General features: G+C 44.4%; 3 protein-coding genes and 1 pseudogene across 5 annotated transcripts; 2 read left to right on the forward strand and 2 right to left on the reverse strand.

Annotated features, from left to right (window-relative positions):
* Positions 1-5,814: 5,814 nt before the first annotated feature.
* On the reverse strand, positions 5,815-7,519 carry LOC146027495 (uncharacterized). The gene is made up of 2 exons (XM_083158265.1): positions 7,026-7,519; positions 5,815-5,971 (listed from the first exon to the last, which is right to left on the reverse strand). Exons 1-2 carry the CDS (start codon positions 7,231-7,233, stop codon positions 5,862-5,864), a joined length of 318 nt encoding a protein of 105 aa, XP_083014391.1. The 5' UTR covers positions 7,234-7,519; the 3' UTR covers positions 5,815-5,861.
* A 10,024-nt stretch (positions 7,520-17,543) lies between these two features.
* On the forward strand, positions 17,544-132,407 carry FKBP8 (FKBP prolyl isomerase 8). Of its 3 annotated transcripts, none has more exons than XM_083179447.1 (9): positions 17,544-17,647; positions 40,278-40,605; positions 70,338-70,507; positions 79,690-79,778; positions 83,589-83,806; positions 84,580-84,752; positions 96,495-96,572; positions 96,909-97,040; positions 130,761-132,407. In XM_083179447.1, exons 1-9 carry the CDS (start codon positions 17,585-17,587, stop codon positions 130,845-130,847), a joined length of 1,338 nt encoding a protein of 445 aa, XP_083035573.1. In that variant the 5' UTR covers positions 17,544-17,584; the 3' UTR covers positions 130,848-132,407. The 3 variants fall into 3 exon arrangements, with proteins under 3 accessions (XP_083035573.1, XP_083035574.1, XP_083035575.1); XM_083179448.1 differs by lacking the exon at positions 17,544-17,647 and adding an exon at positions 17,889-18,045; XM_083179449.1 differs by lacking the exon at positions 17,544-17,647 and adding an exon at positions 18,262-18,283.
* Positions 132,408-148,704: 16,297 nt separating this feature from the next.
* On the reverse strand, positions 148,705-148,815 carry LOC146045418 (U2 spliceosomal RNA; annotated as a pseudogene).
* Positions 148,816-159,817: 11,002 nt separating this feature from the next.
* Positions 159,818-250,454, forward strand: ELL (elongation factor for RNA polymerase II). Its single transcript, XM_083179450.1, has 12 exons — positions 159,818-160,081; positions 195,037-195,084; positions 199,248-199,369; positions 210,410-210,573; positions 214,076-214,329; positions 217,663-217,787; positions 218,111-218,205; positions 235,645-236,112; positions 240,048-240,114; positions 240,191-240,362; positions 248,076-248,120; positions 249,940-250,454. The coding sequence occupies exons 1-12, from the start codon at positions 159,884-159,886 to the stop codon at positions 250,054-250,056; spliced, it is 1,875 nt and encodes a 624-aa protein (XP_083035576.1). The 5' UTR covers positions 159,818-159,883; the 3' UTR covers positions 250,057-250,454.
* The last annotated feature ends 37,904 nt before the right edge of the window (positions 250,455-288,358 follow it).

The following is a 288,358-nucleotide window of genomic DNA, read 5'->3' on the forward strand; positions in this document are numbered from 1 at the left end:
GGGGGGGCCCAAACATTTGCCGCGAGGGGGGGACGACGACAAATTAGGTAGTAATGCCACTGCCTTACCCCTACTTAATACACTTTTACAAAGACTACATGTCGTGAGACAGTTGTTGTTTGGATTTGCATAGAAATAATTCCAGACCAAAGAGCTGGATTTTTTGGTCTTTTGCCCAGGCAGGGTGGAAGGAGCCTCCTCCTTCCGTACAGTGTTAGGAAGGTCAGGCCTAGACATCGCAACTGCGGACCCACTTGGACTCTCCTTGGGGATTTGTGATACCAGTTTTATTTTTTTGATTTTTCAAGAGCGAGAAGCTGAACCACCAGTCATGAGCATAGACCAATACCTTAGCCCTTCCTTTCCACTTCTTGTGGTAAATGGCATATTTCCAATTTTAAGTTTCTTAATAACTGACTGCTTTTTTATATTAGCGTTAAATATTTTTTTTTTTTTCAGGCCCTCTATGACATTGGAAATCCGCCTTAGCAGATGATGTTGATGGACTTGTATCGTCAATGTCATGACTAGTGGCAACACAGGGCAGCATCATTGGACTTACTGTATATACAGGACCTCTAAAAGCACAGGACAGAGCCCTAGAATAGCAGCTCTGTACACCCCTGTACAGAACAGGACAGCAGCACCCCTAACCTCACAGGACAGCAGCACCCCTAACAGCACAGGTCACCAGCACCCCTAACAGCACAGGATACCACCGCTGGACTTATACAGCAGATCTGCTGGACTTTTACAGCAGCAATGCTGGACATACATGGCAGCACAGCACAGGACACCACTGCTGGACTTATACAGCAGCACAGGCAGCACCACTGCACTTATACGGCAGCAAAGAACAGGACACCACCACTAGACTTATACCGCAGCCCCACTGGACTTATACCGCAGCACTGCTGGATTTACATGGCAGCACAGCACAGGACATCACCACTGGAATTTTATGATCGCACCCCTGGACTTACAGTAGACAGCAGCACAGGACACCACCACTGGACTTATACAGCAGCACAGAGCAGCACCGCATCACTTATATGGCAGCACAGCACAGGACACCACCGCTGGACTTATACAGCAGCACAGGACACCACTGCTGGACTTATATTGCAGCACAGGGCAGCACAGGACAGCACCTCTGGACTTATACAGCAGCACAGCACAGGACACCCCCCTGGACTTATACGGTAGCACAGGACACCACCGCTGGACTTATACAGCAGCACAGGGCAGCCCCACTGCACTTACATGGCAGCACAGGACACCACCACCGGTCTTATACAGAAGCAGCAGGACTTATAAGGTACCACCGCTGGACTTATATGGCAGCACAAGACACCACCAATGGACTTATACAGCAGCACAGGATGGGACAACACAGAACACCACCATTGGACTTATACAGCTGAATCGCTGGACTTATAAGGCAGCACAGGACTTCACCACTGGACTTATACAGCAGCACAGCAAAGGATAACACAACTAGACTTATACAGCAGCATAGGGCAGAACAGCACAGAACACCATTGCTGGACTTATACAGCAGCACCACTGGACGTATATACGGCAGCACAGCACAGGACATTACCACTGGACTTATGCAGCAGCAGCTGGACTTATAAGGTACCACCGCTGAACTTATATGGCAGCACAGGACACCACCACTGGACTTATACAGGTGCACAGGGCATCACTGCTGCACTTATATGGCAGCACAGGACACCACCAATGGACTTATACAACAGCACAGGGTGGGACAACAAAGAACACCACCACTGAACTTATACAGCTGCACCGCTAAACTTATACGGTGGCACAGGGCAGCACCGCTTTACTTATACAGCAGCACAGGATAACACAACTGGACTTATACAGCAGCACAGGGCTGAACAGCACAGAACACCATTGCTGCACTTATACAGCAGCACAGCACAGGACATTACCACTGGATTTATACAGCAACACAGCACAGCACACCACTGCTGGACTTATACAGCAGTACAAGGCAGCACAGGACCTTACCACTGGATTTATACACCAGAACCACTGTACCTATATACAGCAGGGTACTTGTATATTATAACGGCGCCCATCGCATCGCATACCACTAATTAAGGTATGCGATGGCATGCGAAGAGACCGATTTGAGGCTTTTCCCAGGCAGAGTGTACTATTTTAATATCGCGTTGCATCGCATGCCATTATAATGGCATGCGATGCGATGCAACGCGATTTCAATGTTAAATGCCCAGCCAGACCCGATTTTTAATTGTATCCCCACCCTGATGGGTGATAAGTATGTTAAATGCCCCCCATTGTTAACGCCACCCCACTATCAACGCCAACCCGAAGCAAGGCGAGCGCAGCGAGCCCGCGAGGGACGGCGGTATGCGTCCTCCGACCTTTTCATACCCCCACTATCCACGTCGGCGTGGAGTTGATTTTATATAGTGCATAACTTCACAAGTGTTACGCGTCCCCTCGCGGGGCTCGCCACACTATATAAAATCAGCTCCACGCCGACGTGGATAGTGGGGGTGTGAAAAGGTCGGAGGACGCGTACCGCCGACCCTCGCGGGCTCGCTGCGCTCGCCGCGCTTCGGGTTGGTGTTGATAGTGGGGTGGCGTTAACAATGGGGGGCATTTAACATAGTCATTACCCATCAGGGTGGGTGTACAATCTAAAATCAGGTCTGGGGGGCATTTAACATAGGAATTAGGCATCTGGGTGCATGTGCGACTTAAAATCGACTTTTTGGTTGTACAATGACCTGCGATGGAAATCGCGGGCGCCGTGATAATACACAATTACCTACAGCAGTTTGCAGACACACTAACACAGCTCATTCCACTACCCTCTCCAATGCTGGAGTGAAGATGGTGCCGTTCGGCAGGTATATATAGGATCCAAAACCCGCAAGAATTTGACAGTGGGCTGATGTTTTGCATCTATCTGGGATCCAGGTCTGGCGGGAAAACCGGAGCACATAGCCTGCACCCCCTGCAATTTTTTTTTAAAGGGGTCGTGGTCATGCCCCCTTCCATTGACCACACCCCTCCTGTTGACCATGCCTCATTTTAATGGGGCTCGGCGGCGCTTTCAGCAATCCTGGTTGTATTCAGTCATAAGCTTTGGAAGGACATATCACAATGCATGAAAACAGAAATAGCATGGGCTCTTATGACAGTGCCCTTAAGGGGTCGTCCGATTAAACCCATCTTTGATCTTTGAACTTGGACTGTCCCTTAAGAAAATAACGTAGTGTGCAAAGTTTGAAGACCATTAGTTAAATGGTTCGAGAGTTATCATGGAACATCCATACACAAACACACAAATGTCATTCAATTATATACTTATGTAGATACAAGACTGGATATGATTTTACTAGCACAATCAATCTTGGATTGTGAGCATTCACCCTAGAATTTATTCAGTTCACTATCCATTTACAGTACACATTGAAACTCCTAACCCTCAATCTGCTCTTACACTTGGTGCCTTAATAAAAGGCTTCTCCTGAATCCCCCTATTAGAAAACAATTGGGGCCAAATGTAATAGGGTGTGAGTATCAGAAAGTGAGAGATTCTGGGGGAAATTTACTAAGATGGTCGTATATGGCTGATTCTCCTATGAACAGTATAAACGTATCGTCCGTATACAACCCGCAAATACGAAAGAAGAATGCAACAAATTTACAAAGCTGTCCTATTCTCCTTTTTCAATGTTGTAGCAGTATCCATTCATATTTGGCATCCATACTTACTTCGCCAGCTGCCGCAGGTGTTCCCGGTTGTTGGGAGAGAGGGCTGCTGATGTCATTAGCGGCCTCCTTTTCCCCACGGCCTTTGCAGCGCCGAGTGAGTCCTGCTTTATTCAGATTACTATGGGGCAATACTAAGGGGTATTACTGCTCACTTTATCCAGTGAAGAAATACCAGCACTGCCGCATGCTCACTGCATACAGTGTAGAGCACATGCTGCACTACAGCACACTTACCGTATACCCCTTTCACACAGAAAATGAAATTTGCGGGTGAATTGGTTCCACCCGGGAATTTCATGAAATACACAGGTCCTTTTTCTGTGTGAAAGGGTCAATCCGGATCTTAAACTCCGGGTCTCCGACCCTGCAAATGACCAATGTCGGAGACCTGGAGTTTAAGATCCGGATCGATCCTTTCACACAGGCAAAAACCCAATGTAATAGAGCAAATTACCAAATCTAAATTTGCATCCTGTGTGAAGGGGTCTGACAGCGTGCAGCCAAATAACCCGACTCTTCAAATGCTGTGCAATTTCCGGGTTATTCTTCAGCTTCTGTCCGAGGTTGTGGCTTTCCAGCGAGCCAAGCCCGCATTGCTAGCCCCCTGGGAAACGGGGATACCGCCAAGCAAAGCTGGAATGGTTTCCCCATAGGATAACATAGAACCCACTAATTCCGACCCCCACCTGGTTCCGATGGCTGACAGTCCCCCATCCTCCCCAGCATAACAGAAGCTTGTGGTTGATCTCATTTGAACTCATATCGATGGGCCTTCAGTCTGGTACCATATGGGTCAATTGGTTCCAGAGCTATTGTGGGTAAACTGATTTTTTTGTTTCTGAAATGTAATTTCATGGCTGTTCAAGTTTCTTTGAGGGCAGATTTCTCTGGAACCAAATGGCCCAGTTTCACAGGCCCAAAACCATTCGAAGCCCACTAAAAAGATCTTCAATATGATATTGGTCTCATGTAAATGGTTCAGTTGGTTCCGAAGATATATCCGGATAAACTATATAGCCGGTTAAGGGTGTGTGTGTGTGTGTGTGGGGGGGGGGTGTTCTCTCCCCCTCACACCAGAAAATGCAGGGACTAGGCTGGTGTAAAAGGGGCCTTCCCGGGAATGTCCCTGCATGATTGTGGGACCATATTCCCAGGTAAACCCCTGCATTTTCTGATGTGAAAGGGGTATTATTGCAAACAGCCGGGACCTGCAGTGCTCTGAATACAGCCGGGTAGCCCCGTGCTCCCTGCCGGGCTGTTAATGGCTGTCACTTCTGCCTGGTGGTTGTACCCCAGTTTCCGCGAGCATGTATTCCCCCTTGGCAATGAGCATGTAATCCCACATGGCAATGAGCATGGAACCCTTGGCAATGAGCATGTAGGTATGGAGCACTTTTTTAATAAGCATTATGGTGTTTGGCATAATACGTAATGGACATTATAATGTGTGGATTAACATGTAATGGGCATTATGGTGAAAATTTTGAATGCACTCCTTTGGCGCACAATGGCCCTTATTCTGATCGGTGCGGACTTTCCCGAATTCTTACGGTGCGGTCCGCACGCCACGCTGTGCGGCGGCGTGCGGGCTTCGTCCGTAGAAACGCCCACGTGTCCTCCACATTCGGACGGACTCACTCTTTATGAACAGGGCGTGTGTACGGACGACATACAAACCGTGCGTGTGCGGTGGAAACGTACAGATTCAGAACGTACGGGAAGCTGTCCGTACGCCCCGATGCGGAGTATTTACGCTCAATCCCACACTTTTTTACTGAGTACACACAGCGATCACATGACCCACTTAGGCAATTAGCCAACCTCCTGAAAAAGGGATTGTTATCAATTTCAATCAATTAAATGCTCATCTATACTGACCCACATTCCTACTACATTCATGACACACATTAACCCTTACAGCATGTGACCCTAACATACATCTAGATACACTATGTACATTTTGCTTATTTTAAAGATTTTAAACAAGTTACACATATACTTTAGCATGTTAGAAAAAAATACTGACAACTTTGAACTTTAAATAACGATTTATTACAAAATAACTGTCCACAACCAAAAAATTAAATTTCCCCATCAATGATGCGGTCCATTTCCTCCATCATTTGCCTCATCAGGCCTCTCAGTCTAAGGAGGGCCCCACGGCGACCCTCCTCTGCTTGGGCAGGCTCATCTGTGGAGGAAATTCAAATTAAAAAATGACTAATGATATTCATGCATACATTTAACATAGTCAAACCTACTTTTTAAACATGCATTGTGACAGGTGTGTGTGTATATATATATATATATATATATATATATATTTTTATATATATATATATATATATATACACACATATATAACTATATATATGAGACATACACCTATACATACATGCATACATACTACATGGAAAGCCTGATTTTGGCCCTCTACCCTTTACTCTGTCGAACACCTCACAGTCATACTGCTCCTTCTCAATCCAAACCCACCCATGACTAAGCTCTGAGAAGCATGTCACGCGCTGCACCAATCACAATTCGGCAAACAAAGTTCAGTGTCTCTTATATGATGGAGCCTGGCAGGGGAGTTACACAACTCTCAGGAATGCTCAGTACATTTGTGCAATCAAGCATGGCTTGCCTGCTGATGGTCTGCTCCAGAAATCATTGTCAGAATGCCAGTTAGGGTAAGCTGCAGCACTAACCCACTCACATGCTCAAAAGCATTACTAAGACCAAATACACACACAATTATGGTGCAAAACATACATGCAGACCGCAGGGGGTGGTTAGCTAGAGGAGGGCCCAGGGGCACTGACCACTTGTTACTCCAGTCTAAGCCACGCCTGTCCATACTCCATTTATGCCATACTGAATCTAGTTTACAAAGATCATTCACCAGTAAACTCTACTCACCTATATGAGGCTACAGATTGTATGCAAGCAGCAGGGACATGAAACACTTACATTAGCAAGTCATCCCTTTCTTCCAGGATACAGATTAACTACACAGGTTCAGTGGCACTTAAAATCGAGATGAAAGACATCCTCACAACCTGTGTCATTAATATGTGTCCTGGCTGCAAGGGATGGTTTGGCCACCCTATCTAACCCCAAAGTGTGTCTGTTGCTATCCCGTTTGTTTTGTCATTTTATAGTATAGTAAAAATCAATTGAATCACCAGTGCTACATAGCAAATAGTACATGCCAAACGGATAAATTAATCCTTATGTATACATACCAATTCCGGCCGCCTGGACGACCTCACCGGCCTCCACCTCCTCCTCAGGGGCCTCCAATGCTCCATCCTCGGCCTCGATGACGTCCTCCTCGGGTGGCAGTGCCTCCACAGCCCACCCCTCCTCATCCTCAATTTCTTGGGCCCCCTCCTCCGGCCTCCCTTCCTGCGGCTGGTCCTCCAGGGCCACCGCTGCCTCCTCCTCCTCCATTTCCTGGGCCCCCTCCTCCGGGCTCCCTTCCTGCGGCAGGTCCTCGAGGGCCACCTCTGCCTCCTCCTGGGCCTGTCTTGCGCGAGCACGTGCTGTGTATGTGAAAAATAAAAAAGTGGCAATTAGTGGTAATTACTATTAAGCCTTATCAAGCTATAAATGCAAAGGTTAGAAGTACAGATAATTGTACAGGCAAACAGCTCCTTAGTGGCCTTTACAAAACACAGCCTGTAACATGGCAGGTATGCTGTGACATTTGGGCCATTGTAAGCATCACAAGCATTAATCCTCCCCAATAACATATTTTATGACCATTACAGGGTGTCAAACAGGAAGTAGCACTCATATATTGTATGCCATGTTTAACTCATGATCAGGCTGGTGACCTTAGTGGATTAAATAATGCAATAATTTCCAAATCCCCATTTACTGTTGAAATACTCACATCTAGCAATGCTGGCCCTTATTTCTTGCAGCCTCTCTGGCTCCCTGCGCCTGAGGTCGGACCACCGCCGCTCCAGCTGAGCGATGGTCCGCCGCACCTGGGTGCGTGCGTATATACGGCGGCGGGCCACCGCATAGGCATTGCGTTTCTGCCTGTTGGTTATAAAGGGGCCTGCCCGCCCCAGCCTGGTCTCCATAACGGAGACCAGAGTTCTCAGCTCCGCGGGTCAGAATGGGGCTGCTCTCCCATAGGCCGCCATCTTAGCAATGGCACAAATCAAACAATCATGTGCTGTCATTGGTTGATCAGAGTGATATTTGGTATTAACTTTATTGTTCATTTTTACACTAACAGCGTGAACAGCGCCAGAACAGACGGCTAACCCATTGCATCGCACACCCATCCTAAACAGACAGTGTAAAATAAGATGGAAACACATTATATATAATCTATACCATCCACCAAACATGGGTAGAAGCACCAGGTGAAATAGTCTGCATCACTAGACACTTACACCTAACTCCACAAGGTTCTAAACAGCTATTTTATAATGAAAGCTATGCAGCAGAAACATAGCAAATAGTGGCAGACCTTTTACAAAAATTAGGCCATGCTGCCATGTGTACACTTACCTTCTACTGGCCCCTACTACAGAGGTGGAATGAAAAGTAGCTAGCATCCAGCCTGAATTTGGAGTGCTTTCACATGTGATTTGGATGCTAGCACTGATTACTTGTGGCTAAGTGGTGGACTGGATTGACATATGGAATGGGTAGTGTCAGTTGTACTACATACCAAACAAGTGCACAGTACAGATGTACATTCAAATATACAGTTCATGTGTGACCTCAGTTTTATTTTGTAATTGGTGTTGGAATCTGCATTTAGCTACTAAATCTGACTTACTCAGTTTGCCTGGTTTTTGAGAAATATTTTTCCACACCAAGGGGCGTCCCGTATGCGCCGCACGGTTGACGCTGGCGTACGGAACGCGGCCGTACGGAACGCAGGTTGCAGCTGAACGCCAATTACAGAAATAGTATTTAAAGTTGTCCTAGAAAGGCAAACAGTTGTTGCAATCATGGCTGGCTCAGAGTCAGAGGAAGAACAGGTGGTGCAGAATCTCTTGTCCCGCATGGAAGCCAACACCACCTATGTCCCCCTCAATCCAGAGCAGCCAGATGGGCCATCAACATCAGGCCAATCAGCAGCTGGCCCATCCTCAGCATCAGCAGAATCATTGGGAACACAGCAGGTGGCTTCCCAACAGAGTAGCCAGCCCAGCACTTCAAGTACACCAACCGGTGGCCGTGCCCGTGGCCGTGCCAGTGGCCGTGCCCGTGGCCGCAGTCGGGCAACAGAGGAACCAACCACAAGAAACATGGCATATGAACCGCAGGAGCTTGACATCCTGGTGACCCAGGCACGTGATTTAATAGAGTGCCCAGCGGTAAAGTTGACACACACAAGGAGATGGAAGATCTGGGAGGAGATAACGGCGGAGATTAATGCAGTGGCTCCACAAGTTCGTGAGGCGGAGCACGTTAAGAAGAGGCAAGTACATGTGTGTTACATTTGAGCAGTACAAGTCCAGTAATGTTTACATTCAATATTAGATGGAGTTGGTCAATGGGTGGTCACGTTGCTTGGAGGCACAGACATGTTGGCCATGACATTGAATTGATAGTTATTGGAGGGTGACTGGTGTTGTATCTTCTAAGGGTTGGTTTTAAAAATGAATATAATGTAAGTTTGGTGTCAGTAGGCACATGTTGTATTATGTTTCAGATTGCAATGGGTGCTACAGCAAACATGAGGAGTTACATGTATTAATATGTACACTTTGATTGCAGGTGGCACGACTTCAAAGGCAACCTCAAGAAGAAATTGACCGAGCGGTGGCAACACAGCCACACCTCTGGGGCTGGCCCCATGCCTGGCAAGCTGAAGCTCACCCCCCTGGAAGAGATGGCCCAGTGCTGCATTGCAGTGGAGGAGGTCCGGGGGGTGAGCACCATAGACAGCGAGTCCCCAGCGGAAGTGATGGCTTCTACGCTTGAAGGTAATTATTTGCCAGGCCATAAGTAGATGTTTTGAATTTGGCATGGAATGTGTGGTAATTGGTAATTTCTCGTTCAACAGCATCCCCACCGCTTGGTCCAGATTCTCTTGAGGAGGTTGTGGAGTCTGTGCCACCTGGCCCCAGCAGCCGGAAATGTCCGTGGCTGAATTGTCCACGTGGGGCCGTGTGCTAGACAGTATTGTGCAGCAGGGAGACTCGGCATTCGAGCGGGTGCGTAGGGCCGAGGAGGTGCTGCAGGGTTTGACCACCAGCCAGCAGAGTATTGCTGCGAGCCTGCAGGCTATGAGTGCCAGCCAGCAAGCTATGAGTGACAGCCAGCAAGCTATTGCTGCTAGCCTGCAGGTGCTGGCTGATCAAGCCCTGCGGCAAAATGAACTCCTCCTCCGCCATAATGAACTTATGGTGGAGCTAGTTACCACCAATAGGGTCCTAATGTCACCCGCTTCTGGTGCTTTACCAACATCATCACTCCCTGCTGCCAGAGGGGGAAGAAGATCCACCCCCTCCCCAGCATGTGCTCCACGTGACCCACCATCTGACTGTGGCCGTGGGCGAGGCCGATGAGCTGCTGCACGTGGCAAGGAGCCTGCCAGGGGCAAACATGCCCGCAAATGAACTTGTGTCCCCATTAATCTCCACCGTTATGTCTTCCCAAATCTTCCATTGAGCTGTGTGTGTCAGCATCCTGTGTCAAAATCCGTGCCGAGGGTCACCACATTTGCCCGCGGTTCAAATGTCATGTTTGGTTCCCCTGTTGCCCTGTTTCGGCTAGCATTACTGTGTGCTGTACTTGAAGTGTTGGTGCTGTACTTTTGTTATGAAGCCACCTGATGTGTTCCTAATGATTCTGCTGTGGCTATTTATTATATATTATTTACTTTTAGTCCTGTTATGGTACCATTTGTTTTGTGATGTTTTTGTCATTTTTGGCAAAGTTTCTTTAAAAAATGTTATTTTGGCCCCACACATGTCTGTATTAATTGATACACGCAGAAGTGACATGTGTATTAGTATTATTAATATTAAGTTGTGTTGATTATTTGCTGTGTAAAAGTGTGTGACAAGTGCAGCATGTAATGTTCCCTTTAAGCTGCAATGCTTCCAATTGTAGCAGTGAGAAGCGTGTCATTAACAAGTAATGAGTAAAGTAGGTGATTGTATTGGGTTCAGCTGACATTGGTTGTGTTGCGTCCGTCCTGATTAGGCGTTCCGATTGCCTAGCGCATGACCGAGTGGTGTCCGCAAAGCAATACTAGCCTTTTGGACACTGCACATTGCTACCCTTTTTGTTCGCGTGCATTCGGCGTGCTGTCCGAATGCACGCCTACCCAAATATGTGTACTCCCCCGTGTCCGCCCATGTTTCCGCCCAGTTTAGCCCACTTTGAAACTACGCCCCTGTGTCATTCCGCATGACGCCCATAACACACCCATATTGGCCGAATGATTGCGGTGCACATTTCTGTACGGTATTAGTGAGAACAAGTACGGAGACCATACGTGGCACATGTGCATTGCGTTCCCCACGCATGCGCAGACGGCTAAAAAACGCGATCCGAAAGAATTCGGGAAAGTCCGCACCGATCAGAATAAGGGCCAATGTCCCTTTTTATGAAGCATATTGTGACTTTTGGCTCTATCCGTGTAGCATTATGTTCATTTTGGCTCAATCCGTGTGGCATTATTGGAATTTTGGCTCAATCCGTGTGGCATTATTGGAATTTTGGCACAATCCATGTGCATTATGTGAATTTTGGCTCAATCCATGTGGCATTATGTACATTTTCACTCAATCCATTTTGGCATCATGTGTAAGGGGCAAGTATAATGTGGTCTAGTATTTTGTTGAATAATGTGTAGAAGTTGTATATGGTGTGGTAAATTGGAAAGCGATATGTTCTGAGCGCTATGGGTTAGTGTGTGTGTGTGCTGTGTGCAAATGGCTGCCCTCTAGAAGGGGGTTGCCGCCCCCAAACAAGAGTTTGCAAAAAGAAGAAGATACCAGTGGGCGCCTCTTGCACACAAGTAAACAATTTATTAAGTAACTGTATCATACAAGCATTAAATTCATTAATTAATGGACACAAAATATACACAAAAAAATATGATAAAATTAAAATTAAAATAAAAATAAATATGAAAATAAAAATTAAAATAAAAATAAAAATACAAATAAAGATAAGAGTATCAGCATAAAATTATTAAAAAACATGTGCAATAATAGCAGCTGATAAGGTGCGGTATATAGGGCCTTATTTTGGTTCATTCTTTCTGACAAAATCCTTCTTAGATGGGCAAAACCATGTGCACTGCAGGTGGGGCAGATGTTACTTGTGCAGATATAATTAGATTTGGGTGGGGTTTTACTTCAAAGTGAGATCTATATTGCAGTGTAAAAATAAAGCAGTCAGTATTTTCCCTGCACAGAAACAAAATTACTCACCCAAATCTAATTCTCTCTGCACATGTTACATCTGCCCCCCCTGCAGTGCACATGGTTTTGTCCATCTAAGAAGGATTTTGTCAGAAAGAATGAACCAAAATAAGGCCCATTGTTACCAAGTCCTGGTAGGTTTGTTTTCTTTTCATATGCGCATATGAAGCCAGGTGTTAATGTCCCAATTTAGGGGTAAAATACCAGCGCTTCGTGGGGATGATAAAAGACTGTAGAATAACCCAACAGGGTATTTGTAATCCACAACGGGAAATTTCCAAACAGCTTTGTATTAGCAGAAGGACAAAATTTGATGCGCCAATGCGGTCGACACTTTTGTGTCGATGGAGACGACAGCCACAGGTCTTATATGTCGGCAGGTGATCTTACAGCGGATCCCAGTGAGGAAAATAGAAACGCCAAATGCCCTGCGTATTGTGTCAGATGGTAACACAGCAGCTGTACCGGCCAGACAGCCAAGCACAAGCCGCTAGACACTGACGCGGGCGGAGGCTGTTTGAAATTGAAAGTCTCTTACGTTCCGTTAGAGACGCGACAGCTGTGTGCCACAGGGAGTTCGGTGGCTGTGTAACCGTCTTCAGTAACACACCACTGCTGCGCCTATAGAAATTTACCAGGGACCGAGGTGGGGTGAATGGCGTAATGCTCAATACTTGAGAATTTCCTCCAGGTCCACAGGTTCAAATGGCGGCAGCAGGGCTCCTGTCCAAGACGCGTTTCGCCGCGCTACGGCAGCTTTTTCAATTGCCACGAAGCGCTGGTATTTTACCCCTAAATTGGGACATTAACACCTGGCTTCATATGCGCATATGAAAAGAAAACAAACCTACCAGGACTTGGTAACTATATACCGCACCTTATCAGCTGCTATTATTGCACATGTTTTTTAATAATTTTATGCTGATACTCTTATCTTTATTTGTATTTTTATTTTTATGTATATAGTGTGGTACACTACACTCAAGGCCATGCCCCCTTTTGAGTGACCACGCCCCTTTTCCCACAGGGCACCTTCGGCGAGCACACAACTACATCCTTCACTTTTGTCGCCATGGTGGGCCTGTGTACTTGAAACGCCAGGGCCTATTTTTAATCCCATTCCTACCCTCTCTCTGCTCTCCTCGCTCTCTTAGCATGTACACTGGCACCACTAACACCTCCCCTCCCCCTCCATTCCCTCTCCTTTCATTGTGCCCTCCTTGTCATTTTCTCCTGGATCCATCTCTGACGCCATCTGTGCTGCCTACATTATATTATGCCATACCACACCCCACTGTCCATACCTCACCATGTACCACACCTTGCACTAATCAGTGCCCCCCAACAGGAAGCAGTCCTGTATCCCACATCTCACCCTTTACACAGTATGTGCCCTTCTCACCCAACATAAACACACTCACTAGTTTGTGCCCACGTTGTCCATCATGTACCACACACCCAGTGGTGTAATTAGAAAATCTGGCTCCTGCTAATGAAAAATTACCCTCACAAAATGGCTGCCCCTAACAGCAGACCGTTTTTAAGAATGCTCCTAACAGCAGACCGGGCTGCGGCCTCCTCTAGCATCCTCAAAAATGGTCTACTGTAAAGGGGCGGACATGTTGTGAGTACGATTTTTCATTAGCAGCAGGAGCCAGAAAGAGCGCCGGGACTGCAGACAGGTACCATCCACAGATGTGCAGCAAGTGGAGGGTAAGGCAGGTAAGCGCAGCAATAGCCCCCGCAGACCCCCAGAGCCCACACTTACTCGGCACCTCCCTGCCACTGTGGGGTCTGCGGGGCTATTGTTACACCACAGCACACACCTATTTCCCACGGTGTCAACGTCATGCATCATACAGCCATCACTGTATCCTCCTCACCCATCATACACCCCCTCACCACTGTGTGTCCTCCTCACCCATAATACACCCCCTCACCACTGTGTGTCCTCCTCAAAAATTATACACCCCCTCACCACTGTGTGTCCTCCTCACCCATTATACATCCCTTCACTACCCAACTATGTGCCCTCCTTATCCATCATACACCCACTTACAATGCACCATCCTTGCCAATATGTGCATTCCATGCCCATCATACACAAACTCACCGCTTTTTTCCCCCCTTACCACCCAACCCAGACTATGTGCCCTCATCATCCATCATACACCCACTCACCAGTGTGCCTGGTTGTATGATGGGCAAGTGTATAAGGGTGAGTGTATGCCCTTCTCACCCATCATACACCCCATCATCTCACCATATGCCCTCCTCGCCCATCATACACCCACTAACCACTGTATGTTCCTCACCCATTATCCGCCACCTCACCGATGTGTGCCCTCCTTGGCTATATCATCATACCCCCAACATGACCCTCTCCAGGAGGGACACAATGCTCTGTTTCTGGACTTCCCTCTTAATGTATGGTTGCTATCACCTGTGTGGAAACACCTTTCTTACCCATTTACCTGCTTGGAACAGGTGACAGCAATCATACATTAAGAGGGATGTCCAGAAACAGTGCAAAGTGTCCCTCCTAGAGTGGGTCATGTTGGGAGGTATGTATCCTACAGCCCCTGACCTAACACTGTGTGCCCTATAAAGGATGAGGTGGAGAGGTGTGTAAGGATAAGTGTATGCTCTCTTCGCGCATCATACACCCACCTACCCACCCCATGCCGCACTCCAACTGGCAGGGAAGCCGGGCAGCCACATCCTGTGAAGTAGGGCTGGCCATCGACTATCGATGTTCCCAAAACATTGATGGTCGGGACCTAGTGCTCGATGTTTTGGGCATCGATATTCAAGGGTTTTATGCCATCGATGGATGGCAACAGATGGTGATTATTTTTTCCCCTGCCACTGTCTGCTGCTGCCCTACTACCACTTGTCATCTTACTCTCTGTCACTGCAGTTTGCACCGCGGCGTCTTGCCTTCTATTGCCAGGGCCTGCGATGATCGGCACTCACAGGGTGGTCTTGGTCAAATCAGTGGCAACGCATTTCGATTGCCCGCCCGGCCGGGTGTGCATATGACGTGCCTGCTGTGCTGCGGCTGAGCTGTGTGGACATGTGCAGCCGAGCGGGTTGCGTCGTGGAGTGAACTGCAGTGGTCTAGAGTCGCGCTGCTGCTGGCTGCCATTAGGTAATGAGTCTGTCACTCATGATTCGCCCGGGGTGGTGGCACCTCGGCCGGGGGTGCGCAGATGCATGCGCAGAAGAAAACTACAGAGTGACAGCCAAGTAAAGTTGGTCTCTACTACGCATGCGCGCACCTCCTGGTGGCGCGACCCGCCACGTTCTTCTTTGCATGCACAGATAGGACTTCCGGTGGGGCCGGGGATGGTCGCATGCAGGAGAGCTCCGGTGTCCATCCACAGAGCTCCCATCCCCGGCCCATGGAGAAGGTGCGGGTGACGGCGGGGGGACGGGGGAGACGGAGAGAGCACTGATCGCTGAGTCGATGTGCTCCCCCGGCGCTGGTCACGGCGTTCCCCGGCGGGAGAGCATGGAGGGGGGAGACGGATGGCGCCCACAGTCACGGCGCCCAGATGACTACACTATGCCGCCGGCATAAGGCCCTGCTGCCGGTCCCTCGTACCAGCGGGACCCCCAGCTGCCGCAGCAGAGACGGAAGCCTAAAATGCGACACATGTTACATCCAGCCACCGCAGCAGAGAAGGAGTCCCGGCCCCAGTGGAGGATCCGGGCCTACAGAAGAGGACCCTGGCCTGCAGTGGATGATCCCGGGACTGCGGCAGAGACTCCAGGCAGACCCTGGCTGCGACCCCTAGGATGCACTGGGAAGCCCGTCCAGCCTCATGGATCTCTGGATGAACTGGCTGCCTGGGAGAAGGTATGGCTCCAGAGAGAGCGCCTAGCCTAGGCCACAGGCCTCACTGTCTATCCCAGGCCCCAGGCTCCTGGCCTCACTGACTCTCTCCCCCCCCTCCAGCCCCAGCCCCCCCAGCCTCATGGACTCTCTCTCTCTCCCCCTCCCCCGGCAGCTGCCTGCACTGACTCTCCCTTCAGGAGGATGGCCTGGTGAGGTCTTCAAGATGGCGCCGCAAATGGCTGCCTAGGATCTGTGCTCAGCAAATATGTATCCCGTGTCTCATGTGTGATAACTGTACTGTCCCTGCTACAACTGTACTGTCTCTGCTTCTATTATTACCTGCCGGCTGCTGCAGTGACCAGTGGCGCCGCTGATGGCTGCCTAGGCACTGTGCAGCTCGGCAGGTATGTGTTCCCTGTGTGATAACTGTACTGTCTCTGCTTCTGCTATTACCTACCCGGCTGCTGCAGTGACCAGTGGCGCCGCTGATGGCTGCCTAGGCACTGTGCAGCTCGGCAGGTATGTGTTCCCTGTGTGATAACTGTACTGTCTCTGCTTCTGCTATTACCTACCTGGCTGCTGCGGTGACCAGTGGCGCCGCTGATGGCTGCCTAGGCACTGTGCAGCTCGGCAGGTATGTGTTCCTTGAGTGATAACTGTACTGTCTCTGCTTCTGCTATTACCTACCCGGCTGCTGCAGTGACCAGTGGCGCCGCTGATGGCTGCCTAGGCGCTGTGCAGCTCGGCAGGTATGTGATCCCTTGTGATAACTGTGCTGTCTCTGCTTCTATTGTTACCTACCCGGCTGCTGCGGTGACCAGTGGCGCCGCTGATGGCTGCCTAGGCGCTGTGCAGCTCGGCGGGCATGTGTTCCCTGTGCGACAACTGTGCTGTCCCTGCTTGTATTGTTACCTACCTGGCTGCTGCAACGACCTGTGGCGCCGCTGATGGCTGCCTAGTCGCTGTTCAGCTCGGCGGGCATGTGAATCCCCGCAAGTAATGTCAATATGCTCTCAATGTAACGTGTATAATTGTCTCAATGGAATGTATGTAATGTCTCCCCACCCCATTTCATCCCTGCTTGATGCTGCACTGTAATCCACAAAAAATTCCTAGTGTGCGCAAGCACACATGGCCAATAAAGTTGATTCTATTCTATTCTATTCTATTCTATAAGCGATGCCGGGAACCATCGATGGCGGCGATTGAATGTTTTATAGCCATCGATGGTTCCTACCTTAAAAGCCATCGATGGCAACCATCGATGTAGGATGGATCCATGGCCATCCCTACTGTGAAGGCGCAGCTCAGCAGGGGAAGTCAGAAGTGAGAATCAACCAATCAGAGATTGAGAGCTAACTCAGGCAGCCAATCAGCGTCATAGCAGTAATATGATACAGCTAATAAGTGCTTGCATGCTGAGACGCCGTAGCCAATCGCAGGAGAGTTCAAGACTACAGTAGCCAATCACAAGACACAGATAAGCGAGGAGACAATAAGCATCAGTAGCCAATCGCTGGAGAAGGCAGAGCCGCTGTCACGGCAAACTATGGGAAGACTGGCTGACCAATCGCATCGGCCAGAATTGCGTGCTCGAGCCAGCCAATCAGTAGTAAGCGTCATTTAGAAAATGGGGATGTGACCGGCATGTATATGTATGCAACTATGCGTGCAGCGCTATGGGGCGAATAATGATTTATTTATTGGTTAAGTGGGCAGTGAAAACGTATCAGCAATCGCTGCGCTGGTCACATCACTCACCAGGCTTAATAAATCTGCCCTGCTGCCCTGTGGCGTGTAGAACGAACACCTAGCGGCGGCCCACGGGAGGCGGGATATATCATTTGAAGCCAATCATGAGTCGCGGCGATGCAGCCAATCTCAAAGCTAGTTACATCGCGCTCCCGGAAGGGCTGCTGCAGACACGGGAGGGATCTGCTGTTGCTACTACTGGGAGCGAGTGACGGCGGCCGGATCCCGGTGCCGGGAGAGTGGTGACAGCAGCGCACGGTAATCTCTATGGCCGGTATTAAGGGGGCAGATGAGGAGCACTCTGCTGATGATACTGCGTCAGCCGCCCTCTCTGGCGACCGCTGCTGTCAGTGTGGCAGGGACAGAGCCTCCAGTCCTGCGTGTTGCTGCCGGCATAGCTAGTCCCAGTCATGGCTGTGCGGTGCCTGTGTGATTCGCCACCCCGCTGCTTATTGCTACAAGTGGTGATTGGAAAGGAAAGACCTTGGAATGCGGGGTAGGCCGCACATGTCCTGATACAGGGTGACAGCGGGATATCTGCATTATAAAGGACAGGAGACATTCTGATTAAAGGGGGCACAGAGGAGACCTGAGGAAACCAGGTGTATTAAATGCCTGTGTGTTGATGGAATACTGTTAGAGATAATCTATCATTGCAGAAGTGCCAATACCTTACTCCGTGCACAGGGGGTTGGTTATAGGTGGCCATACACTAAGGGCAGTTTCTCTCACACACACACCGATTTTAACCTGAAGGCAAAAAGCTGGACACACTTTGTCCTGCTTTTTGCCTGACAATTGTTCCTTTCAAATGCACCAGCTCTGTAAAGTTGTATGTGGAAACTAAAGTGACGTCAGTTTGGTGGCGGTGGAGAGCTAAAACCGCACACCTAACGACCGGTGTGTATGAAAGGCCCCCATCACCCTTAGCACACACTGACCTGTCGGGGCGGCCACGGCACGCAACTGTCCTCTGCAGTGGTAAAGGTGCCCATACACGTTACAATTATTGTATACAATATTGTATACAATATCGCATCTCATATCGGTTTTGCGATGAGATCAGATGAGATGTGCAGCACATACTTTTTGTACTAGATCTCATCTCATCTGATCTCATCGCAAAACCGATATGCGATGAGATGCGATATTGTATACAATATTGTATACAATAATTGTAACGTGTATGGGCACCTTTAGATCCGGCGGCTGAGCCGTGACCATCCCGTATGAAAGGACACATTGCTGTCCATTATTCTGAGTGGGGACGGCATGGCTTTTGGCTGCCCGGCAGGCAGAAATTGCTCTAAAGTCCCCCATACACTAATCTGATTCCAACGGATTGCCAAATTGGATGTGTTTAACATTCCTTTGGGTCCGATGCGTGGTCCAGTGCACACCGGTCTGGACTTCCAGCTCAAAACCCCTCCCTGCATCGGGGAGTGGAGTCTCATGGGGAATACATCGCATGTGAAAGGACTGCATGCTATCCTGCTGCCCAAGTATGTCCCGGGCAGCTCAGGGAGGATCCTATGGCCATACACTACACTACTATAAGGCCACTTCTTTGAGTGGAGAAGTCATGCGCAATGCCCCTTGAACTGACCCAAGAACGTCCCAGGTGCATAACCACATAGGATACACCTTATGCAGTCCTTTTGCATAAAATTTATTGTATGTGATCCCAGCCAAGCCTGCTTAGCTTGGTGTTACAATAATTCTGTAAAGCAGCACGTGAAATCTTCAGGCTCCGAAGCGATGCTCATGGGGCCGTGCATCGCATCATACCTGATGGCGCAAACATGATTTTGGTGCTTTATATTATCTGATTTCTCACCAGTATCGAATGAAAAGTGACCAATTTGCTGTTGAATGGCCCTAGTGTATGGGCACCTTATGACACAGTTAAGGCCCCCTTACACTGGTCCGATTTGCCTCAAGGGCAAGTCAGAATGGATTTACCTTGAGCTCCCCTGGCAACTCCCTGGAAGGGCTCACATTGGACTTGGCACTTGATGTGCCATTTTTTGCATGTGATTTATCGCATGTAAAAGGACTCACAGGAAGTTCAGGGGAAGACAGATGTGATACATTGTGGATATTAAAACGTAAGATTTATGTGATCGGGTCAGAGTGGATGTCATACATGCAATATATCCGGGTTTCTCGGACCGATACCTTGGAATCAAGTGAAATCGGGCCAAAATCGTACTAGTGTATGGGGGTCTTTACACCAGTACAGATGGTAAATTATCTTGCAGTGGTGTATGGGAGGACATGGATCCAAAAATGGCACATACCCTCATGAAAATAAACAAACTGCAGAAATCCCAACACTAGCAGCTGCATTCAGTTCCGAATATCTCCCAGCATACAGCCTTCACAATTCCGAGTGTTTATCCTCCAGGGTAGGAAGCAGAAATATTTTGTGGAGTAACAATAGTTAGTAGGTGTCCAAAAACAATTGAATTGCTCTGTTGGGTTAGCTCCTGAAATAAAATGTAATTCCCCTTATGTAGTACAGGTTGAATATCCCTTATCCAAAATGCTCGTGACCAGAAGAATTTTGGACAATGGATTGTTCCGTATTTCTAAATATTTTTATATTTCAATGATGTATCATTAGGTATCTTGCATGGATTCAGTATTGAATCCCGGCGTTCAGAATCCCGACGCCGGAATCCCGACAGCCGAAATGCCGACAAGGGGGGGACGTGGATCGCCCCCCCTTGCGGGCTCGCTGCGCTCGCCACGCTAATTTATTCTCCCTCTAGGGGTGTCGTGGACACCCACGGAGGGAGAATGTGTCGGCATTTCGGCAGTCGGGATTCCAGCGTCGGGATTCTGAACGCCGGGATCCCGACCGCCGGGATTTTAACTGCATCCCTCTTGCATGTTGTACAAATAAATAAAGCAAGGTTTCAAGACCTGAAACAAAGGCCCTTTTTTCTGGTTCACTCGCAAAGACAAATTTCTTCTCAAATGGACAAAACCATGTGCTCTGCAGGGGGTGGGGGGGGGGGCAGATGTAACATGTGCAGAGAGAATTAGATTTGGTTGGGGTTTTACTTCAAAATGATATCTGTATTGCAGTGTAAAAATAAAGCAGTCATTATTTACCCTGCACAGGAGCAAAATAACTCACCCACATCTAACTCCCTCCACACATTTTACATCTGCCCCCACTGCTGTGTCCATTTGTCCATTTATCTCAGGCACTAAGTTTGAATGGCAATCAATAATTTTCTTGCACATGTTTAGTGCCAGTTATATGTAATGTCTTCAGTAGTGCTGTTACAGATGTCCTCAGAAGGTTTTAGCAAGAATTATTTTTTTTTCACTTTCTGCAATGTATGGTTTTAGGAATTATTTGGATAAGGGATACTCAACCTGTACTTTACAAAGTGGCAAATACAGAAGGCTGACTGAGTTTAGCCAAAACTGTTATGTAAAAAATAAAAAGTAGTAGTGCTGTCAAATCTTATAAAGGACAGCATTTGGGCCTGTGCATCTGCCGACATGAGCGTGTGCTCAATTTAAATGGATCATCCATATTGGTTGCTGTGCCAACTTGGCTGCCATCAAGCTGGGTCAGCTTCTGATGGGGACAAATATCCCTCTTTCTAGCATGCTGTGCAAAGTGTCCTCATTTTCCCACACATAGGGCCTTATTCTAGTTCACTCTTAGAGACAAATTCCTTCTGAAATAGGTGTCAGTCTGTGTTCCTAGGATACACTAATGACCCCCTCCCCTAAACTCATGCAGTACATTAGTATTGCTTGTGATGTCCATAAGGGCTGCATGGGCAGGAGCGCGCATCGGATTGTACAGTGTATGGACGGCAGTAATGCTCAGAGAACATGTTTTCTTGCTGTTACTGTTTGTATTATTTTTTATGTGCAATTCTAATTACATGCTACTGGGGCCTAGCTTTTTCTAAATGTAGAGTTCTGTGTTTTGTTGCAATAGTCTTAAATATAGAGATGTGCAAGCTCTGCTTATAGCCCTGTACACACGCTCAGATTTGCTTCAGATTTGATGTTAGATTCGATTTTCTATTAGATCTGGCATTAGATCATCCCATTCGATTTGGCATTAGATCTGTACTTTTGCATTTGATTCGATTTCACAATGTAGGCACAATGTACTCATTTGATTTACTGGATCGAATTCGAGATTTCCTTGGCTGCACAGTAGATTTTTCTATTTGATTTTGAGAAAACGGGAGCGTGCATCGAATCGAATGCAGATCGAAAGTGTCGTAAAAACCATTCGATGTGGATGCGATTTTGCTTCTATAAGCAAAATCTAATCGAAAACAGGGAAAAATCTAAGCATGTGTACACAGCTTTACTCTGATTTCAAAGCAGGATCTTATTGGCTATCAACTATCAACAACTGTCATGTGATTTGGGATAGCCAATAAGATCCTGTTTTGAAATCAGAGTAAATCAAAGCCTGCACATCTCTACTTAAATATCCACCTCTGGACCACAATTTTTAAATGATGGTTCCTTGAGTCACACTATTATAAACTTGATGTGATCTATACTAGTCTTGAATAATTGATTAAGTAGAAGTTACTTAGCTTCAAGTAATTGGTTATGACCTCAACATGTGTGCCAAAGTACCATGGGGTGCCTCAGGTTTGAGGTTCAACACTAGATCAATTATTTATGGTCAAAGTATTAGGCAAAACCAGTTATTGTGACTGTTAATCAGAGGCACAACAATGCATTATTACATAACTAAACCTAAGGGCTATTTCACATGCTCCGGCTCCTGCCGTTCGGCGAAACCCCGCACGGCCAAATGACGTGCCGCACACAGTAGTTAATAATGGACATGATTGTGTCCATTCACACGGGATGGACCGATTGCAGCCGGATCCCACCACTGGAAGGTACGGATGCAGGGCTGTGGCCATCCCCACCATCGAAAACTTCTGAGTGCAGCACGGCTTCTTGGCCGTGTGGGGTTTTGCCGCCCAGCAGGAGCCGGAGCGTGTTAAATAGCCCTTAGGATGACAGGTATTTACTTAATTTAATATTTTTTTCCAAAAATTTTTGAATAAAAAAACTTTTTTATCCAATGGGTGCTGTGAAAAAAAACACAAATTTCTGTTTAAAAAAAGGAGCAGAATCCGTACAACCGAGTGTTTGGAGAAAGTATGCCAAGCCGCATCAAGAACCATGGGAGTTGCAGCATCCGTGATTTTGAGTGGTCAGATGGATGAGAATGAACATGTCAATTTATTTATTTTGGCATGGAGTTTGTATGTTCTCCAAAACATGGCCCCTGAATCCATCATACAACAGAGATTGTAGTGGTTTATGTCTTAAATGAAGTCAGAGTACTAAATCTAATGTAAGTTATGTTAGCTGTTTGAGCTCATCTCAGGTGAAGCTCTGTTATAGTGTTCATTCTAGCACCCACCATCTTTTAAAACCCATGCAGTTCCTGTTCCCTGCCTGGGGTGTCGCTGTCTGCTGTGGTGTTTCTAGCACAGGTCTGGTTTGCATATCAGTGATGATATACAGACCACACTCTGCTAGAAGCACTACAGCAGGGTAGAGGAACTGCATGGGTTTTAAAAGATGGTGGGTGCTAGAATGAACACCATTGTAATAAAGCGCCCCCCCCCCCCCCCCATATTGTGTATAGATCATAAACGGAATGTGTTTAGAGGTTGACTGATGGGAATCCAGCGTTTGGGGGTGGAAACATGCAGTTTTTTGGGGAGTGTCAGAAAAATGTGTGGGGCGGGTTTTCTTCTGCCTGGGCGGTGGCTATCTGCTTGTATTCATCTGCAACTTTGCAGATCAGGTCTGAATGAGGCACATCATTTTGGAAGCACTGGTTTAAGCAGATTGTAGTTTGCACCTCCAGACTAGGTGAAAAGTAGAGAAAAATCCTAATGTTTTCTGCTCATGGTGCAGTACAATGAATAATGTTGGAGGTTACACGAAACTATTGGTCAGTGGTCGCCAAACTTTCAGTCCTGGCACCCTTGAGGATCAGAATTGTTTTCATGACACAAAAGGCCAAAACAGTCTTAAGTAAAGTGTGTTTTTTATATTTCATCCTAAAGTCCCCCATACACTACTGCGATTTGGGCTGATTTCACTCATTCCCGAGAATTGGCCCAAATCGGATGTGTTTGTTGTACCATTAGGTCCGATGCGCGGCCCCGTGCACGTTGGACCCGAGTTGGATCTCGGGCCCTCCTCCTGGTGGCAGGGCTTGTCCCGAGAGGATCAGATCAGATGGCTCAGGGGATCAGATGGCCCATACACTGTTGCGACGGATCGTAGTACTGTATGGCGACCTTTTCGGTTCAAGTATGTGGTGAGGGATAAGATTTATACCCCTTTCACGTTTGCAAAAATATCTCGGGTTTTTGCACATTAACGCGCATCAACCTGGGATTTAGCTCAGTGTGAAAGAATCTTGTCACTGCATCCCATGTTCAGCATTCCAGGATTTCTACCCAGGTCCTGACCTGGGTAGATTCCGGAATCGACATGGGATGCGGTGAGTGTTAACGGGTATTCCTGGTCAGCGTGACCCATATCCTGTTCACTGCAGTGAAAATGCGCCGCTGGGTGGTGCTGACATCTCCCAGTGCCGCCCCGGCCAAGCCTCTAGATTACGCCACCTGCCCGACTTCATTCCGGGTGGCCAGTGTGGAAGCACTTGCAAGCTTGGTCGCACCAGGAACTTAGAACCCAGCTTGCAAGTGTGAAAGGGGTATAACTTTTGTTTGTCTTCAGAAAATACATATACATTTTTTTTCTCTGTCATCCATATGGGATATTGGGGATTTCATCATAATGTATGGGAGAAGAGAGGTATCCGCAGGAGACAGGCACATAGAAGCTCTTTAACTGGGTGTACTGGCTCCTCCCCTCTACTTCCTCCCACATGACCAGTTTAAGAAAATGTGCCACACTGTGAAGCTCCAGAGTTTTTCTTCAGTTTCATTTCTTTGTTATTTTGGGTCTGCTGTTTGGGCTTAAACAGCATTCCTGCATCGTGGGAAACCAGGGGAAGGGTTCAATTGTCAGCCTCTTTAGGTACCGAATTGACCCTGCTGCAGGACCACTGTCCTGAGAGGGTGTTAGTCACCACGGTCGCTTAGATGTCAACGTAGCTCACCCCCAGCATGTCACACACCCCTGGTTCAGCCCGAAGACATCAGTGGTGAGTATGACCCGGCGTTCCCTCAGTGGGCATCCTGGTATGTGATGGGCAAGATGGCGGCGGCGATTGCGGCGTCCCTGCATGGGGACCGCGCAGCCCTGCCACAGACTGGAATTAGGTGCTCCCTCTGTACCCCAAAGCAGTTCACCGCATTTAGGGATATTTATGGCCATTTTCCAGTATAAATATGTGTACCCCCAGCGCAATGCAATGGGTGGGGCTTACTCAGAGCGGAACCTGACCTCTGAGAGCGCCAAGCTAACAGCTTCCTGCTTCTCCCTGGGCTCTGTAATCGCCATTATTCACCTCCTGGGACACTCCTCAGCGGTGTGGAAAGAAAGGGAGTTCTGCAGCAGTGACAGTACAGATTTTTGTCGCTTTTAACCTTGGTGAAGGGTTAATAACTGCAAGTATATATAATCCTCTGTTGTTTATGTATTTTACCAGCTCTCCAATCTGAGAGCTAGGTTGTTGGTGTGCAGGCCCAACCTCAGTGCCTCTGAGTCTTACCCACAGGTTTGTTAAGCTGCCACACATAAGTGTAATACATATAATGCATTACCTGTCACATAGTGTGATTATTGTACATTAGATACAATCACTGTGAGTGTGGGTTCAGGTTGTTGTTCCCCCATCATGGTCAGGAACATAACCTGCATGTTATGCAGTGTGAAGTTTTCACCTGCTTCTACTTCACAAGTGACTTGTGAAGCTTGCATTTCCCCAGTGCTCAGTGGTGTCTCACCCCAGCTTTGTGGGAATGTGTAGTCTGTCTCTCAAGAAATAGACTGGGCTAGCTCCATAAAGAGCATGCTCCAGGATGTGAGTGAATAATTTAACCCCCACTCCAACGGACTCCTGTAAACAGGGCGCAGAGGCTGTCCCCCTTGATACAGATGAGGAGCCCTTGCACTAACAGGCGCTGAACCACTCATTATAGCCATTTGGGAAGTATTAGACCTCCCTGTAACTGAGTCTGTAGTGGGGGATCCATTCTTTGGAGCCCAGAAAAAGCAGCCTATAGTTTATCCAGAACAGGCTGATTTGGAGGACGCATTCAAGGCGGCATGGAAGTCCCCAGAAAAACGTTTTAGGCTCACAAAAGTTTTGTCTGCCTTCCCTTTTGAGCCGGCTGGCTGAAAAGGTGGTTGACATGTCCCTGTCAAGCTTGTCCAAAAAGGTGGTACTACCGGTACCAGAGTCCTCGTCTCTGAAGGACAGCTCTGATAAAAAGGTAGAAGCTACCCTTAAGGCTGTTTATACTGCTAGCGGCGCATATCAGCGCCTGGTACTGGGGAGTTGCTGGATGGATAAGGCCGTCCATACTGGGGCTTCCCAGATAATGGAAGGTTTGGAAGTGGATATGATGGTGGCACAGGTTTCAGAAATACTGGCCCACATCCAAGACATGACCAAAATGCTGTGCCATGCACAAAAAGAATTAGGTGCAATAAATGCACGCAATTCTGCCATGGCAGTCTCCAGACGCAGAACCCTCTGGCTACGCCAGTGCGGCAGACACTGATTCGAAACACAGCATGGAAAATCTCCCTTATACGGGGGACAGATTGTTTGGGAGCGAGTTGGATGATCTGGTTTTCAAGGCTACTGCGGGGAAATCAACATTCCTCCCGTCTACTCCCACGGCGCAACGCCGGTCCTACAATACAGAAACTATTGCGGTCTAGGGTAGTTATCCCTGTCCCTCCTCAGGAGCGGGGCAAGGGTTACTACTCCAACCTATTTGTGGTACCGAAACCGGACGGTTCGGTATGGGCGATTCTACACTTAAAGTCTCTCAATCTATTCCTAAAGGGAACTACTTTCCGTGTGGAGTCCCTTCGGGCAATCATAGCGGGATTAGAGAAGGGAGAGTTCCTAGCATCCCTTGATGTGAAGGACGCGTACCTGCACGTCCCAATATGGGTTCCACATCAGGCATTCCTGCGGTTTGCCATTCTGGAAGACCATTATCAATTCAGGTCCTTCCCTTTGGTCTGAAAGAAGGGAACCACAGGCACAGCCAAAGCTGCTGTACTGGGAATGTGTAATTCTCCCAAATATATAAAATAATCCCAAAAAGGGAGGAGTACAGCGCTAGGGTTTAAACTGAAGAATGTACACTACCACTTATTAAAAATATTTATATGACATTTATTGTTTCAATAAAATAAACACCTAATGAATGAGAATTCTCACAATTCTAAAATGAACAATACTATGGTGATAAAAGCAATTCATGGACGTTGGAGATTTGTTATATCCCCCACGCTAATGAGTCAGCTCCACAAGATAAGCAATCTATTATAATTCGCTGCACCAATATATGATAGTTACCAATTGGAGACAAAGTATTTGGGGTCTCCTTATGAGATGGCTGTATTGGTTTTAGATCAAGTCCCAGATAAATGCCCAGTGAGTACAGGTATTTAGAGCATGGTGATTGTAGGCAGTCCTTTTGGTATGAGTAAACCCAGCACAAACCCTCCCAAGTCCTCGCTGATCCCATCGCAGCGGCTGCTGTTTCTGGGCATTGTGCTGGATACCAGGAAGCAGAAAGTCTTTCTTCCAGGGGACGAGGTTCAAGCGCTCCAGGTTCTGGTGAGGGATCTATTGGCTACTGTGAAGGTGTCTGTCCATCAATGCATTCGGGTTCTAGGAAAGATGGTTGCCTCTTTCGAGGCGATCTCATATGGGAGGTTCAACTCCCATGTGTTCCAGTTAGACCTCCTGAGCAAATGGTCAGGGTCTCATCTGCATATGCACAGGAAGATGTTCCTGTCCACAAGATCCAGAGAATATCTGAAATGGTGGCTCCATCCTCCAAACCTACTTGCAGGCAGGAGATTTGGGATCCAGAATTGGATACTACTAACGACAGATGCCAGTCTCCAAGGTTGGGGTGCAGTGATGCTGGGAGTGACCTTCCAAGGCAGATGGTCCCTTTGGGAATCAAAACTCCACATAAACAACCTGGAGTTGAGAGCGGTGTTTTATGCTCTCCTACAAGCTGCGCCTTTGCTGAAAAATGAAGCTGTAAAAGTCCAGTCGGACAATGCGACGACAGTGGCTTTTATAAATCGCGAAGGAGGCACGAGGAGCAAGTCCTGCATGAGAGAGGTCGCCTAGATCCTCAGTTAGGCAGAGGATCATCTGACTGCGCTATTGGCCATTTTCATCCCTGGGGTGGACAATTGGGAGGCGAACTTCCTGAGTCGTCATGACCTTCACCCGGGGGAATGGAGCCTAAAAGAAAAAGTATTTGCGCACATTGTGGATCGGTGGGGAAACCCACAGATAGATCTGATGGTGTCCAGACTCAACAAGAAGTTGGCCCGATATTGCTCCAGGACCAGAGATCCTCAAGCGGAGGCAGTGGTGCTACGACCTGGTGTATGTCTTCCCGCCAATTCCATTACTGGAGAAGGTCCTAAAAAACATAAGATCCGATGGAGTTGAAGCAATCCTGATAGCTCCTGACTGGCCTTGCAGGGCGTGGTACGCGGACCTTCAAGCCATGCTAGCGGACGACCTGTGGTGCCTCCCTCAAGAAAGATATTTGCTCACTCAAGGTCCCTGCGTCTGCCAGGCCTTAGAAGCAACTATGTTTAACGGCCAGGAGGTTGAGCAGCAGATTTTAGCTCACAAGGGATTGCATGCGTCGGTCATCTCTACGATGACTCAGGCCAGGAAGCCGGTGACTTCTACACATTATCACCTCATTTGGAGGAGATATGTGTGCTGGTGTGAGCAGTTGAAGTTTCCACCAGCAGAATTTAAGTTGGACCGCTTCCTTTATTTCTGCAGTCTGGTTTGGAGTTGGGCTGATGTTTAATTTCCATAAAGGTACAGATTTTGGCCCTCTCCATTTTCTTCCAGAAGAAATTGGCTTCTTTGCCGGAGGTCCAGACTTTCCTGCAAGGGGTGCTGCATATTCAACCCCTCTTTGTGCCGCCTACACCTCCATGGGAATTGAAGGTGGATTTAGCCTTCTTACAGTCTTCTTGGTTTGAACCCTTGAACTCAGTGGAGTTAAAAGTTTGACACCATTGTCAAGGAGGACATTCTGTTTGGGAATGCGGTGCTGCAGCAATCTCCGCACGTTCCCTCCCTTTTGAATCTTGGATATAATATTCCAAATGAGAAAATAGGATTTTAATACTACCAGTAAATCCTTTTCTCGGAGTCCATATGGGATATTGGGCGCCCTCCTCAGTGCGGGATCTTGCTGCCTTGTTGATCCTGAATAACGGATCCTGGTCCTGTTCTCTTGAATTACAGTTATACTGTTTTCTTGACTTCAGTTATATTGCCAATCATGTTCTTTGCCATTTGTTGTGTTATGGGTGTGCTGGTTGCATGTCACCACTTTAATACATTATATATGTTAACACATAGTTATATCCCTTCCCATACGTTATGATGAAATCCAGAATATCCCATATTGACTCTGAGAAAAGGATTTACCGGTAGGTATTAAAATCCTATTTTTATTTACAGTTTCTTATATGGCGCAGCAGATTCCGTTGCGCTTTACAATTGTAGACAGTGGTAAAAAAAACTGGTAACAGGCAGATATAGAGGTAGGAGGGCTCTGTAGAAGGTAGTGAACAAATACTGATTTTAAACATTAGGGCTTTTATTTTATAGACCTCTTTTTATGAACCATGGAATACATTAATTAAGAATTGAATTCCCTTTTTCCTACTTACTGCTTATAAATCTCAAACCTGGCTGTGGTAATTTAATATCCACAAGAATATTAAAGTGGCTTTAAAACAGATGGGTGCATTTATTAATAACCCTGCTATATTACGGACTCCAGCATAAATTCCCCAGTCTTGCATGCCTCAGGTAGAGCTTGAAATTTAAATAAGTTATTGCCAAAATTTAGAAAAAAATATGCAATATGTCGGCCTTTTTTTTACAAAATGTAAATCAAGATAATTGTAAGGAGGAAAATTTAAGACAATATGAAATATCGGTACTTGTTTCCGATCTGGGCGCCCAGGTTTTCAACGTACGGCACCGTAATGAAATCGCATCGCATCGGATTCGGTACGCGATGATGTACGATGGCATACGATGCTATCCGATCCCATTTTAAATCGGATCCCATCGCATGCGGTGACGCGATCAACCCCGATTTTTACATTGGAATCAATGTTAAATGGTCCCTGAGACCCGATTTTACATTGATTTCAATGTAATAACCCCGCAAACCCACGATTTGTATAGGAAACCCCCCCTGATGGTTTAAAATGTGCCTCTATTGTTAACGCCACCCCAGTATTGACGTCAACCCGAAGCGTGGCGAGCGCAGCGGTACGCGTCCTCCGACTTTTTCATACCCCCACTATCCACGTCGGCGTGGAGTTGAGAATAGAATAGTGTGGCGAGCGCAGTGAGCCACCGAGCCCGAAGCGTGGCGAGGGGATGCGGATACCTGTGAAGCCCGCGAGGGGACACGGATACCTGTGAAGTATCCGCGTCCCCTCGCGGGGCTCGCCACGCTTCGGGCTCGGTGGCTCGCTGCGCTCGCCACACTATTCTATTCTCAACTCCACGCCGACGTGGATAGTGGGGGTATGAAAAAGTCGGAGGACGCGTACCGCCGCCCCTCGCGGGGCTCGCTGCGCTCGCCACGCTTCGGGTTGACGTCAATACTGGGGTGGCGTTAACAATGGAGGCGCATTTTAAACCATCAGGGGGGGGTTTCCTATATATCCTATGGGCCAACCATAAAAGCGGGAAAGAAATCGGATCGCATCGCATCGTTCAATATCGTGTATGTGCATTTGTGGTATCCGATGCAATGCGATCCGATTTTTATACGGAGAATAGCATGGTGCGCAATTAACGTAGCGGGCGCCCAGATAGGAAACAAGTACCGAAATATCTAACTATTTTTCTGTCCCACAAACAAACATTGGTAGTAGTATGAGAATCCATTAAATGTGTAAAATGTGTCATGTAGATGAAAAGGGTTAAGCCCCATACACACAGGGCGATTCTAGCAAGAATCGACAGGGACATGGTTGCTGAGGCGACTGCAATGGTCGCTGCCTGCGACCATCGCCTTCCCCCGGCAGAGTGTGCCCTTTTTCATTATTAACCATCTCTCGCAGATGAAAACGGGACACTGGGCGATATGCTCATTGAGCAATATATATCGCTCCGTGTGTACGGGGCTTTATTCTACTGTTGTTTTAATTATGGAGTTTTTCAGAACGCTTCTTACCTCCCTTTCATTGAATAGTCCTTGCCAGAATGATCTGATAAACAATTTTTCATAATTGTATATATTTTTTTTTAACAACTTTGTTCCTACAATAATAGTAGACCATATTGAAACAAAAATACATATTACTAACGAGGGAAATTAATTGAATGGGATTGCCTTTGTTCCTGGATTCGCACACATCAACCATAGAGCATAAACATGGTGAGCTATGCACTGTTTTCTATTCGATTTTGATTATAGAAGCAAAATCGAATGGGAAAATCAAAAGGTTTTACATTTGATGCAGATTCGATCTTATTGCGTGCTCCCGTGTACTGTAAATCAAATAGAAAAAGAGTCTTGGCAGCCAAGACTATATAGTGCAAATCTCATGTGTTCTCTGCAGCATTTGATTCGATGTCCATCTCCTGCCTGAAGCCAGCATTGATCTAATAGCAAATCGAATGCATATTGAATGAAAAAAATGGAAGGAAAAATTGAATAGAAAATAGTGTAAAAAACTTCAGAGCAGGTCAAATGGTCTATATTCTATATAATAGAAATCAAATAAAAAACTGAATCGAACCATGTGTATGCACCTTTTATGGTGTGAACACACACATCAATTTACTTTTGCTTTGATTTTGATTGACCCTATTCCACCCCCTTTCCATCTGACCTTTGCGTTCACATTCGATCTGCACTTTTGCATTCAATATCGATATCCATTTAGATTTGCATTCAAGGCAGTGTGCACATTTCGATATACTGGATCAAATTCAATATTTCCTTGCCTGCACAGTCTATTTTTGTTTTTGAAAACGAGACCGCGCATTGATTTGAATGTGGATCGAAAGTGTAATAAAAACCATTTTATTTCAATTTGATTTTGCTTCTCAGTGTTCATTCTAGCACCCGCTATCTCTGAAAACCCATGCAGATCCTGTTCCCTGCCTGGGGTGTCGCTGTCTGCTGTGGTGTTTCTAGCACAGGTCTGATTTGCATATGAGTGCTGATATACAGACCACACTGTGCTAGAAGCACTACAGCAGACAGCGACACCCCATGCAGGGAAGAGGAACTGCATGGGTTTTCAAAGATAGGGGGTGCTAGAATGAACACTACTTCTGTAAACAAAATCAAATCGAAAACCTGTCCAAATCGAAGCGTATGTACACCTCTTAAAGGTACACCCCATATTCTCCCCAAGCAAGCATGGGGAGAATACACAAACTTCACACAGTTAGGGCCATGGTGGGAATCGAACCCATGACCTCAATGCTGTGAGACAGTTATGCTAACCAATACACTGGCCAGCGTGCTGTTCCTTACAGCTAAAAGTATGACCGCATAGTAAATGGGTGTTTGCACTCAGTCATAGATGTTTAGGAGAAATTGTGGGATTGCCCATTTTGCGTAAACAATAGTTGTCAGACCCAAGATCTCTTAAAGCAGCTATGGGGTTGTGGTAATGACTGTTACTTCCACAAGTGTATGAATTGGAGTAATGCAATCCCATAGGCAGGGCCGGATTTGTGCCTAGGCCCGTGAGGCACGGGCCTCAGGGTGGCACAGCGGGCTGCCATTCCTTTATATAGTAGCATGGCAGAGTGGGTAGGAAGCGGCAAGTGACAAGTGGTGCCGCCGCTGACATGATTCATCATATGTCAGCAGCAGCGTCGCTCGTTACCCGCCGCTACCCTCCCGCTCTGCCATGCACACAGTACATTGTTCGCACCCGGGCCGACTGACAGCCGCCAGCGCCAAGGGAGGCTATAAAACAGTACCTGTGTCAGCTGGGCGGGCGGCGTGTCAGTAGAGCAGCCTGGGCGCTTCCCGGGATCATAGCAGCTTCTTACTGCTTCTGTCCCGGCCAGGGCCGTGCGTAGTGTTCCAGCAGCTGCTGCAGTGTGGCCTGAGCGGCTGCGGCTCCGGCTCCCAGTGCGGGCACCGGGATGTATGTGTGGGCAGTGGCATCAGAACAGGGGAGGTAAGGGGGTAGCTTGGTCGGCGCCCGGAGTTGCAAAAGTGGCACTTGCAGACAGGGACAGCGCAAGCAGCGCGGCTGTCCTGTGGCTGTCTGTTCATCGGCAGCGTGTCCTCCAGTTCCTGGCTCCAGAATGACTCTACTGACAGCCTGTCTCTGTGCCAGAACCAAAGTAAGGGCCTTGCTAAGGCTTACTTTCTTAAAACAAGGATGTTGTACATGTAATGTGTATGTGTATATATATATATATATATATATATATATATATATATATATATATATATATATATATATATATATATATATATATATATATATATATATAGATGTGTGTGTGTGTGTGTGTGTATATATATATATATATATATATATATATATATATATATATATATATATATATATATATATATATATATATATATAGATGTGTGTGTGTGTGTGTGTGTGTGTGTGTGTATATATATATATATATATATATATATATATATAGATAGATATAATCTCTTATATATTTAGCCACATGTGTCAATCATGTGTGTGTGTGTATATAACGCTGGGCGGAGTTACACCCCGCCCAGCGTTATACACACTAGCTAAATATATAAGAAGAACAGTGTGTGTAAGTATGTGTATAACGCCAAGCCCCTCGCACAGAGCCGCCCACTTCGCCCCCGTCACACTGCTGCGCTGCCACACAGCAGGATTGGCAGCAGGCGCAAGCGTCTGGAGGGAGCCGCCGGGGGATAGGATAACCGTCCGTCCCGTCCACTACAGTATGTATGCTGCCCGACCTCCCTCCCTCCCTTCCGTCTGTCCACTATGTAGCTGCCCGCCCTCCCTCCCTTCTGTCCACCATGTAGCTGCCCGCCCTCCCTCCCTTCTGTCCACTATGTAGCTGCCCGCCCTCCCGTCTGTCCGTGCACTATGTAGCCGCCCTCCCTCCTGTCCATCCACTATGTGGCCGGCCTCCCTCCCTTTCGTCCGTCCACTATGTAGCCGTCTTCCCTCCCTTCTGTCCGTCCACTATGTAGCCGCCCTCCCTCCCTTCCACTATGTAGCCGCCCTCCCTCCCAATGTCTAAACCTGACCCTCCCTCCCTCACCGTCAACCCTAACCCTCCCTACCTCATCGTCAACCCTCCCTCATTGTCAACCCTGACCCTCCCTCAGCGTCTACCCTGCCCATTAAGCATTTACATGTTAAGGGGGCGGAGCCCCTTATGACGGTGTGAAGAGCGCCCATAGGGCACGAAGAATCACCTAGTTTGTGTATATATTATATATATATATTTATATACATATGTGTATATATATATATATATATATATATTTTATTGAAAAAGGTTTTATCTTTACTAATACAGAATACTGGCAAGTTAGGACTCATACCTTAATAATGATTACATTAAAATAGGGGGGGGGGGCGGCCAAAAATGTTGTGCCTAGGGGCGGCCTGACCCCTAAATTCGCCCCTGCCCATAGGTGCATACAACTTGCCAACTGGAGAATATCTGTAGTTATTTCTGTGCAAGCAATGCAAGTACAGCTGTGGCGAAATGTATAATGCCTTAAAGGCCCATACACACTAGATGATTTTCAGCTGAAAATCGCTCATTTTAGGCGTTTTGGCCGACTTTCAGCTGAAAATCGCCTAGTTTGTATGGCCCAGAGATTGCTGACTAGCGATGATGTGCGCTCCTGCATCATCGCTAGCGAGGTCCCTCGTCGGCTGGTTTTAAGTTGCGTAAATGTTTTATTGAATTTTCTGCATTCCAAAACAAGTAAACATTTAAAACATAAAAAGAAATAACAGTGATAAACCAGCATGTCTAGCGATGATGGATGGTTTTTTTATCCATCATGGCTGTGTGTGGATGCAGCGGGCTGAAAGTGGTTAGGTTTTCGCATACTGCCCCACCGCCTCTCCCTGCTCTGTATCAACAGAAGGGAGAAGATGCAGAAGTACAGTCAGGCCACCCATCTGCTCGCCCGCAAGTCCAGCCGCCCCTCCCCTTGCCCGCTGCACCTGTCTGTCAGTCCACCCCTTCCGACTCTGCAAGTCCTTCCTGCCACCCGCTCCCAGGTCCGTCTGGACACACACCCCCACGCAGCAGCTCCAGGTCCCCCAGCCACCGCAGCTGCAGCTCCACTGCTGCTAAGAAAATAATAATAGCAGCACTCTTTAAAAGACTACTGCCACCAATGTTAGGCTGCCATATATATATATATATATTTAAACTTTTCGCGGGGGTGCTGGTGGTATATAAGGTGAGTCTTTACATTATGTTTCTATACCCTGATGACTAAATAAATAAATTTCGAAACATTGGTAACTACAGCTGAGTGATCCATACTTTATATCCGTGAGTGCCGCTGAAGTGGAGATATATATATATATATATATATATATATATATATATATATATATATATATATATATATATATATATATATATATATATATATATATATATTTGGGGGTATAGGCGACACTCACTAATAATGATCCATTAGTGCTGGGGTGTCCACTCAAATTAACCTCAGATGAGGCAACAGAATATACGTGGGTACAGGAATGAGGCCACTCTCCAGACTTGTAGACATTTTCAATAATTCATTTTATTCAAGCACGCTGCCACAATAGGTCAACGTTTTGGCTCTAGAATTGAGCCATTATCAAGACATGTGAACAGCCATCAGTGCATACATCGTATGAAAAATACACCTATAATAAAATATAAAACAAAAATATGTATCAAACACACTAGATTTCTAGAGATATATACTCATTTCATTACAATAGACACAATAATCATACAGACTGAAGTATAGTTCTCCCATCTGGATATGGCATCTAATAGCCACCAGTGGATCAAATAAATCCAAAGTAACGACATAAGTTACTTAAACATTACATATAACCTCTCTCCATAAATACAGCAGTTTAGTGCAAAGGGTGAGAGTCCAGCATACAAAAGAGCCCAGCTTACCTTGTGATGACAACAGACATGGTGCACGCCATTAGCCACGTGCAGAGTGCGGCGTGTCTGTTAGCAAACACAGCGCTGTCTATATTCCTGACAGTGGAGCGCATGGCGCCTCCTCCTGGAACGCATAGACGCTACCAGGCTTCCGCCCACGTGATTAACCTCCGATCACGTGCACATAGCGGAGCCTTCCTATTGGCTCTACATGCTACGCCTGTATATGCAAAAAATCTATCTTTTGGGGACAATTTACCAAGAGAAATCTCTATAATACTTTAAATACACTGTATTAAGTCAGTTTAGTTTATTCTAATAAAAGTACATGTCCTTCCTTACAAAAATCGCTGGCTCTTTTGGTACTAGATCGCACCCCTGCACCCAACATTAACTCCATAATATATCATAGGTGTTTAAAGATACATACCCATACAAAAACATTTACACATACAAACATATATAAACATTAAAAATATATTGAGGACAAATATTCAACAATATTTAACAATTACAGTGTGTGCCCCATCGCCAGGTAACCTAGACCATATATCAAATTCATAGAAAGACTGAAAGTGAATTGCATTCATTTAGACCCTTAGGTGCTATCGTATCCAATTTAGCTATCCATCTAGCTTCCCTCTGGAGGAGTGCCCTCCCTCGATCACCCCCTCTTTCAGATGGGGGTTCCCAATCAATAATCATATAACGTAAGGTAGTAATCTGATGATTTTCTTTCATGAAATGTACAGCTACTGGTTTGTCAGAAGACCCGGTACTGTAGGCCAGTCTAATAGAGGAGCGGTGTTAAGTCATCCTCTCGCGGAAAGTTCTAATGGTTTTTCCGACGTATAAATAGCCACAAGGGCACTTTAGGAAATAGATCACATGGTCCATCATACATGTCAACCGACGATTTAATAAGATTTTTTTACCACTCTGTGGATGATTGAAGGATCGTCCAGTGATAAGTGCCCGACAGGTTATGCACCCCAGGCACCTAAAACATCCAACTTGTTGTGACAACCATGTAGGTTTAGATTTGGTTGAAGTGATGGACATGTTGGGCCGTAGAAGGTAGTCCTTAAGATTGCGGCCACGTCTTATGCTCAATAGGGGCGATGTTTTTTCCATTTTAGAAAAGGCAGGGTCGGATGCAAATATGTGCCAGTTCTTTCGGACACCTTGTTGGACCTTTCTCAAGGCAGTGTCACATTGAGTACTCAGTACCATACTGGGAACCCTTATTTTCTGTACCCCCTCAGCCGTTTGAAGACGAAATTTCCTTCTTGCTTTGTTTAAGCAATTGTCAATGTCCTGCCTCTTGTACCCACGTTCCTTGAACCTGTCGCGACATTCCAGGATTTGTTCCTCTGCTTTTTTTGAGTCAGAGTTATTTCGTAATATACGTAAGAATTGAGACAAAGGTAGTTTCGATTTGAGAGAATCAGGGTGGTGGCTTGTCGCCCACAACATCGTGTTTCGATCAGTGGGCTTACGATATAAAGTATAGCCTAATTTGCCATTGTCTTTAAATAGAGTCACATCTAAGAAATTTATAGACGAGTCACTTATCTCTGCTGTGAATTTAATAGGATGTTCTAAACCATTCAGGTGTCCAACCATCTCATGGAAGGACTGCTCAGTACCATTCCACAGCAGGATCACATCGTCTATAAATCTCTTATAATACAAGATCTCAGTTTCAAATTTATGCAGAATGTGTTCATTTTCATACTTCTGCATGAAAATATTTGAATATGCTGGAGCCAAATTCGACCCCATAGCGGTTCCCGACAGCTGTACATAATAATCACTCTGATATAAGAAATGGTTATTACGGAGTACCATCTCTAACAGCTCAATCATAAAACCAATCGGGGGACCGCTATAGGGTCCAGTTAGCATCTTCTCTTCAACGGCTTGTATCCCCATATCATGGGGTATAACCGTGTACAACGAGCAGACATCGAGTGAGGCTAATTTACATGTTACAGGTATATTAGTTAATTGAGTGATGTCAGCAAGAAGGTGGCCAGTGTCACGGAGATAACTTTTGTCACAAGTGACAAACGGCTGCAAGAAATAGTCCAGGAATTGCGCTAAAGGTTGTAAAATAGAACCACGGGCAGAAATTATTGGCCGCCCAGGCGGGTTGACCAACGATTTGTGCACCTTTGGTAGCAAATAAATCAAAGGTATGAGTGATCCATACTTTATATCCGTGAGTGCCGCTGAAGTGGATATATATATATATATATATATATATATATATATATATATATATATATATTTATTTTGCTAGGGGATGCGGCACTCTCACGGACTTGGTTCAAATAAGCTCACACAGGCAAACAGGTGGCTGACGTTTCGGATTTAATTCCGTTTTCAAGGCAAGAACATGTATACACAAACAAGAACATACCTTTATGTCTTCATACTGGACCTCCTCCTGGAGTTATCAGTTGTAGGTTGATGCCCTTGTTTGAACCTTCAATAATTGGTTCTATAATCGCCTTTAGTTATATTCAGAGTAAATCAAAGTAAAGTCCAATAATTAATAAACATTTCATTAGAGGTGCTTTTTCCAGACCATAAAAACTTTAATGTTGTATTTCAGATATTTTTCAGAATAGCAAACAAACGTTCCCAATGCGGTTCGTCCCTGCAAGGGACTTCATCAGGAGTTTGCAGATGTTATTGACAAAATTTCCGCGATTCTTTCGCATAGGATATATCCCAACAAGACGTTGAAACAATAAATCCTCTATGGATGCTGAGGCGCACTTTAATTATGAAACTCCACTGTTAGTTGTATTAGTATTAGGGTCTTTTCCTTCTTGTCACAGATTTTTATCCGTGTATATTCGAACGGACAGCACTAAAAGGTCAATTGAGGGTATGCTTTGTATACCGTCTTTGGCTGTTCACAATTGGGTCCTCTCTGCCCGGTGTATTCCTTTTAGGGCCGACCAATCTGCACCTAAGAACAGACACTGCTAGTGTAGAGTTGAAGTCTCAATCCAAAAAATAATTTTCACTGTCCCTTTGAAGATGTGAGCTGGTGTGATGTTCAGTGAAAGTGAACCTCACACCAGCTCACATCTTCAAAGGGACAGTTCTCAGTGAAGCTGTTGGCAAGTTATGGTATAGTGGGTTGACGATGTCTAGGTCGATCACTAATGGTCAAAAGTGACTAGGTTGACAACTGAAATGGTAGACATACCATAGGTCGACAGTGCCAGAATTTCAACACAAGCTTAAGGTCGACACTCAAAAGGTCAACACACGTTTGTCATGGTTTTTGGTGTCTGTCGACAAGGACAATGTATAAGCTTCCCCTTGTATGGCTCGCTGAGCTTATCATGCTTTGGGCACAGTGCCTTCTCTGCACTCGGCACGCTATAAAATTCTCACTCTATGCCCACTTGGGTAATACAGTGTGAACCAAGTTGGTCTACACCAAAAAAAAAACCCAGTGAAAAACGCATGTCAACCTTAAGCTTGTGTTGACCTGCCAATGCCAACCTATGGTTTGTCGACCATTTCCAGTTGTCAACCCAGGGACCGCATACCAAATCGACATAGTCAAAATTGAATGTAAAGATAGTCCAAATCGGCCATGATCCAGAATCACACCGTGATTGCACACATTCGATCGGATCCAGAGATTGATATTGAAGGATAATTCAGAATGTGACCCATCGGCAGCACTTTGCGTGAGCATTTTAGCACCTGCGATGCATTGCGTCGGATTCTCTTGAATTCCTCGAAAATCATTTTTACATGCAATAAATCTAATGCAATTTATTGTATTAAACAATGTCACATCAAGTGCCAAATCAGATGTGTGGACTCATGGGGAGCTGCCAGGGGAGTTCAAGGGAAATCTGGTCCGAATTGTGGCTGACAAGTGCATTGGCGGCCTATGTTGACATAGACACCCCAAAAACATGAAAAATTCATGTCGACCTTTGACCCTGTCGACCTAGACATTGTTTTTTAGATACCATAATCACATATAGACCAAACTCTATAGATGGGATTTCATCTGTCACTTTGAAGTGTTTTTCTTACTCTGTGTGTTTCCTTGCAGGGCACTTTCTTGTCTTTAACGTCTATCCGAAGGATGGCCTCTGCGGATGAAACTTTCTCTGAAGTAGATGACACAAATGAAAATGGATCTGACCGTGCTCAGCTTACGGAGAATGAGACCAAACCAGGAGACAGGACTTTATTGCTGGACAGCACAGAAGAGTTTGAAATTATAGACAGCACTGGGGAGGAGGATGACTTGAGCGACCTTCCCCTCTTGGAAACTGTTGAGGCTGGGGACATAGACAAAATACAGAATGAACCCAATGATGAGACCTCACAGGAAGCAACCAAAAAAGTTTTTGAAGAGGAGTGGATAGATGTTCTAGGTAAGTAAATGGTGGAATTTTTATGTTCCGAATGATTTATCAGTCCTTTTTTTTAGAGACAGAAGTATTTGCCCAGTGTTACTGTTGACTTTTGAGAATGTTCAGTCGTGGGAAGTGGCATCAGTCAATCTGCACTGTCAAGGCTGTTATTTCTTTAGCAGCCCCTGTATGTTATGGTTAGATGTTCTAGGTCATTTTACATCACCTGTACAGAAACTCACTGTAGTAATGGTATCCGGTCCCTAGGTCGACAGTCACTAAGTCGACACCAGTAAATGGTCGACTTTTTTTTTTAAACCGACTTGGTACATACGAGCTTAGTAGTACGGTGTAAAAAGAAAGTGAAAAACTTTTGTCTACCTTTTCTGGGTCTACCATGTCAATGTCGACCATAAGTGGTCAACCTAGACCTTGTTGACCCATTATACCATAACCGTAGTAATATTCTAGGTTTATACTTGTGGTATCTACATTCCCACTCAAGCTTAAAGGCCCATACACACTGGGCGATTTTGAGCTGAAAGCCCCCCAGCGATGACAGCAATCATTGCTGTCCATACACACTGGGCAAAATCGCCCAGTGTGTATGGACCTTAAGGCCCATACACAGTAGTAGATTTTAATTTCCAAAGACTTTGTCAAAATCTTTGCTAGATATATCTTTCGCCAAAGTAGTGCATACACACACAGCCATTTTCCCAAAGGGCAAAAGATTTTTAGGAGGGGGAAAGACTTTGCTGAAAATCTTTCATATAAAAGGCTATTTACATAATTATCTGGGTTTGAATTCCAAGGGTGGGAGCAGAGGCCATTTTTTTCCGTACATTGCGGTTCTTGGGGCATGATTCAAAACTACTTGCTAGGTTGTGTATAATGTGAGCCCAGTGAACAGGTAAACACCCCCCCCCCCCCCCCCCCCCCACGTCCGGCCAGGCAAAATCCTGCCAATGTGCACGGCTACAATTTAATTTACAGCCGTGCACGTAGGGAGAAATCCATTAACTGCAGAAACGAATGGGATTCCATCTGTTGGGACGTTCCGACAGTCTAAATCTTGGATTCCCCCCCAATAGGCTGTGAACTATTATTGGTGAAGTAATTGTATGAATCATTGCCTTAATTGTTTCATTTAAATATGACCTTTTATTTTTCAAAATTAGGCAGCCAGTTGTATGCTCTAATTATTTGATAGTTTAATTTAGATAACTTTGCTTTAATTATTTCTGCACCACCCACATAACTGTCACACATCTATATAGAAATGTCATTGTTCGCTTTCTTGTCGCATTTTGTGGGTTTTACAATTTTCTTCTGTTTCCCCCGTGTGTTGTATTTTTTCCCCCTTTTTTATACTTCCTTTTTGTTTGATATTTTCCTGTTATTGTACGCCACTTTCTTGGGGACCCCCTGCGACACCTGGTCCCGCTGGCAGTGACCACACACTTCCCCTGCAATATGCGGTTCCGCTGGTGGTGACCAAACACCCTCTCCCGTGCGCAATACCCATTTCCGCTGGCGGTGATTACACACAACCCCTCCCATGACTGCACACACCCCCTGCGACACTCGGGTCTGCTGGCGGGGACCACACACGTTCCACTGGCAGTGAGAACACAATGTCTCCTGAAACACCCGCTACTGCGGGAGGTGATTACACGCCTCCCCACCCCTCTTGCCTGGTCTCATTGGCGGCATACTTTTGTGGGCCTATCACGGTTTTTGTGGAAGTCCCGTGGTGGAGGGGAGGGGGGCAGTTGACAGTCCCTCCTGCCCAGGAGCGAGTGAAAAAATGCACATAGGAGCACCTGGGGGCATGGCCAGCAACTCTCAAATAGCTATCCATGACCCCCACAGTGGTGAAAATGGGGCGTGGCCTCGCGGGAAGAGCTCCAGCACAGACTAGCCTCCCCCCCCCCATCCCTCTAGGTCACACCTTTCGCGCGCACAGAGTCACGAGTTGATGTAATTACAACAAGTTGGGAGGTATTTGGCAGCAACCGCGTCCTCCCTCCTGCTGGTGCTGACCGTCACAACGGTGCAACCGCGTCCTCCCTCCTCAGGCGATGACCATACAGCCCCACTCTCCCGCGCCACACCCGGCTCTGCTGGTGGAGACCGCACCCCCCCCCATGCCCGTTCACACTGGTGGTGACCACATGCCGCCGCCCCCCACCACACCTGGTCCCTCTGTTGATGACCATATGGCCCCACTTTCCTGCGCCACACCCGGTTCCGCTGGCGGTGACAACATGCCCACTACTCACCACCACCACCAGCACACTCAGTCCCGCTGGCGATGACAGCACCCTACTCTGCCGTCACCAGGTCGTTTTAACACCCTTCCCCCTCATATACAGTCACAGTCCTTCAGGTGCTTCCCCAAGACACAGTCCTGTCACTGGCCGCTGATCCCCTCCCCCTGCTCTTTAAAGTCACTTGAATCAGGGAATCCGTAGGGGACAGAGCACATGACCGTTAACCAAAGCTGGATAAACAAGGTGGTCCTAAGGTTTAAAAATTAAATATAAATGTACATACTTTATATATCTGTGAAATGTATAACAGGGTTGCCTACTTTAAAATGTAAAGTCTCCTCTCCGGGAGAAGCCTGGAAAGGAGACGTCAGCAAAACATTGGGGGGGTGGGGCCTGATGTAGATTTCATCAAGCCCCACCCCAGTACTGTAATATCCCGCAATTTGTGGATCTTTGAGGAGGGGCAGGGATAAATGACGCGATTTGCATCTTTAGCCCTGCCCCCTTCTGAAGATTTACTGCTGCAGTCGGGGAGATTCAGGGTAGGGATGGCCATCGTTGCCTTTGCTATCGATGGCAAAAGTGCAACTGACCATCAATAGTGTATAAATATTCAATGGATGACCATCGACATTTTATATATCGATGGTCATCCATTTTCTTTGATTGATTGGCCTGTAGGCAAATCAAAATGCGGGGGCGGGGCTATGCTCCGTGTCTTGACACCTTGGGGGAAAAGCAAAAATGAAACTACGTTTAAGCTTGACATCGATGGTGGGAAACTATCTGGTTCTCCCCCATCGAAAAACTATTCGACATCGGCCATAAACCATTGATGATTTCTCATCATCAATGGTCAATGCCCATCCCTAATTCAGGGAGTGCCGCTGGTATCTGGGAGGGTTGCCCACCTTTCTGGGGGCCGGGAGGGGGACCCGATTTTCGGAAACCTCTTAGCCTTTTCGGGATGGTAGGTGACCCTGATATATAAAGTGTATATGTGCATGTGGAGGTTAGGATCCCGGTGTTTACTATACCAACACTGGCATCACAACTACCATCAGAAGGGGGAGACGTTCATTGGGTCTACAAGCATTAGGTTGACATGGGGTTTTTCACTTCTTTTTTTTTTTTTTTTTTTTTTGAGCCGACAGGCGGTATTTCATGCCCTACCATCCACTAGGGCAGGGGCGGGGAACCTCAAGCCCAGGGGCCGTATGCGGCCCCCGGAGCCAGTTTGAGTGGCCCTCCCACCCGCCTTGCGGCTTTACCGTGAGTCAAGTACAGGGGAATTCTCGTGACAGGTCGGTAGTTCTCGCGAGATTCTCTTAATTAACAGCAGCCGGAGACTGTCAGTCCTATTGAGCGCCAGCCACTGGAGCGTAGGACGGCTGCAGCAGGACAATTTGTAAGAGACATTTTTACATATGGCCCCCAAAGGATTTTTTTCCCATACAAATGGCCCTTGGCACAAAAAAGCTTGGCATGGCGAGCGGACGCAGTGCTACATTTCAGTGTCCAGGTGGACTGTGTCGACATTCGGGACAAAAAATGGAAAAATACCATGTCGACCTTTTGACTGTTGGCCTAATGCATGTCGACCTAGTTGCTGTCTACCCAATGATCCATACTCTCTGAAAGACCAGCGCCAGAATCTCAACAGCAATTCTGATGCAGAAGGTAAGTATGCAGGGGGATAAATATATTATACACACATACATACATGGATCATTTCAGTGAAAGAATATCAGTGGTGGGCAGGAATCCACACCTGGACGAATGCCATTAGATGACGTGATTAGACCGCACCACGTACAGATGCCACTGCATACCCCACACAACACAAAGCCCGTCTTTTATATTATAATAAAATTATAATATTGGATTCTGTACTATTGAATTTGCTTAATTTTTTTTATTACATTAGTTTCCATCGTAATGGGTTTTGAGTTGCATCATGTCACAGTGGGGTCTGTACATGGTGCATTCTTATGACGTCATCTCCGCAGCATCCGTCTGGGCAGTGGCGTAACTATTAATCAAGCTCCCCTCTCCGCCGCAAATTTTGGCAGCGCCCCCCTTTACACCTCTGCATAATGCCGCCGCCGGTACCTGCCGCTGTGCCGCATCAGTCTGCGGTCCCAGGTCTCCCGGCTCCTGCATCATACACCAGTCTTCTGATAGTACATCGGTGGATGTACAAAACTGACACTTAGAAAATGGCTGCCACCGTACAGCAGACCGTTTTTTAGGATGCTAGAGGAGGCCTGCTCCTCCTCTAGCATCCTCAAAAATGGTCTGCAGTATGGGGGCAGCCACTTTTTATTGCCAGTTTTGTACATCCACTGTTGTACTATCAGAAGACTGGTGTATGATGCTCTGTGTTCTCTGTCATTATCATGGAGAAAGTCTTGTATTGAATTTTGTGCTGGTTTAATTCATAGTTAGACAGCCATGAATGTTAGTCCATAAAGTCTATGGCTGTCTATTATCTTTGGGAAAAGGCCCATACACACTGGGCAACTTTGAGCTGAAAGACGCTCAAAACAGCCTGTTTGAGCGTCTTTTTTGCTACCAATGAAGTGCAGTCATTTGTAATAAAATACAGAGCTCTGGAGACCCTGAAGGGCTGCAGTGTTTTTCCGTTCTGGTGCGTCACTGGAAGTCCCCAACATGTCGACAGGGCACAAACTGTAAGATGTGTGCCGTTCCAGGAATAATTCTGATGGAGTGATTACCGGATTGGTGTGTACCCGTACATGTTTGCTCAATGTGTACTTTCTTTAGATGTCCTTAACGGGCTGAGGAGGTTTGGGATGTTACAGCATTGAGCATGAGCATCTGAAGCCATTTTTGGCTACTGCTCCTTCATACACACAATCCAGGTATCAACCAATAGATGAAAAGTGTCCTCTTTGTTTAGTGCTACTATGTGCCTGACTCAGGCAGCAGTGTTTCTCTCTCCTCAGGAGCTTTCCAGCCATGAGAATCTCACAGCCATGAGAATCTCACAGTTAAGGCCCCCATACACTGGGTCCTTAGGACAAGTCGGACCAGTTTTCCTGGCAGCTCCCTGGTTTGGCACTTGATGTGCCAAATTATACATGCAATAAATCGCATAGAGCTATTCACTCAGTTCCCATCCGCCAGACCCACTGACCAGAGCCGCAGGGAGTCAGAACCTCGCTGCCTGCCCCACGCCGCTTTCCAGCCGACGCTGCCACCACCGACACAGCTGGCCAGACCCTGCTGCACGCGTCGGAGGTCCCAGGACAGGTGGACGGACGGCTTGGGTCCGATGTGCACAGGATTGAGCATCGGACCTGAGGGGACATCAAACTATTTCACATCCCAATTGGTTGCAATCGGCCCAAATTGGCTCAGTGTATGGGCAATTTTAAACTGCGTCTACACCTTGCATTTTAGCATGATGCAGAAGAACAGGATTCTGTTTAGCAGAATGCAGCTTCTTGTGCCCACATGCATTCTGTTTAGCAGGATGCAGCAGGCTTGTGTATACAGGGTTTGTATTAAAAATGAGACCTATTTTTTACTGTATGTCGCAGCGTTCATGCTCCACACGGTTCAATGCAGGGGAAAGTCCGCTTCAACACGCACCAAGCCTCCGTTGCCTACTAGCTTCCTTGCGGTTCGTATTGTGGTTTTAGTGGACCCCTGTCCCTAGGCTCGGTTGAAGCTTAAAATGCAACGTTCTACTGAACAGCGCTACGCCAATAAATCCTGTGTGGGACTCGGAAAATCTGCTATATTGATCATAATCCAGAAAGTGCATTGCCACTAACTGGAAGCTGCATCATGACAATGCACCAAGTCACACCTGCTTCATAGTCAAGGACTACCTGGTGCAATGCACAGACACAGCCATAGATTTAGATGTGCAGGCTCCTTAGATTTAGATGTGCAGGCTCCTTCCTGCCAAACAGGTCTCTTTTTAAACATGACCTGTCAAAATGAAATGTGTAGATGCAGCCTTGCAGGTGTATATTGCCTTTTTTCCTGCGACTGAAAGCCTAAAATAAAACCAATCAGACCTTTTCAGCCAGCTGCCCTCAGAACCAGATATTCAATTTCTTATTGTACTGTAGTTTGGAATAACCAGTTCAAATAAAGTAGTTGAAGCAATACAAGGTAACCTTTTGAAGTAATTTTACACTACATAAATAGGCAATTTGACAGTCCTTTTTTTAATTTTTTATAATGAGGTAAGGTGCCCATACACTGCTGCGATGTATCACAGCAGTGTATGTGCCCTCTGACCACCCCTAGAGCTGCCCGGGGCCTTTAAGAAATGTTTCAGAAATACTGGATACAGGTTTCCTTGCAGTGGGAGGTCTGCTGTTTGCTATAGCTAGTGGCAGAATTAACTATGAAAAGCTTTTGCCAACAGATGACATACTCTTTAAAGCTTTCTGTGTGTTTTACATGAGAAGATACCGAATACAAGTGAGAAAAAAAAGAAATGGTACCTTTAACACACACAATATACTGAGCAATAACAAGGCCAATTAAATATGGTGGATATGTTGAAGGAAACTAAAAAGTTTAACATTGCAATTTGCAGTCAATTTTAATAAGTTTATAGGGTCACCTACGATAGAGGGGAAGATTATATAATAGATCCAGATCTGTTCACTTGATACAGGTTGAGTAATCCTTATCCGAAATGCTCAGAACCATGAGCATTTTGTATAAGGTATTATTCAAGGTTTTTTAACGCTTACCTGGTCCCTGGTGGGTTGCACCCTTGGGACCAGACATCCCGCTGAAGACTAATCAGATGGCCGCTGTGGACACCAGGTGATGAGATGAGTATGGTAAAGGTGGTGGTGGGGCAAAATGACACAAAAAATCCCCCAAAATATTCTGAAAACCTACGTTTTTTAGGATCTTTTAGTTTTAGGATAGCCGGATAAGGGATACTCAACCTGTAACTCAAAACATAAATAATGGAGTTTATAGATAGAATGAAGGGCCTGGTTCAGAGATGTTAATTAACTCCATGTTAATGCTCATGTCAGGTGGTTTGAGATCTGCTATTGCGAGTTACACACTGCCTATGTGTGGATCTCACTTACTGTATAATGCACTGTTTTAACAGGCTGTGGGGGATTGGGGTTGCGACAGGGAGGGTTTACAAAATGGCAGGGTGTCAGCACTGTTTTTTAGGTGTGCAGAGGTGTGCTAGGGTTTACTGGCCTCAGCAGCATGACTTCTCCGATTATTCTGATAAACTTCAGTGTTGCTCAGTATCTGAACACATGCGTGACCAGCGTGCATAGACAATCCCGATAGGGAAAATCGTTGTTCTGAAAATCGCTCAGTGCATACACACTGAGCAATTTTCACCCTTCCGCGCAGTTTGCCCATGGGTTGTTGACTTTCCATAGCAGGACACTATGGAAATAGAATATAATTCCTTTTATTCGTCTCACAATGGAGAAAGCCATCTACCCAGTCACTCATCTCAACGAAATTGAGCGGTTTTCAGCTCAAAATCGCCCAGTGGGTATGGGCCTTATCCATCATCTGTCTCTTGGGTGCAGCAGCAGGTCACACAAGCATCTTTTTTACTCCAAATCTCTTCCTGCAACTTTTGCATAGTTTTGAACTGTGCTGCAATTAGATTCCACCTCTGATCAGTCCTTAAGACTTTTGTTTGCATTGGGAATAAAATTCAGTTGTATTTTTGCTTCTTTATAAGCATCACTCTAAAAATGTACTCCTTTTACATCTGTCCATGGTCTAGTAGAGCTTTACTCCCTACCTTGCAAACATGCATAATCTTTGTCAGAAGCCAGTTAACCGACCAGTAACTTTTGGTCTACAAGAGCTGGCTTTCTAATTTTGCAGATGGCCCAAGTAAGGGGATTTAATTCAGCAGGAGTTTGAGAGCAAATTCACACATAAATACAACCCATCGCACATACTTTTCATGAAGTGTACTCCCATACCACTCACAATTCAATTGTAATAGACAACTTCTGGGAATTGCTGCAATAGCATGCACTTACAATTTTGTTTGGAAAATGTGCAAAACCATGTGGACTGCAGGTGGGGCAGATGTAACCTGTGCAAAGAGAGTTACATTTGGGTGGGGTGTGCTGAAACTGAAATCTAAATTGCAGTGTAAAAATAATGCAGCCAGTATTTACCCTGCACAGAAACAAAATAACTCACAAATCTAACTCTCTCTATACATGTTACATCTGCCCCACCTGCAGTGCACATGGTTTTGCCCATTTTCCAAACAAATTTGTACTGCGATCAGATCTGAATAAGGTCCCTAAGTACACACAGCTCGATGTATCAGCTGTTCAAATGAATGGCTGATATATTACTGTTGATGCGCCCATGATATATGTCTATGAACAACATAGTTTACAAACCTATTGCCTTGGCCCTGCAGCACAGTTGAAGGCCAATTCAGTGTAGCTCTAGATCTGGGGTAGCCAACTCCAGTCCTGGTGAGCTACCAACAGTTAGGCCAGTATTTAATGCTCCCGATTCACCGGTTTATCGGCGTATCGGGCTGTTTTCACTCCTTGTGGTGAATTTTTTTTTTCACTGAAAATATGATTCACCTTATTCAATGTTCACTGTTCGCCGAAAGCGTGAAGGAGCATGAAATACCGCATGACAGCACATGTCGGGTCAAAAAACTGTAAAAACCCCTGTCGACCGAAAGTCATGTCGAGTTTAAATGTCAGTATTTTGACCATGTCGGGATTTTGACCGTCGGTCAATGGTTGTCTGTATTTTGACCGTCGGGATTTTGGCTGCATCCCCTCTAGATATATTGGCACACTGTGCAGGCAGTTTTCAAACAGCCCATACACTTGCTGTGGTGGCGACCTCACAGCTTGACATGCAAATTCAAATGCCTTCCCAGCTGCATAATCAGGACCAACATATTGAGCAGCTGATTGGTGAAATTACCTTGAAACCCTTAAGAGTACCAAATGATAACCGAACAGTAGTACAAGGCTGTTAGTGGCTGTATGCAAAGTATTGGATGTTCTTAAAGGGTGTCAAATAGTGGAGTATGGTTTTCTTTAACCAAGTCTGTAAAGTATTTTGGGGTACAAAATATTTTTAATGTCCTTTTTTAAGTGTTTTAAAGGCAAGTTGGCAAAATGTTTAAATTACACTTTTAACCCCTTCCCGACGAGGCCTTTTTTGTTAATTATTTTTTTTTTTTCCTCCTTGCGTTCAAATAAGCGTAACTTTTTTAATTTTCCGGCTATATAGACACATGAGGGCTTTTTTTTTGCGGGACAAGTTGTACTTTTTAATGGTACCATTTACTATACCGTATAATATTCTGGGGGATCAGGAAATAATTCAATGTGGGGTAAAAAAAAAAAAAAACGCCATTCCACAATTTTGCGCTGGTTACGTTTTTTTTGGAGTTCATAGTTCGTTTAAAATGATGGATTATCTTTATTCTATGGGTCGTTACTATTCTGGTGATACCAAACTTATATAGTTTTCGTTACGTTTTAGCACTAAAAAAAAAAATAGAAAATTTTACGGTTTTTCTAATTTGCGTCGCGTCGCCATGTTCTGCGGCTTATAACTTTTTTATTTTTCCACCTACGGACCTGGGTGAGGGCTCATTTTTTGCGGGCTGAAGTGTACTTTTTAATTAATACCATTATGGGATATGTGCGACTTTCTGATCTCTTTTAGTTACATTTTTTTGGGTAGGCGATGCGACCAAAAAACGTAGTTTTGGCGTTGGGAATTATTTTCCGTTTACGCCTTTAACCGTGCGGGATAACTAATGTTATATTTTAATAGATCGGACTTTTAGGAACGCGGCGATACCAAATATGTGTATTTTTTTTATTTTTTATTTATTTTTATTTGTGAAATGGGGAAAGGGGGGTGATTTGAACTTTTAATATTTATTTATTTATTTTTTAACTTTTTTTTTTTTTTTTTTTTTACTTTTACTACAAGGCCCCCTAGTGTACTTGACCACTAGGGGGCGCGATCGCCTGTACTAGGTTCAGCCATAGATCTCTATGGCTGAACATAGTGATTTTCAGCACTTCCTATTACATCCTGCCTCAGGCAGGATGTAATAGGTATGCTGACATGGCCAGCACAGGGGTCTACATTAGACCCCTGGCTACCATGGCAACCGATCGGCACCCTCCGATCTCGCCGCGGGGGGCCCCGATCGGCGCCGGAGGGGGGCGCCCCCCCCCCTCCGATCAGCTATTTAAGCACTGCGGGCGCTTTGCCCGCGGTGCTTAAAGGGTTAAACGGCCACGATCGGCGAACTCACCGCTCGTGGCCGTGAGAGCAGGTACCTGGCTGTAATATACAGCCATTACCTGCTCTCTTTCAAGCCAGCTCACTCCGTGAGCTGGCTTGATTCCCCCGCAACCGACACATGACGTATATATACGTCATGTGTCGGGAAGGGGTTAACTCACACCTACAAGATCAAAAGCTATTTCCCATAAAGGTAACACCCCCACATTCCAGTCCTGTATCATTTACCCTAATTTTTTTTTTAATTCACATAAAACCTGGCATGTCAGTATTTTCCTTATTGTTTTATAATGATGCCTGACTAATCATTGTCCGAGGTGCATTATAAAATCAACATTTTATTGTAAAACACATCGGTTGGTATGAGTCTAGAATATTGTTAGAGGATGAGCCTATTCAGTTGTAGTCACTTCAGTGTTTTAGTCTTGTTTGAACTTTGCATAGAACCAGGATTCTGAGGATGGGTATAGTTCTGTTGGCCATTGAAGTAACTAAAGAAAACTGGTCAATGTGTCTAATGGGCCCTACACACGTAGATTGTGTAGATCAGAATGCTCACTGATCACTAAGCACACAACACTTTACAGCGCTGTGTGCTGAGCGTTGTGTGTCAGGGTCAGTGTTCTCCGGGGAGAACACTGGCCCCGACCGACTAATAACCAGCATGCAGGTTATTAATAGGCGGTAGATTCCTCCACTTATCTATATCGCAGTTGCCCCTACATACACACACACAGCGATGTAGGGGCATTTTTGTGAGCAATGTAGTTAACTTAAATCGATCAGAAAATGCCCGCATATAGCTACGTGTGTAGGCCCCATTTGTTTTTGATCTATGCATTGAAATTTTATTTTCTGTTTTAAAGCTGCAATCCCATGAGGACCTATTTATACATCTCATTCTAGTTAGTTTAATATTTTGTTGTTTTCTGTTAAAGCTGCTCTTAGTGATTTTATACAGATGTGTCCTCACTACACCTTTCAGTTGAAGATGACTGCAATTCTATTAGCACCAGTGTCTTTTTTTCTTATTCATCTCTTTCTATCTGAATCCTATGCACAAACAGACTTTGCTGATTAAAATTAGATCTGTGTGTAACTACCGCTGCAACTACATACAAAATGATGCATTAGAGGGTGTTTTATAGGACTACAGCAGCTGTCACACACAGATCATAGCCATGTTTTATATTATTTTATCGCCAGAGTCTGCATTTTAATCAGCCGCCTCATTTTGCGAATAAGATGCATTTTAGTTGTAAAAGCTGCATACAATGAGGCATTGTGTTCGAGTCATGCTATGGAATAGCGCAACTACAAGGGCTGTTTTAAAGGAGGCTAGATGTATGTTGACACATCTGTAATACTGTATGCTAAATGTTATGCAACTGTACTGTGGCAAGTATGGTCATAATTATTTATTTATTAACAGTTTCTTATATAGTGCATACATATTCCGCAGCGCTGTACAGAGAATAGTTGAACATTCACATCAGTCCCTGCCCCAGTAGAGCTTACAATCTATATTCCCTACCACATGCACACACACACATTATAGGGTTAATTTTGTTGGGAGCCAATTAACCTACCAGTATATTTTTGGATTGTGGGAGGAAACCGGAGTACCCGAAGGAAACCCACGCAAGTACGGGGAGAATATACAAACTCCGCACAGTTAGGGCCATGGTGGGAATGGAACCCATGACCTCAGCGCTGTGAGGCGGTAATGATAACCATTACACCATCCCATATAGTGCGCAGTGAAAGATCATCTTTAGTACAGTATGATCCAGCTTTAGTCATTGATGGTATTTCTCTCAATGCTCAAGTCATAAGAGATCAGGGATTATTCATACAGTAGTTTGATAAGGATTTCAAAGTCTTTCTGCTCACAGCATGCCATTTATACTCCTTTCACATTACAGCTAAAACACGGTATATTGCCGATTTTATATGACTTTAAAACGTTTCTAGCTGTAATGTGAAAGGTCCAGAGAGAATTTACCGTTTTTAAAATACCTGTAATCCAAAACGGGTTAAAAGCAGTGTCCTACCCGTTTCAGAGCTAATCCATTTGTAGTGTAAATGGCTCTGGAATGGTATTTACAAGTCATGAGCAGGTCACAGAGGGTGATAGGCTATCTCCCTTGTGATCTCACTAGGCACAGGCAGGAAGTATAGAGCAGAGAGGAGCCTTTTTTTTAACCCAGTGCATACTGTGCAGGTGTTGGGATCATTTGGTCAACAGTCCTTAGGTCGACACTGTTGGGTCAACATGCTGGAAGGTCGACAGGTGTCTAGGTCAACATGGCAGAAGGTCTCGGTCGACATGAGTCTAGGTCGACATGGGGCAAGGTCAACATGGATTTATGTCGACACATGTGTTAGGTCGACATGTTTTTTTTTTTCACTGTTTTTTGAGCCGACATGTGCCGACAGGTGGTATTTCATGCCCTACCATCCACTAGGGCATGGTGGAGGAATAAAATAGTGCCCGAAGCATTGCGAGCGATGCGAGTGGCTGCGGTTCACTTCCAACTGTGTCCATGTCGACTGTCGACATTCGGGTCAAAAAAACAGCGAAAAAACCCAATGTAGACCTGACGCATGTGTCGACCTAAACCCATGTTGACCTTGTCCAATGTCGACCTACACACCTGTTGACCTTCACCCATGTCGACCTAGAGCCCTGTCGACCTTGCCCCCTGTCTACCCAACGGTGTCTACCTAAGTATGGTTGATCCACACCCTTTAAAATGACATCCACTGTTTTTTATGGGTGAAATGGGTTGAATGTGAATGGTACAAAAATGGTATTGAAATGGTAATATACCAGTTACAACATGTAATGTGAAAGGGGTTTAGACCCGTTTTAAGAAACGTTAACAAAAACGGGTTGAAAGCAGGTTTGTAATGTAAAAGCAGCATTACCTACACCAAATCATATGTACTGAGAAGAGAGACTTTGAAACCCTTATCACACTGCCTTTTTTTTTTCTCGGAGATCAGGTTCTATCTCCTCGTGACAAAGCACGATAGCTAAAACACATTTTCTAGACAACCCCACAGAGTTGTCCTTTAACAGGAATCCTTAACCCCTTCCTGACACAGCATGTTTTTGCCTTCCTGAGAGAGCCCTTTTTTTTCAAATCTGACATGTATCACTTAAGTGGGGATAACTTTTTTTTGCTTTTACTTATCCCAGTGATTTTGAGATTGTTTTCTCGTGACACATTGTACTTCAAATTAGTGGTAAATTTGGGTCGATACAGTCTGTGTTTTTTTGTGAAAAATACCAAAATGTCGTAAAAAAATGGAAAATTTAGCAATTTGCAAAATGTTAAATTTTCTGCTTGTGAGACAAATAATCATACCACTCAAAATAGTTAATAACTAACATAGACCATATGTCTACTTTATGTTTCCATCATTATTTCAACTTCCTTTTAATTTTTTTGGACACTAGGAGGCTTACAATATGAATAGCAAATTTTCAAGAAAATTTCAAACACTGATTTTTTTAGGGACCAGTTCAGTTCTGATGTGACTTTGAGGGACTTGTATGTGAGACACCCCCATAAATGATGCCATTTCAAAAACTGCACCCCTCACAGTATTCAAAACAGCATTTTGGAAGTTTGTTAACCCTTTAGGTGTTTCACAGGAATTAAAACAAAGTGTAGTGAAATTTCAAAATTTCATTTTTTTTGCAGATTTGCAATTTTAATACATTTTTCTAAGGAACACAGTAGATTTTACTAGAGAAATGTGACTAAAAATTGATTCCGCCAATTCTTTTGTTTTCATAAATCTCCTATATGTGGCCCTAGTGTGCACGTTGACCAAACCACAGGCTTCATAATAGAAGGAGCACCTACTTGATTTTGGAGCCTCCTTTTTATGAGATTATTTTTTAGGCACCATGTAGGTTTCTAGGCACCATAAGATGCTAAAAGTTAGGAACCCCCCCACAAGTGACCCCATTTTGCAAACTACACCCCTCAGGGAATTCATCTAGGGGTATAGTGTACATTTCAAACCCCCAGGGGTTTCACCAATTTTGATACAACTGGGCTGTGCAAATTAAAAATTAAATTTTTTACACAAAAATGCAGTTCTGGCTCAAAATCTTTCATTTTCATAAGGTATGAAGGAGACAAAGCACCCCAAAATCTGTGCCCCAATTTCTCCCGAGTATGGCAATGCCTCACATGCTACCAAAAAATACCAGTTGGGTGCATGGCAGGACTCAGAAGGGAAGGAGTGATATTTGGATTTTGCAGCACAGATTCTGGTGGAATTTTGGTGGGTGCTATGTCGCATTAGCAAGACCCCCAAAGCACCAATACAGTGGAACCCCCCCCACAAGTGACCCCATTTTGCAAACTACACCCCTCAGGGAATTCATCTAGGGGTATAGTGTACATTTCAAACCCCCAGGGGTTTCACCAATTGTGGTACAACTGGGCAGTGAAAATGAAAAATTAAATTTTTTACACAAAAATGCAGTTCTGGCTCAAAATTTTTCATTTTCACAAGGAATGAAGGAGACAAAGCACCCCAAAATCTGTGCCCCAATTTCTCCCGAGTACGGCAATGCCTCATGTGTGACCAAAAAATGGCAGGACTCAGAAGGGAAGGAGTGATATTTGGATTTTGCAGCACAGATTCTGGTGGAATTTTGGTGGGTGCTATGTCGCATTAGCAAGACCCCCAAAGCACCAATACAGTGGAACCCCCCCCACAAGTGACCCCATTTTGCAAACTACACCCCTCAGGGAATTCATCTAGGGGTATAGTGTACATTTCAAACCCCCAGGGGTTTCACCAATTTTGATACAACTGGGCATGGAAAATGAAAAATTACATTTTTTTTTACATAAAAATGCAGTTCTGGCTCAAAATTTTTCATTTTCAGAAGGTATGAAGGAGAAAAAGCACCCCAAAATCTGTGCCCCAATTTCTCCCGAGTACGGCAATGCCTCACATGTGACCAAAAAATACCAGTTGGGTGCATGGCAGGACTCAGAAGGGAAGGAGTGATTTTTGGATTTTGCGGCTCAGATTCTGGTGGAATGAATGGTGGGTGCTATGTGGCATTAGCAAGACCCCCGATGCACGGTGAAATGATGAACCTAATAATCCATAGATGTGTGGTATATTTTAAAACACTCCTTTATACATAGGCCGGGTTTGTCGGGGCAAGTGTCACACTGGAAAATAGTTTGCTTTCTTATTCCCTTTTTATAGCAAACTTTGCACCTTTTTTGTGTCCTGCCCTTTTTTCCAGTGGAGGGGATTTCATCAGGAAAATGCTGCCCTGGTACAATACGGGGGCCAGTACTAGAAGTACTGGGGCCCTCTGCCTGCTGGTTCCCAAATATTAGGCCCTTTATGACTTCCTCTTGAAAGTGCATAAATGTCCCCCTCTGGCTGGTAGAACGGAATAGCATGTAAGCGTTATACAGTGCCATCTGGATGATATACACGGCCAGCTTCTTGTACCAGATTTTTGTTTTCCGCAGGGCACTGTACGGCTTCAGTACCTGATCTGAAAGATCCACTCCGCCCATGTACCTATTGTAATCCAGGATACAATTAGGTTTTGAGGTGTGGGTACTGGTACCTCGTACAGGGACGGAGGTGGTACTGTCTCCGTGAATTGTTGTCAGTATAAGGACATCCCTCTTGTCCTTATATTTGACCAACAACATATTTTCGGTGCATATTCCCCTGCTTTCACCCCTTCTCATTACTTGGGCAATGTGCGTTTTTGGGAGGCCTCTTTGGTTCTTGCGCACAGTACCGCAAGCTGCTGTACCTCTTGAACCAAGGGCCTTAAACAGGGGGATGCTGGTGTAAAAGTTATCCACATAGAGGTGATAACCTTTATCCAGGAAGGGGTGCACTAAATCCCAGACAATTTTTCCACTAACACCTACGAGGGAGGGGGGGCATTCTGGCGGTTCAATTCTTGAATCCTTCCCTTCATATACCCTAAACCTGTGGGTGTACCCTGAGGTGCTTTCACACAGCTTATACATTTTTATGCCATACCTTGCCCTCTTACTGGGAAGGTACTGGTGGAATTTAACCCTTCCTTTAAAATGTATAAGGGACTCGTCTATGCAAATGAATTTATCTGGGATGTACATCTCTTCAAATTTGGCACTGAAGTGATCAATGACCGGCCTGACTTTGAATAGCCGGTCAAAGGTGGGATCATCTCTGGGTGGGCACTGTGCATTATCGTTGTAATGCAAAAATTTAAGGATTAACTCAAAACGAGTCCGGGTCATGGCCATACGGTAAAGTGGGGTGCTGTACAGAACATCTGTACTCCAATATTGCCTAATTTCTGGCTTTTTTACTATGCCCATATGAAACACCAGACCCCAAAACGTCATCATCTCTACTGCATCTACAGGGGTCCACCTAGCAAATGATGACGTGGGGTTTTGAGCAATAAACTGCTGGGCATATAAATTAGTTTGGTCCACCATTAAATTTATAAAATCATCAGAGAAAAATAATTTGAAAAAGTCAATTTCTCTGAGACCTGTGGAATCAAATTGGATTCCTGGGATGGCCAAAAACTCAGGAACCTGGGGCTCAAAATTGTCTGGTGGTGGGGTCCATACGAGATCAATTATTGGGGGGGGGTCTCAGCTGCTCTGCGGGGGCGTCTTTGAGGGGGGGTCCCTCATCACTAGAGGAGGAAGAGGAGCTTAAGATGAATCCTTCAAATTCCCCGCTTGCCTCACTGGCTGTGTCAGAGTCAGAGGCAAGCATGGCATATGCCTCCTCCGCTGAATACATTCTTCTGGATGACTGGGATGACATTTGGGATGCCATTTTTATTTTTGTGTTTCTGGTAGTGAAATGTTTCAACACGTGTATAGTGTAGGGGGGGTACAAACTTTATTTCAATGTAGTATGTAGTGTGTAGTGTGTATGTAGTGCAGGAAAAAAAAAAAAAAAAAAGGTCCTGCGCCAAAAATTAAGCACAGATGTTGGTCAGTAACGTCCGTCACTGAACAGCGCTCAAAGGCAACAGGAATTTGATCAAAAAAATTTGATCAAAAAAAATTAAAAAAAAGACCCCACAGCACCCTCAAAAAAAAAAAAAAAAAAGGTGATCAGTGATGCGACACTGATTACCAGTGAGGGGCAGCAGGTGCACAACCTTTGGTGCAACTGACAGTGCAACTGGCAGGTATATATAAAAAAAAAACCTCTGCACCCCCAAAAAGTTGCTGATCACCTCAGATATAGTGATCAGCACAAAAGGGGGGGGCAGCAGACACAAAATATAGCACTCTCTATCACTCTCTGTCACTATCTCTCTCTATCTCTCTCTATCTCTCTCTATCTCTCACTCTATGACACTGCAGCAGCAGCACTGACAGTTATATATATAAAAAATAACCCCTGCACCCCCAAAAAGTTGCTGGGGGTGCACAAAAGGGGGGCAGCCGACACAAAATATAGCACTCTCTATCACTATCTCTCTCTATCTCTCTCTATCTATCACTCTGACACTGCAGCAGCAGCACTGACAGTTATATTTATAAAAAAATAACCCCTGCACCCCCAAAAAGTTGCTGGGGGTGCACAAAAGGGGGGCAGCAGACACCAAATATAGCACTTTCTATCACTATCTCTCTCTATCTCTCTATCTCTCACTATCTATCACTCTATGACACTGCAGCAGCAGCACTGACAGGTATATATATATATAAAAAAAAACCTGCGCCCCCAAAAAGTTGCTGATCAGTTTATTTATACTGATCAGCACAAAAGGGGGGGGCAGCAGTCAGTTGCACACGCAGTACAGCTGTATATATATAAAAAATATATAGCACAATCTGTCACTATCTCTCTATAACTCTATCACACTGCAGCAGCACAAAATATAGCACTCTGTCACTAGCCCTCTCTCTCTCTCTCTCTCTCTCTCTCTCTCTCTATCTCTCTCTCTCTATCTCTCTCTATCTATAACTCGAACACACTGCAGCAGCACAGCAGCACAACACAGCACAGCACAACACAGGAAGTCACAAGAAGTAACAAGATCCAGGAACGCTACAAGCAGTGATCAGGTAAGTGTTTGTTTGCAAGGATCAGGTCAGTATATCGCGGCAGATAGGCACGGTGACCGCACTGCACGCAATTCCAGACCGGAATGGCGTCTGCAGTGCAGTCACCGTTAGTTTAAATCACCCTCCATGGCTGTGATTGGTTCGTCGGTCCGACGAACCAATCACGGCCTTTGGGGGGCGGGTTGGGTGAGGTGGGGTGACACCAGTGTCACCCTTACACCCCGTGGTGATTGGTGCTGTACTTTACAGCACCAATCACCACCGATCCCTGTGTCACCGGCGAACGTTATTCGCCGGTGACACAGAAAACGCTGTAATTGGCTGTTCACACTGAACAGCCAATCACAGCGATCGCCGACGGGGGGGCGGCATCGCAGCCCCCCCTGGGCATGCAGGGACATGTCTGCTGTCAGGGACAGCAGACATGTTTAAACTGTCACCGCGTCTATAGACGCGGTGACAGTTTAAAGCCATGACGTACATTTACGCCATGTGTCAGGAAGTACATCCCGGCCATGACGTAAATGTACGTCAAATGTCGGGAAGGGGTTAAAAAATAGGACATATAGTAGGTACAAAACTTGGAGGGCCTCTTCATCATGCTATGGCGATTTGTATGCAGTGCATACAATCACCAGAGCAATTCAATATTGCTCTGGTATGAAGACAGCTGATCCAAAGATTCCTAGCACTGCTCCTTCAATAGAGGGGAAGAATAAAATGGCCTAGTGTGACTCGGCAGTGCTAGTGCGCTTATGTGAACTGGGGTTCATACGTACAAAAGAACCCTTCATCCAGTGAATATTGCCAAATGGGCGGAGGCATCCAGATGGATCCCTCTTCGCAGCCCCTGTACTCATGCTCATGGTATGTCTCAGGTTCTAATCTCCATAAATGTAGGCAGGGGTGGATCCAGGAGAAAATGACAGGGGGACACCATAATAGAAGAGGGTTTGGGAGGGGGAGGGTGTTAGTGCTGCCAGTGTACATGCCTAGGGAGAGGCGAGAGAGAGGAGAGCAGAGAGAGGGTGGGAATGGGATTAAAAACCGGCCCTGGCATTTTAAAGTACACAGGCCCACCTTGGTGACAAAAAGGATATAGTTGTGTGCACGATGAAGGCACGCTCTGGAAAAGGGGGTGTGGCCACTCAAAAGGGGACGTGTCCCTGAGTGTAGTGTTCCATACCATATACAACTTGTAAACAAAATTCACATAATGCCACATGGATTGTGCCAAAATTCATATAATGTTACACGGATTGTGCCAAGATTCACATAATGCCACAGAGATTAAATCAAAATGGTACTTGTTTAGTTTCACTGCGGCAGCATGGCCGCCGTGAACTTCCGGGTGCGGCGCTCACCAAACTATCTAAAATAAAGGAAATTAACTCTATGCCAACGTAGATAGTTCATACTACTACTATCCACGTTGGCATAGAGTTGATTTTAGATAGCGTGGCGAGTGAAGCGAGCCCCGCAAGGGGACTCAGACATATGGCCGCTGCCGCCGTGAAACTAAACAAGTACCATCAAAATTCACAATATGCTTCATGAACTGGGACATTGCACGCCAAAGGCATGCATTAAAAATGTACACCATAATGGCCATTACATGTTAAAGCACACAGCATAATGTCCATTATGCATTATGCCAAACACCATAATGCCTATTAAAAATGATGCTACATAAGTGCTGCTTACCTACATGCTCATTGCCAAGGGTTCCATGCTCATTGCCATGTGGGATTACATGATCCTTGCCAAGGGGGGAATACATGCTTGTGGTAACTGGGGGACAGCCACCGCCAGGCAGAAGTGACAGCCATTGACAGTCAGGCAAAGAGTGGGGGGCTGCCCGGCTGTATTCAGAGCACTGCAGGTCCTGGCTATTTGAAATAATACCCCTTTCACACCAGAAAATGCAGGGATTTACCAGGGAATATTGTCCCAGGATCATGCAGGGACATTCCCGGGTTGGCCCATTTTACACCAGCCCAGTCCCTGCATTTTCTGGTGTAAGGGGGAGAGAAAACCAGCCCCTCCCCTCCCTTTTAACCATATATCTCTTTTAACCAGCTATACCTGTATCTTTGGAACCAACTGACCCATTTACATTTTGTAGTTGGCTTCAAATGATTTTTCCCGTGAAACTGGGGTGGTTGGTTCCAGAGTAATCTGCCCTCAAAGAACATGAACAGCCATGAAATTACATTTCAGAAATAAAAAACTCTGTTTACCCACAATATCTCCGGACCCATATGGACCTGCCTGGTATCAAAAGGCCCAGCGATTTTGGGTTTGAATGAGATCAACCACGAGTTTCTGTGATGCCGCGGGGTGAAATGGCAGCCGTCTGAACTGGGTGGGGGTCAGAATTATCGGGTCCCATGTTATCCTATGGGGAAAACTTTCTAGCTTTGTCTGGCGATATCTCCGGTTACCGGGGGCTAGTGACACGGGGCTGGGCTCGTTGGAAAGCCCCGGTCCTCAGCTATGTCTAAAATAGACCACCCATGAATGTAGGTCCCCTTACTAGTGTTTGGGGACAGCTTGCCACATTGAGGCATGAATGGCCCAGAAACTTCATTTCACATTTTCACTACATTGAAGATGGATCTTGTGGTTAAACCCCCTCAGTATAATTTCACCTTTGCTATACATTGTGTAGGTAGATTAAGGCCTCTCCCCTCCAGACCGTTATTTAGAGGTGCAGAGCTTGACTTCCCTGTAGATGTGGAGAGGGGAATGGGTGAGGGCCATTCTCTATCCTTTTTTGTTGCACTGATCAGAATGCTGTATCTCCATTATTTACCAGAATTAGCCCTGGCAAAAGTCTCACTCCTACTATGTGTTTGTGTGTATGCTGGGGCAGAAAAAAATAGAAGGTGCTTGGTATAGGAAAAGATTTGAGGACTATAAATGAGTCATGCACAAGGATGCTGGGGAGGAAATTTAATTGCATAGAGGTGCATGAATTAAAGTTGGCATGAAGTGATTACAAAGAAGGTAAGATGGGCTGTGTTACCTAATGCCTTTAAATTCAGGTTCAATGTCTGTTTGAAACTGAATTTACTGAATGTGCGACCTGGCTTGCAAACCCTTTCACACTGACGTCTCGACCTGGCATAAAGCCGGATGGATGACGACATTGGGAGGCGGGGCTGGGAGATGAGAGCACCTCCCAGCGGCGGCCTCTGTATTGCAGTAAACGGGACTCATCGACTTACCTGGCTGAGTGAAAGTAAGGTGATCACAGTATGTTATAGGCTATAGCCTGTATTTGTATGTTGCTGTAGGCTCTACGCTCTTACCTAGCATTGGCAGTGGGGCCTAAACCCATCAGACTGACTAAGGGTCAAGTAGGATATTTGATGTTATTTGAATTGAATCAGTGAGAAAGGAAAGGACAATTTTTGGAATGAAATACATACAGTTACCGGCAGTGGGGATGCTGGCAGTCAGAATACAGATGCCGGGATCAAGACTGAGGGAATACCGACAGGGGTCCGGTAAGTATACATTCATTACCCCTGCTCCCCTAACCCTCTCTCCCTGCACAGGCGTTACCTCACCCTCCCCGCTATTGCCTAACTGTAACCTACCAAACCCTAAGTCTCCCAGAAGGGCCTAAACCTAACCCCTCCAACCTAACGTTAACCTGCCCCACATATTAGTTTCTTTTGTGATGTACATTCTAAAAAAAAAGCATATGTTCGTTCATATGCATGCCTGTGAGTCCTCCTAAACCGGTTCCTTTTCTTCACTCTATTATTCTTCAAGAACTTTCCTAATGAAGCACAGCAAAATATTGCACAAATGCCCTAATTGCAGGTGAGCTGATCCAGAGACACCAGGGGGAGTAGGAGTCAATGATTATTTCCATTCAGAAAACCATTAATAGTCAGCCTGCCATGCGTTTCAGCACTGCATCCTGATGCTGGGAATATATTAACTGTCACCCCTGTGAAATATAGGAGGCCCAGAGGAAGCCATTACAGGCAGCGAGTGTGACGGGAGGAGGTGATTTACGAGATGCCGGAATAATCCGGCGAGCCAGTGAGGACAGATTGCGTTTGCAGGAGTAAGACAGCAGGATATGGGGAAATGATGCATGTTTATGGACAGGTGAAATGAACAGCTAGGTTGGCTTTAAATCTCCTTATTAAGCGCAGGTGGAATAACAAGGCTGCGGTTTGGGGATCATTGAGCTGGGACCTCATTAGCAGCACAAGCAGCATTTGCCAGGATGCATGGAATTATGTACGATACTGTGTCCTAGTGCTGAAAGTTCCAGCTTCAATTGACAACCTCATTTATTACATTTAGATATGGCATCTCATTATAAGTGCTAAGTGTATTTTGTGTTTATCATTTATCTTGAGTTCTGTACGTTTTAACGAAGTTGTTGTTCTCCCAGGAGAGGGTTCTACTGGTGATGGCTCAGCTTGTCTGAGAGATTGTGACATCTAGGACTGTTGCGTGTTACAGCAGCATAATCCTCTCCTTGTCTACAGAAAACTGGCCATAAATTTGTGGTTCTAGGTTTTGGCTATACAGTATGTAGGATAGAAATGTAAAATAAGATCGACACATGGCAATACAAGATATCAGTGCAGACTAGTGTGCAGTAGTATAATAGGCACAGTTTGTGATCTCAGCAGAACATAGAAGCAGAACAGGTATGAAATGGGTCATTATCCCAGGTTTTATTTTGTGCAGCTCCCTTTAGATACTGCTTGCGAAAAGTTATGGGACTATTATCTTATGAAAAGTTGTTAACCATATGTGTTCTCACCGACTGGTGTCCATTGGGTACTTGTTTCCTAGCACAGCACCCACGATATTAAGTTGTATGGCATCTCATCGCATCGCATGCGGGCGTATAGCATGCGATACAATTAAAAATCGTATATGGGCTTATACAATTTAAAATCGCATTAGCACCCTAATGCAGGGCTCGACAAATACCGGGGGCCAGGTTGCCACGGCGACCAGATATTTTGCAGGGAGGGAGGAAGCAGAATCTGGTCGTCGGCAGCCCGACCACCCGTCTCCCCCGTCCTGTCAGGCCAGCGCAGCACGGTCCCCGACCCCCCGGCCAGCCCGTGTCAGGCACAGGCTGGTATAAGAAGATGCGCTGCCCTTGTCAAAATGTTTAAGAGCGGCGGCCGCGGGTCCCATCAGGGAGAGACTGCTTACCGCCAGCAGCTCCGTCCCTGCCTCTGCCCGGCCGGAGTTATGTCCCCTTACACCCTGCTGCGGGAGCTCCGTGACCGCCCCCCTCCCCCACCGTGGCCCGGCGCTGGAGCTCCGTCTCTGTCCCCCTTCCGCATTGTTGCAGGAGCTCCGTCCGTGAGAGCCCCCCCCTCCACCAGGCAGTGTGAGCTCCGTGAGAGCCCCCCTCCGCCAGGCCATGTGAGCTCCGTGAGAGCCCCCCCCTCTGCCCCGTCCATGTGAGCTCCAGCCTCCATGACATCCCTCCCCTCTGCCCAGCCACCGGTGCTCCATCCCCCCTTTGCCCGACCACCACAGAGCACATTATGGATGTGTCACTACTGGGGGGGGGGGGGGTAGGCATTAGGGAGTGGTACTGTGGAGGAGCATTACCTGGGGCATGTGTGTGGCCAGGGCCGGAGGTAGAGGGGCTGGGTGTTTTATTAGGAGGAGGGAGAGTTTGCCTGTAACTGAATTTTCACCAGCTGTACCTGCCTGGCATTTTGACCCCTGGCATCAAGCATGCAACCCCTGGCAATGAGCATGTAGGTAAGCTGCACTTATGTGACATAATATGTACTAAGCATGTGGTATTATATGTAATGGGCATTACAGTGTGGCTTAATGTGTAATGGGCATGCCGTTGTTTTGTAGAATGTGTCATGGGCATTACAGTGTGTGGCATAATGTGTAATGGGCATTATGGCACGTGTAGTGGGCATTATGGCACGTGTAGTGGGCATTATGGCATGTGGAATAACGTAATGGGTGTGTGACATGTGTAATAGGCATTGCGTTGTAAAATTTTCGCCGCCTTCGGCGCGCACTGCCCCTATTTTTAGTTTGTCTGGCTCCTACACTTTCATCCTGGCTCCTAGATTTTTTTAAGAATTTGTCAAGCCCTGCCCTAATGGGTGCTTAAAATGTTAAATACACCCCCAGTATTGACGTTAACCCGAAGCGTGGCGAGCGCAGTGAGCCCGCGAGGGGCGGCGGTACGCGTCCTCTGACCTTTTCATACCCCCACTATCCACGTCGACGTGGAGTTGATTTTATATAGTGTGGCGAGCATAGCGAGCCACCGAGCCCGAAGTGTGGCGAGCGCACGCGCATTACTTACACATGTATTCCGCGTCCCCTCGTGGGGCTCGGTGGCTCGCTGCGCTCGCCACACTATATAGGATCAACTCCACGCCGACGAGGATAGTGGGGGTATGAAAAGGTCTTAGGACGCGTAACGCCGCCGCTCGCCACGCTTCGGGTTGGCGTTGATAGTACAGGTGGCGTGGGGGTGCTTTTAACATTGTAAGCACCTATTACGGTGCTTATACAATTATTTATCTTATAGGGGGCACAATTAACATTGAAAACACCCATTAGGGTTCTTATACAATTTAAAATCATACACCATTGTATATGCCATACAATGGCATACAATTCGATGGTATACAATTTAAAATTGTAGAACATCGGCTAACATCGCATTGCATGCCATCGTATGCCTTCTGGTATGCGATGCGATGGTCGCCGTGCTAGGAAACAAGTACCGTCCATTGTAGTAGGTTTATAGCCATGTACTAGCTGATATTGCTCTATGAGCAATATCAGCATTGTTTCCCTCTGAACTCCAGTGCAAACTTTATTCAGTGTATACACGAACGATATTGTTAACTAATATTGCTCAGTGACAACACCAGGACCCAAAGAGGACCTGCGGATGGGGGTCATTAACAATGTACACACTGGAGGCTTCAAAAAAATAAGATATTGCTTTTAATTTCATGTCTAGTGTCTATGTGGCTTAAGACCGCAAAATAGAGTTAATATTTTATATTGTGTTTTTTTTTTTTTTTTTTTTTTTGTGTGTGTGTTCTAGTCCTTCAGTTATTTATGAATATGTGCCCGAGTCAGAGATGGGCACACTGTCAGTGTTGTACACAGTAGAGCAACATTTTCCCACTGTGCGGGTGAATAAAACACACCGATTGTGCAAAAGTGATTGACAAGTGATTCCCATTTGTAAAAGGTAACTGGATGGGGTGGTGACTCAAATGTAGCAGTGTCACAACTGTAAGGGGGTGTCACGGCTTGCGACTGTTTTCTAACAGCCTTGCATCTTAATGCTAACAGCCGATTATATGGTTGCGCAGGTGGTCGATGTTTGACCGATGTTTGAGTTTTTGAATGCAATTGAGCGTCTCTATACAAGTCCTGTTGGCTTTGCAGATTTTTGCACACAAATTCCATGTTTAAATTGGGCGTTCTTTACCTCTGCATTGTAACAAATGATTTGTTAAATAGGTCACACGCTTGCTTCCTTTCCTGCAACGTGAACCCACCCGCAGATTCTGTGAAAAATGATAGTTGTACATGTGGACTGTGAAGGGGCTATCGTCAGTGTGGGTATTTCCTGCATTCCCCTGAGCATGACATGAGGAGACTGTTCCTGTCCTGTACTGGTCTCTTAGCCAATAATTAGGCCACCTATTCTTTCTGCACAGAAGTCTGTCTGTGCTAAGGTCTATAAAAATACTGTGCAGAGCAAGGCTAGAAACATGATCTCAATAGGGGAATTTACTACAGCTGAAATGTGTAGTGTAACATAATGGGCAAATGAATCTGCATTAGTGTGGACATGTTAATCGAATGCAGTACATGGGCTGTTGTGTCCTCTGCTGGACCTTTTGCAGAATACAGTTTTACAGTATAGTGGTCTTTTATGTATTCCATTCTATAATATTGTAGTTAGCCTATATAGTAGCCTATGGGCAGCGTCTCCTATTGTCCTGCGTAACTCAACTTAACCTGTGCAAACTACTGGTCGTGCTGTGTTTGGGTATCCAAAAGCTGGACTTGTGGCAGATTTATCCTCCCCACCTTTGCAAGGTTCAAGATGGAATAATGGGCAACTGCGGAACTCGTGCCCAGCTGCACAAACTATTGAATAACACAGCGGTTCTGAGACTGTGGGTCCTGATCCCCAAGTGGGTCCCGATCTTCTCAGTATGGGGTCACAACTATTCAAAAATCTGTTGAATTGTTTATTTTAGACTCCTCCCATCATTTTATGCCTCCACAATACTGCCATGCAGGTGATCTCTGATGACTACACCTGTTATGTGATCTTCTGCAGTAACTTTCTTAGGTCCCGTAATTATTTTTATTGTCTGATGGGGTCCCAGAGCAAAATAGTTTGAGGACCACTGGAATAACACAATGATCGTTGCGGCCAAGATAAAACAATTTAATTCACTCACCCATCCCTATCCATCCAGGCCCTAAAATTAGTTTCTCTGGGAATAACTGAATAATATGAAAAGATAGTGGGCATAAGCAGCCTAAGTTAGATGTGGTTGGAGTGGTGTGGTCTGCTATGGGCAGCAGCAGGAAACATCTGATCTAAGTAGACTCATGAATGCATTACTGATCTGTGCTGCATCCTAGGACACAGCATTGGATCACCTGTGACACCATTGGACGGCTGTGTGACCCATGGACCTGCAAAGTAGACAGTAATTCTGTCCTTCAACATAGCTCTTGGCCTCAGCACTCCCCTAAAATGGCAGCAATTGCCTCCGTTCAGTGAGACAACGGCCTAGCAACCCCCAGGCGGCTGCAAATTGCCAGTCTACTGATTGCAGCCATAGGGCATCCAACAACGACCTTTACTGCACAGAGATTTGTTTATTCCACATAATTAATAGAATGGCAGAGGACACTGAAAGTATGAATTGGTTATGAACAACTTACCCCTGTAGCGGATGCACAGAAGGTGAATACCTATTAGCAGATTGTTGTTGTTTACTAGGGCACAGCTGATTTGAGGGGCCTGTAGCTAGCCAGTCTCTAATGCTGTCAGAGACTACGCAATGCCGGTCCCCCTGCCACCGTGCACAACAAGCATTTAACCCCCTATGACAGCAAGCATGTATTCCCCTCTCGCAAAAAACAATCCCATATAGCAAGCATGTAACCCCTGGCAATGAGCTTATAGGTAAGTGGCACTTACCTAACAATGCGATTAATCACAACAATTTCATGCGATTTAATCGCAATTAAAAATTGTAATTGTTGCCCACCACTTATCTGTATAGATAAATAGAGAAATAAATAATATAACATATAAAAAAAATATAAACTACTTTCCTGCTGCAGGCCAGCCCCTACACCTGGCTTCCGGGGAAGAGTATAGTAACCGGACCTATTTAATGAAGCGAGGACCAAATGCAAATTTACGCAACACAGCCCATAAGTAGTTCCATTCTACCATATTAAAGGCCTTCCCCGCATCCAAGAATATACCCATGGCCACCACAGCAGGGCAGGAGCTGCTGCAGCAGCCAGAGCAAGTCTCCAACTATCCACCAACCCTTGCCAACCACAGCAGGGCAGGAGCTGCTGCAGCAGGTACAGAAGATCCCGAAAACCCTCAATGAAAAGCAAGCAATCAAGAGAAAATATAATTGACTGGGGATCGATCTCACATGGATTTCATAACGATATCTACAGCATTCGATTCACAGACCACTCTGCCGATGAGTCGCTTATTAATTTTAGTTTGTTTTGTAAAGTGAAAATGTTTTTCATTTAATGGACCCTTATAGGCCTTTGAGGGCCCACTTAAGGGAGTCTGTTTATTGAGTTGTATTCAGAAAGCCATAAGCTTTCCAATGACATATCACAATGTATAAAAACAACAGAAATAGCATGGACCCTTTTGACAGCACCCATAAGGGCTCGTCGGATTAAACCCATCTTCAAACTTAGATCGTCCCGTAATCTGTTTAGATAGTGTTCAAAGATTGAAGACGATTAGTTAATATGTTCGAGAGTTATCGTGGAAAATCCATACACACATACAAAAAACATTGTTCAATTATACTTATGTAGATTGTAATATGTAGCTCATAAGCATATCGAAAATGGCAAGAAATACTGACTATTCTAAACCCGCATTCATATATCATAGTCCAGAAAGACTTATAACTATTGTAGAAAAAGGTAGAAATTCTTCTACCTTCATTTCACAAGCTCAAATGACCAAACATCCACAGGAGTTATAGTTATCACTGCCATGTGTGTATTCACCAAAGTATGAAAGATGGTTGATCAAATGGTCAAGTTACAAGTACACAACAAAATTGGAGCTTGAATGTAATAACAGATGCTTACAGTTCCTTGGTAATTATCTATTAGAAGGGTATCTAGGTATATGTAGTATACCAGGTTAACACCCTTACATACTGTATACTAAATGTTATTCAACCTTCTCAGACTTTAGACTCCAAATATTAGCAAAACAAAGTCACACTGGTTTTTATGTTGAGCTTTTTCTACTGCATTTCATATAGGGTCACTCAATCAGCTGATTCTCATCCAGGTCCCATCCGTTCAGGATGGTAATGTACTTCCACATTGCACAGTTCTGGGTAGAGGAGCCTGTAGCGGCAAGCGGTGCCATACAAGATCCCCTCAGCTGTTGCCCTGCTTCTGTGGTCTCTCATCTGCTTTGTAGAAGAGATGCACCATTCCTCCTTGCTCCCCAAATCCACTTGAATGTCTGGTGGATCCCCGATGCCGCACAGGAGAGCACCATGGTAGCAGACTAGTAACAGACACTTGGCCAAGCGCACTTCAGAAGTGCAGGGCTCCAGCAATTTCCGCCCTGCTCACGCTCAGAACCAGCCAGCCACCAAGGGGTAGAAGGGTCTACATGCATGGGACATTCTTGCTTGGGACATTCTTAATGCTTTATTAGTCGTCTGAATGTTTTTCTATTATTCTAAGTTGAGTCCTCCAATTATAGCCAGAATGAAGAGACTATATAACTTTTTTTTATAAATTGTTTATATAGGCACTGGAGTCCTGAAAAAGAAAGTACTGAACCAAGGCAAGGGTCCTGAGAGCAGACCAAGAAAAGGGCAAGATGTCACTGTGTGTGTGAAGGTTATGCTGGAGGATCGCAGTGTTGTGGAAGAGAATGAGTGCCTCACTTTTACTCTGGGAGATGGTGATGTATTGCAGGTGAGACAGCCTGTAGATAGAAATCTACTGTAAGAGCACAATATATGTAGCCATATAGGAAAAGGTTTGTAAAAAATGTTCATTATATATGACTCTTTATATAGTGAGAAAGCTCATTCATTATTAAAGATGTGCTGTAACATATACAATATCCGACTGTTTGCACTATAAGATAAATCACATGTAGGTGGTACAGGAGAGATTGTGCCCTCCTATCCTGGATATTCCATACCACAGCTTTCTACAGGAATGCCTACTCACAATATATTTCCGGCACACTAGATACCTTGACGGTCCACCTAAATGTCTACATTTCCAATAACTGCTAAAACCTGTGTTTGGTGGACGCCTGCCTCATTTTGCCCAGTGCTAGCTAATATCCACACTTTGGATTGGGGGATTGCGGTCTTCTCTCATGAAAAATGTATGTTTTGGTGGATAAAAACTGAAGTCAATCGCCACAGAATGCTGTCCGACCATCCTATCTGCAAGCTGTTGGGAATTCCGGATTCTCCCAAACTGGAGGACCAGGATCTCACAGACCTTCTAAAAACAAAACATAAAATTATCTGATACTACAGCAATGATTGTATAAGCATCATTCCATTCGATCACTACTGCCTATCCAAAGAGCCGTAGCAGCAGAGATTTTCATTGTCAAAATGTATGGCTTTTCTTTGGTCCATGGTTTTGAGTTAGGAAAACTTAGCGTTTTCTTCTTCTTTATCCATACACACAAATAACAGGTTGGAAGATAATGAATTGCTGCATACTGTGGAGGTGTCTCGACAGTGCGTGGCTTAAATATACATTTTATTCTAAAACCTAAATTCTCACTGGGTGTACAGCCACACTCCAGTGTGCAGCCATATACCTCCCACTCTCTGGTGACCTCTGCGGTTGGGAGGTATGCTAACCTCAGGTGACCTTTTTACATATATTTCCCATATTGTGGAATTTGTCTGCTACGGTACACTAAATCTAACTTATCATTCAAAATCACTTCTGCTTGCACCCAAATATTACAATAGTGAGGGGAAAGGTGGCAGGGGGAGATCATTGCACAGAGTTTGGTTTTCTGTTTGCAGTAATATTTCTCTTTCAATGGTCCTGGTGACACAGCTCAACACTGGGATGTAGGAGGGTCCGAAGGAGCCAGGCACCTATCCTAAAGTTTTAGAGGGTAGGCTCCTCCCCTACTGCATCCCTGGACTCTTCAGTTCGTGTTAGGTGCCCACTGGAGTGGGTGCTATTCTAAAGGGCTGCAGGAGCAGCCGAAGAATTAGAGTAGTTAGGGGATTTTTATTGTTTTATTAACTTTTACCCTAGCTAGGTAGGCACAGTGTGAGGATTCTCATAGTGAATCCTCACACTGCTAGCGCAGCAGGAGCTGACAGAAGCGCGTCCTGTCAGCTCACTGTGCACAGGGGAGACACTGTCTGGTCTCCCTGTGCAGCGCTTATAGCCTTTTCTAAAAGGCTGCCTGGGCTCCGGAGTACCCTGAAACCGGCTCCACATTTAGGTGGGGATCATGGGGGACAGGCGCTCCGTGATGGCGGCGGCCATTTTATGCGGAGCTTACACGCTGAGCTCCTAGATGAGAGGACAGCAGCGTTGTGACAGGCATGTTCCAAGTGATCCCCAGTTGAGGGGGAGACACTGGAACTAGGAAATCCTAACTGAGGAGCGGCTTGCTGGGGGTGGTTGGCGCCAAAAGGTCACGGACCCCGCAGCAGCAGGGACCTGTGGTCTCTTCCTTCACTCTGACTTTGGCGCCTTTCAGAACGCTTGCAGCGGAGCTGAGCTGGCTTACTGATCCTGGCAGAGTGACTTGGATTTCCTGGGCATCGCTTCCCCGCAGTTGAAACCAACAGACAGATAAGTGACTGAGTGCATTGCCTCTGTATAAACGCTTGTACATTGTTTGCACTGTGTATACTGATAGATATACATTTATCACTTGCATCATGTCTGAGCATCAGGCTGTGGTTTTGGGGGAGGGAGCCCTTAGTGCACTGAGCGCGTGCAATGTTTGCACACAAAAGTTTGTCCCTGAGCAGATGGCCAAGGGGGGCTTATGTATTACTTGCGCTGATGTGAGACCCATGGGCAGTGAACCCCATAGGGCAGAGCAGATGGAACCTGCGTGGGCCAGGGCCCTAGGCAGGTCAGTTAACGCTTTGGTGCAGCTTTTGGACAGGCAGAGTGATGGGCTGGTAGAATCGGGATGCGGTTAATTTCCCGGCGGTCGGAATCCCGACACTGGAATCCCGACCGCCGAAATCCCGAAACTTTCTCCCTCCGTGGGTGTCCACGACACCCATAGAGGGAGAATATAATAGCGTGCCGAGCGTAGCGAGGCACCGGGCCCGCTGCGTGGCGAGCGCAGCGAGCCCGCAAGGGCTATGCCATCATCTCAGCAGTCGTCTGGCTCCTTGCCTCTTACCCAGGCAGATCCTGCGCTGATTCAGGTGATGCAGGATACTGCTAAGGGGATCAACAGGTTCAGTGAAATGCTGGACAAAATGGATGATGTGGCAGGGACCCCTAGAAGGTCTTATGCTTTGACTACTGTGGTAGATGAGGAGGAAGGAGAGTATACTGACATCCCCTGGGATCAGGGTGATGATTTGGAAGAGAACTCTGCTGCTGGTATAGAGGATCTCATTGTAGCTGTGAAGCAGGCTTTAAAGCTGTCTGTGGAGGATAAGACTCCTGTTAAAGGTGTTTTTAAGCGACAGCGGAAGGAGGCTGTTACTTTTCCTTCAGATGAGGGGTTACAGGAGTTGTTAGAAGGGGCTTGGAAAACTCCTGATAAGAGGCTTCAGATGCCTAAGCGATTCCTTAATCTGTACCCCATGCCAGAGTCTCATGCGGAGCTCTGGGAAAAGGTCCCAGTGGTGGACGCTTCAGTGGCACGGTTGTCCAAGGCTACTGTATTACCAGTACAAGGCGGTGCAGCTTTTAAAGATTCTGTGGATAAAAAGCTGGAGGGAAACCTCAAGGCTATCTTTGAAGGGGTGGGGTTTACCTTACGGCCCCTTATTGCTTCAGCCTGGATCTCTAAGGCCATGATAGAGTGGGCTGGTGAATTATGCACCATGCTGCAGGCTGACCCTGGTGCGTTACTCCTTGCAGAAAAGATTAAGGCAGCTGCAGAATATGCAGTGGAAGCAGAGGAGGAAGCTATTAAAATGGCAACCAGAGTGTCCACAGTCTCCATTAATGCCAGGAGAGTGCTTTGGCTTAAAGCCTGGGAAGCAGACAATGAGTCCAAGAAGGCTCTGGAAACATTAGCCTTCAAAGGAAAGGTACTCTTTGGTACCGAATTAGAGGAGATTATAAAACAGGCCACGGGCGGCAAAAGTACATTCCTGCCGGCCTCCTCAGCAAAGCAGACGTCCAGATTTTCTGCTTTCAAGCCGTCCTTTCGGCCCTCCCCTAGAGGTGGTGCGTCCTTTCGAGGACAGTCTTTCAGGGGAAGGTTTCAGTCCTCTAGAGGCAAGACACAAAAGTCAAAATTTGGCTCTTTTCACAAGAAGCCTGCCACAAAAGGAGAGGATAAACCCTCTGCATGACTGTCAGGGGCTTCGCCCGACAGTGACAAAAGTGGGGGGGCGTCTCACACTCTTCAGGGACGCTTGGGCTTCTCTAGGCCAGGATGCCTGGGTGTTAGATATTATAACACAGGGTTACAAAATCCCTTTCAGAGGGCCGCCTCCGAAGAGGTTCATTCCCACATCCTTACCAAAGGAGGCACGGCTTCGTACAGCTCTTGTGAGAGCAGCTCACTCCCTTTTGGAAAAAGGGGTGGTTACACCAGTCCCCAGGGCAGAGTGGAAGAAAGGCTTTTACTCCACGCTGTTCCTGGTGCCCAAACCAGACGGGTCTTTCAGACCAATACTAAATTTGAAGTCTCTAAATGTTCATTTATGGGTAGACCATTTCAAAATGGAGTCCCTACGGTCAGTACACCTGAGTCTGGACCAGGGAGAATTTTTGGCGTCCATGGATGTCCAGGACGCATATTTGCACGTCCCTATACACCCGGAGCATCAGACCTTGTTGAGGTTTGCCATAGGAGACCTGCATTTACAATTCCGGGCGTTACCCTTTGGGCTAGCAACCGCGCCAAGGGTATTCACAAAGATAATGTCAGTGATGGCGGCGGTGCTGAGGCTCAGGGGAATCACAGTAATACCCTATTTGGACGATCTCCTGTTCAAAGCAGAGTCTGCAGCCATGCTGCAGAGTCACTTGGCAGAGGCCATCAGTTTTTTGCAGGCTCACGGCTGGATTTTAAATTTGCAAAAATCTCAGTTGGTACCGTCACAAAGGCTCCAATTCTTGGGAGTCATACTGGACACCCATCTTCATTGGGTATTCCTCCCGGAGGTAAAGGCCAGGGATCTGGTCACCCTAGTCCAGGAGATTCTCAGGGCTCAGAGCATTTCAGTATGGAGGTGCCTCAAGCTCCTGGGGAAAATGGTGGCGTCATTCGAGACGCTTCAATTTGCCAGGTTCCACTCTCGGAGGTTCCAATGGAACATTTTGTCAGCCTGGTCAGGAAACACTTTGACCATGAAATCCGAGATGATAGTGCTGTCTTCGGACACTCGGGAATCCTTGAAATGGTGGACAGAAGTAGATTCCCTTCAGTGGGGTCGGTCATTACAGACCTGGGACTGGTTGGTAGTAACTACCGACGCCAATCTCAGGGGCTGGGGGGCAGTAGCCCTGGATCTCAGGCTTCAGGGCCTGTGGACGGCAGAGGAATCAGCGTTACCAATCAACATCTTGGAGCTGAGAGCTGTCTGGAAAGTGATTTCCTTGGCGGGAGACAGGTTACAGAACCTCCCTTTGAGGATTCAGACCGACAATGCCACAGCTGTGGCGTATCTGAATCACCAGGAAGGTACACGCAGCAAATTGGCCATGTGGGAGGTGTCCAGAATCTTCCTATGGGCGGAACAGAATGTTCCAGCTGTATCGGCTATATTCATTCCAGGAATAGAGAATATAGAAGCCGACTTCCTGAGCAGGGAGGAGCTCAAGGAAGGGGAATGGGGCTTACACCCTCAGGTGTTTCACCAGATCACTTCGATGTGGGGAACTCCGGATGTGGACCTGATGGCATCCAGGGTCAACCGTCAAGTGCCCAGGTTCTATGCCAGAACAAGGGATCCACTAGCGGAGGCAGTGGATGCCATGACTATTCTCTGGCAGGGAGATCTCCTTTATACATTCCCACCAGTACCAATGTTACCGAGACTTCTGAAGAAAATACAGGGGCAGAAGGTTCCAGTGATCTTAGTGGCCCCAGATTGGCCAAGGAGGTCCTGGTACTCGAGGCTTCAGAGGTTGTCTGTGGACTCATGGCGTCTACCTCTGAGACCAGACCTTCTAAGACAAGGCCCATTCAATCACCTGGATTCAGATCGATTGATTTTGACGGCCTGGCTATTGAAACCACCATTTTGAAAAGGAAAGGGTTTTCTGAGGCAGTAGTACAGACGATGATAAAAGCCAGAAAAGCTGTATCTTCGGCAAATTATTATAGAGTCTGGAAGACTTACATTCGATGGTGTGAGAGAAGAAAGGCTCATACATCTCATTTTAAGCTATCAAGATTGATGGAATTCTTACAAGATGGTTTTTCATCGGGTCTAAGCCTTCAGTCACTGAAGGTGCAGATTTCGGCCTTGTCCATCTATTTCCAGAAAAAGATAGCCATTTTGCCGGAAATTCAAACCTTTTTACAAGGAGTATCCAGGTTGAAACCTCCATACAAGCAACCAGTAGCACCTTGGGATCTATCACTGGTTTTGGAATGCCTTCAAAAGGCACCATTTGAACCTTTAAGGTCGGCTGACTTTAAGTTTCTCACGTGGAAGCTAGTGTTTTTGTTAGCAGTAGCATCTGCTAAAAGAGTTTCAGAGTTGGGAGCCTTGTCATGTAAATCTCCCTTCTTAATTTTTCATGATGACAGGGCTGTTTTAAGAACAGTGCCTCAGTTTTTACCGAAGGTGGTATCTACCTTCCATTTAAATCAGGAGATAGTTCTACCTGTGTTTCAACCCCCAGAGGGTTCTAAGAAAAGGGACAAGTTGAGAACTTTGGATGTTGTGTGTGCGTTACGCATATATGTGGACAGAGTGAAGAGTGTCAGGAAGACTGACACATTGTTGGTATTGTATGACGTACACAAAATTGGTTGGCCTGCATCTAAGCAGACTATTGCTAGGTGGTTGCGGTCTGTGATAGCCTTTGCATACACTAAAGTGGGTAGACCGGTACCGGCCAAAATAAATGCGCATACCACCAGGTCAGTTGCCACCTCTTGGGCGGTTCGACATGGGGCCACAGCTGAGCAGGTTTGCAGAGCTGCCACTTGGTCATCTGTTCACACATTTGCCAAATTCTATAGATTCCATGAGTTCGCGTCGGAGGACGCATCATTCGGGCGAGCAGTGCTGAGAGCTGCAGACCTGAGCGTACCCTCCCAAAGGACCGGCTCTGGAACGTCCCAGTGTTGAGCTGTGTCACCAGGACCATTGAAAGAGAAAAAGGGATTTTTGTAAGAACTTACCGTTCGAATCCCTTTCTCTGATATGGTCCTGGTGACACAGCGATCCCTCCCTTACGCTCAGTAAGTATGCCAGAAGTTTCATGCTGTTCATGTTAAAATGGTTAAAAGTTAACAGTTTCTGTTATAAAATGTGCATATAATATGTGCAGGCGTTTGTACTGAGTTAATGTATTCCAGTGGCTTTGAAAGATTGAACTGAAGAGTCCAGGGATGCAGTAGGGGAGGAGCCTACCCTCTAAAACTTTAGGATAGGTGCCTGGCTCCTTCGGACCCTCCTACATCCCAGTGTTGAGCTGTGTCACCAGGACCATATCAGAGAAAGGGATTCGAACGGTAAGTTCTTACAAAAATCCCTTTATCAGTTGAAACTAAGTTAGTAAAGCTTCTAAGTAGGAGATAATTCCCAACCAGAGATGCACCTGTAGTAATGGGTATATCCGTAAGGAAACCGAAAAAGAGGCCTGAACATACAAAGATCATAAAATGTAACGTTTAATCAAACATGGTTATAATTTGAGGCTTAATAATTCTATACAATGATTAATTGTGATTACAATGCAAAAAAAGTAATTGCAAGCACAGGTGGAATTGTGAAAAAGATAAAACTTGCAAATGTGTGGTAGTGAGAGAGTTGGGCGAAACATAAGTGAAAATAAGAAATGCAAAACAAAAGTTAAAATTAGAACCACAAACTAATTTTTGGTATGTATAATTGGTACTTGTTTCCTAGAACGGCCACACCGATGTTGATTGGGTCGGTCGCATCGATCGCATCGCATGTGACGCGACCGACGCGATGGTCCCGATTTTGACATTGATTGAAATGTGAATAGGGTCCCTGGGACCCTATTTTACATTGGATTCAATGTAAAATTCTACCCAGACCCCAATTTTAACCGCCTCAACGGCACCCCACGATTGACGCCAACCCGAAGCGTGGCGAGCGGCAGCGGTACGCGTCCTCCGACCTTTTCATACCCCTACTATCCACGTCGGCGTGGAGTTGAGAATATAAAGTGTGGCGAGCGCACGCGTATAACTTCACAGGTATACGCGTCCCCTTGCGGGGCTCGCTGCGCTTGCCACGCTTCGGGCTCGGTGGCTCGCTACGCTCGCCACACTTTATATTCTCAACTCCACGCCGATGTGGATAGTAGGGGTATGAAAAGGTCGGAGGACGCGTACCGCCGCCCCTCGCGGGCTCGCCACGCTTCGGGTTGGCGTCAATCGTGGGGTGACCGCTTCGGGTTGGCGTCAATCGTGGTGTGACGTTCACAATGGGGGGGGGGGGGGGCATATACAATGAGAAATGGCCCATATTGGCCCATTTCCCATTTTTTTTACGATTACGATATTTTAACATTGAACCATATGGCAAAATCGGGTGCATCGCGTCGGTCGGCGTGCCATGTTAATGCACCCGACCGACGCGATGGACCCGATTTTTCCTTTGCCGGCAAAATTAACCTGATTTCAAAGGAAATCGGGTCCATCGGGGGTTATCGTGTACCTTATAGTACCGTATAATTAATGATAATAAATATTACAATTACTGGGGTTCAGCAATTGCAATACAGGTTGCCCGCCGATAATCCTGCACCTTGGGTTCCTGCACTGTTTTATATATCCTGCTTGGCTAGAAAGCTAGGCATCCGTAATAAATCAATGATACAGAATTTGGATTATCTGCACTGTTTTCTCTATCCATGTTCTGTCTGCTCTTTTATGACTCCTGTCCTCCTAATTAGTTTCTTATCATTCTCGACTTGCCTTTTAAAGTACCTATTAAACAGTGTACAGGTATGTGACACAACTCCGCTCCAATCCTCAATAAGATTGGACAAGCCTTAAGGTGCCCATACACGTACCAATTACCCGGTACTTTTTGTGCTAAAATAGCATTGCATCCCATGCACAACATATGCACAACGATGCTATTTTAGCACAAAAAGTACCGGGTAATTGGTACGTGTATGGGCACCTTTAGACCTGCATAGCTATATACCTCTCCTCACATGGTACCCGAACGGTGTTGATTTTCCTGCATTCCATTCATTTCTGTATAACAGAAAATTAAGATTGTTCCTGGCCACAAGTTGACTTTGCAAAACAATCACCCTAATAGAGTGGTTCCCAAACTGCTTCTAGGCACCCTATGTGCACCAGGACACTTGCAGGGGTGCCTTGGATTGGTGCAATGTAACTTGCACTAGTTTTGCCTATCAAAACATATGTGGCAAATCCTGTCCCTCCCTACATAACTGACCCTAAGGATGATCTATAAACACAACTCACTAAAAAAAGAAATAAAAAAGAAACCTTTTTCAGTAATCATTCGGCTTAGGGGAGCCGTGCAAATGTTTTGATGCTTTATGGCGACGTGATTCAAAAAAGTTTGTGAACCCCTGCCTTAAGAGTAAAGAAAAGGAGAGATGTAAAATCACTAAAGATGTAAAAACACTAAACTTTACTATGCATTCGGTTTTTCATCATTTATTTTATATTGTAATGTTTAAAACCTAGCAGCAGCTTCATAACGTGCGTCAGTCATTGTGTTACTGTGAGTTGACCTATTATTCTGGTTCCTACCTAGGCCTTGGACCTGTGCGTGCAGCTAATGGAAACTGAAGAAACTGTAATTATTGTGGCAGATGCTAAATATTGCTATGGGAAAGAAGGCAGGTGAGTTTCAAATAATCTTTTATCCTTCAATTAAAAAAACCTAACCATTCTGTTGCCGGTAATAAAATGTTTTCACTGATTACATTAGTTAATAAAAAAATGACTTCTACAAATACATATCTGGTTTATCGATTTTTTTAAATGCAGATTACAATTTTTATTGTCCATTATTTATATGGCACCACCAGGGTTTTGCAGTGCCTAGTAAGATACATAAACAAATGTATCCTGCTACTTTGGGAAGTGATCGGCAGTATAACTATCAGTCAAATCACTCTTGCAGCAGGTGGCATCTACATGTAATTGCAGTATTATTGCAGCTTCCAAGAAATCAGCAGATATAGCAAATCCAACCACATCTCAATTAGCCCGTATGTGCTTCATGTACAGACTCAGACGCACAACAGATCTTGGTGCAGAAAGAAAAAAAGGACGTAGCCACTTCATCGTCAATGAGTCCAGACTTTTGTTACTCACATACAATTTTGTTAGACACTTAGGGGGACATTTACCAAAATGGATTCGTAGAAAAAAGGTGTATTCGTAGGGAGAAATACACCTTTTTTTTACGAATTTGTATTTTCGGGATTTACAATCCCAAAAATACAACAATTCGTAGTCCTAAAGATGGAACATTCGTATTTGAATTTACAAATACGAATGTCTACACCATCGATAGGAATCACCATTCAAAAGAATGGTGGTTTCTGATTTACTAAGCAGCCGTACTGATAATACGGCTGCTTAGTGGTGTAAAACACCCACGCAAATACGACAGGAAAATAGAACACCATTTTCCTGTTCTATTTGCGTTTTAGCCTGCACGGATCAGTCAGATCCGTGCAGGCTTCAGTGTAAAAAAATAGAAAAATTAAATAAATAAAAAAAAAAACGGCGTGGGGTCCCCCCCCACAGCCGAAACCAGCACCAGGCTGACAGAGCCTGGAGCCGGTAATTAAAAATCAGGGAACCCGACAAATAGGGGTTCCCTGATTTTTAACAACCAGCCCCAGGCTCCTGCTCTGGGGCTGGTTCCCAAAATACGGGGGACAAAATGACTAGGGGTCCCCCGTATTTTAAGAACCAGCCCCAGGCAAAACCAGCCAGCAGGGTAATGCCACAGCCGGGGGGGAGACTTTTTATGCAAGTCCCCCCGGCCAAAGCATTAACCCTACCGACCAGTCAGCCTGGCCAGGGGCCCTGGGGGAGTGGGGACTCCCCCAATAAAGGGGTCCCCCCCCTCCAGGACTTACCTGACCAGGCTGAAGCCTGGTGCTGTCCTCGATGCCCCTGGGCGGTGGGCATCGAGCTGATAGCGGTGTAAAAAATAGAACAAACGATTGTTTTTTACTGTGGCACTACAAGTGCCAGCAAGCCTCCCCAGCAAGCTGGGACTTGGAGAACCACAAGTCCCAGCCTGCTGGGCATTAAAGGGCCCGCTGGGTCTTGTAGTGCCACAGTAAAAAAATAGTTAAATAAAACACACTGACACCCATTTTAAATAAAAGTTGAATACACACATTACACACATACTGATACTTACCTATCTTGATCCCGTTGGTAGGTCGCTGGCTCCGGTGTCGGCGGCTCCGGGGACGGCGTCCTGTCCGAGGATAATCCATGTTGGACCTGTGGAAGGAAATCCTACTCACCCAGGTCCTGCATGGATGGTTTTCTTTCTTCATCTGTCGACATCCAGGTCTTCTGACAGCTGCTGGCGACTTCCAGCAGCTGTCGGCATCTTCCGCGACGCTCCCCGGCTTTCAGAGCCGGAGAGAACCTTCCTCTTCGGCGTCTGGGCTCAGAATGAATTCTGGCCAATCAGGAGCCGCCTAGCGGCCAATCAGGAAAGACCTTTCCTGATTGGCCGCTAGGCGGCTAGGCGGCTCCTGATTGGCCAGAATTCATTCTGAGCCCAGACGCCGAAGAGGAAGGTTCTCTCCGGCTCTGAAAGCCGGGGAGCGTCGCGGAAGATGCCGACAGCTGCTGGAAGTCGCCAGCAGCTGTCAGAAGACCTGGATGTCGACAGATGAAGAAAGAAGACCATCCATGCAGGACCTGGGTGAGTAGGATTTCCTTCCACAGGTCCAACATGGATTATCCTCGGACCGGACGCCGTCCCCGGAGCCGCCGACACCGGAGCCAGCGACCTACCAACGGGATCAAGATAGGTAAGTATCAGTATGTGTGTAATGTGTGTATTAAACTTTTATTTAAAATGGGTGTCAGTGTGTTTTATTTAACTATTTTTTTTACTGTGGCACTACAAGACCCAGCGGGCCCTTTAATGCCCAGCAGGCTGGGACTTGTGGTTCTCCAAGTCCCAGCTTGCTGGGGAGGCTTGCTGGCACTTGTAGTGCCACAGTAAAAAACAATCGTTTGTTCTATTTTTTACACCGCTATCAGCTCGATGCCCACCGCCCAGGGGCATCGAGGACAGCACCAGGCTTCTGCCTGGTCAGGTAAGTCCTGGAGGGGGGGGGGGGACCCCTTTATTGGGGGGGTCCCCACTCCCCCAGGGCCCCTGGCCAGGCTGACTGGTCGGTAGGGTTAATGCTTTGGCCGGGGGGACTTGCATAAAATGTCTCCCCCCGGCTGTGGCATTACCCTGCTGGCTGGTTTTGCCTGGGGCTGGTTCTTAAAATACGGGGGACCCCTAGTCATTTTGTCCCCCGTATTTTGGGAACCAGCCCCAGAGCAGGAGCCTGGGGCTGGTTGTTAAAAATCAGGGAACCCCTATTTGTCGGGTTCCCTGATTTTTAATTACCGGCTCCAGGCTCTGTCAGCCTGGTGCTGGTTTCGGCTGTGGGGGGGACCCCACGCCGTTTTTTTTAATTTTTTTATTTATTTATTAAATTTTTTTTTACACCTTGCAGCCTGCACGGATCTGACTGATCCGTGCAGACTGCCTACAAATAATTTGTCCGTATATACGGCTGCTAATACGAATTCCTACGACATCGGAGGGTTACAAAGCAGTCGTATATGACTGCTTTGTAAATCCCCCTCCGGAACACGACTTTGCATACGACTGAAACAGTCGTATGCAGTCGTAGGGAAAATACTAATACGAAAAACTAGGTTTTTCATATTAGTAAATTTCCCCCTTAGTCAATCAAGCCGAAAAAAATGTACCTTAACATTTAGGGGGGTATTCAATGTTAGTCGTGCTCCAGCAGCTGTCTCCCGACGGGGGAGATGGCTGCGGGGCCCTATTCAATGCTGTCTTCCCCAACAGCATTGAACAGGGGTTCTCGGCAAAATGAGCCCGACATCACAAGCTGTCGGGCTCGTTCTGCCGAGAAAAGCCGTAAATAGACGCGCTCCCGGCCGGAGCTCGTCTATCTCCGTCCTCAGCTCGCGGCCATGCCCCTTTCTCTTCCCGCTCGGTGGCCGGGACATTGAACGCCGAGCTCAAGTCGAGCAAAGCGAGAACGGGACAGGGGCACGGCTGTTGAGCTTGCCTGACAGCCGTACCCCTGACATTAAATACCCCCCTTAATTGCATCTGTTTTCAGACTGTTTTTAGTCATGTTTCACCGATGCAGTTTTTCGTTTAACTTTTTCAGTTCCAGCAGTACTGTAAGATCCTCTAAATATGCACTAAAAATGCCAGCATTGCTCACAGCGACTGTTCTTTTAGTATAAATAAATACAAATTGAGCCAAGTCAGTTAATTGAAGTTTACTTAAATTGGGTGCAATATTCAACTAAACTTCAATTAATTGACTTTGTTGTACAGGTTGGGTATCCCTTATTCCGGATATCCCAAAAACAACACTTTTTTTCTTCTTTTTTTTTTTTTTTAAGGAGTCCTGATATCCCACCCAATGCCAACCTTGCTTTTGAGGTGACCCTGCTTGAGACAAGAGATGGTCCAGACCTGGAGCTTCTCACTGGACAGGAAAAGCTGGACTTGGCTAATAAGAAGCGGGAACGTGGAAATTTCTATTACCAGCAAGCAAATTATGTATTTGCTATAAACTCCTACGACATAGCACTAAAGATTGTAAATTCCAGCTCCAAAGGTGTGGATTTTTTTTTTATTGTGATTTGAATCAGTACTTTTTTTTGCTAAAGGGGCATACACGCATTGAGATTTGCCCATACCTATATAGCGATGTGTGCGAAGTTAAAAAAAATAAGTTATTTTAAATAATAGAGCGCCAACGCGGTTTCTGTACACACAAAGTGATTTGAGCACACTTGTTAAGTAATCTAACTAGTTTTATGGCTGCATGAACACAAGAGCTGATCAGGCAATAGCGAATTGCAGGACCTTACATCGCTGTTGCAGTGCGGTGTACACCAGGAGGGATTTGTGCTTAATTTCTAAGCAATCTAGATCGCTTAGCACAGATTGCTTAGGAAATAGGGTAACATCACAACGTGTGTATGCCCCTTTGGTGTAAAGGGGTCTGAATTTAAAGTGCCTCTGAAGGAAACCATACTTTTGTAATATGGCCATTCAACAAATCTTCTTAGAATGCTGACATATTTCTGATCAATTAAAAATAGTAAATTACTTTTTCCTCTTTTCAGCTGTATTTTTATTGTAATATTCTCATTACTTATGTTTATGCTCCCCAATATTCTATACTTGTCTTGGCACAGTACAGATCCCCTTTCAGGTGGATACTCATGGCAGCTACCAGACAGAGATGGTACAGCTGGAGTAATACTAGTTACATACCTAAACGATTCACCCTTGTCTGTTTACAAACTAAAGCAACATATAATTGTCCTATGTATGACAACATCATTGTTTTGCCTTGCAATCTCTTCTTTCACTTATTTTTAGTTGACTTCACCTCTGAGGAGGAGACTGAGCTACTGGATGTCAAGGTGAAGTGTCTAAATAACCTGGCTGCTTCTCAGCTCAAACTTGACCACTTTGAGGCTGCCCTGAAGTCTTGTAACATGGTACTGGAGCAACAATCAGAAAATATCAAGGCCTTGTTTAGGAAAGGGAAGGTAATAACTTTGCTGAAGTGATGGGTTTCCTCTGTCACTTTCATGTTCTAGCTTTGTTACCTCATTCAGTATAATAAAAGACCAACGTTGCTCCTCACCTCCTATAGGCGGAATTAAGTGTAGTATGACCATTAGATTGTGCTCAACAGAGAAATTCACATCTTAAACCATTGGGGCATGCACATATGTTGCATCTGACATTACTGTTATTTTATGTTCCATCAGTTTGACAGGCAGGTAACTAGTTACAGTATATTAGCCTTATCAGCTCTACTGAGCGCATTCATGCCATGGATACTGTGATACAGGAATGCCAGTGGTAGCTATAACTGGTAGCTTATGTCTTCCTGGTACTTGTTTCCTAGCAGGGCGCCCAGATTTCCTACGTACGCTCAGTAGTTAATTTAGTTAATTTATTCACTGCACATTGAGTGAAATCGCATGGCCCTTTTTTGTGGCGTGAGATGTGAGATGAGATGTGAGATATGCGATCTCAGTAGTTGGTAAAACACCACCACTCTCCACGTCACCCCGAAGCGTGGCGAGCGCAGTGGAATGCGTCCTCCGACCCCCACTATCCATGCCGGCGTGGAGTTGATTTTCTATAGTGTGGCGAGCGCAGGGAGCCACTGAGCCCGAAGCGTGGCAAGCGGATGCGGAATAAATGTAAAGTAATCCACGTACGCTCACTATGCTTCGGGCTCAGTGGCTCGCTGTGCTCGCCACACTATATAAAATCAACTCCACGCCGACGTGGATAGTGGGGGTATGAAAAGGTCGGAGGACGCGTTCCGCCGCCGCTCGCCACACTTCGGGGTGGCGTGGAGCTGTTTTACCATATGAACTACTGAGATCTCATCTCACATCTCATCTCATCTCACACGATGTGCGATGCGATTTCACTCCGGGTGCAGTGAATAAATTAACTAAATTAACTACTGAGATTGCATCGCATACATTGCAAGGCACAAAAAGCCGTGCGATGCGATTTCACTACGCAACTAGCTTAGTGGGTACCCTGCTAGGAAACAAGTACCGTCTTCCTACCCATGTCTTCCTACTTTTCTTTTTCTCACATATACTCAGTTTTTATTTATTTATTAGCAGTCTCTTATATAGCGCACACAGATTCCGCAGTGCTTTAGAGAGAATATTTGAACATTCACATCAGTCCCTGCCCCAGTGGAGCTTACAATCTATATTCCCTACCACATGTATATGCACACACAAACATTCTAGGGTTAATTTTTTGGGAGCCAATTAACCTACCAGTATATTTTTGGATTGTGGGAGGAAACCGGAGTACCCGGAGGAAACCCACGCAAGTAAGGGGAGAAAATGTAAACTCCGCACAGTTAGAGCCATGGTGGGAATAGAACCCATGACCTCAATGCTGTGAGGCAGTAATGCTAACATTACACCATCCGTACTGACAAACTGTTCTAATAAAAGTAAAGAAATGAAATGGTGACACAGTTCGTTTTTAGCGATAACAATAATGATTAGTTTTTTAGTATGTGCAATATATACTAGTGTTCACTTTAGGTTGTTTTAGCAGGGCACCATGCCCTGGCCGTTTTTTGTTGTTGTTTTTTTAAGGGCAAAACCATCCTGCTCATTTAGCAGCACACTGCTAAATCATCCGCCGCTGTCCGGAGCACTAGGGGGAAGCCCAGCACCTACGTAGGTGCCAGGCCCTACCCCAACAGAGATGCCGGCGCGCCGTCTACATTGGTGACGTCAGTGGGCCTGGGTCGGCACATTCAAAGTGCCCCATTTCCCCGGGTGCCCTTCGCTGACATGTTCTGGAGGGATCACTATATACTGTAATTGTTTTAGATAAATGATGCTGTATGTTTTGTAATAAATAAAAACAGAGATTGGGTCATCCAGATGGCAATATAACCGAAAACGTTTGAATATATGGAAACGAGGCTTGAGTATCAAAAGATCACACTGCGCATGTATCTGTGGACCAAATTAAAGTGAGGCTTGGAATAGGTATGTTGTGCATGCGTAAAGTGGACAAAGCGCAGTATCTGAGCCATGGTGTTTACTCTGAGGAAGCTGCTGAATATATAGAATGTGGGGAACACGTTTGAGTGATCACCGGCGTGACCGCACCTTAATACACTGTACCGCATATCCTTGAGTCCACCTCCATATAAAGATGCAATCTAAAGGAAAGCAACTACTTGTCCTTTGCTCTGGGCACTGAGGACCCAATAACAATCCTAAATAGCTGTCTAGCTGAGCTCCAGGAATGGATGAGCGCCAGTTGGTTGAGACTGAATCCTGATAAAACAGAGGTCCTTATGATAGGACCTCAACATCACAGACTGCAGCATAGCCACCCAACTAGACTGACAATTGGGGGTACAGAATTACCAAAACTCTGATCATGTGCGTAATCTAGGCGTGGTGCTGGATGGTGGCTTGAAACATCAGATATCAGCCACAATCAAATGCTAATTCTTTCATCTGAGAAACATAGCCAGAATCAAACACTTGATCTGCCAAAAGTCATACATGCATTTGTAGCCTCTCGTTTGGATTATTGCAATGCCCTCTACCTTGGACTATCAGCAAAAGAACTGCACCGATTACAGCTGGTACAAAAGCACAGCTGCCAGGCTTGGTTAATAAACCAGCCCCATTCTAGCCACATAACTCCCATTCTCCACTCCCTTCACTGGTTGCCCAGAAAATGGCAAATCATTTTCAAGATAAACTTACTGAGTTTCAAAGCCCTACATGACCAAGGCCCAAGGTACCTAAAGCAGCTTCTGATTCTATACTGTCCCACCTGATTACTGCGATCTGTAGATGAGGGACTTTTAGCAGTACCCGCAATTCTGGGGGTCGAGCTTTTAGCCATGACTTTATGGAACTCCCTTCCCTGCATTGTTTGAGAGGCCCCCACTCTAGAATGCTTCAAAGACAGACTCAAGACTTTCCTGTTAACTCAAGCATTTCCTTTATTCCCTTAAGTAATGTTTATGAAAAGCTTTTCGGTGCTTCATTGTTTCTGTACTGAATTGCATTCATTATGTTAAGCGCCTTGAGTCATATTGGAGAAAGAGCGCTATATAAATATTATTCTTATTTTTATTATTACGACCGAAAGGCTGCACAGTGATTGAGATGGTGTGCTTTGAGGGTCACTAATACCACTTTTACATTGCAAATGCCGGGTCACAACCTGAATTTGGACACAGGTCCGTTCTGGGAGCGACCTGTCATTTGGTGAAGCTGCTTTCAGCAACCTGGAAAAAAAACGGTGTAGTGTCATGGGGAGGAGGTAGCACTTGGAGCTGATGCTGCCTTCACCAGTACGGACAGTGTAATAATTGGCATTACTGCCTGAGTAATCATGGATTTGATTCCCACCATGTCTCTAACTGTGCGGAGTTTGTTTATTCTCCCCGTACTTGCGTGGGTTTCCTCTGGGTACTCCGGTTTCCTCCCACAATCCAAAAGTATACTGGTAGGCCAATTGGCTCCCAACAAATAAACTGTCGAATGCCTGGGTGTGTGTGTGTGTGTGTACATGTGGTAGGGAATATAGCTTGTAAGCTCCACTGGGGCAGGGACTGATGTGATGTTCAACTATTCTCTGTAAAGAGCTGTGGAATATATGTGCAATATAAGAAACTATTAAGAAATAATAGTGTAAACGGATCCCGGGTTACACTGCCCAGCAACCCGTATCCGACCCAGGTAACATCACCCTTCTTTTAACCCGGGTCGCAAATTGGGTTGCTCCACCTGGGTTTTTCCTTTTAGCGCTTTCACACCGCTTAGTGACCTATGTTATTTGAGCCGTGTGAAAGGGCTATAATTGTTTTGGCTTCAGCTGTGAGATTGTGTTTGGCAAGGTGCCAGGATCCTTGTGAAAACAGCGAATTAGAATAGAATTAGAACTCTGTGTATCAAACACTTGCAACTAATTCCTTACAATTGCTAGTGGTTACTAACCATCTATGGGGTATATGGTCACATCTTTTGGTTCAACTTACCAGATGCTGTTGGTGCTAATTAGATGTTGTTTAATATTCTAGGTATTTGTTACACCGGCCGGTGTTGATTGTGTAATTTTATTATTGTGCTATTTTATTAAACTTATTAACAAATCCAATAGCACTTTTTTTATTTTGGTATTTTTAAGTGTTGGGTTCAATTAAAAGAGCAAGGGAAAGAGAAGGAGAGGAACTAGAGAGGGGAAATGGCAAGAGCAAGGAAAAGTCTGTGTGTGCAATAAAAACCTGTGGTGGCGGTATATGTAACCTCTCATCCGAAGAACTGTCCACTGACGAGAAAAAGTTTTTAGAAAGAGGGCTAAACTTCGCACCAGTCCCGAAGCCCACATTTTTTTTACTTGTTTGTGGATTTTAATTATTTTACACGAACACTTAGCAGGAGAAAGTATTTTGCTTTGAAAACTTTAAAACAGAAAAACTTTAAGGGTCTCCAATTTTGTCCTAAATTTTGTCTCCCAATTTTGTCCTAAATTTTGTCTCCAATTATGTCCCGGGTCTGAAACTGATAGGACTCTGCTTTTTTAAAACCGTTTTTTTTTTTTTTGGAAACGGTAAAATCACTCTGCACCTTTCAGACCGCACAGATTAAACGTACAGATAGAACGGTTAAAAATCGGCAAAATAACTTTCTCTTTCAATGGTCCTGGTGACACAGCTTCACATTGGGATGTAGGAGGGTCCGCAGGAGCCAGGCACCTATCCTAAAGCTTTTGGAGGGTAGGCTCCTCCCCTACTGCATCCCAGATTCCTCAGTTCGTGTTAGGTGCCCACTGGAGTGGGTGCTATTCTAAAGGGCTGCTGGAGCAGCCGAAGGAGTAGAGTTAGTTAGGGTTTTTATTATTTTATTAACTTCTACACTAGCTAGGTAGGCACAGTGTGAGGATTCTCATTAGTGAATCCTCACACTGCTAGCGCAGCAGGAGCTGACAGAAACGAGTCCTGTCAGCTCACTGTGCACGAGGGAGACGCTGTCTAGCCTCCCTGTGCAGCGCTTACAGCTTCTTTTAAGAAGCTGCCTGGGCTCCGGAGCGCTCTGAAACCGGCTTCACGCTAGGTGGGGATCATGGGGGACAGGCGCTCCGTGATGGCGGCGGCCATTTTCTGCGGAGCTTACACACTGAGCTCCTGATATGAGAGGACAGCAGTGTTGTTACAGGCATGTTCCGAGTGGTCCCCAGCTGAGGGGGAGATACTGGAACGAGGAGATCCTACAATGGGAGCGGCTGTCTGGGGGTAGTTGGCGCCAAAAGTCACAGACCCCGCAGCAGCAGGGACTTGGTCCCTTCCCTCACTCTGTTTTGGCGCCATTCAGAACGCTTGCAGCGGAGCTGAGCTGGCTTACAGATCCTGACAGAGTGATTGGATTTCCTGGGCTTCGCTTTCCCCATTCTGAAGACTACAGAAAGCTAAGTGACTGAGTACACTGTATATAATGTATGTACATTTAATGCTGTGACTGTGTTATTGAGAACATCATGTCTGAGCAACAGTCTGTGGTTTTGGGGGAGGGAGCCTTTAATGCATTGAGCGCTTGCAGTGGTTGTACACTGAAATTTGTCCCTAAAGGGGGCTTATGTATTTGTTGCGCTGCTGTGAAACCCATGGGGAGTGATCCCCAGAGGGTAGTGCATCGGACCTTGCGAGGGCTAAGTCCCTGAGACAGGTCGGAAAATGCTTTGGTGCATTACTGGACAGGCAAGAGCGATGGCTGGTAATTTCCCTAGACCATGGCCATTCTCTCAGCAGTCCGTCCAGCTCTTTGCCTCGGACCCAGACAGATCCTGACTTCTACAAGTCATGCAGGATACTGCTATGGGAATCAGCAGGTTTAAAATACTTGTTTGACAAGCTTTATGGTTATTCTGGGGGGACCCCTAAAAGGTCTTATTCAGTGCCATTATTAGCTGCTGATGAGGAGGGAGAGTACACAGACATACCCTGGGTTCAGGGTGATGTTTCTGAAGAGTCCTCACCCTCTGGGGTGGAGGATTTGATTACTGCTGTAAACAGGCATTGAATTTGTCTGTGAAGAAAAAACTCATGCTAAGGTTGTTTTTAAGAGACAGCGTGAGGGAAATGATATCTCTCTGCAGACAAGGGTTTACAAGATTTATTGGAAAACCCCTGACAAAAGGCTTTAGATGCCTAATAGATGGTTAAGCCTGTATCCTATGCCTGAGGATCATGCAGACCTCTGGGAAAATGTTCCAGTGGTAGAGGCTTCTGTGGTATACTTGTCAAAAGCCACTGTGCTACCAGTGCAAGCCTTCAAGCAAGCAAGTCTTCTGATTGGCTTCAGTCTGGGTCTCTAAGGCCAGGATTGGTGGGTCAGTGACCTGTGCTCTAGTTGACATACTGTTTTTTGTGTGTTGTTCCTATGCAGAGAAGTCTAATGCTGCTGCAGAAATGTGATTCAGGCTGAGCAGGAAGCTCTCAAAATGGCTGCCAGAGTTTTCTCAGTGTCTGGAGTGCCAGGAGAGTGCTCTGGCTTATAGCTTGGAAGGCAGATAACAAGTCTAAAAAGGCTTAGAGGCATTAGCTTTTAAAGGAAAGCTGTTATTGGTTTACAACTGAAAGAGATCAATAAGCAGGCCACAGGTGGAAAAAAAAGCACTTTCCTGCCTACCCCTGCAGCCAAGCAGACATCAAGGTTTTCTGTTTTCAGGCCATCCTTTTGGCCCTCCCCTAGAGGAGGTGCGTCCTTTTGAGAACAGTCTTTTAAGGGATAGTCTCAGTCCTCCAGGGGCAAGGCCCCATAGTCAAAAATTGGGTTCTTTTTATAAGAAACCAAAGGAGAGGAAAAATCCTCCGCATACTGCCAGGGGTTTTGCCCGGTGGTGTTTAAGGAGGGGGGACGTCTATCACTGTTCAAAGACGCAGGGGCACTGTTAGACCGGAACGCTTGGGTTAGAAATATAACCCAGGGTTAAAAGATTCCCTTCAAAGTTCTTCCACCGAGAAGGTTCATTCCTACACCACTACCAAAGGAGGCTCGACTCCGTACAGCTCTCTTGGGAGCGGCTCATTCTCTTTTAGAGAAGGGTGTGGTAGTCCCGGTCCCCAGAGCGGAGGGAAAAAAGGCTTTTATTTCACTCTGTTTTTGGTGCCCAAACCAGACGGGTCTTTCAGCTGATCCTAAACTTAAAGGCATTAATAGCCATTTGTGGGTAGACCATTTCAAAATAGAGTCTCTACGGTCTGTGCTGCTAAGCCGGGACCAGGGAGAATTTTTAGCGTCCATGAAGGTCCAGGACGCATACTTGCAGGTTCCTATTCACTCGGAACATCAGGCACTATTGGGGTGTGCAATAGGAGACCTTCTCCTGTAATAACAGGCGTTGCCTTTCGGTCTGGCCACAGCGTCAAGGGTATTCACCAAATAATGTCAGAAATGGCGGATGTGCTTCGACTTAGGGAAATCATGGTCATTCCATTTTTGGACGACCTGCGGTTTAAAGCGGAGTCAGCAGACAAGTGAAGAGTCACTTGGCAGAAACCATCAGGTTTTGCAGATTCACGGTTGGCTTTTAAATTTACAAAAATCTCAATCGGTGCCGTCACAGAGACTCCAATTCTTGGGGATTGGTCTGGATACCCAGTTGCATTGGGTGTTTCTACCAGAGGCATAGGCCAGGGATCTGGCTGCCTTGGTACAGGAGATCCTAGGGTCTCAGAGCACAGCAGTATGGAGGTGCCTCAAACTGCTGGGGAAGATGATGGCGTCTTTCGAGACGTTACAGTTCGCCAGGTTCCACTCTAGAGTGTCCCAGTGGACAGGGAACACTCAGACCATGAGGTCAGAACAAATGGTGTTGTTTTCAGAAACTCGATCCTTCCTAAAATGGTGGATGGAGGTGGATTCCCCTCGGGGGGGTCGGTCCCTGCAGTCCTGGAGCTGGTTGGTAGTCACTACCGACGCCAGTCTCAGAGGCTGAGGGGCAGTAGTCGTGGACCTGCGTCTGCAGGGCTTGTGGACTTTAGAGCAGAAAGACTGATACTTTACAGTCTGCCTTACTGATCAACATTGTGGAACTGAGGGCTGTGTGGAAGAGGTTTTCTCTGGCGGGAGAAAAGATTACAAGAGCTCCCTTTTAGGCATTCAGACCGACAACGTCACAGCTGTGGCGTATCTGAATCACCAGGGAGGCACACACAGCAATCTGGCCATGTGGGAGGTGTCCCGAATCTTCTTGTGGGCGGAACAGAATGTTCTAGCATTATCAGCAATCTTCATACCAGGAGTGGAGAATATAGAGGCCGACTTCCTGAGCAGGGAGAAACTGATGAAAGGAAAATGGAGGCTGAATCCACAAGTATTCCACTAGATTACAATAAGGGGGAAACCCCGGATAGGGACCTGAAGGCATACAGGTTCATCCATCAGGTACCCAGGTTGTATGACAGGACGTGGGATCCACTGGCAGAAGCAGTGGATGCCATGACTATCCCCTGGGAAGGGAATCTTCTTTATGATTTTCCGCCAGTTCCAATGCTGGCAAGAGAGTTGAAAATAATACAGGTCCAGACAATTCCAGTAATTTTAGTGGCCCCAGATGGGCCAGGGAGATCCTGGTACTCGAGGCTTCAGACATTCTCTGTGGACTCGTGGCGTCTACCTCTGAGGTCAGACCTTCTAAAACAAGGACCGTTCAACCAGCTGGATTCAGCTCGATTAATTTTGTCGGTCTGGCTGTTGAAAACGCCATTTTGAGGAATATAGGATTCTCAGAGGCGGTGGTTAACGCAATGAGGAAAGCCAGAAAGTCAGTGTCTTCTGTAAATTATTTTGGGGTCTGGAAGACCTATATTTGGTTGTGTGTAAGACAGAGGTCACGCACATCGAGATTTAAAATGGCTAAATTGTTGGAGTTTTTTACAGGAGGGCCTTTCCTCTGGGTTAGGCCTTCAGTCACTCAGAGTACATATCTCGACCATGTCAATTTTTCTTTCCAAAAGAAGGATTGCGTTAGAACCAGAAGTACAGACCTTCCTGCAGGGGGTTTATCTATTGAAACCTCCCTACAACCAACCAGTAGCGCCAGGGGAATTATCTCTGGCTCTGGAGTACCTTAAAGAGGCGCCTTTTGAGCCGTTAAGGTCGGTTGACCTTAGTTTCCTTTCAGGGAAGCTGGTATTTTTGTTGGCGGTGGCGTCAGAAAAGATAAAAAAAAAAAAAATATATCGGAGTTGATTGCTTTGTTCTACAAGTCTTCCTCCCTTATATGTCATGATGATAGGGCTGCCTTTCGGACAGTACCCCTAGATTTTTACCAAAAGTAGTCTCTGCTTTTCTTCTAAATCAGGAGATTGTTCTGCCTGTGTTTCAACCCCCAGAGGGTTGTTAGGAAAAGGGACAAATTGAGGAATTTGGATGTTGTGCGCGTCTTGCGCGTTTATGTGGACAGAGTTAAGAGTGTCAGAAAGACTGATACTTTACTGGTTTTGTATGACATACACAAACTTAGTTGGCCTGCTTCTAAGCAGACCATTGCTAGGTGGTTGCGCTCTGTTATTGCGTTTGCATATGCTAAAGTTGGTAGGCCTGTACCGGCCAGGATTAATGCGCATACCACCAGGTCGGTTGCCACCTCTTGGGCGGTTCGACATGGGGCAACAGCTGAACAGGTTTGCAGCGCTGCCACTTGGTCATCTGTTCATAATTTTGCCAAATTCGATAGGTTCCATGAGTTCGCGTCGGTGGACGCATCATTCGGGCGAGCAGTGATGAATACTGCAGACCTGAGCGTACCCACCCAAAAGGACCGGCTCTGGAACGTCCCAATGTGAAGCTGTGTCACCAGGACCATTGAAAGAGAAAAAGGGATTTTTGTAAGAACTTACCGTTCGAATCCCTTTCTCTGATATGGTCCTGGTGACACAGCGATCCCTCCCTTACGCTCAGTAAGTATGCCAGTGTTCATGATGTTTCATGTTATAATTGGTTGAAAAGTTAAATTTAAAATTGTGCATATAATATGTGCAGTTGTTTGTACTGAGTTAATGTATTCCAGTGGCTTTGAAAGATTGAACTGAGGAATCTGGGATGCAGTAGGGGAGGAGCCTACCCTCCAAAAGCTTTAGGATAGGTGCCTGGCTCCTGCGGACCCTCCTACATCCCAATGTGAAGCTGTGTCACCAGGACCATATCAGAGAAAGGGATTCGAACGGTAAGTTCTTACAAAAATCCCTTTTTTTTTTTTTTAGTGCGGTCTGAAAGGGGCATAAGACTCAAATAAGAGATCATCCTAATTCAGGAAAACACAGGGCACTTAAAATAAAATGCGCAGATAAATGTGTAACAATAAAAGCTGCGGACATAGGGTGGGGTTGTGATCATGGACCCCTCAAATTACATCCAAGATGTTCATATACGGCTGAGCAATAAAGATTTTTATGTGTCTCGATGGCAACCCCACTGCCCACTATCAAAGGGAGATGAAACAAATGCTGGACATCATTGGCAGATGCACAATGTCCATGGACACCTATCACTTTTTATTTAATGCACATCCTGTAATTCACACATTTTACTTTTTACCTAAGGTTCACAAATCGCTTCACAATCTATCTGGTCATCCTATTGTTTCGGGATTGGGGGGGGGTCACTAATAATTTATCAGCATATGTTGATTGTATTTCCTAAGCCACGTACAGAGTCTGAGATAACATATCAAGGACACAAAACATTTCTTGAATAGAATTAATGATAGTCAATGGAAGGAGAGCTTTACATTACTACCCTGTGATGGGAAAAGACTTGTACTCCAATATACCACACGAGTTTGGGTTGGAGATGGTTAAAAGGTATCCTGATAATGACAACATTATGTTGGACTCTATGTGAGCTCAAGTCAATTTATCTTACAGCACAATTATTTTTGCAACTCATCTGCCATGTTCTAACAAAATTTGAACTATGAGGGTATCAAAGCTTGGATAGCTATGAAGTAGCAACCAATCATGTTTCAGACAGCCAGTTTTTTTTTTCTCTGATTGTTATATCCGAACAATTAGCCTGCTGATGTTTAATTATGTTTCAGTTTATTAACAATGGCACTTTAGTTACACTGCAAATCAGATGAAAGTTCAATTTTTTACAGGCATTCTTCACAATTTTCACTAGGTGTCGCTAGAGAAAATAAAAAGGAGTCCTACGTCTAGCATTTAAACTAATGCTCAGGTTTTTTTTTTTTTTTTTCTAGAACTTATAATTAGTTAAATTTCCATGATTGCTTTCTCCTACTGAACATGTTGAGAGTTTTACATAGCAATATGTACTGGTTAAAGAAAAGCACCCTTTAATCTATGTCCAAGCATATCTTAGGAACACAAACCAGGATTTTACTATAACGAAAACAAAATCTATATTTAGTAATAACATTATGGCCGTTATCCCATTACCCCCGAAAGTCGTCAATCAGGGATTTGATTCGCCTTCCTAGGGCCAAATCCGCAATGTGGAATAAAAATTCCAATGGGTGCAAAAATACATTGGTGTGCAACTTTTCGAGGGTCCAATTAATTTCACAAATGGGGTTTTCCTGCATAACAATGGGATACGCAATGTTTTAATAGTGTAAAAATACCAATATTTCAAATTTATAATAAGGAAATGAATTTCAATATTCAAATTTAAGACACTATATATTTTTTAGAACTAAGGATATTACATGTATTTAGTGTTCCACTTGTCTTTCTGCAGGTGCTGGCCCAGCAAGGAGAGTACAGTGAAGCTATAGCCATCCTAAGGAAGGCATTGAAACTGGAGCCTTCCAATAAGGTATCTACTTTGCATAAATAATCCAGCCCCTTCAAAGACCAACACAGTTCAAATTGTACACTACTTTTGTCTTTGTGATGTGGCTGGGACTTTTTTTTTTAATGTAATAATCTCTTTGGAGACAAAGGAGTGTGCAATAGATTCATAAAAAAGTAGTGCAACTTCTCTTTGGTTAGTTTTCCTGTACACACAGAATTTAGATTTCTGCCATATTTTTGCACTCACTATCCTCATATTTAAGTGTTACTTGTTCTGCACATGACATACTGCTGGAATAAATAGGATCCTGCTTATACTCCAGAGATTATTTCTGTAATAATTTATCATATTTTACAGACAATCCACGCGGAGCTCTCGAAGTTAGTGAAAAAGCATGCTGACCAGAAAAATATAGAAACTGCAATGTACAAGAAGATGCTGGGAAACGTGAGCAGCTCCACCAACAAGTCTACTTCAAAGGCTTCATGGGTAATAGGCTCAATAATGTTTGGCTTCAGAAAGGTGTTGCCACTTCTGGAACTTAGGGCTTTGTGTTCTCATTGCTTACCTAATGACCCAGCGCTGGGAGGGGGCTGAGAGCAGCAGTGAGATGTGCGGTCTGTCAGGAGCAATTTCATTTCAGAAAATATGAGTTAAAGGGGGGTTTGAGAGGCAGGCATGGTGCAGCCTCAAGCTGTTTGCTTTTTACACAGGACATGCTATAATTAACTGAGCTGTTCTCACCTACACAATAGGATGACTACAACTGCAGGTGAAGGCCATTACAGCACATGTTAAACCTTTCATGCTCTCTGACTTTAGTCTCAGGGATATTTATTGGGGTTTGAAATGTGGTGCTCATCAGTTATTTGGTTTCTACTGGTCCTTCCTGATCTACTCTGTCCTGTGTGTGGGTTTTGCTACATGTGGTTTACTGTGTACAGAACAATGACGGCCAGGTCCACCACTAAAGCTTCTCAAGCTCTTTTCTTGCTCCTCTTGTGGTGCAAATTTTATGCAGTCAACCCCAGATAGCAAAGCCACTATGTGTGAGGCATGCACCAATTTCATGGCCTCTGGGTTAGGGGACTCCTGGCCTGCTCTGCCTTGGGCTAACCTTTTGGTGGGTACTATAACTAAACTGTCTACAGAACTAGCGGAAAGCTGCTGCTCTGAACAGGCTTGGACAGCTGATCTTAGAAAATCCGTGGACAGCTTAGTGGCCTCCATAAATTCAGTCCCCAAGATTCTGACTGTTAGACAGAAGAGGCCATTACGTACGATTATTCATTTCGACAATTCGGATGATGATATATTTCCTCAGGAGGATATGGAAGATGGGAAATGGGAGGAGGATATACACCTAGTTCCAGAACCAGAGGATCCACAGCTGGAACCTCAGAAATTTGATTTGTTTGGAAAAGATCTAAAACAGTCATTGGTTTTCCCATTTCAAAATCAGGATCATTTGGCAAAACCCTGACAAATGATTCCAGATCCCGAAGCGTTTTGCTTCAATTGACTCTTTTCAACCTTCTATTTTGGCAAAGTGGGAAACCCTGCTGCCAGTCAATGCATCAGTTTCCCAATTCTCCAAAAAGACAGCTCTACCAGTTATGGGAGCTTCGTCACTGAAAGATCCTTCGGATATAAAACTTGAAATGACACTTAAGGCCATTAACACTGCGACAGGAGCTCAGATGCGTCCCTCCATTGTTCCGGCTTGGGTCAGTAAGGCCATTACAAGATGGGCAGAAAAGATTATCGAAGGTTTTGATAATGGTATTCCGAAACAAGATCTTCCTCCACTAGCATGTATGCTGTTTTCTGCACAAATTTCTGCTAATGCCATTGTGGCCCATTGAGCTTTATGGCTCGGATCCTGGCAGGCAGATGTGGAATCTAACAGAGCTGTTGAAGGCCTACCCTTTACAGGTGATATTGTTTGGGCCGGAGCTTGGATTGCACAAGCAACTGGTGGCAATTTGCCCTTTCTGTGATCCGCACCCCCTCCGGCACGACGCCAGTACACCGTCCCAACTTTCCACTCCTTTTGCCGATAACACTTTTTTTCATGGAAGAGGACTGGCAGCTCCATTTAGAAGAGGCTAAGGACATTCTCAATCACAACCCCCTGCCCGTCATCAAGAGCCAATGCCACCACAGAAGCCAATGGCATGACGGCCTCCCAGCTTTCATAGGAAGGCCTCAGGTGGGCGACCGGCTTTTAGATTTTCAGACACAAGATCCAGTTCACTGACCACCCCCCTTGTCTGGTTTTTTTTACGATGAGGCTTCCCATGTCTCTGGACAAGAGAGTTTCCTTACTCAGGGCAATACAGACTTTACTAGAGGCTCCGGTAATTGCACTGGTTCTTGTCCTAGAAAGAGGGCATCCAATATTTTTGTGGTGATGAAACCAGACAGTTTGAGGCCCATCCTAAATCCCTCAATCTGTTCATACCGTACCATCACTTCAAAATGGTATCTATACATCCGGTCACAGCTTCTCTGGAACCCAGGGAATTTATGGTGTCCTTGGACATAAATGAAGCCTATCTTCATGTGCTGATGTGGATACCCCATCAAGCTTACCTTTGGTTTGCTGTGGGTCACAGAAAAAAACGAAAAGACAGTTCTCCAGCGCTCAGGTGGTTCCCATCAGATGAATCACCAATTAAAGTGATTGGGTGAATATTTAAAAGTTATATCACCATAAGGTCCTTTTCATAGACACTGTATGATTAAATCCAAAATGAAACACTCCTCCTCCACAAATGGTACCATAGAATGAGAAAGAAAAAAACAGATAGTGCAGACTGATAAACACTTTATCTATTTTAATCAAGATGTACACTTACAATTGTGGGGGGGTATAAAAACATATAGATATCCACAACCAGGGGCAATGCAGGATACAAGGCAGTCTCAGCGGTAGGGCAATCCAGTCTAGATCTGGTCAGAGTCCTTCCTGCTGAATGTCCGTTCCTTAACAGTGGTCCCAGGTCCAGATAAGGCAGAATGTCAGGGGTTAGGTAGCGCTAAATGCGTTTCGGATCATATAGATCCTTCGTCAGTAGCGTCTACTGACGAAGGATCTATATGATCCGAAACGCGTTTAGCGCTACCTAACCCCTGACATTCTGCCTTATCTGGACCTGGGACCACTGTTAAGGAACGGACATTCAGCAGGAAGGACTCTGACCAGATCTAGACTGGATTGCCCTACCGCTGAGACTGCCTTGTATCCTGCATTGCCCCTGGTTGTGGATATCTATATGTTTTTATACCCCCCCACAATTGTAAGTGTACATCTTGATTAAAATAGATAAAGTGTTTATCAGTCTGCACTATCTGTTTTTTTCTTTCTCATTCTATGGTACCATTTGTGGAGGAGGAGTGTTTCATTTTGGATTTAATCATACAGTGTCTATGAAAAGGACCTTATGGTGATATAACTTTTAAATATTCACCCAATCACTTTAATTGATGATTCATCTGATGGGAACCACCTGAGCGCTGGAGAACTGTCTTTTCGTTTTTTTCTGTACTATTGTTGTTAGGTGTTTTTGAATGGCACCTTAAGGACTGTATATCCAGCTGCTGAACGGTGTTTATATAAGCGCACAAATTCACAAAAGTCACTCCTTTTGTCATATCTTGCTGTGGGTCACGAATACTTCCAATTCCAGACCCTTCCATTTGGGTTGTCTACTACACCCTGTCTGTTCATGAAGGTTCTGTCCATGATGATTGCTATCCTCAGGTTGAAGGGCGTTACGATCATCCTTTATCTGGACGACTTGCTCAACAAGTAATCCTTTGCCCACCTTCTACAGAAACATGCACATTTGACATATCAAACTCTTATCAGTCATGGATGGATTGTGAATTTTCCAAAATCCTCACTTATTCCAAACCAAAGATTACAGTTTCTTGGTCTTCTGTTGGACACAAAAAGACAAAGGATCTTTTTGCCAGACAACAAGATTTAGGCCAATCAACACCTGGTCCCTCAAGTTTAGAGGCCCAAAAGGGTGATGATTCATCGATTTTATTCTCCTCCTAGGAAAGATGGTGGCAGCATTTTAACTCTGGCTCTTCCACTCCAGGACATTTCAGTTAAATGACCGGTGCATGTAAAGGAGTGATCACTGATCTGTCTCCTCACACTCTACCACTCCTGTATTGGATCCACAACACAAATCTTCAGGTTTGCAGTGTGGGACTGGATCCTCCTGACCATGATGGCAGCTTAAGAGATTGGAGGGCAATGGTCCTTGATTTTCGTCTGCAGGGTCAGTCGTCTCCCTGGGAAAATCGCATGTTGAGAAATGTGTTGGAACTGAAGGCAATTTTCAATGCCCTGACAGGCCTAGGACAAATTACAGGGACTTCCTTTGAAGATTCAATCAGACAAAGCGACGGCGGTTGTCTACATAAAGGCCTTACCTATTCTGTTCCAGCACAGATTGGCTGGTATTCAGGAGGTACAAACATTTCTTCAAGGGGTTGTTTGGGTTCAGCCTCCTTTTGCGCATCCTAAAGCACCGTGGGATCTTAATTTAGTACTGAATTACCTTCAATCTTGCACGTTTGAACCACTAGCGGAGTTTGGTCTCAAGTACCTGTCATGGAAGATGGTGATTCTTTTGCTTTTCTCTAGCCTCTGCGAGACAGGCCTCGGAATTAGGTGCGCTGTTTTGTAAGCCACCTTATCTCATCTTCTGTGATGACAGAGCAGAGCTTAGAACACCTGCTTCCTTTCTGCCTAAGGTAGTCTCTGCCTTCCATATGAATCAACCCATTGTGGTTCCTTCTTTCAGGGATAATTCTATCCAGTCAGTCTTGTTGGACGTAGTTCGGGCTTTGTACATTTTTGTCAGCAGAATAGCTTCACTCCGTAAAACAGATTGTCTGTTTGTCCTGTATAATGCTCTGCGTCATAGTTGGCCTGCCTCTAAGCAGACTCTAGCCAGGTGGCTCAGTTGAGCAGGAAGGGGGGAGTGTGCTTTAAAAGAATTTAGTGTGCCTAGCTCCCAGAATTCCCTGCTCTAAACCAAGAGTTTCCCCTGTGTATTCAGAGAAATGGATTTACCAATAGGTACCAAAATCCTTTTTTTGAATCATGGGGGTATATTTACTAAAGTGAAGGGTTTAAGCAGTGGAAATCCATATCAACCAAATTCTGGCTATTATCTTCTAGAACAGAGGTGGGCAATATAAACGGCCCTACAGCTGTTGATGAACTACACATCCCAGCATATGCCTTGCCTTCGTTTTGCTATTTGGCCATGCTGAAATTGATCAAGGCATGCTGGGATGTGTATTTAATCAACAGCAGGAGGGTACTGCCCACACCTGTTCTAGAAGGAGCTAGTTTAATAAGAAAGATCAGATTGGTTGCTAAGGGCAACATCTCCAATTCTTAAAACTGGCATAACCCTTAGTTCCTATTGATAGGACAACTTGGGAGATGGTAGCCTTATTGCTTACTAAAATATAACCCTTACAATACCTATCCTGTTTTGACCGTTCACCTGGAGAAAATTGGAATAAAGCAGTTATTGGCCCACTGGTACGTTCACACCAATTAAGTTATGGATCAAGACAAACATCTGGGGAATGACCAAAATACGTAGAGCATATCGCCCCTCCCCACAATTCCTCCAGCAAACTTTAGCTCTAAATGGCCAGATCTCGTGCTGTGTATCTGGGGTGAATTATACTCTGTGAATCAATTTTAAAAAAAATAATCTCTGAATGGTTAATGAAATCGGAAACTCTAAAGCATGTACTGTACATAATACTCACTCACTCTTCACCCAAGAAAGACTTAAAAAGATCCGGTTCCTGCTTAATGTGGCACACCAGTTTCCCTTTTTTTACTTTCCATCAGTTGGAAATGGTACCTTCATATGATATACCACCTCTATGGTTAGTAGAATGGATAGGAAAGTTTTTATCTTTTTTGTTTATTGCTTAATCTAATTTTAAGAACAAAGAGACTTATGCTTTACTTATGTTTTGTTGTGATCTGGTTTTCTACTGCTTCGCTTAAAAAAGAAAGCATAAAAAAAAAAGAATGGATGATTTTTGCAGGAAAAGCTGGTCTGCAATTGAAGTGGGTAAACCGCTCTGAAGCTATTACCTCAAAAGCAGGATATTTGTGAAAGTCATGTGATAACTCTCTGCATATATTGCTTTTAGTTGGGGGAATGGGATTAAATGCTCCTAATAGAAGACATCACTGAAAGAGGAGAGGCCACCTCTACACCATGAGTTAAAAATAGGATTAAATTAGCTACAATTGGTAATGATGGAGCTGGGGAGGGTAGTAACCTATTGTCTGAGAGGGATACAATCATATGCCAGGCTTACAGGGTAACCGTAGTCCTGCTCCATAAAAATAAAGTGTGTTCCAGGCACCCCTCATTTTATAATGTTGGGGTATTGCTCCCCTGTTTCTGGTTCCCATCACATATTATGCTTTTGAGCTACCCCACCCAACTGTCACCTAAATGCCCCTTAGGGGGCAGAAGAAAAAGTGAACTGAGTGAGAGACAGAGTGTGTCTGGAAGATAGCAAGAAAGAGAGGTGTGGTCAGGGAGAGAGAGGGCTTAATGAAAGAAGAGGGAATGGGAGGAATAGGTGTGAGACAGGGTAAGGAGCAAGAGAGAGGGGAACGAAGTCAGGGAGAAAAAAGGGTGTCATGCAGAGAAAGGAGTGAGAGGGTGTCTGGTTGAAAGAGGAATGGGTGAGAGGAGAGAGATAAAGAGGTGAGTGGATTTAGAGAGTGGACAGGGGGAGAAAAAAAGAGAGACAGCAGTGGTAAGGGTGAGAGACGGTGGGAAGAATAGCACAGGAGATAGAAAGCGAGCAAAGATTAATTGGATGGAGAGAGCAAAAAAGAGGATGTAGATGGGGTGACGCATTGAGAGAGAGGATGAGAGGTGATGAGAGAGAGGTGAGGTGTTGGGGGCGAGAGGTGTTGGGTTGAGTTGACAGGCTGAGGAGAGGTTGGCATGTTTTCTACTTACCAGCATCAGTGGGTCCCCCTGTTCCCAAGCTGCCAGGCAGCTCTTGCATGCTGGCCGCCCCTGGCCATGCTAATTTGACAGCTGCTGCCTTGTCCAGCAGCTAAGGCATACAGAAGTGAAGGAGCCAAAAGCTGCTCCTCCATCCTCGGGACGCATCTTCGGATTGGCCACAAGGCTTGTGAGAAATCAAAGGAGCCACAGGGTTGGGTGCAGCCGAGCGCATCTCAGAGGACCCACTCAATTTGTGAAATTGATTTTGTGAAAACGTGCTATAGCGTGTATTTGTGATAGAATAGAATCAACTCGATTGGCCATGTATGCTTGCGCATACTAGGATTTTTTTGTGGATTACAGTGCAGCATCAAGCAGGGGGTGTAGGGGGGGGAAGGCATTACATACATTACATTAAGATATTACATTCATTCCATTTCTAGTTACGACTATGGTGGAGAGGTTGCAAATAGGGTAACATTGTTTGACTTTTGATTATAGGGATTGTATTCGCTTTGATTAGTTTGTTCATATGATGGACGGCTAACGTGAAGAAGCTTCTTGCAGATCTGGACATCTTAGTGGGGACGGACCTGAACCGTCTTCCGGATGGTAGTATGTCGAACAGGTTGTGTTCGGGATGTAGCTTGTCTTTCATGATCTTCTCAGCGCGTTTCCTTACCCTGGCTGAGAACAGATCCCTTACCGGGGGAGGTCGGTCCCTATGATCCTTTCTGCAGTCTTCACTACCCTCTGCAGTTTTTGTTTGTCGTTCTCGGTTGATCACTGGGTAGTTTGAAACAGCCTTGGATAGATTGAACTTGAGGGGTTTAGCAGCGTTTGGAAACCACAGGAGATCAGAAAGGCATGATTATCTTGTATAGCAATTACTCTGTGCATCTAAGTAAATCTGAAAATGAACAAGTCACTAGGGTCTCTGTTACCTAGTTAGAGGTAACTATGGCCACCCTCTGATGTAAATTAGAGCGAAAAGATCTTTTGCTCATTCAGTAACGATTAAATTCCCTTAATCCACTGTACTGATATCTAATAAGCAAGCTACTGTAAGTGCAAACGCCTATTTCTTCCTACTCTAAAACAAGTTAATTACCCATATCACAGCTTCATAAAAGTGGTCTTGGTCAAATACAATTTCCCAGTTTTGCTTAATGTAATATCTTTGGTCATGCCCCACTTTGAGTTACAGTGAAACCAATCATTGTGCAGTAAATTCATTCAACGTTGTTATGGGGAGACCTGGTATCGGCATAAGTCATGCACGTTGATGCTGCTTTTCCCCATGTACAACTGTCCTGGTCTGTGGTCTACAAGATATTCTGATATGCAATACTGACCTTTGTAACACCTGCAGCTATCAATTCCGACAGGAAAGGATAGCGCTGTCACTGGTTGTTCTGGGTGCTGGCTCCGGGCTGCACAGGCGATCTTGCACATGCACGTTTCAACCCCTTGCACCGGCAAACAAATTGTTGGTATGGCTTCTATAATACTACTTCCCTTCAGACTGTGTGCTCTAGTGATGTTAAACAGAAAAAACATTGTTTTGTTTAATAGTGGCTTAAATATTTCAGCTTTCACCGACGACGACTACACATTGTTGTAGTGCAGTTACCAACCACTGACATGCTCCTGGAGTTATTCCTATGTTCATAAGTTGCTCCTGGACTAATTTTCCCCATGGCGGAAAACTGCGAGAGATGTCTGGCTTCATTATGGTATACACCCATCAGCTGTACCATTAAAACCTCCTACCTTAATATTGTGTAAGTGCCCCTCGTGTCGCCAAAACCGCTTTGACTCATTGAGGCATGGACTCCACAAGACCCTTGAAAGTGTTCTGTGGTATCTGCAGTGGCGGAACTCCCAGAGGCAATGGAGTCATCTGCCACCGGGCGCCAGCCTTAAAGGGGGGCATTTGCTCCATTGCCCCTGATGTTCCAAATCTGATCATTTTAGAGGTGCTGCCCGGCAGTACCTTTTTGTATGCAGCGGTGCTCCTTCTCCCTGCCACTTGATTAGCTGCTGCTGTACTCACTGAGTGACAGCCGCCTGATCAAGTGGAGAGCCAGACAACACAGTGATAAGGAGCGGAGTTGGGCAGAAGACTCGGCAGCCAGTGCAGGTGCCACTCAGGGACAGGGGGGGGGAGGCGGCAAAGAAAACTATAGATCCATCCCTAAGTGCAGCATACAAGCTTCCGGCAGCCCGGAGTGGCCAGGTCCAGCCCCGCACGGCAAGTGTCAGCGGCCGGGTGTCAGCCCCGGTTCCCGTCACTAGCGCCCATTGAGGGCCGCTGGGGAGAAGCATTCACACCGGGCCGCCTTCCCCTGACAGGCATCCAAAGTGCGCAAATATCCCTGCAGCTGGCTCCCCTTCACTCTCCTGTTCCCCAGCAGCTCATCTGCCATCACCTGCGCAAAATAGCAAGGCTGCAGCCCTGCCGAGTCCGCTACAGCAGCCCAAATATAAGCCTGCAAGCAGTGTGCAGGAATGATCGAAGACCTGGAGGCCAAACCCAGAGACATGCACCACCATCAGGAGAATCCCGGGGAGCAGAGGCTCAACAAGTCCAAGTACATGGAAGGTACAGTACATTTGCCTGACCCCACTGTCACCCATCTCTCTTTGCCTAACTACCTTCTCAAACTCTGCCTGACCCCACTGTCGCCCATCTTTCTTTGCCTGACCCCCCTCTCTCACTCTCTCTGCCTAACCCCCCTCTCACCCCATCGCTCCCGCTGCCTGACTCGACCCCACTCTTACCCGCTTGTGTGTAACCCCCCCTCTTCCTTGACCTCCCTTCTCACCCCCTCTCTCTTTGTACCTGACCCCTCGCTCTTTAACCCTTAAATCCTCACCCCCCTTCTCTCTATCCCTGACACCATCTCTATTCCTGACACTGTCTCGCTCTCCCCTTTAATTTCCTCACTTTCCCTGATGCACCACTCTCCACCTGACACACCAACTTTTATCTTGCCTTCGGCGACATGGACAAACTTACGCCACTGGGTATCTGGCACCAAGATGTTAGCAGCAGACCCTTAATGTCCTATAATTTTCAGGGGGGTAGGGGGCATTACTCACTATTTATGCTTCTAGATCTTTCTGCTGCGTTTGACACGATTGATCACACTCTTCTCTTACAAACACTGCACTCCCTAGGTCTTAATGATACAGCCCTTTCCTGGTTCTCATCTTACCTATCGGATCGCTCTTTCGCTTCTCTGACTCTGCCTCCTCTTCACTACCTCTGTCAGTTGGAATTCTGTAAGGCTCAGTTTTAGGTCCTCTGCTTTGCTCAATCTATACCTCATCTCTTGGCAAACTCATCAGCTCTTTTGGATTTCAGTATCACTTGTATGATACTCAAATCTATCTATCAACCCCAGAGTTGTCACCAGTGGTTTTGGGCCGAGTCTCTGAATGTCTTTTTGCCATCTCATCCTGGATGTCTTCTCGCCACCTCAAACTATATTTAATTATTTCCAAAACGGAATTACATATATTCCCACCGAACAGTTACCATCCTGATATCTCCATAACTGTTCACAACTCTACAATCTACCCTACCCCAAAAGCTTGTTGCCTAGGGGTCATCCTCGACTCTGAACTGTCCTTTGTTACCCACATTCAATCAGTCTCCAAATCATGTTACATGCATCTAAAAAACATATCCAAAATGCGACCCTATCTCACACAAGACACTACTAAATCTCTTATCCATACACTCATTATATCCCGCATTGATTATTGCAATAGTCTTCTAACTGTTATTCCCAAGAACAGACTCTCGCCACTGCAATCCATTCTAAATGCTGCTGCTAGGTTGATCTTGCTAGCAAGACGCTGATCCGCTCTGCCAATCCCTCCATTGGTTGCCTGTATTTTACCGTATTCAATATAAAATACTTCTACTCACATATAAAGCTATTAACCATACTGCACCAGCATATATCTCTTTACTTATCACAAAATATCTCCCATCTCCACCACTCTGCTCTGTTCAAGATTTGTGTCTCTCTTCTGCACGGATCACTAGCTCCCATTCACTATTACTGGACTTTCATTGGGCTGCCCCCACCCTATGGAATGCTCTAATAGCCTCCAAACTTTCAAGCGTTCCCTGAAAACTCACCTCTTCAGGAAACCTATCATATTTAAGTTCCACACGCATAACCCTCTGAGGCACTAATGTATTATTAAGCTTCCATTCTGGACCTGCAACTTGGTGGGACTGCTATGCTATCACTGGTGCCTGTCCTTTGTGTTTCCCTCCTATGTCCCTATAGACTGTATGCATGCAGCAGGGCCCTCCTACCTCTAAGTCTGTCTGTTGTTACCCAGTTTGTTTTATCACTGTCTACAATTGTAAAGTGCAACAGAATCTGCTGCGCTAAATAAGAAACTTTAAATAAATAAAAATAAATAAATCCATTGTAATGAGTACTTTTCCCTCAGATGAGGGCATGATAGCATTACTTGGGGAAACATTGATTAATGTTATTCTATTCATAAATCGGTGGGCCCTGGGGTGAGTCCTGAACCGGCTCCCTGCTTATGGGGGGGATTCTTGGGGGACAGACCCCCCGTTATGGCGCCACCGTTTTCCCGGGGTTATAGGTAGAAATCCTTAGGGAGTTACCTAGTTACATAGTTACATAGTAGGTAAGGCTGAAAAAAGACTTGCGTCCATCTAGTTCAACCTGGTATAGATATCCATTGCTGATTTGGTAGATTCTGGTATTTTACAGACAAATTATATTTCTTATTTGTACCCATGGATTTTTTTCTCCAGTAAATGTTTGTCCAACTTTGCCTTGAACGCATTTAATGAGCCAGCCGTTACCACCTCTCTGGGAAGAGAGTTCCAGAGTTTGACTGTTCTGACCGTAAAGAAATTCTGGTACTTGTTTCCTATCTGGGCGCCCATCGCGGGCATCGCGTGTACATCGCATGCCATTATAATGACATGCGATGCGACCGACGCGATTACCGCGATTTTACATAGGGAACAATGTTAAATGTCCCAATTGACCCGATTTCACATAGGGAACAATGTTAAATGTCCCAATTGACCCGATTTCACATAGGGAACAATGTTAAATGCCCCCCCCCCCCCCCCCCTTCAATTGTTAACGCCACTCCACGATCAACGTCAACCCGAAGCGTGGCGAGCGCAGCGAGCCCGCGAGGGGCGGCGGTACGCGTCCTCCGACCTTTTCATACCCCTACTATCCACTAGGGCGTGGAGTGAGAATAGAATAGTGTGGCGAGCGCAGCGAGCCACCGAGCCTGAAGCGTGGCGAGCGGACGCGGATACCTTCACAGGTATCCACATCCCCTTGCGGGCTTCACAGGTGTCCGCGTCCCCTCGCGGGGCTCGCCACGCTTCGGGCTCGGTGGCTCGCTGCGCTCGCCACACTATTCTATTCTCACTCCACGCCCTAGTGGATAGTAGGGGTATGAAAAGGTCGGAGGACGCGTACCGCCGCCCCTCGCGGGCTCGCTGCGCTCGCCACGCTTCGGGTTGACGTTGATCGTGGAGTGGCGTTAACAATTGGGGGGGGGGGGGGCATTCAACATTGTTCCCTATGTGAAATCGGGTCAATTGGGACATTTAACATTGTTTCCTATGTGAAATCGGGTCAATTGGGACATTTAACATTGTTCCCTATGTAAAATCGCGGTAGTCGCGTCGCATGCGTTTTTTTGTCAGCACGCGACGCGACCGACGCGATTTTTTTGCTTGCGATGCCCACGATCAAAATCGTGGGCGCCCAGATAGGAAACAAGTACCGAAATTCTTTCTACTAGCTGAATGAAATCTTTTTTCTTCTAATCTATACTCATGCCCTCGTGTCCTAGATTCCTTTCTAGTAGAAAAGAGGGTGTGTGACAGTTCCTTATATTGGCCCTTGATATACTTGTACATGTTGAGCATGTCCCCCCTTAAACGTCTCTTTTCTAATGTAAATAGTCCCAAATTGCTTAATTTCTCCCCGTAGCTTAAATTCTCCATTCCCCTAATAAGCTTTGTTGCTCGCCTTTGGACTTTTTCTAATTCTATGATGTCCTTTTTATAGTGTGGGGCCCAGAACTGCACTCCGTACTCGAGGTGAGGTCTCACCAATGCTTTATACAGTGGCATAATTACCCTTGAGTCCCTAGTTTCCATTCCCCTCTTAATACATGCCAGAATTTTGTTGGCCTTTTTTGTAGCTACATTCCAATGGGCACTACATCCCAGTTTGCTGTCTATTTGGACTCCTAGATCCTTTTCAAGTATGGAATTACCCAGTTCCTCTTCGCTAAGGTTGTAACTTGCACACTGGTTGTGTCTCCCAAGGTGCATAACCTTACATTTATCTACATTGAACCTCATCTTCCATTTTTTTGCCCACTCATCTAGAATTGCAAGATCATTTTGAAGCATGGTGACATCTTCTGATGATTTAATGACTTTGCTAAGTTTTGTATCGTCTGCAAAGATAGATACATTGCTGATTAACCCAATCCCAATATCGTTAATAAAAATGTTAAACAAAATGGGTCCCAAAACTGAACCCTGGGGCACTCCACTTAGTACCGGTATCATATCTGATACGGCACCATTCACAACTACTCTTTGTTCTCTACTACATAGCCAATTCCCTACCCATCTGCAGATATTTTCACCCAATCCTAGGTTCTCCATTTTATTAATCAATCTCTTGTGTGGGACAGTATCAAATGCTTTAGCGAAATCTAGGAAAATCACATCTACAGCATTTCCTTTATCTAGGTTTTTGCTAACCTCTTCATAGAACCCTAGTAGATTAGTTTGGCATGAACGATTTTTCACGAACCCATGTTGGTTAGTACTGAGTAGACGGTGATGATCTAAATATTCCTGGATACCATCCCTTAAAAATCCTTCAAATAGTTTACCCACAATTGATGTTAAACTAACGGGTCTGTAATTAGCGGGATCTTCCTTTTTTCCTTTTTTGAATATTGGCACTACCTCTGCTATTCTCCAATCTTTTTGGTACTATACCTGACGATATTGACTTGCTAAAGATATAATGTAGGGGGGTAGCTAGTTCATCCCTTAATTCCATTAATACCCTCGGATGAATCCCATCTGGCCCTGGTGATTTATTTGTTTTGAGTTTGCTTAGCCTCAGTATTATTTCCTTCGGCGTGAAATCCACAATGAGATCTGGCTTATTTGTCCCGTTTGTGGTAAATGTTCGTTCCACAGTCTGCTCTCCCTTAGTAAATACTGATGAGAAGAACTCATTTAACAGTTTTGCTTTTCCCTTGTTCTCAGTAACACTTTTTCCACTAGTATCAGTTAGTGGGCCTATGTTTTCCTTAACCCCTTCCCGACATTTGACGTATATATACGTCATGGCCGGGAAGTACTTCCCGACACATGACGTATATATACGTCATGACTTCTAACTGTCACTGCGTCTAGAGACGCAGTGACAGAGGGACGATGTCTGCTGTCCCTGACAGCAGACATGTCCCTGCATGCCCAGGGGGGGCTGCGATGCAGCCCCCCCGTCGGCGATCGCTGTGATTGGCTGTTCAGTGTGAACAGCCAATTACAGCGTTTTCTGTGTCACCGGCGAATAACGTTCGCCGGTGACACGGGATCGGAGGTGATTGGTGCTGTAAAGTACAGCACCAATCACCGCGGGGTGTAAGGGTGACACTGGTGTCACCCCACCTCACCCCGCCCGCCCCCAAAGGCCGTGATTGGTCCGTCGGACCGACGGACCAATCACAGCCATGGAGGGGGGTTTAAACTAACGGGGACTACACTGCAGACGCCATTCCGGTCTGGAATAGCGTGCAGTGCGGTCACCGTGCCCAGCTGTCGCCATTTACTGACCAGAACCTTGCTCAATACTTACCTGATCACTGCTTGGGATCTTGCTTCATCTTGTGACATCCTGTGCTGTGTTGTGCTGTGTTGTGCTGCTGCAGTGTCATCGAGTTAGAGAGAGAGAGATAGAGAGAGAGAGATAGAGAGGCCTAGTGACAGAGAGTGCTATATTTTGTGCTGCTGCAGTGTAATAGAGTTATAGATAGAGAGATAGAGAGAGAGAGATAGAGAGAGATAGTGACAGATCGTGCTATATATTTTTTATATAACTGACTGCTGCCCCCCCTTTTGTGCTGATCAGTATAAATTAACTGATCAGCAACTTTTTGGGGGCGCAGGGTATTTTTTTATATATATATATATATATATATATATACCTGTCAGTGCTGCTGCTGCAGTGTCAAAGAGTGATAGATAGTGAGAGATAGAGAGATAGAGAGAGATAGTGACAGAGAGTGATAGAGACTGCTATATTGTGTGTCTGCTGCCCCCCTTTTGTGCACCCCCAGCAACTTTTTGGGGGTGCAGGGGTTATTTTTCATATATATAACTGTCAGTGCTGCTGCTGCAGTGTCATAGAGTGATAAATAGTGAGAGATAGAGAGAGATAGTGACAGAGAGTGATAGAGAGTGCTAAATTTTGTGTCTGCTGCCCCCGCCTTTTGTGCTGATCACTATATCTGAGGTGATCAGCAACTTTTTAGGGGTGCAGAGGTTTTTTTTTTTATATATACCTGCCAGTTGCACTGTCAGTTGCACCAAAGGTTGTGCACCTGCTGCCCCTCACTGGTAATCAGTGTCGCATCACTGATCACCTTTTTTTTTTTTGTGTGTGCTGTGGGGTCTTTTTTTAATTTTTTTTTTACACACACTGTGATTTTGGGGGTGTCCTGTGGCCGCTGTGCGCTGATCAGTGACGTACATCACTGATCATCTTTTTCGGCACAGGGTTGATCTATTTTTTTTTTTTTGATCAAATTCCTGTTGCCTTTGAGCGCTGTTCAGTGACGGACGTTACTGACCAACATCTGTGCTCAATTTTTGGCGCAGGACCTTTTTTTTTTTTTTTAACCCCTTCAATTTTTTTTTTTTAACCCCTTCAATTTTTATTTTTTTTTAACCCCTTCATTTTTTTTTTTTTTGTATAAAGTATTTTTTTTTTCTGCACTACATACACACTACACACTACATACCCCCCTGGTTGAAATAAAGTTTGTACCCCCCCCTACACTATACACGTGTTGAAACATTTCACTACCAGTAACACAAAAATAAAAATGGCATCCCAAATGTCATCCCAAATGTCATCCCAGTCATCCAGAAGAATGTATTCAGTGGAGGAGGCATATGCCATGCTTGCTTCTGACTCTGACACAGCCAGTGATGCAAGCGGGGAATTTGAAGGATTCGCCTTAAGCTCCTCTTCCTCCTCTGGTGATGAGGGACCCCCTCAAAGACGCCCCCGTAGAGCAGCTGAGACCCCCCCCCCCAATAATTGATCTCGTATGGACCCCACCACCAGACAATTTTGAGCCCCAGGTTCCTGAGTTTTTGGCCATGCCAGGAATCCAATTTGATTCCACAGGTCTCAGAGAAATTGACTTTTTCAAAGTCTTTTTCTCTGATTTTATAAATTTAATGGTGGACCAAACTAATTTATATGCCCAGCAGTTTATTGCCCAAAACCCCACGTCATCATTTGCTAGGTGGACCCCTGTAGATGCAGTAGAGATGATGACGTTTTGGGGTCTGGTGTTTCATATGGGCATAGTAAAAAAGCCAGAAATTAGGCAATATTGGAGTACAGATGTTCTGTACAGCACCCCATTTTACCGTATGGCCATGCCCCGGGCTCGATTTGAGACGATCCTTAAATTTTTGCATTACAACGATAATGCACAGTGCCCACCCAGAGATGATCCCACCTTTGACCGGCTATTCAAAGTCAGGCCGGTCATTGATCATTTCAGTGCCAAATTTGAAGAGATGTACATCCCAGATAAATTCATTTGCATAGACGAGTCCCTTATACATTTTAAAGGAAGGGTTAAATTCCGCCAGTACCTTCCCAGTAAGAGGGCAAGGTATGGCATAAAAATGTATAAGCTGTGTGAAAGCACCTCAGGGTACACTCACAGGTTTAGGGTATATGAAGGGAAGGATTCAAGAATTGAACCGCCAGAATGCCCCCCCTCCCTCGTAGGTGTTAGTGGAAAAATTGTCTGGGATTTAGTGCACCCCTTCCTGGATAAAGGTTATCCCCTCTATGTGGATAACTTTTACACTAGCATCCCCCTGTTTAAGGCCCTTGGTTCAAGAGGTACAGCAGCTTGCGGTACTGTGCGCAAGAACCAAAGAGGCCTCCCAAAAACGCACATTGCCCAAGTAATGAGAAGGGGTGAAAGCAGGGGAATATGCACCGAAAATATGTTGTTGGTCAAATATAAGGACAAGAGGGATGTCCTTATACTGACAACAATTCACGGAGACAGTACCACCTCCGTCCCTGTACGAGGTACCAGTACCCACACCTCAAAACCTAATTGTATCCTGGATTACAATAGGTACATGGGCGGAGTGGATCTTTCAGATCAGGTACTGAAGCCGTACAGTGCCCTGCGGAAAACAAAAATCTGGTACAAGAAGCTGGCCGTGTATATCATCCAGATGGCACTGTATAACGCTTACGTGCTATTCCGTTCTACCGGCCAGAGGGGGACATTTATGCACTTTCAAGAGGAAGTCATAAAGGGCCTAGTATTTGGGAACCAGCAGGCAGAGGGCCCCAGTACTTCTAGTACTGGCCCCCGTATTGTACCAGGGCAGCATTTCCCGAACGAAATCCCCTCCACTGCAAGAAAGGGCAGGACACAAAAAAGGTGCAAAGTTTGCTATAAAAAGGGAATAAGAAAGGAAACTATTTTCCACTGTGAAACTTGCCCCGACAAACCCGGCCTATGTATAAAGGAGTGTTTTAAAATATACCACACATCTATGGATTATTAGGTTCATCATTTCACCGTGCTTCGGGGGTCTTGCTAATGCCACATAGCACCCACCAACATTCCACCAGAATCTGAGCTGCAAAATCCAAAAATCACTCCTTCCCTTCTGAGTCCTGCCATGCACCCAACTGGTATTTTTTGGTCACATATGAGGCATTGCCATACTCGGGAGAAATTGGGGCACATATTTTGGGGTGCTTTTTCTCCTTCATACCTTATGAAAATGAAAAATTTTGAGCCAGAACTGCATTTTTGTGTAAAAAAATGTAATTTTTCATTTTCACTGCCCAGTTGTATCAAAATTGGTGAAACCCCTGGGGGTTTGAAATGTACACTATACCCCTAGATGAATTCCCTGAGGGGTGTACTTTGCAAAATGGGGTGACTTGTGGGGGGGTTCCACTGTATTGGTGCAACATAGCACCCACCATTCATTCCACCAAAATCTGTGCTGCAAAATCCAAAAATCACTCCTTCCCTTCTGAGTCCTGCCATGCACCCAACTGGTATTTTTTGGTCACATGTGAGGCATTGCCGTACTCGGGAGAAATTGGGGCACAGATTTTGGGGTGCTTTTTCTCCTTCATACCTTCTGAAAATGAAAAATTTTGAGCCAGAACTGCATTTTTGTGTAAAAAAATGTAATTTTTCATTTTCACTGCCCACTTGTATCAAAATTGGTGAAACCCCTGGGGGTTTGAAATGTACACTATACCCCTAGATGAATTCCCTGAGGGGTGTAGTTTGCAAAATGGGGTCACTTGTGGGGGGGTTCCTAACTTTTAGCATCTTATGGTGCCTAGAAACCTACATGGTGCCTAAAAAATAATCTCATAAAAAGGAGGCTCCAAAATCAAGTAGGTGCTCCTTCTATTATGAAGCCTGTGGTTTGGTCAACGTGCACACTAGGGCCACATATAGGATATTTATGAAAACAAAAGAATTGGGGGAATCAATTTTTAGTCACATTTCTCTAGTAAAATGTACTGTGTTCCTTAGAAAAATGTATTAAAATTGCAAATCTGCAAAAAAAATGAAATTTTGAAATTTCACCTACACTTTGTTTTAATTCCTGTGAAACACCTAAAGGGTTAACAAACTTCCAAAATGCTGTTTTGAATACTGTGAGGGGTGCAGTTTTTGAAATGGTATCATTTATGGGGGTGTCTCACATACAAGTCCCTCAAAGTCACATCAGAACTGAACTGGTCCCTAAAAAAGTCAGTGTTTGAAATTTTCTTGAAAATTTGAGAATTTGCTATTCATATTGTAAGCCTCCTAGTGTCCAAAAAAATTAAAAGGAAGTTGAAATAATGATGTCAACATAAAGTAGACATATGGTCTATGTTAGTTATTAACTATTTTGAGTGGTATGATTATTTGTCTCACAAGCAGAAAATTTAACATTTTGCAAATTGCTAAATTTTCCATTTTTTTACGACATTTTGGTATTTTTCACAAAAAAACACAGACTGTATCGACCCAAATTTACCACTAATTTGAAGTACAATGTGTCACGAAAAAACAATCTCAAAATCACTGGGATAAGTAAAAGCAAAAAAAAGTTATCCCCACTTAAGTGAGACATGTCAGATTTGAAAAAAAGGGCTCTGTCAGGAACGCAAAAACTGGCTCTGTCATGAAGGGGTTAATTAAACGTTTACTATTTATGTATTTAAAAAACTTCTTTGGGTTGGTTTTGCTTTCAGTGGCTATGCACTCTTCATATAATATTAGGTACTTCTTTACTTTCACGGCGCCAGCATGGCGCCGCGCGTCAGAGTCCCCTTGCGGGGCTCGCTTCGCTCGCCCACGCTGCGGGCTCGGTGGCTCGCTACGCTCGCCACGCTAATTAAAATCAACTCCATGCCAACATGGATAGTGGAGGTATGAACTATCCATGTTGGCATGGCGTTAACTTCGTTTATTTTACTTAGTTTGTGGCGAGCGTAACCCGGAAGTAGCGCGGCGCCATGCTGGCGCCGTGAAAGTAAAGAAGTTCCTAATATTTTAGCTGCTTTGATTACCCCTTTACAAGTTTTGTTTGATTCTTTGTATTTTGCGAACGCCTCCTCATTCAAGTTATTTTTATAGAATTTAAAGTCTCTGGTTTTATTGTTGATAGCTGACCTTACTTCTTTGTCCAACCATGGTGGCTTTTTTTTTTTGTTGAATTTACCTTTAGTTACTTTAGGAATGTATTCAATAGTTAGTGAATCAAGCACCTTTTTTAGAGTATCCCACATTTCCTCTGCATTTTTTCCCTCCATAACCGTTTCCCACCCAATTCCTGTTAGGGCTTCCCTGAATAATTCAAAGTTCGCTTTTCTGAAGTTTAGTATTTTTGCAGATCCTTTTTGATGTAATTTACTGAAGTTGATTTCCAGTGAAACCATATTGTGATCACTGTTCCCTAATTGTTCAATTACTTTTGTGTTTGAAACTAAGTCTGTGTTATTTGTTAATACTAAGTCCAAGAGTGCCTCATCACGAGTTGGAGTTTCTACCGTTTGTGTAATAAACTGGTCTTTAAGTAATCTTAAGAACCCATTGCTTCTTGCTGATTTACCTGTTTCGTTTTCCCAATCAATGTCGGGTAAATTAAAATCCCCCATAATTAATACCTGACCCTGATTTGATGCTTGTTTGATTTGGTTTAAAAGAAGAGACTCTTCTTCCCTTTCGTTTATATTTGGTGGTCTATAGCATACCCCTATTATAAATTTGTTTTTTGTTTTTTTATTATTGTCGGTTATCTCTGCCCACACTGTCTCCGAGTTGTCTTCTTCCAGGTCTGTGCTCATATTTTTCTCACATGATGTTAAGTTATTATTTACATATAGGCACACACCCACGCCCCTTCTATTTTCCCTGTCTTTCCTGTAGAGTGTATATCCCTCCTTTATTAATGCCCAGTCATATGCGACTCATTACACCATGTTTCTGTAATACCAATGATGTCGTAATCGTCTCTACTGATCACCGTTTCTAGCTCCCCGATTTTACTCACTAAGCTTCTTGCATTAGCCAGAAAGCCTATTACAGGAGTCCAGTGCAGCTGGACGCTTCCAAGTGGTCCCAGACTGAGGGGAGACACTGGAAGTAAGGAGAAGCACTTGGTGGGACTGGCTGAAGGAGGATGTCGCCAAAAGGCTTCCCTCCCCGCTGAAGCAGAGACTTGGTCTCTTCATGCACTCTGTTCTGGCACCTTTTCTCTCCACACTGTGCGGAGCTGAAGGAGGATTTCACACTGCAGAGCTGAATGGAAAGTTTCTCCTGGGCAGCGTGACCCCTGGTGACCGCTGAGTCCATTGCAGCAGACCGATAAGTACTGGGATATATATTATTGTGTACAAACGCCTGACATTGTGCACTCTGTGTGTGTTATCATGACAGAAAGGTGTAGTGCTGCTGCTCTTGGGGAGGGAGAATCTGCCATGTTAATTAACTGCAGGTTTTGCAGAGTTAAATTAATTATTGAACAGATGGATCAGGGGGATTTGTGCCCAGTGGGGTTCAAGGCCAGAGGTCTGAGCAGCCTGAACCTGTGTGGGCGGCTGCCTTGGGGAGATCTATTAATGCCTTAGTACAGGCTTTGAAATAGGCAGAGAGATGAGCTTGTTAAGTCTCCTATGCCTTTATCCTCCTCTCAACCTTCTGTGGGCTCTTACCCTATCTCAGGGGGACCCTGCTTTATTGCAGGTTATGCAGGACACAGCTCAGAGTGTCCATAAAATGAATACCTTTATTGGAGCAGTTGTCTAAGGCTCCTGAAGTTACTTCACCTAGACACCCTTTATCCATGCCTTCACTTGCTAATTTAGAGTCTGAAGATGAAGGGGGATGTACTGAAGATACATTTTGGGACCAGAGGGAAGAATTTGAGTCTTCTGTCTCTGGTATTGAGGATTTGATATTAGCAGTTAAACAGACATTGAATCTCTCAGGTGAGGATAAAGTGCCAGTTCAGGGTGTATTTAAGAAACCGTGCAGGGATGTAGTTACTTTTCCCTCAGATGAGGGCATGATAGCATTACTTGGGGAAGCATGGAAGACTCCTGATAAAAGGCTTCTCATGCCCAAGAGATTTGAGAGAGTATCCCATTCTGGAGGAACATGTGAAATTGTGGGAAAAGATCTTTTTGGTGGATGCACCTGTTGCTAGGTTGTCCAAAACCACTGCTTTGCCTGTACAGGGGGGTGCTGCTTTCAAAGACGCCGTGGATAAAAAGATTGAAGGCGGTCTTAAAGCTGTTTTTGAAGGGGTGGGCTTTACCTTACTCCCGAATATTGCATCTGCTTGGGTATCTAAAGCCATGATGAAGTGGGCTGATGCCTTGTGTAATCAGCTTCAACCTGACACAGAAGCCTTTGCTTTGGCTGAAAAGCTAAAGTGTGCAGCAGAGTAGGTTTGTGAGGCTGGTGAAGAAGGCACCAAGATGGCGTCAAAAGTGTCAGCTACCTCCGTGACAGCTAGGAGAGCTCTCTGGCTTAAGGCTTGGGAAGCTGACAGTTAGTCCAAGAAGTCTCTAGAAGCATTGGCTTTTAAGGGAGAACTTCTTTTGGGAGCAGAACTGGATTCCTTTATCAAGCAAGCCATGGGGGGAAAGAGCACTTTTCTTCCCACCACATCTAAGCACTCAGGGCCTTATTCTAGTTCACTCTTAGAGGCAAATTCCTTCTTAGCTGGACAAATCATGTGCACTGAAGGGGGGCAGATGTAACATGTGCAGAGATATTTAGCTTTGGTGAGTTATTTTGTTTCTGTGCAAGATAAATAATGACTGCTTTATTTTTACACTGCAAAATAGATCACACTTTGAAGAAAAACCCCACCCAAATCTAATTCTCTCTGCACATGTTATATCTGCCCCACCTGCAGTGCACATGGTTTTGTCCAGCTAAGAAGGAATTTGCCTCTAAGAGTGAACTAGAATAAGGCCCTCAGTGTCTGGGTTTGGGGCAGTTAGGCCGTCCTTTTGTTCATCCTTTCAAGGGGGTGCGTCCAGTAGGGGACAAACAGGTAGGGGAAAGTTACCTTCTGGCAAAGGAAGGGCGCCCAGGTCCCGTTTTGGGGCCTTTGCAAAGAAACACCTTTCCAAAAATGAGGATAAGTCTCCCTGTTCTGGGATCAGAGTGGGGGGTCACCTCCTGCAGTTTCAGGATGTGTGAAATCTCTCCACCCTGGACCCTTGGTTCTCTCCATCATTTCTCAGGGTACAGGATCAATCTCAGGGGAGCTCCCTCAAAGAGATTTCTCCCAACACCCCTGCTGCGAGAAACTCGCTTGCTAAAAGCCCTCTTGGGGGCGGCAAAGTCACTTTTTGAGAAGGGAGTTGTGATCCCAGTGCCTCAGGAAGAAAGAAAGAAGGGATTTTATTCCATCTGTGGGTGGACCACTTCAGGATGGAATCTCTGCGGTCAGTGCTTTTAAAGGATAGAACCTGAAGAATTTCTAGCATCAGTGGACATCCAGGATACTTACCTACATGTGGCTATATGCAGAGAACATCAATCTTTACTGCGTTTCGCAATAGGGGAAACTCATCTGCAGTTTCAGGCTCTACCTTTCAGACAGGACACAGCACCGAGAGTTTTCACAAAAGTGATGGCTGTCATGGCAGCGCTTCTTTATTATCCCATACTTGGACGACCTCTTGCTCAAAGCGGAATCGGCAGAGAAGTTGTAGGAACTTCTGATGATTGCAACGCAGTTTCTCAGAGACCATGGGTGGATGTTAAATCTTCCAAAAGCTCACTTACCCTCAGAAACTTCAGTTTTTGGGTGTGATCTTGGATACACCTCTACATCATATGTTCTCCCAGAGTCCAAAGCAGTGGACATTCGCCGGTTGGTGCTGCCGATTCTCCAGTCGCTGAATCCATCGGTATGGCAGAGTTTGAAGCTGTTGGGCAAAATGGTGGCAACTTTCGAGACCCTGCAGTATACAAGGTTTCACTCAAGACCTTTTCAATGGAACAACCTGGCAACCTGAAATCCATGAAACAGGAAACACTGTTACTGTTACTGTCTCAGGAGACAAGGGACTCGATCTGGTGGATGGATATAGAGTCTGTTCAATTGCGGTGCTCCCTTCGCTCATGGGATTGGTTGGTCATCACGACCAACGCCAGTGTCAGGGGCTGGGCGGCAGTGGCCTTACACCTCAGATTGCAAGGTCTGTGGTCCAGTGTGGAGTCAAAACTGCCGATCAACATTCTGGAACTCGGGCAGTGTGGAAGACACTCCTACAGGCGGAAGACCTCCTGAAGGGGTTGTCCATCTGCATACAATTGGACAATGCCAGGGCTGTGGCTTATCTCAACCATCAAGGGGGTACTTGCAGCAGGATGGCCATGCAGGAAGTCTCGCGGATTTTTCAGTGGGCAGCAGTGAACATTCTAGCTCTCTCAGCTGTGTTCATTCTGGGGATCCGGAATGTGGAGGCGGAACTGCTGGAAAGAGAATGGGCATTGCATCAGGACGTTTTTCAGGAAATAGTAGCACTTTGGGGGCTCCCAGAAATGGACTTGATGGCATCCAGACAAAATTGTCAGGTTCCCAGGTTCTGCTCGCGGAGCATGGATCCCTTGGCGTGGGCAGTGGATGCCATCACAGTTCCATGGTGTTTCAGCCTCGCATATGTATTCTCTTCGTTTCCCATGATTGCTCGCGTCCCAAGAGCGTGAGGACACAGGGTGCAGATCATCTTGATTGCTCCGGATTGGCCCAGGAGGTCTTGATATTCAGACATACTGAGGTTGTTGCTGGAATCCTGGCATCTTCCTCTTCGTCCAGACCTACTCAGACAAGGACCTTTTCTACACCAGGACCTAGCTAGTCTCAATTTGACGGCCTGGCTTTTTAAACCTACTTATTGAGGAAGAAAGTTTTCTCAGATGCTTTTATCCAAACCATGCTCAGGGCTCGGAAGCCTGTGTCAGCAGCAAATTATCATAGGGTTTGGAAAATCTATATGCGGTGGTGTGAATGTCAGAAGGCACACACCTCTTGGTTCAATGACACTAGACTTTTGGAGTTTCTACAATATGGTTTTTCAGCGGGGCTTAGCCTGCAGTCTTTAAAGGTACAGCTGTCCGCTTTTCCATATTCTTTCAGAAAAGAGTGGCTCTGTTGCCAGAAGTACAGACCTTCTTGCAGGGAGTTATGAGACTTAAACTTCCTTATAGGCAGCCGGTGGCATCTTGGGATCGATCTCTGGTGTTGTTCAGTTCTACAGAAACCTCCATTTGAGCCTTTAAGGTCAGCTGATCTTAAATATCTATCTTGGAAACTTACATTTCTGTTAGCCATAGCCTCGGCTAGGTGGGTTTCAGAATTGGGGGCCTTGTCTTGCAAGTCCCCGTTTCTGTTTTTTTATGATGACAGGGCTGTTCTTAGAACAGTGCCGACGTTTCTACCTAAGGTAGTATCAAATTTCCATTTAAACCAGGAGATTGTGCTCCCAGTGTTTTGTCCTCCAGAGGATGCGAGAAATATGGACAAGCTGAAGAAATTGAACGTGGTTCGTGCTCTGCACATTTATGTATACAGAGTAAAGGATTTTCTCCTTCATCCTTGGGGACACTGAAGTCTACGCTGGGGAATAGAGTGGTGTAACGGAGGAGTCGGCACTTTAAGAACTTGAACTGTGGTATGGCTCCTCCCCCTCTATTCCCCCCTCAGACCTCAGTCTTAGTTTAGTGCCCGGAGGAGTCGGATCCCTGGGCAAGGGGCTCCGTTTGGGGCTCTTTGTTTTGGTTATAATTTTTTGTTTTTTATTATATGATACAGGCAGCCAGCGCGTGCCGGCTGCCTGCGACGTGGGATAGCTCTCCGGGGGGTCAGAGCAGCACCGCCTGCGGCGCACGCTGCTGACCTCGGTCACTGACGCATCAGCGTCAGGGTCCCGCCACAGCCGCTTGCAGCTTGTGTTACGGGGCCGCGGCCTCGTCGCCCGCCGGAGAGAGCAGGGCGAAGGAGCGCATAGCGCTGGGTGACGGCTGGACCAGGATTAATTCGCTGGTCCAGCAGGGAGCAGACAGCCAATCAGCGCCGCTGTATACAGCGCGCGCTCTGATGAGGACGGAAGGGGCGTGCCAGTGAGTGGTCGCTTCCAGCTGCGGTCCTCAGCGTCAGACGCCGGTGCCTGCCACGCTGCTGCCCTTGTCTGCTGTGCCTCTACAGTTCTCTGAAACAGGACAGCGGGACGTGTTCTCTCCCTCTTCAGCCTGGATATTATTGAATGCTGCGCTGGGTGAGTGGAGGGGAATTTCTCTTGTGAGATTTCCCCGCTGGAGAGATTTTCAGGTGGGCCTAATTCGGGGAAGGTGCGCTCCTCTCCCCCTATTAGTGTGGTGCTTTTGCTCTTGGTGTGGGGTCCTTGTTGGGGGCTCTCTTGTCTAGCTTATTTCACCTCCTTCCACCTGTGTGTGTGCAAGAAGGGTGTGTGTGCAGTATGGCAACCAAGTCTCAGTCAAAAGCTTCTCCAAAGTTGTTTGTATGCACTAAGTGTGAGCAACAGTTTACGCAGCATGTAAAGGGTGTATCCTTGTGTAAGGATTGCTATAAAGGGGATGCTGGGCAGAGTCAGGTCCCTATTCTGAACACTGAGGGTGTTACCAGTGTGTTAGCCACTCTGGCATCAGAGATGGCTGCGTCTCGCAGGGACAGGGAGTCATTGCAGGTGCAACTGGCCTCCATGTCTGCTGCGGAGCCCACCTGGGCCAGAGAGCTGATTACATCAGTGAAGGAGTTGGTCCAAATCACTGCGGTGCCTTCAGGGTCCGCAAGGGCTCCCCCTCCCCCGAGGAAAAGAGGTGTTCCTTTATTATTACAGGGAGATACTTCAGAGGATGAACCGGGGGACCCTCTGGAAGGGGATATGTTTCAGGAGGATCCTATCGATCCTGTGGAGGACGTTCCTCAGGAGGAGGCCCAGGGTATAGAGGCCCTCATTCAGGCTATTAAATCTACCCTCAATGTTAGCGAGCAGGAGCCGCCGACGCAGGTTTCTATTTTTGGGAGGTCTGCTAAGGCAGTAGTCACCTTCCCAGAGTCTATGGAATTGGAGAAACCTCTTCTGGATATTTGGAGGTCTCCAGAAAAAAAAGTTTCAGTTATCGAAGCGGTTTAAGGCTTCTTACCCATTTGCTCCGGAGGCAAGGGCAAAATGGGAGACTCCGCCGTTGGCAGACGCGTCAGTGTCAAAGCTTTCCAAGAAAGCGGCACTTCCCATTCCAGGGGCAGTGGCCCTCAAGGAGGCGCCAGATAGGCGTCTGGAAGCGGGGCTTAAGCAGATTTTTTCAACCGCAGGTGTGTCACTTCGGCCCATTCTTGTGATCTCCTGGGTCAGTAGGGCCATGGAGAAATGGGCGGAGGATTTGTCAAAGGGTCTGAATGATCAGGGTTCTTCTGAGGACTTCATTCAGTTAGCAGAACAGATGCGGGAATCTGCAATGTATATTGGAGAGGCTGCAAGGGATTCTGCGGCTCTGGTGGCAAGGATTTCTGCTCAGTCCATTACGGCCAGGAGGTCATTGTGGCTTAAGTCCTGGCAAGCGGAGGCGGACATTAAAAAGGCGGTAGAGGCTCTTCCGTTTACGGGAGAGGTCTTATTTGGGCCGGAGCTAGACAAGTTGATTTCTCTGGCCACAGGAGGCAAATCAACTTTCTTGCCTTCCGCGGCTCCTCCTTCCAAAAAGCCTTATCAAGGGCCGGCCTTTCGCTCCTTTCGGGGGGCACCTAAGTTCAGAGGTAAGTCCAGGGGATCCTTTACCGCTTCTCGTGGCAGAGGCAGAGGGTTTGGTGGCGCAACCACTTCCTCAGGTCCAGCTGCTCGGCGCGCAGACGTCAAGCAAACCGAAAAGCCCGCGGCATGACTCCCGGCCCTCCTACCTGGGGGATCCCAGAGTAGGGGCTCGCCTGTTGGATTTCCGGCAGGCCTGGGAGGGGTCTTGCAAGGACAAGTGGGTTCTGTCCATCATTGCGCAGGGGTACAGACTGGAATTTTCCGGTACTCCTCCTCACCAGTTTTTTACAATAGGGTTGCCTCACGTGGAATTGAACCGCCAGTTGCTGCTTCAAGCAGTACAGAAGCTGTTGACCGCAGGAGTTATAATGCCGGTTCCTTCCGAACAACGCACAGAGGGGTTTTACTCTCCCCTGTTTCTGGTTCCGAAACCGGACGGTTCGGTTCGACCAATATTGAATTTAAAAGCTTTAAACGTATACATCACGTACCACAGATTCAAAATGGAGTCCCTTCGTTCTGTGGTTGCAGGGCTGGAGCCGGGGGAATTTTTAGCATCTTTGGATGTCAAAGATGCTTATTTGCATATTCCCATTTACGTCCCGCATCAGAAGTTCCTTCGCTTCGCGATAAAGGATCTCCATTTTCAGTTTCGGGCTCTGCCTTTTGGCCTTTCATCGGCGCCACGTCTGTTTACCAAGGTAATGGCAGTGATGGTAGAGTTGCTTCATTCTCTGGGAGTAAAGATCGTTCCGTATTTGGACGATTTACTGATCAAGGCCGAATCCAGGAGTCAGTTGACGCAGGCGATTCAGGTAACCTGCCAGACGTTATTGACCCATGGCTGGATTCTCAACTACCAGAAATCTCAACTGAATCCTGCGCGAAGGATTGTATTCCTGGGTTTGATTTTGGACACAGAGGTTCAAAAAGTTTTTCTGCCTCGGGAAAAGATGTTGTCCCTGCAGGAGTTGGTTCGGCAGGTGCTTCGTCCTCGGAGAGTGTCGGTGCACTTATGTATTCGATTACTGGGCAAGATGGTGGCCTCGTTCGAGGCTCTTCAGTTCGGCCGTTTCCATTCAAGGACTTTTCAGTTAGATCTGCTCAGGAAGTGGTCGGGCTGCCACTTGCACATGTACAAGATGGTGGTTTTATCGCCTTGCAGCCGTCTCTCTCTCCAGTGGTGGCTACTGGCGGCCAATTTACTGGAGGGCCGACGTTTCGGAATCTGGGATTGGACGATAGTCACGACCGATGCCAGTCTCCGGGGCTGGGGAGCTGTTGTGTTGGGACAGCACTTCCAGGGTCGGTGGTCGTCTCAGGAGGCGAAGTTATCTATAAACATCTTGGAGCTTCGCGCGATTCGTCTGGCCTTGTCCAATGCGGACGGGATCCTCCGAGGGAAGGCGATTCGCATTCAGTCGGACAATGCCACGGCTGTGGCTTATGTGAACCGGCAGGGCGGAACGCGCAGTCGCGGAGCCATGCAGGAGGTGCGTCCAATTCTGCAATGGGCAGAGCGGCATGCTCTGGCCTTGTCAGCGGTCTTCATTCCCGGGGTGGACAACTGGGAGGCGGACTATCTGAGTCGCCAGGATGTTCACCCTGGGGAGTGGGCCTTGCATCCGGAGGCATTTGCTCAGATCGTCCACCGATGGGGGATGCCTCAAGTGGACATGATGGCCTCCAGGAACAATCGGAAGGTGCCCCTGTATTGTTCCAGATCTCGGGATCCAGAGGCGGTAGCGACGGACGCGCTGACCGCGAGTTGGAACTATTCCCTAATATATCTGTTTCCGCCGTTGCCCTTGATTCAGTTGGTACTCAGAAGAATCAAACGGGAGAGGTCCACGGTCATCTTGGTGGCACCGAATTGGCCTCGTCGTCCTTGGTATGCCGAGCTTCAGGGGCTCCTGATAGATCATCCATGGCAGCTACCTCTAAGGGACGATCTTCTACCGCAGGGGCCGTTCGCCTACCAAGGCTTACGGCAACTTCGTTTGACGGCATGGCTGTTGAGGCCGCACTGCTGAGCAGAAGAGGAATTCCTAAGTCAGTGATTCCTACTATGATAAGAGCCAGGAAGGAGGTTACTTCACAGCATTATTATAGCATTTGGAAGGCCTATGTAGCGTGGTGCGAGTGCCGTAACTTGCCCACGGCTGTTTTTTCTTTGTCTCGGTTGTTGCAGTTTTTGCAAGCCGGGTTTAAGGCGGGGTTGCGCCTAGGGTCCCTTAAGGTACAGGTGTCTGCATTGTCAGTTTTCTTTCATCGGCGTCTTGCCGTCATTCCTGAGGTGCAGACGTTTCTGAGCGGGGTTCTCCGCCTTCAGCCCCCAGTGAGGGCTCCGGAGGAACCTTGGGATCTTTCCTTAGTTTTGGATCATCCTAAATCAAGTGTTTTTGAACCCTTGGACTCGATTGATTTGCGTTTGTTAACATGGAAAACGGTGTTACTGCTCGCGTTAGCATCGGCACGCCGGGTGTCCGACCTTAGCGCTCTTTCATGCCGGTCTCCTTACCTGGTGTTTCATCCGGACAGGGCTGAGCTTCGGACCAGGTTGGATTATCTGCCTAAGGTGGTTTCCTCTTATCACCTAAATCAGCCAATCGTGGTGCCAGCTCTTACGGGAGATTCCGCCTCGCTGAACGTGGTCCGAGCCTTGCAGGTGTATGTGAATAGGACCAAGGATCTCAGAAGGTCGGATTCACTGTTTGTCCTTTATTCTTCGGCGAAGCGGGGTTGGCCAGCGTCTAAACAGACTCTGGCTAGGTGGATTTGTCTGACCATTAAGCAGGCTTACCTTCATGCTTCACAGTCACCGCCTGTCAGGATTTCGGCCCATTCCACCCGTTCGGTGGGGCCTTCCTGGGCCGCTGCCAGGGGAGTTTCCCTGACACAGTTATGTAGGGCAGCCACTTGGTCGGGCCCTAATACTTTTGTTAAGTTTTATAGGTTTGACACCTTTGCGGCCTCTGCCTCCAGTTTCGGCCGTGCGGTGCTTCAGGATGCCCAGTGCCTTCCCACCCGTGGGGATGGCTTTGGGACGTCCCCAGCGTAGACTTCAGTGTCCCCAAGGATGAAGGAGAAAATAGGAATTTGGTACTCACCGTTAATTCCCTTTCTCCGAATCCGTAGGGGACACTGAACACCCTCCCGGCACTGTTCAGGCCTAAAGGGGGGGGATTTATTTTTAGCGCATGCAGTTTGTTTGGTTATGCATGCGTCTGGATGTTGTTGATAGCCTACTGAGTAGTATGGTTGTTCGTTTTTTTGTTAATGTCTCTCTCTCTCTATTGGGGATTCCCTGGTCTCTTTTCTCCTCTCGGGCACAGTCAACTAAGACTGAGGTCTGAGGGGGGAATAGAGGGGGAGGAGCCATACCACAGTTCAAGTTCTTAAAGTGCCGACTCCTCCGTTACACCACTCTATTCCCCAGCGTAGACTTCAGTGTCCCCTACGGATTCGGAGAAAGGGAATTAACGGTGAGTACCAAATTCCTATTTTCGCAAAACTGATTTGCTTTTGGTACTATATAACGTGCATAAGAGAGGGTGGCCTGCTTGTAAGCAGAACATTGCTAGATGGTTAAGGTTGGTGATTGCTTTTGCATACACTAAGGTAGGCAAACCGATTCCCTCAAGGATTAATACCCATACCACAAAGTAATTTGCTTCCTCTTGGGCTGTGTGTCATGGGGCTACAGCGGAGCAGTTATGCAAGGCTGCCACCTGGTGCTCTATTCATACCTTTACCAATTTTTACAGGTTCCACGAGTTCGCGTTGGAGGATGCTTCATTTGGGCGAGCAGTAATGAGAACTGCAAGCCTGAGTGTACCCTCCCAAAAGACCGGCTCTTGAACGTTCCATGGTTAGCTGTGTCACCAGGATGGACAACAGAGAAAAGGGGATTTTTGTAAGACCTTACCATTCGAATCCCTTTCTATGAGTCCATCCTAGTGACATAGTGATCCCTCCCTTACCCTCAGTAAGTTTATACCGTTCATGTTTTGTCATGTTAGTTGGTTATATTTGATTGTGCATATTAATATGTTCAGGAGTTGTGCTGAGTAATTGTATCCTAGTGTGCTCTGGAAGTTGAACTGAGGAATTCTGGGATGCAGAATGGAGGAGCCTGTCTCTCAAAGAAGTTAGCATAGGTGCCTTTCTCCTGCGGACCCTCCTACATCCCATGGCTGGCTGTGTCACCAGGATGGACTCAGAGAAAGGGATTTGAACGGTAAGTTCTTACAAAAATCCCCCTTTTTTTCCCTTTGCTTCCAATTTGGAATCAGCCCCATTGTGATTGTGCAGATGAAGTTTTCTTTTAATGAGCTGCTGGGTTCAAGTACTGTACCTAGTAAATAAGGAGTTTGGCATCCAGTCACCTTGTCCCAGCAGGAGTTTTGATGGTTTAAGTTATCATTGGTGAGTAATAGCCCCTCGGTTGCTTTCCCCGTGTACTACTGATTTGACTACTACTTTTCTGTCAGCAGCAGAGAAGAGAAGTCAGTTAAGAAGCCATTTATGTTTCAATGAAACCTAAAGTGGGCATGTACCCTGCTAAAAGAGGGTTCTTACTGTGCCCAGTGAGTAACAAAAATAATCCGATCTGCAGGAAGTCCCAGCATTCTTTTTTCAGTTACTGCTGATATCAGAATACAGGAGACAGCACGGATGGTGTAATGATTAGCGTTACTGCCTCACAGCGCTGAGGTCATGGCTTCGATCCCCACCATGGCTCTAACTGTACAGAGTTTGTATATTCTCCCTGTGCTTGCTTGGGTTTACTCCAGGTACTCCGGTTTCCTCCCATAATCCAAAAATATACAGATAGGTTAATTGCCTTCCAACAAAATTAACCCTAGAATGTCTGTGTGCGTATACATGTGGTAGGGAATATCGATTGTAAGCTCCACTGGGGCAGGGACTGATGTGAATGTTCAAATATTCTCTGTAAAGCGCTGCGTAATATGTATGCGCTATATAAGAAACTGTTAATAAATAAATAAATAATGAGGAGACGTGTCACAGGTTGTGTTTTTATTATGCATTGTGGTGTGTAACCACACCATTGCTCACCATATATGCTGCTGGTAACAGTAAAAAAAAAAACGTTTTAAGTAAAACAAAGATGTCTATTGCGCAGTGTACAATCTAAAAGGTATTGTTTATGTTGTTAACATACAGTATGGGCTGTGATACCAAGAGAGAGAGAGCGATATCATGCAATAGATATCAGTACGATAATCCAATTTGCTAAATACCCGCGGATTCCAACTTCGTAAACTAATAAGCCCGCTGGAAGCAAATGCTTTGAAAGCTAGTAAGTTGTTAGGGCATCACGGACGGTGTAATGGTTAGCATTACTGCCTCACCGCACTTAGTTCACGGGTTTGATTCCCACCATCGCTAATTGTATGGAGTTTGTATATTCTCCCCATGCTTGCGTGGGTTTACTCTGGGTACTCCGGTTTCCTCCCACAAATTTACTGGTAGGTCAATTCGCTTCCAACAAATTAACCCTAGAATGTCTGTTTGTGCTTGTACATGTGGTAGGTAATATAATATTCTAAGCTACACTGGGGCAGGGGCAGTGAATGTTCAACTATACTCTAAAGCTCTGCGGAATATGTGTGCGCTATATAAGAAACTGTTTAATAATAAATAAGTAAGCAGCTAATTGTACACTATTGCCTCTGTGAGAGAGCGAAAGAGATGTAGTTTGACTTGCTGCCATATACTCCCCAATAGTGGTATAAAGTCCACAAGTTCCAAAGGTTTTCAATGAAGCAAAGGAGGATGATCTTCCAAATAAAGTTTTTATTGGTTCCTTCAAAGTAGTGAAGCTGTCTCCTTCAAATTAGTGAAGCCGTCCAATATTGTTTTGTCTATAGAGACTTCATCAGGGGAATAGTTAACAATCTACAAACATAAACATTCGTTTCAATGTACAGAAATAGAACAGATACTTCATTTACAAAGAATCAATTCATATAAGACATTGACTTTTAAAGAAAATATTTGAACATTTTTTAAGAAAATGGTGGAGAAGAAAATAAGAAAATGGTGGTGGGATCGATTAAATAAGAAAAAAAGAGAAAGAAAGGATCAATATGCCTTTCGATTAATCCAGGATTTTCTGATTATCTTATCCTTCTACTAACCCTATAATTTCAATACAATATTTAGTCAATTGATAAATCAACTCTAAGTGATTAATGGTTTTTTTTATGTACATACTTAATCTCAATAAGGATATAACTCTGATAGCTGAATGTGCTATTAAATGTATTAATCTAAAAATCTAAAAGTAATTATCTAAAAGAAACCTACAAAAAAACGGAAAAAGTAATTTGCCAATATACTTTTGTTTAAAAATTGTAATATTTACTTGAAAGTGCATTATGTGTGTTTTGTTTGTGGCTTAAGCTTAAAACTAAAACCACACTGGTCTGTATATATTTTTCCGTCATCTACCATTATTTTAATTCTGGAATGTTTTTTTGTTTTTCTTCTTGCAGTCTATCTCCTGGAAGTGGCTTTTTGGGGCAACAGCAATAGCAATAGGAGGAGTAGCTCTTTCAGTCGTCATAGCCGCCCGCAATTGAGCCGCCATGACTTGAGGATGGAAGCCATTTTGTGTACTAAGAAGATCTGGAAACAATACCATTTCTCATATCCTCTACCTAAAATAAATGCTGTATAAGGTTCGGTGTACAGTCAAAAAGATATTCTTTGTAATATATAACTTAAATTTTAATTTAATTTTTTTTTTTTTTGGTCAAATTTTCGCACTTTTTTTCTCCTTCAAATACTGGTTAAAGGTGCAAGTTGACTTTTGGAATTCTTTTATATGTACCACAATCATAAAGTGGCTGGGGGTATATGATTATCAGGTATCTGAACATATAATGGGATTATTGGTGTATTGTATATTTAGTGAAAAGTGTATTTTTGGCTAAACACTGCACAAACCTGTATGTGTCTACATTATATGTCATGACCAACAAGAAGTGGTACATTACACAACATTATGGCAACTGTAATATGTTTCATTGAGAAGGTACAAATTAAGATGTTCAGTTTGTAAAGAAGTTTAGGGGTTCCAGGTTAATAGTTGTTCTACACATATTGTAATTATTATCTTCAAAAGCATTCTTCACATACTCCTGGAAGAGCATATTACTTCATGTAGTCTTTAAATCAATGAACTAGGAAGCCCAAGCAGTAAACTAAGGGTTCTGAGTCTTAATCCTTGTAGGAGGATCGTAGCTCAAGAAATACCTTCGGCTTTCAAACTTTGCAACATTCATTATTTTTTTGCAATATTCCATTGGTTTCTGGGATCTCATGTAACATTCGTTTCAATGGGACCATTTTCATATTGAGTTCCCAGAAAAGTCTGTGGGACCAGTTTTCACTATGGAAGGAAGAAGCCGCTACAAGTTGTATTTTTTTTTTTCTCACCTTCCATGTCCTTTTGTCTAAAACAGTAAATTGCCGGGCATATTGTATAGTTATTTTGTAAAATACTTTAAATGAACAATTAGTTGAAGTGTAAATTAAGCCTGCTAAGCAACATTTTGATTACTACAAGGAGCTTGTGCCATTCAATGTCCTTTATCTTATACAGATGGAGCTGCGGTTATCTTTGCTGCCTTCACACCACAGTGACTCGTCTCAGATGCACGTGCCATTGCCGTGATTGGGGCACACTAGTATCTCACATGCACGGGGTGCTGCAGCACGAACGCAGCAAAGATAACCACGGTTCCATATGTAAGATGGCTAACCTTATTTAAAAAGTTTTCTTTAATATCAGTAATCCAGCACAGGCTGCAGTCATAATGCTGACTTTCCAAGAGTATTTTTGAGACCATATGTTAGAGGAGAAAGCACATCACCAGCAAGGCTGTATCCAGAAGTAAGAATTGCTTTGTAAGAGTGCTGACCCACAAATTCTAAATGTGTAGGTCAGTTTCCATAGTATATGCATCACCAGATTTTGATCTATTTGGTGTGTTAATGGACACTGGAACTGCAGATTATTGATAAATGTTGTAATAATGACAGTCTTAGACATCACAGTATTTATGTTGATTTAAAAAAAGATATATAACTTGTTTTCATTTTATTACTTAATAAATATGATTTATTTGTTTAATTTACTCATGTTTCGTCTGAGTTTTTTAATTGTGAACGTATTTATAGGACAAGAGTAACTACAAGTTTTTGCAACTTATCCATACCTGCTTTGACATGTAAAATGAAGAACCGTAAGTCTAAGCGTAGAATTTGAAATTTGCGCTGCTCCACCCACCACATGCCTTTCGGATATTACAAGAACTTTGTAAATTGACTGGTTGTGTTTATATGAATACTGGCTAAATGTAGTATCAGGATGTACTTTTATTTCACCCAAAACATTAAAAATTAAATACAGTGAGTAGTCTAACTTGAAAACTTGTTTGGTAGAAAGCCATTTATTTATAGTGTCTTATATAGCTCAGCAGATTCCATTGCGCTTTACAATTATAGACCGTGGTAGAACAAACTGGGTAAAAGACAGACTTGGAGGTAAGAAGGCCCAGTTGCAAGCTTACAATCTATAGGCGCATAGGTGGGAAACACAAGGACAGGCACCAGTAATAGCATAGCAGTCCCACCAAGTTGCAAGTCCAGAAGGGAAGCTATAAGATACAGAAGTGCCTCAGAGGGTTATGCGTGTGGAACTTAAATATGATAGGCTTGCTTGAAGAGGTGAGTTTTCAGAGAACGCTTCAAAGTTTGGAGGCTAGAAGAATCTTTTTGTGCATGAAAGGGCATTCCATAGGATGTGAGAAGCCCAATGAAAGTCTTGTAATAGTGAATGGGAGCTATTGATCGATGCAGATCTTGCGCAGAGCGGAGTGGCCGAGATGGGAGATATTTTGAGATAAGTAAAGAGATATATACTGGGGTAGTATGGTTAATAGCTTTATATGTGAGTAGAAGTATTTTATATTGAATATGGTAAAATACAGGCAACCAATGGAGGGGCTTGCTAGGAAGATCAGCCTAGCAGCAGAATTTAAAATTGATTGCATTGCAGTGGCAAGAGTCTCTTCTTGGGAATACCAGTTAGGAGACTATTGCAATAGTCAGTGGGGGCTATAATGACTGTATGGATAAGAGAGATGTTTATTTAGATGTCTGTAACATGATATGTAGACAGATTGAATGTGGGGAACAAAGGACAGTTCAGAGTCGAGGATGACCACTAGGCAATGAGCTTGTGGGGCAGGGTAGATGGTTGAGTTGTCAACAGTTTTGGACATATCAGGATGGTAACTGTTCTTGGCTGGTGGGAATATAATTAATTCCATTTTGGAAATATTGAGTTTGAGGTGGCGAGAAGACATCCAAGATCCAAGAAAACCACTCCTGACAACTTTGGGGTTGATAGATAGATTTGAATAATTGCATACAAGTGATACTGAAATCCGAAAGAGATGATTAGTTCGCTAAGAGATGAGGTATAGATTAAGAAAAGCTGTTACGGTTTCGGGGGTGAACCCGCAGCCGGGACTGCTGTTTAAGACAGCCATGGTGGGACCCTACGCTGACTCTGTTGACCCCCAAAGTTAGGTGACCGGTTCCTGCAGATACTAGGCTTCGCCTGTAGCCGCCATGTTTGAAAGGGTGAGTTAAGCCCGCCCTAGCTCAAGTGCAGCCAGGAGTTATGAGAGGACAAAGAACCGGGGACCCCCTAAGGGTACAGTCAAAAGATAATCTAACTACTGGGCCTGCCTGGGGAAACAACCTGCCTAACGGCACCCAGTCGCCAACATCAGACACAACTGAACCGGGGTGCCTCCAACCTAAAACACGTCAAAGTAAATAATAAGTACAGAAACATACGGTACCCCAAAACACACGTATGGAGCGGCCCACTACCGTGGGCCTCTCCACACCTGGAAGAGCTGGATCAAAGGAACTTCAGACAAACTAAGCAACAAAGGAATATGGCAGCTTGCCAGAACTCCACTGGAGCACTTATGTGACCTGGAACAGGGACATCCAGCAGCAGGATGGTAAAGAGCAGGCTGGGACAGACTGGAGCAGACAGACAGGATTCTGTAACTGAATGAAAGCAGGCTGGAACTGCCAAAGGCCAGGAAGGCTGCACTGGGCTAAGTGCAGGGAGAAACAGACAAATTGCCAGCAAACTGCTGGTGAACTCCAAACAGAGCAGTACCCAGACAGGTGACCAACTGCCGAAATAGCAGCTACCAGCACAGGAAACCGGAAGCTGGTTACTAGAAGCTATCACTGGCAGGAGCAACAAAAGGGAGAGATGGTTATCTGCACAGGATCCTCAATTAGATTGAGGAGATTAGAACCCCCTGGAATTTGTTGGATATGGCGTCAACCTACAATTCAACTTTACGGGAGGTGTGCCACAACTGGACAAAAATTAGATAACTTTATATATAAGAAGAAAGAGAAAAGTATGTCCTTGACGGGTGCACCTAAGTAGTCCTAAATAAAATGTAACCTTTTATTGGTCCTATTAAAACTTAGCGAAATATGACAACGACAAACACACATAAAACATTTAAATTTGAATACAGGGGAAGGGTAAGGTGTGTTTATTAAAAACAGTGGCCTACTCATTACGCACTGGTGTGATGTATGTAATAACATACAGGTTATCTGAAGTCGACATTGGTGTACCAAATAAAATTATATTGTATCTCAGTGTCTTTATTTATTAAATAGGGTATAATGCCCGCGATAACACATGGGGTTGTGGTATGTGTGGATACTCTATTCCCCTAAGGGTTGAGTTATCCCAATGGGGTTATTTGCAATTCTCACTTGCAATCTATAGGCACCCGGGTACACTCTTGTTTAATAGGCAGGGTTTATAACTGCGAACTGGAACCTCAGGACTGGAATTCTGTGCCGGAGTAACGTCATAAGAGACTGACACTTTCGAAACCTCCTAAAAAGCTGGCAAGACAGAAACCCCCACTGGGTTTATGGCCCTTGAGACCCTTGCTGAGACTGAGGTCTTTGAAACTCCAGCTGAGGCTGCGGCCTTTGGAACCTCAGCTAAGCATGTGGCCACCCCTTTTGGGGACACAGCCTCCAAGATACCTCTTGGAGTAGGATAGACCAAGCCCCCCTGTGGGGTGAAACAGACCTCTGGGCCCCCACTCGGGGCTGCGGCCTTTGACTCACTTGGCGGGCCCTGAGCATTCCAATCGCCCGACGGGCCCCCAGCATCGGACTCGCCCGACGGGCCCCTGCATCTGACTCACACAGGTCGGGCTGCCTGCATCTGAGTCGCACGGCGGCCCCCCAGCAATGGACTTGCTCGGCGGACCCCGAACAACACAATCGCCCGATGGGCCTCGAACATCGCAATTCACAGGCGGGCCCACGGCATCGGACTCGCCCATGGGGACCGGGACACTGGGTAACAATCCTGGACCCGCAACTCCGGGAACCTCAACATCGGTGACTGTTATTAAAAATCCCAGCTGAAACTATCGCCTGGGATTTCCCCTTGGAGATTATGCCCCTCGAGGCCCCTTCGGAAGTAATGGCTTCTAAGACCCCCTCTGGGGTTAAACCATTCGAGACCCCTTCAGGGCTTAAGCCATTTGAGGCCCCCTCTGGTGTGACGGCTTCTAAGACCCCCTCTGGGGTTAAACCATTTGAGGCCCCTTCTGAGGTAACAGCTACTGAGGCTAGCAACTCCAATTTAGAAAGAACATTGATCTCCCTAGCTGGGAGATTAGCATCCAATGTCTTCCTGACAGAAATCTTAGTGGGTGAGTAAAACATCCTCTTCTGGTTCCATAAACAATGGGGCGCCCTAATCTTAGGACCCCAGTTATAGGTCGGAGTGCTATGTATGGGTGGTTTAAGGTCAAGCTCTACAGCCACCGTGGAGACAGGTACAGATCTTACAACCTGGCTCATCCTGGATGGAGTCAAAACTTTTCACTACCACCAGACTTGCGCAATTCACACACCTGGAGATAGTGGCCTGAACCCCCACAATAAAGACACAGATTTAAGCTTTTACTCCGTCGCCGCTCCTCCTGTGAGAGCCTTGGCCGTAGAAATATTCTTTGCCTCTTCTGAACCTCCTGGACTGAAGATTTGCTGGCTGACGCTTCTTTAGCCAGGGTCTCATTCTCATTAGGAGCGGATAGGGCCCCAACAAACTCAGAGAGGTCCAGGAAAATTTTGGTTGAAGTTTTGTAATTGCAGTAGTGGCTGCTGCAAAACCTCAACCTGCTCAGGCTTCAAGGCCGAAAAAGCTGTATTTAAGGCAACCAAGCAGGCTTGCAAGGCCTGCATTATTAAGCACAGCAACAAAACAGACAGACCAGATCACCTGGGCAAGCTGGACCTGACTGGAATGGAATGTAAGAAAAAAAAATCTTAATATGGATAAAGATATAGGTCCAGTAATCAATTACAACACCTAAAACACAATGAAACAAAATTTATATATGCATGTATACACTATGACTACTGAGAATACATGTATACATCTGTTTGGCCAGTGATAATGTTACGTTAAGGTTTCGGGTGTGAACCCGCAGCCGGGACTGCTGTTTAGGACAGCCACGACGGGACCGTACGCTGACTCTGTTGACCCCTAAAGTTAGGTGATGGTTCCTGCAGATACTAGGCTTCACCTGTAGCTGCCACGTTTGAAAGGGTGAGTTAAGCCCACCCTAGCTCCGGTGCAGCCAGGAGTTATGAGAGGACAAAGAACCAGAGACCCCCTAAGGGTACAGTCAAAAGGTAATCTAACTACTGGGCCTGTCTGGGGAAACAACCTGCCTAACGGCACCAGGCCAATGACGGGGAGTGCGACCTAGTCGCCAACACCGAACACAACTGAACCGGGGTGCCTCCAACCTAAAACACGTCAAAGTAAATAAGTACACAAACACACGGTACCCCAAAACAAACGTATGCCCACTACCATGGGCCTCTCCACACCAGGAAGAGCTGGATCAAAAGGTACTTCAGCAACTAAGGAATTCATCAACTAAGGTACTAAGCAACAAAGTAATATGGCAGCTTGCCAGAACTTTATTATATAAAAAAAGAACAAAGCCAGGCTCCACTGGAGCACTTGCATGACTTGGAACAGGCACAGTAAAGAGGAAAATGAAGAGTGGTCGATTGCGCTAGCACTAAATCACATTCAAATTATAAATTGATCAGCAATGGTCAGGTGTGTATACAAGCAACACTTTAATTATAAAATATAAAGATCATTTAAAAAAATAATTATTAAGAATTAAGAAACACTGACTTGAGATCGATAGTGACTATCGATCTCATGTCTGTGTTTCTTAATTATTTTATAATAATCTTTATATTTTATAATTAAAGTGTTGCTTATATACACACCTGACCATTTCTGATCAATTTATAATTTGAATGTGATTTAGTGCTAGCACAATCGACCACTCTCCTTTTTCCTGTATATTGTATTGGGGATGACTCTCCCTTTTTTTAGATTGCTGCACCTAGCCAAGCACACCCATACCAAGCGCCTTTTAATTGATATAGATTTCTATATCCTTCTTTTTCTTTTCAGGATACTTAAGAGCAGGCTGGGACAGACTAGAGCAGACAGACCGGGTTCTGTAACTGGGAAAGGCTGGAACTGCCAAAGGCCAGGAAGGCTGCAATGGGCGAAGTGCAGGGAGAAACAGACATATTACCAGCAAACTGCTGGTGAACTCCAAACAGAGCAGTACCCAGACAGGTGACCAGCTGTGGATCGGAAATAGCAGCTACCTGCACAGGAAACCGGAAGCTGGTTACTAGAAGCTATCACTGGCAGGGCAGAGCTAGAGAGAATGAAGGGCTCAAGTGATTAATCAGCTGAGAGAGATCCTGACAGCTCCCAAGCTGTAATAACGAGCTTCTTACCTCGCAGACTTGTAAATATATTGAGCTCACAGAATACTGAGCTGTAATGGCACAGACCTACCACTGGAGGCCACCAGAGAGTCAAATGCCAAACACAAACTGAACAGATCACAAAACAGAACTGAACCATTATTAATGGTTCCTAACAAAAGCAGAGGATCTAAAACTTAGCCTTGCGGATCTCCGAGTGACAGAGCTGGTGAAGAGTAGGTGGAGTCAGAAGCGAAACACTGAAAGAGCAATCAGATAGGTAAGATGAGAACCAGGAAAGGGCTATATCATTCAGACCTAGGGAGTGCAGTGTTCGTATGAGAAGAGTGTGATCAAGTGTCAAACTCATCAGGAAGATCTAGAAGAATGAGTAGTGAGTAATGGCCTTTAGACTTAGTAGTGACCAGATCATTCACCACTTTGGTCAGTGCTGTCTCAGTTGAGCCAGACTGAAGTGGGTCTAATAGGGTGTGAGAGTTAAGAAAGTGTGTGAGGCGAGAGTAGACAAGTCTCTCGAGTAGTTTGGAGCGGCATGGGAGCTGAAAGATAGGACGGTAGTTAGAAAGAGAGTTCGGGTCAGAATTGTGTTTTTTGCAGAATAGGAGTAATCACTGCATGTTTGAACAGAGAAGGAAAAGTACCAGTAGCAAGAGAGAGATTGCAGATTTTAGTTAATGTTAGGATAAGCACAGGATATATTGTTTTAATGACTTGTGCAGGTATAGGATCAAGAGGAGAGGTAGCAGAGTATTAGAAGAGTGTGAATACTACCTTTTTATTTGTGGGCTCAAATTAAGAGAAAGTACCAGAGGGTTCAGGTAGGGAAGAGAGTGGGTTAGAGGTAGTGGAAGAGCATACCATTTAATCTCTGATGTTATCAACCTTGTCCTTAAAGTAGGAGGCAAGTTCTTGTGCACTGGTGGTAGCCGGAGGTGGGGGAGGGTACAGAGGAGACTTAATTGTGTTAAAAAGTCGCTTAGGGTTGGTGCCATCAGAAGAGATGACAGATTGGAAGTATGTTTGTTTGGCAGTGTCCAAAGCATTGCAGTAGGAGTAATATATTGTGAGGAAATCACTCAGATTACAAGATTCACAACATTGGCATTCTACTTTACGTGACTGATTTCGTAGTTGTCTTGTTCATTTGGAGTACCACGGCTGGCATCTAGGCCTGCGTGGGGTGCAATGGGAAGCTGTAGCCACTTCATCAAGGGTTGTTTGATGAGTCTGGTACAGGTGAGAAACAGCAGAGTCAGGAGGGTTAGAGTAATGCCATCAATGAATTACTGTAACACTAATGTAGTTTTACACAGATTGTTATGTCTAAGCAGAGCAGAATTTATACATTATGGAGCCCTAAGCAATGTACCGATTTTGCACCCACAAACCCCCCCACCCCATGAAACATTCCATAGAGCACTATATTTTTATCCCCCTTTTGCCATTAAGTGTGTGCTGCTGCACCACTGGATACCATGCTCCTGCACCCACCCCACGTGCAAGCAGGTCTCCAGGCTCCTAACCCCCCACCCGCAAACAGATTGTTGCTGGGATCCCTTACCCCGTGAACAGGTCATCCGGCTTCTACACCCAACTGCCACGTGAACGGGTTGCCAGCATTCCGCTATCTCAAACACATCCATGGGTGGCTAAGACTTGAAGGATGGAACTCAACTAAGCCCCCCCATTCAGGTTAAGACCATTTTGTCCAGTAACAATGATAATGCCTCTTCAGGGTCTTACTATGGGGCCCTATAGTTTCTAAATGCAATCCTGCCTCATACTAAATCTAAACTAAAAATGAAGGTAGTAAATCGTATTGTAGGACAAGGATTTCCCTTGTGATAATTTGATAACACAGTGAGTATTCAAGCATCCCATGTCTGTGTTATGATTCAGGACTGCCTTCTTGCTAAAACTGTTTTATTGAAGCTATATTTGACAGCTGCATATCAATTACACTCAAACAGGGAATCCGTTCCGTGAAAACAAATAGACATTGGGATTTATTTGCTAAGCAGACACTTCTATCATTTAAAACAGTAATGATTTTAATAGCAAAACTTTTTTTTAACTTAGCGTAATTGTACAGCAGATATAAGAATATGATTTCTCTGGTGTGTGACATATAGTGACTACAGCAAATTGATCAGCATTTGATGTGATCATAGTAAGATGAATTAATAAATAGGTCTGACGCCAAAATCCCCCACTCAAACGATTAAGAAGGGACACCAATATATAAAAGAAGTGGGGGCACTACCTTACAGTTTATCTTTGCCTGACACAATACCCAGTTCCACTTTGCGGATACACTGGTAAATTTACAGATGGAGCCCCTCTCATTCATCTCCAGTGCTAGCCAGAATGTCCACTGACGGAGAAGGACTCAAGCTGGATGGGACGCGTGAGCGTCTCACACGCACGCGGTCTCAGTCGATCAGTGGTGGGGACCGGGAACCCTGCCCGTCTCCGCTTGAGGGAGATGGGCAGGGTTAGGGAGGCGGCGGTGACCGGCGGGGAGCACTGTTGGAACAGGGCGTGCGGGCGTCTCATGCACGCGCGACCTCTTCCGGCAGCTGTCGATTCTCTCACCAGCCTCCGGCTGAATGACGGGTGCTCCATCTGTATTTAATCTGATTTTAACGAAGACTCCTAGTTCTATATTCCTAGATATAGAAAATGTGATTTTAGAGATTGAGGGGGAAATTTACTAAAGGAAATTTGTAAAAAAAATAGGTGTATTTGTATCCAGAAATACACTTATTTTTGAAATTTACTATCCCGAAAATACGGCAATTCGTAGTCGTATTGATGTGCTATCAATACGAATACGAATTGCCGTATTTTCGGGATAGTAAATGTCAAAAATAAGTGTATTTCTGGATACAAATACACCTATTTTTTACAAATTTCCTTTAGTAAATTTCCCCCTGACTATCAATAAGTTATGTATTCAAATACTAAGTGTAATTATTTTTTATAAGCGTGCCCCAGAAAATACTAATTGAGTCATGCACATTTGCCTTGTGCAAAGAAAACATAATATATAGTGTGTGTGTGTATATATATATATATATGTGTGTGTGTGTGTATATATATATATATATAATGTGTGTGTGTGTGTGTGTGTGTGTGTGTGTGTGTGTGTATATATGTGTATATATATGTATATATATATATATATATATATATATATATATATATATATAGTATAGGGCGCCTAGTACGCATTGTGTGTACTGGGCTATTCTCCGTAGTGAAATCGGATTGCACAGCATGTATAGTGCTATGCGATGCGATTTCCATATTAAGTGCACAGGAGTGCTTATACAATTAAATATTGCATGAGATCGGAGGGCCCCAAAGACAAGGTGCGATGCGATATTTCATAGTAGAAGCACCCATGCGATGAGATGTGATGTGTGCTTTACTATGAGATGATGGGTGCTTACAATAAAAGCACCTATGCCATTGTTTAACATCACCTCCAGTATCAACGCCACCCAGAAGCGTGGGGAGCGCAGCGGAATGCGTCCTCCAACCTTTTCATATTCCCACTATCCACGTCGGTGTGGAGTTGATTTTATATAGTGTGGCGAGTGCAGCGAGCCACCCAGCCTGAAGCGTGGCGAGTGGACGCGGATTACTTTACATGTATTCCACATCCGCTCGCCACACTATATAAAATCAACTCCACGCCGACGTGGATAGTGGGGGTATGAAAAGGTCGGAGGACGCTTCGGGGTGGCATGGATAGTGGTGGTGTTTTAGGAACACATTCACACCTACAAAATCATACAGCTGACACAGTAATGACGACATGTGTTAACTAAGAACTGTATTTAGAAGCATAAATAATTAAGAACATTGATTACAATAATTAATGAGAATATATGAACTTTAAAAACAACAACATTAATGCTTAAAAATCAACAAATACAGTAAAACCACACTTAATCATCCTTAGGGAGGAGCTTAAGTGCTTGGACTATGCGGTGGAATGAGTCATCAGCTCCCAATGTCTTTCTCCACATGAATTCCTGTAGATAAGATTGAAGCTCATGTCATGCTGTGCCTCTTTGGCGCTTATTGTGCCATTTACATGCGCCCCACAATCTCTCCACATTCTGGGTATGAACCCCTGTGGCCGGGTCAATGAAATTGTAGCGATGATTCACTGTGAAATGCTGGTATCCTGCCAGTTCAAGCTGTTGAGTGTTGTATGCCCTCCAGCAGTCCATATAGATAGTGGTGCCCGGCTCTATATTCTCAATAATACAGTCCATCAATGTGGTGGCATCACGCCTGGGCACCATTTTCAGGAAACAATGTCCGGTTCCCCTACATATTCCACCAAAAATCCACTGCTGTGGTAAAATCCAGCAGGCGTTATTTTTGCGCTTAACAAATAATGTCTCATCTACCTCCACAATGTGGCCAGGTCCACGATCCGCCGCTGTGGCTGCGCCATAATGTCCAGGGCGCAAGCCTCCCGCATCCAATGGTTGTACAGGACCGCAGTTTTCTTTGAGAGGTTAAGCTGCTGCCCACAATAGTCAATGGAGGAGAGCTCCTGTGCCCAGGAGTAAATGAAACGCACCCCTGGGCTATGGGCTGATGGTGTTAAAAGAGTAATAAGTAGAAAAAGTATTGGGTTCTGTTGTGGAACAACAAGTCCCAGCATTGTTCTTGTACTTCCACAACAGAACCAACACCTAAATAAAACACAAATACACCATAATAAAGTATAAATTTAATACACACCACGCACATACAGTACATACATATATATATATATATATATACATACTTACCTATAGGGTCCACCGTAGGCCTGTCTCTTTTCCATGTAGAATCCATTGGGTATATGTGAAAAGAAATCATACTCATCATTCAATTCGGCATAGATCGCGTCCTCTTCGGTCTATGTAGGCAATCCACAGGTTCAAAAACAAATAGACCGATCATCCAAATCCCGGACACATTTTGAAGTGCATCCCCTCGCTGCGCTTGCAATACTTCGGGCGTGATGCCTCCCTACGCTCGGCACACTATTTTATTCTTCCACCACTCCCTAGTGGATGGTAGGGCATGAAATATCACCTTCTGGCATATGTTGGCTCAAAATATCACAGTACATTATTTACCAAACAGCGCTACCTTGGTATATTCCCATAAAATAGTACACCACTAAGTGATAAATTAGTGATACATCACTTTTGTAAAAGCAGGTTGATTTTCAAATGTCAGGAATATTTGATCTGAAATGAAATAAAAATACCCTTTGTCCCGCAATGTTGGGACTCACAGTAAGGGCACACAAAAAAAACATCATGGTGTAGTACTTTAGACAAATTGATATTTTAATGTGTGTAATAAAGTCACAAGAGTTGACGGTTTAAAAGCATGACAATATAGAATCCCAGGCAAAAGCTGCTACCAGACTTCCAGTGCTCCTTTCCCAGAAGGTCTAGGATCCAACTCCGGAAATTGGTCCTCCACAGGTTACTGGAGATGGATAATAGCAGCCAGCCAGCACAGGAATCCAAAAAGCACCACACACTTAATGCAATACAATAAACAAAGGTCTTTTATACCCCTTCACCGGACATTAGTGTCCGGAAATTAAATCACATAATAGCATCCGTCGGCTATTACCGCACATGTAGCTGGGGCCGGATGTACTATGTGATGTATTTCCGGCACAAACTTTCAATAAGGAGCACACCGCAAAGTTTCTATGAAGCGCCCCCAGTACCGGAAGAGGACCGCAATCATCATGGCTCCCGGCATTGTCCGTTGTCTCACTTCTGCCGGAAGTCTTCTCCCGGCCCAGTCCTTTACTTCTTTCTTTCCCCAGACAATTTATAAGATTCCACAAGTTCTATTTCAGATAGATTAAACTGATGTTTATACACAGTCCGAGCGCAGCGAGCCACCGAGCCCGAAGCGTGGCGAGCGGATGCGGATACCTGTGAAGGTATCCGCGTCTGCTCGCCACGCTTCAGGCTTGGTGGATCGCTGCGCTCGCCACACTATATAAAATCAACTCCACGCCGACGTGGATAGTAGGGGTATGAAAAGGTCGGAGGACGCGTACCAAATCAAAATCGGTGGTGCCGTGCTAGGAAAGTACCTCTACTTCTCATTTATTTAGCACCCGCTAGAACAGTGGTAGCCAATTCCAGTCCTCGAGAGCTACCAACAGTTCACATTTTCCAGCTCACCTTGCATGTACACAGCTGCACTCATTACTGACTAACACATTTTAAAAGATCCACAGGTGGAGCTAATTACTTCACTTGCGATTCTGTGAGGAGACCTGGAAAATGTTAACTGTTGGTAGCTCTCGAGGACTGGAGTTGGCTACCCCAGCTCTAGAAGATAGTAGACAGGATCTGATTGGTTGCCATAGCAACATCACATGTGAAGTAGAATACACATCTTAGTAAATGATTCCTCTGGCTACATGCATTTTATTGTGGCCATTTATATGGAACCACATGTAAAACACAATAGATGAACAATCCCTGAAACATTTAGACTTTGCTTTAGGAAGTAATACTACCTCTTACTAACTGCTTTGGGGGATCATCTACATTTTGATATACAGTAAGTAATTTTAGAAGATTCCTCTCAGATGTAGCAGTACACACCCACGCTTATTTGTGCCACATTCACAATCTCTTTTAAACATTCTCTCCACATATGGAACTAGACACGCCTTTGGGAGTAGCATGACATGCCCCCTCAACGGGGAGCTGTGCAAAATTCTACTACCAACTATATAATCTCCCTGAAACTAGTTTTCAAAAATAGTCAAGTATGGCCCAAGATACTTGAAGCAGCTTTTGATTCCTAAAGCCCCATACACACGGGGGAGATATATTGCTAGCAATATATTGCTCAATTTCTCCTTTTCATCAGCGACCAGAGATGGTCACTGATGCAGGGGAACCTCTGCCGGCGGTGCCGCATAGGTAATCAGCTGGTCGCAGGAGCAAGCTCCTGCAACCAGCGATTAGAACGGGGCTGAGAATGATTTATCGTTGGGGCACACTCCCATCACTGGCAATATGGTCGACAGGGACCATATTTTCAACGATTTCAGCCCCTATCGCCCCCGTGTGTACACAGCTTTACTGTTCCTCTCGATTACTGCAATTTGTAGATGATGGACTATTAACTGTATCTAGAATTTGGTTGAACTTGTATGGGGGTCGAGTTTCAGCTTTGTGGTTTCGACTCTATGGAACGCACTTCCCCACACAATGCGAGAGGTCCCCACTGTAGAATCCATCAAAAATAGACTCCAAACTTTCCTGTTCACTCAAGCATTTCACTAATATTATTAACAGTTATTTTTTATAGCGCACACATATTCCACAGCGCTTTACAGAAAATAGCTGAACATTCATATCAGTCACTGCCCCAGTAGAGCTTACAATTTATATTCTCTACCACATGTTTGAAGAAACTCAGGGAGCCCCCGAGGTGTGCTCCCACCACCAGTGCTGTGCCTAAACACGTGCATAGGGGGCCGTGCGATCGATGGACCCTCTCCCAAAGGAGAAGGGCACCGTTTTTCCCCTAACCCCTCTCAGCCATAAGGCCGAAGAGGGGGAAAAAAAGGATTGGTGGGTCCTCTTTGCCGAAGCTTAGAGAGACCCGCTTTCCTCAACCCCCGGAAGGGTCAGGACGGTGGGTCCTCCGCACCCGGAGGTTTGGAGAGACCCGCATTAGGCTTCCCTCTGTCTTGCGGCTTGGGGTCGTCCTCGAGGGGACCGAAGCTCTCCCCAAAAGGATGAGAGCTTCGGTACATTGGGGAATGGTAGGCCCATAAGGGTCAACCACACAACCCCAAAAAAGTGACACACTACAGAAAGCATGAAAAGTGCACAAACGTGGAGAGAGAAGAGAAATAATAAATAGGACCCCAGCCAGAGGGCCGGGGTGGGGGTGTGAAAAATTGTCCTACCCCATCCAAAAGGATGTGCAGCCTAACCTAGAGGGGAAGTGTGCAGTACAAGTGCAAGGTGATTTTTGCAGGTTCGGCACCCCCGAGTTTCCCCGGGGGCACAGAGCAGCCTTAGGCTCCAGGCAGCCGACCGATCAGCGTCCGACCAAGTGTTTCTCTGCTCCCATCGTATGGCACTTTCCAGCCCCTGGCATGGGAATGGGTACTCCACTGGGCTTTTCGAATGACTCCCTTAGGGGTTGAGGCCGCCTCGGAAGAGCAATCTACTCCGTCTCAGTGTTTCTCCGATCCCAAGGTTAAGGTACTAAGCTGGGCTTTTCGCTGTCTCCCCATCAGAGGCTACGAACCTCTGGAACAGGAGCCATCTACTCAATTCCAGCCTTTCTCCGCTCCTTGGGAATGGATACTAGACTGAGCCTTTCGCTGTCTCATCCTTCAGGGACTACGAACCCTGTCAAGAGAGCCAAACTACTAGGCCCAGTGTTTCTCCCCCCTCCTACCAGTGGGTTTAGGCAACAACACCTCCGACCACTGGCAGAGGCAGGGCCGGTGCTAGGGTGTCTGGTGCCCTCCTGCAAACCATACATTTTGCGCCCTTTCACATTGCCATTGCAACAAGCTGCAGCCCGATTGTGGGAGTGTATGCAACATGCGATCCCATGGAGGATCTCGGGTGCATGTTCATGTATGCATACACCATCTCAGTGATGTGTCCGCAAAATGTTGCAGGCACTAAAGGTGCCCATACACGTTGCGAGAATGCATACGGTATGGGCTAGATCGCATCGCATTGCACGGCATGCATGCAATGTGTGTGAGATGGGATCCGAAAGCAGTACAAAAAGTATGTGCAGCACTCGTGACTGAGGGGGAAAGGAGGGGAGAGGAGGAGATGGAAGAAGAGGAGAGGAGATAGAGGGGGCGGAGTGTTGAGGACTGGCAGCGGCACTGCCCACTGAGAAGTGGGAAGGAAGGGGAGACCGCGCTGCTGCCTGTTCGTCATTTGATTGACAGCTGACAGGCACAGGGAGCAATGGGTAGGGGGCGGATCCGGACATGACATGTCATCCAGGTATTCACAGACAGCGCTACATGCCTCAGCACAAGTGTCCGTGAGGAAGAGGGGGCAGGTCGCATGAGGAGGACAGTGTGTGCGCGGTGCAGGGAGCTGCTCAGCCTCTCCATACTGCTGCCAGCTGTCAGACAGGCTCTGCAGGCGGCATGCAGGAGGCAGTGGCAGTGAGGGCTGAGGCAGCTTTAGCAGAGCAGGGAGGGAGACAGCACCTTTTCAGCATGGCGCCTCCCTGCTTTGCAGGAGCTGCTGAGTGGGTAGCGCCGACCCTGGGCAGAGGTGAAGGTACTCAGACAGACTTTTCACCATTCCCAGGCATGAGAGGTCCCAAACCCTCCGGCCATCAGAGCAGCTACTCAGTCCAGCCTTTCTCTATTCTCTGCCAGAGGCCAGTCCATACCCACTGATAAGAACAGATGAGTTTGAAAAAACTCAGGAGCCCGAGGTGTGCTCCCTACTACCAGTGCTGTGCCTAAACACGTGCATAGGGGGTTGTGCGATCGAATGGGCTTTCTCCCGAAGGAGAAGGGCCCCGTGTGACGGTTTGAAGGGTTGGAGAGACCCGCATTAGACTTCTCTCCGCCTTGCGGCTCGGGGTCGTCCTCGAGGTGACCGAAGCTCTCCCCAGAAGGATGAGAGCTTCGGCACATTGAGGAAATGGAAGGCCCGTAAGGGTCGACCACACTACCCAAAAAAACGTGACAAAACTACAAAAAACAAAGAACGTGAAAAGTGACGAACGTGAGAGGGGAAGAGAAATAAATAATAAAGAGACCCCAGCCAGAAGGCCGGGGTGGGGGTGTGAAAAATTGTCCTACCCCATCCAAAAGGATGAGGTAAGAACGTGAAGCGCGACCTGAAGGGAAGTGCGCAGTGCTAGTGCTTACTAGTGCATAGTGATTTTGGGATCAACCGTGCATGTTCGGCACCCCCGAGTTTCCCCGGTGGCACAGTGCAGCCTCGGACTCCAAGCAGCCGACCGATCAGCGTCCGACCAAGTGTTTCTCCGCCTCACCAGCAGGCCCTTTCCGGTCCCCCGGCATGGGAATGGATATTCCACCAGGCTTTTCGATGAGTCTCCCCCCGCAGTGGCCAAATAGACCAACTGAAGGAGAAGAAAACACCTACTCAGTCCAGACGTTTCACCTCTCTCAGGGATTGAGTACTGGGCTGGGCTTTTCGCTTCCTCCCTGGCCGGGGGGGACATGTTTCCCCCGAACCAGAGAGCAATCTACTCGGCCCCAGCTTTTCCCGTCTTCCTGGGAGTGGATACTAGACCGGGCTTTTCGAGTGACTCTCCCTCAGAGGCTATAGACCCCCGAACAAGAGCCCCATCTACTAGGCCCGATGCTTCTCCCCTCCCTACCAGTAGGAGAGTCGGTCGCCCCCCTACGGCAGGGCGTAGATGCTCAGCCAGACTTTACCCCCGCCCAGAACATGAGGTTCACTACTCCTCAGCTCAGTAGTAAGGTGGTTCAGTCCAGCTTTTCTCTATTCTCTGCCAGGGGGGCGGTCCAGACCCAACTGATAAGAACATATACTACACTTGATCTTAGCCAAAAGGCAGAGAAGCGATTCTCTACAACATGTACATACATTCATCCCAGGGTTAATTTTGTGGTGGCCAAATAACCTAACAGTATATTTTTGGAGTGTTGGAGGAAACCCATGCAAGCACAGGGAGAATATACAAACTCCACCCAGTTATTAAGCCATACTTGCCTACCTGACCCTCTCCATGCGGGAGAAAATGCTCTGCAACTGGACTTCCCTGGTAATGTGTGATTGCCATCACCTGTGGTGAAACACCTTTATCTAGCTCCCCACAGGTGATGGCAATCATACATTACCAGGGAAGTCCAGAAACAGAGCATTCTCTCCCGCATGGAGAGGGTCAGGTAGGCAAGTATGTATTAAGGAGCCCATAGACGCTCCGTTTTCGCCGGCTCCGTTTTGTACTATGCGATGCGCGCTCCAGCGCATTACATAGTACGGTACAAAAAGTATGTGCTGCACACTTTTTGTACTAGGTACACATCGGATCGGATCGCAGTGCATGCACAAGGCATGCGATCCGATACGAGGGGTACTTTAAAAGTACAAAACGGACCATGTATGGGGGGCTTTAACCCCTTCCTGACAGAGCCAGTTTTTGCGTTCCTGACAGAGCCCTTTTTTTCAAATCTGACATGTCTCACTTAAGTGGGGATAACTTTTTTTTGCTTTTACTTATCCCAGTGATTTTGAGATTGTTTTCTCGTGACACATTGTACTTCAAATTAGTGGTAAATTTGGGTCGATACAGTCGGTGTTTTTTTGTGAAAAATACCAAAATGTCGTAAAAAAATGGAAAATTTAGCAATTTGCAAAATGTTAAATTTTCTGCTTGTGAGACAAATAATAATACCACTCAAAATAGTTAATAACTAACATAGACCATATGTCTACTTTATGTTTCCATCATTATTTCAACTTCCTTTTAATTTTTTTGGACACTAGGAGGCTTACAATATGAATAGCAAATTCTCAAATTTTCAAGAAAATTTCAAACACTGATTTTTTTAGGGACCAGTTCAGTTCTGATGTGACTTTGAGGGACTTGTATGTGAGACACCCCCATAAATGATACCATTTCAAAAACTGCACCCCTCACAGTATTCAAAACAGCATTTTGGAAGTTTGTTAACCCTTTAGGTGTTTCACAGGAATTAAAACAAAGTGTAGGTGAAATTTCAAAATTTCATTTTTTTTGCAGATTTGCAATTTTAATACATTTTTCTAAGGAACACAGTACATTTTACTAGAGAAATGTGACTAAAAATTGATTCCCCCAATTCTTTTGTTTTCATAAATATCCTATATGTGGCCCTAGTGTGCACGTTGACCAAACCACAGGCTTCATAATAGAAGGAGCACCTACTTGATTTTGGAGCCTCCTTTTTATGAGATTATTTTTTAGGCACCATGTAGGTTTCTAGGCACCATAAGATGCTAAAATTTAGGAACCCCCCCACAAGTGACCCCATTTTGCAAACTACACCCCTCAGGGAATTCATCTAGGGGTATAGTGTACATTTCAAACCCCCAGGGGTTTCACCAATTGTGGTACAACTGGGCAGTGAAAATGAAAAATTAAATTTTTTACACAAAAATGCAGTTCTGGCTCAAAATTTTTCATTTTCAGAAGGTATGAAGGAGAAAAAGCACCCCAAAATCTGTGCCCCAATTTCTCCCGAGTACGGCAATGCCTCACATGTGACCAAAAAATACCATTTGGGTGCATGGCAGGACTCAGAAGGGAAGGAGTGATTTTTGGATTTTGCAGCTCAGATTCTGGTGGAATTTTGGTGGGTGCTATGTCGCATTAGCAAGACCCCCCAAGCACCAATACAGTGGAACCCCCCCACAAGTGACCCCATTTTGCAAACTACACCCCTCAGGGAATTCATCTAGGGGTATAGTGTACATTTCAAACCCCCAGGGGTTTCACCAATTTTGATACAAGTGGGCAGTGAAAATGAAAAATTACATTTTTTTACACAAAAATGCAGTTCTGGCTCAAAATTTTTCATTTTCAGAAGGTATGAAGGAGAAAAAGCACCCCAAAATCTGTGCCCCAATTTCTCCCGAGTACGGCAATGCCTCACATGTGACCAAAAAATACCAGTTGGGTGCATGGCAGGACTCAGAAGGGAAGGAGTGATTTTTGGATTTTGCAGCACAGATTTTGGTGGAATGAATGGTGGGTGCTATGTTGCACCAATACAGTGGAACCCCCCCACAAGTCACCCCATTTTGCAAAGTACACCCCTCAGGGAATTCATCTAGGGGTATAGTGTACATTTCAAACCCCCAGGGGTTTCACCAATTTTGATACAAGTGGGCAGTGAAAATGAAAAATGACATTTTTTTACACAAAAATGCAGTTCTGGCTCAAAATTTTTCATTTTCAGAAGGTATGAAGGAGACAAAGCACCCCAAAATCTGTGCCCCAATTTCTCCCGAGTACGGCAATGCCTCACATGTGACCAAAAAATACCATTTGGGTGCATGGCAGGACTCAGAAGGGAAGGAGTGATTTTTGGATTTTGCAGCTCAGATTCTGGTGGAATTTTGGTGGGTGCTATGTCACATTAGCAAGACCCCCCAAGCACCAATATAGTGGAACCCCCCCACAAGTGACCCCATTTTGCAAACTACACCCCTCAGGGAATTCATCTAGGGGTATAGTGTACATTTCAAACCCCCAGGGGTTTCACCAATTTTGATAGAAGTGGGCAGTGAAAATGAAAAATTACATTTTTTTACACAAAAATGCAGTTCTGGCTCAAAATTTTTCATTTTCAGAAGGTATGAAGGAGAAAAAGCACCCCAAAATCTGTGCCCCAATTTCTCCCGAGTACGGCAATGCCTCACATGTGACCAAAAAATACCAGTTGGGTGCATGGCAGGACTCAGAAGGGAAGGAGTGATTTTTGGATTTTGCAGCACAGATTTTGGTGGAATGAATGGTGGGTGCTATGTTGCACCAATACAGTGGAACCCCCCCACAAGTCACCCCATTTTGCAAAGTACACCCCTCAGGGAATTCATCTAGGGGTATAGTGTACATTTCAAACCCCCAGGGGTTTCACCAATTTTGATACAAGTGGGCAGTGAAAATGAAAAATTACATTTTGTTACACAAAAATGCAGTTCTGGCTCAAAATTTTTCATTTTCAGAAGGTATGAAGGAGACAAAGCACCCCAAAATCTGTGCCCCAATTTCTCCCGAGTACGGCAATGCCTCACATGTGACCAAAAAATACCATTTGGGTGCATGGCAGGACTCAGAAGGGAAGGAGTGATTTTTGGATTTTGCAGCTCAGATTCTGGTGGAATTTTGGTGGGTGCTATGTCGCATTAGCAAGACCCCCCAAGCACCAAGACAGTGGAACCCCCCCACAAGTGACCCCATTTTGCAAACTACACCCCTCAGGGAATTCATCTAGGGGTATAGTGTACATTTCAAACCCCCAGGGGTTTCACCAATTTTGATACAAGTGGGCAGTGAACATGAAAAATTACATTTTTTTACACAAAAATGCAGTTCTGGCTCAAAATTTTTCATTTTCAGAAGGTATGAAGGAGAAAAAGCACCCCAAAATCTGTGCCCCAATTTCTCCCGAGTACGGCAATGCCTCACATGTGACCAAAAAATACCAGTTGGGTGCATGGCAGGACTCAGAAGGGAAGGAGTGATTTTTGGATTTTGCAGCTCAGATTCTGGTGGAATTTTGGTGGGTGCTATGTCGCATTAGCAAGACCCCCCCAAGCACCAAGACAGTGGAACCCCCCCACAAGTGACCCCATTTTGCAAACTACACCCCTCAGGGAATTCATCTAGGGGTATAGTGTACATTTCAAACCCCCAGGGGTTTCACCAATTTTGATACAAGTGGGCAGTGAACATGAAAAATTACATTTTTTTACACAAAAATGCAGTTCTGGCTCAAAATTTTTCATTTTCAGAAGGTATGAAGGAGAAAAAGCACCCCAAAATCTGTGCCCCAATTTCTCCCGAGTACGGCAATGCCTCATGTGTGACCAAAAAGTGGCAGGACTCAGAAGGGAAGGAGTGATATTTGGATTTTGCAGCACAAATTCTGGTGGAATGATGGTGGGTGCTATGTCGCATTAGCAAGACCCCCAAAGCACCAATACAGTGGAACCCCCCCACAAGTGACCCCATTTTGCAAACTACACCCCTCAGGGAATTCATCTAGGGGTATAGTGTACATTTCAAACCCCCAGGGGTTTCACCAATTTTGATACAAGTGGGCAGTGAAAATGAAAAATTACATTTTTTTACACAAAAATGCAGTTCTGGCTCAAAATTTTTCATTTTCAGAAGGTATGAAGGAGAAAAAGCACCCCAAAATCTGTGCCCCAATTTCTCCCGAGTACGGCAATGCCTCACATGTGACCAAAAAATACCAGTTGGGTGCATGGCAGGACTCAGAAGGGAAGGAGTGATTTTTGGATTTTGCAGCACAGATTTTGGTGGAATGAATGGTGGGTGCTATGTTGCACCAATACAGTGGAACCCCCCCACAAGTCACCCCATTTTGCAAAGTACACCCCTCAGGGAATTCATCTAGGGGTATAGTGTACATTTCAAACCCCCAGGGGTTTCACCAATTTTGATACAAGTGGGCAGTGAAAATGAAAAATTACATTTTTTTACACAAAAATGCAGTTCTGGCTCAAAATTTTTCATTTTCAGAAGGTATGAAGGAGACAAAGCACCCCAAAATCTGTGCCCCAATTTCTCCCGAGTACGGCAATGCCTCACATGTGACCAAAAAATACCATTTGGGTGCATGGCAGGACTCAGAAGGGAAGGAGTGATTTTTGGATTTTGCAGCTCAGATTCTGGTGGAATTTTGGTGGGTGCTATGTCGCATTAGCAAGACCCCCCAAGCACCAAGACAGTGGAACCCCCCCACAAGTGACCCCATTTTGCAAACTACACCCCTCAGGGAATTCATCTAGGGGTATAGTGTACATTTCAAACCCCCAGGGGTTTCACCAATTTTGATACAAGTGGGCAGTGAACATGAAAAATTACATTTTTTTACACAAAAATGCAGTTCTGGCTCAAAATTTTTCATTTTCAGAAGGTATGAAGGAGAAAAAGCACCCCAAAATCTGTGCCCCAATTTCTCCCGAGTACGGCAATGCCTCACATGTGACCAAAAAATACCAGTTGGGTGCATGGCAGGACTCAGAAGGGAAGGAGTGATTTTTGGATTTTGCAGCTCAGATTCTGGTGGAATTTTGGTGGGTGCTATGTCGCATTAGCAAGACCCCCCCAAGCACCAAGACAGTGGAACCCCCCCACAAGTGACCCCATTTTGCAAACTACACCCCTCAGGGAATTCATCTAGGGGTATAGTGTACATTTCAAACCCCCAGGGGTTTCACCAATTTTGATACAAGTGGGCAGTGAACATGAAAAATTACATTTTTTTACACAAAAATGCAGTTCTGGCTCAAAATTTTTCATTTTCAGAAGGTATGAAGGAGAAAAAGCACCCCAAAATCTGTGCCCCAATTTCTCCCGAGTACGGCAATGCCTCATGTGTGACCAAAAAGTGGCAGGACTCAGAAGGGAAGGAGTGATTTTTGGATTTTGCAGCTCAGATTCTGGTGGAATTTTGGTGGGTGCTATGTCGCATTAGCAAGACCCCCCCAAGCACCAAGACAGTGGAACCCCCCCACAAGTGACCCCATTTTGCAAACTACACCCCTCAGGGAATTCATCTAGGGGTATAGTGTACATTTCAAACCCCCAGGGGTTTCCCCAATTTTGATACAAGTGGGCAGTGAACATGAAAAATTACATTTTTTTACACAAAAATGCAGTTCTGGCTCAAAATTTTTCATTTTCAGAAGGTATGAAGGAGAAAAAGCACCCCAAAATCTGTGCCCCAATTTCTCCCGAGTACGGCAATGCCTCATGCGTGACCAAAAAGTGGCAGGACTCAGAAGGGAAGGAGTGATATTTGGATTTTGCAGCACAAATTCTGGTGGAATGATGGTGGGTGCTATGTCGCATTAGCAAGACCCCCAAAGCACCAATACAGTGGAACCCCCCCACAAGTGACCCCATTTTGCAAACTACACCCCTCAGGGAATTCATCTAGGGGTATAGTGTACATTTCAAACCCCCAGGGGTTTCACCAATTTTGATACAAGTGGGCAGTGAAAATGAAAAATTACATTTTTTTACACAAAAATGCAGTTCTGGCTCAAAATTTTTCATTTTCACAAGGAATGAAGGAGACAAAGCACCCCAAAATCTGTGCCCCAATTTCTCCCGAGTACGGCAATGCCTCATGTGTGACCAAAAAGTGGCAGGACTCAGAAGGGAAGGAGTGATATTTGGATTTTGCAGCACAAATTCTGGTGGAATGATGGTGGGTGCTATGTCGCATTAGCAAGACCCCCATAGCACCAATACAGTGGAACCCCCCCACAAGTGACCCCATTTTGCAAACTACACCCCTCAGGGAATTCATCTAGGGGTATAGTGTACATTTCAAACCCCCAGGGGTTTCACCAATTTTGATACAAGTGGGCAGTGAAAATGAAAAATTACATTTTTTTACACAAAAATGCAGTTCTGGCTCAAAATTTTTCATTTTCACAAGGAATGAAGGAGAAAAAGCACCCCAAAATCTGTGCCCCAATTTCTCCCGAGTACGGCAATGCCTCACATGTGACCAAAAAATACCAGTTGGGTGCATGGCAGGACTCAGAAGGGAAGGAGTGATTTTTGGATTTTGCGGCTCAGATTCTGGTGGAATGAATGGTGGGTGCTATGTGGCATTAGCAAGACCCCCGAAGCACGGTGAAATTATGAACCTAATAATCCATAGATGTGTGGTATATTTTAAAACACTCCTTTATACATAGGCCGGGTTTGTCGGGGCAAGTGTCACACTGGAAAATAGTTTGCTTTCTTATTCCCTTTTTATAGCAAACTTTGCACCTTTTTTGTGTCCTGCCCTTTTTTCCAGTGGAGGGGATTTCATCAGGAAAATGCTGCCCTGGTACAATACGGGGGCCAGTAGTAGAAGTACTGGGGCCCTCTGCCTGCTGGTTCCCAAATATTAGGCCCTTTATGACTTCCTCTTGAAAGTGCATAAATGTCCCCCTCTGGCCGGTAGAACGGAATAGCACGTAAGCGTTATACAGTGCCATCTGGATGATATACACGGCCACCTTCTTGTACCAGATTTTTGTTTTCCGCAGGGCACTGTACGGCTTCAGTACCTGATCTGAAAGATCCACTCCGCCCATGTACCTATTGTAATCCAGGATACAATTAGGTTTGGAGGTGTGGGTACTGGTACCTCGTACAGGGACGGAGGTGGTACTGTCTCCGTGAATTGTTGTCAGTATAAGGACATCCCTCTTGTCCTTATATTTGACCAACAACATATTTTCGGTGCATATTCCCCTGCTTTCACCCCTTCTCATTACTTGGGCAATGTGCGTTTTTGGGAGGCCTCTTTGGTTCTTGCGCACAGTACCGCAAGCTGCTGTACCTCTTGAACCAAGGGCCTTAAACAGGGGGATGCTGGTGTAAAAGTTATCCACATAGAGGTGATAACCTTTATCCAGGAAGGGGTGCACTAAATCCCAGACAATTTTCCCACTAACACCTACGAGGGAGGGGGGACATTCTTGCGGTTCAATTCTTGAATCCTTCCCTTCATATACCCTAAACCTGTGGGTGTACCCTGAGGTGCTTTCACACAGCTTATACATTTTTATGCCATACCTTGCCCTCTTACTGGGAAGGTACTGGCGGAATTTAACCCTTCCTTTAAAATGTATAAGGGACTCGTCTATGCAAATGAATTTATCTGGGATGTACATGTCTTCAAATTTGGCACTGAAATGATCAATGACCGGCCTGACTTTGAATAGCCGGTCAAAGGTGGGATCATCTCTGGGTGGGCACTGTGCATTATCGGTGTAATGCAAAAATTTAAGGATCGTCTCAAATCGAGCCCGGGGCATGGCCATACGGTAAAATGGGGTGCTGTACAGAACATCTGTACTCCAATATTGCCTAATTTCTGGCTTTTTTACTATGCCCATATGAAACACCAGACCCCAAAACGTCATCATCTCTACTGCATCAACAGGGGTCCACCTAGCAAATGATGACGTGGGGTTTTGAGCACTAAACTGCTGGGCATATAAATTAGTTTGGTCCACCATTAAATTTATAAAATCATCAGAGAAAAATAATTTGAAAAAGTCAATTTCTCTGAGACCTGTGGAATCAAATTGGATTCCTGGCATGGCCAAAAACTCAGGAACCTGGGGCTCAAAATTGTCTGGTGGTGGGGTCCATACGAGATCAATTATTGGGGGGGGGGGTCTCAGCTGCTCTACGGGGGCGTCTTTGAGGGGGTCCCTCATCACCAGAGGAGGAAGAGGAGCTTAAGGCGAATCCTTCAAATTCCCTGCTTGCATCACTGGCTGTGTCAGAGTCAGAAGCAAGCATGGCATATGCCTCTTCCGCTGAATAAATTCTTCTGGATGACTGGGATGACATTTGGGATGACATTTGGGATGCCATTTTTATTTTTGTGTTACTGGTAGTGAAATGTTTCAACACGTGTATAGTGTAGGGGGGGGTTCAAACTTTATTTCAACCCGGGGGGTATGTAGTGTGTAGTGTGTATGTAGTGCAGAAAAAAAAATACTTTATACAAAAAAAAAAAAAAATTGAAGGGGGTTAAAAAAAAAAAATTGAAGGGGGTTAAAAAAAAAAATTGAAGGGGTTAAAAAAAAAAATTGAAGGGGTTTAAAAAAAAAAAATGGAAGGGGTTAAACAAAAAAAAAAAAAAAAGGTCCTGCGCCAAAAATTGAGCACAGATGTTGGTCAGTAACGTCCGTCACTGAACAGCGCTCAAAGGCAACAGGAATTTGATCAAAAAAAAAAAAAATAGATCAACCCTGTGCCGAAAAAGCTGATCAGTGATGTACGTCACTGATCAGCGCACAGTGGCCACAGGACACCCACAAAATCACAGTGTGTGTAAAAAAAAAATTAAAAAAAGACCCCACAGCACTCACAAAAAAAAAAAAAAAGGTGATCAGTGATGCGACACTGATTACCAGTGAGGGGCAGCAGGTGCACAACCTTTGGTGCAACTGACAGTGCAACTGGCAGCAACTGACAGGTATATATAAAAAAAAAAAACCTCTGTACCCCCAAAAAATTGCTGATCACCTCAGATATAGTGATCAGCACAAAAGGCGGGGGCAGCAGACACAAAATTTAGCACTCTCTATCACTCTCTGTCACTATCTCTCTCTATCTCTCTATCTATCACTCTATGACACTGCAGCAGCAGCACTGACAGGTATATATATATATATAAAAAAAAACCTGCGCCCCCAAAAAGTTGCTGATCAGTTAATTTATACTGATCAGCACAAAAGGGGGGGCAGCAGTCAGTTATATAAAAAATATATAATCTGTCACTATCTCTCTATCTCTCTCTCTCTATCTCTCTCTATCTCTCTATCTATAACTATCACACTGCAGCAGCACAAAATATAGCACTCTGTCACTAGGCCTCTCTATCTCTCTCTATCTCTCTCTATCTCTCTCTCTCTCTCTCTCTCTCTATCTATAACTATATCACACTGCAGCAGCACAAAAATATAGCACTCTCTGACACTATCTCTCTCTATCTCTCTCTCTCTATCTAACGCTATTACACTGCAGCAGCACAAGTTCTCAGCACAGGAAGTCACAAGTAGCAACAGGATCCAGGAAGCATCCAGCACACTACAAGCACACTACAAGCAGTGATGAAGCAGTGATGAAGCAGTGATCAGGTAAGTATTTTGCTCAGTTCAGGTCAGTATATGGCGGCAGGTGGGCACGGTGACCGCACTGCACGCTATTCCAGACCGGAATGGCGTCTGCAGTGCAGTCACCGTTAGTTTAAACCCCCCTCCATGGCTGTGATTGGTCCGTCGGTCCGACGAACCAATCACGGCCTTTGGGGGCGGGCGGGGTGAGGTGGGGTGACACCAGTGTCACCCTTACACCCCGCGGTGATTGGTGCTGTACTTTACAGCACCAATCACCTCCGATCCCGTGTCACCGGCGAACGTTATTCGCCGGTGACACGTAAAACGCTGTGAATGGCTGTTCACACTGAACAGCCAATCACAGCGATCGCCGACGGGGGGGCGGCATCGCAGCCCCCCTTGGGCATGCACGGACATGTCTGCTGTCAGGGACAGCAGACATGTTGAAACTGTCACCGCGTCTATAGACGCGGTGACAGTTACAAGCCATGACGTACATTTACGCCATGTGTCGGGAAGTACTTCCCGACCATGACGTAAATGTACGTCAATTGTCGGGAAGGGGTTAAGCTGCTTTTGTCTTTTTATTTTTTTGCTGTAAAGGCAGATGTAATGCACTTTGAGGCCAAATTGGAAAAAGTGCTATATAAATAACATTATTATTATTAATAATAATAATAATAATAATAGAACTGTATAGAGCAAATAGTATTGTATTATATACATACACACACCTCACATCTCCATGCATGCATACATTCATATATCTATCTATACGTATACACCTGAGCACATTCACGACCATACAACTTTAAATGCCAGCAGCAGCTGATGCTGCCTGGTCTGTCAGACTTCACATGCTTTAATTTGCATAACCCCGCCCACCCCCGGATACAATCCTCTCTGACTACGCTAATACAGTAAAATACGCCCTATTGTGGGAGTTTGCCAATCATGACCGAGGAGATGCCGTGGGCGGGGTAAACAGCTGACTTCCTACTACCTGCCAATCATCTCCCTAACGCAGCTCGACCTGTTACACACGGAACAGCATAGGCCACGCCCTTTTCCGGTTATTCTGCAGCCAATTACCACCAAGCAAACCTTCCAGAATATATACGGTACTGTCGTCATGGGCTTCCTATCAATGCAGCACCAAGCCACGCCCCCTATCCCTCAGATTAGTTGCGTATTGGCGGGATCCCAAATACGACAACTCCGTCAGCCAACCGCGCGGCCTGTGTAATAATGCAATGAGGGGGCGTGGCCAGCAGGGGGGGCGCAGGGCCAGCAGAGGTGGCGGTGGGAATGGTGTTGTTAAGATGGCGGCACTGCAGGAGGAACGGAGTTACGGGCTGTCCTGCGGAAGGGTCGGAGGCAGGGTGTCCGTCTTCCACGTCAAACTCACCGACAGCGCCCTGAGGGCATTCGAGAGCTACCAGAACAGCCAGGTATAGCGGGCTGGGGAGCAGGAGTGTTGGGTGACCTCCTGTTGGGGGCTCCTCCTGCTGTCCGGGCTGCTTAACTCCTTCACTGCTGCTGAGGGGTAAGAGGGGCACATTGTTAGGCTCCCTTTCCCTTGTTGGCTCTTCCCCTGGAGTGTGATCTGGACGGGGCCCTGCTCAGTTTCTCCCTACTAAATGTCTGCAAGAGTTGGGTGACCTCCTTATAAGGCGGTGCACTATCCTCACACTGTCCTAGTGCCCCTGTGCCCTGACCCGGGCACCCCTCCCCCTCCCTTCCTCCCTCTCCCCCCATTACCCCTGTACCCTGAGGTGTTCTCCTTCCCACCGCTAGGTGCTAACTCTATGCCTGCAACTTCTGCCTCCCCCACCCCTGTGCTGCCTGGGTCCTCTTGTGTCTCTCTGTGAATAGCTACATGCTATATGTTGCTTCACCCCCTAATATGGTGTCTGACATGAGTGTGAGTCCTACTAAGTGCTCCCTCATGTACCGTATATGGCCGGTCAGAGACTTGGGCAAACCCTAATAAATCATAGGGTAAATAAGTTCCTTGTCACAGGGATGCCAATCTGCCAATTGCTCTATAAAAGTTGTCTGTGCCCATTGACAGTGAGAGGGCCACAGCCTTCCTTTCCCTGCTAGCTTCTCTGTAGTACCTCTGCTGCCCTGCAGGAACAAGTTTTGCTATGATTCTTTTCTACAAATGCTCTTACATGTCTCTGAAGCTATGTTGTCTTACCACCAGCAAGATAAGATGTTTCTTCAGTTTCTACAATGCTTGTTGCAGGTCTAGGCTGCTGGTTTAAATTGGCCTATCTTTTGGTTTCTTTCAAAAAAAAAAAAAATTAGGTTCTTTAATTAAATTCTGCATACTTTTGCAAGTTATTGTAGCCTTTTCTACAAGAGTGATGCAGTATATGTATAAGCACTATTACCAGTCCTAATCCAATAGTTAAGAAAACCACTTAACATCTATTGATTTTTTCTTCTCAGCATTTAGTCCCGAATCTCATGGCGCCTGTCACTGTCAGCAGTTGTGACTGTACTCAAAATCATGATAAACTATGTTTTCATTTGTGAACACTATCCGGTACACTTGTTAAACATTTATACATCCTAATGTCATACTGTGTCTGTATAAATAGGTTTACTCAACCATTTACAAAGAAAATAATTTTAAATGGAGGGTACAACTGATTCCCTGCACTTAGGGGTGGATGTGAAGTAGTGAAAAGATTTGTTCTGGGCAACTTCTCCAATTAGCTTCCAGGTAGCATCTATAAAGTACATTTTATAAAATCTTAGAGGCTGAATGGTTGCTATTGGCAACTACTTCATTCCTAACCTAATGTGCCGTCAGAGCACTTGTAACAGTGACACATTGCAGGCACAACATTTGTGTTATTGGTCTACTGTAATTATCTTGGTGTGTACAGGTATAGCACCTCCATTGAATTGTGTTTAATTCTGTGTACAAACCAGGCTGAAGGAATAGTAATATCTGCAGACCCGTCTTTATTCTAGAACCCTGCATCTTTCTAAACCCATGCCATTCCTCTTCCCTGCGTGGGGAGTAACTCTGCTGTTGTTCTTTTAGCACAGTGTGGTCTGTATTTCAGCACTGAGATGAAGACTATACATGTGGTAGAAGTACCACCACAGGCATGGGTTTAGAAATATGCAGGATTCTAGAATCCAACAGTTAGTGAACTACAGATGCAGTTCTGTAGAATGAACACTAGTTAAATACATACACACTTGCAAATCATCACGACTGGGCAGTAGATGTACTTGTGTATGCTCAGTTGTGATGTTAGTCATACCCCTTTCAGACAGAAAAGTCTGAAAACCCCGGCAAGTACATGTAATTTGCCGTGTAATGCCGTGTAATTTTGCTGGTAGTAGCCTGACCCCCCCCCCCTTCACACAGGGTTGAAAATTTCTACCCGGTAATTTGCTGAATAACACAGTTGTGTGTGAGGGTCATAAATACCGTGTCCTTGACCCTGGTCAATTCCAGGGTCGGAGACATGGGATTTACGACACGGGTGTGCCCTTTCACACAGAAAAAGGACCCGTGTTATTCATGAAATTACCGGGTAGAACTGCTTCACCCGGTAATTTCGTTTTCCGTCTGAAAGGGGAATCACTGGTGTTGGTCCCCTGTACACTCAGCACGATAGCAGAGTCAACGCTATTTGTCTTTGAACGTCATTGTTCAGACATATCAGGGGTATGCACTATGTGATGCGGTCGGTTTACCTACAATCGAAATCCCGACGGTCAAAATACGACAACCATTGACAGACGGTCAAAATACCGACATGATTTTTTTTTTTCATTGAAACCAACTTGTACATACTTTACCATCCCAGTGGATATGGAGGGGGAATATAATAGTGGTGCCGAGCGCAGCGAGGCACCGTGCCCGAAGCATGGGGTTCATGACGATCTATGTCAACATACAGACCCCCAAAAAATATGAAGAACGTATCTAATTTTTGACCATGTCAGTATTTTGACTGTCTGTCAATTGCTGTCAGTATTTTGACCGTTGGTATTTTGATTGTAGGTAAATCAAACCGAACCCCCCCCCCCCCCCCAGTATACCAAATGTTCAGTTTAGCTGTCAATATATCATCTAATATGTACCACAAGTTAAGGTGTGTTCACACCAGGTTTTTTTTTTCTTTTTTAAATATACATAACACATTGTCACAACGTTATTGAGTATATCATCTAGTGTATACGCACTATATTAGCGAGGTCGTCCATACCTGCATGGCAATGGAGGATATCGCTAAAGAGGGCCATGCTGAGAAATGCAGCATGGCCCCTGTCGTCACTTACTGCTCTGAGCTTCAGCAAGTGTGTATGCACTCAGGGGCAAGATTTGCTTTCCTGACCATGCGTGCACACTATATTGTCCGTTTGATTGAAGGTCGATGTTTCGAAGTACTATATATCTTTGACTGGCGACTTTCAGATATATCGCATTGGCCATGCACCACAGCCATTGCCCGATATGTCAGAGCATCCTGCTGTCCACTGGCCGCCATCAATGATTGCTCCTGCATATACACCTACAGTCTTTAGCCTGATTAGCTGAACTTAAGTGATGGTACGATGATTGCAAAGGTGTAGCTAGCTTTAGTTCTGTGATCACTGTGTATGCAGAGCATGATGTAAACTCGGAAGTTAGGTTAAGGTTCGGCTGCGGGAGGGGTGGGTTAGGCTGATGGTCATGTTAAAATCGCACACCTATGTACATTTTACTTTCACACACATGCTCATGTATTGTCACATACCTAAAGACACACACACATCTCTATCTGTCATGCACACAGTCAAAAATATTCAGTATTTACAAACACAGTGCCTCTGCCATGTGTCACACTCACCATTTCATCCTCACCTGCTCAGGCTGATGTTAGGTCTCCTCCACTGTTCATGCTGCTGGCTGGCCTGGCACTGACTGTACTGTGTAGCTCTGCCCCCTTTTTGGACCTTTGGCTGCACTGTAGTGAGGTAACAAGTAAACTACAGCTCATTGCAGCAAAGGCTGCTGGGAATGGTAGTTTATTTTCTTAACGGTAGGGCTTCTGGACATGGGGAAGCTCCACTGGACACTACAAGCTCACTGCTTTAGGGGGTTGTCCATTCCCGCTGCTCCTTCAAGGAGTGTTGTGGCTAGAAGGTACCTGGAGAATGCAGTTTAATTTGATATGCGACAATTCTATATTACATGTGACTCTGTATCGGGAACTGGTATTGGCAAGTCTCTGTGTACAAAGTGCTACCATGTAGCAGCCTCAGCTTTTTGTAATACAAGTTCCATTGTGCGCTATATACAGACTCTGTCACAGACAATATACAGTTGTTGCATTTCAAATTAACTAGCACAGTTTCTTGGTATGTCCTTGTCACAGTGTTGCAACTAAGATGCGTTTTCGTCAACACAAAAAAAAAAGTATGTCACAACAAGAGCATGTCAATAAGTGGATTCTTCAACAGTGTTTTTGCAAGTGCTTACTTATTTGCATATTTATGAATGGAAATTGTAGGATACAATCCTAGTTCTATACTTATAATTGAGGCAAGTTGTTCTCTATGGCTCAGTGCACATGGCTGTTAAACTCTGGCATTACATTCCCGGTTTTAAAGCTATACATTCATGAGTTCAGATGGTTAAATCATATTGACTGATGTGCTAATTTAAAACCCTCTGCTCAAGCATGGATATTCTTTAAACCTGGACTGTAATGGAGCAGCTTGGGAACATCTGGTTTAAACTATGTAGTAGAATGTATCTGTAGACCCATTCTGTTTTAACATAGCCTGCAACATTGGGTTAAGGTTGGGTGCAAAGGCATGAATCGGAACAATATATCTGCTATATCGTCTTGCAGATTGTTTGTTGGGTCAGCTTGTTGGGCTGCTGCACGCCTAATGGAGCAGACCAGGACTTGTTTTGGGGGGAAAATAGCTGCTACATTGTAGTAGGGGTGGCCAACCAATCAGCCATTGAGCCAAAAAATATATTTATGGTAAGACAACGAGATGATACCATGCAAAAACATGGGGGTGGCTTAGCTCACACATTATTAGGTTGCGGCCTAGCACATTTATTCTATGTGACACCTCCACTTCACACTAGCAGAACATTTATGTTTATCTTTATTTTAAACCAGCAGCCCATTTGATATATTTAGAACACAATTTATTTAACATTTAGCAGCCCATTTAAGCACTACACCATGGGTCTTCAAACTGCGGCCCTCCAGATGTTGTGAAACTACAAATCCCAGCATGCCTTGCCACAGTTTTGCTATAAGGGAGTGTTAAAACTGTGGCAAGGCATGGTGGAATTTGTAGTTTCACAACATCAGGAGGGCCGCAGTTTGAAGACCCATGCACTACACAATGGCAAATGAGACCTTACTATAGGCCTTATTCTGGTCTGTGCGGCCGGAGCCGAATATGCGGCCAGGACCATGCGTCCTAAACCCCGCCTTCCTTACGGATCGCTCACTCCGTCCGAATGCGGTAAGCAGCTGACCGCACGGAGCACGAGTATATTTCTCATGTATACACCTCCTCCATCTCTGGGAACCTCCCCCATCATTCGATGGTCGCAGACCATCGAATGCAGGATCGAGTGGTCAGGCAGCTCGGGCATTTCTCCGTGCAAAAGCAGGGATCTGGGCGGGCAGCTGACATCCGGCAATGTCATATTTCCGCCCCCTACACGTGCGTCACGGCCGCATTACCATACGTACGCCCAGCGTTTTCATGGGAACGCCCATGAAACGCGGGGCGTATGCATATGTTAATGAGTCCAAACAGCCCTTCACGCCCCTCTCCTCCCCCTGTTCGTAGTGTAAACAATTCATGCGGAATTTGGACGTATGTCCCTTTCGCACATGCGCAGATATGCCTCTGCACATGCGCAAACACAAAACATCGGCGGAACGAACGCACGTGGACATATCCGCACCAACCAGAATAAGGGCCTATGTTATTATTGCAGCACTCAGTTGCAGGCTAAGGCTACAACTGAATTGGTCCCCACCACTAGTGACTAAAATAATTTACAAGCCTAGGAAAGTAGCTGGTCCAATAGGGTGAAGCACTGAGTAGCTGATCTAAATATGGCATCTAAAAAGGATCCTCCCTGGCGTCTCCTTTTTTTATAATTTTATACAAGCGCGAGGGCTGCGTTTGCCAAGGCATACAAGGCGAACCCAGTCCTTCTGTCTCACCCAAATTTGCAGGAGTTGTTCGACTGCCTGTACTTGGAGGGGGGCTTAGCCAGTGGGAAAAGCTGACAGCTGCTGTTAAGAGTTCAGCAGTATGCCAGGGCTGTGGGGGAGCAGCTTCTCATTAAGAGAAGAGACGCATGTGGACCAGGAGCCATGGGTTGTCCATCCCTGTTGTAGCAATTCATGTGCAAATTCAGAAACTCAGTCGTACAGAGCAAACAAGTGTCATATAAAATTAATCCATTTTAATCTGTGTTGTAGTCCTGGTGTGTCTTAAATTGGGTGCACAATATGTGTTTTTCGCTAACGATATGCGCGTTAACGATATCATGCATACAATGTAGTGCAGGGCTGGCCAAACCAGTCCTCGAGATCAACCAACGGTCCGCGTTTCCCAAATCACCTAGCTGGTGCACAGCTGTAGTCATAACTAACTCACATTTTCAAAAATGCTGCAGTCATTCCTACTATTCACAGGTTGCCTGAAAAACATGGAACTGTTGGTAGATCTCGAGGACAGGTTTGGCCACCCCTGGTGTAGTGTGTATGCAATATATCCTTAACTAGGCACACTCCTACAGGTTGTTAATGAGACACCCCACCCCCCCAGTCATCTGAAACTGCAGTCAAATTTGACTCCACCGTTGATGACTGCGTCTTCAGCTGGATGACTTCTCTTAATGATATCATTCAGTGTGTATGCAGTATATCGTTCATCCTGGAGCACCATTGATATCACCCATGTTGCGATTCATATAGTATGTACATAGCTCTGGGGTAGCCAACCCTAGTCCTCGAGAGCTACCAACAGTGCATGTTTTGCAGGTCTCCTCACAGAATCACAAGTGAGCTAATTAGCTCCATCTGTGTATCTTTTAAAATGTGTCGGTGATTAATGAGTGCAGCTGGAAAATGTGAACTGTTGGTAGCTCTCGAGGGCTAGGGTTGGCTACCACTAGCATAGCTTAAGATGCACTTTTGTGCAAAAAGATGTCTGATACTAGAATAGGCTCATCCAACCAGATGCACTAAGAGGGGCTGTTTGGATTTAACTCAGGTCTTAAATCCCAGGTTGCTGCCTCTGTTAAAGAGCAGGGTCAGCAACCTGGACTTTAAAGCCCCATACACACTGGGCAATTGTCAACTGAAAGCCACTCAGTTTACTCGTCTGAGAGGCTTTCAGCTGGAAAGCCGCCATGTGTGTACAGGGCCGCCGTGAGCTCCCGCATCATCGCTGGTGGTCGCTGCTCCTCTGCTCGTATTATTGGCAGATGAATGAGGGAGTGGACTGCTTTCCATAGCGTCCTGCTATGGAAAGTTGTCCACCCCAGGGAAAATCGCCCAGTATGTATGCACCGAGCATGTTTCAGCCTAGCGAAAATGAGATGGAGATCTCTCTCCCTCTCTAAGACCCAGGTTGACCTTTTACACCGAAAAAGTACCCAAGTTCAGCCAATTACCGGATTGAAAAGTTTCAACCCGGTAATATACTGATCGGTGGGAAAGGGGTATTACATTCATTTAAATTACACTAATTTAATTTTGATTATACGAATGTTTGAGGACAATGTCTGGGTGGGAAATGAAAACTTGTAGTCTGTCATGTGTTCAGTTAATGATGATCATGGTAGAACTGTGTGTTTCAGGTACTGGAACAGTCACTTGCGTGAACAGTAATTCTGTGCCTTTCATGAATTCAGGTGTTTCAATCCGATGGCCAAGGTGGAGGCATAATGGTATAAGGCTGTTTTTTACTGTCTGGGCTAGGCCCCTCATCTCCAGTGAAGGGCAATCTTAAGGGTATGGGTCATAGGGTTGACTCAATTAAGGCACCGCTTTCTGTTATTTTTGTAAGTCCAATGAGTGCAGCTAGTGTATGTATTTTATTTCTATTAGTGTTTGTATATAGAATAGATTTTTTTTATTTTCTAGTTTAGTGATATTCAACACATTTTCTTAATTTTAAAATTGATTTATGGGATTCAGAGTAGAATTCATTTTTGTTTAAGGCATGTGAACTAATGGGCATCTATCCAGCCATTAAATTGTTGCTCTGATTAGGCGCCCATTAGCCATGGCACACACTTTAGTTTGTACCGCCAGAGGTGGTGCACTAAAATGTCTGGTAGTTTGGGCACCCAAACCTACTCTTCCATTCATGCTTATAAATTTAGTCTGGTTTAGCCACGTTAGCTGCTGCAACGCAATTAATTAAGGATCGGATTCAGACCTGCTTGCTAGGCTGCATATACTCGCAGCCGAAGTGAACAGGTCAGCATTGCCCGCCAACGAGAACACATCCCCAAACTGCCATTTGAGCACCCAACCCATAGAATTTTACCACGCTAAATAAAGATATTAACCAGTCACTGAACAAAAAGTGTTTCATTACAGGCTAAATTCAATATTTGTTTGAAAAATATTAACATTTTATAAACCATCTGTAAAAATTACAATAAACAAATGTTCATATATTGAAGAAAAATCAAACCTGCTGATTAGGTAAATAATCAAACCCCTCCCACACCATAGTTGTTATCCTCAGTGTATCTGATTGTAAAACTCAAACCTTTATACATCGGCACTGTGCATTTTATATAGCATTTTGGAAATAATTAGGCAGTGCGTTACGTTAGTATTTTGACAGAAAAGCAGCTCTGCATCATTCAAACCTTAAAGTCATGTGAGTTCAGGATCGGAATCCAACTTAAGCTGGCCATACACACACATTTATCTGTCCAATCTATCTGGTGGTAGCAAAGACCTGGAAATATATGGGAGAAAATTACAAACAAAAATTTGATCCCAAATGCTGGAAAACATACAAAAATTATTGCTTGGATAAATTTGGTACAAATTTGATCTAAGTTATCACTGTCTGTTTTCCAGCGTTGTGATGGCATGTAGTCTCTGATACTCTAAAGAAGGGATGGGCAATAAGCTGCCCTTCAGCTGTTTATGAACTACACCTCCCAGCATGCCTTGCATCATGGCCAAATGGCAAAATTAAGGCAAGGCATGCTGTCACGTGTAGTTCATCAACAGCCGCAAGGCTACTTATTGCTCACCCCTGCTTCTAAAGGGTAATACAGAGCACTTGTGTAACCAAGCAGGAGTTAATAATGGACATTCCTTAATTTACCTACAAACTCGGTTGTGTTTAATTTTACCTACAAACTCGGTTGTGTTTAATTTGACCTACAAACTCGGTTGTGTTTAATTTACCTACAAACTCGGTTGTGTTTAATTTACCTACAAACTCGGTTGTGTTTAATTTACCTACAAACTCGGTTGTGTGTGTTTTTTATTGCTACAGTTCCCTATAAAGACCATTTAAGTGACAAGGCATCTATTTAGTAGACTGTTAATATAAACAGTCTTTATATAATATATTAGCATTTTAATCAATGCAAAAATTATCAAAGCATGTGTAAACGCCAAGGAGCTTCCATATGGCACTATATACAAAATGTGTGTAGATGTCACCCACAATAAATATGTATGTACATACAGCAGACTGTCATTTTTGGCATGCACAGCTTTTTCTCAGCAACTCTGTTATAGAGTAGCTTCTCAGTACAGGCTGATGCCATTTATTAGCAGTAATCTGGTATTGCATATTTCTCCTGTGGGACTAGCTATTCTGATTTCTATTTACTTTCTTGTGCTGCCTGCCTTTTAGCCAGACACGTAATGCATGTTATAGGCGCAATGTTATGTACATGTTATTGGCCAATGTAAGTACTGCACATGTGTTCCAATGGCTTTAGCACAGAGACACAGGACTTTAGCATTTTAAGTTCTCCCCATGAAGCCGCCTCCAATCATGTTCAAGCTGTGTCGGACCCAGGTACATTAAGGTGTGGGAATGACTGGCAGAGGGCAGCAGCAAAGAGACCCAAAGTTGATGTCTGCAGCAGAGGTCAGATTAGATTGAAGGGTATGGGCAGGGGTCTTCAAACTGTGGCCCTCCAGATGTTGTGAAACTACAAATCCCAGCATGCCTTGCCACAGTTTTAACACTCCCTTATAGCAAAGCTGTGGCAAGGCATGCTGGGATTTGTAGTTTCACAACATCTGGAGGGCCATTGTTTGAAGACCCATGGGTATGGGTCATAGGGTTCATGTGAGTTAAAGTTTTTTTTTTTTTGTCCCAAATGTTGACATGGACACCGTCTGTGTGCCACGTCCCCTTGCATGGCTCCATGCGCTTGCCATGTTTCAGGAACGGTGCCCCGCTATGCTCGGCACACTATTTTATTCTCCCTCCTTGACCCTTGTGGATGGTAGGGCATTAATTGCCACATGTTGGCTAAAAAAAGGTCGTAGGACACGTACCGCCGCCCCTCGCAAGCTCGCTGCGCTCACCACGCTTCAGGTTGGCGTTGATAGTGGGGGTGGTAGTGTGAAAAATGACATTTGGGGTGCATTTTACATGATTTCAAGTCATGTCCTTAATTTCAGTGAAAAATTGCATCGCATCAGATCGCATGCGATGCAATTGCATGCGATCACATGCGATTTTTACAAAAATGCATGAAAACACGGTAAAATCGCATGCCACTACATATGGCATGCGATGGGAGCTGTGAAAGTACACAAGTACCGTTTTTTGTTTATAACTAGTAAAAATCTCCCAAAAACTTGTTATGTTATTATAGGGTATTGCATGTAGAAGTTTTGAGGGGGGCTGTAACATAACAAAGTGTGGAAAAAGTGAAGCGCTGCGAATACTTTCCAGATGCACTGTAAAAAAAGACAAAAACTACCTGTGGGCCAAGGTTTGTAACTTGTTACTCCTCTGTGACCATCTGACTGGAAATGGACTCTCTTGCATACTTAAGTAAAATAGAACTTCTTGTACGTTAAGTCTCCTATATTTAAAAATCTGTTGTTGATGAGATAGCGTGTCAAATTTCAAGCACAAAATTATTCAAAATCGTGTATAAAATTTATTAGATAAATGCATTTTGTGTTGAGACTTGGGTCTCATCCCTAAAGGTGCCCATACACGTTACAATTATTGTATACAATATCGCATCTCTGTTTTGCGATGAGATCTAGTACAAAATGTATGTGCTGCACATACATTTTGTACTAGATCTCATCTCATCGCAAAACAGATGCGATATTGTATACAATAATTGTAATGGTTATGGGCACCTTTTAAAATATATCCCAAATACATGGTGCAATAAAAGGAACAGATGTTTTCAAGGTGCAGAACAAGTGAACGTCAGTTCATTTTATTGCACCATGGATTTGGGATAAATTACTTTGCATCCATTGAAGCCTCCGAGTGCCACTGCTTTCTTGTCGCTTATCATCCATACTCTTAGGAGGCACCGGAGCACTGCCAACACGGCAAGTGAGAAGCCTCCGAGTGCCACTGCTTTCTTGAGAGAGAGAGAGATAATATATATATCTATCTATATCTCTGGTGAAGAAAACCGGCACTCCAGCGTTTTAGTGTATATATATATATATATATATATATATATATATATATAAGTGCATAGCCCTTATGCTTTTAGCTGGTTGAAAAATCTAAAGGGTGCACCTCTCCCAGTAGTCCATTCCCGATCCACTACACATTTTATTAAGTTGATGGTGCCTTCGTTTGAATGCCATTATTACTTTAACATGACTGCCCCTAAAATCCAAATTATTGCTTCTGTCAGTAAGTGTGTAAATGTTTAATCTCTTCAGACATTCCTTATCTGGAATGTGGAAGTGAGCTGTTTGAAAAATATTTAATAAGACTGTCCCAGTTTCAGATTATTTGTGTGCGCCCTTCATTGGAACACCATATCTGTGTTTTACATGGAGAAACTCTGATTAGGAATGAGGGTGTTCTTGTGGTAGGAAACGCCTTCTATTTGATTTACATTTATATATCTGGTACCAATACATTTTTTTTTTTTTTTTAAAGCAATGTTTTTCCTTCCAAGCAATGAGTAGCACAGGCTTATACCATTTTGCTGCTGAGCCTGTTTTGGCACTTTTAGGGCTGGTCAGAATCAGTAGTAATAATTATCAGCCATTACCACACACATTCTATTTTTCTTCTTACTTTTACAAGGAGACTTTGAATTCTACTACAATGGCATTCTTGTGCTTGCTTCTCGTGAGGCAAAGACACCCCCCCCCCCCCCCCCCCAAAATTACCAAAAGAGCCTAAGCCTACCCTTTAGAGCGGGCATGTCCAACGTTGGCCCTCCAGATGTTGTGAAACTACACATCCCAGCATGCTTTGCAATGCTTTTAGCATTCTCTAATAGCAAAACTGTTGCAAAGCATGCTGGGATGTGTAGTTTCACAACATCTGGAGGGCCAACGTTGGACATGTCTGCTTTACAGCTTTACCCTAACCTTTGAACCCTTCAGCCAAACCCCAAATACCCCCTGGCCTAACCCTTACATGCTCAACATATCGGTTGCCCGGCATCTTATAGTATTCTGACTAAAGTCCGGGATGCTACCTGTACTTGATCACACTTTAGTTTTACTGGAAGCCAAACAACCTACCATAATAGTTTTGGATTGTGAGTAGAAACCGGATTACCCAGAGGAAATCTACGCAAGTACAGGTCGGTATTAAACCCATGACTTTAGTGCTATGAAGCAGCAATTAAACCCAGTGCACAATCATCACTGCCCTAAAATTGAGGGCTAGTTCTTCAGAGATATAGGCCAGTATTCAATGAGAAAAATTTGCCTTGTTTTATGGCGAGTTTGTGCTGTTTTCGCGTTGGAAGGAGCATTTTGCTCTCCAAAAGTGAACCACCCTATTCAATGTGATATTTTCGCCGTGTCTCTCCGTGTAGCAATTCTCCATCTTTTCATGGAGAACTGGAATGTGAACTTTTAAACTAAAGTTTTTTTTTTTTAAATTTTGGTGTAAAAAAATCAGGATTTTTTTTTTTTCTGTGAAGGGGCATGTTATTTTTATTCATGTGCTTATAGCACATGAATATATATTTAATTTAAAAAAAAATATTATTATTTATTTTTTTTTTTTTACACAGAGCAGCCAGCAGGGGGCCGGAGCGCTCGAGCCGCTCATTAGATATTCATATATTCACTGCATCCGATCATTACATATGCACGATCGGGTGCAGTGAATACTGGGCCCCCCGCTGGCTATAGGGGGGGGCAGCTTGTGCTGCCTGGGTCCCGGGGAGCCCACCTCCCCTCCACATATGTTCAGGGGCAGCCAGGGAGACTTTAATCTACCTGGCTGCCACCGTCCCCCGGCTCCCTACCAGCTCCCTGCCGCGGACACTCGTCCGCTGCAGGGGTTAAGACTCGCCGCGAGTGGCAGCGAGTCTTAACCACATTGAATAGTGGGAGCAGGAGAGGCAGCGAGCCCTCCGGAACAGGGCGAGTGCATGGCGAGCGAAAAAATCTCTCGCCATGCACGGAGAATATTTCACGTTGAATACTGCCCATAGAAGGGATGAGGTTATTTGGAGTTCACACTAGCTAATCTAGGCATTAGGAAAACATGCCCCTCTAGACTTGCATCCTGGCATCAATTAACACTGGTGTACACTAATTTGAGTTGGTTTTTGTTTTCTTCTTTTTATTATGTCTGTACTTGACACTTTATGTAGTGTTCTTGTCTAGCGAACACCAAAAAATAAAGGTGTGCAGAGTTGGAAAGAGGCTGATGAAATCATGCTAGATGCTCTCGCCATATACACCAGGTCTACTAATGTGTCTGCAATACAGGTTAATGATATTTGGTTATCACTATACAATATTACCCGGGTATTCAATTTTCAATTCTCACGACTATTGTTCCGTCCCAGCAGCTTTTTTTTTTTTTTTTTTTGCACAACTGCATATCGACAGGCGGGATTCAATGTCCCGATTGGCGAAAATAATGCATATCCATGTAAACGGTAGTGGGTTGTCGAGATTCGACTGTGATCGCGACAGTTATCGACAGAACGGGCCTGTTCGCTTTTAAAGTCTGTCTGCCTTTTCAATGCTGTTGTGCAACACTACATGGAAATTGCGGCAGGGATTGAATACCCCCCTGTCTTTTTTTTTTTGTTTCTGTAGTCCAAATGCTCTGGGTTATATATGGTTTGGTACTTGTGTACTAGCACGGCGCCCATCGCAGACCATAAGGCATGCGATGGTATGCGATGCAATGTTACGCGATGTTATACAATTTAAAATTGTATACCATAGCATTGTATGCCATTCTATCGCATATACAATGGTATGCGATTTAAAATTGTATAAGCACACTAATGGGTTTTTCCATGTTAAAAGTGGCCCATATAAGTTAAACATGATGGGTGCTTAGTATGTTAAAAGCACCCCCACTATCAACGCCAACCCGAAGCGTGGCGAGCGGCGGCGGTACGCGTCCTACCACCTTTTCATACCCCCACTATCCATGTGGGCGTGGAGTTGATTTTATATAGTGTGGCGAGCGCACGCGAAATACATGTAAAGTAATACGCGGGGCTCGCTGTGAGCCCCGCGTATTACTTTACATGTATTCTGCGTGCGCTCGCCACACTATATAAAATTAACTCCACGTGGATAGTGGGGGTATGAAAAGGTCAGAGGACGCGTACCGCCACCCCTCGCGCGCTCGCCACGCGTCGGGATGGCGTTCATAGTGGAGGTGCATTTAACATTGTAAGCCCCCATTAGGGGCTTATACAATTAAACATCGTATAGGGGGCTTATACAATTTAAAATCGCATTGATGCGATTGTCGTGCGACCTATTATCGTGGGCGCCGTGCTAGTACACAAGTACCTATGGTTTTATTTTAACCCTTTGAGTGCCAAGTGAATTTGTGAAAATTGGCAAGCAAATATATATATTTTTTTATACTAATGACCTGTGATGTTTACCTTTTTATAAAGATATTTTTTTTTAACACTATTTGAATTGATATAACAAATGTTGGAGACACTGACATTTTTAGACAATATATTGCATATCTTAGATTATAGCACTCATATTGTATGCATCTCACAGATGTTAATTTTTAGCAGGATATTTGTGCATTGCTCAAAGATGTTGGCACTCAAAGGGTTAATAACCCTCCTGGAGACCACTACAGTAAGGGTGAAATTTAGTTGGCTGTGGTAACATGCATGGCTAATTGAAATAGCATTGCTATTGAATTAGCCCCACACGCTGCAGTGTTTTTAATTTATTTTTATCCCAGGTAAATAGACATTTTCTGGGTGTAATGTCCAGGAACTTATCCAGGATTCTATAGGTTTATATCCGTTAACATAATAATTCCTAGGTCAGAAAAAATGTCTCTTATTCAGTGATCGAGAACCCCCCAAAATTGTGGGCACCCAGGACCCCAGCATGTGCAGTCCATGCACCGGCCTCTACGGTCCTGCGAAGGCATGCTTAATGCTGCTCATGCTTCCCAGCACTGGCAGTCCGTGCTCTCCTGTAATAGCACCAGCGGCCAGCTCTGTAGAGCACTGGTGGCGGGTAGCTTAAGGAGTAGGAGTGCTTTGACAGCAGGCTCCCGTGAGCAGCAGCGGGTCGTCCATGCAGAAGGACGCAGTGTGAATGTCTGCCTCTACAGTGCTGAAGATCAGGGCACAACACAGGGTGTCTGCCTCTACCATGCTGCAGATCAGGGCACAACAGGGACGGAGCTGTCCCTGTGGGGATAGGGCTTAGCCACCCTGCAGCTGTTGAACCGTATAGCGGCAGGGGGTGGAATGGTCAGTTCTGCATGTCCGTTCATACATTTGCCCTGTATATCGGCTTGTCGAGTAGCGTACCCCGTCTCCTCCTTACATGGGAGAAGTGGTATCAGTGCACATAACTTGCGCTGATACCCCTACTTCCCCATAACGACACTTCGTGCATTTGCCCCACTTTGTTGTATGCACAACAAAGGAAGTTTGAGGGACAACTCCATAGCAGTATTTCCCAAACTCCAGGTTTTATAAACACTGCTTTATGTTGCTGTGGAGTTGTACCCTGAACTGCCTTTGTGGTGCAGAGCAGAGTTTGGTGAACTCTGGTATAAACAATTAACCAGATGAGGAAATACTGTGTAAAAAGGCCTTGAGTTATAAATCTGACTACAGGCCCCCATCCATCTAAGCTCTGCTTCCACCAATAGATCCCCCGATTATTGCCCATCTTTGTTTGGCAGTTTGTTTGGGGGAATCCAGGAAATCACAGATTATCAATACTCCAGATAAACCGACGCAGCTGTTGTGGGATACAGAAACTGTGGCAATGTATTGTAACGTATGTGAGCATTTGCTCCTCTTTGCAGCAAGTTGAAGAAAAATCTAGGCCTAAAGAAGCCCATAGACGCTCCGTTCTGTACTATGCGATGCGTGCTCCCGCGCATCACATAGTACGGTACAAAAAGTGCTGCACATACTTTTTGTACTAGGTACACATCGTATCGGATCGCAGTGCATGCACAAGGCATGCAATCCGATACGATGTGTACTTTAAAAGTACGAAACGGACAGTGTATGGGGGGCTATAATATCCTTGGAGGGTTGTGTCATAAATTAATCTTTGTTTGCAGGTTGGTATAGAATAGAAATTTTAGAGAACAGGTAAAGTAAGTCTTTTAGAGTGTACAGATGGGGACTGTTTTTTCCTTTTTTCTAGTAGAATCTACTAGAGGCGTCCAGCAGCAGCCGTCACTCTTCACGCTGTTGTTCAGGGGAAGTAGGGTACTTAAGTTGCTAATTTTTATATGGCCCCTGAATGATTTGATCAATTTCCAAATGGCACTTGGTAAATAAAAGGTTCCCTACCCCTGTAGTAACTGAATAGGGTATCTCCACCAGAGCGAATATACATATAGGTGTAATTTCAAAATCCATTTATCTATTCACATCTGTTGTGTCTATAGTGCTCAGATAATTATTTAATTATGGCTCCTTTCCAAAAATGAAATTGTTCTATAAGACCCATACACACTAGACGAGATGGTAAAAGATATTGCTCAGGAGGGCTATTATACTATGACTAAGTGTGTACCCCCGTATTAACGATCCACACTCCTGTGCATCGTTAATGACACTCTACCTTGCCTGAACATGTACAATCAAGGTCCTCGTTAATGATGGTGTAGTGTTGCCCCTGCTCCTCCTGCCATTGACATGACGATGCTGGGTCCACCAATATCTGGGATAGACTAGTATGTATGGGGTTTCAGGTACAGTTTTGTCATTGACAGGTTTTGTAAGAAATTAATACTTTGGAATACAGATTCCTTACTGAGGTCCTAAAGCATTGCAGACTCACATTCCTTTCAATGTTTTGAATTCTTATGCCAATCAAGTCTGTTCTAGAGAGAAACAAATTTGGAAAGGTTTCAAGAGTTTTTTCACGTTATTGAAAAACCCTCAGTTCAATCCAGTAAATTGCCCAAATGCTGCTACAACACTCCCTAGCACAATATAGTTGCTGGACAAGAAGGGTAGTTACAGAATCTAAAGCAAAACTTCTGTGGTGTGTATGGCTCTACCCTCTCCAGACTGTGCTTCTACCTCTTTGACCTCAATGTCTCATCACAACTCCACCTCTGCCAATCATCTGCGACATTGTGATGTCTCTCAAGGTTCTGCATGAACAAAAAGGTGAAAAGTGACTTTCTTTTCGATTGTCAAATCTGTCCCGGAATGGAATACCTACCTAAGGGTATGATGTATCAAACTACAAAAAGTGATAAACCTCCAGCCAATCAGCTCCTACCTGTCATTTTTCTAACTGAGCCTGTAACATGACAGTTAGGAGCTGATTGGCTGCCTGTTTTATCACTCCATTTTATCACTTTTTGAAGCTTGATACATCTGGCCCATAAGACTGACATTATAGTTTTATCACCCTTCTCAGCTCCAGCATTTTACTATCTATTGATGATCACCCTATCTGTTCAGTCCACTAAATCGGTTATCCTAGACCAGTGGTCGCCAACCTTATTTGGGGTGTGAGCTACTCGAGAAAAATGAAACAGCTTGAAGAGCTACTAAAAATGTAGTAAAAAAAATCTGCTAATTTCTCATGTGGTCCCTGTACCTGTCTAGCCAACTTCGAACGGATCCCCTCTCCATCTTGCAGTGACTCCCAACTACCTTCCCACTTATGGGGAATGTCAGCTGTTCTGCTGTCTCCCACCAGTGGCTACCGGTGGTGTGCATCTTTGTAGATCCCCGGAGCAGTCTCCACTCTGCTATGGGACAATGACACTGGATCGCTCTGCAGCTGGTGGTGGCTTCCGGGTTCTCTCTTCCTGCCTTGTGGTGGCTCCAGGATTCAGGCACCTAATACCAGCTGACAGCAGTACTGTAGCTAGGCGAGCTACCCAAACTATGACCGTGAGCTACTGGTAGCTCGCGAGCTACAGGTTGGAGACCACTGTCCTAGACCTTGCCCTTTCCGTCCAGCCCCTCATTTAGGCTCTCGCACTGTTGCAGCTGCCACCTTCGCAATATCTTCTCTCACGATAGGTAAGGAAGTCCCTCATCCACCAACTATTCTCCTTACTGTATGACTGCGACCTTCCTTAATCTGCTCCAATCCATCCTCAGTTGTGATGCCCATGTTGTCTTGACAACTGACCTGCTTTTGCCAGGCTCTACACTGATTTTTCCTGAAACCCGTTTTCACCTCGAATTTTGCTATGAAAGTTTTTGTTATAAGATTGTATAGCATATTAATAATGCACATAATACACATCCTAGACAAACACCTGCTACCGTCTGCCAAACCACTCAGATTAGATAATTCTATAATGGGACATAAATCCAAAGTACATTGTATGACTGACAATGGAAGGGCTGAGGAAAATGTTTTTTTTTTTCCGTGGGACTATCCTTTTGGCCCAGATTCTGGCGTCCCTTCTCCCAATACCCACTGTTATCGGATATTATGCAAGCAAAGCAGAAACCGTGGTAAGCAGCTGCTGGGACCTGCAATAAGATTAAGGATTAATCCCCCAATCCCACATGTTTTCACCCATTTGCAGTTCCATTTTCAGCCAATGAAAACAGCCACTAATTTGATACCGCACTTATGACCGTTGGTCATTAATTTGCGATATATGGATGCTATTTTCGGCCGGAGCTGCATCAGGGATAAGAGGATTCCCCTTTATCTTGATCCCATCAGGTTATGTGCAAAATCAATTTACTAGCCATCGAACTCTCCAGTTAATCTGACCCATATAGATCAAATCTGCCCATTCCATTTTGAAAAACTGCTCAATCTGTGGCAGTTATTCTTCTCCATAAACACAGACTGTAGTAGATAAGTGTTTTTGTTTTCTTCCCCCAAAAATTGATGATTAAACTTTTTTTTTCCACTCTGTTACAGTAAGGTTTTTGTGAATCTCTAAAATAAATTTTACCGTAAAGATCACAAGTTTTGTATTGTTATAATGCAATGTTGTTTGCAGACTTTAGTACTACATTACAACAAACACTGCTTTGGATGTGCTTAATTTTGGGACTATTTTCTTTCCCTGGGTTAACACTTGAGTGAAAAATGTTCCTTTTAACACATTCTTCATTTAGTCAGTCTAGGATTTGTGCCAAATCTCTGAGCCAGAAATTGCACTGTTAGAATTCTGCATGACTCAGACATGTTATTGTAAAACCAATTGCTGGAAATTGGGGGGAGGGGGGGGGGAGTTGTTGCATATGCCTGTCTTTTTCGATAGCTGATGATCAGCTACATATTGAGATCTTATTTTGCTTGGTGGGTTTTTTTTTTTTTTTATATTACCTTGGAATTTCCTCCCTGGGTTTTTTTTTTTTTCTTCAGATAATTTTTCAAACAGCAAAAAAAAAACCTTAAATCCTTTTATATGTGGTAATTTACTTTGTGGGGTAAAGGGAGGTAGCCTGAGTGTTTTTTACGCCTGGGACAATTCAGTTACAATCACTTTTCAGTCGCTTTCTTGCATGGTAAATTAACCTGGAACCTGGGTTAACCCATATTAGTGTTAACTCTGGGCTGTTATGTAGGTCAACATGCCTTATCCAATTTCTAGACCCACGAAATGCGCCCATTTATGATAATCACAGAAATAGATGTCGTATGCATGGCATCTATTCACATTGAGGGGAGAACTTGGGGGGAGACTAGCACCACCACAAGTGGTGCCAATGTAGCCAAGCCCTCTCTGTGTGGCACCCTGGGAAGCCCTCCACACACCTCGGGGCCCATCACTGCCTCTGCTCTGCAAGGAGCACTACATATAATCAGTGACAGTTACCCAGAACTATATGTTAACACTTCATCAGCAGCTGCTCGAAGGGCATTTAATGCAAATTCTATTTGAGTGTTGAGTAGACCTGAAACAAAAATCTGCATGCAATGCAGCCTGCTGGTGATGCAGATGGTAATTATCGGTGGCTAACTGATCTGACCTTAAAGCCCTACAACAAAATTACCCCCATAGCATCCACCAGAAGACTATACTCTATGCCAGTGGTTCTCAAACTCTGCCCCCCCCCCCACACCAACAGTTCAACTCTTCTAGGTCACCCAGCAGGTGCACTCATTACTCACTGACACGTTTGAAATGATCCACAGGTGGCACTAATTATTTCACTTGTCATTCTTTGTAGAGACACTGTTCGGGGTACTTGAGGACCGAGGTTGTGAACCACTGCTTTATGCTATAAATTATAACAGATTGCCCTCCAGGTATTTGACCTTTTTGTGCAGTTCTGATAAGGGGCTTCATCACACAAAAATTCCTGTGGAAGCATGCTATATGGTTATGGTGCCTTCCAGTTGAATAACTTGGTGATCGGTTTTGGTTTTTAATTCCTAGAACTGCTCTACAGCACCGGGCTTTGAAAAACATGTAGGGTAAACGGTTATACAAGTGAATGACTGGGGTTATATGATTATGCTGCTTATCCAACTCCTGAATGATATACTAAAAGCATGGTTTTGGGTATGCAGACAAAACCACTTGTATTCAGTATGTGACGCTAAACATGATGGGCCAAAGTGTAAGAACTGCTGAATTTGGATTCTGTCAGAACTCAGTTTTGTTTAATGATCCAATCTCTAAAGGTGCGTACCCACGGTACTATTTATGTTCCGTATGATATTGTATAAGATTTCCCAGGAAAGTCCCAGTGTTCAAAAGCATAAGATTTGTGCTTAAAATAACATACAATGTGCATAAGATATCATATACGATATGACGTTACAGCTGTACTACACTATACTATCTTCTGCTTTCTAGACAGAATTGAGTTGCATGTTCACCCGAGCAGCTCCCTGTCAGACGACCAGCGGGAGCGCGCTTCGTACGTCGGATAGTGCATACACACAGTAAGATATAGTGCACTATCTAGCATGCTATTCGAAGCTAGCTAGATAGTGTGCTAGATTTTGCACTATATCTTACCGTGGATGCGCACCTTTTACAAGTCATAGTTTTGCCTTGAAAATGATTGCCCTTTAAAAAAAAAAAAAAACTGCTGCTGCTGAACTCGGAAACTATTTCATTTGACCATGTATACCTCATGTTTTAAACCTACATGGTTGTTCTAATTTAAGTTGTCAGCACGCCATTATCCCCATTGTCATCAACATTTTGGGGCCAATCATATTTGCTGCAATTTCCCTTGTGGTGCAGTTGAGTCAATAAACCTTATTTCTGCACTTGCTGATTTTCGGTTTTGCAGTCCAGGGTGAGATTGGTCATTAGCGGAACAATTTCTGGCACCCTTGCTGACGTTTCTGTGCCATTGCAGTCAAACCGTTAAAAGCATTGATGCCTATTTTGAAATGGTAACTAGATTGCATTATTTTTCCTTTTAAATTAAACCTTAAAATTCAAAGAACTAGTATAGGTGCCCATACATGTTACAATTATTGTATACAATATCGCATCTCGGTTTTGCGATTTTAGATGAGATCTATTACAAAAAGTATGTGCCGCACCAACTTTTTGTACTAGATCTCATCGCAAAACTGAGATGCGATATTGTATACAATAATTGTAACTTATATGGGCACCTTTTAATAACGCAAAACTATATTCCTACATCGTCAGGCATTGCAAAATTGCTACGTTTTTGCCATGTTAACTGCTGTCTCCTCTGCATAGATTTTCATGGCTTTTTTTTTTTTTTTTAAAACCTTCCAGTCTATTTACACTCTGTCTCGCTAAACTTGTTGCCCTGACTTCTCCTTGATAACCAAGGGGATGTTTGTTTCTGGCCTGCGGTGTAGACTGTTATATCCTCATCTCCCAGGCTATAATAAGAGTATTTTACACACAACCAAAACAGTCATTAGACTGTAAGTCTGCATTTTGGTTTTTATTTCCACTTCACCAGCTAATTATGGTGTCCAGACAATATTTTAAACCCTTTTTAAATGACTTGTGACAGAATTTAAAGTTACATTATGTAAAAGACCCATACACATAAAAGATTTTAATTTGGAAAGACTCAAAATCTCTGCTAGATCTATCTATCACCAAGTAGTGCATACACACTGAGCTATTTTTCCAAAGAGCAAGAGATTTTTAACCCCTTCCCGACATATGACGTACATTTACGTCATATGTCGGTTGGGGGTGAATCAAGCCAGCTCACGGAGTGAGCTGGCTTGATAGAGAGCAGGTAATGGCTGTATATTACAGCCATGTCCCTGCTCTCACGGCCACGAGCGGCGAGTTCGCCGATCGCGGCCGTTTAACCCTTTAAGCACCGCGGGCAAAGCGCCCGCAGTGCTTAAATAGCTGATCGGAGGGGGGGCGCCCCCCTCCGGCGCCGATCGGGGCCCCCCGCAGCGCGATCGGAGGGTGCCGATCGGTTGCCATGGTAGCCAGGGGTCTAATGTAGACCCCTGTGCTGTCCGTGTATTCATACCTATTACATCCTGCCTCAGGCAGGATGTAATAGGAAGTGAAAAAAATCACTACGTTCAGCCATAGAGCTCTATGGCTGAACCTAGTACAGGCGATCGCGCCCCCTAGTGGTCAAGTACACTAGGGGGCCTTGTAGTAAAAGTAAAAAAAAAAAAAAAATAAAGTTTAAAAATAAAAAAAAAATAATAAAATATTAAAAGTTCAAATCACCCCCCTTTCCCCATTTCCCAAATAAAAATAAATAAATAATAAAAAAAATAAACATATTTGGTATCGCCGCGTTCCTAAAAGTCCGATCTATTAAAATATAACATTAGTTATCCCGCACGGTTAAAGGCGTAAACGGAAAATAATCCCCAACGCCAAAACTACGCTTTTTGGTCGCATCGCCTACCCAAAAAAAAATAGCTAAAAGAGATCAGAAAGTCGCCCATATCCCATAATGGTATTAATTAAAAAGTACACTTCAGCCCGCAAAAAATGAGCCCTCACCCAGGTCCGTAGGTGGAAAAATAAAAAAGTTATAAGCCGCAGAACATGGCGACGCGACGCAAATTCGAAAAACCGTAACATTTTCTATTTTTTTTTTTAGTGGTAAAATGTAACGAAAACTATATAAGTTTGGTATTACCGGAATCGTAACGACCCATAGAATAAAGATAACCCATCATTTTAAACGAACTATGAACTCCAAAAAAACCGTAACCAGCGCAAAATTGTGGAATTGCGTTTTTTTTTTTTTTTACCCCACATTGAATTATTTCCTGATTCCCCAGAATATTATACGGTATAGTAAATGGTACCATTAGAAAGTACAACTTGTCCCGCAAAAAAAAAGCCCTCATGTGTCTATATAGCCGGAAAATTAAAAAAGTTACGCTTATTTGAACACAAGGAGGAAAAAAAAAAAAAAAATTACCTTAAAAGGCAATGTCGGGAAGGGGTTAAGAGGCAAAACACTTTGCTGAAAAGCTTTCATTATAAAAGGCTATTTACTTAATGGTCTGGGTTTGAATTCCAAGGGTTGGAGCAGGGGCCATTTTATTCAGTGCGTTTCTGTTCTTGGGCTCTGATTCAGAACTGATCGCTGAGCTGCATATAGTTGGAGCCCAGCGATCAGGTAAACTCCACCCCACCTGGGGTGAAATCTTGCCCATATGCACAGCTGCACTTTCTTTTTTGCAGCCATGCATGTAGGGAGAGATACCATTCACCATTGACCGTGTGGTTTTTTTTTTTCTCTCTTTTCTTTTCTTTCTCCTGTGGACGCAATGTATCCGTTACCACCATAACAAAATGTACATTGGTGGGCATTGGCGGTAACATATACTAAAGTGCTGGCCATATGTTACAGCCTCATATTTTATTAATAAACTTTGGTGGTACAAATATATGCATTGCTGGCCCATGCTAGCAATGTATATATTACCAGCTAATATACATTTGGTTGGCAGGTGTACCAGTAACATATACATTGCTGGCTAGAAGTGGATAATCTTTCAGCCCGGCGGCTGTGGCAGCGTGAGCACAGACAGTGATGATGGATGAAAAACCATCCATCATCGCTAGACATGCTGGTAAAACCAGCCAAAGGGGGCATTGGCTAGTGATAATGCAGGAGCGTGCATCATCGCTAATCTGCCATCGGTGAACATACACACAAGACTATTTTCGGAAAATAGTCTAGTGTGTATGGGCTATGACTGTTTTATTTTGTCATTTGCCACGGTGGATCACAAAGTAGAATGACACCTGACTTGAATGTCCAGAAAGTATGGACCACACTGGTGCCTGACAAGTTCAGTTGTTATGCTGATCGCTTGCAAGTTTTTTGCTACCATAATTTCTGCTTGCCCACACCTCAAATGGCAAGCAGAAATTCGCAGAGATGTATTTTGGAGCTTGCGCTGTGCAATCGGTAGTCTTGCCCCAATATTTTGATTCTTTGGCGGGAGCTCATTGACCTAATTTGCTGTGTCTGCAGACCATCCCTTTTTTTTTATACCAAAGTTGTTGTTTTTTTACTTTTGGAACACTACGGCAACAAGACATCAACAAAAACATATACGTTACCTTGCCTCTGCTACTACTTGCCAGACTGCAACTGATTGGAGTACTGGAGGGATAGTGAGTAACAAGTTACCCACTGGTGTGGGAGGCACAGAAAGATATGAGGTGTTCTGCCAAGCTGCAGTGTGGAAAGGGGGTAGTCGGCCCCCGTCAGGGTACAAAGAAAAACACAAAGGTACACTGCGCTAGTTATCAACAAATTGACAATAAATAACAGTTGGGTGCCAATAGGTTGAAAAAATGCAAATTATTTATTAAAAATCTTAAAACCTATTAAACCCCTTGGAGGAGGGGAAGAAAGAGGGTATTGGGTAAATGGAGGAATGAAAAATTCAAAATAAAAATGAAGTCCAGTTCATACGTTACCGTATCGGATGGAAATCACAAATAGATGGGTCCGTTCCTATGGTGTCTCCTGGATGGTATTAGGTTATTTATATCCAATGTGTCCAAAAAGAGTTTCTGTGACAGGTAATTATGGAGTAGCACTCTCCTGGTGTAACACCTCTGTCCTGATATAGGCAAGTGTGGGTCCCAAATGGAAGGTATCAGATAAGGCCAAAGGTCACAAAATGGATTGCAGGAAAAGGAGACTGGTTCGGATCCAAATAGTGGCATAAATAGTATTTAGAACTGGATTGGGATATTCCTCCTGATCCACCAACGCGTTTCGCCATGTATCTGGCTTTATCAATCACACCTTGAATCACACCCTTCTGCAGTATAACAAAAAGCAGCATGCAGCCTCAATAGCGCCTTTAATACCCTAGATTAACCACCTCCCCACTAGGAGGTAATTCATTAGAATGGTTGAGCAGAACTAATGTTACCAACCGCTCCGCCGCCCACCCGGACAAACTGAAGAAATACTGTCCAGCACCCACATATTGCATCACAGACTCTGGTTGACTGGCCCCAAGAAAGGCAATGCATTTATACACTGCAAGGTGTATTGGCCGCATGCTGACCCCGTCATCCAAGGCACAGCATGGAACAGCCAACAGCAGGTATTTCCATAGAATTAAGGTTGTGCATACATTTCAGTGTAGAGGCAGGAATTTTAAAAGGCTACACTTCCTCACCTGCTGGAATAGACGTAACTCTGATTTAAAACACAACAAAAACCTACACTGTCCTTACTAGATGGAGACAGGAGGTGAGGGAGGAGGAGACTATTCTACCCAAGGTGGGTGGTCTGTGGAAAAAGTTTCATCTAAACTAGGAGGAAGATAGAAGAAATATCTAAGTATATAGAAGAGACCCATGGAACCTTTTAAGATTTGAGGACTGTGGAAGAATGGGCCAAAATCACACCTAAGCAATGCATGGGACTAGCTTCTCCATACAGGAGGAGTCTTCAAGCTGTCGTTATCAACAAGGCTTTTCTACAAGGTATTAAATAAATTCCAGTAGTAATGTTCAAGATTTTTTTTTCCTTGTGTCATTTCACATAAGACCTAATTTATGGACATCTATGGTTTGGTTTCTTTGCATGTGTGGATTGCATGGGCTGTTGCTGATGTTTGGTAAAAATGTCATTACAATTGCCTAATTACATAAATATTTTGAGAAAAATGTAAAATCATTTTTTTTTCTTTTAACACAGATTTAAGATGCATTTCTATATTACTACCTCAGATTTTCATAAGTCCTAAGAACAGATAGACCAAATACATGAAACAAAATAGACATGCAGGTTTTTTTTTTTTTTATCCTTATCTGGTATGACACCCTTGTGCAGTAATAACTGCATCTAAACACTTGTATTCATTGTTGATTTGGTCCTGAATATTGATTTAGAAGGGTTTTACCCCATCCTTCTGTATATAACAGCATCAATTATGTTATGTCGGTGGGTTTTCTCCAATGAACTGCTCACTTCAGGTCCTCCACAACATTGCAGTCGAATTTAGTGAGGACTTTGATTTAGTCGTTCCAAAACTTTAAATGTATTCTTCTTTTAACCATTATTTGATCAAATGTAAGGATGCACCAATTAGTTTTACAGAGTGCATAGACATTTATATGTGGGCGTCCAGTCAAGGGAAAGTTTGAAGTCCTTTTGCATAAACTGAGCCAATGCACCCCACTGCGTGTGACTCAGAATTAGGCCCTCAATGGGATAGTTTCTTGAAAGGTAAAAATACAGAAGAAGCTATAAAGTAAAATTTAGTTACTGTTACATAAGAAATTTAAAATGTCATAGTGGTGATATACTGCCCACATTTTTCATCCTTGGTTTTTGATGGGATGTAAACTCATGCAACATAGTGATGTCGCAAGTGGAGTGCACTGAGAGACAATGACCCTGATCAGGGTTATACTGTTGACATCCCCACTCCATGAGCTTAACAGCAGTCTGGAGGATTGAAGAAGAAATTGCTTGGATAGTTGGCTTAGTACATGCTGCACAGAAAGACACTGCTAGATGGAGTTTATTTTCATTTTCGTGGCAGGTCGGTTTTAGTCAAAGATTAGCCTATCCTCAGTTATTTTATAGCCACGTTGTATGGATAAGGCAGTCTGTAGGTACATCCTACAAAACAAAGTCTGTATGGGTTTGTACAAAGTGGAGAACTGTTTCTTATTATAGACCCTTATTCTGATTGAGTCGGATGGCTGCATGTTCGGTCGGACGGCCGATGTTTTGTGTTTGCGCATGTGCAGAGGCGTTTCTGCGCATGTGCGAATGCTACGCATGTCCGAATACGGCGTGCATTCCGTACAGAAAACCATCCGAACAGGGGGTGGGGAGGGGCGTGACGGTCTGTCTGGGCTCATTACCACATGCGTACGCCCCGCATTTCATGGGCGTTCCCATGAAAACGCTGGGTGTACGTATGGTAATCCGCCGTGACGCATGTGTGGGGGGCGGACAGCTGACATAGCCGGATGCCAGCTGCCCGCCCATAGCCCTGCTATTCGCACAGAGAAATGTCCGAGTGGTCTGGAGCACTCAGAGCTGTCTGACTGCTCTCGGTCCATCATTTGATAGTCGGCGACCATTGGAGGATGGGGAGGTTCCCACAGATGGGGGAGTTGTTCACCTGAAACATCCATTGGCGGTCCGTTCGCTCGGCGTCTTACCGCATTTGGACGGTGTGAGCGATCCGTACGGTAGGCGGGGCTAAGAACACTTGGACGTCCGAAAATACGCATCAGAGTCAACTAGAATAAGGGTCTTAGTGCTGCTTATTCCGTTGCAATTACTTACCCTTGACACACTTGTAATAACACTTAAGACAACCATATATAAGTGACTGATTTTTAGTTTCCCAACCTCCTGATGATTGATTTGGGACTTGAGATTGTTACAAATTTCTATCCCCCCTGATCCCAAATAAAAACTAACGGGAATTCCCCCTTTTTTATGTTTTGTTTTACAATTGATTACTGGGTACTTGTGTATATTATTACGGCGCCCACGATATTAGGTCGCACGACATATAATTGCATCGCATGGTATACACCCGATGCACAGCGATGCGATTTTAAATTGTATAAGCCCCCTATACAATGTTTAATTGTATAAGCACCCTAATGGGGGCTTACAATGTTAAATGCACCCCCACTATGAACGCCAACCCGTTGCCGTGGAGTTGATTATATATAGTGTGGCGAGCGCACGCGTATTACATGTATTTCGCGTCCGCTCGCCACACTATATAAAATCTACTGCACGCCAACGTGGATAGTGGGGGTATGAAAAGGTCGTAGGACGCGTACCGCTGCGCTCGCCACGCTTCGGGTTGGCGTTGATAGTGGGGGGTGCCGTTGGGGGTGCTTTTTAACATACTAAGAAGCCATCACATTTAATTATGTTATAGGGGGCACTTTTTACATTGAAAAACCCATTCGGTTGCTAATGCAATTTTAAATTGCATACCATTGCATATGCGATACTATGCCATACAATGCGATGTTATACAATTTGAAATTGTATAACATCGCATGCCTTAAGTGACTACCTATGTTCCCAGTTAAACACCACTTTGTACTGGAGAAGTATGATACTAAGCTTTCCACTGTACGGCGTGCAAAAAAGTAACTTACTGCAGTTATGTATATATGTATGATACACTTATGTGATTTGTGCCGATTTTTACCTAATTCCTACGGATTGGGCTAAATCTGCTTAAACCACTTGTGTGTGATATAGGATCTGACGTGCGGTCCCGTGCGCATCTAGTCGGGGTTGCCTGCACGTCCAACCTCTGACTCTGTCCCCCTCCAGGTACTACGGGAACGGGATTGCATGCAAAACGACCGCATGTGATATCTCCTGCAGTCCCACCAAGGGGACTCAGATGGCCATACACTGCTGTGAGAAATCGCAGTAGTGGATGGCCATCTCAGTGACTGTATAAATTTAAAGTAAAAAATTTTTGATTCGTAACTAGCTCTACTATACTGTCTACAAATGAAGCCAAAACTAGATTTCTTATACCTTGGCCACCTCCAGAATGCTAAAACAAAAAAAAAAAAAAAAAAACAGGGAAAAATAACCTGAACGTATTATTGGGCTATCAGATTATAGCCCATCAGATTATTTTAGCCCCTTTTTGCAGTGCGGTTTATACCCCCTTTCACACTGGCCACATTGCAATTACCTGGCATTTTTGAGTGCCGGGTCATTTTGCCTGGTGCAGCCGGACCCCAGTCACACCCACCAGTAAATTACCGGGTTAAAGCTTTTCAACTGTCATTTGCTGAAAAACCCGGGGGTTTATTTGTCAAGAGCAGGGTAGGAGTGCCAGGATTTAAGACCTGTGTTGACTTTCACACCACCAAACAACCCTGATTCTTCAGCAAATTACTGGGTTGAAAAGCTTTAACCTGGTAATTTGCTTCTTGGTGTGAAAGGGGGTGGTATTAGTGTCTGCAATTGAATACCACTGCAGTTAGACACCATATTGATTCTATTTGTCCTATACCAAATCGGCACAGTCTCCTTGTGCATCCTAGTTGCATTGCTACAGAGTTGCATTTTCGGCAACAAGACACCCATTTGTGCCAAGCATCTCATGCTGCATGAGGCTTGTGGTACACCATTTTATATCTGTGTTCGGACACAAGTAGGAAATATCTGCAAGAATCTCTGAATCTGCATATTTCATTCTTGCAAGTTATTACACTGCCCCATTGGCTACTTCTTAATCACACCCAGCTGACAGATTTAGTAGAGGGTTAATGTTCAGGAGCTAATGCTGTGTTCTCAACACAAAATGTATTTGTTGCAGTTTGCCTTACAACAGGCTATATACCTCTGGTTCGATATATATATTTTTTTTCTTTCTCTGCAGGCTAGTATTGGTGCTTTTTGGTATGGGTCATAGGATCAAGGCACCTAAGGTCGAAATGCATTGTGTCGATCACTGATGGTGGACACCTCAGAAGGTCGACACAAGCATTAGGTTAACATGGGCTTTTTGCATATTTTGTCCCAAGTGTCAACATGAACAATGTATCTGTGCACAGCTTGCCATGCTTTGGGCCCAATTCCTTACTATGCGCAGCATGCTATTTTATTCTCCCTCCGTGCCCTAGTGGTTGGTAGGGCATGAAATACCACCTGTCGGCTCAAAAAAAGGTGAAAAACCCATGTCAACCTTTTGACTGTCGACCTTAGGCATGTCAACATAACCATATACCGGTGCTTTCACAGTGCAGTGCTCATTAGCTTGTTTATCCTCAAGCACACATCTCTACTGCACAGCTGTATTGTGGTTTTTGCCAGTTTCTTCTCTTGAATTATTGCCTAGAAATCCTCCTTATACAGCTTTCAGGCGTCCACCCACCTCGCAAACCCATGGCGAACCTTTTCAGGGCTCCATTAAATGGGGATTTCCCAGCAGATGGCCCCCATGTACGCTCTCTAGGGAACAGCTTTAACGTATGATACAGATCTTATAGTGCTAGGATGTGGTCTCTACAATATGACTAGTCCTTTCGTCAGTTTTGTTCTGCTTCTTAATGCCACCTGTCAAAGTGCATTAATGCAGGCACAAATCTAGATCAGAGAGGGTGGGGCTGCTGTAGTACGATGTAATCAGCTAGTATGGTATGTATGTATGTGTGTATGTAATGCTGGGGACGGCAGCACTGTATTAGACACCGGAGACCTGGACCCTGTGGCTCTTTTTTTATAAAGATGCAGAAGACAAATACAGTGTACCAAAACGCATACCCTTTATGCCTTTCCAGACCATTCAACGACCCCTCCGGTGCTGTGCTATGACATTACCACTACAAGACGTCCACTGAAGCCGTGAAGGGAAACCTGGACCTGCACGAATAACCCGTTATACATACATAAAACACAATACTATATACAAAATATGCCATAATAAACCCCACAAAAGCAACCCAAATAATGTGAACACAAATATACAAATTGAAACATGAAAAAGATAATGAGTATGTCCAGTGTATTACGAATCGTGGTCGTTAACCTTTACAGCCATTTGACTACAGTGTACTAGTCTACTGCAGAATGACACACCTAGATACATGCTAAAACCTCACACAGAATGCCAAAGCTACATTGATGCTACATTCATAAAAAGTAAGAGAAACCAGCATATTCATTCCGACCCCTTGGGGTCAGTGTATATCCAGCGACACTCTGCTCTACATAAGATTAATCCTCCTATCTCCCCCTCTCTAATGCTGTGTACTCATGGTGATATTTGACATTTCATTTGTTTACCTTGCGCTCCCGATGCCCAGATAGACAGGGCAGCAATGACTATATAGTGCAAATCTAATGCGGATTGTATGAATTGTATGTAAATAGCACATGAGTTAGCAAAGATTATATAGCACTCAAATCCTAAATTGAATAGCAAGGGAATCTCACCGTGTGTACACAGCATTAGGTTTGGGGATTTGTTCTATAACGCTGTACCTCCAAAGATGATAAAGTATGCCTAGCTGAGGCAAAGTCGAGAGATCTATTGCTATATATTTGGGTTTAATGTTTTAAATTTGTATCCCCATATCAAAGATTTTTTGGAACTGCTGATTTTATAAAGTGATGTTACGTTGGTCCCTACCTCTTTGTCACCTAGTCTCTGCCAAGCATTTTCCGGTACTTGTGAGTTATCCGGGCGTCCGATTTTTTGATTGTATGCCTTAAGTTAAGGCATACAATCAGATGCGATGCGATATCGCATCGCATCGCATGCGACCATCGGATGCGATGACCCGATTTTTCCATAGGAATCAATGTTAAAATGATTCCTATGGAAAAAGGGGTCCTTTTCATACCCCTACTATCCAAGTGGGCATGGAGTTGGATATAAACCTGTGGCGAGCGTAGCGAGCCACCGAGCCCGAAGCGTGGCGAGCGAAGCGAGCCCCGCGAGGGGACGGTATTCTGTGTCCCCTCGCGGGGCTCGCTACGCTCGCCACGCTTCGGGCTCGGTGGCTCGCTACGCTCGCCACAGGTTTATATCCAACTCCATGCCCACTTGGATAGTAGGGGTATGAAAAGGACCCTTTTTCCCATTGAATTCCATGTTAAAATGGACTCAGTCCATTTTAACATTGATTCCTATGGAAAAATCGGGTCATCGCATCGCATCCGATGGTCGCATGCGATGCGATGTCCCGATCCGACCCGATTTAAAAATCGGACGCCCGGATAACTCACAAGTACCCATTTTCCAATTATTGTCAAGTCACAGTAATCTTTTACCTCTGCTGCCGTAATTAAGTATGTGCCATTGGTTCCTCACATGCACAGCATATCATTGCAAATGTACTGTGGGGAGCAGAACCATAGTATGTATGTATGTATGTATGTATGTATGTATCTATCTGCAGCACCTGGCTACTTGACTGTATTCAATAGACTGGTAGCCAGGCAGCAATGCAAGAGGTCATGTAGACGCTCTGCCCCTCCTGACTTCCCACTCTGTATGCGATATTCAGACCTGATCACACTTGTGCATGCGTATGGATCATAGCTTGAGGCCAAACAAGCTATTGGCAATCCCCTCGCAACTTGACTGACTGGAAGGTGGCGTTTGGTCATTTATTTATTAACAATTTCTTATATAGCGCAGCATATTCCGTTGCGCTTTACAAAGGGGACAGTGATACAACAAAACAGGGTATTTACAGACAGTCAAAATGTAGGAGGACCCTGCTCGCAAGCTTACAATCTACCAGCTGTTTTCTGGGTGTGCTAGGATAAATGCAGGTGTGCCCAGGCATTTTCAGTGAGGATGTTTGACTGCTCCGGCCTCGATCAGCCTGTATCTCAGTCACACACACACACACACACACACACACACACACACACACACACACGGAAAAATCATTCCATGGTGAGTTGTGTATGGATTTGCAGCTGGTCGCCAATCTGCAATTTTTTCGCAAGTCATTTGCAGACTTGCACAGGAGGGTTTTCACTCTGTTTGGGCTGTGGCTATCTGATCGCAAACCTCTGCGAATTTGCCCAGCAGATTCAGATCTGAATCACGACCAGTGTCTCTCTCGGCTTCTGCAGGGTAGAGATGTGTTCCAGGGAACCTGGCACACTCACATACAGTGCATTTTTGGCCAAAAAAGAATGGCTTGATATTGCAATAAATAACAGATGGTCATTACTGCGGTAACCGAATAGTCCGTTTTTATTGGTGATTATGTGAAACCATGGGACCAGGGATAAGTTTCCTGTCCCCTGTTATCGTGGGTCTGTCTATTTCTTATTGGAGACTTTACATGCCTAATGCGCAGGCATCAATATCCTAGTTTTTACTATGTGATGGGATTGTCACAGGCACAATAAAATGTAAATTATGTCAGAAATACAGTATCGAAAACCAACATATGACCTGTTTACCTTCTATATATGGCCGGGTACTAGGTTGGTGGTGCTCCCAAAACAGTTCAGCTAAATCACTGATTACATGGATATGTCTGAAGTAGACAAAGGAAGAACACAAGGGGTTTTGGGGCACACTTATGAAAAATTATGGTGAGGTACCACCTCACTATATCCATGTAATCAACATCATAGACCAGTGCGTCTGGACCTCAGTCATGAGTGGTATCCCCAACCATGCACGCTTTCCAGGTAACCCTGCAGGTGCACTCATTATTCACTCACACATTTTAATAGATCCACAGGTGGAGCTAATTATTTTGCTTGCAATTCTGTGTGGAGACCTGGAAAACATGAACTGTTGGGGTCCTTGAGGACAGAGGTTGAGAACCACTGTCATAGACCACACAAACCTATTAACCACAGTGAAGTACTGCTGCTAATAAGACCTAACCCCCATAGTATTAAAACCTATTGACAGCTGTCTGTCTTTCTGCAAAACCGTGCAGATGTGTTGCTGCAGCCATTTCCTCTCAACGTGCCAAGTGCTGAACAATTGTTTTTTACTTGAATGCATACATATACAAAGTGCTGTGATTCAGCTGCTTATTTTCACGCCAAGTTCTGTTGTGCTTCGTGTACAGATTCAGACTCTGAGATCTAAAACTGCTGATTATCACATTAATATGTAGCATCTGATTGCGAGTGTAAAATTAATATTTTAGGGGGGGTAATGTTAATGATTCATGTAAGCTGGTAACATAATTTGAGTCTTGCTGGTCAAATGCTAAACTTACCACTGTTAAGGTCCATACACACTGCGCAATTTTGCCTAGTGTGTATGGACAGCGATGATAGCTCTCATTGCTGTGGGGGAAATCCGCTCAGTGCATACACACTGAGCGGCTTTCCCCCCTGGCCGGTGCTGTCAGCAGGGGGCAGACGGCTTTGTATGGTGCAGCACTATGGAAAGCTGTCCTCCAAAGCCGCTCGTCTGCTGGTAATACCATACACACTAGGTGACACTGAGCTAAAAGCAGCTCAAAACACCAAGTTAGTGTGGCTTTCAGCTCAAAATCGACCAGTGTGTATGGGCCTTTACTACCTGATCAGCTTGCACATATATAGTAATGTGGATTTATAGTGCACTTCAACATGGATGCCTCTCAACTAGCACATTTGAGGTGTAATTTAAAACTGGTCACCTGAAAATACATGAGGCAAAGCAGCTCATCTTATCACTGAATTATTACCTTTATACACTAGTATTTTCAATGCATCTCTGTTGCCTTTCTGTATTTTGTAGCAAAGAATCATTTAGCTCTTAAGGAATTGGTTTCATTTTCAGATCAATATCTTACCTAAAGTATAATACCATATCTGTCTCTATTTCAGGATGCCATAAGTTTGAAGCCAGCTATTCGATTTCAAGGTAGTCAAGGGGTAAGTTCTAATTACGTTAAAAACTCCCATGAAGAAGCTTTAAAAACAGTGTAAAAATAATACTGTATGGAGGAATGTAGATTGGTATTTGTCATCTGACTGTAGTACATCCTTGGCTGATGTTCTGCATTCATCCAAAGCTCACAGGACGCTGATGTATACAGTTAAATCGTTCTTCATAGGTTTCGATGAATGCAGTTTGTTGTACAGATGGTGGTATTCCCCAAGCTATTCACTGCTCAGTGTGAGGTTGCACAGGTGCATAAAGAGTGATGTATCTCTGATATGACTGTAGGAAATAACACATACTGATTTTTCTGCTGTCTTGATAATGCTTAGTCATCTGCTAGTACCACTTACTGAATGATTTAAAACCATTTGTAGTTAACTGAATGGTGGCCTGCCTAGTTGTTTTAGTAAGAAGGAGATATTTGGCACAGGGACAGTGAAGAAAGAAGAATTAAAGTATGCCACAGACTAACTTGCTATTCACAATATCAAGGTGATGCTGGAAGTTTTGTGGTGGGTGTCAGCCATCCCACTGTAGGAGACCTAATACATGTATCTAACTTTCAAGTTTAATTGAAATTAACCAATATTTGCTTCAGCATAAGAGACTCAGACTGAAAGTGATTCTAATTATACTCTTCAATATTACAGTATCCACTACAACCTTTTGCATTTATCGCAAATAAAAATTCCTTTAATCTTCCAATTGTCTATAGTAAAAGTAATGGGGCCTACACACATAGCGAACTCCGGGCATTTTCTAAGTGATCTCGCTAGTTTGCTTAGAAAATGCCCCTACATCGTTCCTTGTATAGGTGCATAGTGATAGCGATGCTCGACCCTGCGCATCACTATCGCCTTGGTGATTAATAACCAGCACGCTGTATAAATCTATTTAATCACTGGAGTCGAGTACACTGGACCTGACAGATGGTTCAGAGGCACATTGCTCATCTCCCCACGTCGCTACATGTGTAGGCCCCTTAAGTGGGGCAGGTGCATTAAGCTGTGGAGAGGGAGAACTTGCCAACCAATTGGTGCATGTAACATAGTAGTTAGGAGCTGATTGGATTGTTCTTTGTCTTCAAGCTTAGTACATCTGCCATGTTAGCAAGAGATTTTGAATCTATTTGATATCCACCCTTTGTATTTCAAGTTGTCGTTATTAACATCTATGGTGTATCTAACGTTTTATGTGTAATAAGCTCTTCCTACGTGGAAGAGGTAGGCCTTGGAGAGTAATAAAGTTGCTTCAATCCACTCCTATGTTAGGGCACACCTAGTTAACCATTTGACTAAGTCTGTGCTCTACCTATAACTCATGGTTCCAGGGAGAAGTAAATACTCCATGTACTCGGATGCCTCCAGAAATGAACAGCATACAGCAAAGCTCAATGTGGAAATTAGTGGTGGGAACCCAAACAATAGTTCAGTGTACGTAGGCAAATACACAGAAATATACCGTTAGTGCTACATCTGTCTGAATTCTAGCTTTCGTTCATTGAGGACAGGGATTCCAGGAACAAGTTGTAAGGCAAGAATGGCAGACAGGAACTAGCAGAATAACTCCTAGAAATCAGTAGTAGGGCAGGTAACGTTTGGCATAACAGAAGCTATATCCAGCAATATACCAACACCCTAACAGTCCTTTTTAACTGTTTAGAGAGCCAATTAAAACCCCATCACAGCCTGCCATCTAGCAATAGATTGCACAGCAGCAGATCAGCTGCACTAACAAAGTGAGCTGCTGCTGTGGCTCCTATTGTCATATATGCAATGTTACAGGCGACATTTGACAAAATGGAGACGGTTGGTACTATATATCTCTCTCTCAGGGGTAGATTTATTAAGCTTGGCAAATTGATAGTGTCTGGTTTTGATCACCCGCCAATCAGCTCCTACCTGTCATTTTTTTTAAACCAAGCCTGTAACTTCACAGTTAGAAGCTGATTGGCCGATGATAAAAAATCAGACACTTTGGGGGAAATTTACTAAAGGAAATTTGTAAAAAAATAAGTGTATTTCTGGATACAAATACACCTATTTTTGACATTTACTATCCCGAAAATACAGCTATTCGTATTGATGTGCTATCAATACGAATACGAATTGCCGTATTTTCGGGATAGTAAATGTCAAAAATAAGTGTATTTTCGGATACAAATACACCTATTTTTTACACATTTCCTTTAGTAAATTTCCCCCTTTATCACTTCACCGAGCTTAATAAATCTGCCCCTCAAAGACTTGGCACTTCTGTCCCCTAATGTTTGTCTGCGACATGCATATATAGGAAGAAACCGAAGGAATGTGCTAATTTGTTTTTTCTCTGTAACATTTTCTAATCATGTGGAATGGCTGTGTGACCACTTCGGTCATAATTTTGTTATAAGGCATAGTTGTAGCAGCTTGTGCTGGCCCGCCAGGAGTTTTCGGTGTTCCAAATATGTTAAAGTTGACTTAAATAGCACATTAAATAAAAGGAATACTCTACTAAATGTTCTCCATTGATGTAGGGGCATAAACTAATTTGTAACATGGTGTTGTGTGCTTAAGCTGTCAATTCCATTAGCATGGATCCTTTTGCTAAGTATGGTATGCCACAAAAATGCAGCATAAATTAGTTAAAATATAACCTTTTTTCTGAGCTTGTTACTTACATAACATTGCGATTTGCTAATGTCTTGTCAAGTGAATTCTGTACTTTGTCCCAGTACAAGTTAGATTAGTGGTGGGAAGCGTAGACCTAGGTGAGGTGATGAATATATCAAGTGGCCGTTAGTATTTTTGATGATTCATAGATCAGTAGTATTGGTATAGTGTGAGCGAGGAAACTGGCCTGTCTGTGGTCCATGTGCAATAGCTTGAGCAGCCCCATATAAAAAATAGATGGTGAAGCTCAGTGATGACGAGCCTTGAAAAGTGATAAAATGTAGAGTGATAAACTACCAACCAATCAGCTCCTTCCTGTCATTTTTCAAACACAGCCTGTTACATGGAAGGTAGGAACTGATTGGCTGCTGGTTTATCACTTTCCATTTTATCACTTTTTTCAAGCTTAGTACATCTGTCCCATAGTGAGAAGACGGCCAACTCATTCATTGCTTTTATTGTCTCTAATTAGCTGATCTAAACAGGTGGCATGGTGACTTTCTTAGTAAGCATTTCATGCTCCATTGACCAGGACCTTCAAGTAATTCTAGACTTGCAAAGCATTTGCATAACCAACAGGGCTCTTCATAGGAAAATAATTAAAACATTTTTCAGTTTTTAATCACTGTAAATGTTTTTTTTATATTATTAGGGGGGTATGCAATCTGCCACCGCTATTTCCGACGTGGGAAATAGCGGTGGCTCCCTATTCAATGCTGTCTTTAGCGACAACATTGAAGCGGGATCACGGCAGAACGGGCCCGACTTCAAAAGCTGTCGGGCCCATTCTGCCGGTAACGGTTGTGGATAGTCGCAATCCCGGCCGCAGATTGCCAATCCACGGCCATTTTCGTGGCCACGCCCCCTTTGTGCTTACTGCAGGCGGGACATTGAATCATGTCTGTCGTTCTGCAGTTGATCAGACCGCAAATGGGCCAGGATCACCACTGTCGACAGGGATTGACAACCGTGATCCCAGATTGCATACCCCCCTAACTCTGCTCCTGTGTAAATACAGTCCTACTTTATCATAGGTTTATTTCCCTTCATACTGGTAGTGTCCTGTCCTTTTTTACATTTAACTTAGATATTCAGTCTGCACAACACATGGGCCTTATTGTCCTAAATGAAACGTCTTCATATTTTTTCATGTAAACAAGCATCCTGTAAATGAGTGTGAATGCGTTCCACATACTGTAGGTTTGCCCTCTAGCAAGAAACACAAATTCTATTTTTTGGAAGGCTTTCATTTGAAAATGCTCTTTTAGAAATACTAGGTATGCTGTTGTGCTGGTTTATGACATTGCATAGCTAATAATCCTAATTAAGGTTATATTTGTTTTAGGGCATGCAGAAGTGTGTGGGTACCATCACAATCCGATCACTGCTCACCACTTCTCGTTTCATGTAACTAATCCTAAGTTTGCTGCTGCAACTTAATTGTATTCTAACTATTTTCTAAATTCTCTCTCCCCCACACATTTTTTTTGGTATCATCCTAGCAAATCACTATTCCTCAGCCCGAGTGCCCTACGGAAGTGCGAACTTTCACTTTCTATCTATCAAATGTTGGCAGGGACAGCCCTCAAGGGAGTTTTGACTGCATCCAGCAGTATATTCAAAGGTGAGTTCTCTCACACTCAAGCTGTCTCAGTGACTTGGTTGCAGTTTATGGAGGAATAATGTTTATTCTTTCTTCAGACAATTGACATTTGATTAGATGTATAGAGATATGGCTGAGTATGGCAAACCGGTATAGCATTTGATAAAAACATATAAAACACTTCAATGATTGTTTCTACGAGGCTCCTTGGCAGCCATAACCCTTGTTTATAGGAATCCCTCAGTATAAACAAAAGTTTTTAAGGGATCGCTCCAAACCAATGCCCCCTACAGTATATATTCCAGACCCCCCTCTTGTCTTTTGGAGTGTCTCCTCATACTTGATACCTCGAAATAACGCGTTTAAAGGGAAGGTGTTCTGCAGATTTCCATGGAGATTCTCAAATACATGGAATTATTGAGCATAATCCATTTCTCTTTCAATGGTCCTGGTGACACAGCTTCACATTGGGATGTAGGAGGGTCCGCAGGAGCCAGGCACCTATCCTAAAGCTTTTGGAGGGTAGGCTCCTCCCCTACTGCATCCCAGATTCCTCAGTTCGTGTTAGGTGCCCACTGGAGTGGGTGCTATTCTAAAGGGCTGCTGGAGCAGCCGAAGGAGTAGAGTTAGTTAGGGTTTTTATTATTTTATTAACTTCTACACTAGCTAGATAGGCACAGTGTGAGGATTCTCATTAGTGAATCCTCACACTGCTAGCGCAGCAGGAGCTGACAGAAACGAGTCCTGTCAGCTCACTGTGCACGAGGGAGACGCTGTCTGGCCTCCCTGTGCAGCGCTTACAGCTTCTTTTAAGAAGCTGCCTGGGCTCCGGAGCGCTCTGAAACCGGCTTCACGCTAGGTGGGGATCATGGGGGACAGGCGCTCCGTGATGGCGGCGGCCATTTTCTGCGGAGCTTACACACTGAGCTCCTATACTGAGAGGACAGCAGTGTTGTTACAGGCATGTTCCGAGTGGTCCCCAGCTGAGGGGGAGATACTGGAACGAGGAGATCCTACAATGGGAGCGGCTGTCTGGGGGTAGTTGGCGCCAAAAGTCACAGACCCCGCAGCAGCAGGGACTTGGTCCCTTCCCTCACTCTGTTTTGGCGCCATTCAGATCGCTTGCAGCGGAGCTGAGCTGGCTTACTGATCCTGACAGAGTGATTGGATTTCCTGGGCTTCGCTTTCCCCATTCTGAAGACTACAGAAAGCTAAGTGACTGAGTACACTGTATATAATGTATGTACATTTAATGCTGTGACTGTGTTATTGAGAACATCATGTCTGAGCAACAGTCTGTGGTTTTGGGGGAGGGAGCCTTTAATGCATTGAGCGCTTGCAGTGGTTGTACACTGAAATTTGTCCCTAAGGGGGGCTTTTGTATTTTATGCGCTGCTGTGAAACCCATGGGGAGTGAACCCCAGAGGGTAGTGCATCGGACCTTGCGAGGGCTGAGTCCCTGAGACAGGTCTGAAAATGCTTTGGTGCATTACTGGACAGGCAGAGTGATGGCTGGTAATTTCCCTAGACCAGGGTCATTCTCTCAGCAGTCCGTCCAGCTCTTTGCCTCGGACCCAGACAGATCCTGACTTATACAAGTCATGCAGGATACTGCTATGGGAATCAGCAGGTTTAAATTACTTGTTTGACAAGCTTTATGGTTATTCTGGGGGGACCCCTAAAAGGTCTTATTCAGTGCCATTATTAGCTGCTGATGAGGAGGGAGAGTACACAGACATACCCTGGGTTCAGGGTGATGTTTCTGAAGAGTCCTCACCCTCAGGGGTGGAGGATTTGATTACTGCTGTAAACAGGCATTGAATTTGTCTGTGAAGTAAAAACTCCTGCTAAGGTTGTTTTTAAGAGACAGCGTGAGGGAAATGATATCTCTCTGCAGACAAGGGTTTACAAGATTTATTGGAAAACCCCTGACAAAAGGCTTTAGATGCCAAAATAGATGGTTAAGCCTGTATCCCATGCCTGAGGATCATGCAGACCTCTGGGAAAATGTTCCAGTGGTAGAGGCTTCTGTGGTATACTTGTCAAAAGCCACTGTGCTACCAGTGCAAGCCTTCAAGCAAGCAAGTCCTCTGATTGGCTTCAGTCTGGGTCTCTAAGGCCAGGATTGGTGGGTCAGTGACCTGTGCTCTAGTTGACATACTGTTTTGTGTGTGTTGTTACTATGCAGAGAAGTCTAATGCTGCTGCAGAAATGTGATTCAGGCTGAGCAGGAAGCTCTCAAAATGGCTGCCAGAGTTTCCTCAGTGTTTGGAATGCCAGGAGAGTGCTCTGGCTTATAGCTTGGAAGGCAGATAACAAGTCTAAAAAGGCTTATAGGCATTTGCTTTTAAAGGAAAGCTGTTATTGGTTTACAACTGGAAGAGATTAATAAGCAGGCCACAGGTGGAAAAAAGCACTTTCCTGCCTACCCCTGCAGCCAAAGCAGACATCAAGGTTTTCTGCTTTCAGGCCATCCTTTCGGCCCTCCCCTAGAGGAGGTGCGTCCTTTTGAGGACAGTCTTTTAAGGGATAGTCTCAGTCCTCCAGGGGCAAGGCCCCAAAGTCAAAATTTGGTTCTTTTTATAAGAAACCAAAGGAGAGGAAAAATCCTCCGCATACTGCCAGGGGTTTTGCCCGGCGGTGTTTAAGGAGGGGGGACGTCTGTCACTGAGAGACGCAGGGGCACTGTTAGACCGGAACGCTTGGGTTAGAAATATAACCCAGGGTTAAAAGATTCCCTTCAAAGTTCTTCCACCGAGAAGGTTCATTCCTACACCACTACCAAAGGAGGCTCGGCTCCGTACAGCTCTCTTGGGAGCGGCTCATTCTCCTTTAGAGAAGGGTGTGGTAGTCCCGGTCCCCAGAGCGGAGGAAAAAAAAAAGGCTTTTATTTCACTCTGTTTTTGGTGCCCAAACCAGACGGGTCTTTCAGCTGATCCTAAACTTAAAGGCATTAATAGCCATTTGTGGGTAGACCATTTCAAAATAGAGTCTCTACGGTCTGTGCTGCTAAGCCGGGACCAGGGAGAATTTTTAGCGTCCATGAAGGTCCAGGACGCATACTTGCAGGTTCCTATCCACCCGGAACATCAGGCACTATTGGGGTGTGCAATAGGAGACCTTCTCCTGTAATTACAGGCGTTGCCTTTTGGTCTGGCCACAGCGTCAAGGGTATTCACCAAATAATGTCAGAAATGGCGGATGTGCTTCGACTGAGGGAAATCATGGTTATTCCATTTTTGGACGACCTGCGGTTTAAAGCGGAGTCAGCAGACAAGTGAAGAGTCACTTGGCAGAAACCATCAGGTTTTGCAGATTCACGGCTGGCTTTTAAATTTACAAAAGTCTCAATCGGTGCCGTCACAGAGACTCCAATTCTTGGGGATTGGTTTGGATACCCAGTTGCATTGGGTGTTTCTACCAGAGGCATAGGCCAGGGATCTGGCTGCCTTGGTACAGGAGATCCTAGGGTCTCAGAGCACAGCAGTATGGAGGTGCCTCAAACTGCTGGGGAAGATGGTGGCGTCTTTCGAGATGTTACAGTTCGCCAGGTTCCACTCTAGAGTGTCCCAGTGGAACATTCTGACAGGCTGGTCAGGGAACACTCAGACCATGAGGTCAGAACAAATGGTGTTGTTTTCAGAAACTCGATCCTTCCTAAAATGGTGGATGGAGGTGGATTCCCTTCGGGGGGGGGTCGGTCCCTGCAGTCCTGGAGCTGGTTGGTAGTCACTACCGACGCCAGTCTCAGAGGCTGAGGGGCAGTAGTCGTGGACCTGCGTCTGCAGGGCTTGTGGACTCTAGAGCAGAAAGACTGATTCTTTACAGTCTGCCTTACTGATCAACATCGTGGAACTGAGGGCTGTGTGGAAGAGGTTTTCTCTGGCGGGAGAAAAGATTACAAGAGCCCCTTTTAGGCATTCAGACCAACAACGTCACAGCTGTGGCGTATCTGAATCACCAGGGAGGCACACACAGCAATCTGGCCATGTGGGAGGTGTCCCGAATCTTCTTGTGGGCGGAACAGAATGTTCTAGCATTATCAGCAATATTCATACCAGGAGTGGAGAATATAGAGGCCGACTTCCTGAGCAGGGAGAAACTGATGGAAGGGAAATGGAGGCTGAATCCACAAGTATTCCACTAGATTACAATAAGGGGGAAACCCCGGATAGGGACCTGAGGGCATACAGGTTCAACCATCAGGTACCCAGGTTTTATGACAGGACGTGGGATCCACTGGCAGAAGCAATGGATACCATGACTATCCCCTGGGAGGGGAATCTTCTTTATGATTTTCCGCCAGTTTCAATGCTGGCAAGAGTGTTGAAAACAATACAGGCCCAGACAATTCCAGTAAGTTTAGTGGACCCAGATTGGCCAGGGAGATCCTGGTACTCGAGGCTTCAGAGATTCTCTGTGGACTCGTGGCGTCTACCTCTGAGGTCAGACCTTTTAAAACAAGGACCGTTCAACCAGCTGGATTCAGCTAGATTAATTTTGACGGTCTGTCTGTTGAAAACGCCATTTTGAGGAATATAGGATTCTCAGAGGCGGTGGTTAACGCAATGAGGAAAGCCAGAAAGTCAGTGTCTTCTGTAAATTATTTTGGGGCCTGGAAGACCTATATTTGGTGGTGTGTAAGACAGAGGTCACGCACATCGAGATTTAAAATGGCTAAATTGTTGGAGTTTTTTACAGGAGGGCCTTTCCTCTGGGTTAGGCCTTCAGTCACTCAGAGTACATATCTCGACTGTGTCAATTTCTTTCCAAAGAAGGATTGCGTTAGAACCAGAAGTACAGACCTTCCTGCAGGGGGTTTCTCTATTGAAACCTCCCTACAACCAACCAGTAGCGCCGGGGGAATTATCTCTGGCTCTGGAGTACCTTAAAGAGGCGCCTTTTGAGCCGTTAAGGTCGGATGACCTTAGTTTCCTTTCAGGGAAGCTGGTATTTTTGTTGGCGGTGGCGTCAGAAAAAAAAAAAAAAAAAGAGTATCGGAGTTGATAGCTTTGTTCTACAAGTCTTCCTCCCTTATATGTCATGATGATAGGGCTGCCTTTCGGACAGTACCCCTAGATTTTTACCCAAAGTAGTCTCTGCTTTTCATCTAAATCAGGAGATTGTTCTGCCTGTGTTTCAACCCCCAGAGGGTTGTTAGGAAAAGGGACAAATTGAGGAATTTGGATGTTGTGCGCGTTTATGTGGACAGAGTTAAGAGTGTCAGAAAGACTGATACTTTACTGGTTTGTATGACATACACAAACTTAGTTGGCCTGCTTCTAAGCAGACCATTGCTAGGTGGTTGCGCTCTGTTATTGCGTTTGCATATACTAAAGTTGGTAGGCCTGTACCGGCCAGGATTAATGCGCATACCACCAGGTCGGTTGCCACCTCTTGGGCGGTTCGACATGGGGCGACAGCTGAGCAGGTTTGCAGGGCTGCCACTTGGTCATCTGTTCATACTTTTGCCAAATTCGATAGGTTCCATGAGTTCGCGTCGGTGGACGCATCATTCGGGCAAGCAGTGATGAAAACTGCAGACCTGAGCGTACCCACCCAAAAGGACCGGCTCTGGAACGTCCCAATGTGAAGCTGTGTCACCAGGACCATTGAAAGAGAAAAAGGGATTTTTGTAAGAACTTACCGTTCGAATCCCTTTCTCTGATATGGTCCTGGTGACACAGCGATCCCTCCCTTACGCTCAGTAAGTATGCCAGTGTTCATGATGTTTCATGTTATAATTGGTTGAAAAGTTAAATTTAAAATTGTGCATATAATATGTGCAGGTGTTTGTACTGAGTTAATGTATTCCAGTGGCTTTGAAAGATTGAACTGAGGAATCTGGGATGCAGTAGGGGAGGAGCCTACCCTCCAAAAGCTTTAGGATAGGTGCCTGGCTCCTGCGGACCCTCCTACATCCCAATGTGAAGCTGTGTCACCAGGACCATATCAGAAAAAAGGGATTCGAACGGTAAGTTCTTACAAAAATCCCTTTTTTTTTTCTTTGTTACTCCCTTGTAGCCACAACCTTAATACCCCTTTCACATCGCACCTAATTACCGGGTTCATGCCGGTTTCTTGTCTGAGTAATTGGTGCGATGTGAAAGGGGTTACCGGGTCCCACAAACCAGTACCAACACGACAATACAAACTGTTTAAAAAGAAGGGTTCTTAACAGTTCGTTGCCATGTTGCTTTGCGATGTGAACAATTTATCGTCTCAAGCGTTTCGTTTCCCGTTCACACCAATGGAGGAGGCAGTGCTTGGAGCAATACCAGCTCTAATGCTGCCCATACACGCCCCGATACGGGCGTGGGTTCCGTGCTTAACAAGCACGGATCACATTTCATTGCGTGTGCATGCGATGCAATGTGATGAAAACAAAGTACATGCAAGCACATACTTTTTGTACTGTTCGATGAGGTGCCGTGGGAGCGCGCACCTTAAAGCACAGAACGCACAGCCAACATCGCAGTGTGTATGGGCTGCTTAAGAGCTGCCCCCCCCCCCTGCCCCAGATGATGCTCTGCCACACCCCCGGATGAGGTCAGCGAGCATGCTGATGCCAGGTTCTGTATCGTACTACAGGTTGAGTATCCCGTATCCAAAATGTTCGGGACCAGGAGAATTTTGGATAACGGATTATTCCGTATTTCGGAATATTTTAATATTTCAATTATGTATTTTGAAGTATCTTGCATTTATGCTGTATAAACACATAACATACACACAAATATATTTTATTACCACATAAAATACACACAAATATATTTTATTTGTTCAAAAAACAAGGTTTCAAAACAGGAAACAATATTTGTGTACTATCTCAGATTTTGAATGCCAAGCAATCATTTTCTTGCACATATATAGTGCCAGTTACATATCATGTCACCAGTAGTGCTGTTACAAATGTCCCCAGTGAGTTTTTAGCAAAAAAAAATATTTTGTTTTCACTTTCTGGAATGTATGGTTTTCGGAATAATTCGGATAACGGATACTCGGATACGGGATACTTAACCTGTATGTTAATGGGTACAGACATTGTTATGTGTGTTTGCAGCTCATGGAGGGTATTCATTCCCCGCTGATATTTCTGACAGGAGAAATAGTGGTGGGCACCTACAGCAATGAAGTGGCAGCTCGTCAGAATGGGCCAGACTTTAAAAGCAATCAGGCCAGTTTTGCCCAGAAACGGCTGTGGGTTGTCGAGATGTGGGTTGGTAAAACAATTTAAGCATTCCCCCTGTAAATTTAGGGATACGGTCACTAGGCCGGCAAGACTGAATCAGGTCGACATGGGGTTTTTCACTTTTTTTGTTTGAGCCGACAGGCAGTATTTCATGTCCTAGCATCCACTAGGACGTGGTGGGAGAATAAAATCATATGCCCAGCGTAGCGAGGCACCCTGCCCGAAGCATTGTGAGCCATGTGAGGGGACGCAGTGCACTTTTTTGGTGTCCATGTCGACATTCGACTCCAGTGATGTAGAACCTTGGCAATCCAGCTGTGGTTGAATTACACATGCCAGCATGCCCTGTAACCTTTTGCTCTTTGTCCATGCTAAAACTTCAGGCATTCTGCCTGCTTCAAATGCTCTATCATCATCCCGGTCCCTAAGAAAACACCCACGAAGGACCTAAATGACTTCAGGCCAATTGCACTAACCTCAGTGGCCATGAAAGCATTTGAAAGACTAGTACTGAAGCACCTGAGAGAAGTGACAAACGCTCACCTTGACCCCATGCAGTTTGCCTACCGGGAGAACAGAAGTGTAGAGGATGCGGTCAACCTCGGGCTGCACCATATTTTACAACACCTCGACCACCAAGGCACCTATGCAAGAGTCCTATTCGTGGACTTCAGCTCAGCATTTAATACTATCGTTCCCGGCATCCTGCAGCCAAAACTCCTCTCCTTTGGAGTCCCAGGATCAACATGCTCATGGATAGTGGACTTTCTAACAGCAAGGGAACAGGTGGTCAAAGCCGGCGCTTTCTCGTCCAGCACACGAACAATCAGTACTGGAGCCCCCCAAGGATGCGTCCTCTCCCCTCTGCTCTTCTCTCTTCATGAATGACTGCACCTCAGCTGAGCAGTCAGTGAAAATCATCAAATTCGCAGATGACACCACTATCATCGGCCTAATCAAGGATGGTGAAGAGACCGCGTACAGTCATGCAGTGGAGAAGCTGACACAGTGGTGCAGCAGCAACAACCTTGATCTAAACCCCACCAAAACAGTTGAGATGGTGGTCGACTACAGGAAAAAACCAAATGCACTAGCCCCGCTAACAATAGCCAACGCAGTGGTGTCGCGGGTTGATTCCTTCAAATTCCTAGGGACAACCATGTCCAGTGACCTAAGATGGGAATTAAACATAACCACAAACATCAAAAAGGCCCAACAGCGCCTGTTCTTCCTGAGGCAACTCAGGAAATTCAACATCCCACAGGAGCTGCTGTGCGTATTCTACACTGCCATCATGGAGTCTGTCTTATGTTCCTCAATCACAATCTGGTACGGTGGCGCAAGCGAGAACGACAAACAAAAACTGCAGAGGGTAGTGAAGACTGCGGAAAGGATCATAGGGACCGACCTCCCCCCGATAAGGGATCTGTTCTCATCCAGGGTAAGAAAACGTGCTGAGAAGATCGCAAACGACAAGCTGCATCCTGGTCACAACCTGTTCGACATCCTACCATCCAGAAGACGGTTCAGGTCCATCCCCGTCAAAACGTCCAGATCCGCAAGAAGCTTCTTTCCATTAGCCGTCCATCACCTGAACAATCCAATCAAAGCGAATGCAATCCCAATATCAACAGCCAAACAACGTGTCCCTACTTGGCGACCTGACCACCATAGTCGTAGCTAGAAATTAAATGCTTGTAATGTCTTTATGTAATATATGTAATGTCTCCCTCCCCCCTTTTCATCCCTGCTTGATGCTGCACTGTAATCCACAAAAAATTCCTAGTGTGCGCAAGCACACATGGCCAATAAAGTTGATTCTATTCTATGTGTCGTTCAACAACAGCTGGAGTGCCAAGGTTCTCCATCACTGCCCTAGACTGTCAGGTAAAGGGGTTAGTGCATTTTACTTAAAATATGCTTTGCAAAAAAAGAAAAAAATTATATACTCTGGGCCCGTACCTGGCAACAGGCTTCTACAGAACACAGCCGTACAACTAAGGACTGCGCTCCTGCAGAGTAACACACCTGAGGAAACCGACCAGTGTTGCATGGACTCGGTCCAGGCTGCAAGCATTCCTTGCTGTCAGGACTCAGTGCATGGGGGTTACAGGTAGTAGGCTTTCCTTGTTCTACATTGCCTTGCTGTCTCGGACTGCACTCCCAGCTGCATTGGTCCCTCTGTGTGCGATACATGGCTCCCATGCGTTGTCATGCTGGGGCACCCAGACCCCTGTGTACAGCACATTAGCATTCCTCGCACTGGATATTAACATGAGGGTCCGGGGCTGCAGAACATCAAAGAACATTTAATTTCACATTTCCAAATGCTCGTCACCATTTAAAATAGGCAATGAGCATTTATTGGGCTTGGTTTATAGAACGCAAGACAGGTTTAAGCCCTTCTGTACTGCCACAGCCATTATCAGCAAAAGAGGAGCAGGGATAGCTGGCCTTGGGACTTGGACCCTGCAACAGGGGACGATTTGTTGGATTGTAATGCAACATTGTCTACAGTACATTGCCTAGTTTGTACGGGTGAATTTTGTGCTCATGTTCTAAGCAATCAATCTGCTTTCACATATCATTTTATAGAATTTACTTGATAAATGCTACCTCAAAGCTGATTGGTTACTGTGATCAACTATCCACTATTTACTGTATGCTATTTGATAAATCACACGATCTGTATTTTTAGATACATTTGCAAGCCTGTCGTATTTGCTTGTGGTTCTTCCAATATTCTGTTTAATAGACTTCTAATGTACAGTTGAAAGCACCTTGGTATTTGTTTCTGGTATGAGCAGAGGGGCATATAGCGACTTGTCTGCAGGCAGTGTATTGGTGGAGACACCAATGCAGGCTTTCTAATGCTTTCAGATAACAGCTGTATTTGAGTATTCAGAAAGAAATGTGTAGTCAAACACTTTTGCTCTGTGTGAACTGCTTATTAGATTAGAGGGTTTATTTTTGTAAACTACTTATAGTTCAAAATGGAAGGTGGTTGTCTTGACCTACAGTATTAAAGTAGCAAACTACCTTAAATGCACACGCCAGGTTTGTGAGTTGTTTTTTATGCTTGATCTCAAATGTGTCCTTGGTGCTGGATATTTCCTGAAAACTGATCTGTGTAAGCACAATTCATAGCTCTGTTTCGCCTACACATCCTTGTTAAACGTATACATGCGGACAGTCCACTGTCACACAGGAATGCCACAATATAGGTTCATGCGTATTGAGCAAATATTTGCCCAATTCAGGCTCTGAATGTTTGTCAGTTGCTTACACCTGTCAGCTGGATTTGGGGGTTTACTGGTCCTTTAAGAAGTTTAATAGGTTACATTTTTTTTTTTTTTTTTAACATTAAGTCTTCAAGGAGTCAAGTAATTGTTATAGCATTGAATATGAATGTCATAGCTACTGATGCAGTGGGCCTGGATGTTATCGTTGTGCCCCTAGCATTAGGAAGTCCCATAGAGCTCATTCTGAGTAGTGTTGCTAACAACTTGTTTACCTGGATCAGCACCTGGGAGTCTTCTAACCCCCCCGTGTCTTTATAAATAACTTGCCCTTAGGCACAACCTGAAAGCAGGCATCAAATGAGGAATATTTGGCCCACCTAATTGGTGCTCTGCAGAAGCCATATGACTCCTTGCTGGGATTACTTTTTACAACCTCTAACCAGCTATTCTTACAGTTGTGCTTTCTGACAAACGCACTTCATTCTGATCTGTATCTTCGTATCCTATATTGTTGATGATGCTGAAAGTGAAATGCAAATAGGTAACCCACAGAATTGCAACTTATCTGTTGTATTGTACATTTTTATCTTATTTTTTATTGTAACCTCTCCAACATTTTCACTATAGCAATGGAAATATCACGCTAGACTGTTTGGGCAGCATCCAGGATAAAATCACTGTATGTGCGACAGACGACTCCTATCAAAAAGCGCGGCAAAGCATGGCACAGGCTGAGGAGGAGAACAAGAGCAGGAGTGCCATAGTCATCAAAATGGGTGGCCGGTATGGAGGTATGTTTTTTCTGTTTCAGTTTGCTTCTTCTAAAAGGCTAAACCGTTATGGCACTGTGGTGTAATCATTTGGCTTTCTAGTTATACAGGTTGAGTATCCCTTATCCAAAAATCCGTTATCCAAATTATTCCAAAATTCATAGTCTCCAAAATGTACTTTTTATTTTTTGTTAAAAACTTACTGGGTACATCTGTAACTGACACTACTGGGGGAAATAACATGGAACTGGCACTAAATATGTGTAAAGGTGCCCATACACGTACTGATTACCCGGTACTTTTTGTGCTAAAATAGCATCGTTGTGCATATGATGCAATGCTATTTTAGCACAAAAAGTACTGGGTAATTGGTACGTGTATGGGCACCGTATGGACGTGATTGCTTGATTCAGTGTCTGCGATAGTGCACAAACTTTGTTTCAATTTCTAAAACCTTGTTTCATGCACAAATAAAATATTTGTGTGTATTTTGTGTTTGTTGTTCTTATACAACATACATGCAAGATATCTCCAAGATACCTCTATCAAATATAAAAATATTCTAAAATACGGAATAATCCGTTATTCAAAAATCTTCTGGTCCCGAGCATTTTGGATAAGGGATACTCAACCTGTATTACTATTTAAATGTATTAAGTAATTGTTATGCTTTATTATTATTATTATTATTTTTTCTTCCTCTTGGCTGCACAATCTGCATAATGATCCCCCTTTTCTCCTTTTGAGGTCCACTCAAGCCACCTATTTCATCTTTTTTTATTTCAAGGTTTCTGTCACCATACCTCTTGCGCTACTTAATAAATAACTTCGCCATTTTATAGTCCCATTTTCTCCCCTTGACCTCCAATATTGGGGTTCTTTTTATTTTTTTTAATCTCTTAACATTTTTCCAAAAACCATTCGGAAATTGTTAGGGGAGGTTATGATTGCATCAGGTTCAGAACCTATATAATTAAATATCATTTTATTTTTTTAAATGAAACAAATTTTGTTTTAAAAGATAATAATCATTGGTACAAACATTGATGTCAGAGTATTGTACCACCAACTTCCAGCCTATCACAAGTTCAAGATTTTTCCACCACCTGCTCCTCTATGCCTTCCTCTCCAAAGGTTACTCTTACTAAATGTAACCTTAATGCCATTGAGCCTACCTTTTTGTCCTCATCACTGGACTATCTCCTATCTGCACCCTCTCCTGACAAGACCATGCCATTTCCCTCTACAATATCATACTCACACACCACCTTTGACTTTGTTGCCATGGCTTTTACAGTCTGTCAGCCTACAGCTCAACCCTGACCTTCTAAGCTCACATGCTATGCTCTGCACTGCTGAACAGTGCTGAAGGAGATGTCATTAGCAGTGCTAGCAGGGTTGAAATGCCAAGACAAAGTCCTGGGATTTTTTTTACCTGAAACCCATTCACACCAGCACTAGAGCCAGAAATCTAGGCTGGTGTAAAAGGGGCCAACCTGAGAACGCCCGGCATGAACCCGGGACTGAATTCCCGGGTATGTCCCTGCATTTTCTGGTGTGAAAGGGGTGTTTGTTTCATAGTAGATCTTCACCTGCCTATGAGAGGTAGTTGTATTACTCTGCTTTGTGTCCTTGTCTTGCCTCTTCTGTAATCTCAATTCTGTATTTTGTTCCTAGATCTACCAATTTACACTGTATTGTAGGCATAGTAAGTTAAGTTGAGTGGTGTAAACGATGATGCCTTTATTCTAAGAATCTGTAAACTTCTGTCCCCTGAAATGTAGCAGTTACAAGTATACTGCAGTTAAGTGTTTTTTGTTGTTAATTGTAACCAGACCGGCCAGGTTTAGCCACGTAAAACTGCTAAGTGCAACCAAAGTGCTGGGTGTGAACTAAAAAAATGCCATTTTGGCTCCCAAATAGTTCACTTTAGCACATGTCAGTTCCCCAGCATGGTGAGGTAACACCTCTTTCCGCGGCTCAGTGAGCCCAAATGAAGAAACAGTTTGAATTGCTCCATTGGGCACCATCTAGTGGTGGCTGTCAGAACAAGCCATTCAATTTTCCCTCCTGCGAGTTGAGTTACTGAGATCCTGTGAGAATTACATTAAGATGGCTGCTAGCAAAATCCTCCCTCTACTGTTTTGCAATGTGCTGGGGGAAAAAAACACATTTCATGATCTGTTTATTTTTAACTTTTTTTTCTTTGAAATGTATGCTGCTTGGAATCAATGAGACCGGTCATTAATTGCATTGATTTTATTTTTTATTTTCGGAACATTTAGTAGGCTGGATGTGATTTAGTGCCATTTTACAGAAAAGGGGGAAAAATACTCAACAGTCCATTTTTAAGGTCTGCAAAATAACTTTTGACTCTAGTAAGCTTTTATTTTATTCTTCTTTGTTTTTATATAGCTTTGAAAGATAGTTTTCTTGTTGATTGTGGTCTTTGCTAGTAAGAAATCCCATATGGCTAGATGAGCTCACTCCATTTTACGTCATGTTGATAGCATTCTAGTAGTATGACCTCACTGCACAGCTATCCCGGTGAGTATGCTGAAGTTGTACGCTTTCCGCACATGCCAGATGATATCACTGGACAGCACTGCTTGGCTGTTTGCCCACATTTGTACAGTGTGTAGTACTGAGCTGTTCTAAGTCTCTAGGCCCCAGGGAACTGGAAGGTTACCAAGCTGCTAGTGCTGGAACACTCATTAACTAGAAAGACTTTGCATGGTAATGTGACATTTGTAACGGGAAAGTGAATTTGTGGGAATCTGTTGGCGAAATATCGAATAGAGGAAAAAATTCAAGTAGCGTATTAAATGACAAAAATAGAACCAATATGTTTCAGTACTTCATTTTGTGGCAGCATAGAGAGTAAATTCATCATGAATGTCTGCAAAGGCCCTGAAATATGTTTCTCTGCTGAAGTACAGCTGGAAGATGCTAGTGTGTTTTTTTTTTTTTTTTTTTCCTGTAAGTTAAAGCATAATCTAACCTGATCCCAGCCCACTCAAGGCTAAGAGCACAGTAATGTCCATTTTTGAGTAGAAATACTACTACTCCTTTTCCTAATTATCCACCCCCACAATATTGTACTGTTGGTGTGCTACTCTGTAAAAATAGGTGCATCTTATTTCTTTGGCAAAACCTGCCCTAACACCACTAAGCTCAGACTACTGTCCTGCTTCCGTCTGCAAATGAGGACCATTCTGTTAAAGCATAGCATGCATTTAGCCCAGGTATCATTCACTGTGCAATTTTACATTTAGTCACCCTATTATGTCTGGCCAATGTGTTCCCACTATGAGCAAATGCAGAAGTTCTAGAAACAATAGAAAACATAGTTATTTGAAAATATGGAGACCGTACTAAAGAGTGTATAAAGCAGCAAGCTGGATATCGGCTTCTAGTTATATAGTTGGAGTGACTGGTTTTATAGAGTTCCCTTTTTTTCTTGTTCCTAAACACACTCCTTCTAATGTACCTTATTTATTGATGACTTGATTTCTTACACTAGGCAAAAAGGTTCAGGTTCGAAAACCTGCTCGTAATGTCCCTGATGATGTTCCGTCTCGTAAGAAACCTACACCAGTCAACATGGCCAGTGCGATGAAGAAAAGCTCCACTATTCTCTCTCAGCGACCCTTCAAAGACAGGGTGATGCACTTACTGGCTCTTAAACCATACAAAAAGCCTGAGCTTATTCTACGCCTGCAGAAGGATGGGCTCTCAGTGCCGGACAAGGACTTGCTGGATGGCCTCCTGCAACAGGTCAGTGTATATTTTCTCTGTACGCTGAAGTGAATAAGTCCATGTGGATGGTGCAGCAGTCTAAATTATATACATTATTTATGTTCTGAATAGACAATATAAACTACAGATTTTGGTATATGCTATAAAGGGAGAAGGTGAGTCTGTTGTGGTAGCCGCAAGAGTATAAGGACTTGCATGACTGTCCCACTGTACTTCACACCTGTGGAGACTAAAAACAAATAGCACTTGGTCTTAAAAAGGGTTAACTACTGTAAATGTAGAATTATCAGTAGATGAATCATTTAGGGGGTGTTGAATTAGTCCCTTTTTTATGGCTAGGCAAAATGTAGTAGCTGCAGCTTTTTTCCCAGTACAGTCCAAATGACCGCAATTGAATACACAGGTGTTGAGATTTTCTCACCTACAGTATATGAAAAGTCATCACCAATTGAATACCCACCTTCAGTGGTTTTCATTTGGCAAATCATCAACTTGACAAATAAACTAGAATGCAGGCACTTTCTCACTGACACCGCTGCTATTGGACTGTTCACTGGTTTCTGATTTATGCATTAATAACGGGGATGTACTCATGTCCAAAAAGCAGTGTGTTTAATTCCACTTAAATTAATGAAAATCTCACTGTAAATATAAGTGACGTATGAGAGAGCCAATAAAATGTCGGTCAGTGATCTATGTTGTGTTTCTGAAGTGTTTGATAAATGACGCATGAGCTCTACAATAGTGAATTTTTAAAAATCGTTGTCTTTTTGTATCAATGGAACATTGGATGCTGAACACTGCTAATGGTTTGGCACTAATCCAGGACTGGTAACTGTGGATAGCAGTCACCTTTTTACATGTGTAAGTGTTCCATCTTTATGGTCCACTCAAGGGAGTTCAGCTAGCTGCAGCAATTAAAACGGTAAGCCTGTGACCAAGGCCACTATCAGAAATTGTGAGTCCTGGGATTGACAAAATAGGCATTGAGTTTCAGTCTCTATATTTCACAATGCTGCCACCCAGGACTCTTCTATCAGGGCTTGGAACTCCAGCCCCCACAGTCACCCCTTGATGGTGGCCTGCTTGTGACTACCCCAAAGGATGCGCATTTCTCCTTCGGCAAAGGTGTTAAATTAAATGTTTACCATAATGTTGGGTACAATGTCTGTAAAGTGATCTTTCTGATCGGTCATGTCCCATGAAACGCTGCTAATGCGTGTTGAAAATTTGTTTTGGTCATAGCACAATGCAATTAAAACACCTTAGGAGACACTGCTGATTACTTTGATATGCAGTTCTTGCCTATTTGTGTCTAAAACCTGTGTTGGAAAAAAGTTACTCTTCACTTAGTGTTCCTTCTAGGAACTGGGCAGGGTGGTGCTCTACGAGCGCAGCATGAAAGGGGCGGACCGGCCCGCCAACGTCACTATTGTGGGCAGGCCCGGGTCTTTGATGTCACCAAAGGGGCAGTGCCCGGCCGGCAACACTGGGCAAGCCCCAACAAAGTCACTGCCAGGGGAAGCGCCAGGCAGCTACAGGGGCGCTTGACTTCCCCGTATGCAATTGCAGAGACAGGCAGCAGGTTGTTCTAGTAGGGTGCATTTTGCCCTTGAAAAATCAGGCTAAAACAGCCTAGCGTGAACACTATTACTACATTGTAGCACTTTGTGTACACGTTCAGAGACTCGGGGCCAAATGTATTCATAAAGTGATATAGTGACAAAGTAACAGCCAGTCTGCTCCTAACTCATGTTTTAGAAATAACAGGAGCTGACTGGCTGGTACTTTATCATCCTCCACCTTATCACTTGTTAATGCTTAATACATTTAGCCATCAGACACTTAAGTTATTGGTCAGCCTCTCCTTATGTATACTAGCGGCATCATTTTGGGCGTTATTCAATGAGGTGGAAACGGCGATTGGGGGTGGGGGGGGGTTTGAATACTGACGGCTAATGTAGTGGTCAGGGAACTCTGTCCTCATTACCCCACACAGTGCATGTTTTGCAGGTCTCCGCACAGAATCACAAGTGAAATAATTACCTCCACCTGCGGACCTTATAAAATGTGTCTGATTAATTAGTACACCTGTGCACCTGCTGGGTTACCAGCAACACATGCACTGTGTGGGGTAATGAGGACCGAGTTCCCTGACCACTGGGCTCACGTCACTACTCGCCGTCAGCTGCTTTTTAATGAATGATTAAAGGTATTTTTTAATATCGTCGTTACTTTTGAACTGGTGCACCACCTAGTGACAAACCTTCTCTTTCCTAAAACCAATTGTCATTCATTTTTGTCCAGTGGTAGCACACCCCTGCAAATAAGTTACCATATTTTTCAGACCACCTGACGGGGGGGTCACGAAACACATTAAGAATAAAACTCTCACCGTCTTGTGCAACACACTACCAACCTCTCCTTTAATATCTAACACTATAGATTTTTTTTTTTAACATACTTACCTGGTTCCCTGGTGGTGCTCCGATGGTTCCCCGACATCCAGGGCGGCCTTCAGATCCTCTTCAGTGGTCCCAGGGGTGCATTGCGCGAGTTAGCAGGCACGCTGGTGATGTCACAGGTGCGCCCACGCAATGCACCCCTGGGACCGGAGATTCTGCTGAAGAGGATCCTGAAGCCCGCCGGGGGATGTGGTAGGTATCAAAAAAGGGGGGGGGGAGGTAATAAAATATAAAACCACGGTTTTTGGAATATTTCTGTTTTTGGACATTCCGATACAGGATACTCCTGTAGTTGGTTTACTCACAAGGACAAATACAATTAATGCCTTAAGTTATTTTAATTGACATCTTTGTACAAACATCCATTTTGGCTAATTAATAATATTCATTTTAAGCTTTGCTTATTGCCTCACCTGTACACTTATTAAAGCTTTTTTATTTTTTCATGCTTCAAATTTGTATGAGACTTTCCTATGTAAAACCATGGTCTAATATTGATGGCTGTTTTTTGGCTTGCTTGCAGATCATAGGCTTAATAATGGATACTTTTCAAAAAAAGAAAAGCCAATGAGTTCAAGCCTAAACTGATAACTCAATACCATAACTGGAGCTTGACAATACATTTATTCTATGGTTCAAAGATACTGGCAAACTCCATGACCAGACTCAAGAATACAAAAAGAATTGACAGTTCCTACATTCTTGTTACAAGTATTATAGTGTCACTTATGTTCCCACTATTGTAAGGCCTGTTCTGTGTTTCAACTCCTCTAGATCAGATGACCTAATTTATTTTTCTTTTTTCTTTTAACATTTTAATTTTAGATTTAAATTTGATATTGAATTAATCATTAAATGTATCATGTTCTTTGTTATAATTTTATAGGTGGCAAATCTGAGTGCCAAAGACTGCACTTATACTTTGAAAGACTGTATGTACAAGGAGGTGCAGAAGGACTGGCCTGGTTACTCCGAAGGAGACCAGCAACTGCTGAAAAGGATACTTGTCCGGTAAATCACATGTTCTTCTATTACTAGAGAGAATTGATTTAACAAAAAAATAAAACTTTTATTGTATATTAATGAAGACCTGTCAGGGTTAACTTTATCCTGATTTAGATCCCATGTGTTTTGAAATGTGGTAGAGTGCATTCTCAAGCGGAAATTGACAAAAACCTTGTTGCAAAATAGTTCATGCTTTGCCATTTGATTTGCAGTGTATTTAGTCGTGGTCTGACATCTTGGGTCATGCCAAGCTGTACTGGATTTTTGCTGCCGTATCAGGATTTTGTTTTGCATTGTTTTTAATGTTATTCCGTTCTTTGTTGCTTTAGGAAACTCTGCCAGCCACAGAATCTGAGTGGTGCAGCAGGAGATAATGCTCCGCTGAGCCCCCCTAAAGACAATGTGAATTCCTCATCCCCATTTCCTCAGGTAAGTGATTCTAGCCTGGTAAGCATACATTACATAGATTGGGCTATGGTTTTCTTCTTTTTTTTTTTTTTTTTTCTCAATGCATATCAGCAATTTGGAGCAACATCTGTTTACTACTACAGTTTTGCCTACCCTCCTGGAATGGCCGGGAGGCTCCCGAAAATCGGGTCGCTCATCCCGGCCCCTGGAAAGGTGGGCAACCCTCCTGGATATGGGTAGCACCCCTGCATGTCCCTGGCCGCAGCAGTAAGTTACTGTTATTTGCAGCTTTTCAGGGGAAGGGGGCAGGGATAAAGTCAAATCATGTCATTTAGCCCCGCCCCCTCAGACCTGCAAATTTCGAGATTTGCAGTACGGGGGGGGGCGACTTGACATCAGGCCCCACCCCCGAAGTGCTGCTGACCGTATCGTCTCCGGGCTTATCTTGGAGAGTTTACTTTAAAAGTAGGCAACTCTGGTTTACTACTATACTATCCTTCTACTAAATTTCCCCCCTAGTACAGTGGTTCCCAAACTGTGTGCCGTGGCACCCTGGGGTGTGCTGTGGAAACATTTCTGATGCTTTGGGGTGCCGTGATTCAAAAACTTTGGGTTTAGTATTAGTTTATAACCTTTGCTGTGGGATAGACTGTTCTTCATTTTAAAAGTAATGCAGTAAAACATGGGTATTTTAATGATCAAATCAATGCCTTTTTTTCCCGTATTTACTGTACATCCTGTTCCCATACTTTAATATCTTAAGGTTAGAAGTTACTAAGGCATTCTGTGTTGAAGTAAAATGTGCTGAGCCAACTTTTTTTTTTTAGATACATAGTTCTAAAAAAATTTTTTTATGAAATTACCCTCATCCCTAGCTGAGCTTCAGTTACACTTTTTGCATTCCATTCACCAATGTACTGTATTGGCCAACAGTCTTTCATAAGTAATTAGTTTGTTTGTTCTTCAAAAACCCTTTTTTTTTGTTTAATTCCTTGGTCCAACCCAGCTTCAACTGTACCAAAACCCTGCTCGGCCCTTTTCTGATTCACAAAGATGTCACAAAATTGAAGAAACGTAGGGGTGGACACTGCTCTCAGCATTGTAGCAGTGATGGCCGAAGAAGATAACAATGTGTAGTCCACAGTTCCTCACTGTTTGCACTTTACTGCTGATTGATACAGCCGATAAAAACATGTTTTTTTAGCTTATGATGCTATGTTTTCTAATGTAGTGTTATTTCATGAGGGCACAATTTCTGACAGAGGGATAATTCTGACTGCTGCGTCTCCTACCTCACAAGTGTGCCTAGCTTTACTACGCCTCAAGTGTACTCTGTGTCTGCTCTCCACTGGTGAGATGTACTAAGCAATTAAAAGTGATAAATGAAGAGTGATCAATCACCAACCAATCAGCTCCTACCTGTTATTTTTCAAACACAGCCAGTGACATGGCAGGAACTGATTGGCTGGTGGTTCACTTTTCAAGCTTAGTACCTCTGGCCTCTTGTCTCTGGCTGATGACATCACCAGCCAACTCGTAGGAAGCTCTAATCGGTGCCTTTTGTGGTTGTCCAGGTCTGACCTATTTCCACTGTTGCGTTACCTTGTCATTCTCATGTTAAACCCTGCTTGACATCAGAGACGGAATGCCAGCTCACTCAACCTGGGTTTTGGGTTTTCTTTTGTCCTGGGAGCAGTTTCCACTGAGCTGCTATGCAGGTCGACATGGCAACAACCCAAGTTTTTAAGGCTGTGGAAAAGATCTTAAAGAGCAGTATGGTACAGCTTGCATTGAAGCTACATGTACACATTTACTATTCAGTTATTCTGGGGTGACTTTCTTATTTTTATATGATGGGTCTCTTGATTTTCACACATGTTAATCCTTTGAATGCCAATGGAATTTGTCAAAATAGGTGTGACAATTGCTAATCAAACATTTCTATTCATCATAATGACCTGTACGCTAGCTTTTTTAGCAGATATTTTGCACATCTCTCACAATTGTTGGCACTCAAGGGTTAATGCAGAAAGCTGGGCATTTTTCAATGAAGCGCTTGGGCAGTGACAAAACAGACTAAGATGGCTGGGTTCCAGGCTGTGGTAAAATTTGTTTTTGCTGTGGCTTTCTCTTTGATTTCATACCCACAAATTTTCGATTTAGGTTAAGATCAGTATGTAAGCTTAGAGAAACCATAGGATTTGGTACCATCAGATACTTATTCCAGGGTCCTCTGCTGATGCAGCTATATTTATGTACCCTGTTCTTGTCCTCTATTGTATTCAAATGTATGTCACTCTTTCGTTTGCTCGTTCATGTACTCTGTAATTGGGTGCGGCAGATCATTTGTGGTGCCATATAAATTTAAGATAATAATCGGGAGTCTGCCCAGGCTGATTCAGCAACTGGTTATGCGTACCAATTCTTCACAACGTTTGTTTCACTAACTATTAGAATTGTCCTAAATGGGATACTGTTTAGGCCCTCAATTACAATCGTATGCATAAATGTTGACCTCTTCGATAAATGACAGCAGCCAGAGCGAAATAAAATACAGGTGGCCTTTGCGGGAGTAATATCCTTCATGATTGCTTAAATTAGCAGTTCTCCATTCTGAGCAATTGGAGTGTGAGCTGCTCTGTGTATATGTAGGTCATTAGATTAGCACAGTTTCAAAAAGGGATTTTGTAAGCTCATTAAAGGTCTTGTTTGTTTTTTTTTGTTTTTTTTTTGGGATTAATTAACCCTTTTCAAAGTGTAACTTCTTCAATCGAAACCTACATCTGCAATGTGTGATTTAATAAGCTAGATCTGAAATCTAACATGTTAAATATGCTTCCACGACTGTCAATTTCTATTGTTCATACCAGCTTTTATTCTTCATAAGTTAACCATCGAAGACTGAAGTATTCAAAACTTGTAGGTGTTCAGTATTGCTTAATGTTAATGACTGCAGGATGTGAATCATCCTGTGATTATAGCTGGTGCCTTTGTCCAAATTCCAGTCTGATTCAACTTCCTGCTGAACATGACTAGCTTTACCTTTCACAGATTAACTGCTTGCAGAATCGCTCTCTATATCCTGTTGTGTTCTACTGTAGATAGATTGTCCGAAGAGAATGGTGGCAGTGTTCTGGTCTAACCAGGCTGTTACTGGCAAGCTCTGACTTGTGCAATATGATGGAAACCTTTCCCTGATTGCTAGGACAGTATTCCTCACTAGAGATGGGTCGGTCGTGAGTGAGGCGGTTCTTTTGAATGACTCACTTAAGATAAACAGTGATCCATGGCTCCCTAAAAGGTGAAGGGTCATTCTTTTACTTTTGGTTTTGCCTGAGCAAAGCAATGCCACACATGGTATCTTATACCCCTTTCACATTACAGCTAAAACACGGGGTTTAAAACGTTTCTGGCTATAATGTGAAAGGTCCAGAATTAATTTACCGTTTTTAGAATACCTGTAATTCAAAACTGGTTAAAAGCAGTGTCCTACCCGTTTCAGAGCCAATCCATTTGTAGTGTGAATGGCTCTGAAACGGTATTTACAAGTCATGAGCAGGTCACAGAGGGTGATAGGCTATCTCCCTTTTGCTCTCACCAGGCACAGGCAGGAAGTAAAGAGCAATGAGGAGACCCTTTTTTTTTTTTTTTTTTTTAACCCAATGCATACTGTGCAGGTGTTGGGATCATTTGGTCAACAGTCTTTAGGTCGACATGCTGGAAGGTCGACAGGTGTCTAGGTCAACATGGCAGAAGGTCGTCCGGTGTCTAGGTCGATGTGGGGTTTTTCGCTGTTTTTTTTTACCCGAATGTTGACACTGTTGACATGGACACATGGTTTTAAGTGCACCGCATCCCCTCAAATGGCTCGCTGCTCTTGGCATGCTTTGGGCACAGTGGTTTTTATTCTCCCACCACGCCTTGGTGGATGGTAGGGCATGAAATACCATCTGTCGGCACATGTCAGCTCAAAAAAGTGACAAACCCCATGACGACCTAACACATTTGTCGACCTAGACCAGTGTTTTTCAACCACTGTGCCGTGGCACACTAGTGTGCCTTGAGCTGTTCTCAAGTGTGCCCCCAGATCTAGAGATGCCCACATCAGTTTATAGGCACCACCAGTTCAACTGTTATTTACCAGCCTCTTCTTTTCATGTAAAGGGCCAAGGTATTCTACTTTTGTTACCTGTGGGGACCAGTGTGATTGTTTTTATATGGGGGCCATTAGGTTGTTTTTTTTCCAGTGGGGGCCAATGTGTTTTGCCCTGTGGGGATCTCATGGTGTGCCTTGGCAATTTTTAAATCTTGTTTAGTGTGCCGCAAGGTAAAAAGGTTGAAAATCACTGACCTAGACTCATGTCGACCTTCTGCCATGTCAACCTAGACACCTGTTGACCTTCCAGCGTGTCGACCCAACAGTGTCGACCTAATGACTGTCGACCATCTTATGGTCGACCCATTGACCGTATCCTCTGTGCAGAGGAGACTTTATTTTTTTATTTTTACCTTTTTTTATTTCTACTTATTTATTTTACCGTACTTTATTTTTATTTTTACCCACCCCCTCCTTTTTAATGCTGTAAAAACCTCATATGTGAACCTGTGTCCCAGAAATGTCGATTTAAAATGGCATCTACTGTTTTCTATGGGTAAAATGGGTTGAATGTGAATGGTACAAAAAAGGTATTGAAATGGTAATATACCCCTTTCACATTGCATTAACTGGTATAACTGGCTTTAGACCCGTTTTAAGAAATGTTTACAAAAATGGGATGAAAGCAGGTTTGCAGTGTGAAAGAAGCAATAGTATAACTGTACTGACTCAGGGCTGTAGTTCATCCTGCTCCGCAGAGTGCAATCCACACCATGTCTGAGCTCAGCACTGCCACCTGTGGCAGCTGAGATGTACTAACTCTGGAGAGTATTGCATTGGAGGCGGAGCTGCTGAGTGCTGCTGTTGAAACAGGGCTGCTGCAGAACAAGCCGGAAGCACCACAGGTCCCAGCAGAGGATTTGATGCTGCTCACAGGAGTGTACCCAGTTAAGAAGCAGCATAGTATCACAGAAAGGTGAGTAGCATGACCACACATTCTCACTCACAGACACACAGACCTTGGCAAGGCAGTGCACATGTTGTTTTTTTATTTATTAGATATGTGTTTGCTGGACTGTGTACAGCTTTTAACTTTAATTTTACAGCACCAGATTCATGAAGCTTCAAAAGTGATAAAATGGAGAGTGATAAACCACCAGCCAATCAGCTCCTGTCTGACATTTTTCAACAGTCTGTATCAGGTAGGAGCTGATTGGCTGGTGGTTTATCACTCTCCATTTTATCACTTTTAAAGCTTGGTGCATCTGGACCCCAGTGAGCTGGGCTCCATCTATCTGTATCTCCCACTTGCTTTACTTCCTGGTGTATCACACATCTATTACACCAGTGACCACTAACAGCCGTGTGCTACTTCTGGTATCAAACTGTCCCCCCTGTCTGGCTTAAGGTGTGTACGCATGGCAGATACTGCCATGAGATGTGAGTCCCGACGCGATCAGATCGCATCGGGACTCGCATCTCACCGCATGCCAGAGGGCACAATTTACACTATATAGTGCAGATCTGCACTATATAGTGTTGCCTCTCTATCTGGCTGCCGATATGCGCTCACACAGGAGCGCGCATTGGCAGCGCATCGGGCTCGCAAGCCCTAAAAAAGTATGCGGTTTGGATTCCGATGTTCCATAGATCGGCAACATCGGAAGCCAAATCTAACCGTGTGTACACACTATTACTTTGCACACTATGGCAGGTATTCAATGGCGAATGTGACAGGGCGCAGGGCGGGCGGCGATTGAGCCAGGACGGGAGTACGCACAGAGCTCAACTCCCTCCCGCCCTTGTACTGTGTTTTGCGTTCACCTCCTGGCTCTGCTCCACAGCGGGGGAAAGCTCCCCGGAGCCAGGAGGCACAGCACACCAGACAGGGCGGAGGGCGGGCGGCGAATGAGACAGCTGGGAGCCCGCTAATGCCGCTAGGTGCCCCCGCACAGCCTCAGGACATGGACGGATCCAGCAGCAGTAGCAGACCTCCGGCTCCAGCAGTCCCAGTGCTGACATCTGCTATCACCGCGCTGGGGCTGCTGGAGCCGGAGGTCTGCTGCTATGCTGCTACTGCTGGACCAATCTCCATACTGCTCAGAGGCAGTGTCGGTCCCCTTCCCGCAGATCCCCGGCTCCTGCTCCCTTGGCAGGGAGCATGATAACCCCCCCCGGCAGAGAGCTGTCACTGGCAGACGTACCCCGCACATCAGTGGCATAACTACCGAGGGTGCAGCTGCTATGGGGCCTGAACTGCTCCGAGGGCCCGCTGCTCCCCCTGCACCAAGTCACCAGCTGCCTCTGAGCTCCCCTACACTCAGCATGTATCACCCAACAGACTGGAGGATGCGCCCAGGTACTGTATGATGCGGTCGGCTGGCACTGTCTTCTCGCGGGGAAAGTTCAAGTTGACCCAGGCTGTTCCAGCTATGAAAACCACTCCCCCGGGTGCACTTCCGCAATTCGCGTTCCGCAGCCCGGAGGGAGCCTGTGTGCCGTTTGTTCAGTACTATGGCTGGGTTGCGCGGCATTGTTTGCAGAGGACATGAGGGGAGGAGAGGAAGAGAATGGAGGAGGGAGGGGGCAAGGAGGTCATGCCTGGTGATCGCTGGAGCCTGTGAGCAAGGGTCCCAGGGAGAGATTCCTTCAATATGGCTCACAAGCGGCCACCTTCCACCCAGGTGATCCAGAAAGGCCTGCTGAGCGGAGGGATAAGGAACCATCTGCATCTGCCTGGGAACATCATCTACCGTGCAGTGTGTAAGTGTATATATGATGGTAATTTCTCTGTGTGTGTGTATATCCTGTTCTATGTAAATGTTTGTATATCAGTGTGCTAGGGGGCTTAGTGATAGTCATTTATGTACAGTATGCACAGTGCTAAGTGTGTATCAGCATGCGGCTGGAATTTTCCTGGGCTGCTTTTCTATTCCAATCCACCCACTGTATCCATCTATGCCCCATATATGACTTTCTGCCCATCTATGCAAGCCTACCGCCTCTCCCCCCCCCCCCCCCCCCCTCCGTCTCCGTCTCTGTCCCCTCCTCCCTACCCTCCATCTCTGCCCCTTCCACTCTGTCTGTGCCCCCTCCCACCTCCTATGCCCCCTCCCACTCACCATCTATGCCTCCCTTTACCCCACCTGTCCATCTATGCCCACCGCTACCCAACTGTCTATGCCCCCATATGATTCTTTGTTCATCTGTTTATCAGGTTTATTACCCTCCCCCCACCTGTCCATCTATGCAACCATTTGGTGCTCTGTCTGTTCATCTTTGTTCCCCCCATCTGTCTATACCCACATATGATGCTCTTCCATCTATGCCCCCTGTATTGAAATCAGGTAGTGTCTCCTGCCCACTCCCTCTCGCTCTCTCCCTAACTCTCTCTTGCTCCTCTCTCTTGCTCCTCTCTCTCCCTGACAATCTCGCCCTCACTCACTCTGCCTCCGACAACATCTCTCACTCTTTGACACTCTCACACTGACACTCTTTTAGCTCCCCCTCTCACTGACACCCCCTTTCTCTTTCCCTTCCAGACACTCTCTCGCACTCATGCCTACACCCCTCTCTTTCTCTCTTGATCCTCTTATCGCCTCTGAAACCCTCCCTCTTTCCCCCTGATGCCCTCTCGCTCTCTCCACCTCTCATCTTTTTCTGTCTCTCCCCCTGAAACCTTCTTTCTCACTCCCTTCTGTCTCCTATCATCCTAAGGGGCAATGTACTGATGGGGGGCCTGTTCAAGATTTTGCTATGGGGCCCACAAAGTTCTAGTTACGCCTCTGCCGCACATCATTTGCAGACTTACGGATCCAGCAGCCAGAGGTCTGCTGCTGCTGCTGGAGCTGTCCCGTCCCCGTCCTCAGGCTGTGCGGGGGCTCTCTACTCATCAGACAGGCAGTGTCCTGGGTCTCTCCCCTTTCCTCAGACCACCGGCTCCTGCGTGCATTACACTGCACCTTCACTGCAGTGTCATATCTGCCATCCAATGTCAGCTCACGTCTCCTGCATCTTGTGTCTCCCCCCCCCCCCCCCCCCCTGCTCAGCTGTCTGTTCGCTGGGGGGGGGGGGGGGGAATAAAAAATAAAAAAAGGTGCTTGTAAAGCCGTAAAAAAACAAGAACCTTCAAATAAAATTAAAACTGCTTTTTTTGACATAAAAAAATAAAAGAAAACATTTATTTTACAAGTACACATAACAATTCTCCATAAAAAAGATGACGAATGTAAAATGGAGAATCCAGGGGAAAATCTCTGGAGGAAAGCAGTTTCAGCATTGAATACACTCTCGGCGAATTCCACTAAAAACCCCATTGAAAACCACTGGCGAATCGTGGAGAATCACAAATGGAGAATCGCCAGACATTCACTCTTCATTTGCAGCGAATTGTGCCCATTGAATAGGGCGAATTGTTTTTTCAGGGAGAAAATTCCCTGTAAACCCGGCGAATTGCCTGATTCCCCAGAAAATATGGCGAATCGGAGGCACTGAATGCTGGCCTGTGTGTGTGTGTGTGTGTGGTGTTGAGCACATTGAGGTTTGACGCTGTGGAGGTAATCATTTTAGCGGCTTTATTGGACAAGTGGGTCCGGCGGCATATTGGATCTTATCGGTGTTCAGAAGGATAAATAGAAAACTATGTGAAAATAACCACCTGTGAGATTAATGTATGAAATTCGCTTTACATTACTAGAATCAATTGAAATGTAAATAAAACAAATTGCTAGTACACTTAGTACACTCAACCTGTAAATAAGAATATTTTTTTTCAAAGTGAGTTAGTGAGTCACCCAAAAGAACCGGGGTTTTTCACTGCACTAATTTGATCCACACTCTTTAGTTGAGTCACTTTGCCCATCTCTATACTCCTCACTCATGAAGTAGTTCTTTCTGTATTGCCATAATGTAGTGTTATTACTTATGATGTGGCTGAAATGGGTACACTTTTAGAGTAGCACAGTGTTAACAGTGTGTGAGTTTATTTTTTTATTGTTGTTTAGTACATGTAATGTTCCCCTTTTATTTTGACCTCTGTCATTTTTATATCTATATCTCTATCTATATCTCTTTCTATATCTCTATCTCTATATCGCTATCCGGTTGTAGATGGAAAACTGTATCCTGTGCTGTCACCTAGTGATATTTCATGTGTACTGCCAGTATTAATGCCATTTATGTGTTGTGCAACTTGGAAGTTTTTTTTTTTTTTTGTTTAGTTTTTTTCTTCTCTAGTTTCAAATATAAAATATATATCCTTGGTTAAACACTCAAAATTATTATAAATGTCCAATCAGTTGGTTACAAAGGTATCCTATAACCTATTCATTAATTTTTTGCAATATAAGGATTTAATATTTTTGGTTTAGAATCCTTTTGAAGATACATTTCCAAACCCAGTCCTAGATAATGTTTAGAGGGCAGAGCCATAGAGCTGCACTAGATACAGGTCTCAAATTTGAATTTAGTGTGGACAACTGGTGAATTTGACGGCTGTACAATATAGCTAGCTGGCAGGGTATGCTTGGGACTTGTGGTTTATCAGCACCTGGAGAGAAACATGTTTTCTATATGGAATTTGGTATATAACTATTTACTGGGTTTAATTAGGAATTTCGAAAATTATGGTAGATCTTTTTGAAACCTTGGTTTCGCACATCATACATTCAAACTGTTAAAATGCCTTGCCAAATTACGTAACATGGCTGATTTAGCTAGTTGTTGTATTCCAGAGTTTTCAGTATACCTGCAAGTAATCAAAGAAAAAAAAAAAAAACACCACAGGATTAACCGTTTCTATTGATCACCTCTCCCATCCTACTCTGCCTCTTGTGCAGGGACTACTGCAACCTGGTGACTAATCTTTTGTAGGTTATATTAGTGTGTGTGTGTGTGTGTGTGTGTGTGTGTGTGTGTGTGTGTGTGTGTGTGTATGTGTGTGTGGTGGGTTCTTGTAGAGAGGAGTGGTTCAGATTTACTCTGTTCTTATGGCCATAATTATTGAAGGTTTGGATATTTCCGATTTGGCTATCGGCTGTCACATGTTTTTGATAGCCAATAAGATTCCGATTCGAGATCCGGATAAAACTGAACCCGCACATCTCGTGTTTTTTTGTTTTTTTTTCTCTTTCAATTTTTATGTTTTAAGTAATATTAATAAGTATTCTGTACATGTGGCTGACTTCTCTCAGCAGTGTATGGACATGCCATACCTATTGAGCCGCCTGGGACCTTCCTGGGGGCAGGGTCACATGCTCAGGGGACTGTGCATTGGACCCGATGGGATGTCAAACACATCTGATTTCAGACAATTTTACCAGATTTTCTCATCCTGATCAGCCATAATCAGGTGAAATCGGGCCCAAATCAGATTTGGATCAGTGTATGGAGACCTTAAATCTCTGCAAATCTTATTTCCCCAGAGCCCCAGCATAATATAAATATATAAACTTAAGGGAAAAATCAACAGCTAAAAGCTATAGAGGTTTGTTCAAAAGTCAATGAGCTGTGATAGCCCCAATGCAACATTTCAACACTCAATGTGGGATTGTTCAGTAATAAAACTTTTTTGGAAACAGGTTCAGGGATTTTCCACTGCATTTCTAATGAGCCGCCTTCCACTGTCAGCAGAGCGGGCAATCTTAGGTGTTTTTTTCCTTCTGGTGTGCCGATCCAGCGTAACAGCAAAAAGATGATGCTAATCATTTCAGCGGTGGTCTCTAAATGTATTCTACACCAATGGGTTTACAAGGAACCACCTTCTGTCCTTGTTTAGAGCCAAACTGTTCCACATATTCCATATGGAGTGGGTGGAAGAGTCCCTCCAAAAAGATCGCACATTTTTTTCAAATTTGGGAGGGTTTTATTGATTTGCTGTCCAATGAGTTAAAAATACAGATCCACAAATGCTTCCGCTCCACCCAGTGGTACGAGACTCGTGTCCTCACAGGGACTAGTCCAATAGATCGTCCGGTCCGGTAAGGGTGCCTTTTTGGTCTCGTCCCCCCATATTTAGCATTGTCTCCACATTTTCACGTTTTTTTCTTCACTTTATCAAAAAAAAATATATTCTTTTCTGTACATGCAAAAATATTAGTTAAATATTTGTTGAATTTAATGTCTTGCTGGTAAAGTGTAAGATACTGTAAATTCGCTCAATCCTTAATTTAAAAAAAAAAAAAGTCAATAAGCTAAAATCCATGTTTAGCTTTCTTGTTGTAGACATCTGGGTCTTTTTTATAGTAGATATCAAATATCCGACTCGCAAAACGCTTTTTTTGTTTGTTTTTTTTGTTTTCAGAGTCTCACTCAAATAGTAGCTCGATATCCCTGTTCTACTGCTTAAAAATTACAGTGATGGTCACTTTGATTTATGAAATTACTGATTTTTTTGCTGCATCCCGCTCCTCCCTTTTAAGCCAGTCTACAAATATCCCTGTAAAGAAAGCATCCAGTGAGCTGTGCATGTCCATTCCAGTCCATGTCATTTGGTTGGCACACCTTCTAAATCTTGTAGTGTATGGCTAGCATTCAAATGACGCGTTAGCAGTTTCAGCTTTGCCATATGATCTGTTTAGATACATTGCTGATGTTATCAGACAGCAAAAGATTCTACTATAAAAGAAATGGTATAAAAATATTTTAAGAGCCCTTAAATGTTTGCAATTTATGAAATCTCTTTCATGCGTTGTATTCTGACTACCTGGTGCATGCTACAGGGCCATTCCATGAAAAATAATCAAAATGTACCATAGGTGATGCTATAAAAAAATAAGTGTACAGATGGAGCCTCCCTCTTTGTTGCATTTTCTCCACGTAAATGGAGGTTTAGTTGCACCTCGGAGCATGAACAGGCGCTTTGAGGCACAACGTGCAGTACACATCTCCAGTACTGTAAAGTGAATACCGGCGGATGAATATATACAGTACAAGCTCTGGCAAATGGCCAGTGACAACTGTGACATTACTGTATACCCCCCTCAAGGCTTACAGCAGGCTTTGAAACCCATGGTGGGTCTGAACTAAAGGGCCCATTATAGTATATGGGAAAATGGGTCGCCTTTGCATGTTCCAGAGACTTAAGGCCCATACACACTACAAGATTTTCATTTCAAAAGACTCCCAAAATCTCTGATAGATATATCTTTCCCCAAAGTAGTGCGTACACACTGCCATTTTCCCAAAGAGAAAGAGATTTTCACAAGCTGATTTACATAATGGGCTGGATTTGAATTACAAGGGTGGGAGCAGGGACCATTTTATTAAGTGCATTCCAGTTCTTGGTGCATGATTCAGAGCTGATTGCTGGGCTGCGTATATTTGGAGCCCACGATCAGGTAAACTACACCCGCGCCGCCCTGACCGGGCAAAATCCCGAACGTGTGCACGGCAAAATTTCATTTGCAGCTGTGCATGTAGTGAGAAATCTATTAATTGCGCCAGCAATGTATACGTTACGCCATAACAAAATATACATGGGGGGGGGGGGGTGTCAGTGGCGGCAGTAACATATACATTGCTGGCCTGCAAAAAATGGAAGGCATGGCTTTATGGGATGGGGACTATGCACTCTGTAATGCCCATTACACATTATGCCACACACCATAATGCCCATTACACATTATGCCACACACCGTAATGCCCATAACACATTATGCCACACCATGGGCGGATCTAGACTTTTCTTCTAGGGGAAGCAACCGCCCCATTCCCCCCCCTTAAATCCGCCACTGTACCACACACCGTAATGCCCATTAAATATAGTGCCGCTTACCTACATGCTCATTGCTAGGGTTTTCATGCACGGTGCACAGTGCCAGTGGTAACATGCTATGTGCACTGCACTGTGCGGTTCTGCCTCCTTACGCTCACCTTGACCTGATGTCTGTCCCTGCCTGCATCACTAAAGGAGACCGCCGGGCAGAGCGGTGGGGTCATCCGACTGTCTCAGAGCAGGTCCACCTTGACCTGATGTCTGTCCCTGCCTGCATCACTAAAGGAGACCGCCGGGCAGAGCGGTGGGGTCATCCGACTGTCTCAGAGCAGGTCCATCTGTCCGACTCGCAGCCAATCAGGCGACGGTGGCTCGCGAGTTGCGAGCAGGCGTGTAATTCTACCTGGTTGGACCTGCTCTGAGACAGCCAGGTTTACAACCACTCTGCTGGCTGTCTCCTTTAATGATGCAGGCAGGGACAGACAGCAGGGCAAGGTGAGCAGACGTTCCGCCTCCAAAACAAACTGATGGAAAGCAGTTCTGCCCCGTTTTGGCTCAATTTAACCCATGGTGGACAGTAATATATACATTGCTGGCCGGTGCCAGCTTTGTATATATTACTGGCTTATAACTGTCATTGTGCCCAGTGGTGCCTGTAATATATAGATTGCTGGCATGTGCCAGCAATCTATATATTACTGGCTTATGATTGTCATTGGTGCCCAGTGGTCCCTGTAATATATAGATTGCTGGCATGTGCCAGCAATCTATATATTGCTGGCTTATGATTGTCATTGGTGCCCATGGTTCCAGTAATATATAGATTGCTGGCATGTGCCAGCAATCTATATTACTGGCTTACAAAAGAAAACATTGGCGGCCAGTGCTGCTCTGTGTGGAGCAGGACGGAGGGAGGCGGGGCATGTGGCCGGACCCGGGAGGACAAGCACAGATGACCAGCGGGGCGGACCGGACCAGCACGGCTAACGGCAGGGTGAGACAGGTGGGGGAGCAGGGCTCTTCAGCAGCCAGCCGGACATAGCGATTCAGTGGGGCAGCGTGGACAAGTGAGTATAACAGGAGGGGAGGCAGCAGCGGGGCGTACCGCGGGGCTGAAAGTGGTTAATCTTTCAGCCCGGCAGCGTACACACACACAGAGATGATGGCTGAAAAAACAGCCATCATCTCTAGCATGCTGGTAAAACCAGCAGATGAGAGACTTTGACAGCGATGATGTGGGAGCGCGCATCATCGCTAGTCTGCAATCTGTTAGGCATACACACTAAGCGGTTTTCAGCGGAAAGTCGCTCAACTGCTGTTTTGACCGATTTTTCAGGTGTAAATCGTCAAGTGTGTATGGGCCTTTAAGACCACTACCATATGAAAGAGGAGACTATTGGCTTTCATAGCAGCCTACTAGTTTGTGACCATGCCAAGGGAATCTGCAAGCAACCTTGAGTTGGGTCCCCTCCGATTGTCCGCCCAGCTTTCACAAGGTGCAGGGTTTCTGGCTTCCTCTGCAGCAATGGCGTGATGCACAATCATGTGCACAGGTGACTCGGCTCCTGCCAGGTGCTCAGCTCCCTGTTGCACAGCAGCTGTGTGCCTGGACGGCGGTGCAGGTATGGGACTGGAACTGTGGGTACATCATTGCAGCGTCTGTCCCTTTGTCAGCAGCCCCTGTGTGTTTTTAAGTAGCTTACCTACAGCATTGCCCTTAGACATGTAAAACCTATGCCATCACTCACTCCAGAGATGTGGGCTTCCATGAGGTGCTGGTTCATGGGCAGCAACTATTTGGAGAACCATCTCTGTGCTAGTCTAGCTTGCTACATTGCTCATAGCGTAGCTCGCCTATCCCGATTGCCTGTGTTTTTAACTAGCGTAATCAGAAAAAAAAACTTCGATTTTAATGTCGGTTATAACGTGTGTTTTTTTTTTTTTTTGTCCCCTGATAAAAAAAAAAAAAGGTACTTTTTTTTTCCGAGCACGGCGCCCACTATTTTAATCTTGTTACATCTTTGATCGCATCGCATGGGACCAGATCGCATGGAATGCGATCAAAACGATGATTTCATTGTACAATCACCCTGATGGGTGATTAGTATGTTATATGCACCCCCAATGTTACCGCCACTATTAACGCCAGCCCGAAGCGTGGCGAGCCCGTGAGGGGTGGAGGTACGCGTCCTTCGACCTTTTCATACCCCCGCTATCCATGTCGGTGTGGAGTTGATTTTATATAGTGTGGCGAGCCACAGAGCCAGGAAGCGTAGCGAGGGGACGTGGATAACTTAACATGTATTCTGCTGCGCTCACCATACTATATAAGATCAACTCCACGCCGACGTGGATAGTGGGGATATGAAAAGGTCGGAGGACGCGTACCGCTGCGCTTGCCACGCTTGGGGTTGGCGTTAATAGTGGCAGTGGCGTTAGTGATGGGGGTGCATATAACATACTAATCACCCATCAGGGTGCATGTACAATTAAATCATCGTTTTGATTGCATTGCATGCCATTTTAATGGCATGCAATGCAATTTTACAATTGTACAGTGCGGCTCTTAGGACCCGAAAATCGGGTCCCATCGCATACCACTAATTAAGGCATGCGATGGGTGCCGTGCTAGGAAACAAGTACCAAAAAAACTTTAATATGTTGAAAGTTTTTTCACAGTGGATTTGCCCAATAACAGGAATCCTTAACCCTTTGAGTGCCAAGTTAATTTGTCCAAATAGGTGTGAAAATTGCAAAGCAAACCTTTTTTATTCATTATAATGACCTGATATGTTTACACAAATTTTTTTTATTTGAATTTATATAACAAATGTGAGTGACGCTGGCATTTTTAGCGGGTATTTTGAACATCTCACAGATGTTGACACTTTTGAAAATGGGCTGTTTACTGTGTATCCTTTTTTCACCTAGTCGAGCCTCTCCATACCTTGGAGCGTAGTTTCCATAAGGTGCTGAAAAGCCTCACCCACAATCGGCAATAGGGGCTGCAGCCGGTATAGTTAACCATATCTGCTGCAGGTGGCTTAAATTGTGCGCACATGCTGAACAATATCGACCACCGATATTGTTTGTGACCTCGCCAAGGCCTGCTAAACATGCAGGTCTTTTGGCTATATAGCCAAATTGACCTGCATGTTTGGAAGACCCCAATCATAGTTAAATGTGCAGGAGTGAGCATTGTTAACTATATTGAGTGTACACACTGAGCGATATTGTGAACAATATAGTTTATTAACCCTTTCACATTGCTTCTTTGTTGGGTTGTTAAGTCACGAACCCGGTATGAACGCACCACATGTTATAACACAGGTCAAGCAACCCTGCAATTCAACCCAGGCTATAAGAAGGGTTAAACCTTAGTCACTCTCTGTATAATGGGAGACCCGGGTTTAATGTAAAAGCGCTGGATATGGTCGGTCCTGTGATCATGACTCCGGGTCCAATCCGGGTTTGTAATGTGAAAGGGGTATAAGAAGCCCCTTTTTGATCACCTAGTGCAGGGGTGGCCAACCAGTCAGAGCCAATGAGCCAAAAAATGTGTTATGGTAAGACACAAAGCCGATAACATGCACAAAATGAGTGTGGCCTAGCTCCCAGGAGGCCATGGTCTAGCTCTGGGGTAGCCAACCCTAGTCCTCGCGAGCTACCAACAGTGCATGTTTTGCAGGTCTCCTCACAGAATCACAAGTGAGATAATTAGCTCCATCTGTGTATCTTTTAAAATGTGTCTGTGATTGAGTGCAGCTGTGCAGCAGCTAGGTTGTCTGGAAAATGTGAACTGTTGGTAGCTCTCGAGGGCTAGGGTTGGCTACCACTGGTCTAGCTGCAAGCAGCACATTTATGCTATATAAAACCATCTTGTGACACCTCAGCTTCAAAGGAGCAGCACATTAATGCTTTTTATCATCTTTATTTTAAGTCAACAGCTGGTTTAATGTATTTAGAAAACCTTGTGACACATTTATTTTCATCTTAGAAACCCATATAAACTCTACAAAATGCCAAATGAGACATTATTATATTGTTCTTGCAGCACTCATTTGCAGGCTAAGCTGTATCCGTCCACACTATTAGTGACTAACATCACTTACAAGCCTAGGAACGAAGCTGGTCCAATAGGATGAAGCACTAGAGAGAGCAGCATAAACAGACCACTCTGGCAAAATTGTATAAAATTATAAAAGGAGATGCCAGAGAACTCAGCAGTGTGGCAGTGGGCAAATGGAAGAGTTGACAGCCACTGTTAACAGAGACCATAGTGATTGTGCACTACTTTGCGATGAGCCGACTCCCGCACACACGGCACTGATGCTTGCCTCTTTTGGAGGAGGCAAGCGGCAGTGCCATTGGTGTGGGAGCCGCATGTGGCTCAAGAGCCATGGGTTCGCCACCCCTGAACTAGTGTGAATGGGGCTTAAAATATCTGTATAGAACACTTTGAATTCTCCAACCAATACATTATAAAAGCAATCAATTTGAAATGCAATCCTTCTGTTTTGATCTGCTTGAGAATAGCATGTAATATTATACTGCGTTGCAGGGTATTAAATCAGAATATGTAACATGCAGAATTTGGTTATCTATGAGCCATCAAATGGTAATGTGTACATTTTTTTTTTTCTTACCTCAGAAACGACCGTTACAAAATACAGAATTCATTGACCCTTTAGCCAACAAAAAACCCCGTATTTCCCACTTCACGCACCGATCACAGCCTACTTTCAATGGGAAGCTAAATTCTTCCAATGGAAAAGATTCACCAGCACCCCTAACGCTGCCTACAACTTTGGATCCAGAAAGCTCAAGTTCCCATCTACCTCCGCCCCATGATCCTCTTTCAGACTCCAGTACGGACACACAACATAAAGACTGTGATAACCAGGAAGCCTCAGAGAGGCTTAGCCACCCACAACAAACAGACTGTCCCTCTGCTGCCAAAAAGAACTCTAATCCCACACATGGAAAACCCAAAAAGAAATCCAGAAAGCACAAAGAGCGTGATCGTACCAAGGAGAAGGACACAGAAGATAAGAAAAATTGTAGTTTGGGAAAAAACTTTGACTTACTTCCCGGCACTCTTCAGGATGTCTTTGGTGAGTACAGTGCTTTCGTAACCGTATATGGTCCTCCCCAGTGCTGCCAAAATATGTACTTGAGCAGAGACGTTTATGGTACAACGGTGTTTCTTGTGTTTGAAGACTAAAAGAAAAGGAAAAACCGCTTAACCTGAGGGGTTTTTTTTGTTTTTTTTTTAAATGTGACTTTATCAAAAGCTATGAATCAAGGTAAGAAGGGAACCTTGCGTTTGCGTAATTGAGCACTGTATTGGAGTTGTATCCTAAACCAAGCACAGACAATACAGGGTCTTTACAGTAGGAAGATACTGAAGTGTGAGTTTTGCATATGAAAAGCAGGATTCACTTTTTAAATGGCTTAGAACATCTGATTTGTGCTGTGCATTATTTGGTCAAGCTTTTTACACAAGTTAGGTGACCCCATCATAGTCTAAATCTAAAGCGTCATGCAACTCCTAAAGAGAAACTGACAATTTATCTTGTGTAATAATCTGAAATTTGGCCACCTAACTAATCCTGTGGATTCTGCTTTTGGACAGTAGTAGGGAGTTCCGTGCCACCAGCGATACAGATAAAAGAAGATATTACTAACTATCTGCGGACAGGGGCGGAAGCTGCTGCCACCAGTGCACCAGTTTAAGCAGGTGGGGAGGCGACACAGGGAGCCGGGCAGAAGACTGCCGGGCAGCGACGGGAGCGAAGGACTTTATATAAAAAACAAAAAAAAACATACAAATGAATGGGTAGCCACTGATTGGCTGAGAAGTCCTCTGCTGGCCCTGCACTGCTGCCTGTTTTTTTCCGCTATGGGGGCATGGCCAGCGCTCTGTCAGACACTGTGTGTGAATGCTGTCTCCATCCCTTTGCACCCCTCCATCACCTCTCCGTTCCCCCAGTCACCCTTGCATGTCTCTGTGCCCCCCATTTACTCCTTCACCTCTGTGCCCACTGCACCTTTTTGTCCCCCCGCACCTCTTCATCCACTGTCACACCGGCACCTTTCGTCCCCCCATCACCCTTGCACCTCTCCATTCCTTCCTGTACACCTGTCCCCCTCACAAACCTTGCAGGAGGCCGGGCGGTGTGGTGGACGATGGCAGAGCTTAGCTTCCCAATCATGGCAGTCACAGCCCATGCTGTCCTGCTATGCAGCACTGCACTCAGATGATTGAGGAGACAGACGCTAGAGGTCAGATTTCATCTCTGACAGGAAGCATAGCACTGCAGCGTTACCCGGGAGTGCTTAGCGCTGTATTCCCTCAGACGCTAGATGTGAAATATGACCTAGCGTCGGTCTCAGGGGAAGGTAGTGGGCCATTGACGGATGGGCGAGCGGCTGCAGAGTGGTCGAGCAACCCCGGAGCAAAGGGTTGGCGATCACCACTAGGGTGATCGCATGTTTTGGTGCACTAATTACTTTTTTCCAGCACCTGATGACGTGTGCTATCTCCGATGGCACATCAGGTGCTGGAAGAGGGCAGGGGGACTGGCGGTGGTAGAATTTGAAAGGACAATTTAACACTGGGCGGCCCTCTGAATAAATAATATGTGCAGATCTTAATTATCTATAGATGCAACATTCGATTGGCAGGCTCCGCATTACGTGTTGGGTGACCAATTCGATTACATACAAACTTTCGATTAATCACACAGATGCTGTCAAAATCAAAGGATTGTATGCAATATCGCCCTAATGTATGGGCATCATTACACTACCCCGGTTTAAGAGTTTTTATTTACCTTTGTTTAAATAAAAAACAAAAAAAAATAAATTTCTCTAAATTTTAGTCTACTGGGGGGGGGGAGGGAGAGTATAATATGTGCAGGCACATATTGGATAAACTGCAGCTATTGTGTGTTGGTGTGTGGCTGGCTCAGCACAGATTCAGTGCAGAAGTGAGACCAGCCTTAGCACCGTAGGTCAGTGCAGTCATTTTTCTCATTCACATCCATATTGTATTTTGAAAGGATAAAAATACTGATACATGCCGTAGCTCCCGGCTAATGAGGTCTCTTCTGTGTAGTGTGTTTATTTTATACTACTGCTAGACTTGCCGGAGTGTGACACTGTATACTGTGGATCTATAAACCGCACTATAGAGAGAAACAGCATAGGTGCTCTACACAGGCATACTCTGCACTTTATGTACGTTCATTAGATAAAGTATTCCTGCACTCATTGCCTGCCTATACTCTGTGATTACTGCTGATAATAGTACAGCATAATATGCAGTGACTGACATGTGACATGTTTGAGTTTATTTATTAAACTCCTGTCGATCACCTGTTGGCGTGTAACCAGCATTACTGCTGCTGTAGTACCCGCTGGCTTTCTTTAGCCATCTAACTTAGTGGGATCGACTAAGGGTGGTCAGCCATAACCTGTTCGATCTACACCCGGTCCATCTGGCGTCCAAATACCCTGCAGTCTATACCAGACGCCTAAATAGAGTACATCAGATATAAATGCCAATTCTGGGCTATAGTGCTGTAACTTGGTGCTGCACTGTATGGCTATGTATCTGCACTACTTACCACTGCAGCATGGTACCCTAATCTACATAAAAAATAAACCTTATTCCTACTTACTTTTCCTAATATTTTTACAATGGATTTTTAATCCTCCAACAAAAGCCAGGTAATTGTTATGGAATTCTTTCCACAACATAAGTTCATTAGAGCAGGGAAAATGATTCTGGGATGGCTTTACGGCTATGACAGGCAGGTCTCCCTTATTATCTGTGCCAGTGAATGCAATTAAATCCATATTATGTGGTTATTGTAAAAGCTCAACCTTTTGTCGACATTTCATTGCTAATGGCGCACACACACACACACACACACACACACACTATGGAATATAGTTTATAGTGAGACTCCTTTTCCACTTAACACTTCCCTATAATTTCTCTCCACTTATCTTCCAAGTCAAACCAGTCACATATATACTTTTAAACTAACAAATTATTCACCACCCTTAATGTTTGTAATCTATGTTCAACTTTTCTTGTCCTGTAAATCTATTGCTAATAAAATCTTACGCAATTCAAAATCCCCATACACACTAGACTATCTTGGCCGCGGCAGATAAAGGTAACAAACTGAGAGCATACACTGAACAACATTGGTGAACTATATCATTCAGTTATGTCCTCTGGACCTGCTGAACACGCAGGTCATGGTGATCTAGCCAAAATTGACCTTCATGTTTAGTAGACCGAGGCGTCGTTAACAATGTGTAGGAGCGAGCATTGTTCACAGTATTGAGTTTACACACTAGAAGATATTGCTCAGAAGGCCCTTTCTGAGCGATATCTTTTAAAATAACCTATGCTGTGAATGGGGCTTTATGTTTTTTTGCATTTTATACCTAGTCACAACCATTCTAGTTAGCCAGCGTGTGTGTGTGACATTTGTACACCACCCTATTGAATTGGTAAGGTTGTGGTACCGTACCTCACCATAAAGAAATCACCTGAGCAGCAGCATGCTGTATAGTGCTTCTACCAATTAATTGCATGTAAGGTAGTAAGCCAGAAGGCTTGATGTATTACATAGGAATGGATGACAGAGGAGTATCAATTCATGTATGGGGGCATGTGACAGAGGTTTTCTTGTCTTGTAATTCCTTGGAGGCAATAGAGAGTGCTGTGTAAATTTAAGGTTGAGTCCTGGAGATGTGGAAGTTTATTGGGAGATTGTGATTTTAAAATCCGATAAACTGTACGGTACATTTGTGAAAGTCTGTGAGAATTGGTGTATAGCACTGTTCGGTGTACATCCTCACTCTGATACATATATATGCGTAGAGTGCATTATGTTTCATGAGTGAAGTCCTAGTGCATTTAACCACATAAGGCGTGTGTGTAGTATATCAGACACCTTTTGTTTGCCAATGTTGTTGAGGAGCCTAGTTTGTGTAAAGTATCCCTATATCCTATTCTCCCATCTAGATTTAAACCGAGCCTGCAGTAATTCCAGTATTCCAACGTCTACTTCAGAGATGCCCGATTACATCCTGTAAGTATCCTTTCTTTCTTACAATACAGTTGGCTTGTGTAATGCTGCTAGATTAATTTATCTTGGTATGTCTTAGGAAATACGCAGCAATTTCATCTCAGGAGCAGCGACAGATTTACAAGAACGACTTCAATGCAGAATACAATGAATACAGAGATTTATATTCTAGAATAGAGCGGATAACCAGCAGATTTACACAGCTGGATTCTCAGCTGAAACAGCTCTCACCGGGTACAGAGGATTACAAGGTATATACCCACACATCTTGCTTCATAAAGGCCAGTTTGCTGCTCTTAGGAAGGTTTTATTTGCACCCCAGGCTCCAGCTACGATACCGAAACGATGACCGAGTGGTGTATATTTTACCAAACTGTTAGGTGTTCATTCTCAATCTCGCTAGATACTTACACTGTCAGTTCCTCCTTTTATACACTGCATTATATCATTTTGTTGTGCCATGCACAAGGTTCATAGTAAGGTGCAGGCCTGTATGGAATTAATCCTTCATCTGTGGGTTAAAAAGCAATATTTTATGGAATGGAAAAGATGGTAGAGGCTATATTTCATTTTATACACTTAACTCCTGCTTTTGTGCTCTGTCTTGCTTGCTTACACTCCAGAAGACCATAGCAATCCTCTTGATTTAAAAATCTGCCAGTTAGGGGTATATTTACTAAAGTGTGGGTTTTCAAATGTAGAGATGTTGCCCCCAGAAACCAATCAAATTCTCATTCATTTAGCACCTTCTAAAAGATAAGACAATTTGATTGCTTGGGGCAACATCTCCACATTCAAAAACCAGCACTTTTGTCGCTATACCCCTTAGACTCTGGGAATGGTGGTTCTGGAGAGCCAAACGTTGTAAATCTCACCATCTGCATTCGTAATACAAAGTGAACTGAATACATGAGGAAGCCATGACAAGAAGCAGACTTGGGATTCTTTGAAGTCTCTGCAGCAGGTGCCGTTAGGGGTCCAGCACTGACAACAATGCTGTGCCTTTCATCTGTTCAACAGTCATCTGTCAGATTGGGCCAGCCCTGTTTTTGATGTATTCTTATTGAACATTTGTGCGTAAATTGTCAAATATGAAACAGAAAATAACCTAAATTGGTTTAAATGGCTGAAATGCTTTGTGTTCGTCGATACTTTTAAGCCCCCCCCCCCCCGCAGTCTAGCAAATAACATCAAAAGCTTCGTACTAATTTTATATTTTAATCAATAGGTTATAACACATACTATTGTTGCTTGTCACTTTTGTTTCCTCCTACAATAAACAAGACTTTTAAATATACAAAAAAGAAAAGTATACCAGTATGTCCCTTTGGCGCTGACCATATTTTTCTTATCTCTCATGTGTTTACCCAGAAAGAAAAGAGAAAAAAATACAATAGTGCAATACAGGTTTTTACAATTTGCATAATAAATCTTGACCATATTTTTGAATATAGGTGACCCGTACCCTTTTGATGTCTACTTTATTGTAGACACCGTGTGCTCTTCAGGAAGCTGTAACGTCACCGTATGGTCAGTTAAGGTCCAATTCGTCATTTACCATATAAAAGATATAGTGCAGTACAGTTTTTTTTTTTATGGTAAAAGTGAACAACATAAAAGGCAAATGACAAGGTGGACTCTCACTGGATAACAGTCTACAAGGAAAATTGTAGACAAATGCGCAGATGTTAACAAGAGGTCCCTGATAGCTCCCAGGTTCCAGTCTCACCAAGTCCTAGTCACCTCCAACCGCCAATGCGTTTTGAAACAATGTTTTTCAAGACTTTTAAAAATATCTACGATTTTTAAACTTCTAGTAAATGAACAATAGAATAAGTGTAACAATGCTCCTTAGTTTGGTCAAAAATAGAATGCTTAAATTAGTTTTGTATCTCTTATGACAGAAGACCTGGTTATGAGCTGGAATGTAGTAAGTATGGAATGTGAATCTAGATGCTGTATATTCCACACACTTATTGACGTTTATTGGGTAAACGGAACGAATACCCCTTTCACATCGCACTTTTAAAACGGTAAATTGCCGTTTTTTTCCCTTTTTAAAACGTTTAAGCCTGCACTGTGAATGCACCACAGCCGATTTACCGTTTAAAGTTAACTGGCATTTCGAACCGTGTAAAAAGCAGAGTCCTACACGGTTCCTTGCCGTTTTTTGTGCAATGTGAATGTGTACAATGTGTCTGAAATGGTATTTCAGGCAAACAACACAAGCTCCCCTTTAAAATGACAGGCAATGTTGACACTCTGGCTTGAAACGTGTTCGGGTTGAAACGGTTTCACTGCTATGTTGAATGAGACTTAACCGGTATTTAAAACGGTAATCTGCGGCAATGTTAAGGCTCTGACCCGTTTTAATTACCGTTTTAAAATACCGGTTTTTAAAACGTGTCGGCGATGTGAAAGTGGTATTAGAATATTTTTTGTTTATCAATTTCTGCTGCAGTCTGTAACCAAGCAGGAAATCTCTTTGTAGCAGAGGGGGCAGTGGTCTGATATTGATCACACCTTTGATCAACCATTTGTTGTGGGTGGAGTTGTAGGGGGATTACAAGCATGTGTATTGCTGTTTTAATCAGTGTATTTTAGGCTGCATAGCCTTCTGGCTGTATAGCATTCGTGGCTGTAAAGTAGTTTTAGTGTTAAGTATTTCATATTAACCCCTTCCCGACATTTGACGTACATTTACGTCATGGTCGGGATGTACTTCCCGACACATGGCATAAATGTACGTCATGACTTTAAACTGTCACCGCGTCTAGGGACGCGGTGACAGAGGGACGATGTCTGCTGTCCCTGACAGCAGACATGTCCCAGCATGCCCAGGGGGGGCGGCGATGCCTCCCCCCCGTCGGCGATCGCTGCGATTGGCTGTTCAATGTGAACAACCAATCGCAGCGTTTTCCTGTGTTATCGGTGAATCAGACGCGAATCGGACGCGAATCTGACGCTCGGGAACACAGGGATCAATCACCGCCGGGTGTGAGGGGGTCACCGGTGATGACCACACCTCACCCCACCTGCCCCCAAGGCTGTGATTGGTCCGTCGGACCGACGGACAAATCACAGCCATGGCGCGTGATTTAAACTAACGGTGACTGCGCTGCAGACGCAATTCCGGTCTGGAATTGCGTGCAGAGCGGTCACCGACCAATCTGTCATGATATACATACCTGATCCTTGCCTGATACTTACCTGATCACCGCTGGTAGCGTGCTGCCAGCAGCTGGATGCTTCCTGGATCTTGTCACTTCCTGTGTGCTGCTGCTGCAGTGTCATAGAGTGTCATAGAGTGTCATAGAGTGTCATAGAGTGTCATAGAGTGTCATAGAGTGTCATAGAGTGTCATAGAGTGTCATAGAGTGTCATAGAGTGTCATAGAGTGTCATAGAGTGTCAGATAGTGACAGATAGTGACAGAGTGCTATATTTTGTGTCTGCTGCCCCCCCCTTTTGTGCTGATCAGTATATCTGTGCTGATCAGCAACTTTTTGGGGGTGCAGGTTTTTTTTTTTTTATATATATATACCTGTCAGTTGCACCAAAGGTTGTGCTGCCTGTGCAACTGACTGCTGCCCCCCCTGCTGCCCCCCCCTTTTGTGCTGATCATTATAAATTAACTGATCAGCAACTTTTTGGGGGTGCACCCACCATTCATTCCACCAGAATCTGAGCTGCAAAATCCAAAAATCACTCCTTCCCTTCTGAGTCCTGCCATGCACCCCACTGGTATTTTTTGGTCACATATGAGGCATTGCCATACTCGGGAGAAATTGGGGCACAGATTTTGGGGTGCTTTTTCTCCTTCATACCTTGTGAAAATGAAAAATTTTGAGCCAGAACTGCATTTTTGTGTAAAAAATTTAATTTTTCATTTGCACAGCCCAGTTGTATCAAAATTGGTGAAACCCCTGGGGGTTTGAAATGTACACTATACCCCTAGTTGAATTCCCTGAGGGGTGTAGTTTGCAAAATGGGGTCACTTGTGGGGGGGTTTCACTGTATTGATGCTTCGGGGGTCTTGCTAATTTGACATAGCACCCACCAACATTCCACCAGAATCTGTGCTGCAAACCCCAAATATCACTCCTTCCCTTCTGAGTCCTGCCATTTTTTGGTCACACATGAGGCATTGCCGTACTCGGGAGAAATTGGGGCACAGATTTTGGGGTGCTTTTTCTCCTTCATACCTTGTGAAAATGAAAAATTTTGAGCCAGAACTGCATTTTTGTGTAAAAAATTTAATTTTTCATTTGCACAGCCCAGTTGTATCAAAATTGGTGAAACCCCTGGGGGTTTGAAATGTACACTATACCCCTAGTTGAATTCCCTGAGGGGTGTAGTTTGCAAAATGGGGTCACTTGTGGGGGGGGTTCCTAAATTTTAGCATCTTATGGTGCCTAGAAACCTACATGGTGCCTAAAAAATAATCTCATAAAAAGGAGGCTCCAAAATCAAGTAGGTGCTCCTTCTATTATGAAGCCTGTGGTTTGGTCAACGTGCACACTAGGGCCACATATAGGATATTTATGAAAACAAAAGAATTGGGGGAATCAATTTTTAGTCACATTTCTCTAGTAAAATCTACTGTGTTCCTTAGAAAAATGTATTAAAATTGCAAATCTGCAAAAAAAAATGAAATTTTGAAATTTCACCTACACTTTGTTTTAATTCCTGTGAAACACCTAAAGGGTTAACAAACTTCCAAAATGCTGTTTTGAATACTGTGAGGGGTGCAGTTTTTGAAATGGCATCATTTATGGGGGTGTCTCACATACAAGTCCCTCAAAGTCACATCAGAACTGAACTGGTCCCTAAAAAAATCAGTGTTTGAAATTTTCTTGAAAATTTGAGAATTTGCTATTCATATTGTAAGCCTCCTAGTGTCCAAAAAAATTAAAAGGAAGTTGAAATAATGATGGAAACATAAAGTAGACATATGGTCTATGTTAGTTATTAACTATTTTGAGTGGTATGATTATTTGTCTCACAAGCAGAAAATTTAACATTTTGCAAATTGCTAAATTTTCCATTTTTTTACGACATTTTGGTATTTTTCACAAAAAAACACAGACTGTATCGACCCAAATTTACCACTAATTTGAAGTACAATGTGTCACGAGAAAACAATCTCAATCACTGGGATAAGTAAAAGCAAAAAAAAGTTATCCCCACTTAAGTGATACATGTCAGATTTGAAAAAAAGGGCTCTGTCAGGAAGGCAAAAACATGCTGTGTCAGGAAGGGGTTAATATAACTTTGGAGATATCCTGGAGATAAACAGGAGAGTAACAGAAGGACAGACCATTCTTCAGTGAGTCAGCTGACCCAGCAATACCAACACCAACAGTCTAGTCTGCACACCCTAATATCACTACTCACATTTTCTCTGTAACCAGTTCAGTGTGCTAGATTCCACATCAGTTCTCTGTGCATTGAATATGTCCCTCTACACCTGCTTCTCACACTACTTCCCTAACTCTGCATTTATTTTTCTTTTCTCTGCTGTGACACGATCTTTCTGAACTATACTGTGGTACCACAGCCATGCTTCCTCAATCATGTGCTATACCTATTCACTCTGGATGCTCTCTGCCCCCCAGCAGGGGTTGTTGTGGCATGTGCCACAGCACAGGGCTGTTAGGGTTTAAGGGTGCATGTGGAGGGGGGATAGGATGCTGATAGCTGAGGATCCCCTTTTTCCAGGGATACCAGAATTTAGAAAATTGGCGCTGGGGAACTGGAGATATCCAACTTCAAAGCAGCAGTCCACATCCAACCTGTTAATTGCAATTCCCAGTCAAATTTCTCAGGTTATCTCTGACTTAGCTGGGACTGTCCCCTTTCTGTAGACACTAGCCTTCCATCAGCCGGTCCCTGCTCCAGCTCCAAACGTCTGGTGTACAGTTTTATATTTTTTGTCAATGAATTACTCTGGCTCCTGATCTCTGATCCCCAAGTTCCCAGCACCTCCTGAAAGTTGGGACTCTAGGATTTTGTACTATTGAAGGCTAAGAAATCTATTTCCAGATAAGGGCGATATCTGCAGTCAAACAAGCTGCTCTTCCACCGGAAAATGACGAATCTTAAGCCCACTCCATTATCCAACCCTCCCCTGCGTATAAAACACCCCCTACCTCCCTGGAAGTCATTTGCAAGGGACCTTCATTCAGCTCAGTGCCCCCTTCCACACGTTAGTGTTCTCCCTCCCACCACCTGTGCAGTAACGGAGTAATTAGCAGAAGTTACTGCTCCAGCTCCTACATGTTGAGTGGAAGATAGAGCACCCCCTGCCACCCGTGGCACATCAAAGCTGCTGCTGCTGATAGCACCCCACACCCCTAGGAGGGGAGAAGGGGTAAGGGCCTCAGTGCATTGCTTTGCCCAGGGGCCCACACTTCTGTTAAGACAGCCCTGGATAGGAGGGAGGGGACTGCTTTGTCCATTCTCTCTACCTGCTGCCTCATATCCAGACTATCCCTGCCATGCTCACTTTTTGCCTTCAGGTCTCCTTACCTGCACCTCATGTCACCTGTCTGTCTCATCCCTCCTTCTTCATTGTAAGCTCCTTAGAGCAGGGCCCTCCTCCCTCCTGTTCTCACAGCACTCTTCTTGCATTTCAACTACAGCTCTCTTACTCATCTACAATCTATACCTGCATCTATTCTCATTCACTTCCTTATCTCAGCTGTATTGGGTACTAAGAATTGTGCTTTAATTGTGTTACGTCTAGTTCTGTGTACCCTGTACTATTCTAATGTGTTCCATATGTACAGTGCTGGCTGGTGCAATCACCATGTGGCGCACCTGAATGGCTGCCTGGGTGCTGCACAGCTCAGTAATTATATGTCCCCCATGTCTGTGTCCCTCATTAGAGTACATCTAGTGCATATCTGTACATGTGATGTATATGTGTGATGTATATCTGTACTGCCACTGTTAATTGTTCCTTGTACTGATAGCCCTTTGTATTACAGTATGTGCATTGTTATTTTTAATGTCTGTATAGTGCCTGAGTCCTGTTGGAGAAAGTGTGCTATATAAATAAAACTTACTTACTATAGCATGTTTAGGAAGACTAGAAAAGGGGGTTAGTTGTGGTAAATTTGGTGATGCAATATAATAATTTTTTATTTATTATTAGTTTCTTATATAGCGCAAATATTCTGCAGTACTTTACAGAGTATAGTTGAACATTCACATCAGTCCCTGCACCAGTAGAGCTTACAATCTATATTCCCTACCACATGTACACGCGCGCGCACACAGACATTCTAGAAATTTTTTTTTTTTTTTGGAAGCCAATTAACCTACCAGTATATTTTGGGATAGTCGGAGGAAACCCATGCAAACACAGGGAGAATATACAAACTCCGCACAGTTAGAGCCATGGTGGCAATCGAACCCATGACCACGGTGCTGTGCGACAGTAATGCTAACCATTACACATCTGTACTGCCTACTGATTAGTCTTGAAAATACAAGGGGTATAGAAAAACATGCAATTTAAGAGTGAAGCTTTAAAAGGAGTTAAATAGAATGTAATCCCACAATTGTTTTTTTGTTAGGGGGATGGTATTTTTCTTTAACCAAGAAAATTCCTGTTATAATTCTCTACTAAAAAAGGCAGATGTGGTACTAGACCAATCACAAGCTGCACTCAACATCGTGATGGTTCCTTTGCTGCTCCTACACATCCTAACTGTGTTGTTTTATAACAAAACTAGTCTTCTGGTTGCATGAATCAGACAACTTCTTGATTTTAAATTGTTATATTACATTGTTAATATTGAAAATGTTTGTGTCCATTAGTGCTAAACCAATATTTGGTAACTGCAGTTTGACCACAAGAGGTCAGCACAGTACCTGCAATTGTTACTCTTGTTAGACTATGACAAGGAGAATATATTTTTGTGTTCATTTTTCTGTATTTTTTTTTTATTATTTCAGACCATCCATGATCAAATTTTACAGGAGTATCATAAAATTAAGAGAGTAAGTATTCTGATTAAATGTCAAAGCTAATTTGCTACACATACGTATTACCTATGAGGTGGAAGGACTAATTGGGGGAGGTTTATCCACCCTTTATAAATGGAGTACGTGGAGGTGTTCTATGTCAGAACCTCTCAAATTCTAGCTACCTTTTTATCTAGTATATTCTTTAAAATGATTGCAAGGATCAGAATGGTTGCTATGGGCAACACCTCTTATTGTCTTTGTCTATGTGCTGTTAAGAATACAGCTGTGAGGGTCCTAGTATTCGCAGAACACTACAATCTATACAAATTGTCACAAACTATACAAGTGAGGAACAATTCCTTTCTGTTGGTCCTTTGGAAGAGACCTTCTGAAAAGTAGTACACGGGGCTCTCGCTCAATGCTATGTTGAAACGCATGTGACCTTGCGGTTCAAGAGTGATCCTATTTGGCTTTTATCCAAGAAGTTGGAAAGTGTATGGCAACCTTTTTACATTTATGCATATGGCTAATTATACATAGCAATGTTGCTGTAGATATTGGCAAAAAAACTATGCCGGATAATGAACCTACTATTGTGTACTTGTTAAGCATATTGGTAAATATAGTGTAAAGACTACCTAGTGGCCTAAGTCACCACTGCGTTACCTGGTTCTAGTAACGGTGGATGTGATCAAACCTCTTGCAGAGCAGCAGTATCAGCCCGATGTATGATTAGCGTTTTTGGACGATGGCCAAGTTAAGAAGCCAGCTAGGACACTTCTGTTAAATGCCTGGGTTTTAACTGGTATATGGATGACTGTGAACCTAGAGATTGAGACACTATCAGGTGACACCATATGGTTGACATGCATAAGGTCAACATGACAATAGTCAAACCATTCTTTTGCTTTTTTCTTATGTCTTTCACATGTATTACTAATATTCTTGATTTAGCTATCCATGTGGACATTTTTCAGGAATAGTAACCTGCCTGAAGTGTGGCGAGTGAAACGAACCGCACACATTTATATTGATGGTGGATGCCTAACATGAATATACATATACAACCTTTTGTCATGTCCTTTTCACCTTGCCAACCTATTGGCTGTCTACCTAATATTCCCGATCCTATACCAGACCCTCCCGACCATGGTCCACAATTCATACTACACCTTGGATACACACCTAAAGATTTATCTATGAAATCTGTTTTAAAGTGAGCAAAAATCTGGCAATCTATGGGAGCATATGAGAATTGAACATTTTGCACTCAAACACTGGAAAGCAGACTGTGGTTGTTCAGACAAACTAATTACATCATATTAGATTTTGACAAATTTATCCAAACAATCATTCCTGTTCATTTCCCAGTGTTTACAAGCAAATGGTTTATTGTGCAATGCTGATACATTACCAGGGTTTTGTTCCCACCAGACAGATCAGAAAGATACATCTGTAGGAGTTCAAGTTTTACAGTCCAGGTTTTAAGGAAAGCTTTACCTGGACACATTAGTACCACAGTTATTTTGATTTATCCATCTGTGCTCATGCATGGATATCTGTTAAACCTGGACATGTTAGTGTGCAGTGATGACTGAGGTAGGGAATTGCTGATCTAATGTGTATAGAAAGATGCTTTAGTGCATTGTTATATGCAAGCATTGAAAGTCTCTATTATTATTATTATTATTATTATTATTATATATTTTTTTTATCACTATACTTAATATCTTTTGGTCGTTTCTCCCTGCCGCAACTGTAATTCTTGTCACTGATCTAATTCATTTATCAAACGGTCTTGTAAATATAACAATCTCCGCAACTGATTTAGTGTTTTCTTCTGCTCTTACAGTCCAATCCAAAATACAGTGAAGAGAAGAATCGGTGTGAATATCTCCATAATAAACTGGCTCACATAAAAAAACAGATTGCACAATATGACCAACAACAGTTCCAGAGTTTGCATTAATGCCATGTCCGGGTAGCGGTATCTTTGCACCTGGCAACACAACTTTTTTCCACCCCATTCCCAACTTTTTTTTTTTCCCCCCTCTTTTTGATAAATGAGCTGCAGAGTCCCATAGCTCCAAACAGCACCAGTGAAAGTATTGGAGAAAGGAGCGGTCAGCCTACCTTTTTGTGTTCTGAACGTCTTACTTACCGAACCAAGAAGTGAAAGCTGCTCCACAAAACCACAGATTTATTTTTTGGTTTGTTTATTTCCTCGTCCTGTCCACCCTCCCGTTTTTATTGGTTGGACTAATATAAAAAAGACAATGCCAAAAGCAAGAGGATTTGCTATTTTTATTTCCTGAGTTATTGCTGGAAACCAATAATAAAACCATGCAGATAAATGTATGCAGAAAACCTTGTTTGTGTGCTTTTCAAGCAAAAGCTGGGCGAAGAAGTAAAATCCTGAACCAATGAAGTTGGACAGCAGTGTTCCAGTATTTTATAGATGAATGCTTTCAGTGGGTAGCAGTGCACTCTTCCAACCACTTTATGGTTGAGGGGAAGCTAAATTGGTAAAGCCAACCCTTTTAGGTTTGTATTTAATGAGTTAATCAAATAAGTACCTAATGTACCCAGTTTTCCTCCATAGGAGGGTATTCAGAGTACAGTATATGTTGCTTTCTCAGCAAATTGAATTAACTAGTAATCTATTTGCATTGCTTGTTTTAAACCTGCTTATATGGTGTTAGAATACCTGGTGGGAGCCAAATGTAGACAGGACTGCATAGAGCTGGCTGCCAGGATGTGGTGCATTGGGCCCATAAGGTACTTACTAAACATGCTCTCTAGTACAGTGCACCTAACACAACAGCTCGATTTAACGGCCTATACTTGCAAAATTGACTGTATTTTTACACACATAGCACCTTTTTTAAATTCACTTAACTGTTGTCTTGCTGTCATAAAATACATGATTCCATATATTCAGGTTAGTATATGCAAAGGTTGAGTATTGTTGCATGGAATGTAAGTTCCCTCCTAATTTGAGGGATGATGCTGTGTGCTATAGAATACATGGGAAGCCGCTCAAAACAAAGCTCATGGTATTCATTTACACGTAACCTTAATAAAATGACATATTATAGCTGTATTGCTGGTGGGATCAAAGGTGGCAATTTGTTGACTAAAATAATTCAGGGTACAGGTCTTGGCAACTCGCCTGGTATTTCCTTAAACCAATTCTATTAGGGTTACTCCTTGTGATACTGAATTATACATAATTATGACGTTTAGCCAACATTTAGTCAAAAATACTGAATGTGGTGTTATTTTCAGGGACTAATATATCTGGCAATATATCACTTGTGTGTTTATAGTTGATGGTCAGCTTGTGATTGAAGATGGTTATACAATATTCACTACAGTTAAGTTGCATGTGGGTTGAATCACAACTGTGTTGAACAGTAACCGCGGAGAGAATGGTTCTGGTATAGCGGATCGACCAACATCTAGAACGACAATCGTGTGGTCGACCACTGTAGGTTGAAAGCCTCTAAATCTAAGGTAAATAAAGTTAGACCCAAGCGTTAGATTAACAGGGATGTGATCGACAGTTACTAGGTTGACCAGGGTCTTTCACAATTGTTTGGTGCCTACTGTATGTTGACATAGGTCAACATGGACACCAAATAAGTGTACATGTACCCTTGCATGGTTCGCCATGCTTTGGACACCCTCTGCACACTATTATAATGTAACTATGCCCACTTGGATGGTAAAGTCATTGTAGATAGCCTGTCCATGTATGGACCGCGATGATCACGGTCATCGCTGGGGGAAAGCTGCTCAGTGCATACACACCGACCGGCTTTCCCTCTGCCCGTCGCTGACAGTGGGGTGAGGGCGGCTTTGCATAGCACAGCGCTATGCAAAGCAGTCCTCAAACCCGCTCATCTGCTGGTATAACCAGCAGCAGCTGTCCCATTGAGCTGAAATTTGCTCAAAACAGCATGTTTGAGCGGCTTTCAGCTCAAAGCCGCCCAGTGTGCATGCCCCGGCGATGAGCACTTCTGCGCTCTCCCGCATCATTGCCAGGGCATGCACAATGGGCGGCTTTCAGCTGAAAGCTGCTCAAACATGCTGTTTTGAGCAACTTTCAGCTCAATGTCACCCAGTATGTATGGGCCTTAATAAACCTTGTGTAATGCATTGTACTCTGGGCAAACCTTTAAGGAGTGGATCACACCTGATCACAGCATTACCGGTAATGATCTTTGTTTTGTTAAGAAATTGCTTTTATAAACAGTCTCTGAAAACCCATTTTGTTAGAGCTTTACACTACCCTCACTAATGCAACATCGCATTGGTCTACATCTCCCCTCTGAACCACACTTGCCAACCTCTCAGATATGCTGTCTTCTCATAAACAGTTTTCAAGATTGAAGTAGAACACTTATTAAATGTCCTATTAGTGTATCACATTAGAACAGCTAAACTACATATAGGGAAACATAACCTATGGACACAAATTATTGCTATGTACCATTGTAAATTGGTAAGTGGAACAATAGACACTACTGCTAGTTGCACACATAAGTAGCACTTTAAAACTGTTTATTTTTTGTCTTTTCGTAACACATAATTAGAGTCCGGCAGCAATCTACATTCATTGGATTCTCAGGTTTTTTTTTTTAAAGACTATATAAAACACATCCTATATCTAGAATGTGTGTGTGTGTGTGTGTGTGTGTGTGTGTGTGTGTATATACTAGAGTATAAGCTGACTTTTCCAGCACAATTTTAATGCTGAAAAAGCACCCCTTCGGCTTATACCCAAATGAATAGGGTACCTGTAGTTTAGACTGTGAGGAAGTGGAGTTTCAGGCATAATGCTCCTTTCTACAGCCTTATTGTCCTCTAACTGCGCTGTGCATCGCGGACCGGTTTTCGGCTTGCAGCCTACTGTGACTGGTAACCCGGGGCCTGAATTTCGGATCCAGGCCAGGAATCGGGCTCCATGCTGAAAATCGCGGACCTTTAGAGCCGGTGCGGTGCCTACTGACCCCGGACCTTGAGGGACTGACTACCCTGCTGAGGTTTACCTGGCGCCTGACTCCCTGTACATGCTGCTGGGCACTGGACGAGAGGTGAGAGGCATTGTGGAGGACTTGCTTCCTTCACAGTGACAGCAGCCATGTTTGGATCAATTACTCTCTCCTCACTGTTAACACCTCTACCATGGGTCCCACAACTTAAACCTCCCCTCAGTGTCAGTGTGCCTTTACAATAAGTGTGTCAGTGTGCCCCTAGACCCTGTACAGTGTGTGTCAGTGTACCCCTAGACCCTGTACTGTGTGTGTGTGTCTCAGTGTGCCCCTAGACCCTGTGCATTTCCCACCCTAGGCTTCTGCTCTAGTCAATAAGTTTTTTTCCCATTTTTTTGTGGTAAAATTTGGTGCCTCGGCTTATATTGGGGCCCACACATAGGTAGTTTATTGAATAATTCTTTTGATCTGAGGGTAAAACTGGGTACACACCTACAGATTTTTCTGTCTGGTGGGAACAAAAATGTGATCATATATGGACTCAAAGGACAACCATCTGCACCCAAACACTGGAAAATGAATAAAACCAACTGGATACATTTGTTAAGTAAAAAAGCTTTAACCAAACAACCAATTTTAACCATTGGACAGATAAATCTGTAGGTATGTACCCAGTATCTGCGGTGTATCCATCAGACATGGGTGGATGAGGTTAAGGAATTGGGATTGGTGTGGATTATTAGGTAGACTGTGTGTAGATAGACAGTCAATAGGTTAACATGGGCTTTTCAGATTTTTGTGCCAATGTAGAAATGGAGCCCTAATTAGTGTAATGCTAAGAGTTTCTCACCACACGTTACTGTTCTCAATTGTCGTCCACGTGGATAGTAAAGTATGAACATCACAATATGAAAAACTCATATTGACCACCTTGTATCGAACCTTTTCATGTAAACCTATTGACTATCTAGACATTAGATCTATCAACCGGAACCAATTGGGATGATATTGACATATGGTGGTGGATATCCTGACTGTAAGAATTCCAACCTTAAGGTCGGTTTCATATGCTCCGGCTGACGCTGGGCGGCGAAACACCGCACGGACAAAAGCCGTGCTGTACACATTAGTTAATAATGGACAGGATTGTGTCCATTCACATGGGATGTCACCACTGGAAAGGATGGCTGCTGGGCTGTCGACATCCCGACCATTGTAAACTTCTGTGTACAGCACGGCTTCTTTGCCGTGCAGAGTTTTACCGCCCGGCGTCAGCCGGAGCGTGTGAATCATCCCGAACATACTGACGTTTTAAAATCCCTACATATACCAGTGTGTGTTCTAACTGTAAACCTAACCCAGCGCTCCCTTAGTGCCTATCCCCACCCCCAAAACTTACTGTCTGGATGCGGCTGTTGGCATTTTAACCACAGGGATTCTGACCTCATCCCAATAATAAAGAAAAGACCTATAGCCGTGGGTGTATTTTGCATATGTACAAACATCACATATTTTACAGTGTAGGCATACATAATTTCATTGCATAAAATACAGTGTTGAGCAAATGTACTTGGGTGATCTTCCTATAGTGCTCCTAGATGATTACCAACATTTTAAAGGGTACAGTATAGATTAGTGATGGCTAACCTTGACACTCCAGTTGTTGAACTACACATTCCAGCATGCCCTGCTACAGTTTTACTATGTGTCCATGCTAAATCTGATGCAGGGCATGCTGGTATATGTAGTTCAAGAACAGCTGAAGTGTGAAGGTTAGCCATCACTGATATATATCCTGTAGCCTAGTAGAGTTGTGAACATGCCCAGTAGTCACATAGGTCGTAGGGCACGATTTTCTCCGGCACTAGAATAGGGCTTCCAATAGGTAAAAACCTTTATAATATAGAAGGCTAACACTGCTCCTCATTTCTATGGGAGAGAATTCAAGTGTATTGATGGTGCTCGAATATGAAATAAATGGAAAAAGGTCCATTCATTACTCAGTTTATACGGTAGTTGATTGGCTAATATTTTCTCTCCACTTTACCACTTTCCAGAGCTAACGGCAATGTTGCAGGCTGTGTTTAGTGAAGCAGAGAGTGTTAGCAAATCATCTCTTGTCATTTTGCCACTCTATAGGACTTATTACATCCCTCCCAGAATGAGGTATCTGTGATTGATCAACCAAAAGTGTTTAGATCTATTTCATGACTAAAAATCTGTTTAAAAATAAATGTAATACTCCACCCACAGGAAATCACATAAGTGATGAGTATACGAAGTATGTAGGGTACAACACCTTGTGCTACTTTCTTCAATCACTTCTTCACTTTGGTAAAAATATAGAAATATTTATAAAATATATAAATTATTTATCTAATAACTATACAAGCGTCATAGACCATTAAATAATGAATACAAATAAACTGTAAAATACACATAAATGGAATTCTTAGTTAATAGTTACATTAAATTTATAACTTCATGTAGTGAACAGTTTCCTCTGGCCATCATTATTATTATTATTATTATTATTATTATTATTATTATTATTATTATTATGTTTTTATTTATACATCTCTCATAATTTTGTGTGTGATTGTTATATAAAATATTTGTAATTTCAAAGCATTCGGAACCAAACCTGAAACAACATTCTCTGTTATCAAGTCTCAGCATCAAGGCGGTTGTGATGCTGTGTTCAGAATACAGATGCTGGCATGCTGAAGAAGTGAATCCCAGCAGGGCCTTGGTAAGTACACTTACCTTTGCCTTATCCTGCCTGCTGCAGCCTAACCCGAAGTCCCCACTAGTGCATAAACCTATCCCCTCCCAACCTTAACCCCAACGTGTCCTGGCATACTTACATTGGCAATTGAGGCAGTCGGGATTCCAGTGATAACCTCCTAATTGATGTCTGGATCTGCACTGGTCTACTGCAGTGGTTGGGATACTGCCAGCATATGTATATGTTCGTATTCCTAATACCATGTGAACACATTGCAGATCTCACTTCCAGAAGTCTGCAGCTGTGATGTAGAGTTGAGGGGTGTACACACGCTTCGATTTTTGACAGGTTTTCGATATAGATATAGATTTTCCTTATAGAAGCATAATCAACCCTAAATCAAACGGTTTTTAAGATGCTTTCTATCCGCATAGTGCAGATCGAATGGAAAGCTTATAAATAAGATGTGGATAACTGCTCAATACATATGGCATGTAGAATAATAACTGGGTATACAAAACTTACCATTACAGTAACTCACAGATCTGCTTTTGATTGAAGTGTTGGGGCTTATTCCGACCTGATTGCAGGTCTGTTTGCGATCTTAAATCTATCACTATCGCCCGCTGTGTACACATGGGATGGTACTGGCTAACCTTCTAAATGATTTTGACAATGCAGTCAATCACCTGGCTGAATCGCACCGTGTGTATACCCCTAAACTCTCACTGTGCATATTACATATACTCCGTCTGCAGTGCACATGGTTTTACCCATTGTAAGAACAAAATTGTCCTGCGATCAGGTCTGAGTCAAGTTTTGTTAATTTTAAAGGGAAAAAAAGTGGCTTTGAGAAAAGGTTTTGAAAACCGCCCTAGTTTTGAAACGCTAGTTTCACTGTCTCGGACTGAAATGCCACAAATTGATATTGATGTGTACTTACTATATAGCCTCAGATTTCAACAAAAAAAAAATCACTTTTTTTTTTTTTTTTATATTAAATTTTTATTGAATTTACAAGTTCAAATGAGTACAAACCAAGCATCAAAAATAAAGGAAAAAGGAAAGAAATGAAAAAAATCACTATTTAGATAGCTAAAGCAGGGTTGCCGAGTTTGAGGCTGCCCTCTCCAGAAGAGGGTAGTCAGTCCCAAGAGGTGGTGGGTGGGGCCAGCAGTAGGCCTGCAAAAAGGGTGGTGCAGGCATTGCACAGTGGGGAAGAAAAGGTTATTCACAAGGAATAGTCAGGCGCCTGGTATAGAGCTGATCCTTCAATTAAAGCAGCTGCTCAGGTGTGGGGGTAGTCACTCCCCACTTTTTTGAAAGAGAAAAAAGGGGAGACACGCACTAGGCGAGTCGAGCAGCGCTTAACACAATGAATGATACCAATTGGTAAAAAATGTATCAATTTTACTGTTAAAAGTACATGCAAATAATACAATAATACAAATAAACAAAAGGAATAAGGTGGGGAAGTAAACGTAAATTGGAATTAATGTAACCAATAATTAAGGGATAAAATTGAAAAAATGTGAATAAGTGGGACATCAAATTTCAATCTGGTAATGTGCACTTACCTGATCCTCAATAAGTGAGCCATATATTACACAGTTGTGTCCATTGAGGCGAGGACTTATTCACATTTTTTCAATTTTATCCCTTAATTATTGGTTACATTAATTCCAATTTACGTTTACTTCCCCACCTTATTCCTTTTGTTTATTTGTATTATTGTATTATTTGCATGTACTTTTAACAGTAAAATTGATACATTTTTTACCAATTGGTATCATTCATTGTGTTAAGCGCTGCTCGACTCGCCTAGTGCGTGTCTCCCCTTTTTTCTCTATTGCACAGTGGGGGGCAGGACCAAGATTTTTTGAGAGCCTTTCTGACATTACGAGAGGATAGGGTTGATTATGGGCCATTTTCAGTAAAGCAAAAAAGGCTAGTCACTTTTGTCTCGAACAAACCATGCTGATATTCAAGGGGAGCAAATATATATATGTATATGTGTGTGTATGTATTTTTTTTTTATTATTCTCTTTATTCCCATATCAAAAAAATCATAGCATACAATACAACAGGAGATTAAAAAATACCAGGCGGTACTTACGTAATATCTGGGCTCCCGTTTTTCTTATGAGACCACGTCCCCTCGCGGGGCTCGCTACGCTTCGGGCACGGTGGCTCGCTGCGCTCGCCACAATATATAAAATCAACTCCATGTGTAGTTGGATAGTAGGGGTATGAAAAAATGGGATGCATTTAACATGGAAGCCCAGATAATACATAAGTACCCACCAGGCTAAAAAGCCCCTTTTTGTGCAAACCATTTGTATTTAGTAACAGTCCCCTATTGCACATATATAGACAGACAAAACATACCACATTTATATATTCATTCGGTGTTACCCATTCTTTTCTCCCAAAGTTTACCAAAGATAATTTAATGAAGTCTATTTCTTATCATAGGATTATTTCCTAAAATGCATATATACCAAATTATTAAAATGAAAGAAAAAAAAAATGAAAAAATGATATCCCATCAGAAACAACTTATACATCATTACCTCCAGCAAAGACTTATTCAGATGATACTTACTACCCACTTATAACCTATTTCGGTCAGTTATTTGCCAGACATGGTGTTGAGTGTCTATAACATATTTTATTCTACGATCGTGCAATCATGTAATTTTCCCTTCCTCACTTGTGCAGTTTATTTGTGCTTCTAATAAAAATCACTATATTGTGCATTTTTTTTTTATACTAGTGCTTATCCTAGCATTATTTTTTTTGCCTTCTGTTAAGTTTACTCTTATATTGTTCTCCATCTTACCCTACCTAATGTATATGTTGGTGTGCTATAAACCACAAACAGAGAAGAAAAAAATTGTCTTATCTCTTTATCCACCGATTCTACATTTTTTATTTATTTATCCATAGTGTTCCTGTGAATATGTATATATTTTTCATGTTGTACTGTGTAGTCCACAAGTGCTTTTCAAAATCTGGGCCTATTATTGCCATCCACGTCCTGGCTATCATGACCTTGGCCAGTGAGCACATATTACTGATAAATGCCTTTTCATCCCTGTTTATCGCTCTTTCCCAATTATATTTAAGAGGCAACATTTGGGTGTGAGTGGCCTCTTTTATCCCTAAGCTTATTCACATATGTTTAACCTTGTTCCAGAATACCTTTAACACCTGACATTCCCATGTCAGATGAAAGAAGGTGCCCGTCGCATTATTACATTTTGGGCATTTATCTACATCCCTTCCACCGAATTTCACCATCGTGATATATGCTCTGTGCAACATATAACTGTACTTGTTGCACTCTGATGGAGTTTGCTTTTGAAATTGATGACAATGTGGTGCTCCATTCTTCTATATCAATTTGACCGACCTCCTTCTCCCATTTTACCCTTAAGCCACCTACTGTAGTCCATCATTTTTAGCTCTTTGATAGAAGGTAGGAAAGCCAAAATGGTCTAAAAAATGTACACTCAATTACAGACACATTAATTTGTGAGACTCCAAATTCTGGATGTCCTTCGTTAAATTGTGTATTTATTGCTCTCTTTCATTTGTAGGTATCTAAAAAGGTAGGATGATGGTAACAAAAATTCTTCTTGTAACTGATTTAAAGGTTTTTACGGTACTTGTGTATTATCACGGCGCCCACCAAATCGGCCACAAATCGCATGCAAAAATCGGATGCGATTTTGCAGCCGATTTCCGGACGATTTTTCACTTTTTTCCGGCCGATTTGCATGCTGTTCCATCATTGCACACCCCCGATTTCCATCGTAGTGCATCGCATGCAATATAGTGGCATGTGATGCATGCCATGCAATGCATGTGAAGCGATTCGATTTGTAATTGTACAATCACCCTGATGGGTGCTTACAATGTTAAATGCACCCCCATTGTCAACACCACCCCCACTATCAACGCCAACCCGAAGCGTGGCGAGCGCAGCGGTATGCGTCCTTTCGACCTTTTCATACCCCCACTATCCACGTCGGCGTGGAGTTGATTTTAGATAGTGTGGCGAGCGCAGCGAGCCACCGAGCCCGAAGCGTGGCGAGCGCAGCATACATGTAAAGTAATCAGCGGGGCTCGCTACGCTTCGGGCGCGGTGGCTCGCTGCGCTCGCCACACTATCTAAAATCTCCACGCCGACGTGGGTAGTGGGGGTATGAAAAGGTCGGAGGAAGTGTACCGCCACCCCTCGCGGGCTCGCTGCCCTCGTCACGCTTCGGGTTGGCATTGATAGTGGGGGTGGCGTTAACAATGGGGATGCATTTAACATTGCGAATCGCATCGCATGCCACTTGCTGGCATGCAATGCTATGCGATATTTAATTGTACAATCAGGGCCATTTTCCCGAAAATCACATCACATAGTACCTGGGGGTGTGCAAGGATGGAATAACATGCAAATCGGCAGGAAAATCGCATCGCAGATCAAATCGGCCGCAAATTGGGCGATATATCTGATGCGATATCGTATGTGATTTAGATGAAATCGGGCGCCGTGATAATACACAAGTACCGTTTTTACTTCTTTACCTGAATATATATGGCTTAGTGATGGAATCCCATATATGCCCCAGACCTTAGTTACATGGAGATCTTTTAGTTCACCTTTTGGGTCATTTAAGGGATGATCCACCTCCCATACATCGAATCCAGTTATTTTGTTAACTTCTTTCCAGATTCTAACTGCTTGGGTCACCAATGGGGGATCTTTTTTAGAAGTCTGCCCCATTACTAATTTTTGCAAGGGTGTAACGCTCCCTGCACTCTTTAATCCCTTTGTTACCCGTTGCCCCATCCATCCAATCTACCAATTGTGTCGACTGGCTGGAGAGGTAATACAGCCTAAGATCTGGTAAGGACATTCCTCCTTTATCTCTCCTTCTCACGAGAGCCTGTAAACGGATTTTTAGATGTGCATTGTTCCATATAAAGGAGGAAAACCTACTGTTTACCTTCCTAAAAAAGGCATCTGTTATGTAACAGGGTGAATGTTGTAACGGATTCGGTATGAAATCCCGACGGTCATAATCCCGAATGGGTAAAAATTCCGATATTGGCCAAAATCCCGACAGGGTTCAAAATCCCGACATATAGAATGTACAGGTGAAACAGTCTACATGCCTTTCGGTCGACAGGTGCGAGGTCGACATGGGTTTTTTCACTATTTTTTTGACCCGAATGTTGACAGTCGACATGGACACAGTTGCAAGTGAACCGCAGCCCCTTGCATCACTCGCTTCGCTTGCGATGCTTCGAGCACACTATTTTATTCTCCCACCATGCCGTAGTGGATGGTAGGGCATGAAATACCGCCTGTCGGTTAAAAAAACAGTGAAAAAAACCCATGTCGACTTCGCACCTGTCGTCCGAAAGGCATGTAGACTGTTTCACTTGTACATTCTATATGTCGGGATTTTGTCCATGTCGGGATTTTGGCCAATATCGGAATTTTGACTGCATCCCGTTGTAACGCAGCCAAAGATTTTGGGAGAATCGTAATTTTTAGCAAGTTTACTCTGCCTGTTGTGGTTATAGGTAATTTCTGCCATGATTTTATCCTTGTATTGAGATATATCAACAGTGGCTCCAAATTAAATTTTATGTATTCGAGAGGATCTTGCAATATCCATATCCCCAGGTATGTAAATATTTCTACACACCTGAGTGGTATGTCTGCTTGAGGGGGTAACATGGTTCCAGGTCTAACTGGAAAAATGCAGGATTTCTTCCAGTTAACTCTGAAGCCAGAATAATCCCCAAAAATCTCTATTTCTTTCAATATAATTGGTGCTGATCTCAGGCCATCGGCCAAAAAATATCAAAAGATAATCTGCGTATGGTGCCACCACTTCCGAACCTCTACTCGTCCTGAAGCTCTCGCTTTCTGGATGATCACATAAGAGACAGGCTAAGGGTTCAATTGCTAATGCAAATAGATTGGGTGATAAGGGACACCCTTGTCTTGTTCCCCTAAAAAGGGAAAAAGGTTGCCAAATACATCAATTTATTGATATTCTGGCACTTGGGGCTGCATATAGCAGTTGAACCCATTTAATAAATCTGGGTCCTATCCCAAAAGATCGCATGACTTCCCATAGAAAGGGCCACTCTACTGCGTCAAATGCTTTTACCGCATCAAGTGTAATTATTGCTGGGCATGGATCATCATTATGGGAGATCTCTAAGTGGGTATGAAGTTTACATAAATTTATTGACGTGGATTTCCCCGGCATAAAGCCGGTCTGGTTTGTTGAATCTAGCTGCTAATACTTTGGCCATTATCTTAGCTTCAGTAGATATTAGCGAAATAGGCCCATATGACTCTAACAATGTGGGATCTTTTTCTGCTTTCAATAGAACCACTATTTTAGCTTCGCACATTGATCTAGGAATACTATTCTCTTGGAAACTGGTGTTAAATATTTCTAATAACATGGGGGCCAGAACTTCTGAATATTTTTTTATATATTTCCCCTGAGATACAATCCAACCCTGGAACCTTACCATTTGGAAGTGAATTGATGGCTTCTTTAATTTCATTTGGACTGAGTGGAGCTTCCAAGTCCGCATTGCTTTCTGCTGATAGAGAAGGTAGTTTTATACTATTTAAAAAGGCACTAATATCTAGCTGGCTATATAGTAGTCTAGACTCATAGATTTTTGAAAAAATAGTCCCTAAATACGCTTATGATCTCAGGATTAGTAAATACTGTTTTCCCTGTAGTATCGGTTACCTTGGTGATTATGGTTGATGGACTGTCTGTTTGGGAAAATTCCTAGCATATATTGCACAATCTATCCAAGCTGGCGTACCTAGTGTATGAATTCTACTGGATTGATCTGGAGTTTTCCTTATTTATGTATTCAAGACACCTTTTTTGTGCCTTCTCAACCATGGTCCTCAAGGCACACCAACAGTGCAGGTTTTAGTGATATCCAGGCTTCAGCACAGATGGTTTAATCAGAATCCCTCAGATACTAATTAAGTCACCTGTGCTCAAGCCTGGATATCTACAAAACCTGCACTGTTGGTGTGCCTTGAGGACTGTGGTTGGGAATGCCTGCTCTAGCCATTCTATTTTTGTATCTTCAGAGTTATTCTCTAGGTATAGCTTCTCTAGATTTTCAATTTTTTTTTCTAGATCTATCACTTTAATTCTCTTTGCTTTTTTTTATATCGCGAATACCCTTTTTTAGAGTTCCCCGTACAAATACTTTGGAGGCATCCCATACAACCCCAATAGGTGCCGATCCCTTGTTCATAATCCAAAATTCTGCCCATTGCTCCTTTTTGTCTTCTCATCTTTTAATTTTACCAACCATCTAGAATCACATTTCCAGAATGAATTTTCTTTATGGCTAGAGTCCATAAGTTCCAATACCACAGGGGAATGGTCAGATATCCCTTTGGTTTTATGGTCTATGCTTCCACTCTTGGCATTAGCCTATTGGATATCAACATCAGATCAATCCTTGAAAAGGATTGATAGGAGGTTGAAAAGCATGAAAACTGTTTCCCTTTGTTTTTTTTTTCTCTCTCCATGCGTCTACCCATCCTAGGTTCCACACAAATTCATCAAACCCTTTATTCCCCTCCTCGGTCCTGTCGGTGACCTGCTCCATCTGTCCAAATGAATATCCAGCACATTTATTAAAATCTCCGGAGCAGATCACCAGCAGGTCCGGGGGGAGCAAATATATTTATATTGTTTCTATGCATGTTAAATATTGGATGTTCTGTATGTTGCCCACAGATGTTAGATAGCTTTATTTCAGTTTGAACACACCCCATCCAAATTAAGCAGGAGAAAAACTGGGAGATTTTTGCTAACTTCCTAAAATATTTCACTATATAGTCAATATCTCCTGCCAAAATCTCACTGCGTGTACACCCTAAAGCAGGGGTGGCCAAACCGGTCCTTGAGATCTACCAACGGTCCACGTTTTACAGATCACCTAGCTGGTGCACAGCTGTAGTAAATACTAATGGTCACATTTTCAAACCGGCTGCATTCATTCCTACTATAGATCCACAGGTTGCCTGGAAAACATGCACCGTTGGTAGATCTTGAGGACAGGTTTGGTCACCTCTGCCCTAAAGGATATATCTGCATTTTAGATGCAGATAGATCTACAAACAGTCCAGGCAGCATGTTCTCCATATATACTGCCTGATCGGTCAGGACAGATGTCACTGCACCCATTGAGCTCTCAATCACCACCACCTCTGGTGCAGATGTGTTTTTTTTTAAATAAAATTAGTCTTTTATAGGTTGGCATCAAGTATGCACTGATCATTTTGTTACAGTGTTTTATGATTTATCTGACTAGAACACTTTCAGCAAAGGGTTGCTCATTTACTGTGTTCTATCTCCTGAACTTGCAAACATGCAGACAAGATGAAATTTGCAAATCATTCCATAGATTTAACATTTCCATCCATTGATCAGTAGCAGCTTGTTTCTTGCCTTGCACTTCCAGTGCATGTTTGGATATTGTGAAAAATAGAATTATCTCCCAGCACCTAAGCGCCTCAACCCTTCCACATGTATCATGCACAAAAAAATATTGCAGAAGTTCTTATCTTAATATGCTCAAATTGATGGGGCAAGGTTCCTCCTTCAAATCTCTCCAATTAGTATCATGCGAATGGGAGATACAAAAAAACCATCATAGCGCAAACAAATTTATTCACATACAATGCACAATTTAAAAAAATCCTTACATACAGGATTTTACAAGTACCATAAAAGATGGAGAACTATAATCAAACAGTTCTCATAAAAGCATGAAAATAGAAGGACATCCACTCCAGATATATCCCATAAAGAAAAGGAAATGTCAAATGTCAAGGCCCTTGAAGGAGATCCAGAGGGAGCCCACCCCAGGTACAGAAGTGAAGGAAAGGATTTGCTGCCCGGTGACCAGCTGCAGAGGTCCAGGACTAGCACAGAGTCGTGCATATTGCTTATGCGAGATTTCAGTGGCCCACTGAGTCTCCACTCCATCTGGTAACTTGCATTTGACATTTCCTTTTCTTTATGGGATATATCTGGAGTGGATGTCCTTCTATTTTCATGCTTTTATGAGAACTGTTTGATTATAGTTCTCCATCTTTTATGGTACTTGTAAAATCCTGTGTGTAAGGATTTTTTTAAATTGTGCATTGTATGTGAATAAATTTGTTTGCGCTATGATGGTTTTTTTGTATCTCCCATTCGCATGATACTAATTGGAGAGATTTGAAGGAGGAACCTTGCCCCATCAATTTGAGCATATTAAGATAAGAACTTCTGCAATATTTTTTTGTGCATGATACATGTGGAAGGGTTGAGGCGCTTAGGTGCTGGGAGATAATTCTATTTGTCACTGTATTCTGGGAGGATTGTGGAATTACCTCCAATTTATCTTACTAGCAGACTTGCTGCCCACCTGGGAGCGCACTACCTGTGATTCTGAAACCTTTGAAACATGTTTGGATATTACCTTGGAATGTGCGGCTTTTTCCACTATTGTTTTTTGTCACCTTAAGCACTATTGCTTGTCTAAAATTAGTAAGTTGATCTGTTTTGGTCACTGAAACCTTTGCTAATATCATAATAATAATTAATATTATCACCTCTTACAGAATTGGCAAGTTCTATTTTTTGCAGCCATGCCAGCCATTGTTATCGACAACCAGGGCAGTCTCTCATTTTTATACAAGACCCTGATCATACCAGTATAATATTTGATTTATTAACACATAAGCCCCACCTGGTTAAAGCTCTTTATTTTATTGTTTAGTGTCCCTTATATTTAGGGATGAGCAGATTCGGATCTCAGAGATCCAAGCCCCCAAAACTTCACAATCCGAGCCCAGCTCAGGTTTTCGTCTTACGGTCAGTTGGGGGGTGGCATGGGTTATGTGCTGCTGCAGGGTGACTGACCACCTGTGTGCAGTTGTGCTGTCCTGCGCTGCTGTATATAGGTCCAATGGTGCCCCGCCTGCGATAATTCCAGGGGTGCAAAAACAAAAATGAGGTTTCATAAAGACACACTGGAGTAGGAGGTACTGTGGGATAAGGTCAGAGGTCAAATGAAGATGCAGTCAGTAGTACTAGAGCAATGCAGCTGAAATGATTGGTTTGTTTGGACCCCCACACAAAAATAATTAATCCATCTCTCTCTGCACAAACTTTCCTTAGAGGCAAGATATCATCATCATCCTCATCCATCATCATAATATATATATATATATATATATTCTTAGAAGCACCAGCTGTAGTGTAACGGAGGCTGGGTGCTTTAATGTAATGATGTTGCATCCACGACAGAAGGGAGTGAAACCATAGGATAAAATGAAACGGGTTTAATAAAGATACTGTAATACAAGTTGATACTGATGGCACAATTAATATACTGTAGGTTATGCAATAAAGAAAATCAATAGTCCAATACTTTATTGTAGAATGTGATGATGCGTGGTACTTGAGAAGATTATTGGAATTTTGATTGAAGAATTGAAGGATAACAGAAGAATTGGAGGTTTGATTGGATAATTGGTTAAAGAATTGAAGATTGGGGTGAAGGTTGAAGCATAACTGAAAGATTGGAGGATTGGTTGGATGATTGGAGGATAGGTTGGAAGATTGGATGAATAAAGAAATGATGAAGAAGTCTGTCCTTGCTGGATTGGATCGTGGCTGCAATCAGAGGTGACTGTGGAATAATTACCGTCGGGAAAGAGAATTAAGATAGTACCCCTTTGGGGGGCTAACCTTACTTGGTCCGCATTGGCGGCAGTGGAGTCCGTGGTACACGAAAAGAGCAGTGAGACGATCAGCAGGAGATTACTTCACTTGCACACCAGGATTGTAGCAGGAAAACTACAGAGCCAGACCGGAGCAATAATGCTTAGGCAGAGACATCATTGTACTGACTGCCGGTCTAACCCGGTCAGTCAGTACTTAACAGGTGAACTGTGCGGCTATTGGTTGGCCTATTGACAGGGGAGGCGGAGCCGCACAGGGCAGGCTGAGGTAACCGAAAAGATGGCGGCAGGTTTCAGCCGGCAGTGAGTGCGCGCAGCTGCGCAATTGCCGGCCTTCAGACAGAGGCCTAACCAGGCACAAACACACATGGCGGTTCAGGTCTCATGCCGCTCATGCCCAGCATGGCACCGGAGCACACAGCACCACTGTCACCACACGTTGACAGCGCACACATGTACCCCACCAGGACCAGGGACACAAGCGGAGGTGAGCTCCATAGCATAAGACATGCGGTTAGAGAGCCTAGGGCTGGGCACAGCACAGGGGATTTGGGTGAGAGCCATGGTGAATGTGTCTCTCTCTCTCTCTCTCTCTTCAAATCCGGACAACTATCCTTCCATATGTAGCCATTGTAAAATCATAGCAAGTAGGGGTAAGGATGCTAACCACCTAGGAACATCCTCCCTTATCTGTCTCCACTGGTGCCTTATTCAAACAAACCACATCACCATCAGAAACCTCATTCAATCAAATTGCATCGTACAGGACCCGCCGAGTCGCCCCTGCTGCAGAAGCAATCTTTTTTGTATTGCTTCTGAGCCGGCCAGGCTTGGCAGTATGTGGTCATTAAGTTGACACATGATATGGTGGAAATTATCTAGCACTGTCCAGAAAACACAAGTGCATGTACCAAAGAGCAATCAGGACTACATAGTGCATTGACTAAATGTATTGTTACTATTTGTGGCATCCCCTCTATATTTATCATAATATGCAGGATTTTAGTAGTGTTTATTTTCTTAAATAAAATATAAACTTGGGTTCAGTAAAGTGATGTGTGATTTTGTAACTAATCAATCTTGTGGTTGTGTAAATCAAACAAGACATTGAGATCTCCCATCATTAATAAATATAAGGGGGAACAACGCGTTCCCTCATTGTGCAAAGAGAGCCTTGTTCCCCTGCCAGTTAATGTGAATTTCAGCTTTGCAGTTGTTTTTGTCCTTCCGCTCATTCCTCCCCAGACACTATTTGCATATTATGTAGCAGACTGAGAAACAAGTGCCATAGGTTGAATTGGCCTTGGACACTAGATTTTCAAATAGTTGCTGCCAAGATTGAGGGAGTGAGAACAGCTTGAATAGTTTGGGTAAAATGCTATAGGGGTAATGTGTCTCCTTCTTTTACATATCCAGAGAACCAGCCATCTACTTTTATATTCTATTCAAGAGCAAGTCATATATAAAATCTAGTGCAATAAAATAAATACACTAAGGAAATGGATAAAGGGTGATATTTAATAGGATGAGAGAATCAGAAAGTGAGAGATTTGGTAAGAGATCTCCAAGTTTTTTTAAAGTGGCAATCATTTACACTGCAAAATCAAACTGGTTTAGCAGTGTAAATGATTGCCGTTAAAAAAAAAAAAAAAAAATAACCTGGAGATTTCTTACCAAATCTTTCACTCTGAATCCTATTATATTTCCCTCAATCTGTCCTTTAAAATGGGATGAATTGAACTACATCTATTCTATTAATAGGAATGACTATTTAGCACCATTTTCTGTTTCTTCTTGCTTTTTATGAATTATAAATGACACTTGCATCTTATGTTAGATTCGGCTTTAGAAATACACACACACTCTCCCCAGCCAGAATTTTCACCTGGTGAAGCAAAGCTGTGATGGTGCACTGGGTGCCAGTGCATGCTGACACTTGTTGGTCCTCAAAGCAAGATTACTAGGTCTCTCTGTGCGCACTATTGCTGTGTACACACGGGGGGCAATAGGGGCTGAAATCGCTGGGAATATGGTCGCTGGCGACTATATTGCCAGTGATGGGAGTGTGCCCTGGCGATAAATCGCCGGGTGCGCGCTCCTGTTTTCTGCCCAATTGTAATCGCTGGTCGCAGGAGCTTGCTCCTGTGACCAGCTGATTACCTCTGCGGCACCGCTGGCTGAGGTTCCTTTTCATCAGCGACCATCTCTGGTCGCTGATGAAAAGGAGAAACTGAGCAATATATTGCTCAGCCATATATTGCTAGCAATATATGGCTGAGCAATATATCTCCCCCCGTGTGTACGGGGCTTTAAAGATAGATGCGGCTAAACAATCACTGATTGCAGATGATATCAAAAGACACCTGGAAGAAGAACCAATAGTAGTGAAAAAAGCAGGATCTCTTGTTTCTCTTCTCTCCATATATCTATGTTTAACATTATTGGAGAAGGAGAGCGATCTGTATTCCTGCTGTTTCATTGACAGAGGCAATTCTTAAAGGACCACTACACCATTGCTTGCCATTGGATGATTGGTGACTGTATTATGCCGTACATAAACACAAGATGTCTAAAGATATCCTCTAAAAGTGAACTCTAGGAGCGCTGAACTATCCTGTTGGTCCTCAAGCAGGGATGCCATCAGGAATTTTGGGGCCCAGGACTCCTTTCCAGTCCGGGTTTGCCCCTTTTCACTTGACTTACCGTAACCTGGCTTCTACTCCCCCCATCTCCTCTTCTGCTGAGCTGCAGCCCGGAGGCCCCAGGACCCCGCAGGCTTTTTCAACTCAGGATGCTAAGTACCGGCAGCCGCGCTGATTGGCTGACAGTGCACAAGCTCTGATTTGCTCAAAAGCCGATGCAGCATTTTAATTGCCCTCCGAGGTCCTGGTTGAATAAGCTGGTATTTGTATGTTAGTTGGGCGCCCGTTACGTAGTTTGCGTAGTGGTGTATTGAGAATACCAATACACCACTATGCTAGTTGCGTAAACTACGTAACTTACGTAAGATATGTATTTGGAGGTGCGTTAATGCATACTGTTTCATATCCCCACTATCCACTTGGGCGGTATGACGTGAATAGTGGGGATATGCTCTCCGTGGGTCTGCCATGACAGTCCCAGCGCTTAGGGATGACCATCAACCTTTACAAAACATTGATGGTTTATGGCCAATGTCGAATAGTTTTGACATCGATCGGGGAGAACCAGATGGTTTTCCACCATCGATGTCACCATCCCTGAATGACCATCGATGTGTAAAAATATCGATGGTCATCCATTGCATACTTATACACCATCAATGATCAGTTGCACTTTTGCCATCAATGTCAAAGGTAGCTGGCTAGTGCCGCTGGGGGAGCCGGGAAAACATGTGATGCTCCCCCAGCGGCTGCATCGTGTCACCGCCCTCCAGCCCACTGCCTCACCACCCGCTGGCCCGGCAATGGCTACGCTGACAAAGCTACGTTGTCAGTGTAGCGTAGCCGGGCGCCTGGCTAACAAGTACCAATAAGCCTTTGCTCTGGGACCTGCTTTGTTCAGCGCACTGAGCGCAGCGGAGGCAGTCGGTAGGGGGGGGGGGGGTTTGTGGTGTGGAAAATGAGCTGCCGGGGCCTGGGACAGCTGTACTCACAGCACCCTCTTATTGGCAGCCCTGTCCTCAAGTGTGCCTGCATTTGCTTGCAGCCATGAGTACCAGTATGCTGGAGCTTGTAGTATTACAACCACCAGCGTGCCCAACCATTTAAAGACACCATGGGTTTTCTGGGACATATAGTTCACTGAGATTAAATATATTTTTTACTGTTTATGAATATGGACCGAATATCCACAGACCAGGGGTGCTGGGATTAACTGTGTTGATATTAGCTTAGGGCTAGTAATCCTAGAGCAGTGGTTCTGAACCTCAGCCTTCAAGGTTTCCAAACAGGCCATAGTTTGAGAATTTCAGTCTGTGAAAGCAGGTACGATTATTACTGACCCAGCAAGATGGAAGCTGCTTTTACAATATAGTGCGGAACTACACAAAATTCTACAAAACATAACCTGTTGGTGGTACCTGAGGAGTGGAGTTGAGAACTGCTGTCCTAGAAAGATGAGTGCCATTTTCCCCCCTGACTGAACTGCTAAGGAATACAGCAACATGCATATGTATCTGTTTAATAATCTGCATTAGCTGCATTTTGCACAAAAGTGCCTCCTTTAACCCCAGTTTGAAAGCTCTTGTGATAAACGACTATGGGATATCACTTAACAGAGCCCAGACAAGGAGAGAATTAGGGTTACCATATCATCCCTTTAATTCTGGACACATGTTAATGGCACAGGGTCTGTGGCTGATTAAGGGACAGATTCTCTAATCTTCAAAAGTGATAAAATGGAGTGATAAACAGCCAGCCAATCAGCTCCTACCTGACATTTTTCAAACAGTCTGTGACATGGCAGGTAGGAGCTGATTAGCTGGCTGTTTATCACTCTCCATTTTATCACTTTTGAAGCATTAGAGAATCTGGCCCTAAAATCTGTGAAATTGAGTCTTGAAGTCAGCCAGACACAGAACCTGTGTAATTAATGTGTCCAGAATTAAAGGGCGAGGTGGTAACCCTAGAGAGAATGGTGTATCAGAAGAGGCACATATAACCGCTCTCAGAACTATATTGTTAAACTATATTGGATGCCTGCATAATGGTAGAGCTGGCACTGCTCCTGGGGCCTACTAGATGCTGCCAGTTCTCCATCTGTTGCGGTCTAGTTAATGTTGATGCTTCTGCTATGGAGACCACATGTCTGTCTATTCTGCAGTGGTAGTGAGTCTAGACTCCCTGCTGAAGCAGTATGCTCTGGCTGTCCCTCATCCACCATACCACCTAAGTGCTTCACCTTTGCTCCAATTGGCTACCTGCCTCTACTGCCTGGTTGTGGGTCATTGGGTCGACCAAATGAAGGCCAACATACATTGGGTCAACCACTGAAAGATGACAGGCCTTACGTTGACACAGACCAAATATCAACATGCTTAAGGTCGGCAGGGTCAAAAGGTTGACACAAGCATTAGGTCAGCTAATTATACCTGCACTTCAGGCTCCCTGGTGTGACTGTCTGCGGTAATTATGTCACATTATAGCAGCTTTCAATGATCCACTCTTAGGGCCTTATTCTAGTTCACTTTTTCTGACAAAATCCTTCTTAGATGGACAAAACCATGTGCACTGCAGGGGGGCAGATGTAAAATGTGCAGAGAGAATTAGATTTGGGCAAGTTATTTTATTTCTGTGCAGGGTAAATACTGACTGCTTTATTTTTACACTGCAATATAGATCTCAATTGGAAGTAAAACCCCACCCAAATCTAATTCTCTCTGCACAAGTAACATCTGCCCCACCTGCAGTGCACATGGCACATCTAAGAAGGAATTTGTCATAAAGAGTAAACCAAAATAACCCCCTTAGTGCCACTAATACCTCTTTCTCTGGGTCTAAATTTTAGGTAATTTGCTCGATTACACAGGGTTTTCGCCTGTGTGAAAGGGTCAACCTGGATCTTAAACTCCGGGTCTCTGACCCTGCTCATTTGCATGGTCGGAGATCCGGATTGACCCTTTCCTGCAGAAAATAATCCATGTATTTCATGAAATTCCTGGATGGAACTGCTTCACCTGGGAATGTCATTTTCTGAGTTAAAGGGGTATTATAATGCCTGTTGATTAATTTTACAAACATACAACCATTTACTTCAGTGCTCATGTTTTGGGGCCCTGTTTTGTCCAGAAACAATGTCACGCAAACAGGACAAGCTCTGTACCCATTGGGTACTCCTATACCATTACTTTCCTCTGAGAACTATGCCTTAAACCAGGCATGTCCAAACTGTGGCTGTCCATAGCTTTAGCATTCCCTAATAGCAAAACTGTGGCAAGGCATGATGGGACTTGTAGTTTCACAACAGCTGGAGGGCCAAAGTTTGGACATGCCTGCCTTTAACACTCTATTGCTGCTACAATCCCCCTCTCCTTTATCTCCCCCTGGTGAATCCGAAGTCTCAACCCTCACCTCAAGAACCACTAAATTTGAATCTCGCCGAGACTGTATGTAGAAAGTCCTGAATGATCTGAATACTTTTTTACTGAATTCTCTACTAAAAACGAATATTTGGATACCGAGAACATGGGACCAATTTACATATTCACAACATTCTCTAAGCTTCAAAAGTGATAAAATGGACAGTGATAAACAGCCAGCCAATCAGCTCCTGCCTGCCATGTCATAGCTCCTGTCTGACCTTTTTCAAACACAGTCTGATTGGCTGGCTGTTTATCACTCTCCATTTTATCACTTTTGAAGCTTAGAGAATCTGGCCCTTTGTCTGGTTTTTATCACTGGCCAATCAGCTCCTAACTATGAACTTACAGGCTTGGTTTGAAAAATGGCAGGTAGGAGCTGATTGGCCGGTGATAAAAACCAGACACTTTATCACTTCACCAAGCTTAATAATTCTACCCCTCTGTTACTCGCAACAATTTTGAACCATAAACTTTTCTCCTTACTTCCTGTCCTTAGTCTTAGAATCTTACAACCAGAAATAGCACAATGAGTTTTTCAACCAAAACCAAGGGATAACTGCAGCGTATTTTGCTTCGCTGGTAACCATCCCAGTAATTCTGAAGAGCTGCACCTGTTTCACACCTGCAGCATATCCTGCTTTGCTGGTAGCCAATCCAGTGATCCTGAAAGAGATGCACCTGCTGCACATCAGCAGTGTATCCTGCTTCTCTGGTAGCCACCCCAGTGATCCTGAAGAGCTACTTCCACTCAATACCTAGACCAGGCATTCCCAACCACGGTCCTCAAGAAACACCAACAGTGCAGGTTTTAGTGATATCCAGGCTTCAGCACAGATGGATTAATCAGAATCACTCAGGTACTAATTAAGTCACGTGCTGAAGCCTGGCTATCACTAAAACCTGTACTGTCGGTGTGCCTTGAGGACCGTGGTTGGGAATGCCTGACCTAGAGCAAATCCTATTGCGCCGATTCAGGCAATTCCAGCATTCGAAAAAAGAATAGGTACAGCGCTGTACTGAATATATGAAATATTTAATAAAATTATTCACAGTAAAATACAATTAATAATACATACAAGACACACACACATTGAACATGCAATCTCCTTATCAAGGTTAGAACTGGTTAGTATTTGTTAGATTTGCAATTGCATAAATTCTTTGCTCCAACTTAGAGCCAGTTAGTAGGTTTTAGGATAAGTGAGAGTTCAAGTCCCCACAAAATGTGCACATTTAAATGTGGTTATACTTATTTGTAATCCAGGGGTATTGTGGCTTGTGGCTTCAGCGATGAATTTCTCCGACCGCCCACACTGCGGTCATATCCGAGATAACTTCAATCTGCTGGATACACTAGCAGCATGGTAGTCCCCTCAACGCGTTTCTCCGCCTAAAACGATCAGCGGCTTCCTCAGGAGAAGTGTATGCGGTGCTACTGTGCTTCCGCCTTTTATGCCGGTAATTCTGTTATAGTTGTGCTCGCGTCATGCGCTTCAAGACTCACTTTGGGATGCTGTCCATGCTTATATACGGCCGTGACTACGTCATGCGGGTCACGACTCCATCTCAGGCCGCATCTGTTATCGTGCATTTCTGCTGAACAGGAGATTTCCTGTTTGCGTGCCAGGCCTCATTTTGAGTACCGGAGATGTAATTAATCACTTGATTTATGCAACTAGTAGTTCGTTTTGCAAAATGGTAGTTTCTTTCTCAAAATATTTGACCCATATTTGTAGATGGCTGTGGATATTAATTCAAGTCCACAAAATACGAGTCATTGCCAGTTCATTTACGTGGCACGTAAATGAACTGGCAATGACTCGTATTTTGTGGACTTGAATTAATATTCAAGCGAGCACAACTATAACAGAGCGCGCGTCTAAAGAGAGGCTTGACCCGCATGACGCGGGCGCATGCGCAGGATGAGAATTACCGGCATAAAAGGCGGAAGCACAGTAGCACCGCATACACTTCTCCTGAGGAAGCCGCTGATCGTTTTAGGCGGAGAAACGCGTTGAGGGGACTACCAGGCTGCTATTGTACCCAGCAGATTGAAGTTATCTCGGATATGACCGCAGTGTGGGCGGTCGGAGAAATTCATCGCTGAAGCCACAAGCCACAATACCCCTGGATTACAAATAAGTATAACCACATTTAAATGTGCACATTTTGTGGGGACTTGAACTCTCACTTATCCTAAAACCTACTAACTGGCTCTAAGTTGGAGCAAAGAATTTATGCAATTGCAAATCTAACAAATACTAACCAGTTCTAACCTTGATAAGGAGATTGCATGTTCAATGTGTGTGTGTCTTGTATGTATTATTAATTGTATTATTGTATTTTACTGTGAATAATTTTATTAAATATTTCATATATTCAGTACAGCGCTGTACCTATTCTTTTTTCTGGTTCTCTACTATTACTAGGGGTTTATGGTAATCCCCCTATTGGCACAGCAGCAGCACTGAATAAACAATCAGCGCTCAGTATCATTCTGTGGAATTCCAGCATTCCCATCTACTACTCTCACCTATTCTACTACACTGTGCCCCAGTGTATATAATACCCTATAGATGACCTCATATTAGGATCTCCATTCATCTGATACTGCCAAATGCATATTCCAGTGTCTTAGCAGCTTTCTCAGATCTGTTCTAAGTTCTCAAGCAGAGACCCAGCAGATCCACCTGATCCGTATTCACAAGCGTGATTTCTGTTGTGACACTTTGAGGTAAAATTAACTGTTGAGTGTCCGATGTCGGTATGCTAATGTTTCTGGCAATGGGCAGATATACCTATTTTCAGCTCGCTACTCCCCTGTGCAGCGAGCTTAAAGATGAGAAAAGTAATCCGTTTGGGCACCCAAACAGCCCATTAGTTTGGTCAGGTTTAGGTTCTTTGCACGCCTAAACCCGACCTTAATGGGCATCATACCTCCCAACATGACCCTCTCCAGGAGGGACACATTGCTCTGTTTCTGGACTTCTCCCTTAATTAATGATTGCCATTACCTGTGTTGGAGCACCTTTCTTATCAAATTAACCTGTGTGAAACAGGTGATGGCAATCATACATTATGAGGGAAGTCCAGAAACCGAGCAATGTGTCCCTCCTGGAGAGGGTCATGTTGGGAGGTATGACATACCTCCCAACATGACCCTCTCCAGGAGGGACACAATGCTCTATGCCTGGACTTCCCTTTAATTTATTATTACCATAACCTGTGTTGAAGCACCTTTCTTATCCATTAACCTGTTTAAAACAGGTGATGGTAATCATATATTAAAAGGGAAGTCCAGAAACAGAGCATTGTGTCCCTCCTGGAGGGGGTCATGTTGGGAGGTATGTAATAAGGAACACCTGATGTTACATGATAACAATCGGAATCATAATTATACTTGGTTTGTATAAATCATAAGGAAACCTATGGTTGCTTGCTATTCTAATATGTTAGATTAATGGATTATCTTTTTCACCTACAACACACATTTCATGAAGTCCTTGGTGTTCCCATGGACTCGTGTTGGGCAGGTTTCAAGTCCACCATCGACATTCATTTAAAATAGGAAGTTACAGCAAAACGACTCTCAACTATTCATGCTAATATCGTAAAGGGGATGTTTTAAATATTGAATGACTGTATATGTGGATTACTGTTTTATGATTGTAAAAACGGTGAATAAAAATTACTGTGTTTTAAAAAAAAAATATATGGAAATTCTCCATTGCTTGAAGCCCTAATATTGGGTATGCTAAAAGTTCTAGATGGTGATTGAGAACCGATGTTCAGGTGTTCAGCTTGGGAAACGATGTTTACAGGTTTGTCTTAGAAACTGATGTTAACAAGATTGTCTTGTGAACCAATGGTCACGGGATCGGCCTGGGAACCGATGGTTTGGAGTATTGGCCTAGGAAACCCATGGTTTGGAGTATTGGCCTGGGAAACCCATGGTTTGGAGTATTGGCCTGGGAAACCCATGGTTTGGAGTATTGGCCTGGGAAACCCATGGTTTGGAGTATTGGCCTGGGAAACCCATGGTTTGGAGTATTGGCCTGGGAAACCCATGGTTTGGAGTATTGGCCTGGGAAACCCATGGTTTGGAGTATTGGCCTGGGAAACCCATGGTTTGGAGTATTGGCCTGGGAAACCCATGGTTTGGAGTATTGGCCTGGGAAACCCATGGTTTGGAGTATTGGCCTGGAAACCCATGTTTTGGAGTATAGGCCTGGGAACCGATGGGCTGGAGTATATGCCTTTGCTGCAGAATAGCAGATAGTTCTAATGTAGCACTGGAGCTGGACTCTCAGTAGCAGGATTAATTAGGCAGCAGGTGGATAGGCTGATAATGTACATTTTTACTAAATATGCTCAATATTTGCTTTTCCTCTAGCTGAGATAATGATTGCTTCATTGTGTAATCTCATCTGTGTATATTACTTTTATATTTTTATTCTCATCTAGTTTTGTTTTATTCAATAATCTTATTAGTTTTTGAAGAAATAACAAAAAAAAAAAAACCCCAAAGAAAACAGAAATACAATGCAACACTGTGAAGAAGCACAGACTGAAATAATATAATCTCCAAACATCTAGATACTGTAGGAGGGATTGTTTTTACAGCAATCAAACACAATTATAACATAGATTGTATTGCAATAATACAATTACCATGTTCAACTGTTGAGCAATTACATAATAAACATTGATTATATATAAATAAAAGGCTGGAATCTGCAGATTGTTTGAGGTATTTCAATGAAGCCATTATATACTATCAATTTATTTAGATCGCACTATAAACAAGTGAGCACCTTTTTCGTATGGGGAGACAAGCTATCTATCCCAAATTTTATAAAATTTGTCTGGTGTTTTCCTGGAAATGGAATGGGATCATTCGTCAGACTGCATTTAGGTCTACAGTCATTAGGTCGACCCCACTAGGTCGACTGGCAGGAAGGTCGACCTGACTTAAGGTCGACATGGGCCAAGGTCGACATGACTTAAGGTCGAATTTGCATAAAGGTCGACATGAGGAAGGTCGACTGGTCATAAGGTCGACATGGGTTTTTCACTGTTTTTTTGATCCGAATGTCGACACAGTCGACATGGACACAGTTGGCAATGAGAATCGGACCCTCGCATCGCTCGCTTCGCTCGCAATGCTTCGGGCACGGTGCCTCGCTGCGCTCGGCACACTATTTTATTCTCCCACCACGCCCTAGTGGATGGTAGGGCATGAAATACCACCTGTCGGCACATGTCGGCTCAAAAAACAGTGAAAAACCCATGTCGACCTTATGACCAGTCGACCTTCCTCATGTCGACCTTTATGCAAATTCGACCTTAAGTCATGTCGACCTTGGCCCATGTCGACCTTAAGTCAGGTCGACCTTCCTGCCAGTCGACCTAGTGGGGTCGACCTAATGACTGTAGACCTAAGTTCATTCTAATAGATGACCGCATCCCCTGGAAATATATGATTAACGTAATGCCAGCAATAGGCGTGGAGTGGGTTAAACATCCAAGGCTGTTTGTGACCCTTGGGAAGCATGTGACTCGGGGACATCGTTGCCTACCTTACCCTCTCCATGGGGGAGAAAATTCTCTGTTCCTGGACTTCCCTGGTAATGTAGGATTGCCATCACCTGTGGTGAAACACCTTTCTTATCAATTACATAGCTCTCCACAGGTGATGGCAATCATACATTACCAGGGAATTCCAGGAACAGTGCATGTTCTCCCTCATGGAGAGGGTCAGGTAGGCAACCATGCTCGAGGATCCAATAAGGATAAAGGGAATGGCAGAGGTAGCTGAGATATTAGGGCAGGAAAGGGAGGAGTCTTCCTCTCTTTCCTGTGGAGTTTTTGGTGAGTGGCTGCTCCTATCTGAGCTCCCCCTTGCCAGCTATTAGTTTGCCCCCCCCCCTTTTGCATTCTGTTTTGCGCTGGTAATATTGCCTGGCCATGCCCAGATCTTGGTCGCAGGAGGTGAAGGGCCTCCAGCCGTAGGGGTCACTTTGGGTCCAATGCTGTATCCAGGAGGGGCTCTGTGACAAGGGATTCCGCTCCTGCTTTTGACCCCTCAGTTCTCTCTGCTGCGTTCTCCTCCATCGCTGGGGCCCTGGTGCAGACCATGCCTCTGTATGCAGGGGTTCCGGGACTCGGAGGAGACTGTCCACAATCGCCACTAGGGGACCTGCCCTGGTTGCTTCCAATTTCTGAGGGCTATTAGGGATATGGGTGCCGCGGTGGCTGTCATGGATGGGAGAGCTAACCCTGATGAGCGGTCCCAGTCCCACGCAGAGGCGTCCCGTAGTCCAACATGTCAGTCCTCGGGCCCCCTGTTACCTATACCCACAGGCGATGATGATGATAAGTCAATGAATAGGCGAGCGCACCGAAAAACAATCTATATACGTTGCTTAAACAGATAATGAAGGCTAAACATTATTAACCTGCCGTTCTTTCCCGCCAAGGCGTGGACTCTGAGCCCAGAGTCCCAGCCCCGCCACCAGCCTAAACCACCTTAGCTACAACCAGAAACAGATCCTCCAGATCCTGGTTTTTTATTAAAATTATTTTGGTTTTTACATTTTTTAATATTTGTGATAATATTTATATATCTCTTTTTAATGTTGCTGTGTAAAAAGATTATTATTCAAATTCCAGGTATTATATGAGGGTAATTTCCATCAGAAACTGGTATCGCCATTGATGTGTATCTACTTTTCAATAGTCATTGGCATGGTGTAAAATAGAAAGGTTGACCATCATATCACCCTATCCACAGTACACCATAGGTGTTATGGGTGTTTCACTCAAATAAGTGATGGTAAGGGTCTAATCATTGGTCAAAAGAAAATTCAATATATACACACAATTTTTATATACATATATACAAGTAAACAGTTGTTGTTCACATTTGTCTCTGTGCTATCCTTATTCCTATGGAGGCTAATTGTGTTCCTACAGTTAAAATGGGCTAGAGCAGGGGTGGCCAACCGGTCAGAGGCAAAGAGCCGAAAAATATCGTTGGTCAAGCCAAAGAGCCAACATCATGCGCGCGCCGAAGGCGCGCGCGCCAAAAAGGGGTGTGATCGGGGGAGTGGCCAGGGACGTGGTCATATGACACAAGGGGAGTGGCCACATGACAAAACTTTATGCCCCTAGTGCCAGATATGCCCCCCACAGTGCCAAACATCATATGCCCCCCACAGTGCTAAACATCATATGCCCCCCACAGTGCCAAACATCATATGCCCCCCACAATGCCAAACATCATATTCCCCCCAGTGCCAATCATATGCCCCCCAGAATGCCAAACATCATATGCCCCCCACAGTGCCAGTCATATGCCCCCCACAGTGCCAGACATCATATGCCCCCACAATAACAAACATCATATGCCCCCCACAATGCCAAACATCATATGCCCCCCACAATGCCAAACATCATATGCCCCCACAATGCCAAACATCATATGCCCCCCACAATGCCAAACATCATATGCCCCCACAATGCCAAACATCATATGCCCCCCACAGTGCCAAACATCATATGCTCCCCACAGTGCCAAACATCATATGCCCCCCACAGTGCCAAACATCATATGCCCCCCACAGTGCCAAACATTATATGCCCCCCACAGTGCCAAACATTATATGCCCCCCACAGTGCCAAACATTATATGCCCCCCACAGTGCCAAACATTATATGCCCCCACAGTGCCAAACATTATATGCCCCCACAGTGCCAAACATTATATGCCCCCCACAGTGCCAAACATCATATGCCCCCCACAGTGCCAAACATTATATGCCCCCCACAGTGCCAAACATCATATGCCCCCACAGTTAGGAAGCTGGGCCCTCCAGCACAGGTGTTGCCCACAGTGCAACACCTATGCTGGAGGGCCCAGCTTCCTAACTAAAAGCCCCACCTAGAGGGCCAGGAGGGCCCAACAAACAAATGAGCCACGGGCCAAGAAGGCCCGACTAATGCGCCCACAGGCCGGAAGGGCCTGAATGTGCCCACGGGCCTAGTGCCTGACACCCGGTGGTCTAGGGTGGATGGGGGGTAGGAGACCTGGTGTTGGGAGAGGCCGCTGGGGGGAGCTTCGTTAGCTCTTTTGCTTCCCACCCCCGCTGGCCTCTCCGGGAGCCATCTTCTTTGTTCTTCCAGAAGGCGCCGGAGATCTTCTGTCTTGATCCCGGCGTCTTCTGACCTCTTCAGCGGCGCCGGAACTGTTCTCCCCGCCGCCGTCTTCTGCGCCGTCCTCCGGCGGCTTCTCGCCTCTTCAGGAGCGCTCCTGCGCTCTGCCGGCATGGAGACATCTCGCCCTCCCGCTGGCGTCTGATGTCAGACGCCGGGGGCGGGGTGGAAACGGCGCGGCGAGCGCTGATTGCCTCGCCGCGGCCGTTTCCTATTGGCTGCCGATGCGGCGTTTTGAATTGGCAGCCGAATTGGCGCCAAATTCAAAACCCCGATGGGAGCCACAAATTTCAGCGTGGCGAGCCGCATGCGGCTCGCGAGCCGCGGGTTGGCCACCGCTGGGCTAGAGTATAGTAGTATATGGAAAGGGAAACAGTAATGCCTTATATGAGAATTGAAACATGTGTAACCATGCCGCAGTTCAAACTCATGCCAATCGCAACAGTGTATCATCTGAAACAATTCAACAGCGAGATCTCCTAACCATATTAGTTCTCATCAATATACAGACTGCCCATAACGGGTTAACAAACTGCTGTTAGGTAATGATCATTCACTTATTGAGCACACACTGTGTCTTAACCAATATACGGCAAATCAGTTTGTAGGCATTCACTCACACCACAACAATATTTAAGCTGGTTTGCAAATAAATGAACTACTAGATACAGTACAAATGCCTCAATATGTGTTATTGACCAAGGAACAACTGTGCATAGATATAAGTAGCCACCAATTACACTCGGACAAAATAGAGCTCAATCACCCATCACCCATATATCGAGGACAGAAAAGAAATAAGTATGATACACACGGACCGCATCCCTGCTTTGTGTTAGCGGGACCCTGGTTCAGGTCTAACCGCATATACCAGAGGGGGGTACGATTACTGGGTCTGGATGCTGATGCTCATGTCACCTTGTTGCCGCAGCTGTAATTCTCGGCAGGACGGAGACAGCCGGTCACGTGAGCGCTTACATGATCGGCAATTCCTGGACGTACGTTTCGCCTGGGTTTGTTCACACGGCAGCTTTCCCCCACTGATACCGGGCGCAGCGGAGAGCGGGGGAGCCAGTGACAGAGCTCCGGCGCCAGGTGACATGTCTGCGCCCAGAGCATGTGCTCCACCGGCTCCGCCCTAGCTAAGCCTCTGTATGTGTTTGTGGGGAAGGGGGCACCGATATTTACCTTGCCTCCGGGCAACTGGGATGAATTTATGCCACTGCCGACGTCCATTCTCCACTAGAAAAGTTCAATGAGGAAATGGTGAGAATAATAAAAAAAATCCTTGCTGCTGCTGCTCAATAGTACATGTAGTGAAACCTGTTGGCACTGATGTAGCTACAGTGGGTGCAGGGAGCACCATTTCTTTGTTGAGCCCCCACTGGGCCTGACTCAACTACACCTAAATCATAACCTTTTCTACCAGGTTCAAATAAATTCCCACTAACTGTATTGTGAGCTAAGGGCACTATGTGGCATGTATACAATGTGGCATATCTTTAATTAAGGGCACTTAAATGTGACATAATATGAATGGTAGCTGCTGTGTGGTGTGGTATAATGTGAACTAGGGCAGTACTATGGGGCATTAAATTAACTAGGGCTTTACTATAGCAATGAAAATCTGTTGTGGCTAGGTTTCCCTAGAATGGGAAAGGGGTCTCCTCAAAATGTATCTGTAGGGCCCACAAAGTTCTGGTTACACCCCTGCCTACTGCCATCCCTGCTTTATTCACACCCTTTCCTGTATGACCCTCATTCACCTTGCACAATATATATTTTTATTATGTTTTAGGCATTAGAATGACATTGTGGTTATAGTGACGTGTGCTTGGCATGGCTACCATATCGTATAATCTCTGGATCTGTTGATGTAATCCTAATCCTGGATATATTGTGTGAATGACACTTAATCTGTTGTGACCTAAGTATGTACCATAGACATGTTGTAGTTCAAGTGGAAAGTTACAGACTCTGTGGTTTATTAGATAGCTGGATTGTCACTACCTTGTTGCAGTATATAAATAGAACACTAACACAACAAGAACAAATCTATTAATAATTCAGATTGTTTAGTATTTTATGTGACACAAAACAGACTGATCTATTTCATAGTGTTTTTCTTTAGAGGAGGTGTTAGAACAAGCAGAAAGAAGCACATTTAGGATTCATATACAACATTTGGCTACTAAATAACAAGACTGTACTAAATAGACCATACTGTGTGAGTTAGGAAGTGGGGGAACATTGACCATTGACAATCCCATAGCATTTTTGAAAATGTCACCCCTCTCATATAGATAGTTTGCTCTCAAGCAGCAGAAGAAGTTGTGTTTTTCCTGTGGTTGTAAAAATGCTTAGTTCAAAAGTATCGCAATGTGTTGCTTTAACATTTGATGTTAAATTGAACAAAACACCCACTGAATTTTATGTTAGCTGATGTTTTAATAGCACAAAAGATTAAGCGGTCTATGTACTATGCCTTGGGGTGACATTTAGTAGAATGGAATTTTATAGTATTTTCCAAAATCACACCATATCGCACTTTTAAAATCAAATTTTTTGCCTGAATTTGCATATTTAATGAGTGCGATTTTTAGTCATGAAAATGTGTGAATTTGAGGACATGTGCGATTTTGTGTAAAAAAAAAAAAAGTGGAAGAAAAAAACGGCGTGGGGTCTCCCCTCCTGAGCATCACTAGCCCCAGGCTCACAGAGACGGTCCTGGTTTCATAAAATCACATGGCAAAACAAATCGGGTCCCCTTGATTTTATAAAATCAGCACCAGGCTCAAGAGCCGGTCCTGGTTCTCAAAATACGGGGGACAAAGGCTCTTATTCAGATCTGATCGCAGTACAAATTTGTGCTCAAAATGGGCAAAACCATGTGCACTGCAGGTGGGGCAGATGTAACATGCAGAGAGCATTAAATTTGGGTGGGTGTGTTGAAACTGAAATCTAAATTGCAGTGTAAAAATTATGCAGCCAGTATTTACCCTGCACACAAATCTAACTCTCTCTATACATGTTACATCTGCCCCACCTGCAGTGCACATGGTTTTGCCCATTTTGAGAACAAATTTGTATGGTTATGAGATCTGAATAAGGGCCAAAATGAGTAGTAGTCCCCCGTATTTCCAGACCCAGCACTGGGCCCAACCAGCCATCAGGGTAATGCAACAGCCGGGGCATTCACCCTGGACTGGGCTGTCCCCGATTAAGGTCCAAATGGGCCTGGAGAGGAAAATTATCAAAGACCTATTATGCGCAATAATAGGGGTTGTGGCCAGCACCTAATAATGTGGGGGCGTGACCAGTGTTCTGGTTGGGTGGTCTACTCATAGGTGTGTCTCCATTTATGTAAATACTTTCAACTAATTTCATATATATAATGTGTGTGTGTGTGTGTGTGTGTGGGTGCTTGAAAAGGCAGGGGGCTGCCATAGGAAAAATGCTAAGGGTTTAATATAGGGTGGAAAATGGCAAAGAGGTTGGCATATGCAACGGCCTGGCACAGAAAAGAGGGAAAATGGAAGCCGCAGATATACTTACCTTCCAGCGGTGGCTGTAGACTTGTATTGCCAGCACTGAGGACATCAGAGGATATATATGCACACTCCCTCCAACCAAAGAGTGCAATAGCATATAATATATAGCCAAGGTAGAGGTATGGGGGGGGGGGGGGGGGGGCGGCACTCACAACCACAAAGATAACTCGTAGGTACAGTAGGTTATCAACAACGTTTCAATGCCTTTATTGGCATTTTCATCAGGCTTAGAATCCAAACAAGGCTTTACATACCTTTCTAGAAACACCCAGTGGATTCAGCGACGCTAGTTCCGGCGGGTCGATCTCGGGACACGCCGTAATGACGTCATCATCTCTGCACCAGCCGAAAACCATCACCAAGTAAACAGAAGTATAGAAAAGGCAGGGAGATGTAAGCCTCCCTGCCTGCCCCAGAATTTGTGTGGGAGGGCTCCCGGGGCACAGGCAGCAGAGGCTGCCCCCTGGGAGGGGCAGGGGTAGGGAGCCGCTCCTCTGATATTCATATATTCACTTCACTCTGGTGTCGTATATTCACTTCACTCTGGTGCGTCCCGCACGTAACAAGCCGGGACCAGAGTGAAGTGAATATATGAATATCTAATGAGCGGCTCCTGGCCCCTTGCTGGTGAAAGTGTAAAAATATATATATATTAAATATATATTAATGTGCTTCAAGCACATGAATAAAAATAGCATGCCCCTTCGCAGAAAAAAAAAATCAGATTTTTCGACACCAAAAAAAATAAAATAAAAAAACTTTATTTTAAAAAATCACTTTCCAGTTTACCTTAAAAAGATGTTGAATGCAAAATGGGGAATCATGGCAAAAATCAAGGAGAAAGCAATTCGCCATCCTAGCATTGAATACACTCTCGGCGAATCTCAGTGAAAACCCCATTGAAATACACCAGCGAATTGCAGCAATCATGAAATGGAGAACTGGCCGGCATTCACTGTTCGCTTTTGCCGAACAGTGAACATTGAATAGGGTGAATCATATTTTCAGTGAAAAAAATTCACCCCAAGGAGTGAAATTCGCAGAAAAAAAACAGTGAATCAGGAGCATTGAATACTGGCCAATATGTGAAATATGCAAAGTAAACAATAGGTGCAGAGGAAGTAACTGAAGGGCCATAACAAGCAAAAAGACACATTCAAAGAGTGTGTACCCCGTGAAGTAACGACCATGGGGGGTTATTCTAGTTCACTCTTTCTGACAAATTCCTTCTTAGATGGACAAAACCATGTGCACTGCAGGTGGGGCAGATGTAACTTGTGCAGAGAGAATTAGATTTGGGTGGGGTTTTACTTCAAAGTGAGAGCTATATTGCAGTGTAAAAATAAAGCAGTCAGTATTTTCCCTGCACAGAAACAAAATAACTCACCCAAATCTAATTCTCTCTGCACAAGTTACATCTGCCCCCCTGCAGTGCACATGGTTTTGTCCATCTAAGAAGGAATCTGTCAGAAAGAGTGAACTAGAATAACCCCCCTAGTGTGAGAGAATATGTGTATAAAGGGAGCGTTTATACCCATATTCTCTCACACTAAGAGGCTGCGAGAAATGGTCACAAAGTAAGTCACGTGACCGGGACAAAAGGGTTTCACTACTTGTATATGTTTCTACACGTATATTTTAGTTGTTATGTCTGCCTTCTATTTCTAGATAAGAATTGATATTAATGAAATGATCACGAGTATGTTATTACACTTTCTCACACAGCGTGCAGGTTTAACAGCTCACAGCTGTATCAATTAGTGGCCATATTGGCTCAGGTATAAATACATGGACACAAACAGGAGAGCAATTACCTTTGAAAAAGCTGGGAGTCCCCAAGGGAAATGCGTCAGACACGGACACTCCTCTAAAGGTGCAAATCCCCAACATCCATCCTCCAACTTGTGGGTTAAAAAATCTGGATTCCTGAACCAGGACCTTGTACCCACTGCCAGCAATAGCATTTGGCCCACCAACAGGACAAAGAGCCATTGGCACCACTCCAGAGGGCTATCACCTTCATCTGCAACTCAGCGCACAACCCTGGAATCATGGGTGTTTACACAAATAACTGTCCAAAAAACTTTGGTGTACATTGTCCATATTTATGGAACAGGATTCCAGTTGAGAGGAAACATCAGGGGCGTCTAACCCAGCAATAAGCAATGAGATATTGTTTTTAAACTATTTAATCCTCTCAATTGTCCATTTTTCACACCAGTTACACATAATTTTATTTAGTTTTATTTATATTTTGTATGTATAATTGTGTATTAAAATTCATTGCTATTTTTAAATACCAATCCAGCACGCTGTGTGACATATTTATGTTCCTTCCTCAAAGCGCAGCTTCTTCTTTTTTTTTTTTCTAGTACATCTCATTGCATGGGTGCTTATACAATGAAGCATTGCATCGCACCGCAAATGGCATACGATGCAATGCAATTTTCCTACAGTGCCGTACATATGTACATTGGGCGCCCTGCAAATACACAAGTACCTTATTTAACTATTGGTTTTGCTGTGGAACTAAGAGTCCCAGCAAGCCCATTAATGGGCCGCATGCTACTTGTGGTTCTCCAAGTCCCAGTATGCGTTCTAGGCTTGCTGGGACTCATAGTCCCACAGCAAAACCCAATGGTTTCATCTATTTTTACACAAGTATTTAGCTCGATGCCTACCACCTAGGAGCATCGAGGACAGCCCAAGGCTTCAGCATGGGCGGGTAAGTTCTGGAGGGGGGGGGGGGGGGCTTCTTTGGGATGGTCCCCAGGACCCCTGCCTATGCTGACTGGTCAGGGGGTTGATGCTTTGGCCGGGGGGACTTGTATAAAAAGTCTCCCCCCGGATGTGCCTGGTGCTGGTTCTTAAAATATATCTAGTAATTTTGTCCCCCGTATTTTGGGAACCAGGACCGGCTCTTGGGCCTGGTGCTGGTTGTAAAAAATACAGGGAACCCCTACGCAAATTTTTCACTGATTTTTTACAACCAGGACCGGCTCTTTTAGTTTATTTATTTTATTTTTTTTACACATTGCAGCCTGCATGGATCTGACTGATCCGTGCAGGCTGCCTATACGAATTCGTATTACGCCCGCTAATACGAATGAAAACGCCATCGGAAGATACAAAGCAGTCGTATTTGACTGCTTGTAAATTCCCCTCCGGAATAGGAATTTGCATACGGCTATGACAGCAGCATGCATTCGCATTCATTCGTATGAAGAATGCGAATACGATAAATGTGAGGAAGAGAGAAAACCACCCCCCCTTTTACCGGCTATATCATTTAACGGGCTATATCTTCGGAACCAACTGACCCATTTACATGAGACCAGTATCATATTGAAGAACTTTTGAGTGGGCTTGGAGTGATTTTGATCCTGTGAAACTGGGTTATTTGGTTCCAGAGAAATCTGCTCTCAGAGAACATGAACAGCCATGAAATTACATTTCAGAAATAAAAAAAATCGGTTTACTCGCAATATGAAGGCCCAGTGATTTGGGTTCGAATGAGATCAACCTCAGCTCCTGTGATGCTGGGGTGGGGGGACTGTCAGCCGTCAGAACCGGGTGAGGGTCGGAATTATTGGGTCCCATGTTATCCTATGGGTAAAACATTCCAGATTTGCCCGGCAGTATCTCCGGGCGGGCCCAATGTGGGGCGGGTCTCGTTGGAAAGCCCCGATCCTCAGCTACAAACTGAGCTATATGGGTTAATTTAAGTGCTTGAAGGTGATGAATAAAATAAAAAATAGGAAAATGTGCTTTGCCGTTCAGATTTAAAAGATGGGAACAAGATTCTCCCATATGACAGCAACCACCACAACAATTAGCGCAAAAATATCCCAGGAGGTCAACTGCGCTGCATTCGGAGAAACTGCACACAAGATTCAACCTTTGCAGAACAAAG

Source organism: Crinia signifera, chromosome 1, assembly GCF_055691185.1.
Source record: "Crinia signifera chromosome 1, ASM5569118v1, whole genome shotgun sequence".
NCBI classification, from domain to species: Eukaryota; Metazoa; Chordata; class Amphibia; order Anura; family Myobatrachidae; genus Crinia; species Crinia signifera.

Bases quoted from the DNA above. Each gene is read 5' to 3' on its own strand.
- LOC146027495 (XM_083158265.1), bottom strand. From the start codon at position 7,233: ATGGAGGAGGAGGAGGCAGCGGTGGCCCTGGAGGACCAGCCGCAGGAA. The intron at 5,972-7,025 runs GTATGTATACAT...TTTCCTCCACAG, and splicing joins CGTCCAGGCGGCCGGAATTG to ATGAGCCTGCCCAAGCAGAG.
- ELL (XM_083179450.1), top strand. From the start codon at position 159,884: ATGAGGGGGCGTGGCCAGCAGGGGGGGCGCAGGGCCAGCAGAGGTGGC. The intron at 195,085-199,247 runs GTAAGTTCTAAT...GTATCATCCTAG, and splicing joins GATTTCAAGGTAGTCAAGGG to CAAATCACTATTCCTCAGCC. The intron at 248,121-249,939 runs GTAAGTATTCTG...CTGCTCTTACAG, and splicing joins AGTATCATAAAATTAAGAGA to TCCAATCCAAAATACAGTGA.
- FKBP8 (XM_083179447.1), top strand. From the start codon at position 17,585: ATGGGAAGACTGGCTGACCAATCGCATCGGCCAGAATTGCGTGCTCGA. The intron at 40,606-70,337 runs GTAAGTAAATGG...TTGTTTATATAG, and splicing joins GGAGTGGATAGATGTTCTAG to GCACTGGAGTCCTGAAAAAG. The intron at 83,807-84,579 runs GTGTGGATTTTT...ACTTATTTTTAG, and splicing joins TGTAAATTCCAGCTCCAAAG to TTGACTTCACCTCTGAGGAG.